We start from the raw sequence: 281,478 nt of genomic DNA, 5'->3' as shown, positions 1-281,478 counted from the left end.
TACTTTGATTTTGGTTGGACACTTTTTGATGAAGGACTTTTTGCTTACTGCTTGTGTTTGGTTGTTTTTCCCCCTGAGTTCTTGAGTCCCGGAGTTTCCTGTTTTATTTTGAAGTTCTGATCTCCCTCATGTGCTTCTGTTATCTTTACTTCCTGCCTTTGTGTGTTTCCCTCCAGTTTTGATGCCTTGACTTGTTTCACCTGTTTGTCCTGCGCCACCTGTCTCTAGTTTGTCATCACTTCAGTTTGTATTTAAGTCCTCACTTCTGTCTTTGTCGAGTCGTCTGTTTAGTCTCTGCATCTCAAGTTCCTTATCCTGCCTTGGTTTTTCTGTTTGCCTGTTTGTTTCCTGCCGGGCCTGCCCCTTATTTTGTGTTTTCAATCAATTCTGTTTTTCTTTTTTTTAAATTGGACCTGCCTAGCTCCTGCATGTGGGTCCACCTGCTCTCTACAATTGTGACAGTTTGTTAGTGTGTCTGATAGTTAACAGGATTCTGCAAAAACAACTCAATGCAGTACCATGAAGGATGTGATCCAGGTCTTGAAAGAACCCAATCAATTTAGGTGCAGATCCATTGTCACGATAATATTGCGAGATTGGGTGTATTTTGAAATTGTTCTGAGAATAATGCATGGATCTTGATTTAAAAAAAATATATATCAGGCATGTTTAGAGGACTGATATTTATGAGTGTGTGCAATTTGGTGAAGATCCAAACAGAAATCCAGATCTACATAATGTAAATGCGGTTTCATGAGGGGGTTGTTGGGCTTCGGCGGAGATATGACCTCTCTGAGTGACCTTCTAGTTCTAATATGTGACACAGATGTCAAGTTAAAGGAAATGAATAAGTTTGATCTATGTTTAATAAAGAAATTCTTACCTTAATGTCCACTCAAGAGCTTTTCCACAGCAACTGCTAAGGTGGTGCATAAGTGCTCTGCTTCAGCCTGCATGGCCTGATGAGGAAGCAGCGCTTAGCTTTGAAACACACAACCCCTTCATCCTGCCCTGACATCAAAGCAGGAAATGCAGAAAATGGCATTATGTTTATTAAAAGCAGGTTGATCCTTTCAGACGTCCTAAGCAAACGTAGCTACGTACACTGACTGATCTAATGCCGAACAGCAGCTGACAGTAAAATCCCCGACCCTACTTTGAAATGAGCTGTGTTACAAAAGTCAGTATCACCGCCACTTGTACTGTATTACAGGGCTCATCATGAAAGACATAGGAGAAAGGCATGTTGTATCTGAGCCCAAAACGCCCAAAGATATGATCTACCAAGTAAGAAAAGAGGAAAAAACTCGATAGCGTATGATAAGGGTCAGTTATTCATAAATTATAGTAGGAGTGAACGACAACACAATGCGGGAAAAAAGCAGAGGAGGAAAATAAATACGTCTCTTGAATAATAACAGCATGGATAATAATCATAAGACTTAAGGCTCATTTGGGACCTGAGGATTTCATACATACAGTGTACAACAACGTGGCGCACACACTGCTCAGCGTGCCTCTGTCACACACTTAATCAAGGGTGATGAGCGAGGAGGGTAAGACACCGATGGATCAACACAAGTCTGCTGTTTACGATGGAAGCCATACAGGGGGCGCACAAGTTGCATTTCCTCAACAAAGATACAACAGGTGGAACTGAACCGTGTCAGCGCGGTTACCTTTGGTTCCAGTCAGTGTCACGGTAACTCTGAGGTTTTCGACGTAACGCGGTAAAACGTAAAAGGAATGAAGAAAACCCAGGCAGCGTTACAAAGATCCCAAATTCCGGTTTGTCAATAAGCAATTAGGCTTAGCTCCCTGTTTTGTTTTGTTTTTGTGGGGCTTTTTTTTTTGTGTGTTTTTTTTTTTTTGGCAGGGATTAGTAACCCTTGGTTTTCCTTCTGAGACAGTCCACGGAGCTTTTCCCAAACACAGTCCAGAGAGTGGAGGAAAATGACTTAATCCATGTTTTTGTCTTAAGTCGAGCTTGAATATATTTTTTGCTCATTGACGAATGAGTTGTGTAAGTGCTTTATGTCTCCTTCATCCCCACTTAAAATACAATCCCATCATCCGAGAAAAGTCCAGTGCTACATACATAAATCCTTTTAACAAAACCTGCACAGTCCAACAAAGAAAACCTATACACATCCTATTGTGCATCACACAACTCCGAGCCTCCAAGGTGAAAACCATATGAGAATATCAATCGCATAGAAAGCAGCAGAGAAGGAAAAAAATCAAAGAGACTGCAGTCTTATTTCCGCGTCCTTTCAGTTCCATAAATGCAACTTCTGAAAGAACCAGTTTCTTTCAGCGACTCCTTCGGAAAGGTGGAGGAAAAGACTCTTCCTCACAAAGAGATTTCTGTAGAAAGAAGACACAGTAGGGAAGGGGAGAGCACAGCTGGAGATACTGCTGCCAGCCTCTTCTTGTCTCTGACCCGCTGTTTCTCCTCTTAATAAGCAGCTGTAGTGCCTGGTTCCTGCAGATGTTTGTCATAGCATGGCCGTGGCTGTGAGGATTAGGGCCGCGAGGTTAACCAAGGGAAATGCAGCGGCCTCGGGGGCTGCACCAGTGGCTATGGGGCCTGAAACACACAAAGAAATCAAAGTCCAAATTTGTCTTGTATTCCGAATGTCTGCTGTTACCTAGAAATGTATGAAAAAAATGGTTTCACATGAATCATCACAAGTTTATCAAATCCATTGTGTGCAAAGGTGTAAGTGCAGCACTGCATCAGTAGATGGCACTAGCACATCACGCCCAGTTACGGGACCAACTGACTTTCACCAGTGAGTCGTGCACGGCAACATCCATACTTTGTTTAGAAGAAAAAAACTCCACTTTTCAACAACCTGCTACAAGCAATATTATTTGCATGTCTGAGCCTATGTTGTTGTTTGATGATATATATTTCTGTCTGTGGATAAGAGACTGTATTTTAACTGCGAGAGATAAAAGAGATGAAGGGCCTATTTGAAGACTCATTGTTTTGCACCGGCATTTAAAGGAAAAAATACCTCATAAATATGAGACATACCTATTTATCTACAGACCAAAGCCTCAGAAGTTCATAATCAATCAATCAATCTAATTTTATTTGTATAGCCGATAATAATGAAGCTCAGCTGAATTCCTATGTTTTCTCAAAGACGTTATATTTCATGGTTGTGTCGGGACTGTCCCACCTGTTATCTTGGGGATGGTTATCTGACGGCTGCTGATGCCTTCCCCTCCCTCACTGAAGGGTTTAATCTGGATGACATAGTCTTGGTTGACCGGCAGCGACAGCTCCAAGGAGGTGGTGTTGGTCTCCACCACACTGGGAAGGCTGTGTTTGTCCTGGCTGTACATCACCTGCAGGAAGCCGGGGAGGGAAAGACGATGACAAAGTGAGACATGGCAGGAAGATGCCCCCAACACATTGCATATGAGAGGGTTCAGAGTCTTCTTGTTTACGCACTGACCAGAAAGTCTGAGTTCTAGCTTGAGTTTCTTTCAGACAGCTCGATGAGATGTAATGTGCTGCCTCAGAAACTAAGGATGTGAACATGTGAGATCAGCAGAGGAGCGGGTGCAGGAGAGATGAGGTTAGTGTAGAGATGCATCAATTCTGATGTTTCTGCTGCAGTCTGACTCTGAGCTGTGTTTTCAATGATACACTAAGATCCACTTTCAAATCACCCCTTCAATGTAATGAGAATAATGTGTAAAGACTGCAGGTGAGTAAGACCCACAGTCCCAGACAGATTGACAACCCAAAAGGATTCATAATAACCTGAAATAAAATTCCTTAAGTAATAATTAAAACATTAAGTATATTATGCAGAGGAAGCTGCTAACTTGTCACAATGTGGGAAAATCAACTGTTAACACGACTAAATACTAATTTTGTTCTTTCTTCTTCCTTCCTCCTTTCCCCTAAGGAGCAATTAAAAAAGTTATGTTGGGCTGAAGTAATGTATCTGAAAATAAAACAATGTAGGTGTTGGGGTTATAAAGAGGTTATTATTTTAAGGAAAGAAGGCAATTAAAATAATTATTAAATTAGTATGCAGCTACATAATACAGGAAAAACTTCCAAATGAAATAGGGCCTCATGTTCTTCCAAAACAAGTGTGATTAATAATACAGTGAGAATTTAAAATCCTTTTTTTCTTGTCATTAAAATGAGTGCTTGTTCATATGAATGCAGTTGAGTGCAATTGCTATCATGTGAAAGAGGCCAACTTCAAATCCTAATCAGGTCATCCTCGAGTCCAAGTTAATGTTTGTGCCACATGTTATGAAATACCTTATGGTTGCTCCTGATATATCACATTCACAAAAATATGTGGGCACCGTGACCTTGACCTTTGACCCAGCCAATTCAAATCAGTTACGCCGGCATTGAGGGATAAAACGTGAACTCATATGTAATTAATGGATCGACTGACAGTCTGTCAGCCTCTGTTGAGTTAGGATCTATAAAACCATGTGTGCATCACAGCTGCAGCCAGTTCACTTTAGACAAGTCAAAAACATTTGACCTTATATCCTGTGACCTCTGACTCGTTCTCCAGAGCATGAACTTGGTCCCACTTCAGGATGACTTTGGAATTGGAGGTGTTCCACATTATTTTGACCGGGGCTTGACTAGGAGCTGGAGAAAGAGATGGTGAAGAGGAAGAGGATGTTGTTAAAATATAAGCATATATATTTACAGGGTAGAAGAAGTGTGAAGTGCATATCGGCTATAATACAGAAGAAGACCAATAGGTTAAAATAGGATGCAGAGGAGAGGTGGCTGATGTGTTTTCAGGACTCCACCCTCAGCCTGAAGCACATCATCATCTGCCAGCTTGGCCTTTAAATCACCTCTTGTTACCCTGCTCACATCGGTATAATGCCAAGAAGCAAAGCAGGAGGTCAGGAGAGGGTTGCTAGTTGATGCAATTTGAAACAAAATGTTTTTAAAATATTTGCTCTACATCATTTATGAGAGAGTAAATACCTCTCACAGATTTTCAAGCCTCAGCTACACACACTTTCTTTAGGTAGGAATCTATCTGTAGAATTACCTGCAGATGAAAACTCGACATGGTCTCTTTAAGGAGTGAAAACAAATTTCTTCGACTCTGATTGGTGAAAAATAAAATGATACAGTAGGACAAATGGACCATGATAGTCAGATATAAAAATGGAGGAACATAAACACACACACAGTATGTAGTGAATCCTTACGTGGTTTCTTAGTTGTGACATTGACTATGATGCTCTGTGGACCCACTCCAGCGCTGTTGTATGCCTGCAGGGAAATGTAATAGGTACTGCTGCCCTCCAGATCCCTGATGAGAACTGAAGTCTTATTCCCCACCGTCCTGACCACACTGGCTGTGTCCTGCTTCTCCCTCTCACGCCAGCACCTCAGCTATAAAAGCATATAAAAGAAGGAAAGAAACAACACAGGTTATTCTTTATCAGCTTGAGACTAATTTGTAAGCTCATACCTCCATCTGTAACTCCACAGCTGTGGGCACGAATCCTGCATCACACTCGTACTGCCGTTTACTTCATGAATGAATAATCAGTTAAGCACTGTTACAGAAGGCTGATGAGACTATCCACTATATTCATCCTGTTGTGTGGGCATGTGTTGGATTGACCTCATAGCCCAGGATGCGTCTGCGGTTGTTACTCCAGGCCAGTGGCCTCCAGGTGACCTCTACCTCGGACGCTGACACACTCCTCACCTTCAGCCTCCCCGGAGCTCTGCTGGGCTCTGAGAGGCACACAGGATGGGGAAGAAGACATGGATTCAGTACACCCACACTCACAATATGACGTTTTGAATGTACTGTAGCTCTATCACACGTATCCATTCTGGTGAGTAAAGAGGAGAGAGTGCTCCAGCATTAAGAGTAAGGGAGGAACAAATCCCTGGAATTGATATCACTGAAAGTGTGATAAAACTTTAACTGGTGATTTACATAGAACACAACCCCCAGTGATGGACTCTGTACTTAGCATGTTTAGCACTGATACACCATGATGACTGTATGTTTATTGGTAAAGAAACTAATCTAACGGTGCTTATGTGTTGTATCTTGTGAGCATGTACGTGGATCACATGTAGATTAAATTACTGAAACACTTTAGACTGGTGTGGCTGATCTTAAGAAATAGACATTAGTCTCTGAACGTAAGCGGATAACTCGCCAGCTCTTTGGATTCAAATATTTCCAAATCCCAAGTGATTCACAGCGACATGACTTTTTCTAACTGAGACGAAACAAACTGGTGAGATGAGCAACGATGAGAAACACGAGCAGAATCCAGAAATAACAAGAACATTTTGAACTTTAGCAGAATGTTTTGCTTTCATGTTGGACCACATCAATTTTAATAAGCAGTTGATTGAGAAAATAAGGGTCCTATTGCTTTCAAATTTCTCTGGATTTTCTAACCAGTGGCAGAAGTTTTATAAAATAACAATTATTAAAACTGAAACTAAAAAGAGTGACAGAAATAAGATCTGATGGTGCAGTGTTGCAGTGTTTAATCAGTGACAGCATGTTAGAGTTGTTCCCACATCCCCACAGTGAAATGAAATCACTCACTGCCTGGAGCTGTAATAGTACCCACCTTCCTCCGCTGAGTGAATGGTGGTCACTGGGCTAAAAGGGCCTTCTCCCTTGTTGTTGTAAACCCCGACTTTGACTTGGTAAGCGGAGAAGGGAGGGATGCTCTCATTCTTGAAGACGTATCTGGAGGCATCTGGGGACGTGACGGCAGCCTGCATCCAACCTTGTGCCCCGAGTGGGCGGAAAGCCACCACGTAGCCGAAGCCCGGACCACTCTGCAGCTCCTCGGGAACAGGCTGAGGAGGAAAGAGATGACTCAGAGGAGACGACTTGAGATGACTGATATTAAAGATATGAATACATGGAGGAAATGCTGCAGTGCATGGACTTGGGCACTTAGAAGAATAATTCTGGTAGAGGTGCTGCACCTCCAAGCCTTGGATTAATTTATCATTCTGTCAGAAGAATCCTGTCTGAAGAGTTTTTATACTGATGGAAAATAAAATACACATATCCAAACAGAGCTGGAGAGTTATTCTTTATACTGTATATCCAGTTTCATTTTAAAATAAATGAATGGCCAGTTATTCACTTGAGCACATCCCTCTGCCACGGCCAAATAGCCCTTAATATGTTTGATTCTTTCCATTAAGATCCATGAGGTAAACTGATGAAAATGCCAATCTCTCACAGAAAGTGATTTAAAAAAATCCTGGATCTTACTCTTTAAGCAGATCTGCACCAGCATTTACTGGGTTCTTCCCTGCTCCATCCATCCATCCATCCATCTTTCCCACCACAAAGTTTGATGCAAATTGGTTCAGTATTTTTTTTGTGTTATAATGCCCACAAATAAAAGACAGGTGAAAACATGACCTCCTTGGTGGAAGTAATAAAAAGTTTTTTTAGGCACATGGGAATTTTGCCAAAAGTCAATTTCGCCCAATATAGAAACTTATAGTACACAATGGTTACATCGTGTCAGTCTTGTGATACCCTGGAGACCTGTATCGCCCAATGACAGCTGGGATGGGCTCCAGCGACCCTCTTCTTACAGGACAAGCGGTATAAATAATGGATGGATGGATGGACAGAACATTCACATGTGCTCACACACACACACACACACAGATAACTTGTATGTAACTGCAAGTTTACCTCCCATGTGATGACCAACTCCGAACGCCCACCACCACCACCGTCCACTCTGCCTGGAGTCACCCTGGGAACTAACAGATGAACCACAGTGAGAAAAGTGTGAAGCTCACGTGTCATCCAAAAAGAAACGCTGGACTGTTCAGTTACACATCAACAAATGGGAGCTGGGTTGTTGGTACTAAACATGTCCAGATGTATTGCAAGTTAAACCTTTCTCTCATCTTAAATGTGCAGCACATTCGATACTCTGACAAATCCAACAGTGATCTTATGCTTTCTTTTCATGTAAATGTTTGTGTGTGCATGTGTAATTATACATGTGGGTTTGTGTATGTGCACATGCTTGCAACTTTGTAGTTGAATATAAACACTCTAAATGAACAGCCATTTATTTACATATATAGGAGATTTGATTGAAAACATGTATATTTAAATCTTTTTGATCTACTTCTGTGTCTGGATTTGATGCATGTTGGTTCTGCCCTGTACATACTGTCTCTTTTATACACTGCCCTACGGAGGTCTTGTTTTTCTCACTACACACACACTCACATACACACTAACTGTCTGAAGCTTTGTTGTGAATTTGGTTAATTCATCTATTGTGTGCCCCTAGGAAGAGAATCCTCTGAAATACATTAGTTCAATAAGGTTCTCTGAACGGAGCTCGCTGCCATCCTGAACTGAATCTCTACATAAACAGAAACAAGAATTATTTCCAAACAATCCGTGCCCGCTGAGGAAATGTAAGAAGCTGCAGATACATACGCGTGTCCTTGGTGCGGGCCTTTTTGGAGGGCCTGCTCGGCTCTCCCGTTCCAATGCTGTTGCTTGCCAGGACTCTGAACTCATACTCCACCCATTGACTCAAGGCAGTGACAGTGGCTGACAGCTGCTTCCCCCCGAGCAGCTCAGGAACTGAAAGACATCACAGGAATAACCTTTCATCAAAGCCCTGCAAGATCTACAAATGAAAGTGACCCAAGCCGGTGATGTGTTATTTACTGTCATTTCACATGTGCGGATAGAAAAAGAAAACCAGTCGCCACGCTCTCGCTCTTTTCTATCTGCACAGTAAACATTCAGATAAAACCAGGGTACCCGTGGTAACTGCTTGCCACCCGAGAGAGAAGGGCGTCCTGGCCTGGATGGTGTAGCTGAGGATGGGGCTGTGGTTATCTATGCCGGGTCCCCAGGACAGCGAGGCAGAGGTCTCTGTCATCCCGCTCACCTGACAGTCCACGGGGGGGCCTGGGGGACCTGGAGGGGTAATTTGTCACAGTTCACTCACAAAGCATGATATATACGCTGTAGAGATTAATGAAGACAAGAGGCTGCAGAACCGAGTGGGCGGATAACAGCTGCTAACATTCACTGACGCTGGAGTGCAAGACTGAATTACAACCAGTCCACAGTCAGTGTTTGATGCGTCGATGGCGATGTAGCAAAAAGAATCCAAACGAGGAACAGAATCTGCAGCGTGATTTGTTCTAACAATTGTAGTCTTTCTCATCTCATTTTTCTGTTTTGCTAAAATGCAATATTTACACTGTAACAGATCATAACGTGCCCTGAAGCAATAGTTCCCAACGTGGGAGTCTGATTCTCTCCATCGCAGATGATTAACAAGATAAGAAAGAAGGAAAACATTATGAAATTCTCTGTTACTCAAAATCATATTAATTTTTCTTTAATCTTTGATTTTTTTTGTGAATGACCTGGTAGTTTTATGCTCTCCGTAAATTGAATGAAATTTTAAAATCAAAGGCTGATGTGAGGAAAAATCTAAACAAAAAGATAAATCACTTACTTACTTAGATTATGTATTAGTTTCAAATGTATGTAACCTGTGAGCAGGGGTCATGAGGGGATCATTTCTTTTTTATTGTAAGGGGATCAAAACCAACGAACCACTGTAATATAGGGATGTATTTAGGAATGCAAATATGGAGACATACAGTGTGTCTGCATCATGGTGCACATCTGCCCTTCAACATGTGTCTCACATTGAAACTACATAGATGCAGTCTCCATATCCTCGGACAGTAACTTTGTTCACATGCTTCCATTTACAGGGTTAGAGACCGTTGCTATGCAGTCAGCTATAACGCTTCATTGTGAATGAGAGTGACGTTCATAACAGAAAGTTTGTTTCAGAAATGCTTTTACTGCAAAAGACGAAGGATAGATTATGAGTGAGCTTTTCTCTCGTATCTCCAGAGTTGCTATCTCAGTAGCACCGACACATTCACTGCTACATTGTTGCAGGGCATGTCAGATATGTCTCTGCAACACTGACAATGTGTGAGCGCTTTGTCACTATGTCATATCCTCTTCACTACAGGTGAAGCTAAGCTACTGTAAATGTCCCCTAAAATATCTGCCCTCGGCTTTACTTGGCTTTGCACTGGAAGTAGGAGTAGTGAAAACAGAAAGTTGTTAGGGAATAATTTATCTGCTTCATTTCCTGCAATAAATTTGTTCCTGGCACCATTTATACAAAGTGTATAACTACAAGCAATAAAACGTAATATTTTAATCATGTACCTGAACTAGTCAAGTAATAAAACCTGATTTGTATTTAAACATTTGGTCCAGATAGAAATAAATAGTTGAAATAGAGCAGGATCGTCAAAAGTACAAATCAGAATTCCCTGTTGCATATTTGAGGTTGTTTATATAATGAGAATTTTCACATACAAATAAAATTAAGTTGATGCTTAAAAATACAAATAATTAAAAAAAGAAGGTTGTACATGATTGGACCAATGAATATAATTTTTAGTGTCTATGAAAACCTATTGTAAGTAATTGTATGTTGAAGGTGGACTTTTTTGTTTTACGTGTTGTGAGGGGCGTCCTTACCTCTGACCACCACATCAGTAGCAATAGACACACTGTCCACTTTGGTCTGAACGGCGCACGTATATTTCCCAGCATGCCGCAGTTGAATGTTCCGAATCATGATGTCACCGGCTGAGCGCTGTCAGTGCAGGAGTTAGGGGAGAAAATAACAAAAACAAAACAAGGTAGGAGAAAGAAAAAGAATTGGAAGTCTTAGATAAAAGATGACAGTGTTTCAGAAACAAGTGCGATATGCAAGAGATTTCTTTTGACATTCAGTTTATAAAATACTGGAAGAAAAAGATACAACACAAATCCAGGGATACACCAAATGACAGAGTGCAGATTTTCATGATCGTCTGTGAGGACGGTTCTTTGTGACGAATTATAAACAGCTTCTTTCACCTTTTATTCACTCTGATTCTATTTACTCTGCACACATCCGTTCAATGCCAAACGTATTATTGGCTCTGAACTTTTAAGTAAGTGCTAATGTTGATAGTGTCTTATCTATGGAAGTGAGGGACTGTGAAGCAGGATGAGACCCAGAAACTACTTTGATGTATAATCCGGGGCATTTTGCAGAGATAAAAATTGAGCTGCTTCAAGTCATTCATTTCTCACTTTTTGCAAATCTTATACACAGCAGGAAAAGCAGCTGACTGAGCTTGCTCAGTAAATCAATTGAGACTTTTAGTCCGGCAAAAAATAATGAATGATATGTTCTGTGCCTACAAATGTGATCGCACATCACATTTGTACCAATAACGTGTTAGGATTTGTTGTTTGGTTATTTACGTCAAATACATGCTGATATTTGATATTTTGAAAATGCTGTGTTACTGGGGTTTGGCAATGCATTCTTCACTCAGTCTTAAGTGCCTCTTTGGTAAAAATCAAGTATAAAACATGTTAAAATGTTCCTCTTGTAATTTGTATATGATAAAAAAACCTATTTCCAGTACAATTATCAGTAAACAACATGGCTCTTGGTACCGCTTTGTCTAGAGAGTAAGATAGGGCCAAGATGTAAATATGTAAATATAATGGAGTGCATGATAAAGTAAAAATTTAACACGGATTCAAAGATTGAAGGGGAATAGCTACATTGATGATGCCTACACCTTCCATACAAACCAATTGCTCTGTGCTATTGTGCTTTGCAAGCTTTAACTTCCTCAGGCTCACAGCAGACTTTAATAGGGAAAAGCATGTCATAGTCTGCTCTTGCAGAAAATACATCTTGAAATGATATTTTCTACAAGAATGTCTCTTTCCATATAGATCTGGCTAGAATAACTATCCACCATGATTATGCCTCTATTTGGCAGAGAGTGTGGTCGAGTCCATATTTAAATGAACTGCAGAGCTACATGCAATTATAAAGCTCTTGTTGTCGTTCATGATCATGTTGAATGGGAAAAAAAACAACAAGAGGTGATATAGAAGCCGAGACCTCATAATTGCTTTTCCTAATTAAAAGAAAAATATATTTGGTGTTGGATGATCAAATTAAACGCACGGCTGAACATTTCATAACGAATACCTTAGTTCAGTCTTTTTCTACTCATAGTATGAGGTGTTAAAAAGTGGAACAGACAAACATAGAACTTAAACTAAAGTGGTTGTATGCCTCCACCAACAAGTGCAGTTTCAATCCACATACATCTATTTACCAGATTCATATTAAATCACGTGACCTTTGACCACTGAAATCTGAAACAACTGGCCATTTGAATAAATTCACTCAAGGCCGACTTGACGCCCAGAACAATCTTTTGTGATTCCGCCATAACATTGACCTTTGACCTTATAAATATAATCAGTTAATCCGTGAGTCAACATGAATGTTGGTACCAAATTGGAAGACCTTTCCTCAAGGTGTTCCTGAGATTTTGCGTTAACACGAACAAATGGGTTTTGTGATACCACAGTGACCTTAACCTTTGACCACCAAATTCTATTCTGTTCATCAGAAAGTGTTTGGACCAAATTTGAAGAAATTCCCTTAATGTGTTTTTGAGATATAATGTTCACAAGAATGGGACGGCCACTGGGTGTTTACAGTGCGGAGGTATAAAATAACCCTCAATAATAATAATAATTTATTCCTTACAAGATAATGTTGGAATCAAGCTTTGGAGAAATATGTCTCATTTCCTTATGAGTCACTTTCATCTACTCGAAATGTCACACGTATGCAGTAGATTCTACTGCATACGTGTGACATTTCATCTGTGACAGAAGGTAAGAATGTGTCATTTCCTAACACTGAATATGATCATTTGTAAGGAAGTACAGCTTGTGCACCTTACTGAATCATGAATTGTGCTTTGATGGACATATAATTGGCCTCTCTGTGTAAATCCTGGCCATTTTATGGCCCCTGATTTAGATCCTAGATCCCCCACTAACCCTAACCCCTAACCCTAACTATTGCAATATGGCTAGTAATTGCAAAAGTTATTTTTTTAAAGAGGTAAAGTGAACATTTCAAAGTCAATCATGTTCAAGTGTGAGAATACAGATTGTCAAGAGAACACAGAAGTTCTTGTTTTTTATCTCAGGAGCTTAAAAGATAGTAGGTAGTTCTGCCAGAATAAAGAGTTCAAAGGTCATGTGAAGACCTCAACTCATAAACTTGAGTGTGTGACACTGGTCTGGAGGGGACGTTCGTGTTTTACCCTGCAGACACAGAAAGATGGAGGCTCAAAAGACACAGGGGCACTTACCCCACCAACTTTTTCAAAATACGCCCCGTGGCTCCCGAAGTGGATGAGCTGCTCGTTGAAGAACCAGGTGAACTTGAGGTCAAGCGTGGCGTCGTGAGATACCTGACAGGGCAGCACGATGCTCTCTCCCACAGTCACGTCGAGATGACCTGCTGGGCTGGTGATTGCAGTTGGCTCTGGACACAAGGAGTATCAAGTCAGAAAGGTAAGTTATTACAAATGGTTCCCCCTTGTCAAAGAAGATACAGTGTACCCTTTTCTGTATAAATCATTTGTCACCTCATTCAACTCAAGGATTTTTATTTCTTTATGTTCTCTATGATATGAGATATAATTGCAAAAAAAAAGATGCCACACTCCTGTCCCAGATGTTAACTGAACAAGATGAATTGAGTCTGCCAGCGAGCTTTTTATTGCATCTCTTTCTGTTAGCTTCATAAATCAGAGCATGCTCTTACATACCAGGAAACCACAACAGACAGAAAGGGAAATAAGCAGACAAAAGGAGAAGCTCAGCCATTACAGCAGGTCAGATCCGAGTCTATAATTTGACTCTGTTTGTGTGGAGACAAAAAGCCATCCTATTTCCTCCTCAGCGTGGTGCGCATCATCATAATCTTCGGTCGGTCTCAGCTGGGTGTCTCATTCGACAGCAGTGGGGAGAATATAGCACAGGAGGAGAGGCCCATACACCACTCCACTGTAAATTATGCATGCATGTCATATGCATCTAATGGACAGGCAAGCCAACGCAGTATGTCAGGGGGAGTAAAGGTCTATATTCAGCTCTGTCAAAACAAGCCAGCTTGTTTATCTCGCACCCCCTAAGGAGAAGCGACTGGCCACGGCAGTGCATTCCAGGTGAGGCTCGGTAAAGTTTGGCACCGGATGCAAAATGAGAAGAGCAAAACTTTCTGCCTCTGATTGCAGAGCTGTCATGTTTGATGCTGGTTTGCCATTATGGACAGGAAGGAAAATCACAAATTGGCTCGTCCAGTCCCTACATTTTGCGCTGTGCATGGCAATTCTCATTCTGTAAACCTATGGAACAACCATAACAAGATAAGGGACAGAATAGACTGGATTTTAATGCGCTCATTTGAATCGGCACACAAATTGCTGGTTTGTGTTGTTATTTCTGAATATCCTTAGTAAGCCTGATGTTAAATTTAAAAGCCTAAAATATTAATATGGAATATGAAATTTAATGGTAGCTGATATCAACTCCTGGAGAAATGTAAGCAAAGTTTTAACATAATGAACTACAATTAGACAGGAGGATGGAAAGTGAACCGCGTTCTGAATCTCAAGGACCAGCACTCTCGCAGCGCCTCTCTCTGAAACCTGTTTAAAACCTGCAATAATTAACATCCCCACATTTTTATTTATGAGGAAAACGTGTTAGTAGATGTTGCTTAATTCCACATCCAGATTTGGAGCAACAATATCTTTCATGTGGAATTTTCATTCCAGCAACTAACTAAGTTGTAAGGACAATATTTCCCTGTTTTTAGCTCTGTAGAACTATGTTGACCGGCTTATTATCTCTGGCCAGGAGGTTATGTTTTTGTCTGCATGCTTTGGTTTGTTGATTTGTGTGTCAGTTAGTTGGCATGATTGCACAAACATTATAAATCATAGATGGCAATGAAACTTGGTGGAAGGATGCGATATGGGTCAGGAAAGGACTCATTAAATTTGGGTGCGAATCGTGAGCAGGAGGCAAAGTCGAGGAATTTCTTTCACTTTCATTCACATTTTGAGATTGGGCATTGTTGTTGATTTCTCAGAGAATAACTCATCGCTTTGAAAGAGAAAAACGGGTGCGTTTAGGGGTATGATATTTATGAATGTGAGCAATTTGGTGCAGATTCAAATAATAATCTGGATCTAATGAATTTAAATGGGGTTTCATAAGGGGACTGCCTTGGTGGAGTTATGCACCCGAGTGCCATTCTAGTTGTTTACTGCATCTGTCGGCTGTTTGGTGCTGGGAAGCTGGTATACAGGGTGTTTTTAGAGGTTTTTTAATAGCTGCCTGCTGTGGCTGCAAAACACACTATGACAAAAACAGTAACAGTAAGTGGCCAGAGAGTTTGACACTGAGTTAAAAACTCACTGTAAAGCTGAGCAAAGCTGACAGCTGCTGATTTGGGGAAGAATTATCTGGCCCATTTAACATTGTCTCCTTGTTTTCACTGTGCCATTTCATTAATGTTGTGAAATATGTGAAATATTGTTAACAAGAGCTTTAACTATTTGTCATGAATATTGCAAGTCAGTGTCAGACATTCACTGTTTCCAACTAATCAAATCATGATGATTTTTCTGAGCTTTTTCTGTCTCATATTGCTGGAAGGTGAATATTTATATCATAGATCGTTGTCCAAAGATGTCACTTAGGTCTCTGAAAAATTGTGTTCTTGTACGATATTTCAAAGACTATAAGCAAACAATTGATCAGGTAATTAACTCATGAACTTGCAAAAAATATTGAATTCACTGTATGCATGTAAAATCCTATTCTGTAAAGTATAGTGATTCTGCAGTTACATTTATGCTTGAGTGCGTACTTGAATACAACCTTCCACCTCTGACCAATATTCTAAATATGCGCATTCATGTACGGTATGTTAATAACCGCCACGTTCCTGTATGTAAAGAGGCTGTGGCAGAAAAAAAAATCAAATTGGGCTTTGGTGCGAACTCATTTGCAATTCAAAAACCTTATGAAGGGGGAATCACCAAAAGGCATTTTAATAGAGCCCCGTTGTTTAGAAAGACAGAGAAAACCCATTGCACTGCAGAAGTGTTTGATTTAAATGGATTGAAGTCTTAAACAAACCGAGCATGGCTATGAACCACTGTGCAAAAAAAAGGTATGAATTAAACATTGAGGTGAATGCAATGAGCCTTATGTCTCACTTCCTCCAGCCACTGCCACTCAACCAATTGAACTGTGTATCGGTCAGGTAGGAAGAGGCCTGTTTAGTCATGAGGTTTGTGGTTAGGGTCAGTGCTGCTAAGTTTAAAAGTAACACTGGTCAGTTATGTCCCAAAGCTCTTGTGCAGACGTCAACATCCTTTGTTTTGTGTTCTCACAAAATAGTGACAACTGCAACAAAACCACTGAATCAAAATGGAAACATGCTGTTATGGTTTTGTAACCTATATATTTGGTGGTAATAACAAACCTACTGCTTGGAGTTATATTGTCTGAATAAATGGAAATGATTGATGCTCTATATTATGCACTGTGGTTTAAGACCTCTTATTGCCAAGATAAAGAGACAAGCAATATCCACCTGCCACTTACAATAAATCAACTCAGGGGCTCATGTTTTAGACCAAGACAATAAAATAATATCTTACCTTTAACCAAAAGGCTGCCGGCACTGCTCGCTACTCCAAACTGGTTTCTGGCCACACACGTGTAGATTCCAGCATCCATTTTAGTGACATTGGAAATCCGAAGGCTCCCACTATCCAACACAGTTACTCTATGGGTTGTAAAAAAAGAGGATATATATACATATATATAAATACAGTGTATGTAAAACCACATAGGCCAGTTGGTAGTACATCAGTATTTGGTTAACAAGTTTAGCACAACCCCTACTTGTGTAAGCATGTCATTCATTTGATATACAAGTTCAAAGTGCATAGAAAGATCTACTCTAAATGAGCACGCCCAGTGTCCTGCAGCAGTTTAACTTTAGCCAGGAGTTTATCTCAGTGAATTTTAATTGGTTTCCTGTGACAGAAGGAGAAGCAGTGAGAAGAGTTGCAGTTTGATTTCTCAGCACAAATGTGATAAGAACAGTGAAAGATCCCTTAATGGAAGGAAAGTCTCATTTTCAGTTCATGGGGATATCGGGGGGGGGATTCTAAAGAACTGAATATTATATGGAGTCTTTTATATTTCAGTAACATTTCACTGGTAGAGAAACAACATCAACCTGCCTGGCTGTGGTAAAGAAACACATTTGGACCTCTTTAGATTCCAAGTTAGAAACATTTCATTTAATCTGCTGGCATAGTCGGTCCAGACTGGTTCACCTGACTCACCAGTCAACAAGGTGCTGATGGGGCATATGAAAGTAATAAAGCAACAAAGCTCTGTATAATTTTAGTCTCTCTGTAGAATCATGATGCACATTTAGATTTCATTTGAACAGTACTGTTTCATGTCAGAGAAACGATTCAATCCTTTCATGAGCCTCAATCAACGACCTGCCTGTGAAACATAACACACTCAACACAGGTACAGACCCACAGAGGTTACCTCTACACCTGAAACCTCCCAACTGACACTTCTTAGTCAGTTAGAAGTGAAGAAGCCTGGAGAGGTGAAACATCCAGAAACACAAGCAAGTCCAGTTGCATATGTTCACTTGTACAACTTCTGAAAATACTCAGATACCGAACAGATCAGTAACATTTTTGCAGATGCTTTAATCTTTTAGTATTTTAGAAAAATATAGAACTGATCCTTCAATACAATATTAGTTTTGGATGACAACTACAGAATGAATAAACATTTTATTATGCTTAGCCACTCACGGCACAGAACATTCACTCACATTTCATTTTAACATGATCTTTCCTTAAATTTAACCAAAATCCCTTTGATGCCTCAAACTAACCACTAATTGAACTGCAGATACATATCCTGGTCTCACATATGAAAATGGTTAATTTTGTACTCCACCATGCACCAGCTGGTGACTCGGCTGCTGGTCATAGCTGTAGCACCTTCATCATGCATTCATTCAAAAAAAAGGTGATTTTGACTCTAATCCAGCCAGGGATTAAGTTTCTTTCAAAAAATCTGGTTTCGGTGCACTTTAGCTAATGTAAATATAAAGGTATTTTCAAGAAAACGGAGTTGTTGCAGTATTTATTAATTTGAGTGCTGGCAGTTTGATAAATTAAACGTTGCAAATGTTGAGTGCTGAAAAGGTTTGTGCAGAATGAATCCTTAAAAGTATGTTGATATCAATAAGGCCTTGAATGCTATACAGAGAACTCCCACAAAGAACATCCCTGGAAATATGCATAATGGCATTCATTTTGAGCAGAGTCAAGGACAGAGAATAAAAGGAGGAAAACATTGAAATGGGTAACTTGTCTGTTAAGACCCAAACACACCTGGAACATCAAAATACTTAATCAAATTGAAATGAAAGACAAGGCCACAGGTTGCTGAGGCGCACAACAAAAAACATTAATGGTTTGATTCATTCTATTTACCCTGATGCCAAAAAATATTATTCTTCTCGTGAAAAGCCACATGCGGAACAGAAGAGTTTGATTAAAAGCCAAAATGGATTTATAAATGTGTTCAGCATGGGGATGATGCAACAGAACCATTCATTTCCATCAGATATCACTAATACTACGCCGGGATAACGTATCACTAAATTATTCATTTATAATACCTGCGATTCATGTTTGATCCTTTTGTCTTTCCTGTCATCAAGGCATTCCAGCTGATTCAGAGAAAATGTGATTCCCTCATTCTCTCCTTTGATCTCTGTAATTACTGGAGGTAATCTATCACATCCCTGAAAAGACAGTGTGACGGAGGTTTTTGCTTACTTCCTCCATTCACCGTCTTTTTCACATTACTGAAAAACGTTTCCCAGCACTTCTATGACTTGAGGCTCTGGTCTTTTCTGTCTTTTCCTCATGTATCTGAAGGTAATCATTCTGAAATAAATACAGTTTAAAGCTGTTTGTCCATATAACGTGTCGGCAGTATGTTGTAATTTTGTATAATTTAGCTATACTTTCTGTGTTAATTGTATTAATTATATCTATTTGTCTTATTTCGGCTGGTCAGTCTAATCCTGATTAGGTTGTAATCAAAGATTATACATAAAGATGGACGACAGGACTGCTCCCCGGTTTTGAAGCCAAAGCATCTTGATCGCTGCAGGTGGCTTGCTGCAGTATACAGTAGTTCATAAATTCTGCCTCCTCCATGTTAGAGGATGGAATATGGGTCAAACACATTTTTTACCAAGATGGTTTCTGTCATTTTCGGTCGGTGTTATCACATTGAGGTATGTTCATTCATTTTTCGAGTAAGAAAAAAGTGATTTGATGCTACAAAATGGGGTGAAACATCATGATTGACAGTTGAGACTGACTAGCGATTATAGGAGAGACCGCACCACTGCGGCTCGATCCCCTGATTATTACTGCACAGACCCGAAATGCGCAAGATGGCAGCATTGGTATCCGGGACATTTTGGCTTCATTTCTGGATATTGGGAGGAAGTAGAGACGAGTTGTCCATATTTACATACAATCTATGATTGTAATCCACAGAGTCTAATTATCTATTTGTTAAAAACATTTATTATGAAAGTGAAATTGAGAAATCAGATACACTCAGCATCACTCCAGCAGCTCTGCACACATGAAGAAAAAGAACCCTGCAAGGATCAATAAAATATCACGCTGTTAAAAATAGATTAGTTATCACGACAGCTTGTTGAAACAATATTTATTTTGGCCTGATGTTATCAAAGTTATTACAAACTATTAAGCTTCATGAGCACAGATTAGTGTTTCATGATGTTAAACAGTTGTTTGACTTAGCTGACTTACTGTTAGCTGACAGTACGTGTATTCAGGATAATATCCACATGATGGGATTGTTTCATGAGAGTAATTTGTCAAAGAGGGAAATTACAATTCTGAATAAACACTTAATGCTTGTAGGAGAAATGTGTTATTGACTTTTCTGATGCAGAAAAGGGAGAACATGCTTTAACTTCGCCTCTTTCAGAAAGTGGCGCTACAGTGGAAAATCCATCCACAGGTAATTTCTTCCGTCAGAAAGGTCATGCCAATTTGATCAGATTATATTCCACAAATTGTTTGATACTGCCTTTCAAACTCGGTTGTAGAACAATTTCTTGAACCACATTTCAAATTTATTAGCCCACTGATAAATGCTGTGCCCTGCAAATCCTCACTGGAAGCTCCCTTCTTATCTTCTGAACTGCGCACAACGGTGTAATGGGGTTGAGCCGATGTTTCAAAGAAGAACTTGAACACTCCCTTCGAAAAGATCCCCTGAAGGCGGCCTGGACCTCCCCAAATGATCAAAAATGGCCCGTAATGCCTTAAAGGCTGGAAGAATTAAAATACATTAGCCTCTTCAAGAGAGTCCATTCCCCCATGGAGCTGGGGGTATATTCTCCTTACTGAACTGAGGGCTTCCTTTGTAATGGACTATAACAAAGAGTTATGGATATGAGATGTCACAGGGATAAGACTTGCCATTAAAGTGTGCAGTAGCCTATGTCAGGCTTCCTCCTTCCCAAGGCTCCCAAGGAGCAGTTCGGTGCGGAGCGTTATCGCTGTGAAAAGCCCTCACTTTGTTCCCTTTTCCCCTCGAATGTTGCCCTGGAGCAATTAAGGTATTGGAGAAATTTGTGGGATACATAAAATCTTGAGCAGAGAGATATCGTAAACAGCCGCTTCACCTCAACCTTATTAAGTAAGCTGCCGGCTGTAATTTGAAAGCCTACTGTGTCTCCCTATAGTGTGACAAAAACTAAGAGACTGTAAATGAAAAACATAATTCTAACCACTTAAGAAGGATTGTATAATCAACTCGGTATATTACGAGAAACTTGCCGTCTTCTCGGGCACTCCTTAATTAATTCAGTAGCGATGCACTTTCCTCTTTGGCAACACGTCTGGAAAAGATCTCGGTGTTTTAGTAGCAGGATTATAAATGGATTCATTTACTTGATAAAGCAATATCTTTTAGCATAACAATCTCAAAGTGGTTTAGTCTAAAGGTAATATTCCTAAGAGCTGTTTCCCTATATCCCTTTCACAGTTGCTAGCAGTGGTCAGCGGTGAAATTAAATTAGGGTAAGCCCTTTATCGTTAACCTCGTAGCTGCCTTCGTAAGTGCACTGAAACACACTTACAAGGATATCTTGTTATGCAGTCTGGGATATGAGCTGATGTAGGTATCATCACCGCATGATTTCATTAACTAATCAGATCCTGCCTTGTTCTTCCTTGATTTGTTCTCCCCTGCTCCACATCCTTGAAAACATTATCCCCGGAAGATTAGAAGGAATTATGGGTATTTTAGTTGAGCCAGTGGGATGGATTAGTGTTGTGCCACTGCGGTAATAGCATTGGTAGCAGCTCCACTTCGATATGGGGGGAAAGCAAACGCTAACGAGCCAGCACCAGGGGAATGGGTTTGCGAGAGATGTTGCAATAACGTTAAAGCCCAACATCTTGTATGCAGCTCACCCGCTTCAGGGCAGGGCTGTAACGTTGAATCTCAAATGCGATATCTTTGCCTTTATGGGCACGACTGATATTGCACATCGCAGTATGGATGCATTTTCCTTTCAATACTTAAGAGGATGATAAATCTGCAAGCTGGGTCCAACATTTAGCAGGCCTCTGCAAACACATAATCTTTGTGCTGATTCTGCTGCTCCCCCTCAGATAAAACATCTCTCTCCTGTAAAAAAAGATGTTTCAGCCCAGTATTAAGCTAAACCTTTAGTTTCCCTAGCACCCTGTCTGACTGTACCACTGTGGGAGTACAGGCACATGTCACTGCATGTGCCAGCAGGTGTGCATGTTCCTGCAAATAATAAAGATGTTGTCAAAAAAGAAAGTGGAAATGCGTGATTTGTGTAGGTCGCACTCAGTGTTATACAATGTAATACTATGAAAGCACACCTGAAAGTTAATGATTCCCACTGTAATCTTGTTTTCTAGCTCTTGAGACTATAATAGTGCAAATATCACCAGATGGTGACATTTTATAAAATGTATAAATATATTTCCTGTGACGGCCCTTTTGTGCAGGTGATTCTACATTTGAAACAAACGAAATGTGTGTCCGGCTCTCACCCAAACACTCCCTGCTTGCTGCCACATGAGAAGAAACAGTATGAATGCGGCTCAATCACCAACCACTGCTGCTACTTCTACCTTGAACAGCATTATACCTTCAGGGGGAGAAGTGTTTTTTCTTGTCTCATTACCATGTGTTTTCTCTTTATTCTGCTCCTCTCCAACACACAAGTATCGCATTGATCTGCACTTAACCTAATTTCTAATAAAACAAGGTTTCCGGCTAGTTCCCCCGGTGCTGCCATCACTATCACAGAAGAATGTCTGTATTTCAGCAGCTAGCCACTGATCAGTCCTTTTGGGGATTTCATCTGCTTCTTCCGTGTCTCACTGGTAGTCTGGATCATCCTCTCGCTCTAATGACCCTCCAGGCCTTACATGCTGCTAATGAGCTGATGGATCAGTGCATCGATCCAAGTGCTGCAGTCTAGGAACAACCAATTACCTTAAGTAAACAGAGACAAGCTCTGAGCACAGGCAGGAGAGGAAAGTACAATAGAGTTCAGTACAGACTTGTATATAGCAAAGGGGAGGAAGTGGCGGAATGCAGAACCTGTTATGCAGTTTAAATTGTGTTGTGTCACACTGTGGTTCCTTTCTTTGCAGTTTGTCACTATGAATATCAAGTAGGGAATACTGAAATAACAAGCGGATGAAATACTACCCTGAAGGTAAAACAGACAAACTAAACATCTGTGAACCCACACACAACGCACTTACTGCTCTACACAAAGAAACCTGGTACCTGTGGCTCTCTCTGAGGGCTTCCTTCCCCTTCCTCCAAGAAATCACGCCCCGAGGTGACATCCTAGGCTTGCATTCGATCAGAATGTCGCCCCCCTGTCGGGCCAGAGTTTGGGCCTTCAACAAGTTCTGGGAGAAGTCTGGAGCGATGGCTGATGGGGAAAAATAGAAAGAGAGGAATGTAAGTACTGTGAATGAGAAAAAGTGGTTTCATTTACTGTGTGCTAAAGGGAGAGAGAGAGAGGAGCAAAGGGGTAGAGCTGTTGCAGAAATGACACCGGAGGGGCATCCTGTAAACATCCAGGTCACTCCATCCATTAGGTAGGTCAGCTCTCGCATCCTTTCCCTTCCCCACACATACACATGTGTGCCTCACACACAGAGAGGCTCACATGCACACATTAATACAGGAAAAACAGACTCGGTACATCCGTTTTCAGAAGATATTTCATTTAGAAGAAAGTGGGTTGTCTAGTTCCATGAATTTTCCTTAGAAGGACATTATGCATTAAGAATTAAGCCCCAAGGATCTGAAGCAAAAACGAGAGAATGTAAAACGAGAGGGAGGCTTTGTTGCCGCTCCTTTAGGCCTTAATTACTAAGGCGCCGTCGTCTGGAGCTGTTTTGTATGCGCACCGACTCAGCGGAAAGCTCTTCAAAGTGAACACACAGCCTGGCGCCAGTGACATGGCTGAGCACCTGCCAACGCATGCTGGTGTACGTGCATGCACAGGAATACACGACCTAATACACACCTATTTATATACACGTAGCACCTCACCAATCGTTCTTGACACTAAGTGTGAACTGCCAGAATTTCATTAATCAGCAGAGGAGATATTTGTCATAGTTGTCTTCTCCAAACACATGGGCGGAATGTATATGAACTCTTATCTTGAAGGTGCTGTTTGTCATGAACCTGTTTTCTTGCCGCAGGAGCAGGTGGTGGTGATGGTTGCTTGCCAACAGCTTCTGCCATTGTAGCATTAACAAGAAATGCAAAAGCAAATTCCTTGTATGTGTAAACCTGCTTGGTAATAAAACCTGATTCTGATTCAGAAAAGGGCTTCAAATACGTCCTTTGAGTTGTGCTACTCCGTCTGGGCAGACTGTACGCTAGAGTGACTCGCAAATGGAAGGTGATGAGACGAGCCAGCTGGACAGGGGCTTGCTGGTTAGCATGCTAACTTCAGTGGAAGCAGAACAAAGTTAACATTGGTGTTGCTTTACACCGCAGGGAGACAGACTTGGCAAGTAAAAGGTATGAAGTTTGATACTGAACGCACAACATTTCATCATCTGTCACTGCAATAGTCATGTTTGCTTTCAAATCATCCTTATGAAGTTATTGTTGATTGCACAGTTTAATGGCTAATGAATATTGACAGCATTTGGGAAACCTGGGAGCTTTAAAGAGGCAGCAACCCTGGGAGACAGTGGAACAAGTACATCTAGAAATTCTTTTAGTGCCATTCTGGAAAACCTTGTAAACTGTGACAATGAACAAGTGGAATTTAATGATTATTGCAAGACAGTAAATAAACATCTTTCACTTCCATCTCTCAACATGTATATCAATATGGCCAACAGGCATTAAACCGCACACGAACACCATACTAATGCTGCGTCGAGCCTCCCTTTGCTCTCAATACAGCTTCAATTCTTCATGGCATGGATTCCATTAGATGTTGGAAATATTCCTTCGAGATTCTGCTCCATGTTAACAGACATGACTGCATCACATCATCCGTGCAGATTTGTCAGATACACGTTCACTCCGCCAATCTCCCATTCTACCACATCCCAGAGGTGCTGTACTGGATTAAGAGCCGGAGACTGGGGAGTCCTCTAAGTACACTGAACTCATTGTCATGTTAATGCAACCATTTTGAGGCGACTTTTGCTTCGTGAGCTAGTGCATTATTATGCTGAAAGTAACCAAGATGGTAAATTGTGGCCATAAGGGGATGCACATGGTTTGATAAACTGTGGCATTCAAATAATGGCAGACTGGTATTAAGGGGCTAAGGCTGGTTACAAAACTTCATCACTATTATGAAACTGACCTAATTGCCTTAACCCTAGATATCAAAAGCCTTGTAATACAACATTTTAATACTCTCGTAATACTCTAACGCAGTGGTCACCAACCTTTTCGAGCCCAAGAGCACTTTTTAATTCCAAACGTAAGCCGAGAGCTACCACCCTGATATCTTCCAAAAAACCCACTTAGGAGGGTCATATTTATTATTTTTTGCAATTTCTGTTAAAGGCTGAATGTACAAGAAATAAATATACACAAAGAGAGGCAGTTGTGCAACTTTTTCTATTCAATGACAATATTCAAATTAATATCAATTCATATTTACAATGCAAAATATGTAGCTTCTCAGTTCCACATCATGAAGGAAATGCAGGAGATAAACCAGCAGCTCAGACGCCAGTAGCGGACACACAGCGCGTGTGAAAAACAGACAACCGACACACAGCTGATCTGCGGCGCGACGACAGCCAGTGAGTCCAGAGAGTTGGGGGATCGACGGGTTGGCGACCACTGCTCCACATTGTGCCGCTTTGCCGTCGCAACAGAATATCAAATGAGACACACACATTTTTCTTTCGCTGTCGTAAAAAAGAACTCTTCCTTCCAATCATTATGAAAATAGTATGTTTTCTTTCGCTTTTCTGCCATGTTTTCTTTTTCTTTTTTTAATTTAGAGCATGCCTTGCGGGCGACTCGCGGGGTCCCTGCGGGCGACCAGGTGCCCACGGGCACCGTGTTGGCTACCCCTGCTCTAACGCATTTATGAGCCAGTAAGCATGTAGCAGGTTTGAACCAAGATCTAATAATGCTGGTGATTGGCTGTCTAACGTGCACACACACATCATAAAGGCGAGCAGCAGAAACTAAACGATATAGGCCTTGTGTGCCTGTGTGTGTGCTTGTGTGTTGTTGTATTTTGAGAGGCTTGAGTGCAGTGTGTGTCGCAAAGTAGGTATAAAAGTGTCTAAGAAATCAAAAGTGTGGCTCCATTTTTATCTGCAAATATATTTTATATGAATATGCAGAAAGAACATTGCTGACAAGCCTGGCAATGCAATGAACTTGATGAAACACCTGAACGTGCATGAAATAACTGTAAGAGCAGAAAGTTGCTCCGTGTTCGACTGCAAGAAGAACTGACCCCAGCTGGATACCCTCTCATCCAACACTTCTGAGGACAGCGCTACGACTCGTATTTTAGCAGATAAGGTTCAGCAAACAGGGGAGAATATAGGCCACCAGCAAAAGCTGTTAGTGGACCTCTACAGCTCTAATCAGCTACAGAAACACACTCACTCCCAACCGGAGTTTGTGTTGCTCTTACAGGAAAATGATATAAAAAGCTGCGGCAAGAAAAAAGATGCTTCTATCCCTAATGCAATTGATATGCTCAACTACAACAACATTTTTTAAATGTCTACTTATCTTTTCATATTTACCTGTTTTCCCTTGAAAATGTTCCCTCTACCTACAAGAAGCTCTTTTTATTTGTTTGGCTGATCTGAGATCAGCTTCAGGAATACTCAAACCATCTCCATCTGGCATCAACTATCATGCCACATTCAAAGTCACTAGAATCACATAATTTCTGATGTTTGTGAAGAGAAGCTCCTGAACTGTATCAGCATGATTGTATCCATTATACTGCTGGCGTGTGATTGGCTGATTGGATAATTAGGTGTACAAGTGATCCTCATAGAGTACTCGGTGAGTACGCCCCCAGTAAAGACAATCAAATTTGTAATGTCTGTGCTTTTTACAGTTAAATAGAAAAAAGTAGGATTACACATTAACACACACAGCAGTACTCTGGGAAAGCCAAAAAGGAAATTAGCCTATGTACTTAAAAATCACAACATGTAACTATAGAAACCAAGCAAAGTGTTGCTCTTATGTTCCTGCTGCAGCAAACCGCTCACTTTAATTTTCCAACCTGACGGCAGACCAGCATCTCATGTGGTCACTTGATTATGTGACTTGATGCTGTGCACTTCTGGACAAGGTTATTCTGGCGAAGAATTGTGGACCTAAATGTGTTTTTAGCCTCCGCCGAGGAAAAAATAGACACAAAATTGGGTTTATGCCTTTCAGCTTTCATTTAAAAGGTTGGACAATGTATTTAGCCTTCAGAATGAGGATTAAGAGCATTAGGTTTTTTTTAAATAGAATATGTTGGTAAGCCAGTTGGCAAAATAAATGCACTACACATGTTTCAGACATGTGTAGCAAATGTTCTGCCAAAATGACTGTGAGTGTAGGAGGTATGGCCTCAAATGTACCTTTAATTACCGTATAGTGCTCCCACCAGGCTGGCTGGTGTTGTACAATTCTGGCAACATTTGCCAAAAAAAGTGTCCATCGGGTCCCATTTCAAAATCATCACGGAAACGGCCCAAGCACAAGTTCACAAAGTGCATTTAGAGAAATCAACAGTCTTGCATGTGTTTGGTCTTACCTATGACTCGCAGCTCTGCATTGGTGAAAATCCGGCCATGCTTGTTCTCTGCCACACACTGGTACATGCCGATGTCAGCCAGATTCAAGTTATTGATTGTCAGCTCTCCATTATTCGCCTGAACTCTGTCCTGCTGAAGACACACACACACACACACACACACACACACACACACACACACACACACACACACACACACATATGCATTTAACGACCACGTGACTTGTGAATGGAAGCTGCAGAGCAAACCTGACAACAAACATAAAACCGGTTTTGACAAGGTGAACAGTCAGCAGAAGGTGCTGGAGTGGTCGCACTCTGGATTAAATATAAGCCCCAATACGGCCCAAGGTTTAAATCCAATCCTCCTCTCTGCTGGTACCTTTGTGTGCTCATTCAGGTAATTAGTACTTGCTGAATTAATATGCGATGAAAGCACTTTAATCAAAATCACACTGTGTCTCTGCTGTGTCCCATTGTCCATGTTTCTGGACACCAACATCCAATATTCAGTTTCTCTCTGTCCTCAAAAATAATATCTGGTTCTCAGGCTTGTCATTAACTGTGTCTATCCGCTGTTGCTAGGGTAAGGGGGTGCACTGCCTGTCTCTCACATTAATAACCTGTCTCTCACATTAATAAAGACCGACAGCATGCACACTTCATTTCAGCAGGTAGGATGTTGGATCCTTAAGGTGCATAAACAACAAAATCTCTGTCTCCCGTTTTTTGATTGCACTCTTGGAATTTGGAGGAAAGCAATCGACTGTCGCTTGACCAGGATCAGGCAGGTAGATAAACTGGTTACATGTCACATATATAATCTGGGGTCAGACTATTAAATGCTTCATACAGACTAGGAGCAAAAACGTCAGTCCTGTTATAGCCAGTGGAGTTGTTTAACAATTGGGTGATGATTACAGTTTTTAGTCCTAATCAGAATATAGGCTGCATCATTTTAGATGACCTTCAGTAGCTGAACAGCTTTTACTGTGAAGAGGATGTTACAATAATCTGTTCTGTTGATGACAAAACTAAAGACAATTATGATCAAACCATCCGATATAATGATCGAACCATTCAGTCTTTAAGCTGTTTTAAGTGCAATTTTTTTTTAGGTATTTTTACACATGCAGCTCTACAGCATCACTGTTTTATTCTAGAAATTGGTTAAAATGTTGGATGAAATAATAAAACTTGTAATGTAACTGTTCATTGTACTACTTCTCATGTATTACAGCAGTTTTTTTCAAATATCTTGTTATATGTCTGTGTTTCTGTATAATATTTGACATGTTTTGTTTGCATTCAGAAGTTGGGTCATTCACCTTCATTTAGACACATCTAACAATTATGACTTATTCAACGCAATTTAAAGTCAACGATTATTGAACGTAGCAACATAATTTATTGTTGACTGCAAACTCACAATATAGACAGCCTGGTTTTCTGTTTGTGTACTGACCTTTCCCTTTAATAGAAGAAATATGTGAGATCTTTTTAAGGAAAGTTCAAAACACCATTACATAATAGAAATCCTGGACTAAAACTGCTTTGTGGTGGGTAATTAGGGCTATGTATTGACATTGCAAGTGCTACAATGCTGACTATATTCACTCTGACGAATGGCCTGATCTAATTTAAGCTTTAGCCACACTTTTTCTCTCCTTGGGGGGGGGGTGATAATTGAAACACTGCTAATTTTCTGTGGTCTTAATAGGCCCGCGGTGAGTCGATGTAACCCGCTGCTTAACATAGCACTGAGACATCTTCAAACTGTGGCTAAAATCAGAGCTCTAGGGAGTTAATCAGGAGTAAGCTGCAGCACGCAGGATAGTTTGTACTCCACTAAGTATCATGGAGAGAGCATTGGGTGTCAGAGAAAAAAATGCTCAGCAGGTGAGGCTGTTTGTTAAAAAATAAATGCACGCCATTTTCAAACTGCCTATAAGGAGTGCAGAGCATAATAACAACATCAGGTGTTGTAAAGTTTGTGTTTCTGTTCCCACTGCTTTATTTGACCTTTACAAGGGTTTGGCCCACGCTTTCTGCTCCCTTTTTATAGTTGTGTCAATTTGAGTGTGGCAGCTCTCATTGTTCCTGCCCTTGATCTTTCCCATTGAGTTTAGCCGGACCTTTTAATGTCACTGACTAAGTAGTCCAGAGGGTCCTGCCGCCAGTCTGTCTGTCGTCTGGAATCATTACAACACGGCCACTTGAAAGGACAAGTACTGTCCCTTAACATTAGTCAGTGATACTGCTGAGGATCTTTGAAAAGGGGCTCTTTCATGACGGACTCAAAGCTGACCTGGCGCCAGAGCCACCGCCAAAGGGAATCCTGGGTATGGATGGATGAAGTAGTGTGCTAGTGGAACACAAGTCCGTGGCTTTTCGGCCAGGACTTGATGCTTACTTGTGTGTTTAAGGGGAAAAAAGGATGAGCGAGACAGAGAGAGGAACAGAAAGAGAGAAAGAAGGAGTAGGAGCGGAATGGAGGGAGGGAGCGAGAGAGAGAGGGTGAGCCATGGCAACTTTGAATAGATAATAGATGGTCCTTTTAGGTTACACAGTGCAAGAGCCCAGGGGGATGCGATATGAAAGAGATCTGTGTAAGTGCATGGGTTGCTGCCACACTACTCTGTACCCATTGCCCTATTAAAAAACCCTCAGAGACTCCGTGGTGGCTCTATCACAATCTCTTTAGCAGCAGAGACAAATGACTGCATTCGTCTGCTTTATGGCCATCATTAATTATGTTTGACTGTTCTCTGATACCAGCACAGTTGAGCTTTGAAAAGGCAAATCACGGGACACAGTACCTCAGTCAGAAGGCAGGTCCCTAGCTTTTGGAGGTCGAAGGTAGAAAAATCTCAAAAACACACTCACGTATGTAACTAAAGAGGGAGCTGTTGTTGGAGTGGAAAAATACAAGTGAGAGCAGGTCCTTGTTTCAGTAGGGTGACATTTTGAAGTGACAGCCCTCCTCTGTGCCATTTAATTCCCTTGGAGGTGGCCCAAAATGAGGTGGAGAGAGAGAGAGACATGGGAAAGAAGTGGGAGGGAGGGAGAAAAAGCTTAAAAGAGAGAATAAGGAAGAGAAAGAGTGCACCAGAGATGCTGCGATAAAGAGAGAGAGAGGGAGAGAGGGAGAGGAGGACTGATCCATTCTAATGAGGAATAACAAATAGCCCCTTTGGTCTTCCTCTCTCTCTCTCTCTCTCTCTCTACATCGCTGACCTTTGGGTTTGGAAATTGATTTACTGTTGCCGCAGTTGACGGTGGCATTTTGAAAATGGTAACACCCCATCTCATTAATATAGCCACATGTACAGAGAATAGGTTACCTTGGCCACCTGCCACAGGATTTTGATTTCAACGTTATTTAGAATCTAGTGACTATCGTGCGATGGGATCACGGCAGTCACGATGCCCGACAACAAGTTGACGTTCCAACTCATGAGTATTCAGTAGTCATTATTACATCATCAGGAAAATTCCGTAGTTATACAGTACAAGAAGAGGACAGTACTCACGGGTAAGACCACACCCATCTTTGACCTCGGCCTTTAATTTAATCTTAACTACACGCCTGTCAACTTTTGTGGCTGTATGTGTGACGATATTATGGTGATAACATTTATTCACAGACAAACACCTGCCAAAGTGCTCAAAACTCCCTCCGTGGTAGTTCCCGCTACTCGGTTGTTACATCACAACATGTGATATCTGTTTCCAGGTCCAAGCTCTGGTATTTCTGAGAGGCTGCAGCGCTGTAACTGTGGATCTCGGATGGTGAAATAGATTAAACACGACGTGGAAAAGACTTCTTTGTTTTTTGCCAGTGTATGCTAACGTTAGCAAGCTAAACGTAGCTTGGCATCACAGCAGAAATAACTGTGAAGACCAAAATTAAGTGATTGATTAAATGAGTCGAGTCAAGTGTGCTCCTGCTCGCTGGAAAAACAAACAAAAAACAAATGAATTTAATAATTTAAAAAAACTAATTGATGAGTCACTTAAAAAAGACGTGATGTGAGTAAATTCACAAGATCTGACATTGGTGTTTGCTTGAGACTTGAAGGTTTGGATCCGGATATTGATATTACGTCACAAACTAGAAGATATCTCCAGGACTGAAAACAATATCAGCCGCTCTGTTAACGCTTTTACGCCCCAATAATGGAGATGCACTGATGGAGCGATAAGGGTTTCCTGTGGTTAAGGATTTGTGGCAAACAGAGGAATTGACCTTTGACAATCTTTCAATTATCCCAAAATACTAGAGCCCAGAAAAGTAGACGATGACCATTTGTACGGATTACATTTTTATTTGCTCCACATGCAGAATTTGCTGATAACTCCCTGTCAAAAATAGCTACCAATTTTGATGGCAAAACTTTATAATCTTTTTCATTGTGAGTGCACCAACATTTAGCTCTCTAATGTAAGTTCCCAGCCCTCAATCCAAGTTAGACAAAACTATACCCCACCCCCCCTTAACAAAACAGCAGGCCAATCTTGGGCTCGTTACCCAATCCAAATAGTGACACTATCAGCAAATGTGATGCGCTGGAGTTAGGCAGAAAGAGCACCAACTCCAGCAGCACAATAACACAAAATGAGGCAAATTGCCTAAATGTGAAACGTATTTTGGATGATAAGGCTTTTTCGTCACCCTCCCCAGAGAGAAGGGACTTAATGACAAAATTGAGAGTAGCAGATAGGGGAGATTGAGTGCTGAATTGTTGAGTCCCTGGTTGATGACAGGCAGAAAATGGCATCACTTTGGCTTCCTTGCAAAACACATAAAACCCTGTCCCTGAACACTCACACACATACATACACCCACACACACACTTACACACACACTTTGGATGCCAAATTAAGTCCCAAGCAAATTCAGCCATTTCAAGGTAGCCTGTTCTTGCCAAGTACGAGCCTATGAGTTGGAACCATTCGAATCCAGCCAGAGTCCTTAACTATATGTCATCCCTCTCTCTCCGCTGCCTTTTCTGTCACTCCCTTCTGCCTACAAATAATTAAACTGATGGCAATCAATCAGCGTAACTACCTAAATGGTCTGTATTTATATAGCGCTTTTCTAGTCTTGATGACCACTCAAAGCGCTTTACAGTAAAGTTTATCACCCATTCACCCACACACACATTCATACCGTGCATCGATGGGCAGCACTTTTCCTATGAAGGGCAATTAGGGGTTCAGTATCTTGCCCAAGGACACTCTAGTATGTAAATGGTTAAGACTGGGATCGAACCCCCTCAGCCACAGCCACCCCTCTAGCTTGTGCCTCTGAGACTAATGGATGCAGCAAACATTGTGGTAACACACACTTATTCCTACTGACTGAACTGCTGTCGTATTAAAAACGAAATATTGACACAGTACCATTTAAATGAAAGCCTGTTAATTTGAGCATTACAACTTTCAGCATTTATGATGATGTCTGTTGTCAAAAAGGTGTTGCAGAGCGCAAATCACCACAGATGTTCTCATGTTTCAAGTATATTTGTTCACTTTTTGCTTAGTGGTTTGCACTGTTGCCTCATATAAAGAAGGTTTCCGTTTTGAATCCCAGTTCGGCTGGGTTCTTTCTCTGTGGAGTCTTGCTCCCACAGCACATCCCCATGCAGATTGGAGTTAGGATAAATGGAGACTCTAAATTGACTGTAGGTGTGAATGTGAGTGGGAACAGTTGTTTGTCTCTGTACGTTGGCCCTGCGATACCCCACCTCTCACCCAAGCTGGATTGGCCCCCCACGACCCTCAAATGATAAGCAGTATTGATGGATGGATGGAGTTTTTTGTTTTAATTTAAAAGTTGGGGGTGAGGATCCAGCCTACTATAGTGCAGGGGAATTGAGAAATCAATATTGTGTTAAAAAAAAAAAGCACTATTTAAGAACAATCTCTTACCTCCATGGGGTCCAGAGGCTCTCCGTTCTTCAGCCAGCGGTACGAAGGTTTGGGCTTGGCGCTGGCTTTACATTCCCACACCAGGGTGTCATCTATGGTCTTCTGAACATCCTGAGGCTTCTCGGTCAAGTGAGGTGCAGCTGAGAGGTCACAAACCACATACTGTAAATTTAGTGCTACACAACTGCTTGCGCATTGCCACTGTGCAGCGCTTTCACAATAAATCAATGAGCCGACCAAGCAGGCAATTACTTCATTAAAGAAGCATCCAAGGGCACATTAATAAATCCACTTCCAGTTAACCCACTCTGACCTCTACTTAACACTCTGTATGAGGTTTAAATGAGGACGGATCAAAAGTGAATGTTTGACACTGTTAACACTGTTCGCTGTGAGGTTAAAGGGTAAAAGATACGATTTATATTCGCTATAATCAGCTGCAGTATATTGATGCAGATCTTTTACAAGAACTTTAATTAACTAACAGTAATATCTTTTGTGTTATTCTGACAATGAATAAGTTGTAATTATTTTTTTACCAATGTAGTTAATTACATCCCTTTCTGTCTTTTGAAACATCAGAAATCCATAGAAACTGCCTCAATATTTATGCTCCTGCTCCTGTTGTCATACAAATGACTAGCACCTTATCTCTGGCGACAGTGTAAGGAGATTTATGGCTCTTGTGAAGCACCCACATAAATAAAGGACGCCCTGCCAGGGTCAGGGGGAACAAGGTATTTAAGTCCGCCTGCTCTGCTTGCCGAGCTGTGTTACTTTGATAATGTAATAACTTTAATAATACAATACAATACAATTAATATCTCCTAATTGAAATAGCATCATTTTCCAGGATCATGAGAGTAAAGCTGGATCAGTATCTGTGGTAGAACCAGTGTCATGGGCCTTTTAGCAGAGCAAATACTCATCCACACACAGGGACTTAAGGGTTTTCCATCCAAAATACCGTCTCTACTATCACTAGGGCATAATGTGGTTACGAGTGTTGTGTGTGAATCTGTTTATATCAGTCGTAATGTGCTCAGAGAACCCCAGAGGGGTTGTTTTGGAGGGACACTGACTATCATATCCTTTCCAGAACAGTAGGAGTTTTAAACCTGTGTGCCAAGCAACTTAACAGGCAAAATAACGAAATGTAAAGATGACAACAAAGTGATGAAAAAAAAAAGGCAAGGCGTTTCTTTCTATTTCCTATCTTTGGTAACAGCGCTGCATGCATCCAGTTTACTGAGAAGAATGATGAGAAGAAACGATGATTTAGTAAAACGATTAGAGGAGAGTGTGAGTGTGAGTGTGAGCAGCACCTGTATGAAAACTAAGACAATATTTAGTTTGAAAAAAACCATGCCCTCTTTGTGTACTTTTCTCAAAGAACATTGTGTAATAAACATATTTTACAAGAGGAGTTCATCTACATTCAAAATTGCATCCACCCCTATTTCTTACAATAGTGTGCAACTAATAAATAAGGATCCGAGTGAATTTTAGTGAGATAAAGGTCAGTGAGATAGCCTCAGCTAACAGCGGCAAACAACATAAATCATACTAATTCACCCCCATGCCTCAGTGCCCCCACCCCAGTTTAAGGCCTGCTGCTATGCAGAAACAAATAGCACATGACATCCTGTTAACAATATTACAAATGAGAACATCAGAGATAACATAATGGAAACGAAGACATGATGCAAGCATTTTCTATGCAGAGACGATCTAATCGTGTGCGAGCCCATTCAAATGCAGTCAACTGCCAAACCATGATCTGATTTCATAATCCCCTGGAACCACAGAAGGACAATTAAGTGGGGAATCGAAAGCGAAGTCACCCCTTATTGTTCCCGTGTCCCCATCGGTAGGGTGTTGAAAACACCACATCCCAATATTGATCCTCCTATTCTTCTATATAGTTGATGGATGTCCCACAAATGCCTGTCTATGAGAGTTTAAAATGAGATTACAGATTTTTATCACCTGGCTGGCGGCCGGCCAGTCTGTGAGCCTTTGTGATAAGAGGGGACTTAAATCTTACAAGGGGAAACATGACTTCCACACAGCTACAGTGGAGATAGGGCATTATAGGAGCCATGCAACATGGTGCAAAGAAAGAGATAGGACCAAGTTTAAACATCATGGCCTTATTTACCAAATGACCATGACATGATCATATACCAGCTTTTAGACCCTTAGCTAATCAAGATCCAGTCTGAATGCTGTTTTATGAACACTCCTCTTTAAAGTAAAGCATGCTTAATCCCCAGCCTACCTACAGGTACTGTGAGCATTTCATCTTTACCCACAGGTGCTGAAAAAAACCTGCATTATCATATCAAAGGCATCCCCCTTCACAGGAAAGAAAAATCTGGATTTGATGATTTCAGTCAAGCACATCCCTACAGGGCCTTGTGGGCAGACACCATCGATGCATAAACTGCAAAATAATGGAGAGAGAAACCATAAAAAATCCTTCATCAAGGGCCATTAAAAGCTACTCAGAATATGGGCCATAAGTCCAGTGTTGGTGACGGAAAAATCACCTCTCCCTGAAAGGTGGTATAAATCGTTGTGCGCCACGGCCCCTGTTGGCCGTTGGCACAAAACAAGAGCTTGTCAGAAATGAACTACTGTTAATAGCTTAATTTACTATCACATTCCACACATTCCACTGTATGATGCCGTTATATATGAGTTCTAATAAAAGCTACAGATTGCATGACAACAAATAAAACTTTTTGTTAGTCTCACATCAAAGCTAACCTTTGATTCTGCAAGATTTTTGATCAGGCAAGGTCGAAGTGAGCCTTTGAGGCTATGAATCAATGGGTAGAAGATTTGAAAGAGGTCTATAAATGTACAAGTTGTAAGAAAGTTGACTCGTTCGTGAGAAAAGAAGTGCGAATAACATAAGTTTTAGAATCAAAGTCAGCGAAAACCATCCGCCTACTCACCGTAGAAAGACAGTTTCCCTTTAACCGAGTTTCTTCCTCTGCTGTTTTCAGCTACACATTCGTATATCCCGGCATCCTCCTGCTGGAAGTAAGGGATCTCTAAAACGCCGCTGGCTTTATTAATGTCCACCTTCCTGCCAAAAGAGGCTCCATCCACTCTTCTCCAGCTGATGGTTGGCACCGGGCTAAAGATACAAAGATAAAATACACACAGCGAGGCCATGAAATGAAAAATACTCCTGATGATCGTTTTATCTACTGATTTAGCTTAATTGAGAACACATGCAGGAAATTATACAAGGGAATATTGGGGGACACTGATAAAGCATGTCAATGTTAAATTAATGTGAGACTGGTGATGATTTATTCTCTGTGTGTTCAGAACCAGAAGGAATCATTAAAATGTGAAATCTGCCATTCTCAAAATCACTTCACAAGGGTCTCCACACATTACCATGCAGCTGAGATTGGTGCAGTAAACAAATAATAGCATAGTTATGACTGTGGCATAATAATACTCAGTGGGACGTACTTTCCAAGTGCAAAGCATTCCAGTTTGACAGTTGAGCTCTTCGCAACGGGGACGACTTCAGGGAACTGAACTTCGATCTTTGGCTCATATTCACCCATCACACCTGGAGTTACAAAAACAAACAAAGTTAATGCCACAGAGTTGAGTTGAAAGGAAATTTTTTTTTTCAGTGTAAGGCCCGAAAAGGTCAAAGAGAAATACAATCAAAACAAAGTTTAGGTGATCACTTTCTCCTTGTTTTTTTTCTTTTTTTGTGTCCAGAGGTTCAGGGGGAGAGAGATGTCTACAAGGGACTTTTCTCACCGCGGTTGGGTTTTTAATAAAACAATCGATAAATTTCACTATAGAGGTGGTCTACTTGGTATCAAACATCTACCAAGATTAATCACCTTGTTTCAACATGAAAAGAAAAAAAAGATGAAATGATGCAGCTGCTTGTTGCCTCATGGGGTCGACACCAGTCCTCTTTTTCCAAACCAGTCAGCTGGATAAAAGTCAACTTCAAAGAAAAAACTTTTGATGATTTGATCAGCCAGACTGTTTAACCAAGAGACTCCCTGCTCTGTTGGGCATACTGAGCAGCAAAGGCAGTCTACTTACAGCGGCAGTGCGTACAATCTCAAGATTACATTTTTCAACACCACCAGACGGTGAACAACTACATTTTGCAGACTATTCACTGAAATAACAGAAAATTAAAGTTGCTCTAAACATTTAACAAGAAAAATACATGATCACCTTTCACCAACTTGTTAGCTTGCTAGGCTACAGCTAACTTAAGTAAATAAACTTGCTCAAATTTTAATTGTGACAACAATAAATCACTTTTCAAGTGTTGTGTTTTCATACCATCTACCCGCAGCACTAGGGGGGTTGGCGGTCCTTGCACGCTGCTCTTGGTGACTGTGTTGGTGACTACACATGTGTAGTTGCCCACATCAGATGGCTCCACTTTGGCGATGTAGAGGTTGCCGGTCTTCTGGGACACAAAGCGCCGCGTGTCCTGGATGATAAACGATGGGTACTCGTTGAAAATCCATGTGAAGGTAAGCTCTGCGAACAAAGTCAGGAACGAAGGATGTGAGACATGTAGGGTGAAATAAAAAAAACACATATTGCATTTATACATCATCTACGCCCATGTGCAGATAATGTTAGTCCCATTGGCAACTTCATTACTATGTTGTGCGAACCTGCAGACTGTGTATTAATGACCGCCTTTTCAAGGAAGTGGATATTTACACTTGTCTTGAAGGTTGAATGACCAATTACAACCTCATGTAGAATGTAGAATATGTAACTTTGGCCACTAGAGTTCTTCTGAACTTTGATGAGGTTGTGAAGCAGTGTTAAATCATGGAAGTTGTTGTCCTCACCACCACTGACCAAACAAAATCTACCTGGAAATTTACAAGGCATCAGATTCTATTTATTTATTCTTCACGGATGAGTTAGTGAATAAAAGTTTTATTCATGCAGCAAACGGAGTCAAATTATCGTGATCACTGCAAACAGTGAAAATAATAAATGGTTGACGAGCAAACTGGCTAGCAGTGTTTTTCATACTGTCTACACAGTAAACAAAATAAGTACGTAAGTCTAAATGCTTTTTTGACATTTTAATGAAGATATTATATCTTTAAGACAGTGGAAGCCTGCATTGGTGAGGACAGATACTGAGACAGAAACAAAACACTGCACAGCAGTTAATCATAAAGTGATAGAGGATTATAAAGGAGGGAAAGACTGACAGTGATCATCATGAGTTCACATTACAAAGTTATCTACCAGGAATGTGTGAGTGCATCTCTCTGATTGGCCACCACAGTATTTTGTCGGATCAGGTAAAAGGTAAGGTACAATACGTCTGTAATTGTATCATCAAATTACTCCCTGTCTGATTACATCTCATTTTATCTACCTTCTTTGTTCATAACTCCTCTCAGGATTTATGACTTGAACACAGAGACAGTGGTTGAACATAAAACACACAACAACAAGCATTTCCCTGTGTGGCTGTCCTGTGGCAGCAAAGGGCCTTAAATCAACACTGAAGCTGCAGCTCCTGCATAAAAACACTGCATAATGTCTAATAAAACCATTGTATTACAGATCATGTTATTCAGCATGGTACCACCTAGTCTACTATTAATCATTCATGATAACAAGTTCCTGTGAAAGACTCCCTGTACTATCAACCAAATGGAGTGCAGTCAGAGAAGCTTTGCACTAACAATCAGCAACATTATAAAAACGAATGATGGTGTTATGACATATTGACACGAGGATAGATTGCTCTGGACCATATTGCATCCCTGTCCCAAAAGCAATCTTGGCCGTTGGTAAAAACTTGTCTAAGCGATGACTCTGCACTACGGTACAGGGAATAATTGAGACGCGAGTTGGACACTCACCCACTGACTCGGGATTCTTCACTTCTGCTCTTTAGGGGACAAGAGGATGTGTGGGCTTTGACATATTACTGCAAACCTTGCAAATCATGCCAGGACATAGAATCCTGAGAATGAGTGATGTGCATGTGAGTAGGTGCCTTTTTACCAAGTAGTAGAGAGTGGGAGGTATTTTTGTTATGTGGGTTGGATCTGTGAAGGAAAAACTGACCTTGTGATCATCCCACGAACACAACACGAGAGTGAAACCTTGACCGCATCGTGCAGTCCCACCTTTCTCTCTCAGTTTACTTTGAGTTTCATATGCATGCTAACAATTTGTAGTTATTGATAGATTTGCTGTTGCATGAAAGAAATAGTTTGGCATTTTGAAAAGCAAGCTTTTTCACTTTGTGGCCAAGAGTTAGATTACAAAGTCAATACCCTCTTATGTCAGTACATTAAATACACACATGAAGGCAGTCCAGGTATTTTCATCTGTTTCCAGTCTTCATGTCAAGCTGTTCGCTTTATATTTCAGCAGTGCATTAAAATGGTATCATATCTTCTCAAAATGCTGAACCAACCCCTTGATTTTTTCCATAGACTTCTTTGAGACCAGAAATAAGAAAGAGTCAGTTTCATTTTCAACATGCACCTCTTGCCATGAACTTTGTCCTAACCTCTGTGACTTGTACCAACCCAAATTTCCTGGTTTGATCCATCTGACCCACACAGGGAACAGCTGTAATATCGTCTTCTCCTCTAAATAATACATCCTAGCTCTCATCCTGACAAACATATCTATATTTAATGTCTGTTTTGAAACAATACCTTCCAAAGGTGCAGGGCACAACAGTCTGGAGCAACAACAAATAAGAGGTCACCGATTGGTTAGTTCAAGATTGATGGAGAGAAACAGGAAGCAGGAAATAGTAAGTGGAAAGCACCATTGGTCGTACTTGATGGTTTGACTTGAGAGTCTCCTGCAGATGTGCGGTAATGGAATAATGCGATCATGAGTGACAGTGAGTGGCAGATTTTCATTGTGGTTCCATTTAGCCTGTGTATAATGAACAGGCAGCATCCATTCCCGCTTAATGATCTGAGAAGAGGAAAGAGAAATGGAACATGACAGGCCAAGGACAGACTGAATCCAGAGTGGGGGCTTTGCACAAGTGCGTATTGAATCAAAGAAAATTACATGCACAACTTGTGTTAAAGTTTGAACTCGTAAAGTGTGCTCCCTGAACAGTGAGAGCTATTAACCAGGGCCACCTATCTGTATTCACAACACGCAACAAGTTCACTCTATGAAATGGCTTAGGTCACGCACATGGGAGAAATCCCTGCAAGCTATGTGCGTAGTGACTGGCCAGTGAGCAGCCTCTGTTTTTTGGGGTAGATGCACTAGATAGAGAGAACAAGTGATTTCAGCCTTGAGTAAATCTAAAAGGCCCGTTTCCATTAGCGAAAGGAGGTCAGGGTGTATTACGTCTCGGATGAGCCGCAGTCATTCTGACCCTCTCAAAGCAAAAGACGACACATACCGACGTCTAATGCAAATATGGGACAGCACAGTCAGTGATCCCTGCTGGGACTCCTCTTGGATAATTGGCAATATTTTGGTCACTCTCTAAGTGCAACTCCAAACTGCCGTACAGTTTTAGAGCATCCCGGCCGTACCAAACTACTTCCTGCAGCTGTCTTGAGGGCTCTGAGGCATCGTTAAAATGAAATAATGGCTTCCTGAATCATGCATGGGATATTGAAATCCTTTAAGGGGGAGATGAGGCAGATCCTCGTCTAAGGCTGCATTGTGCGGAGCATGAATTGTGTCCTGTCACCCTTTTATAGGGGCATGTTTCTCAATTCGCCCGACTATTTAAATGCCAGTCAGGATTTTATTTGTTTCAAATGTGCAAAAATACAGTCATGTGGCTGTAAATATAAATCAGCATTCCATTATTTGTCTTAGCGTATTCATGCATTTGTCACATCCATATAATTTCCCTGAATGTATTTCACATTTACCAAGATCTTTATAAATATTTTGCATTATATCGTGAAAATATCCAGCAATATTTCTCCACTACACCTAATTCAATTTGAAACCAAAGTACATTTCTTCCAAATAACGACTTAAATTGGTAGTAACTCAAAAAACATCTGACATTGTATTCTCCTTTTTCTTTCTTTCTAACGTGAACAGGCAGTGTATCCATTCATATTTGAATTCAAAACACAGGGCGAGACAAGACAAGAAAATGTCACCGCGCTTATATAAATGTGAGCATATAACTAAATCTAGATGGATGCATCATTACCACAGCAGATATGGCCAGAGCAGCCTTTTCTAGCAGCAAAACTGTGAGAAAATTGGATATGATTCATCCTAATGTACATCTCAACATCCTCAACATCTCCATCAATAGGCATTATCTAGGGTGACAGCTGCCGAAAAATATTGCCGGAAAATGGATCACGGTGAACTCTGCGCTAGGTCTCCAGAGAAACAGCCATGATCCATCACAACGAGAGGGCACCGAGGGGGCTGCTGGTGTAAATAAAAGCAGTCCGCACATTACTGGACCGCTGGACAAAAGCAGGCTCCGGCTGTGTGTATTTGATGTGAGGACGCAGGGAAGCAAACTGACCCAGTTTGAATGGATTTGAACAACATTTGCAATTACTCACCATTCGCCCATTCCCAATCATTGTTGACATTGCATTTCACGTCATGGCGGATTTCTTGCATTACATTTGACTGTTGCTGTTATTCATCAGTTCAGAACATGATAGAACAAAATGTGTCTCTGTTTCCTTCAAATAATGTATTTTCTGTTTTATGTCTTGTTTTATTTTTATGTCAAAATAGCTTACCAAGAGAAAATGAAGAGGAAAAAGACAAAGTAAAATGACTCCTTTTATCCAAGGCATCTGAAAGTCGTTCATAAAACTGTCACTTATTATGCCTGATCAGTTTGGCTATGAGACGTGCAACGTAGAATTAACAACTTAATCATGCACACAATATACATACCAATGTATTTCCACTGCTGTGTCGAGGATTATTATGGGAACGTTTTAATGTTTGTGACAAAGTGAGTGAGAACACATGTAAATGTTGTAGCGTGCTTGTTAAAATAGCAAGACGTCCATCTTTAACCTCCAACACTAATTACTGCTGCTTGTTTATGAATAGCAAAACATATCGTCACAGTTACACAGACGGGTTGAGTCAGTTAGATTAATAACTAACTCTGATAATACATCTACGGTAAAAGGAGACATTTACCAAACACTTTCTGTTCTATTTATGCTCTCAGAGATATTTTCTGTCATTTTAGGCAGCTCTCATCACACTAATGTACGTCTAAGTACTATTTTTTCCAGTAAGTTTAGTCCATCCCATGATCTCTCACAAAATCTGGCTCTAAATTATGTAAACTGCGCAAGATGATGGCATAAGTACCCAGAATATTTTGGCTTCATTTCTGGATAGTGGGAGAAAGTTGAGAGGTGTCGTCCAAGTTTATGTACAGTCTATGGTTTGGATTGAGACAAATCTAAGATCTGCAATATATCTGGTTATTGTCTAGAAGACAGAGCATTGTCCCTAGCTGTGTGCATGTGATGTTGTTATGATTTTCATAATTACTGTTATCGGGCAAGGATACCGGATACATAAGGGAAACCCTGCTTGCTTTAGGACAAGTGCTCCGAACTTACACTGTGTAAATAGAACTTATTTTGAATGTAAATACGTTTCTTGAGCCTGCCTGCAACTGCTGTACTTTCCTGGATCTCCTAGTCAGGCTAACTCACAGTATGCCTGAACAAATGAACCAACTTTTACATTCTTTACTTTCTAACACCGAAAACTCAGATAAGAATTGTAGCTAATCGAGTATTGGCACAAGCAGGAAACACAATTGCTACCCATTGTGAATAAAAATAAATATGCACAAATGATATAAAATCTAAACTCATATAATATTATGTTCATCTAATGAGAGGAAGCATTTACTCCAGTGGCAGTGTGAGTTTATGTGGCTCATGTGGCACAAAAAGAATTATAGGTTTGTGTTTCAGCTACATCTTCGAAAATGAAAAAGATATGCTGCTACAGATTATATGTAAGTGTGGCTGTTGTTATCATTTCTCTTTAAGAGCAGGTAAAGGCTTTGTATGAGACTGAAAGTGACGGATATGGGCCAGGTGCAATGCCACAGAGCAGGATACTGACAACAGACCCTCAGGTACTGTCGTCCCTAATGATCAGTGTCACATTGGAGAGAAGCCCTCACAGAGTTTCCAGCCTTAATGAACAGAGCTAAGTTTTGGTAACAAATGACAGACAAGATGCAAGAATATGAATTATTAAAACAAATCTATTAACATTCCCCTAAAGACAAGAACATCAAGACCCAGATACCATATTTCCAAAGATTTTTTTTTTACCCAACCATGTTGATTAACATTTGAGAAGCGAGATTTTGTCAAATATGCAAGATCGCAGTTACAACAAAGCAGTTGAAGTTCTTAAACAAGGTTCAACATCAGAAGCTTGGGGGATATTATGAAAATGAGTTTATAAAGAAACAGCGTACATTTTAATCTTCATCTGCAGTATATGACAATGTGTCCCAAAATTCCCTTATTGCAAGAGAGTAAAGCAAGAACGAGGGCAAAGAGTGTAGAAGCCCTGCTGGTTAAACCGTCTGTTGAAGTTAAAAGGTAAAACAACACAATTCATCAGTGAAATGTCAAATGAATAAATAAATAAATAAACTGCAACGGAAAGAAAAGTACAGTGTGGGAGAATGAAATAACTGAGATGATTCACTTGATTAGGAGGTGAGGCTTTTAAATGACATGAACACTGCAGAGTTTCTCACAGGGGTAAATCTCCCACCCGATGGTTATATAAATAAAACAGGATTCGTCATCAGATGTGTTTTTGTGCTTTAAAATGCAGGTGAGCTGTTCACATTACGAGACTCACGACCTGCGAAACAAGGTCATTCCACACGTCCAGTGCTTTCCAGAGCTGAGGAGCAGCCTCCTGAATCATTTGTGAGGTTTGGAAATGTGAGAATAATAAGTAGGTTCCTCAAGTCAGAACCTTTCCTGGCCTTGCTCAAGTATGTAATAAAACCTCTCTCAAATCTAACAAGAAAATACTTTCTGTTGTACCCGTCATGTAAAAACCTGTATATGTGACTTTATGCTCCTTTTCCACTGGTCAGGAAACCCACTAACACCCACTAATGTCTTATTTTTGTCTGCAGCCAGCATTCTCTCCCGGGTCTAATGACTCTGTAGCAGACATGGGTTTTATTCCGCTACAGCTCCGATCAGTAGTGATGGAAACGTGACACAGGGGTGAACACACTAATCTGGCAAGACAGAGAGAGTACCTCAGTTTTCTGCAAATATGTGACGTTGAGTATGATGCACCGGGGGGGATAAGACAGAAAGGCATGCTTCTGATCACCTTTTTGGCCATCAGGGATTATTTGGACATTTTGGAGAGAAAGTCTTCTAGGATTCTAACTTAATTGGCAACCTATACCTGTTATCTTGATGTGATTAAAACAGCTATATGTTCTGGCCGCACTTTGCCAAAAATCCAGGGATGATTCTTACTCAGTCGGGAAATGAAATTACAATTGACAAATCACTTTCTCTCAATAGGTACAGTTACCACCTGTAGATATTGAAATTCATGCTCCGTACACCTGTGCCTTCGCTGTGTATAAATAACTCACTAACTGACAGACGGAATAATGCTGCAACAATAATATGCAGCATTCGATATTGCTTACAATATATATCGCACAGCCATAAAATATTTGGCATGACCTACACTGACTTCTGCATTCATTAAACATCTAAACAATACAGATTATTTTCTTGACTGAAAGGTGATTTAAAGGTGACTCATTAAACAACATCAATACACTTCCAAGGAAATAAATAATGGTTGTTTACCTCCTCCTCTTTTCTGTCAGCCTTACAAATATTTATGTGCTGTGTGCAATTCACCAGCAGGAATTCAGCCCATGTAATCTATCCAAGGAGAAGTCAGTCAATGTCAAGTCATTTCTGTGCCATCACTGCCATCACTGAAAAGATGGCTCACCCAAATGGTTGTCCAGGGAACCCTGCACGCCTTCGCCAATCTTCCTCTTCCAAATCGTAAACATTAGCCTGGTGAATACACGATCACCTTCACAACAAACAATTCATCATGCTTCTAGAAAGGAGCTAGACGGGATTTTTTGCATTTGGTGCATCATCCTGTCTAAACTGGCGCTGTTTCCCGCTGTAATGAATAAACCATTGGATTTAAATTCGCTGTGCCCTGAGTTTTCACAATATTTTTGGACACTGTCGTGACACAGCTTGTGCAGCCCAACAATCCTGACAATGCTGCTGTTCGTTTTTTTTGAGCTGGTTCGAACATGTGTTGGCATTTGGACACCTTGCACCGGTGGATTTGTCTGCAATATAAAGAAAGCCAGCGCGCAATGAGGCTGCCAAATGTAAGCATATGGCTCATTGTTCCAGCTTTTCTTGTCAACACAGGGTGAGATGTCTCATTATAACATATACAGAACAAAGCACTACAAATATAAGCCCACTGTTGGGTTTGCAAACAAACACCTCATAATATTCTCTGTGCAGCAGCTGAACAGCGTGGCTTCACACAGGAGTGAAACACGAATTAGTTGACTAAAGTTTACCTAAAATGACACCAATTTGTTTGTGCTCGGTTTGTACATTCAGCAACACATCCAGCAGCCAAAGCAAGTTGTTTAGTTCGTTACTGAATCTCAGTGGCACACTGTATTGTTATTTAACAAAGCACAAGTATTTTGTTTTTGCACAATTATAAAAGTAGACTGCTTTCAATCCAATGGGAATCAATATAATTATATGGACATCTTCGCTGTCACATTCATCCGTAAATTGCACATTAAGTTTTTTTGTACAATTGTCTGTAAGATAAACGATAAAACTCATTAAGATTCAGTTTGCTTGCAATCCCTGAAATTGGCAACATAATTGAGTAAAATCAAACAAGATAAAAATAAAATAAAAACTTCATTAAATAAGTTCTCCAAAAGTTGATAGATTATAATAAGCTACATTTATGGCCTCTGGCAACCATTGCTGTAATTCTAGTTTCTAGCTTTTAAAAAAAATCATTTAATCTTCGAGTCCAGGTGACAACTGGTCAATATTTGAAGAGATTCCTTAAAGGCAGATTTAAGATATCGTGTTCAAGAGGCTGAGTAAGTGTCTTTGTGAAGCTAACGGGGCCTTCGACCTCAGACCACCTGAATCTAATCAGTAAATCTGTGAGTGAACATTTGTGCCAAAGTTGAGAGTATTCTCTCGAAGCCTTCTAATGATAACACGCTCATGAGGCCAAAAACATGTTTTGTGAGGCCACTGTGACCTTTGAACACCCAAATCTAATCAGTTCATCTTTGAGTCCAACTGAACATTTGAACCAAATTTGAAGACATTTACTCAAGGTGTTCCTGAGATGTTACGTTCACTATGTAAAGAAAAGTGTTTCGTGAGGTCCCAGCGACCATGACCTTTGACAAAAACACACTGATCATCCAGCTGAGGATTCATACCATGGAAGTACGTATGAACAACCTTAGAAAAAACATAATGCCTCCGGCCACTGGCTGTCGCTGGTGTGGACGCAAAACTAGAACATCTGCATTTCCTGAAGAGAATGTGCTGCATCTGCTGCTGTTATCTTATTGTGTAATGAGTGTAATTTACATCACAGTAAAAACACTATACCCTTTAAGACTGACGCTTAAAAATCGAGACAGTATGTTGCACTGGTGAATTCCATTCAGCCTCGCTGACTGGAAGAGTAAAAAGCCAATCTTCAGACCCCTGCGTAGAAGTTAATAGCACTGGATGCTTACTCCCATTGATAATGTCATGGAAAGCAAAGGGCTGATCTGAAGCAAACAAAGCACCTTCAGAGAGATGCTCCATTACTCAGCCTGGCAGGGACCCAGCCACAGACAGCCTCTCCACTCTGCATGCCAAAGTTTTTCTTCGCCCCCACAGAAAATTAGGCTCACGGGCCAGAGTGTCCCAAAGTAAAAATGACTCACTCCACTGATCTCAACAACACAAACACACAGCCAGGAGATCTGAGGGGGAGCGCACAAACACGACTTCCCCTTAATCCAGATAAACACGCGAGATGAGGAATCAGACAAGTCATACTGCACTTTGTCTACATCCGTGTGTAGGACCTGACCTCTTCAGTAATACTGAGTGTAACTGATCTGCAGCTACAACTGGTGGAGATTCAAATGTATGTATCTTCCCATGAGAATAAAAAAACAACTTACCTCCAGAGTACGGTGGCGGGCCACACAGTAGAACCACCCCTTGACCCTCGCGAACCCTCACTGGACTTCTCCTCTGCGTCTTGAAGTTCTCCAAGTCTGTTGACCACAACACAAAAGCAATAACAGGAAATAATCAATTCCTTCTAGAGCCATAAACACACAGGGAAAAAAACAACAAAAAAACATGGCGAGCTGTGTACAGAGGTAAAAAATGCACTACAAGTCAAGTCTATGGTTGCTCAATAATTTCATACTGACCAGAGTTTAACTGGGACATATGATGCAGAACTTTTGCATATTTTCATGAACCACCCATGCGATGTTTGCATAAATGCAGACGTGGTGCTATAAAGTCCCGAACACTTCTGACTGGAGCAAAAAGCAATTCCTCAAGTATAAGTCACACATGAGTGCATTTAATTGGAACTGCACATTGTTATCACTTTCTGTGTTTCATCCAGTGCACACAGACCAGCAACAATTAAATGACTAAGACTGAAACATCATTTGTATGGAGACCGATTACTTGTTGACAACCTGCCGAGAGAAAGCGAATAGAGACGGCGATCCTTGAACACTTTGGCTTTTCTCGCCTGCTGTGGCTCTTGTAGATATCGCAGGCAGCGCAGCCAAATGTGCAGCTGGCGTATAACAACATAATCAAGACTGAATTCGAGAACGGAGGGAGAGAAAGAATGCAAAAGTGACAGATCTGGTGTACAAGCACAACAGGGCGGCCCTCTGCATATTAAATCATAAGTACATGATCTCTGCAGACTCCGTCAGCAATGGAACACAGCATCCAGCAAAACAGTGTTTCATCATCACAATTGAAAACAGCTTTTCTTTGTCTTTTGTTCACAAATGAATTACGTGAAGCTCCTACTTTACTTCCCAAATTAATGAATAGATCTCATATTCGGTGCAGACAGATTGAGTGAATGCCTCAGTGGCCAATTCTTAATCTATGGATGATCCATGGGTAACACAAAATAACATCCTCTCTGTGCATGAACAGATTTGGCACAGTGAGGCTCCCTCAGCAAGACATCTATAAATCCCCCCAGAGCTGATGAAGCTCCAGAGTAAATGTGAGGAATCTATTAATTTACCACTATCCCATATTTGTGCTATGTGTATGCCAGTGTAACTTCACGCAATTTCACATGTTAACGCTGTTAATCACAGTATAAATTAAAAACACAACTTTCCTGCTTGCCTTTCGAGCAAATTAAGCTTTGGCTCTGTTATAACGTCCAATACTTGGTAAACATAGCTCACAGTTATAAATACACTGGTTTTGTCGGCCAAGAGAGGCAGAGATAAATTTGACTTATCATCCAACATTTTAATCATATTTAATCTGCGTTATTTAAAGATTTTGACACCAACAGCTTAAAAACAAAAGAAGTGCCTCGGTAAAGCCATTAGAGCATGATGGTGAACCAGCAGGAACAATACCAGGACCTTGAAACTATAGCAGCAGAATGGAATCTAGCCATCATTACCTCCATCAAGGAGGTTATGTTTTCATCCCTATCCGTTTGTTTGTTGGTTGGTTTGTCAGCAAGATTACACAAAATATATCTTAACAGATTTTCATGATACTTGGTGGAAGGATGCAATATGGGTCAAGGAGGAACCCATTAAACTTTGATGTAGATCTGGATCATGGATCCAGGAAATTTGTTTTTCAATTTCTTAAGCTTGCGAAATAGGACATTTTGATATCTTCACTGTTCTCCAAGGGAATAGTTCATGAGTATTATTGATGAGTGATGATGAAAAAGATCTGGCACATTTAGGGAACTGATGTCAGAGTAAGTAAAATTTGGTGCAGCTTGAAATAAAGGCCCATCTCCATTCAAAACCACACACGTAACCCTGCTATGATGACACATCATCTGGGAAATGTCCCATGACAATAAACACTTCAGCCTGAATTGAAGTGATGGCCTGACATTGTGAGTGACACTGCCTTTCGCCCATTGCTTGAGCTATGTCACAATAGGTCAGCTTATGTTTTTTCATAAGTTGCTTTTTTTTTTCACCTCTGCCCACTAGTGTATGAGCTTAATAAGAGAGATACCCAGTTATTTGATGACATATTAAACCTGCTCAAATCCCAGTATGCAGTTACTGGAGCATGGATTTTGAAAGGTTTGATCAAGTGGTTTCAAGTTATTACTCTGCACTCTGTCGTCATGCCAATGAATGTTCAGAAATACACACTCTCTACAGTGGGCTATGGACAGCAATTTCAGGCCTGATGCAGATGGCACACTATAAGAAAACCAACTGTGTGTGTGTGTGTGTGTGTGTGTGTGTGTGTGTGTGTGTGTGTGTGTGTGTGTGTGTGTGTGTTAACATTTTCTACATATATGTCATATGTCAGAAAAAATACCTTAAATATATATATATAGCTAAAATATGGGATAAATATTGGATATCTGAAAAACAAAATGTGAAATAACCTTTTTTACTAAACAAAGGATCTTTTTCATATAGTTTTGAACTGGTAATGCTGGGATATGTTTTGAACTACAAAAATTATTTCCTATTTGAATTATTGTATTATGTTTGTTTTGAAATCACGTAAACAAACTATATATGATTTAAGTAATTCAGTTACCTCTTTAACAGATGCACATGTGAACATGGTTGTCGACTTTAAAATGCTATGAAACAAACGCTGACATCAGTCATCTGCCCTAAACAAGTGTGTGTGTAGGCTGCACAAGGCATGTGTCGGAAAAAGGCATACATCAAATCAAACATTTTACCATAATGAGACAGAAACATATCGGGCCAGACATCTCTTCCCGCTTCGGGTGATTTTGTGCCTATATACCCGTTCTGTCAGCTGGTACTATAAACGACACATAGACTCAGATTGAACTCTTTTCCACCAAAGCAGGCTCGCATTGTCGAAAATATCCCGAGCTGCTCAACTCACGCTGAGAGTGAAGCTCTCCTGATTAATATTCCTTTGGAGTATGGCGGGGCGTAAATGAGCTAGACACACTAAAAGCCAACAATGCCTGACAACCCAAGCTGTTCTGCACCCTGTGGATCATCTTATCAAGCCTATCATGGCTCTGCACCTCCGTGTGCTTCTTCATGGCCGGGTTCAGGCTATTTTGAGTGTTTTCAGATCCATGAAATTGGATGTGAATTTGCATTTATTTGGACTTGCTACTCCAATGTGACCCATTGTGGTGAATGAGAGGAGATTGCAGAAAAGGGAAAATTGAAGCCATTCTGTCGGATTTTGAGCTCGAGGACAATATGTGATGTGGTTACATTTGTCTCCTCGCCATTGGACAAAAGGAAAAAAAGACTTTCAAAAAACTTTCTTTATATGAAGTTCTTCAACTATGGTTCATTTGCTTCCATTAAGCTTCTGTCTTTTAATGAAAAAAGGGTTGTTCTGTATTTCTGATGTAAGCTGAGCAGCCACAGCAGGATCGGGTGAAACATTTATAAACTATGAGCTTTTCATCCTAACAAATAAAAATAATAATTAAACATGAATAATATTCAATGTGAAAGAAAATGAAACGTTTGCACAAACTGTAATTAACATCTGATAAATGATCTCCCCATCACTACCTTCAATCCTACGTAATGTAAATTTAGTAGAAGCTTAGCCCAGCAGAGCTTCTAAAAGGAATTTGGCCTTTTTAATGTGATTTCTGATTAACCGAAGGGTTGTTGAAATATAAGGTAGGAGCCTTGGAATCATTTAGACCTTTTTATCTTCACCCACTAATGCCACCATTTTCAAAAAACCCTTTCACCTAACCATCTACCTTTTTCTCAATTACCTCAAATGTGAAAGTGCCTTACGATCTATCAAAAATTCAATAAGTAGGAAAATGTAAGAGGTGGGGTGCGAAGGCAGGAGGTGGTTATGTAGTTATGTTTTAAGGAGATTCTAAATCGATTCTCACAAAGTTATGTTGATATCTTCTCAGGTTTTTTCCTCTCCTCTGTCGCCAAGTGCCTGTGCTCATTGCGGGAACACTGTTGGATTTCTCTATAATATTGTACGGTCTCGATCTTTCTATGTAAAGTGCCTTGAGGTAATGTAATGATTGAATGAAGGATAATGATTTGCAGTCATACAAATATAACTGTATTGAATGTGAACACTATTACTGACTTGACTTATACTTGCACTAAAAACCAACTCCACTTCTTGGACCACATGTGTGAGACATACACATTTGCGTAATATGTGACATCAATGTATTATTGTTGCTATGAATGTTTTTGTTAGTTTTTACATACTGAATGATTTGGTTCACTTTTAAATCCCTTATATCTTTGGATGCAGCTGTTTTTACCTCCGTCAAGAGATACCAGTCCGTGTGTTGATTTGTTTGTTTGTAAGCAAGATTATACAAAACACAGCTGAACTGATTTCCATGAAACTTGGTGGAAGCATGCAGAATAGATCAGAGAAAACCTTTTTTTTCACTTTCTTTAACAATGTAAGATTTGCAACATTTTCACAGATTTCCCAGGAAATAATCCATGGATCTTGTTGAAAAAAGTTAGACATCTAAAATCTTTGAGTGAGAGAAATTTGTTGCAGCCTGATTGAATTGAAGGGGACTGTTGGGCCTTTGAGGAGGTGTGTGCTCTACTGAGTGCATTTCTACTTATGAGATTGTCTTTCCATGCTGTCCCCGTGCACATGAAACCTTTTTGGGTTCTAGGTTAAAATGTGGTGCTACCATTAGTAGTTTAGTAGCAGCAGCAGAAGCAGTGAAAATAGTAAAACCTAACATGTATGCATTTTGCATGTGAGGAACAGTGAGGAAACTTGCAAAAGCAAGAAAACAGCAGTAACCCCTCACAAAGGTGAGAACCACTAACCTTATTCTACTAATCCCTATAGTGGACACAGTTCTCTATGGGAGGTCCCATCTGTGAGTAACTTTGAACTTACTTGTAACCTACAGTCATTTAAAGCTAGCCAATATTCCTAACATGTCGTATCTGTAGACTTTATTGAACACGTCAAAAGGTACAAGTCTAGTCCATGAAACCAAAAAGCTGCCATCAACAAGTTGTTATCATGAAAGCAAGAATATATGAAATAACTGCAATGAATATTACTGACGATGATAAAAAAAATTGCTTTGATCTCCTCTCATGTCTGTCTGCTTCCCTGCCCTCTCCTCTCCCTCCTCTGTTCTCAGAGAGGTGTCTCGCAGTGAAGCCCTAACAGTGAGTGACACATTTGAGCAGTGATCAACATCAAAGGGGCCTAATTCTTACACAGCCCGACTGCTGCTCTCTCCTGACAATTACACCACCGCCGTGAAGCGCAGCATTCAGGGGATGTCCACTGCCCTCCTCCCTGACATGATTAGAGACCCAGATTGAGCACTTAGCATCCCAGCGCTGATGAGAAACATTATTGTCCCCTCCTCAGATGCATTTCAGCTCAAAACAGACTTAATTTTCACCTGAGGAAACATCAATGAGTAAGAGCACAAAGCTAATGGAAATGATAGAAGGAGAAGAAAAAAAGAAGAGATAGGAATCTTGCAAAGTAATTATACAGATAAGGCAGTTAGGTTCGACTGGAGCCAGTCGGAAAAAATACAAATGAGGTGCAATTACAGCGCTGAATTTGATAGGAGGAAGCACGAGCACCGAGATACAAGGGAGTTGCGTCCTGCATTTCTTTCATAAATACAGCAATTTCATCCTTCATTAAACACGGTGTTACCCTTGTGGCTCTATAAGCAGCACGGCATCTCGGCTGTAGCATGTTCCTTCTCCAGGATCAGACATCCAATACACTCTGCTTATATATTGCAGGCCTTGCAATCTGCTGTAGGATGTTGCATCTTGCAGTGGTGAAAATCCTTTCACTTACAGCTAAAAAAAATATCCCTGGGAGATTAGGAAACTCAATCTGGTTTGATAACCAACTAGATTATTCCTTGCAGCGGCCCCAGCAGGCGAGCAGAACCTTTTAAACATTTAAGTCTGTATTGTCAACAGGATCAGGAACCTTTATACTTTTAGAGGTTTAAGCCCCAACCAGATGGTAACAGAAGCTGTTATATCATCCATCTTTCAGGGGATTAAAATGTAGGCTACATCAACTTTTATAGAGGGGCTGCACACTCAAGCAATACAAGTGTGAAGAAGGACATTATCCGTTGGCACAAATCTAAGACACTGATCTTACGTCCTTCATCAGCATGTAGCAATATTTTATTTAATAAAAAAAAAAACACAATGTTGTAATCACTGTTCTACATCTGTTTTCTGCAGTGGGGACTAAAAGCTTTGGTTCTAGGCTTTCATGCCCGGGCCGCACTTGGTGCGTGTAGAGCGCTTGACGGCTGCGTAGCTGATCTGCTGCGTCTAGCATACGTCTGTTGTTGACACGGGGAGCGTGTCTGCCATCTGCCTGATACGGAGCTGCTACGTGAGGATTCTATAACTGCTCTATTTACTTGAATAAAAGTAGGTCTATGTACTTCACTAAATACCAGGATTCTATGGTATTAAGCTGTGCATCTTCCGGTCATGCAGAAATTTCACAATAAAAACCTTGTCAAAACAAAAGAATGAATTCAGTCAACAGAAACGCTAAATTGCTTTAACTTTGAAGGAGACATGCGGCGGCTCTACCCTGTTAAAACGGGCGCCAGAGTGAGCACATGAGACGCTCGTGCATCCAGTGCAGCCCGGGCGTCAGATTTGAAAAGATTAGGAGATGGATGTTATTGTTGATCCTTGTATTCCCTTCATTAATGGTCCTTAACTTGGTTCTTGTCTCATGAAGTTATTACAAGAGCCCCTTAGTGTCATATTGAGCCACTCTGAGTCCGTTACAAATGACACCACTGACTCATAACAGGCTGCTCCTCCAATGAATTATTCCCTTGACCTGAGACCCGCTCAATCACCCAGGACACTTAATTAAGTTAAACCATGAGCAATAAATAAGATGTATGACATATCAGCACCGATGCTTGTTCTCATCCGTTGACAAAAGCCGCAGGTTCCAGGTCAGGCCCAGGCGATGGATGAAACCAATCACAGTGACATACAGTTTAGGTCAGGACTGGGAAACTAATTGGAATTGTGAATATGATCAACAGCCCTTGAGCAGCCCAGGACACAGATTTGCCCTAAATATGCTGAAGATTGAATGGTGCTTTGAGACAAAGACGCGCCAAACAGTGGCGAGATGGATACCTCTGATTCTCTCGCTGCCAAGGATCATCTCCGTGTCCGCCGTGGCAGAGAAACAGACATCAGAATTCAATCTAGCTGCACCATCTGTTCACAGATATAAGGGCTGTCATTTGATATGGGCTGCCCATCAAGACTGGAGGCCTCAAGTTCACCTTGCCATCAGAGATGCCTCAGACTCAGGTCTTATAAAATGTGATAGATGGAGGCTGTAAAGCATCAACCACACTGGGGTCTGTCAAGGCCCACCACACAACAACGCAGTCTTCATCACAAGGGTGTGAGAACTTTAAAAGCACCAGACAAAGTAAACACCGGCAGAGGAGCTTTAATCATTGTTAAAGAAAAAAAAAAGTTTGCCATTATACGACTGGATATGATAATGTGAGTAACTTGTTTCCTCATTAGTAACCTTAACTGTATCGGCCTACTGTAAGAGTCTCCTGTCGCTGGTTGTTTTTTTGTTAGTGAGGATCTGACAACAAACAATTTCCAGTGAATCCTACTGGGTCATTATAGTTTCAGTGAACCAAAACGTTTGATGCTTAATTAAACTTTTACTTTTTGAAGCAAACAAAAACTGAGATGAACTCAAAAAGATCTGAACTCGATTTGAGGTGAACGAAACTTAACTGAGGTGAAATAATAAAACTGAACATAACACAAATTGTTTGTGGTAATAATAATAATCAATGTCGAAGGTTTTGCAAAATGGGGTTACGAGTAACAATACGAGTAAAATAAAATGATCCTGATTAACGTGCTGAAAACTGTAGTTGGCAGACAAAATATTCGCATTGCACTCCTCCTAACTTTTTCTTTTTTCACACTTTCTTCTCTCTTGTCAAAATCTTTTGCTTCCACTACCTACAATGCAACTTGACTGCTCATAGTTTGGTCAGAGGCTCTTGTGTGTCTCGTGTAAATTTCGCAGCCACCACAAATACATTGCACAAGCACTGTGAGAGCTATATCCCATGTAATTTTAAAATATTCTATCACAGAGTTTTGCTCTTTAGCCAGTGTTTGTCATTTTCTTCACATAAAGTGTGTTGAAAACCACAATTAATTGTATTTCTCCAATAAGTAGCAACAATCGGTCTTTAAATGTGAAAGAAATTATTTTCACATCGACTGAAATGACAATGTTTATTGTGATTACCAGTCTGAGCCGAAAGCTTCCTGCTTCGATCGAGCTGGTGGGGAGAAGTCAGATAAGGTCACTTCATTTAAACTCCACACCCTCTGATTTTCAAACTTGTAGCTTCCAATCCCTTCAGATGCTGCTTTAAGTGACATCACTTGAGGTAAATCCTAAAAACTCTGTCCACATCTTTTTTTGTATGTAGTAGTGCACCTTAAGATGTGTTATAAGACTTTGGAAGAATTGCAAAACCAGTGTACGTTCTACTTACATGCTACGTGCAGACTGGACTCTCTGCTGACGATGGTTCCAAAAGAGTTTGATGCCAGGCACTGATAGACGCCGACATCTTCCTCTTTATTCAGATGGCTGATGTGTAGGTTTCCTCCCATGAGAAAGTGACGTGACCCTGGTCTAGGCAGGATGAAAGAGTCATTTAGCTTCCACCTGTGAATGTAAGCACATGACACAACAACAGAAAGTTCAGGTGCCTTGTATTTTGAAATCGCCACGTGCCTGGTGTCAGAATAATGATATCAGATGGATGCTGATGCAAAAACACTGAAGTGATGTAAAAAAGCAACTTCCCAGTGGCCTAAACTGTTACCAGACATTATTCTGGCTAAAGCAGGCATGAACGACGATGACACAGTCTGCTGCACAACGTCGGCAATCAGCAGCAGGTCATTTCAAAACACTCTTTTATTTTAAGTCCAGCTGTTATTCACTGATCAAATTCTGCAACTTCCTTTGGCATTTCCCTTATCAATGCCCGTGAGGACTGTACTTTCACCGGCAATCAAAGTCCTTCCCTCCAAGTGATTATCACATGGGGGGCGGGGGGGGCGACGACCCAGGCACCAGCTCTGCTCAAACAAGTTGGCTACAGGCAAAACACGGGATAAAGCTACCTCCTGATTGAACCTCTTGTTTACGTAAATACACCAGTCCAGTGATTTTGCGTGTGTGTGTCAGAGGGAGAGAGCAGCAGAATGCCTGTCTCTGTGGCTTGATTTAGGAAGGCCTGCAGTTGTTCACTTTGCATAATTGCGGCTCGTGTTCCAGGAGGACCTGCTGCGTTGTTGATGTCAGTTCAACCAAAGTCTGCATGTGACCATAACTTCCTAAATACTCACACAGACTGCGAAGTACCGTTTACATCAACTGGGAACGGGAAGAGCTTAAAACACACGAAAAGCATCAAACTCCTCGATTTTGTTTTGCAGAAAAGTTTCTAATCATATTCTGGATCATTTAATGTATTCAGCTGCTTGTGGAAATTGTTTGCATTACACTCGGGGAAAGTAAGCGTGCAAATACTTTCATTCTCATACAGGGAGGGAATGGAATGAGATGAGAAAAAAGTAAAGGCATAAACATGGTCTAACAAGAAAAGTGACACTTGCAAAAGGGAAAAAGGTTTTTATCAAATAAATAAGGTACAGTTCGGTTGACTGTTTGGTCTGAATGAGATATTCACAGCTCTCTGAGGAAAAAATAAAAATAAGCTTGAGGTTTCAAGCTCATCTTTCTTCCTCCTCCTTTTTCCATGGGTAAGATTTAGACAAAGAGAGTAGGAGGCAGGGTTGACGAAGAAAGGGAACAAGGGGGGGGGTGCATATGCAGCAGAGAGGTGCTCAACAGCAGATTGGCTGATTAGATTGATTTAGTAATTTGGTGTTGCAGCTGGAACAGTTCCAAGGACTCCAGACGAGATGAATCCAGGGGCCATGGTGACAAGCTCTATGTGGCAGTGGTCGTCGGGTAGTCTTAGACAAATTAATTTGTCCTTGGTGCCCCTGAAATAAACCTGCCTACATGCACAGCGAAGTGGGGAGCCATTCAGGACATGGTGTCCCACTGCTGAACACTCACAAGGTCCCCGAACCTTTTTTCAAAACTAATTTCCAAAGTGGCCACAAGTGACCTTTATTTTGAAAAAAAAGGTATATACCCACAGCAATGACAGCACTATGATGTGTGCCGACTGAACAAACACAGCAATACGTGTGAATATCAGTCCCATCCTTTTAAAGGGATGAAGGAACGACACAACAGCTTGTGATCAATCTGAAAATCACTTCTTAATGTGGTATATAAACTCCCACAGTTGGTGGCACTTTCTGTAATTAAAGAGCTAATTAAAGCAAAATTAATTTGATATGGAGCCAGGCACGCTCTCAGAACTTGAACTCAGAAGGGGAAAAAAAAACTTTCAGATTTAACTCGTACATTGGTTTTAATTTTTAAAAAGTGGGACTACCTGGACAGTGAAAGAGCGACTGATTGCTAAATAAGTATTCCAGCTTATCCAAGTGATAAGATCTTGTACATTCATTTCAATTTGTGTCCATTAGGCATAGCACCAAGGATCTTCAAGCTACATTAACGGCTGCATATGCTGATGTTATGAGAGATCGTTTCAACCTATTACACATTAAATGCTTGGCTTTGCAATTTGCATTTAATTACACTGACAGGAGTACAACATCTATGTGGCCCCATTTGATAGATTATGAATTAATAGCGTGTGCGCTTGATGCACTTCATCGCAAATCATCGCTGGCCATTTGTTTTAATTTGTCATCATTTTCGCAGCGGAGGAACTGGACATCAATTTGCTTCTAACACAACCCCCTTGATGGACCGCTCAACCACACAGGGTCAGTGCACTGAACAAAGGCGGCGAACAGCTACTGTTTTCCTGCAGCCCCATCTATCCCGCGATTCGTGTAACGATAACCTCCAAATCCGATGCCCCGTGGCACCGTCTGTGCAGCCTTTGGCAGCGATTCTGTACATGAAGCATTAACTGTAGCAGGCCTGAAGCAAAGATATGGAAAGAGATCTTGCGCCACATCATTTCTGGTAAGTGAAATATACTCCGCTAGTTTTTTTTTTCATTCTTCTTCATCTTCTTCTTCACTCCGTCTCTGTCATAATGGCAGCCGAGCTTTGGTGCGAGATTCTCTGGGGTCACTTGATCTTTCTCAGTGGTCACTGATACTGATGACAGGAAGCTCTCAAAGTGGATTCTCCAGCCGATCAATGTCATCTAACAATGCAAATATATGGCAGAGGAGCAACTAAGGCTAATTAATTCATCATTCTCAAGTTAACCATGACTGACAGCGAGGCTAAGCACCGCAGGCAGCGAGCAGCAGCGAGCCATAAGGTCCTCGAATCCCCATGTTTTCCCAGGGCAATGAATCCAGTCTCGCTCAGGTTTTTAGTACAAATGGTGCACTTGAAAGCTCTGGGATATTACCTGAAGGTTCAGCGTCACAAAACCAAAAACCACACAAAAGTCACGTGTATCAAATCATGCCTGCAAGTGTTACCTGTAGAAGGGCAGGGGGTGTCCCTGGGCCTCACAGCTAAACACCACCTCTCTGCGGTTTTCGCCAGCTTGAAGGGGGAACACCACGCTGCCAGGTTGTTTGGTGAACACGGGCCTAAGCTGGACTCCACTTCCTGTGTGGGGAAACAAAAAAATTAAAAACAAAATCAGCTTTGATATTCTGCAGAGAGGGAAAACCAACTTTTTCATACGTATAAATAAATGACTTAAGATTTACAGGAAGCAAGAAAGCTGTTCTCTTGTGGCGCACACGAGAAAGTTGAATCACTTTGTAACTCTGTTTGGCACGGATCTACATTTTTTACATTAGTCGTGAAAAGAGAAACTTGCCAGATCCCAGAGGTACTGCATAATCAGCTGTTAACCTTCATCAAATTTTAATGCAAACATCTGAGTGTAAAGACTTGTCAGAGGCACACTGCACTGCCACCACGCGTCAGCACTATTTTATCTAATCCCTTCAAACTTATACACCACTTTCCCAAGGGATGTCTCGCACTCACACAACAAAGACTGAGAGTAATACGGTCTCATTCTAAATTATCCTCTCGTTTTAAACATTAAAATGGTTCTCCTTTGTGAATCATAAACACAAAAAAAAGCCTATAATTTATCAAGTAATTTTCAAAATGCTTGAGAGACGGGTTGTTTTGTGTTTTTGTGTCTTGTCATCGATCAGGTTTTTGTTCCAAGATAAAGGGACAAAAAATGCTTTTATTTCAAATTTCATCCAAACTACCCATTGTTATTTATAATGCCATCTGTTACAGCGCTGCCTGTAAATTGCTTTGAATTACATTGTAATTCACTGTGCATATATGCAGTGTGGACTATGATTGTCATTATCAACAGTAAATGGTAAATGGTCTGTATTTATGCAGAGCTTTTCTAGTCTTGGTGACCACTCAAAGCACTTTAAAGTACAGCTCAGTATTTTGCCCAAGGACACTTCAGCATTCGGAATGGGGAAAGAGGAATCAACCCGCCGACCTTCTGGTTAGAGGATGACCGCTCTAAACCCTGAGCCACAGCTATAATACTTCTTTATAGAGTGTGTGATTCTAAAATACATACAGCATATCAGACATTTTTACCACAACTCAAAATTCCTTGCACAACATTATGGCTTTTGTTGGGTTCTTTTCTTCACAGAACAAAGACACAGGCACCAGCTTGTTGTGCAGGCAAAGCCCACAGTGACCCATGGGGCCGTTAACACTTCACTGGAATAAACATTTCTTCCCGTGATGAAAGGGAAATTCGCTTGGATTCGTCGGAATACATTTGCATTTCTGAAATGGTACAGAAGTGGGAAGATACCGTAGCCAGGATAACTTAGATATTTGTATGAGAGGCAGGTAGCCCTTTCAAGTGTCTTAAACCCAGGGAGTGCAGGCTTATCCTCAAGACCCCAAATAATTCTCTGAGAGGGTGTGAATGTTTGACAAGGGACCTTGTACACTAATTGTTCCTCTCCACAAGGATAAACTTCTCAGAACGTTACACAGAATAAAAAGGCCGCCTAATTATAATCTCCGTTAGATGAAGCGTGTCCTCTGAAGCGGCGTTGAGAGATGATTGATTATCCGAAGACGTTTCTTGTATATTCAAACCCAAACCCTCTCACTTGTACACAAGCTTGCCTGCAGTAAACATGATATTAATCACATCACCTTGGATAAATAATTTCAGGTCACAAACATTTCCATTCCGCATATTTTCTTCTTAAATGATGGCAATTCATGCCCAAAAAACTAAACCAGCCCGTTATTTATTAATTAACTGTCTCTGAGCGGTTTAGAGGTCAGAAACAAAAGTTTAAAATTAATCAAGGTCTATTAACCTGGGTAATTTTTACACCCACATAATAATAATAAAAAAACACCAAAAACCAGGGCAGGGCGATAAGAGAATATCAATATTTATTGCAATATAATTTCCATCAGTAGCAAAACAACAAAGGCTTATTATCGTTATATAGCTAAAACCACAACCTTCACTCTGGATCAAAAATCCGTCTTTAAACTTAAAAATAATGTCGTATTTATCGGGAAAATGAACAATATTGACTAATGTTAAAATGTTCATCTTGAAATAATTTTGGGCCATATCACCCAACCCCTATTGAAAATGTTTGAGCGATTGGTAATCTTGCATGGATTGCAACTACACTGCAATACTATTAAATTAATCAAATTCATTAATTACCAATGTCACACCATACCACAGAAAATAAGGTCAAAAACTGAAGTGCAATGAGAACATTTCATGGAAGTGTAGTTAATTCTTTCATTCTCATGTTTGAAGGTGTTAAATCGTACTGTATATTTAGCACAGTTTTACTGAGCGGTTCACAGTATTTAACTTATCGTGCTGATGCAACACTTAAAGCACAAACAACAGAACAGAAAATATTGCTGAACCTGAAATGTAACCACAAGGACGCCTCATATTAGGCTCTTAATCAAACCCTAAATGGATTGGACGACTTCGATGCTCAATATTCAATTAATGGGAAATAATCAACACCGATATTTTGGCTGCAGCCATTACTCTCGGTTATGGCGGCACTCAACTGGCCTGATCTTTGGCAGCGCCATGGCAACTGTTATAATGGTGTGTCAGAATAATGAGAAGGGATTGCGCTCCAGGGGCTGTGCCCGCGGGCTCCGTTCAAACTGATGCAAACTCTCTGAAACTCTATCGTTGCCCGAGCAGGAGTGAATGAAAAGTGCAGGAGGGAACCCAGATTTTTTTTTTCTCACTTGCTTTCTGGTAATCAAACACTGAGGTGCTACACACTACAACAACAGTGCCCCACAGACATTGAGGCATTGACTCTTTTTTCCCAGTTTTTTTTCCCTTTCTGTTAAATATTTGACTTGACCAATGCACAGTGCGATACTTGGTAATGAAAGACAATAACTGACAATTACTAAAATCTGATTGGAGTTCCCACCCTGCGCACCCTAGAGCACAGAAAGTGAAAAAAAAATGAAAAAGTGCCCTATCGGAGAAGTGCACCGATCCAGAGTCCTTGCAGGAAGTAGACGGCACAATGCTGCAGGACACAGATGGAGGTCATTATGAAAGGCTCTTTAATAAAGAATAGGCCGACTCCCCTCTTATTTGTCACCTGCTGCCAGATGGTGATATGTGCAGCCATCTTTTCGAAGGCTCCTCAGACAACACAAGACTCGGCGTCGAGGCACGAGTGGAAGGCAGACGGAGCTGTTTTGGAGGTTGAAATAAAAACTAATCTCAAATTCAATACTAGCTGACAGCAAATGAATTCCTCCAGCTTACCTCAGCATGAATAAACAGGCACATGGGGAGTTGGCTGTGGGGGAGGTATCAGTCGTTTGTGAGGTCTCAAATCCATTCGTTTCAGCTCAGGGTTTTATGCATCAAATAAAAAAAAAGCCAATTTTGCGTTTTAAAGCATCTTTCCCCTCTGTTCAGGCCGATAAGGTACACCTTTAAGGTCTCTCATTCAGGGGCAGCAAATGTTTCTCCAGTGCAGAGAGGGGAAGGTCGGGGTTGTTTCGATCGTTCAACCACATCAGTATGTACATGTCTGTCGGATTTGTTTCTCAGGAATCCTTGAAAAACAGAAACATGTAAATTGCCCCCAAAAAAGTATTAATAATTTAACGTTTCACCAGGAAAATAGCAGAAAAGGAAAACTTTTAAAGGGAGATTTTTCATTCGCCACTTTCTTATGATCTCGGTGCTGTAGATGTGGTGAGAAGACCTTTACGGATAATACAGTCACGCTTTAATAAAACTTACATGCTGGGACTAGGGGTGAGCTACGCTGTGCAACTTGTTAATTAAACTACTTACAATACCACTGACATAGTTTGTACGGCGAGGGGTGAAACTACTGTCGCCCCATTCTCCAGCTATAGTGCAGCTGAAATTAACACCCGTTTTATTGATGGTATCCAATGCCACGTTCACTGGGGGAAACACAGAAATTGATCAGGTCCAACTCCTTATGTGGGAAAGACCAATTAAAGCCATTTTTCTGTTGTTGCTCTCTATATTGAATGTCTCCATAAACCTGGGAACATATACTGCGTGTGAGGAGGCCATTTGTCATCTAATTGTAGTAATATCCCTACCTTTTCCTCCTCCAGATTGGCTAGGAGGTTATTTGTCATTTACCAGCTGCTGTGCAGTGCGTACTAATGGAAACATTCATCATTGTAAAAAACTGTACCATAATGTTTCCAACCATAGGAACAAAGAGCCTAATTTGACCATTAGTGGTTTTCATTTTGTGACAGAGCAGCGTGTGGAATGGATTCCTGTGTATTGTAGATATTTGTCATGATTCTGCTGTTGCTACTAGGAACTATTGAAAAAGGATCTGATTTTCTGTTGTTTCTGGTGTTTTTTTAATTTATGGACATTTGACTTGTTTTCCTTATCTTTGGATTGTGTTCTGTTTGGTTCAGTTCTCCAATTCCTGTTTTATTTTAAATTCTCGCTCCTTGTGTGTCTCTCACTTTATTTCCTGCCTTTGTCCTGTTTTCCGGCCCTTGTGTTCGTCTGCACCTGTTCCCAATGTGTTTCACCTGTGTTTAATAATCCCTGCTCCCGTGTGTATTTCAGTCTCTGTGATTCCCTTTGTCTTTGTCAATTTGTCTAGTTCCATAACAGTTGTCTGTGTGTGTGTGTGTGTGCGTGCGTGCGTGCGTGCGTGCGTGCGTGCGTGCGTGCGCCTTTTATTTTTCCTAATGTTTCTCTGTGTATTTCATATTTTGACTTTGATTTTTCGACCATGCTTTTACTTCAAGTACCTTTACCTGGATTAAAATAAGTTTTTTTGTTTTCCACTTGAGTCCTGCATCCTGCTCTTGATTCCACCTGCTCGCCACACCATGACACTATTTCTTCAAAAATCGAACATAAAGCCTGACGAGACATTTTAAAAAGTCCTAAATCTCATTTTATTTCATTTGCTCTGATTGATGTTGTGAAATTCATAACCGCAGCATCAGGAGACAGTAACACTGAAATATGCCAGAGTGGCTCACACCACTGCTCCAGGCTACAGGATGTACCCTGTCAAAATATATCAAAATATAAATTACTTTATAATTGATGTGTTGTGTTTACAATAAATAATACATGGTGCAGATTAATTATTATGGGTCTATAATTAACCCTACCCGGCAAACAGATTTAAATTGGATGATTTTACATTCCCCCAGGACGTGAAAGTACATCCTGCAATAGAGAAGGACTCACTGGGGAGTGTTATCCCCATCACTGTATACACAGAACTTCAAAGATGCAGTAAAAATCTTTGCTTAAGGATTCAAGCCTTTGCTGTGTTCTGATGAATCAGTGAGGTAAGTCAATATTTGAAACTCCAGTCATCTCTGGGATACACACATGGGGATACAGCGCAAAGTAGAAGCAGTTATAGAAGATTATAATGTTGGCCAGAAGCAGCCCTGTATTTTCACTCACTATGAACCTGCTTTAAATCAACAGGGGTGGGTCTAAGATTGTAAGCTTTGTCTCGAAAGCATTTACTTGTGGTGACTGCAGGCTGTGTCTTTTTAGAAGCGCAGGTTGTCATTTCTTAAGTCTCTCTCATAACAATACTTATATATTTATAGATACATTTAAACAGATTTTTGTATATTTATCTCTCAGTGTAACAATTATTGTCCAAAGTAATTTTTTTTGTACAAAATTAATTATTTTTATCTCTACCAAGGAGGTTATGTTTTCACCCTTGTCTTGTTAGTTTGTTTATTGGTTAGTTTGTTTGCTATTAAGTAAGATTACACAAAACCTACATGACGGATTACCACAAAACTTTGTGGAAGGATGCAATATGGGTCAAGGAAGAAACCATTACATTTTTGTCTGGATCAGGGGCTGGATCCAAGATTTTATGTGTTTTATTTTTCTCAAGATTCACTAATTTGATGGCGAATAATGATCTTTATTTAAAAAAATCAGGCATAATTATGGGACTGATATCAATTGGGTGTGGATCCAAATAAATCTGCATCTACTGGATTTAGATGCGGTTTCACAGGGCGGCAGGCTTTTCCACCCGCTGTGATGTTATATATTTTAGCGCAGATTTGGACAAAGGGGCGGATCCAGGAATATCGTATTCGTTTCTTTGACATTGCGAGATAGGGACGTTGGCAGTGGTATGAGCTTTACCAAGGGCCGTTCTAGTTTTGTTTCTGTGTTTGTCCAAAGAAGCAAAAATGTCCAAAACCTGGGAAGAGGCTCCGTTCATTTGAACAACTCATAGCTTGAAAGGTTAAAATGTATCTATGACACTATAATTACTTCAGAAACATTAACTGGTGAAACAATAATAGCGGCCAATTACAAGATAGTACTGTATTTAGAAGGACTTGAAAAATATGAAATTGCCATATAATGGTTTACAGGTTTCTAGTAGTACAGTGTGCTCCTTCATGGATACTGCCATGCAAAGTTATAAAAGTGGCAAAATGAAAACCCAGCTTGGTTGAATAATTTCTTCTGATTAACCAGAATGAGGTGAGCGATTCCTGAACACTTTACATTCTGATCCCACCACTTAACTTTAAAGAAGTCCTGAAGATTGAGTCGAACCTTAACAACTCGTGCATTACTATTCTAGTACTGTGGAAACCCACTCACCTCACCGTGGATGATTTCTCTGACAAGGATTATGAATTATTCTCACAGCACAAAATATTTGATTGCTGGTTGGAGCCTTACCAGCAATCTTACTGGCTGTGTTTACATTTCTGAGTCCACTGCTGCTAAATTGTAGCCCCTTCGATGCCGACTACAGATGTTTCGGTGATTGCGCTGCTGCCAATTATTTTTGAAACATTTCACCACCAGAGAGAAAAATTAATATTTTGCATCAAATGATTTATGTGTATGGTTAGTGTGAGTGCAGTAGAGGAAATACGTACAGCTGACATAACAGCTGTGTCTTTACCCCCCTTCCTCGTGCTTATTTTTCCTCCTTGACATATTTGAATGGTTTTTTTTTTATATTTCGTGTTAATTGTAAAGAAATTCCTTTTCCTCCTTCAATTCATCACAGAAAATGGCTCATTGAAAGAAAAATGGATTGTGTCCTGGAAATACATCTTTGTAAATATAGCAGTGATGAAAGCCCCTCTGTCTGAAGACTCTTGATCCTGTGCTGGGAGCAGCTTACAGCGTGAAGGTTGAGCTGTATCTGTGTGGGGCAAACTACATCCAGCTCTAGATCCACATCTCTCTCTTCTTTTTGCTTCCTCGCTCTCTCTCTCTCTCACTTATTCACACAAACACACATGCTGGAGAGTACCAGTCCATGCCTCAGGCCATTCAGAACCTCAGGGGGAATGGAAAGGGGGGGGTTAACTCCAGATGAACTCGCAATGGGAATGACTTCCCCCTGGCCTCATTGCTCTCTCACACAGCTGATACCTACTGTTTAAAGAAAGAAAAAACCCTCCCAGGTCTGGGGGTAAATAACCTGCCACGCAGCACCTATCTCACACCCTCACACTGCACTGTTTCTACCCAGCATGCACATCTGCATACTAAAATACTTTCTCAGAACTCAGAGGCTTTGGAGGTCTATCGTTATATTGCGCCATTCTTGTCTTGCAAGCAGAGCATATGTAATGTAAGCCCATACTGAATATTAATGCTCCGTTACTCTGTGTTACCAACTGCGAGTGTGAGCCTCGAGAGTGAGGCAAGGCCTGTGCAACACAATGCTTTTCAGAAAAAGATTTGCCCTCCGCTCCTTTTTGTTAAGAACTAATATGCCTCGAATAGATACATCTAAATGTAATTACTGTACATCACAATTGCACAAAAATTTAGAAACCCATATTCAAAAATCAAATTTTTTCTCATAGGGCTTAACAAGGTGCGACATACTCTTTCCTTAAACCTCAGCAAGAGTGATGAAATCAAAATTTAAAAAAAAACCATGAACAGGGGGGAATAAGAACGTGGAAACCTCAGAGAGCCACGTGTAAGGGATCCCTCTCCCAGGACGGGCAGAAGTACAATAGATGTAGCTGAACACATCAAGAAAATATTTAGTACAGTTCAAATTTTTTATTTTATAGATTTCTTGGGCTTGAATCTAGTGTATCACAGGCCTCTCTTCGAAGCTGTTTATCTGAGATCAAAACTCAGTCAGGTTTATGGCAGGATTTCCTACACTTATATTCGTGGTGTAGATCCGAATCCACGGGGAGTCACGGCTCCCTGATGAAGGCCTCATTAGACATCCACTGATGTGTAGTGGATTTAGCGATAAGTGGTGCTAATTGCCATGTAGGCAAACGCGCTGCTGTGCTCTTGAAAAAGAGACGCACACACGCGCACAAACAAACACACAGAAACATGCACGTACGCACGCTATTTATTTTAGGTCCCAGCTGTGAGGAGGGGCAGCTGACATAGAGCAAGGCTACATGAAAGATTACGCATTCCTCAAGACACTGTGTTCATGCAACAAAGCCCTTATTCATCTCCTTCTCAGCTTCAGACTCATGACGTTCAGGGGGGAACTAGCGTTTGACCCTGAACGTTTTATAAGAGAGGACAATTAGGTCTCTCATTAAAGGCGAGATCAATGGCAAGATTTCTGTACCAATAGCAGTACAATCTCAATTAGGGTAACAATTGAAGCGCTCTTTCAAATGAATGACTGCACATTCCATCGCAGGGTCTGTCTTTGAGAGAAGAGGAAACCTCCCTCGTTCTATTTCAGCAGGATTTACTGCCTGAAAAGAAAGAGATAGCCCCTTATCATTAACTGGAAGAATACTGAACAGCATGAATCTTTCCTACCCTTTGTAAAAACATTGGTGCAAAGCTTTGGGGGCGCTCTTTGCCACAAAACCTTTTAGTTTTCCATTTGACTTGTAAGTGCCATCTGTTCTGATTGCCAAGGCGACCATCACAAAACTAAAATCTATAAATAACAATACACGTAGCCCCTATGCCAGCAACATAAAAATGTTTGGGCAGCTTACCTGTCAGACACTCCACCAATGACAGCAGCAGTATAAGTTTCCATAGCAACTCCATTTTAATGGTCTCAGGTCAATACAAGCTCACATCCAATCACAGGTGTGTAGAATCCTGGCTTTGTCCTTTGCAGCACTTTCACCGTTCGTCTATAAAATGAAAGGAGGAGAGGTGAGAAATCTATTAGACATTTATATACAGATATTTGCTGGGAAGTCATTTTATGATATAAAGTGCGAGAGCATGGTTAAAATACAATCGACCGAAAATCCCCCAAAAGCTTAGCTAATAGCTTTTAATCTCTGCAAACACTTTGGGGGTCAAGGTGACATTTAATATTAGGTCTATGTTATAATAGGATATTATGAAATCAAAAAAACTACTCCGTCTTGTGAAAACACAGAAAAATGATTTGTCCAACCAAAGCACTTAGAAAACAAATTTGTTTCAGTGTTCTTAACATTGCATAATAGGGATCCTGTGTGCAAGGGAAACATAAAGGGATTGCTTGCTTGTACTCAGACCTGCTGAGACAAAACAAGAAGCAAGCCGGTTGTCAGACACATCCCTAGCATGTAATAAAGCACTGTCCCGGCTACTCCAGTTCGTCTGAGCTGGGGGGGATTATGTATTTCTGACATAAAGAGCTGACTGTACGCAGCGCAAAACCATTTTCCGTCCCAGGGGAGACTCGCACAATTGATTTTCTCAAGGACTAAACCGTAATTTATCCCTGCTTAGGCTCAAATGAAGTCTCAAAAAAATAAATAAAGTTGTGACATCATAATGAGACAAATTCCTCCTGTCACTGATAAACGGGGATGTATTTATTTGTCTGAAACTCTAAATGCACTCAAACTTCCTGAATGCTGTGATACGTTCTGTTAAAGCAGCAGATAAATGTTTGTGTATGACCGGCTGGTTATGGAGTGGAAAAGGATGAAGGGAGGAAATTAGCCATTGTCTTTGCTCAAACGGACTCTGCCTGGTACATTTAACTGACTGATGGCGCCGTGTCCTCCGACTGCACACCAGCAGCATGCTGAAATAAATGAGGGGAAAATTAATATGAGCATAGAGTGTAGTCTATCAAAAAGGGAAGTGCCCAAAAAAAGCAGAGACAACTGAATGATTAAAGTTCCACACTTCCCCTGCTATCTGTATGCTTCTTATTTTTGCACCAGTGAAAGGCATGACAGAGCATACTGATGCTTATGTGAATACATCAACTGTGCGTCCCTGACACATTCGCCTACACCACTCTCCCGTACTAAACCATTAAAGGCAACACTTTCCCCCTATAAATCTCATTATGGAGATTGGGTTTGGAGTGTCATCTTAGTTCCAACTTATCTCCCAGTTATTAGGATGCAAATGTTATGAGTAAATGTTGGCTTTTAATAATAAAACAGAGAGACTGCAAATCCCTTCTTGTGCTCCTGGATATTTTTGGAGTGCTCCTCCTTTGAGGGAATAATTGTGAGAGATGCGTTGAATAAATTACTCCACACGGTGTCTTTACATGACACAGAGCCTAGAAATAAGGCAAAACTTAACGTTCCAACTTCTCACCTATGCCAAGTTATTTATGTGCTTGGATGACAAAAAACATGTATATGTAGACTGCATTAGAAAAGACCTCAAGCTTCATTTCAAATTTAACAGTTGTCAGAAATGCCTCGTGTTTCTAAAGACCCTGTTTACACCTGGCATAAGAATACATCTTAGGTGATCCTCCTAACACAAGTGGGAAACTGAAACACATCACTGTTTACACCTGTGTCTGTCACGCGACTCCAAATTGTCTAGCTGACCTTTTCAGATTCTGTTTCTGCCTGAGACACTTCCGCTGAAAGGTCCAAGCAATAACCTTGTAATGGCGCGGTTATGACAGGAGTCGTCTACTAGGACTGAATCTGCCTGTAGATTAAGCATTTGGTTTCAATTGCGCTCAATGCATATCAGCGGGGCCTCAGTTTTATCGAGCGTTGGTGCACTGTCACAACAGCCACCTCATCCTGGATCGATTTTTCGTTCCTGTTTCGTGCTTTTTGGGGAAGAATGAGGAAGCATTGGCGTTTATACCACAAAAGATATAAGGTGCCCAGTAAAGCTTGAACCCCATACACTGAGGCTTCTGCAGCGGTTCACAGATTCAACAACCTCCCCTTTCACTAAATAAATCTATCCTTGACCAAAAATCATATTTAAAAAAGGGTTTCAGTCCAACCCTATAAGTTGTGGGAGTTATCAAATCAGGTGGGAAAACACCCAATAAACATTGATGAAGATCTGATCAGGCAGTATCATAGACTGTATAAAGATGGGCAACATGACTGCTCCCCAAAAGTGAAGTCAAAGCATCTCAACCGTCACCTGGTGGCTGGCTGCAGTATAGGGGATAAACCCCACCTCCTCCATGGTAGTGGATGGGACATGGACCACATACAATTTATAAATAAATGTCAAACACATTTTATCAAAGTATGTATGTTCAAGTCTTCCAATTCTGGTAATTTTGGTTAAAATTTGTATGTTATGCTATAAAAAATGGGGTGAAACGTGACAGCTGAGACTGACACGTGATTGGTCGAGCTCATGTATCAGACTGTGACACTGTGGATCCATCACCAAATTCCTACTGCCCAGACTCTGTCTCCAAAAATGCAAAATTGCAGCATTTGTACCCACAATATTTTGCCTTCATGTCTGTAGAGTGGGATGACTGGGAGACGGCAAGACCATCTTTATTAACAGTCAATGGGCAGAACACAATCAGAAGTAGTCTGGGAAATACGCAGCCACATTTTTTTTTAAAGCAGCGTGAGCACAACTGCTTCCTTGGCCACACTGAATAACCAACTACTCAGCTGACTTCCTCTGGTCCTTTTGGTTCCCAGATGACAAACGTGTTTGCATTTCGAGCTGTGACATGAGATGTGATCATAATTGGTCAGTGGAGATGCTGTATGGACACGGATTCTAATACCAGGTGTGACAAACTCAGACCTCTGTATTTGTGATCAAATCACCAGAGACGGATGTCAACCAGGTCTGAACAGGACCAAATGGCAGGTGTAAACCCTTTTAGTCTACGGTGTTAACTAGAACGTGATACGGGCCACATTTGTTTCCCTGACCCGACCCAGTAGTGCCTGAGCCCAATTCCAAACCGACAGGTATTTAATATTTTTCAGTCTGAACCGACCCGAACCCAAGCGAGTAGCGACCAGTTTTAGCACAAGCTAACTTTTTCCACACATACAGAAAGCTACATCTGCACTGTGTTGAACACTAAGTATGGATAGCTTGCTCGCCTAACGAACCATAAATCACAAGCTGAAAATAGTGGAAGCAATTACTTGACATCCGATTCAAAAGAAATTGAAGCTCAATGTTAAATGGGCAAGCCCATCATAATTAGTATTTCCAAATGTTAATGTTTGCTACTGAGTAATTGTTCGGACGATGAGACCAAATCCGACCTGAATCTGAAAATCATTTCTGAATTTCTGTCCGACACATGCTGGTCAAAAACTGTAAAATAATTCTGTTAAACTCTGGTCACCTAAAATGAATGCATCCTGTATTTACAGCACCACAAGCCAACATGACCAGAAAGTGTGAACTAGTGAGACTGCCCATTAACAAAAGCAGCTATCTGTTAGCCTCCATCAGCAGTCCCTTGATCTCTATTACTCTCTTGCCCTGAGACATGAGATATCAGACGGCAGGGTTAGTGAGGGGATAAAAGACAGGCTTTTGATCCAAAGAAGCGCCGCACTAACATGATGGAGAGGGGAATCAGGAGTGTCCATGGCAGCATTTGACTGCCTCTTCAGAATAAATGAATTGCTCCTGTGACCTTAAGTGGTAGCAACAAGACCAATGACTCACTTTCATCCCAAATTGATTCTCTCATTTGTTTTGCTGTATGCGATGAAAGTTAATGATGCGGGGGCTTTCAAACTTTTCCTTTAAAGTCCCTCCCGTTTCATGTCTCTGAAAAACGCCAATGGTTGAAAAAAGGAATATGACCAAGGCTGGAATGACCGTCCATGGCCAAACCATTTCCTGACTCAATTTGTGCAATTTCCACTGCATTTAAATGTAACACAGCAGCGTCTCATGTGATCAATGCTGTTTACATAATGCATACAAAGACTATATGCAATGGATGACACAGATTTACATGGATTCTCTGTGTCTATGAAATGGATTTAACCCCCGCTGACTGTGTGACAGATATGCTGCATAAAGCATTATCTCTGTCAAGGGCCATATGCCTGCCATCTCAGTCCATATACTTACACCAGTTGTCAATATCTAGGGGAAATAAATCATATCTGCCAAATTCAAGTGCTTTGAAGTGAGTTTACTTCGTCAGTATGCTATGATGCTGCTGATTGGAGATCATTTTAATTAAAAGCAAGTCAGGAGGATGAGAGTGCTCTAAAATGTCAGGTGCAGCTCAGGCTTAAGTCTCTGATTTCATGATCTGTGGATAACGTCTTCTATAAATATTTTCATTTGGAAGGAAATAGGTGTAAAATGCCCAAATGTCACATTATCATAATAATCAACATCTCAGGTGATGTCTGCTCATATGTGAAGACATCATGATAACAGCCCTTTTTTTCCCTTTTGAAGATTAATCAACACATATTTTGATAATAAATATATATTTAAATACACAGTAGCAAAAATACCAAGTGTTTTCTTATTCAGGCATTAATATCATTATAAATTGAATAGCTTTAGGTTGGTCAGACAAGACAAGCAAGGTAATAGGCACTGCAATTTTCATGTTTTTTCTGGCATGTCATTCATTATTGCGAGCACCTTACTGTTATTCCCATTAATTATTCACCTGTAACCTATTTTCTTCAATTAATCGTGGTGGTCTATAACATCATTCAATTTATTGTCTGATCAACAATCTAAAAACCAAAGATTTTAGTCACGTAGGACCAGGAAAAACAGAACATATTCATGTTTGAGACGCTGAAAGAGATATGACATTAACAAAACAGTAGCTACACAATTTTCTGCCGATCCATTTAATCGATTAATCGATTGATTATTGCAACTCTTGTCCATTTCCCAGTGTAGCAGTACTACAACAAACTACATGGAATCAATGCCAAGAAATGCAACCGCAGGAAAAGCTTGGACACAAAACTGAGCACCTCATTGTATTAGATTTTTGAGGAAAGGCAGCTGCTTTGAGGGAGGCTTCAGAGTTGTGGAGACAAAGAGCTCCTCCAAATTTCAGTGTTGTCAAAGTGACACCTCTGTTCCTCTTCCTCTCTGACAGCACCAGCTGGAGTTGATAAACCACAGATTCCAGTTCAGTCAGCCTCAGAAGCTGACAGTGATGGACCCTCTCTGCTACACCCGATCTCTCAGCTGCCATCAATTTTTCAGGGCTCAAAAAATGTATTAATAGAAGGGTACTGCAGGTCCCGTTGGTTGGAGAGTCCAGATGAAGATAGAATTCACACTAAAATGCATGAGCAGCCCACACACACTCACACACACCCACTTCCCTCCGAGCTCTGAATCATGAATGAGACCAGACTCCCATACTGCGCGAGGAGCGAGACACGACCAGGAAAAATGGCATACAATGCTGCATCTTTAATCACCTGAGCTGTGACTTCACTTGATCTGCAGACACCAGCTCGATCAGTGTTTCCCTGCATGTGAGCCTCATCTCACGGCTCCGATGGCTTCACTCATCTAAAATTCATTTTCTGGCGGTGCTGGAGTTGAGAGTGCACGCGTAGTAGTGGACGTTAAATTTATTCTTAATTCTGCATATTTTCATTCACTGCACACATGATTTGAGGAATTACCAAGCAGCTCTGTGGAAGAGTGGCAGTGATAATGACATCAAGTCTTCAATGGATGATGTTATTTTACAGTTATAGGTTATTTTATAATAAATATTCAATCATTAAAAGAAATGGACACAGTTGTAAGACTACATATTATGCTTAATCTTCAGAAAAGACAGTATATGGTTGCAGATAAACTGTAGATTGCGTCTTATCTTATTTGTTGTAAAAGTGAATGACATATGACGTAATCCTCTGACATCATAATGATGTCATAACAATGTCGTTGCTACAATATTAGCTTCTCTATTACTTGCAGTTACCTTGAAAAATCTGTTTTTCGGACCATATTATTGCTGAGCTGAACATTACACACACGCACACACGCACACGCACACGCACACTCACACGCACAAACACTTTATGTTATGGTGCTGCCTTGTTATGCAGGCACCAATTTCTTACTATTATAAATAAATATTGTATTTACATTTCTCTACCTTCATATAACTGACATGGTTGTTGCTATTCATAAAGTAGGTGTCACATCTATTGGATCCATAAAACACATTTGTAGCATCCTTTACAGTTTGAAGAGTGGCTGTACTTTCAAAGCCGTTTTGAAGATGCATCCTTTTGCTCTTGGACTGCAAACACTGAGCTTGTGAAGTTCCACAGAGATTAAATAAAATGTTACTTCCCCCAGACCAACTTTGCTCTTCAAGAATCTACGATGCAGCTAGGACCAATAAGCTCTAAACTTTAGAGCCAAAGCTTTTATATGTGCCAGCCCATTTTTTCCCTTCCCCACAAATGGCACACCACAGGAGTCACAGAGGAGCCATCGTATTCCCCAGCCAAGATCCCACCTCAGATGGTGGCACAAGACAAAGAGACTAATGGTGTTTTGATCTAAGCACACAAGCCGCAGGCATGACATAACACATGCCAGCTTCTTCATTTCTCCACACCGCACCAGGGGCACTCCACGAAGCGCTCATCCCATTCTCCCTTGTGACAAGACCAACTGAGTATGTTGAAAGGTTCTCCCTGCACACATGCTCCAAGCCCGAGTCTTAATATAATGAGCATGGTATACAGCAATAATTTGCATAACATGAGAGATTTATGGGTCGTTGTATTTACTAGAAAGTTCCTGAAAACCCCTTTGATTCAATGGTTAATCCTAAAGCAATGAGCTCATTGTACATACCCTTAAATAACATAAGCTCACTGATAAAAAGTTTTGACTTATTATTATTTTTATTAGAAATAACCTAAATAAGACTGGAGGGGCATAAAAATAAATCACTTTAAGTGGACACCTGCAGCAAACATGGTGTGCACAGGATTTGTCTTAAAGGGCTTTCACACCTCTACCTAGTTTGGTCCGGACCTTTGGATCTTTTAGTGCAAACCAAAATAACAGACATAGAAGCTGCCTGGGTCCGAAAGAACGGATCAATGTTTTTTAAATGATTTGTATTTATGTAGACTAAAGAGGTGTTCTCAGTCTGGATCAAACTGAGCCATGGTTCGGTTTGATTGCAGCATGAAAAATGTTTTGGGCTTGTTCGGGTTCTCTGACCAATTGCGTAAATTGAGAAATTATATAATTGTAGAGGGAAAAAAAGAAGCCGAAGTGGCTTGCAGGATTGCTTGTAGTCTTCCCCTCTGACCATATAAGGACGTTCATCTTGCTAGTAGTGGTTGAGTATCAGCAGTAACTGTAAAATCAATAATAAAGTAAACCAGTTCATTTTCTTTTTCTATGCATTTTAAAAGTAAGCCAATACAAAAGCCTAATTGACAACACGCCAAGGTCACATGCATGCCCATCTGTCTGCAAACCAATCAATGTCAGGTATAGGTAGTAGCAACTAACGTAGGTGATGATAATAGGACATATGTATTCACATGAAAGTCTTTAGTTCACTCCCTAAATAGCAATGTGAAATGTACGCAGTGTAACAAAAACATTAACCTTGGTTCAGACCTTGGTACTTTCAGGTGTGAAACCACGCTCAGAACTGATGCTATAGCTCTGACTGGTTGTTTTTAAGGAGCAGTGCTTGACAATGCCAGTGCCTTTATTAAAGAGCCTTCTAGTTAAAGCCAGAGATTTACAGCCGGTCTTTGCTGGAACACTGTTTGAATTCAGCCGTTATCATGGGAGGTCATTTTAAGTCGAGGATGGAGAAATGCAAACAGTTATTACTATAAGCAATGAAAGATCAGACAACCTTAAGGGATCGTGAGCTGCACAGCTGAAGGCATCTATACAAACTGGAAGAACTGTGGAAGACTGCCCCGCATGGTGAAAACATTTAGATTGTGGCCCAGTTGAAGACTATATACAGCAGATGGTATATTGTTTTACTATATTGTTCTGGCAGTTACTACTCAAGAAGTTAATGTATTTTCCTTTTTTATACAAGACACTGCAGTGATTATCTGTCAAACTACACTTTTGGAATAGCAAGTAAACATGTTTTTCCTACATTTATTACCTTACTTTTATGTTTTCTGAGCTGTCTCTGGAGACAGTCCATCAACACCACATTTAAAAATTGATCTTGTCTGCGTGCTTGGATTTTTATGTATAACGTACCTCATTTCGACATTTTTTTCCCTGTGTAAAGGCACTAGGTACAAATAAAAAGTGAGAATTTGTCTATAGTGTGCAACTGAAAACAAAGCTGTGGACAGTAACAATTCTTTGGTATTTTATCACTTAAACTTTTAAAATCGGAATAAAAAATATAACTTTGCAAAGGAGCGTATTATAAATTACAGACCTTTTTGTGAGAAGAGAAGTTATACTACATAATATGTCTTTGCCAGGAGAAGATTATGTTTATGGATGGCCATATCTCTGAGGATGCCAGACTCAAAAAATAAGGGGAGGTTGGAACATGAACTTTATAGTTCCCCACAGAGCGGCACCTGGTATGCATGACAAAAAGCAGAAACAAGACAAAATACTGAAGTAATTTGATGCAAGGTAAACTATCTGCATTTTGATTAGTACGAATGAGGATTGTTTGCTAATGAGTCATTGAGAGACATTGAGACGTTGCAGAACTTAGAATTTTACTCTCAAAGTGTCCCTTTTAAATTTGAGTGTAAGATGAGTGTAACTCTGCAGGTAAAAGGGTGGAGCTCGGCTGCTTCCCTTTGTTTTTGAACAATGAAAAACAGACACAAAGCTAAAACTGATTTCTAGAGGATCATCCTACTACCAATGTTCCCCTGCCGCATGATGAAGCATGACAATCCCCACTTTGTACACATCATAATGCAAAACATGTTGCCTGCACCACCTCTCCTCCGTGCATATCCACTGTTTAGCCATGCAGACCAGGCTCCATTCAGTGGGGCACTATGAACTTCATGTCCCACCCTCCTCCTCTTTCTGTGCCAGTGACATCATCAGAAATCTGTCCAGCCATAAACACACTTCCCCAAGGACATGTGTAGTGGCTCTACTAACCCAGCCACTTGAGCACAAGAGGTAAGAAGAGTAACTGCACTCTGGAGTAGTGTTTTAGGTTGCAGCGGGGTATTAAAGCATGGCAAAGGGCAGAAACACTTATGCCCAAAGAACATCCAGCTGGCACATTGTCAGCATGAAACTAAAGACAGCGCTCACAACCCTGAGATTCCCCTGAAAAGAGGAAGGCAGATGAGGCTGAATGTAAACATTTTGCCACAGGGTGGAAGCGCTGCTAACTGTCAGAGGAAGCACTTCCAATTTCTGAGCCGCATCTAATTTACGTAATAGTGGAATCCTAATGTGCGAGGCAGCTCCCTCCTCACACACGTGGACACTTGATTCCATGAGAATAACCGTTTCCAGGCAAGGATCGCACACTAAAGGACTTTAGGCAATCTGAGACGGCAATCACGCTCGTGTGCAATCAAAGACGGTGAAGGGATGATGGGACTGGACTGGGTCCAATCCCCCTGTTGATCACTGCAAAACAAATGAGTTCTTCCAGAGGTTTGAAATGAGCAGGGTTGTTCGGTGGCTCAGGGTCCTCTTACAGGAAAGAGGCATGGAGTGAGTGATGGCCATGAAAATTAAGAGCACATCGAGGAATGGTATTATCTCTAATGTGGGAGTTGTATTCATCTCAGGAACAAGGCAACTGGAATTCTAAACATGTGAGTTTGTCTGAGTGGTGTATGGACATAAGGGCACGCACACAGATATATGTATTCATTTAACTTCTATTTAACCTTTATAAGAATTAAATTATATCATATTATTAATTCCTATTATGGTTGGATTAAAATACAGGAAAGAGGCATGAATTGAGTGATGGCCATGATAACTAAGATGACCCAGAGGAATGCTAGGCAGGTTTCAAACCTGAGTTTGTCAAAGTGAAGTATGGACATAAACGTACCTTTTATTTAACCTTTATAGGAAAGTATCTCAATGGACTTTCTGTAAAGGTTAGATTAAAATAGAGAATGGATGCATGGAGTGAGTGATCGCCATGGCAATTAAGAGCACATAGAAGACTGTTATTATCTCTAATGTGGGGGATTGTGTACAACTCCGGAAGAAGGCAACCGGGATTTCAACCCTGTGAGTTTGACATAAAGGCATGTTCACAGATATATTCATTTAGATTCTATTTAACCTTTAGAAAAAGTCCATGGATAACAAAGGTTTTTAAGGTTGGATTAAAATACAGGAAAGATGCACGAAGTGAGTGACGGCCATGAAAAGAAGAGGACATAAAGGCACACACACACACACACACACACACACACACACACACACACACACACACACACACACACACACACACACACACACACACGTATTTATTTACTTTTCATTTAACCTGAATAAGAAGTACAATCAGATTTCCTTTAGAGGTTAGATCAAAACGCAGGAGAGATGCATGAAGTGAGTGATGGTTGTGACAATTAAGAGGACCGAGAGGAGTGTTGATTACAAATCTGTGACTTTGTCTCAATAATAACATGGATATTCATTTATTTACTTTTATTCAACCTTATATTAGGAGTCCACTGAGGTTAAAATCTCCTCGATGGGGAAGATCCGGTAAAGATAGCACACCATTTGAAAATGTGCCTTCACAAGACAAGTAGCCTAATAGGCTTCATGTGTGCTGCCTACTATCGCCTTTAAATTATAGATATACTATAAAAGCAGAGTCTAAAAATCCTCCCAGACCAGGACAGCAGGTACACTGACAGTTTAGGAGAATATCTACATTTTAGATTCTTTACAGATTATCTCCTGCCACGAGGGGAAGTTTGTTTTTTTGTGATTTCACTGCATCAAGATAAAAAACAACCAAATTTAGGAATTATTTAGAAACACAATATAGTTATGGATTATTTACCTGAGTTCGTCCCCTGCGGTGCTCGCTGATGTTTATCCCTTCTCGGGTTGTCCATGATACACCGCGCATCTCCTCACTCCTCCAGCCCGCCAGCGGCTCCCAGCATCGGGGGGCACTTGAGTTCGGTTCCCCCGCGGTTCCTTCTTCCTCAAGCGCGGAATGTCGTCCACCGTAGAAAAAACACAACTCTCCTCTTCGTCCTCCTGTACAGCAGGATTCACACCCTCGGTCCCCCTTCCGCTGTGTTTCAGACTCGGGTAGAGTTGCTGGCAGCCCGGGCTCCTCCGGTCCTCTCCGGTCACTCCGCCGCCGCGCTCATCCAAGACCGTGCCCGACCCCTGTGCTCGCACCGCCGCCGGGCTGACACCGAGCAAAGCGCCCCCAGCAGCAGCAGTGGCTCCTCACATGGAGGACAAGTGGAGGGTTTTATGAAATAGATTCACGACGGGGATGAATTTTGTGGAGCAGAAGAAGTGGAGACTGTCTCTGCTGACGTCCGTGTTCACACTGCGCGTCCGGCACGTCCACTGCACGCGGACCGGGGCTGTCTTGTGCGCGCGGCGGCGGCGGCACATGGGACATCAGTGGTGGGTGTTCGGTATTTTAATTATTTATTTTTATTTTCATATATTCATCGATAGGAAGAATTATGAAAAGCCTGTTTGGATACTTTACTCAGGGCCAATGCAAAAGTTGACACTACATTGTTAATTATAAGGAACCCCCCCCCCCACTCATTCATAAGAATAGGTTATTATCAGTTATCTCAACAGTACATAGAGTTTTGGTGACATCACAGTGCAACCCAAGAGAGTAACTGTAATCAGTAACGATATCTCAGGTAGCCTAATGGAGTGAGTCAAATAATGTTCTATGAAATGTGGTGGAGTAGTAGTGTAAAGTAGTATTTCATGGTAATACTTAAATGCCCAAAGTCCAAGTACCTCAAACTGTACTTATGTTACTGGCAGTACTTCAGTCAACTGCTTTCCATGGAGTTCACTTGAGGAAATGTAAGTGAGCTGAACTTGATGGAGCCAAGTGACTTGTGTGTCTCGGGCCTCTGTGGTAAAGTCCAAATGTTACAGGACACAGGCTGAACTCCTTATTAAAAAGAGCTGAAACGTAACTAAATCAGTTTTACAGAACAGTGTCCAATATACAATATAATAATGACGACCCTTTATCATAGAGTTTCTCAATTACCCCTCTCAAGATGGAAAATATTCCAGGGACCCCATCATGTATGTCCCTTGGAATAACTTCACTTCGACCTATTATTACATTCTAATAAGTAATGTGAAAGAACAACACAAAATAAATATTTATTGAATATATTTTTAAATCTGAAAATCATTCTCCCTTTTCACAGACCCCCTCCTCTGGCAGTGTGCCACAGACACACTGGGGTCCTGGGACCACCATTTGAGAACAACTGGTGGAGGCTGTTTGTTCAAATCAGTGATTGAAAGTAACTAACTATGTATATTCAAGTATATATGCTAGTGTAATGAAGTATATTTATTGTTCTTTGAGTGCATTTCAATTTATGCTAAATCTTACCTAATTATACAACAATATAAAACATAATAATATAAACCTCGGTACTGAAAGGAACAAATGTTTTTATGACATAATAAAGTTCACTTTTGATAGTTTAAAAGTACATTTGGCAAATGTAAATGCAAGGAGAAAAAAAGGACTTTAACTTGTACATTTGTATCACTACTTTCTCCTTAGTGCAGGATGTGGATACTTCTCCACTGACAGGTCCATTATATCCCTGTTATTAGGTTTAATTTGTGGTCATGTAACAGCCGGGCTGTGCATGTTTGGCATTTGCTGCCTCTTTGCTCTTGCTTGTCTCTTGCTGCTTTTAAAAGTCACACAAAAAAACTGATGATTAAGGCATTCCACTTTCAATTCTAACTGGGATGATATAGTTCATAGTTTCAGCAATTTTTCAAGCAGTGTTCAAATGATTTGCTCACTCTCTGGTGTTGCAAATTAACCCAAAATTTAAGTTGTGTGAGTCCAGACTAACACATTTTTGTCGTTAAAAATGAAAAATGAGTGTGTGAACACGCACTTGTTTCTCATCATTACTTCTACATAAAACAGGGGATGAGATTGCCAGCTCATAAAGTTTAAACAGTCAGAACTTTCTATACGCACTATGCCTTCGGCTCATAATCCACTCATAACGCTGAGTGGGATTTAAGAGAATCTACTTCTGTTTCAGCGAATGGGAGAGCAATAATTACAGATGAAATTAATGAATGCCCTGCCGAGCCTTGGAAAGGCGAGAAGAAGAAAGAATATTTGGATTAACCTACTGAATGAACACTTAGTATTCCTTAGCCACCCATGCACACAGCTAATAAATGCACATCACAGCTCAGAGGAACACTTAATAGTATAGCCACCCTAAACACAAACATTCGGATTGAGCATTTCATGTATTTTTATTACTTTCCAACACTGTGATGGTTTCTCCCTGAACCTTACATTGTGCTCTTTTACTCATTCTTCTCTGCTCTCCGACAAATGTTTCCTGTGACCAGGCCCAACGTGACAATGAGCTTGTTATTGTCGTGTGGAAGATGCCACTTAAATACATGAATTACATTTGTCCTGAGGCAGTGAATGAGATGCTGAAATGAGCAACTTGGAGCTGCAAGGAGTCAGAAAGACGAGCTCTTTCAAGGCCGCTTCTGAGAGAGCAAGAAAAGGCAGATCATTCTCTGCAGAGGTGCCACACTGCCACCGACACATGTGAAATAATGATCGCGAATAAAATATGTTTTACTAACATTTTCACTGCTTGTACTTGTTATACTCTGAAGCTCCTCTTATATCTGCCTTGGATCCTCTACTCTACTTACCTGTAGATCCATTACAGTGTGTGTGTGTGTTTGGGTGTGTGTGTGTGTGTGTGTGTTTCCTGATTGCCACTACTCACCTGCACACGTGGTTCATCAGCCAGTCTACTCAGTATTTAAGTGCAATTCATTCGCCCACACACAGTTTGTTCAGCCATCCAGAGTAAATACCTGCACCGCCTGCCAATACCCCGCCATGTCTAGCCTGTCAACATATTTCATTTGCTTTGTCTGACTTTTATATCTTTAGGCTTCTCGAAGCAAATTCAAACCTCAAATTGAGGTTAAAAAACGTGTTATCTTATCGTTCTGCTTTTGTGATCACACCTGGAAAATAAAGTCTGTAAATGTAAGATAGACAGCTATTGTGTTCCCTTCTAAACAGATTTGGTGATGGCATTATATACATTTGTAATTATATTTCTACTCCTGCTCTGAAGTATGAACAGTCAACACAGGTCCTTTATAGTTTTTGCTCTGTTTCTTCCCCCGGGCCCCATTTGAGAACTCCAATTTTGCTCTTAACACTGTTATCCCAAACCTGCTCACCTCTTATTGCCATAAATCACCAGGGTAACTTGTGCTGCATCTCTGACCAGGTTCAGGTTAGAGATACAGTCAACAGCCCAACCACTCACAAATCCAATCACTCAAAACCAAGGGTCTTTATTTCTGCAGGGCCCTTACGGGGATAAGAGAGTTTACAATGGCAACTAATAATAATGAGCAATAATTATTTTTATTGATTTATGATTCGTTTTTTTAGTTTTAATGATTAGGTCATACTAAACAAATTATAACTTTTATAGCTTCATCTTAATTGAACAAAGATTATTTGATCTCCAATAGGATTGTTGACAGTTTTGATGCTATTACTCTCACTATTACTCTCACTATTACTCTCACTGCAGCTCAGAACAACATGAGGAGAAATAAAAACTAAACCTCATCACACGCCAACCTAAAACTGACATTTTTTATTCTGAAACATGTAATAATTTGTTCACCCGTCCATCCTATTCTATTGAAGGGAACAGGGAGGCTGGAACCTTACACTGGTCGCCAGCCTTTCACATGGCTAATAGGGGACAGGGACAAACAACCATTCACACACATTCACAGCTCCAGGCGATTTAGAGTGTATGTGCACAATCACTTCTTTTACTCCATATATGACACTATAGCCAGTCCATTGCTTATCAGGTTCTTTGGTTCAGTTGCCATCGGCAGCATTGAAAAATATGTCCACTCAAAGGCACCATAAAAGATCCGATATAGTGGATGTTAATCCCATTTCAGCTGAAAGAAAATATAATATCACAGCATCTCTGCTGGTCCAGTTTTGCAGGTCAGTAACAGAGTATTTTAACATCAGTCTCGCGTTTAGCTCCTCATCCTTGAAAAGGCCCTGAGGATAAACTCCAGTGTGTTATCTGCAATACTGAGCAGGGGACTGAGCTGCTGACTGTGGCTCATTTGATTAAAAGTGAATGACATCATGCAGAGACAAGGGCAGTGAGGGTTTCCCCAACTCAGTCGATGTAGTATAACAGAAACTCTGCCACAAACTTGATCTCTTACTTAGATGCTTCTCTCAAACAACAAATTAACCAGGTTCGCCTAAGATTCAGGTTGATGGTAATGAAAAAATAAAGAAATAAGAATGCTGAGTGTAATCCTCCAAAGAATGCATTGTTGGCACAAGTAAACTACCAGCATGGATGTAGCTGTTTTTACCTCCGCAAAGGGGGTTATGTTTTAACACATTATCATAGATTAATATGAAATGTGGTGGAAGGACGTGATGATGGCTCAGGAAAGAACGAGCAACCTATTACTGGCAACAAGAATACATTTTTCAAATCTTTCAGCCATTATGTGCCTTGGCTTTTCTTAAGTTTAAGGTCTGATTTAATTTCCTGAAACTGAGGCAATTTGCTCATTTCATTAACATTAAGAAAAAGGGTTAGATAAGAGTGCCTTGTTAAGTTGTTAATTGCTGGACTCTAATTGCAGACAGAGAAACACAGAGGCTGCAGAAGGTGTGAAGTGTGTTTGAAAGTCTGGCACACGTCTGGGTTAACTGAGCAGGACAAACTTAGGTTCCAGATACGACTGATCTCCATGTAAAAGGGCTGACAGATGAGGGTTTAGTTCAGGATTCACATCCTCAGGCACTTTGTGCCCTGTGTGGCAGGGAATTAATTGTGAAGGTGCTTCGACTCTTTGCTACTGTGAGGCAGAGGACAAAATGACCTCAGTCACCGATGACTCAACTTGAAGGAAGAATCGAAGACCTTGTGCTAAAAGTTAGATCACAGTTCCACCAAGCGCAACCACTATCAACCAACCCTTGCAGAAAATCCAGTACGCCTGGCAGGGGGTACCGAGCGTGGGTCGCTGGCCCTGCTCTCACACCAATGAGTAAGCAAACGCCAACTTGTCCCATAAGCTCTGAGGTGGAGGGGGCCTGGATGTTCTGGTATGTGAAGATGTCTGAAGCTGGGACACCCAGCTCACTCCATCTCTCCCTCTCAAGTAAGGTGGCAATGATCTTAATTGACAGTTCAAGGAAGAGGTGGTGAAGTACTGGGGCAGCCGGCAGCTGCCAAAGCTCAATCTTCGGGAGGCTGCAGCCTCTGCTGTTGAGTGGCAGCTGCCAGCATTCATTCTCCTTCAGGTTGGAGAGATGCAGTGAGGGGTGCCTCCTCCCCACCTGAGTGGTACATATGGACCGTCCGCCATTTATGGTGAAAGTTGTGGTCATATGTAGCAAGAACATCACCGCCAAAGCTAGAACCTCAGGAAACTCGTCCTCTGACAGCTTGGTGCATGGTGGGGGAGCTTCTCCAGAGAAACAGGACCTGGGCAGCACAGGCAAAGTATTGGGCCAGTTGGGCAGCCAGCACTACAGTTCCTCTGTCCAAGTACCGGATGTGAGTATATTTTCATTTTATTTTATTTTTATTCATCATTTTCATATCTACAAGTCATTTTACATTTTAAATAATAAGAAGTGAGACCCGTTAAACCTTCCAGTGTTAATTAGTATAAGTTTTCTTTTTTGACCTTATAATGTCATGTCTTCTGTCTTTTATTTTATTGATTTATTTTACGCTCCGTTTTTTAATTTTTTGAATTCCACATAACTTGTTAAACTTACAGGATAAAAAGAAGAGGAGGTTCATAATTTAAATTGGTGTTATTACTTGAATTTAAATACTCCAATCTTTCATAAAAAACACACCACTTTCCTCTTACTGTCCATTGCTGCAGCTCCTCTTATCAGCCTCTGTCTGAAACACTAGATTTTAGCTCCTTTCCCTTTAAGACCCCCCTAAACCCCAGTCTGCTCTGATTGGGCAGCTGGCCCAGTCTGTTGTGATTGGTCACCCACTTTTAGTGTGTGAGGGAAATATCCGCCTCCGCTCAGGCTTTGCTAGGGGGCATGCCAGACGAGCTGCCAGGGGTGCATTATGCAAATGTGCGGAATTGTGATGTCACACAACGTCACATGACTATTGATGAGCTGTTTCAGTAGCCTCAGGAGAAGTGTCTTCTGTGGGGGAGAGGATGGTTTTAAGTTTGAAAAAACATATAACACACTGTAAGAAAGAGACAAATTGAAAAAAGCATCATATGTCTCCTATAAAAATGCTATATGCTGTTAGTGGTGTAATGATACATGGTACGGGCCTTTCTGTTTGGAACGCACGTGTACCGAATGAATGCAGCGACTCCCCGTGCGGAACTTATTTGTTTGCGCGTGGGTCTCAAATTGCGAGGGACACCTTTAGCGAAGGACCGGATGTGCTGTCGGCTCGTGGTCATAGCGACCGCAGTCAAACAGGAGTGTGAAGCCCCTCCCTCATCATTTCAGTCTCCTGTGTGGGAACACTTCAGTTCCACAGTCAACTACAATGATACAATGACGACGGACAGAGACAAGTGGATCGTACAAAAGCCTACATTGTGCAACTGCTATCGGAAATGTAACTGGTAGCACATCGAACAGGCCGACTCGTTTGAAACGGAATCACCCGAGTCATGTCCACTGACATTGGGAATAACAATAGCAAGGAAAAAACGAGTTCTGTGCAAACCCAGCTCCCCGGGGCATTAAAGCTGCCGCTTTCAAATAATTCAGAGCGTGTCAAAGCAATAACGAGCGTCAGGTGTTTTTATAGCAGCGAACATGGGACCATTCTCTGGTGTAGAGAACCCAGGGTTCAAACACACACTGAAAGTAATCGAGCCCCGCCACCCTGCCACCAAGTTCCCTCTTGTTCACATTTCAGCCAGCAAGTCACACGCTGAGACATTGTTAGTGCCAGCAGGGCATCAAACCCTCTCTGCAAACTATGTGGACAAGATCATTATTTTTTAAGGGAAAAAATGAAAATATATATATATATTTAATAATGATAATCATACAATACAATAACAGTGCAGTTTAAGTACAGTTAATCTTCAACATATTGCACCTTAATGGATATTTATTTTGCTATTTTTATTAATTTATTCATGAGAGTGTTTATTTTGTTATTTTACTTTTGTAAAAATTACTTAAGTGAGAAAGACCCAGCCACAGTTAACCAGGGTTGATAAAAATAAATAAAAAATCAGTTTAATGTTTTCTGTTCCTTGTTTCTACTGTACCAAAAACTCACCGAACCGTGACCTCAAAACAGAGGTAAGTACCCAACCGTGATTTTTGTGTATCGTTACACCCCTACTATTTGTATATGCACTATACAGTACATCTGTTTCTGATCATGTGACCTGCAGAAGCTTTTTTTTTTTTTTACAACTGAATGAAATGTGTAAATTGGATCTGTACATCCCGGGTGTTTGCCATAATGCACTTACTGTAAGCTCAGTGTCTCTGTCAGCGAAACGCTCCTAGGATCAGTCTATATGAATACTCATTTTATGTAATTATATGTCTTGTCACAACTAAATGCTCAGAAATATTTCCACAGGAATATTATATTTATACACTAGGGTTCTGATGTTGATGTTGTGACTCCTGGCTCCATGGGCCAAATTGTCTGTGAGGAGGAGATATCTCAGAGGAAAATCAAGCGGTTGAGGTTTTCACTTGCTGCACGATAATGACTGTCTTGCAGCATTTAACCTTGAGCCAATCTGTCTTCTCACTTAGAAAAGCTGAGTTCTTGATCCATGAAATCGAGGCAGTTGTCCCTCTGAAAGGAGGTTACAACCCAGGCAACTTCACGATTTATCAATTATTGACATTTCAAATGTCATGAAGTTGTTGATTGGAATTCTTATCAGAACCTTGTTATTCCAGTCGGCTTTTTGTTATGTTTGCTCTGACAAATGTGAAAGTGACAAACTGATAACTTCAACCTTTCTTGAGCATGAAAAAGGGAAACAAGAAATATACTGTGTGTGTGTGTGTGTGTTTCAGGGTGTTTGCAAATATGATACAGATACAAATTTAAAATGTATGTGTTTATTTTCTATTTAGTGTTTTTTCATTTGCACACATCAATATCTCCAAAGAACTCCCACTTTCAGAAAAATTCTGTGTTGTTGTGACATAATTAATATTGTAATATATGTAGCCTGAACTTCATAAGCTTAGGTAAAAGCTTGAAATCAATACTAATAGATTCTCCTACTGTTTTGATTAATTTCTTCTGTATCTCCGTTGACCTGATTATTCTCCGAGTGAGATGACTGGCAAAGCAAATCAATAAGTTGTTCGCTAAAGTTGACTTATCGTACATAAATAATTCCTATTACCTCCAATGCAAATGATTAATTTTGTCATGTGTTAATGAAATCTGTCAGGTATTATCCTAGGTCAGATCTGAAGAAACGCTTGTGTGGTCAAGATCTTCTTCCCATGAGTAACATCTGTGTGATTGATTTGTCTTTTACTAAAGTTTTGTGTACAGTCATAGTCATTACACAATAGACAATGCACAGCGGTGCAACTATACGCACTGTCACCTTACAGCAAGAAGGTTCTTGGTCCTGTGTGGAGTTTGCATCTTCCCCCTGTGACTGGGTTTTCTCCAGTACCCTACCTTCCTCCTACAATCCTAAATCATGCAGATTAGGATTGTGTTAAGTGGAGACACTAAATTGACTGTAGGTGTGAATGGGTGTTTGTCTCTGTATGTTCACCCTGTGATATACTGGCGATCTGTCCAGGTTAACCCCGCCTCTCGCCCATTGAAAGATGGGATTGGCTCCACCTGCCTCGTGACCCTTAAAGGATTGGCAGTATTGATAATGGATGGACAAGCTTTATCCTACCACATTAAAAACTCTGTGGAACAAAGTACTTGTCCTTGGTTCCTTTTACAAAAGTTGTATAACATCCCCATCAGGTGTGTTGTACCTGACCTGACACAGACGGAGTGGGAAAAACCTAAGCACCAGGAATTGCTGTACTTCTGTTCTGAGCTTTTGGGAGTGATATGGTTTAGCTTACATATTCTTTGACTCCAGTACACCTCTGCAGTGGCAGCAATTGTGAGTGTGTGTGTGTCTCCTGTCTAATGAATAATGCACACTTAGAAACCCTGAGTTATCCAAAACCAAGTCCCTCTTATCCCTTTTTGAGTGCATTGATTTCCTGGCTCTCACCAGCATCTGCAGAGGCTCAAAGGCTGCTCCTGTGTGTGGGATAGAGGATAAAAGAACAACAACAAGGCATGCATCAGGCTTGTAGTGCACTTGTGGATACTCGGAGTTCACTACCTGGTGCCCGGATGGAAGCTGCGGCCACGCCATCACAGTGCTTATGATATCTGTAATTACAAAAAGCAGCTAAAAGGATCTGCGTTGTGTCAATGCAGCTGTGATTATCTTCACAAGAGTGACATTTGGCCCTGGTGAGACCTCCTGTATTTTTAAGGTGAGTGCCTGCAACGAGTCCTTTGTAATTATCTACGGGCAAAAGGAGCTTTTCATGAGCTTCTCAACTCAACTGCTGCTGAAACAGCCTCTGTTCTACAGTTGAAACAATTCTCATTTTTCACAATCACGAACAAGTGGCCCAAGAGAAATTATTATATGCAACCTCTATTGTATTCATAGTAGCTATACTGAGGTACAAAGACTCTACTGTTTGTTAATTTTAAATATATTAAACCTTGGAAAACAATGTGTGTTTTGTCAGAAAAAAGAGGGCACATAAGTACACAACTGGGGTCTATTTCTCACTAAAATGTTGCTCAGTCCCTTGAAGAAGACTATAATAGTCCACAAATGCCTCGTCGCTACGCAGAGGGGAAGGAAGATACCAAGAGAACACAGTGGATTACAGACAATAGCTTCAGCATGCAAGGTCTTTCTACTGTCACCATCTGTCCCATATTTAACAATTTCAGATTAAATCAATATTAAGCTTCCGCTGACCAAAAGGGACTTCACTCCCATTCAAATAAACCAATCCAATTTGATAAGGAGCCAGACTATTTGGATAAGTGTGTGGCGAGCAAATCAGCACGAGATACTCTCTTGGAGATTGTCTATTTTCTCCTCATCCTTGATTGCGTTAAGGACTTAGCGCACTAGAAAGTGAGTTTAGTGGAGTTTGATCGCTGCTAGGGACAAGTCGCTTGAGAAAGGCTCGCTGAATACTCAAATAACTCAAATATCAAAAGGTCGTGGGAGCTGCGCAGTGTTTGGTAGAATCCCACCTCCTGAGTCAAATTGTAGGAATCAGAAAAATGATGAGTGGCCTCCAGCAACGCCCTATATAAAACCAACTCAAGGGAACATTTTTCACCGTGTTGCAAAATGTATAGAAATCAATATTTAATCTGCACCAAATATTGGGCAATGCACAAAAGAGCCTGAGATACGGAGTGCTGGACAGATACAGTGGTTTGCCGTCACTAGAATGACTAAGCTTTAAGAACGGATTAGAAATGAACTTTGTGTCATCATCGTTGCATTAAGAGGATTTTAGAATACCACACCTTGTGTAGAGTAGCTACGGTTGCAGAGACCTCTGCAGGAGGCCGAGCAATGAGTTTACCCTTGACAGTTATTTGATTCTTTGCTGTCAATTGATGAATGAGGATTTACAGGGGATAAGAAACACATTTTGTGGCTGAAACTAAGCGTCGCTGCTGCAGAAAGCGTAAAGCTTCACAAAGACTTGGTGTCTTGTTGAAGGTGACCTCAGTGTTAAACAGAACACTGCGGTGTGTGTGTGTTACGCAGTCACAATATGGGGAGGGACATGTCTTACTTATGGGGACAAAGACCAAGTCCTCAAAAAATAAATCATTTTAAAGGTGAAGATGTTTTAATGGAGTACGATTAACTTTAGGTTAAGGTTAAGTTAAGGTGAGGGTAGGGTCAAGTTTAGATTAAGGTAAGAGTAACGTTAAATTAAGTTTCGGTTCAGGTTTGGAGAAGGTTAAAGGTAGACAAGCAATAGTTATGTATATTTTAAACCTCCAGGAAATGAATGCAAGTCTATGTAATGTCCTCTGAAGTTATGGAGACACAACCATATGTTTGTGTGTGTGTGTGCGCTTACGTGCCTGTGTGTGTCTGTGTGTGTGTGCGCTTGTGTGCCTGTGTGTGTGTGTGTGTGTCTAAGAGAGAGAGAAAGTTTTTGCAGGTCACAGTCTAAGGGATATGTCTTATGCTTGTTCTAATAGGCTTTGCTCCAGTGAGTGCAGAGCTTACAGGTGTACTACCTTCTACACACACACACACACACACACACACACACACACACACACACACACACACACACACACACACACACACACACACACACACGCACACACATAGTCACATTAGATTTCAGGAGTCATCTCACCTCTCTATTTTGCATGCCACTTAGTTTGTCCCTGCTTCTCCAGAGAAGCTGTTTTCACATAACTAATCAGGATATAGAGTATTATGAAAACATATGCGATATCGTTTGCAATTTCAACGCAGTGATTTCATTGGTCATATTTCATAAATTGAGAGAATTGCTGATTTTAGAGCAAAATTTTATGAAAGCAAAAATGAAAACAAACATTGTGCTGAGGGGGTGGAAACAGACAAGTGAAAATGCATAGCATTTGTCCCATTCAGATCTCAGGAGACAGTATTCGAGCAGTACTCTCGTGAAAATACTGTATGTAGCATCTAAGCCTGAGCACATGAAAGCCTGGGCACAGATTGGGACACCTGGCAATCCAAATGTGTCACACACCTCTTGGACTTGGTAACAGGGTGGACACCTGATCCCAAAGCACAGAGAGGGAAACGTCCCACAGGGGCGTCCATCTTTGAAAACATGTGCATCTGTTCCATAAAGAACAAGCAGAAACACAATAAGCCCCACAAACAAGGTGAAGGTAATCACAGGGAGCAACGTCAGCACAAACAACATCATGTCTCTACCTATAATCTATACATTTGTTCTGATGATCAAACAATTTGACGCCGGAGATGCTATCATACGCTGAATGACTGTATTGTAAATTATTTTCAGATATAAATGAATGGACAACAGAATGTGCTGGCAACATTTCCAGGCCTTTCACCAAAAGAAAAGGGCTGAGTGAGAGACAGACAGCAGGCCTCACAGTTGGTCACCGCCTCATATTGCCAAGGTAAGGAAAGGTCAAAGTCACCACATGCGTGCTAACCAGAGCCATATCATTGTTGTTCAGCCAAAAAAAAACGAAGCAGGATCTCTCGGTCCAGGATTCTAGCAACAATAATGGTATTGTGAAATCTAAATGTGAAGTTCATTTGTCATAAATCATCAGTACGAAGAATTCTGCCCACAGACACGGCTGACTTTTTTAGGGAGCTAAGTATTGTGACAAATTCCCAGCGTTAAGACTTGAAACAGTCTGCAGCGGGCTGTCTCCAAGCACAGCTCTGTCATAATGAACACTTAAGCCCCCAACAGACTCCGTGTGTCCCTAATAGTTCACAGATTAATATTTCATGCATATTAGGGCCAGAATTTGTATGTGATTGGTTCACAATAGTCCCAATAACACACCCTAGATCAAAGTCAGTGTATGGTTCCTGCCTCTGTATGAAAAATACAGTTTTTCATTCTATTTGAATTATGGTGAGGCAGTTGTTCATCCACAAGTTTATCATATCCCCGAAAATGCTGAGACCAGAGGGGTATAAGAAGAATTTGCAGTAACTCCACTGTTGTAAATCATCAACACTTAAAGCCTTGAATCAACAAACTGGGTTTTAAATTCCTTTTTCTGCCACCATCAATTCTCCACCATATTGTTTATGTTAGTTTGTTGGTTGGTTTGTTTCCACACACTTGGTAGAAGGATGGTAAATGAGTCAAAAAAGAAACCACTGCAGTATATTTTGGTGTAGATCCGAACAAAGGGGCAGATCTAGAATTTCTTTCACTTTCTTCAACGTTGCAAGATAGGGCGTTATTTATTTTGTATATATTCATTTATTTATTTACATTTTCACTGATTGGCCAGGAAGTCATTCACCGATCTTGATGAACAAAAATCAGGCGTGTTCATGGACTGATTTCTAAGAGTTTGTGCGGTTTGGTGCAGATCCGAATGAAGATCTGGATCTAGTTGATTGAAGTGGTTTCATAAGAGGACTTTTGGGCCTTGGAGGAGGTATGTGCTCTACTTAGTGCCATTAGAGTTGCTTTTACTATCTCATTTGTTTGCCAATGTTTTATTTATTTATCTTTTCATTTTCTTTTCCCTTTTACAAATATTTATTGAGTCAGTCATGTAGACAGAGTCACATCTCCGCTCTCTTCTAATGAAAAGGCTGCATGATGTCTGTCTCCCCCCCCCCCTCCCCAAAGTCTTCCAGCTAATGCATCATATCCTGGAAGCACAGAGAGAGGACAGGGATGTAACTTGGGTGTGTGATTCACTGGAGTGGACAGTCAAACTGCAAGCATGCAAACACGGGTCAGCACATAGAGCCCACTCAAGAGAAGAGCCCCCCGCAGGCTACAACATGCAGCTAAAGGTGGAGCGCTCATTGAGGAGCATTATAATGATGTTTGTCACTGCTGATGATTCTGCTCGAGTAGAGAACAAGAGGGGCGCGAGTGGCTTTGGACTCAATGGAGCAGAAGAATGGAGCTAAGAGAGATGGCAGTGGTGGTGAAGGGCTGAGGTGAGGGGGCGAGGAAGGCAGGAGTTGATTACATAGGTTTGTGTGCTGAGGAGTCGGTGTGTGGTTGGAGGAAAAGGTGTGTATCGGGGGGGTGACATCCCTGCCGATGACCTCATCATATGAGCATCAGCTAATGATTTAATGGCATGAAATGAAACAGTGCTTTTCGCTGGCGTCATAGATAAAGCTGCGGTGATCTCGTGGCATACTGCCGGTCGTGTTCTCTCTGTCTAGCCATGTGAAAAGCATCTGTATATTTCTCCTGCCCAGTTGAAGCACAAAGTAGCCACATAGGCTGAGCTACGGCACAAACAAAAGGCAGTGGATTTCACTTTGATACGTTCTTTTTATCCCAGTAACATCAATATGTGACCCCATTCAGTCCCATCAACTGTGAGCTAACCCTAACTTGCTGATAGATAGCCCCAAGGCACTGTTGTGGAATCAGAGGATTGAACTTAGTGGACAAAGCTTTTTCTAAACCACCACCATTCTTTAACAAAAACAACACAAGTGAGCACAAGTCTAATGTGTCATCACCTTTTAGGTTGAAATGAGGAAACAGGTAGCTCTGTTTTTGTTTCAGCTTGTTTAAGTTTAACTTAAAGGGTCCATATTGTGTAAAATACATTATCTGGGCTTTTACTATCCATAATTACTTGAAGGGGGTCAGTAGGGACCCTCAAAGTATGAAAACAGTCACTTTTTCACTCAGTCCATTCAAAGAAATATGTTATCAAAACGTCTTGTTTCGTACTTCCTCTCCCGTATGAGTCACATGGGTGCGCACTCGTCTCTCAGCCCCACCCAACCGGTACCAGTCCAGCCTCCGAACGGTATTCTTAAGAGAACATGGCCCCAAAGGCAAAGAAGGGTTTCTGATGTCACAGTGACCTTCGACCTCTGATTTCTAATCAAGTCATCCTTGAGTCCAAGTAAATATTTGTGCCAGATGTAATGAAATAGGTTCCTGATATATCACATTCACACGAACATGAGGTCATGCTACCTTGACATTTGTCCACCAAAATACATTCAGATAAATTCAATACATTCTGAGTAAATTTTTTTTTACCAAATTTGAAGAATTGAAAAAATCATGTTTTTTAAGGTCACAGTGACCTTGACCTGTGACCACCATATTGTAATCAGTTGATCCAGGAGTCTATCTGAAAATCCTGACCAAATTTTAAGAAATTCCCTAAAAGTGTAACTGAGATATTGTGTTCACAATTCAAAAATGACCACCAAACTCTTACTAATTTATTCTGGCGTCCAACTGAACATTTGTTATAAATATGAAGAAAGTCCCTCAAAGCGTTCTTGAAATATTGTGATGGGCAGACAACCAAAACATAATGCCTCTGGTGCGGAGCCATGAAAATAACTAAGAATTAGTTTGAACAAAGATGCAAGAGGAACAGGTTTCTTACATGTCGATGTGGCTGCTGGCAAAATTTTAAAGAAGAAAAAAATAGGCTGGCTGATTTGATGTTTTCAGTCCCGGCGTTTGAAAAAGCAGAATCATTTGTTGCATATGATTGTTGTGTTGGCGGGAACACAGTGAGTGGATGAGGGCTGTTGTGTTAGGTGGCTCTGAAGAGGCTGCACCTGGCCACTTGAAGTGGTCGGGCTCGAGGGTAGAAACACAGAGAAGGAAAGCAGTAAAGTCAAACAGTGAATGATGAAACACATCGGGGAGGGCTGTGGAGGGGCTCCCCTGAGAGGAGAGTGGGGTGCATGTATGTGTGTAAGCATCTGTGAAAGTGTCTATTAGTCTATTTGCACTTGTATGCCAGTCGCGTGATTCCTGTTTTATGTAACCGGCGGTGCAGAAGTTAATCATCACCACACCCCGCCAGCTGTTCTGCTGTCATTTAGGCTTTACTTGTTTCAAACATCTCGACTCAGCAGCTCCATTAGTTTCCGAAGAGAAAGCTGTTGGACACATGTTGTTTTGCTGATCAGCAGAGATTGACCCGCATTTCTCTGGAAAATGCCTTTAAAGCAGTTGCAGCGGCGCATTTCAATGCAGCCGCCAGTTTCCGTCTGTTCCTCTGAGTAGTTGAAACCAGTGGAGCGTGGCTAATCCAGAATTTGACTGTAATTTACATTTGTTCTACTGCCTGCACTAATTGAGGGTGTTAACATTGACCAAAAGAGGTGAAGCTCACTAGTTGAGGTGTGATGAGTTCTTTCAGGGCGTTTCCTCTCTGTCTCCACCATCGGCTTCAACAAAAAATATTTTGCAAGAACAACCCTCCTCGGTGGAGCCGATGGTTCACTGAATCCATTTGACAGAGTTCAATTGCAGATAAAGGAAATTGCTTCTTTTCAACAACAGAATGGGACCAATGCGGTTCCCAAAGGAGCTTTATTTGACTCATCTTGACCAGACTGCTCCTCTTGTAGGCCTCATAAATGTATTGGACGTTCATGTGTGTGTTTTTGTGTTTCTGAGAAATTCATCACATTGATTTGTCCAATATAAACAAATATTAAAGCCATATTATCAATGTATTTATTATTGGCCGAGGAAACAAACTCTATATATGAGGAAGTATATCTCTATACATAGAATCTGCTGAACTCCTTACTGCACCAGCCACTTTAACCACTGTAATGAGCACAAGGTCATAGTTAGTCTCCTCTGTAAATATCAAATCCCAGTAAAAACAACTGAAAATAGCCCATTTCAGTGAATGAGAAACTACATAATTGGACAGTCTGGTGCTGTTTAACAATGATTCAGCAATTATTTAAATACATTTCACCACCAACTCTCAATCTCTCCATGGAAGATAATATTAATTCTCAACAAAGTGTGACAGTTGTGTGACAGCACCAGTCACAACCCTTCAACTCTGTAGCCAGTCACAGGAAAAAATTGTTCCTGGCTAATCTGACGTACAATTTCTCGCCCTGTGGGAGTAACAAGTCTTGCATTAAGGAACATTTTGTCACCCTCAACCATGTCTAGCTCAGCATTGATGAAAGTAGCGAGGATGCAAAAGTTTGCCAAGGAGAAAATAATTTACTTCAGCTTCACGTCCCACAAATAACGTTAGTATAATACCATCATTAACCTGCAAAGTACATTTCAGGGAAAACAACTCGTTTGCTTTTTTGCTAGATATTAAAAAGGAATGCTTATAACTGCAAAAACTTCAATACCGACATTTTCCAATGCAGAGACTTTTTCGATTTTAATGCTGCATAGATAATGTTTGGCAATTAAATACAAATTATTTGTGTTAGGGAGAGATGTGGTCTATGTTATAAAATCATAATCTCTGACTGCTTTTATGATATTAGACAAAACAAAGTGCCCTGTCAGTGTTGAAGGTAAAAGCTTGTCGGCCGTTCTACCACCATGACCTTCACACCCTTACTTTTATTGCACTATAAACACCACAACACTTTGTGCTATGACTTTGACCATTGCCTCTGAATATAAATGACTAATGCAGAATGGTTGCACACTTGGAAGAGTATAGTGTGTCGTTCATACTGTACACGTTGTTCGCTACTTTACTTTTAGTGATCTTTGGGGGAAAATAAAGTGAGTAAACAGTAAATGTAGGTAAGTAAAGATATCAATTTATAATCAATTTAAAAGGAGAGGGGCATTTTGCCTGTGAGTGGGGGACGAGCATATGAAAATATCTCCAGATGTATCTTACAAAAAGCTGCAGTTTATTTTGCATCCTAGATAGATGGCTAGCCAGACCTGAAGTGGAAAACACCAGATTTCAGGTCCCAAAAAGGGAAGTCAACAGTATAACAGAGACTCACTGACGAAATTGTCACACAGTGGGGATTCCACTTTTCCAAGTTCCAAAATGCATCTCTCCATGTCAGAGGGAACTGTCAACGTTGTCAAATTGAGTCCTGATAACTTAGCAGTGTTGCCAACCAAAACGGTGACACCATTGCAAAGGATTTTCCAGAATAAATAATAAAAATGCATTATCATGCAAATATCAGGACTTTATATTAATTTCTGTGGTGATACCTTGAAGGTAGGTATTAATGACACAGTGCCCCAGAAGAATTCAGAGCTTATTTCCATCCCCACTTATTTCTTACTCATAATGAAGCCTGTGATTCCACCCTCCTTAGAAGCCATCTTTCTACATGATCAAATCAAAGATGGGTTTTAACAAGAAATGTACTTCTCACATATGAACATAAAGCAGACAGCCCTGCAATATGGTGACTGTTGTCATATGCAGCCACAATCCGTTACTTTCCACACAATTACACTACAGCATAGATGACAGAGCATTTCCTGTGTGGCTGTGATTGTAGCAGTGTTAATGTCACAGACTGTGTTGGTACCACGAAGCAGAAGATATGTTAAGTACCACATCATTGCTGAGTACATAACCAGCCCATCAACAACTTTGACCTCTAGCCATTAAATGGTACGAGCTGTCAATCACACGTTTTCCATGCCCCTACCGTGCGTCTATTTTACTTAAATGGCCATCATGCTGTTTTGAAGAAAACTTGAACCTAGCGATTGAGACCATTAATGATAAGAAAAAGGAAAATGTTTACTTACTTTATAAATCAAATGAGGAGCAGGGTCATTTTCTCATAGACACAGAAACAGACTTAATTTTGTGACCAGTGGAGTCGCCCACTGCTGGTCATTTGAGAGAAGACAGTTTTCTGGCCTTTTTGCATCGGCTTCACCTTCTGGACCCAGAGTCTATGTCCATTATACACAGTGTATGACGCAGGCTAATGTTATCTAGTGGTATTTTAGCTAAGAGTATTTCTTGTTTGTATATGTTTTCCTGCTAAATTAATCACTTTTTTCATTTTTAACCATCCGGCTTGTAAGGCAGACAGGTTGTGGGAGTATGGAAATATACTGCAATCAGTTATATCAGATTATGAGTAAAATAGCAGTCGTTTGGATCAATAAAGGTTAAAGTGTTAAAGTGTGTGTTTAAAAAAGACATTCCAGCCCCAGTAGGCCTATATCAGGATTTTTCAGGAATATCTGGGTTTTTAACTGAAAAATAAGGCAACAGTCACCATATAGTTTTTTGGGATCCTCACATGTACATACTCACATATGTCACAAAGGCTCGTGTCCCTCAGATGACTCACCGGAGCCTGTTACTCCCATTGCAGCCTTACTAATGTTGCAGAAAGGCTTGTGATGTGTGTCAGGTTTCTGACATGTTACTTTAAAGCTCACAGACCCTCATGGGTGGCACCAAAAGGAGTGCTCCTACAAGTCAGAACAAACAAACTGGCAAAAGCATTGCACATGTCAGAAGTGACATAATGAGAGCAATGAGAGAGAACGTTTCTTACAGCTGAACATCTGAACTGCGGCCATGAGCCATGGTTGGTCAAACCACACTGCCCTAGTCCTTTGAACCTGCCTCCCTTAAATTTAAACGTGTCAAAAAGTAAAGACATGATAATAACTTATAGAAAGACTTTTCCTAGTCCTGTACCAACCACTATCAAAGGTGTTAGTGTTAAGTTGGTGGATAGTTATACATATTTGGGCATCGTTCTTGGCAACAAAATGTGTTTTGAATCTCATGTTGCCTCCACAGGTCTTTTTTCCTTGAGAAAATATATATTGAATCAATAATGATGTTCTGTATTGCTGCTTGGAACGGAAATGTGACTTCGGCAGTGAGAACAGGCTCACCAGCCTCACCAAAGTATCAAGTAAGATCTCAGGGAGGAGTCAAGGCCAGCCTACAGAATTATACAACAAGCAGGTGCTTAGGAAGGCTACTTCCATCATGGAGAGCATCGACCCCCAGGTCACAGTTTGAACTGTTACCCTCAGGTCGCCGTCTCAAGGTTTCCTTCGTCCCGGCTGCCATTCACATGGTAAATAGGAAATAGTTTTGGATTGTTTATTGCACAAATTGCTAATTCGCACAGAATTTGACTGTATGTTATAGAGTCTTGGAAAAACTCCATAAACTATATGTCGGTTGTCCACCAATGTGTTAGTGTTTTATGTGAGTCTGTACGAACCTGGCTGCAAATCCATTTCCCTGAAAGAGACAATAAAGATACTTTAAAACTTTGAACTTGACCTTTGCCACTTTGTGGGAATGGAAATAAAAGAAAACGTCTGTATTAATAAAATCCTACCTCAGCTCAGTCTATAATATCAGATTAGTTCAAGTACTTGAACTTGAACTTGTACTTGTCCTGTTAGATTTGGGCATCTGAGAAACATATTTTTGAATAAATTGATAATTACAAAATAATTTTTCATGTCAAATCTATTTAGATGCAGACACTACGAACAGATGCATCTGGCAGCAGCTCTTATATAAATATAGCTCCCTATGGCCCAGTTGTTTTTCATTTTAACTTTTCTCTGTACGTATATTAATACCATACAAATATAGAACAGATACAATTCAGTGAATTTTGATTTAAGAAAAGATTTCTCGTTAGAATATTTGAGGCTTGAGTTTTCACATGTGGTTCTTCCACAGATGAATCAAGTAACCAAGTGACCCTCAGTAACAATGAGTACAGATCTGGTCATAACAGACACGCACTTGTTAAGTGGAAAGAGAAATTTCTCCAGAGCATAATCAGAGATTCACTCACCAACTCACATCCGTTTATCTTGAGCCTGACGACCTTAATCATATAATACGGTGCCAGGAAGGCTAACCATCATTTCAGTCAATCATGATACCATTGTGTTCACCAAAAAAGCTAATTACTAAATCTCACTAAGGTCATATCACTAAATGTAAGTCTGATGATGCTAAAATAAACCACTAGTTTAGCCAGATTTTTAAAAACGAATTATTTGGATGTAATTAAAGTGCAATCGAAGTTGAAGTACAAATTTGTTCTATATATTGGGATTAGGTGTGTATAACAGATAGTATAAGCTTAATGAAGTTTGCCTTCATTTTTCAACTGGAGCTTATGTAAAAACATTTTTTAGATTTGTTCATTGTTTGGCCAGTAACTGTGGTGGCATTACTGTTAGAAACAATGCAAACCAATGAATCGAGAATAAATTTGAATTAAAGAAGTAACATTAACACAAGCCTAAAATCCTAAACACTCCAGTGGTTCAACTTCTCACCTTGCTGCTGTTGACAGACATATATATGCGTGCGTATCATTGTTGGTTTCTGGGTAACAAAGCACATATCTTTGAACACATTTAAAGGTCAGCTTGGATTTAGAAGCAATAAACCCAACAGCACCAAGGAAGTGGAGACTGACTTCATAAAGGAAGAAAAATGAACAAAGAGATTCTAGTTCAAAAAGATGAAGTTAAGTTCTCTATGAAACATTTATGGAAAAGAGCTCAGAAAAACCTCTTCCATCTCCGAATTCCATCAACAACAATACCTTGTACATTGCAGGTCATATTTTTTATCTTGCCAGTTAAGTTTAGTGCAATTATCCATGAAAATACATATCTAAAACTCAATTCATTAAACTATACCTATATTGTATATTTCATAGAATAAGAAGAACTTTTTTAACTTAACTTATTTTCATCAGAAAGGCTGATGGGAAAATCTTGCCCACATTCCATACTGTAATAAAAACCTAATGTGATAATCAAAAAAATTATTTCCCATCAAAGTGTTCATCTATGAGGATGAATAGAATTGTATACATCCAATCTATTTGAGCTTCCTCACATCAAGAAGGAGCATTGAAATGGTTTCTTCAATGGCCCTGGGGAGCTGAGGAATGCCAGTAATGTCCTGAAAGAAGTCGCAGCAGCTGCAAAAAAATAAAATAAAAAAGAGGCGGCTGGATCTGCGAGTGGTTTGCATAAATAGAAAAATAAAACACTCATCCAGTCGTAACTAGTTCATTCCAAACTCACAGCCTTGCTCTCAGAAAGTTTTTTTGAATTGAGTGGATTCAACAAGGCAGAGTGGCAGATGAAAACGCTCCATGCTTTTGGTGTGCGAGCTCGATAAGGCAGCATTTAATGTGGGGATACAGGAGGGAGGTGGGGGAGCGGGAGAGTGAAAGTTATGTTGTCAGGGAGGAGAACAATTGGGGAGGACAAGGGAGGCGCAGAAGATAAGAAGCACAACAAAAAAGCATCATCTGTCGTCGGGATGCTTTGCCGCGACGCTCCGCTAAAATGTATTGGTTTTTCTCATGTTTCATTTCCTGCGAAGCCGAAGCCGGGCAGAGGAGAGCGAGGGGGGGGAAATAGAGCAAGTGAACATTCAACAACACCTTTTGTGGCGTTCACATCCACAGGGAAGTTTTTTTTTTTCTTTCTGCCTCAACATCTGTGTCGTTTTTATCATCAAACTCTCCGAGGAGCGTAAAAGAAAATTAAATAAGCAACACGAAATAATAACTGACCCAAATTAGATGTCAGTACTAATTGTTACATTCTCACTGTAATGAAAATGTGTCGTATATTTGATTCAGTAGCCAACTCCTAACATTTATCTGCAACCGCCGCCATTAAAGCCTCCAACCACGGCCACATGAGACCACTTGGTTGGATTGAAGTGGTGATGTCAGTTTTGGTTTCACGGGAGGATGTCTTGACTTCGCGGAGGGGCAAATTGATGTCAGGAATGGAGGAAGCAGAGGAGGTGGTGGTGGTGAGGGTCTCGTGGTGCATGCTAAAGTGCCAGTGAGTGGACTGGCATCTATTATTTATCTCCCCTACCCACCATTAAGCCTGTAATGAGCTGGTTTAATTCACTGGGCAAACAGGCTTACAGCAGTCATGTATCAATAAATGTTAATTATCCTGGCTCCTGGTCGCGTCTCAGAGTGCCCCTGCGCTGCAGTCCGGGCCTGTTTGCTCCAGCATGGAATCCAATATGTTGGATGTCAGTGCTGCATCAAATGAGGAATGTGGTGGGTGTTGTTTCTACAATTAGGGATTCCTTTCTTTTAGCATATTGGGGCAAAGCGCTCCTGCTGGAGCAACTGGCTTATCTGATGCTCTGGCAATGAGGCTATTGATCCGCCAATGGATCAGGTATTTTACATCCTTGCTGTTAATCCAGGTAGAATAACTGGGAGTAAATAGGAGAGGAATCTGAGTTTTGAAGATCAGAAAATCATTTATTGGCATTGAAACTTAAGATGCTCAACAAGATGCCAAGATATCCTTTATTTCTACAGTATACTGATTACCTTCATTATACAATAAATAAAGAATAAATATCAATGCTTGACAAAACACTTCACATTCTGTGGTTTTCACTTCATATATGTGTTAATCTCCAAGGTGAACTGTCTGTTTTGAATAAATCATGATCCCTGACCAGATCAGTGGATTTTAGCAGTGGAGTCTGAGACCAACAATGTCAGTATAGCCCCTATTACTTCCTCCTTCTAAAAGACTGCAGAAATCATCAAAGGAATGATGAAGTGATAACACAAGCGGGGGGAAGGCTTTGATGTTAGAAATATGTCCTTACATGGGGCTTATTTTGTACTTAAACTGACCATAGCAACTTTAAGGAATATACCCAACATTGTACTGCACTATTACTAAACAGACCCAGAGCCAGTGTAACAGTGTTGTGTTTATTTACAAATGCATTTCATCTGTGATGTGATTACTTACTATAGAAAAAAGAGAACAAACTGTGAAGTCGGTGACTACAAATCTTTTTGGTCCAAAATGTACACACCTTAAATTCCTAAATCGTCACTTAAAGAAAACGTTGGAGGGAGTCACTTTTTCTTGGCAAGATGGGGATGAGACGATAACTCTTCCTTGCCTGTCCTATAAATATTAGCAGTTAGCATAGCTTAGCGCAAAACCTGGAGACGGAGGGGGAAACGGGTAGCTTGGCTCTTAGCTCTTAGAAACCACACACATGACTGCTCCAAATCATCTTGATCAACCCTGGCTAAAATATAGGTCATGAACCTTGCCGCCTCCGTGTTTGCAAATGAGACATGGACCACAATAAAAAGTCAAAGTACACGTCACTTACCTTTTGTCAAAGATGCTTCCTGTTCTTATCACACTGATGTATGTTTAAATGTCCATTTTTCTGGTAAGTCTCAGAGTGACACAATACTGCGTAGAATCTGGCTCCAAATTACGTCAAAGGCGCATGGTCACCCGTATCCAGGATATTTTGGCCTATAAGGAAGGGGGAAGGACTGGGGACACGTTGTTCATCTTTATAAACAGTCAATAGGTGAAACATAAAAGATAGGACATATTCATATCTGTGATTTTAAGCAGGCCTCATACTGGCACCTGTATCTTAAACAGATGGTGTAGCCATGATAAGAGTTCCTCATTTGCTTCTAAAAAAAAAAAGCATAGAGTGACAAAACATTTAACCTGACTTGTGGAAACCAGTAAACACCCCTCAGAGAGGACTCGGCTCTAGATTCACAGCTAAGACACCCACAGATCACACGCCTCCAATTCATTCATCCACATGTAATTCAGTTTGAAAAAGAACAGTGTCTTCTGCTTTTCTTCTCACTGTTTGGGAGACTAGCAAACCGTCACTGAGACAGAACGTGGTATATCTGCGCCCACCTTGCTTCTATCAAGTTGAATCAGTGAGGGTGGCTGTGAAGTGGAAAACAAAACTGTGCTCGGGATCAACATTACAGTTCAGAAGGAACGAATTATCTCGAAGACAAGCATCCTTTTGGACAGTGTTCCTCGTTAGCCAGCAAAACAGCACAGAGCAGCACTTAGCTCTAATCACTCTCTCTCTCTCTCTCTCTCTCTCACACACATGCACACACACACACACACACACACACACACAGATGGTTTCCTTAAGACATGACTTGGTTCAGCTCCTGCAGCCGCTGTGCTGCATTTTTTCCAGTTCAAGTGCAGTTCAGTTCAGTTCAACTCATCCCCTCAGCACTCCCCGGGGTTCATCCAGAGAGAGACACATGACATGATTAATGAGCAACAGAGGTGGCTGATGGGAAAAAAGGAAGGAGGGGATGCCACAAATACTACGTTAGGAAAAATGATAAATAAGGGTCTGAGGGTGTGCAGAAGAATGAAGAGGGAGAAGGTCAGGACAGTTGAAATAACATCCTTCAGTATAATTAACTCGATGAAACATTCAAATACAGCTTCATTCACTCAAAGATGTATCTTAGCTTTTCTGACAGGTAAATGGTACAAAGAAAATCTGAAAAACACTGATGTGCTAAAGATGTGAATCCAATTAACAATTTTTATTTGATGTTTTATTAAATCTTATTTAAAATGCAAATATAAATATAATAAATTATTTCATATATTTTTAATTGACATGAAAAAAAGAGCATTTATTGACAGTAAATATTGATCAATATTATTACAGTATGCTTTTTTTGATTCGACAGTCAGTTGAGACTATAAATACGTTGTCACGTCTGTGTTTAGTCACTTAATCACAATGCACATGAGGGTGCAACACAACCTGATACCTGAGGGGAAAGACGTGCACTGACCCTATACACCACCCCAATTAATCAAACTTTATTTTCAATAGCATCTTTCATGCAGGTTAGTGCAGTTCAGTGTTTGAAATATGATTGACAATATGCAAGAGAGAAATAATAAACAGGTAAAACAACTAAAACTACTTGAGACTAATGCACAAAGAGATGTAGTAAGAATAAGTAAAAGCAGTTAATGATGATAAATGAGAGTAAACTGTTAAATATATATATATAAAAAATATATAAATAAAAGAATAAAATGTCTTTCTTAGTCAAAAGCAAGACTGAAAAGGGTATGTTTTAAGTATACCTTTAAAATTTCAACATTTCCAGCTGCTCTCAGATCCACTGGCAGATTGTTCCAGCGACTCAGAGAATAAAAGCTAAAACCTGACTCAACAAACATTTTAGTCCCACACTTTGGAACAACTAAAATACCTTAATGTTGGTGTTGGATGTAAATGTACTGAAATGTGAACGTAATCTGATGTTTTGTGCAGTTGAGAAAATTTTGGACCTCAGTGCGTTGGATTATTTGACAGCGTCACTGCCGTCTTCCTCCATTACTTCAGGAGCAACAAATATGACGTTATATGATGTTACCAGATCAGTAGGTGACATTTTCGAAACAGAAATAAGGTGATGCAGCTTCATAAAACAATATTAAATGTTGCATTGTCCTTGATGTAGCTTCAACCTGTGACTATGTTGAGAGGGCAAATTTATCATCATATATTTATTTTTAATAAAGGATATTTCCTCTGAAAGAAATCAAAACAAAATGAAACAAAATATAAACGATTATAGAACAAAACCAGCCGAAGCACATCAACAAGCACGTTTAATTGTGGACCAGAAGTTAAGGGTAATTTCGATGTGTTTTCTACACACTGTTTATACAGATTTGTTGCCGGTGTGTGTGGGTGTGTGTGTTTTACGATGTAGAGAAAGAGACAGCGGGAGACAAAATGTGCCCCTCTAGCCTTTGTAATTATCTGCCAATTTTCTCTCCGTCAGTTGCCTTTATCATCCCTTTTCGATCTCACCTAGAGGTCGGAGACTGTCACTCGGTGGCACCTCCATCTCTCAGTGTGCACCGCATGAAATGTAGAAGTCCTCACACTGACCTCTGCCTGCCAGCTCCTGCTTTCCTCGCCCCTTATTTGTTTCCTCGTAACAGGAGACATTCGGAGATAAGGATAATTATCAATCAGCGATCTCAGCGGCTATTTATGCAGCAACTGAACAGGAGACGGAGGATGGGTGTTACTTTCTGACACCGACCCTAGGTGGCATGATAGATGGTTTCTTTTTTTGTCCACCACTTTGCTCCACACAGAAAATGCTCTAGTAGGAGATTTTGAATAAGGGATTGTCAAGTTCTGCTCTTTCTCACTGGTCATGATTTCATTTATTTCCATTGTTAGGAGTACTTCCTGTTTTACATTATTTTGGTGCCACTAACTTTTCCCATCTCAGATCCCACTTCCTTCCCTCTATGTGTTTTCCATCTCCGTCAAATTTTCTCCCCTCTCCGAGTACATATAGTCTCTGTGCTTCCTTCCTTCTGGGCCACTCTGGCTTTGTCATAAGCAACCCAGCCATTATCCCCCAGTCTCCTCGTGTTATTATTTAGACAGCTTGATCAACCTTGATCAGCTGACCTCAATTATCTCATCGTCTAAACCCACAACTTGTATCTTAGACCCCATTCCAACAAAGTTACTTAAAGAAATTCTGCCCTTAATAAATAGTGCTTCACTGAATACAAACAATCTATCGTTATCATCAGGATCTGTACCAGAGTCCTTTAAGCTAGCCGTAATTAAACCCCTTCTCAAAAAAACCACTCTGGACTCTGACAGTCCGATATCCAACCTCCCCTTCCTGTCTAAAATCCTTGAGAAAGTTGCAGCCAATCAGCTGTGTGACTTTCTCCAGAAAAGTAATGTATATGCAGACTTTCAGTCGGGGTTTAGAGCTCATCACAGCACAGAGACAGCCTTGACAAAAGTCACAAATGACCTTCTCATAGCTGCAGATCAAGGGTTTATCTCTGTCCCCGTCCTGTTTGATCTTAGTGCAGCATTCAACACTATTGATCATCACATCTTACTACAGAGACTAGAAAAGTTAATTGGCATTAAAGGAACCGCCCTAAGCTGGTTTATCAGATCGATTCCAATTTGTGCAAATTAACGATGAGTCATCTGTGCACACCAAAGCTAATCACGGGGTTCCTCAGGGTTCTGTGCTCGGCCCACCTTATATATGCTTCCACTAGGAAACATTATCAGGACACCATTGGTAAATTTTCACTGCTATGCGGATGACACTTCTGAGTAAAACCAGACCAATGTAATCAATTAACGAAACTTCAGGCATTTTTCAAGGACATAAAAAAACCTGGATGGCCCGCAATTTACTCCAATTAAATTGAGATAGAACAGAGGTTGTAATGCTCGGCCCTAAACACCTCAGGGATGCATTATCTAACTCTAGATGGGATTGCCCTTGTTTCCAGTGAAACCATCAGGAATCTGTGAGTTATCTTTCTTTCTTATCTTTCTGGGAATATAGTTCACTACACTGGCTTCCTGTTAAATTTAGAACAGAATTTAAAATTCTCCTCCTCACCTAGAAAAGCCCTTAATAATATGGCACCATCATACCTTAAAGAGCTCAGAGAACCATATCATCCCACTAGAGCACGGCGCTCCCAGAATTCAGGCTTACCTGTCATCCCTAAAGTCTCTAAAAGTAGAGTAGGAGCCGGAGCTTTCAGCTATCAAGCTCCTCTCCTGTGGAATTATCTCCCAGTTTCAGTTCAGGAGGCAGACTCCCTCTCTGCGTTTAAGAGTATAGGCTTAAAAACGTTTGTCTTGGACCTGCTCTTGGTTATGGCCTAGATTGTCGGGGGACACATGAAGCTTGTTATTGTTATCGAGTCAAATTTTTCCCAGGAGTCCTTGTGCTTTATCGTTTGCAGATCCAGGATCACTGCCTCAGTCCACATCGTGAATCAACAACCAACCATCACGGTGGGTTGTAGATCGTGATAGTGGACCATAGATCATGACAATGGATGGCGAATCAGAGATCATGATAGTGGATCGTGCTGGTGGATCATGATCGTGGTGGAGACTGATCATGGACTATGAATACAACAAGACTGCTTGATATACAATCTGCCTACATATTCTACCATAACTGGCAATAACCATTTCAATAGTCATTACTGCTCCCTTCATTTCTATCAGACATTTTCTTATGTATAAAGACTTTAAACATTGACACTTTTCCATTATGTTAAAAACGGTTTCATCTTGATCGCCAACTGGTGGCTGGCTACAGTATAGGTCATAAATCCAGCCTCCTCCATGTTAATAGGAGTCAAAGCCAAATCATTTTTTGCTCAAACATGGTTTCTGTCATTTTAGATTCACACGGATGTATTTTGTGTTTATTCTTCAGATAAGCTTTGTTTTAACTAGCTTTTTGATGCTATACCAGTTTCCCATTACAATTTTGAAACCCTGCATTTGGGTCGTGAGACAGTCTATAGTCCGCTGCCCTGAGGTTCACCAGTTGTAAAAGGACTTCCTGATAAACAGTAATCCCCCATCTGATGTGACATTTGGACAAGCAATGAAAAAGCACATGGGGCAAGATTTAAGAGCATTATTACTGTGTCGAACGCAGCCCTCCATCCCATCATGCACATCAGTGTCATACCCGAGGAGGTAATCCCACGACAAGCCCTTAATTGTCTGGCAGTCCCCCTTTAGAAAATGTCACAACTTTATTTCTCACAAAACACTCCTGTCAGCCAAAGGGGACAGGCCATAATTAGAAAATATGTTCAAGCTCAGGAAAACATGATTACACTAAGACGCCACTCGAGTGTTTCAACAGCCTTTGTTTTCCAAGACACATTCAGGGAACACAGAGTTTTAAACACCAGTTTACTTTTTTAGGTCATTCAGGTTTGTTTATCTGTTTTTAAATACATGCAAACACTTTATATTCTAGAGGGTTTGTTTTTGAACCCAAAGTGAGACAAATGGTGGTTTCTTTGGTAACAGACATTGACATTTGCATTAGGGTCAGAATTGCTGCATGGCCAATCGTATGGAATCAGACACCTCCTGTTAGTACGGATACCGTTTCTAGTTGTAATTTGCATTTTACCAGTTAACCAATGCACATGTCAGACATGAACTCCGGGAAAAATTGGGTCTGGACGTATTCAGAGTTTGCCTTTCACATATGAAGAGTGTGGGACACGTTCAGGTGATAGGTGGTGCCTGGTCGAGCAAGAGGCAGGATATGACGTGTAAATTCTGCTGCAGAAATCACATGTTTATGTTTAAGTGTTTGACACCTCTTTTTCACCCTATTTGTATTCTTTTCAGTTTTTTTCAGTTTTGCATCCATAGTGTGTTCGAAACATGAATGCGCCCAAATGCTTCCTGGGAAATTTCCGCACATTTTCCTGCTGGACTTGGTCAATCATTTCATTAGGTGGCTGGCAGAGAAAATTCCAGGAAATCATTTGGAGCAACTTACTCGGACGTTTCACATACAGCCCATCCGGAAAATTTCAGGAAAATGTCTGGAGTTCCATGCATGTCTGAAAGCAGCCCGGATGTTTCCATTGTCATCACAAAGTCAGTCGCGAGAAAATGTTGGTGCCTTAGTTACAACACAAATTCATAATGATTTGTTTCAGTTGCTGTACAGAACTTCAAGGTGCCTCACTAATGAAGAGTTATATTTCCGAGCACACTAAACTAAATAATCGTATTCCATATTTACGGTTGCACCCACAAATCCACACATGAGCTGCTGCTGCTGTTACTAAAGCTGTTTTGAACCTGAAATCTGTTCGGTCTTCCTAACATGACGCTGGAACCTGTTGTGCAGCAGCAGCCGCCTGAAGATCTGCAGTCGTCTCCACACTGTGTCACCACCATCTGCTTTCACATCTGGAACTCACGTTCCCCATAGAAAAGCTCTTGAACATTCTCTCATCTATATTTAGCGGGTCTAATATCAACTGGTGTTGACATTCCCTTCTCTCATTACACCGTTATCACAACCTTGCAACCTTCGAATTAATTAGCTGCTGCAAGTCAATTAGTGTCCTCAACAAACACATCCTCCCTGTCACAACACTCTTCAGACCTCGAAACTCCAAACACTTTCAAATAATTACTCGGGTGTTGATCTTGAAAACTTAAACTTGTTTCGAATCATTAGTTCTGCTCACCGTGTGCGGAGCTGCCGACATGAGGAGTAAAGCATTAAGCCTTTTGAAAACATTGACACGAAATCAAACGCTCTTTAATGACTTTGAATAGAATCTTTAAAAAAAGGTTGGAAATAAATCTGCTCACAGTTGAGTTTGCAGGCAGAAATACCCCCCACCCACCCCTATAATCTGAATCCTTCACTCTCTGCAGTATGACAACAGAGTGTGAGAACAATTGCGTTCTTACCCACAGCTATGGTGGTGGTCTGCATGCTGATGCCTATTGGATATAGCCTCCTGTTTTGATATGCGTAGGTTGGTTTGAAGGAAGCTCCTGCTGAGAAGCGCATCTCATTGTGCAGCTTCTCCTGCGGTGAACTTTCAGGCATGGGACTCCGTCTCAGGTGTCCAGCTGTGTGCCGAGGTACTCATATTGAAGAAGGTGCACAGCGATTGCCCAATTTCTCTGCTGCTAATAAAATATTTAAGTGAGTGTGTTCTTGTGAGACCATGTTTTATACAGCGTGCAGACAGCTACTTCAAAAACACTCTTTGCCCAGGTTTCCTCTGAGAGATGGCATCATTTATAAATATAACTATGTCAAGGACATGTTTCTTTTGTGGTTGACTCTTGTTTTTCCCGCAGTTTTTCATTCCATACATGGCTTTAATAACACGCTTTATCTGGGTCATTTATGAATGTCAGAGTCATGAGGTGACTTCTGTACAGGGCACGTGGACCCACTATGTAATAAGTGATTGGGTATTATTAAATCTCTCTGTTGTTTAAATATACAAACAGCTGAGAAGCCTGTGTCTAAGGAAAGAAATGCAGTTAGGGGGAAAAAGTGTTAAAAATAAGTCCACATAGAGAGATGAAACTCAAATAATAAAGTCCAAAAGCGAGGAAAAGTTCCTCCGAGATCTTTTGGAGGCGCCGAGTGGCTGCTTTGGGTTTCAGGTCATGCTTGCAATGGATTTTTCTGGCTGTTATAGTCACTGAGAACATGCTTCAACTGCCAAGAGGTGGATGAGAAATGGAGCCGTTAGACCTACAACAGCATAAAACAACTATTTATATCAACAGTCCTTTCACCACTGGATTTATGATTCTTTTAACCTGTCTCTCTAAAAGGCTGCGCTGTCTGAGGCCCTGGCATTGTGAAAACACATTACGCTCCGTCGGATTCTCAGGGATGGACACAGATAAAGAGCGTACGTACTGAAGCTGTTTTTTATCAGTCTGCCACTGTGCTGTGTATTGCTGAATAATATGTTGATAGTGGAACTTGAATGTGCTTGTTATCAGATTTATATCCATCGGAAATATGCTCACTCGTATATTTTAATGATCCCTCATCTGTTAGGACTCTATAGGCTCTGATGATTTGTGGAGGAAGGAAGTCAGGTACGTGTACTCGGGTACAAACTTGAGGTACTTTAGTACTTTCGTTTCCTGCTGCTTTCTACTTCTGCTTTAACAAGATTTTAATTAGTCTTTAACATCCTAGGTTTTGTCAATGACCTGTAAAGCACTTTAAATTGGATTTGTAATTTGCCCCACCTCCACCAACTACCACAGTACAATATCTACAGCTTAATGAGGGAGCTATATTTATGTTTGGTTTATATAATAATAATAATAACATTAAGTATTACTATTATTATAATAATTATTATTATTACGATAGGAAAAACCCACTTTATTATGTAACATTGACGAGGCCTGTTTCAGCACTTTGCTTTTGATTATGAAAATAACAATGTCATTAATATGATATAAAATGTATATATTATATCCCTATTATTCTAATCCAGATTTTTCTGCATAGAAATACAAAACAACAATTTTTGATACCAGTGTTTATTTGATTAATTTATTTCTCTACTTAAATTTTTTTTGCATTACTAAATTCAGGGCTTCACTGTAACTGCACTGTCACTGCATGTTTCCTGTATTATTTGGTGTCCAACTGTATTTTATTTTGTCTTATTTTCTGATCTCATTGTAAGTGCCTTCTTTTATTATTATAAAAATTGTTCACACGCTTATCTCCCCTAATGTGAAGCACGTTGAGTTGCCTCTGTGTCTGAGAGATGCTAAAGAAATAAACTTGCAGTTGCCACACAGTGAAGAGTGAAGAAAAAAGAAAAGAGTGGTAAACAGTGGTGGGCGTGAAGGACGGTTGGAGGTATTGGTTCACCTACCAGGGAAAGCTACAATAAATCTTGACCTGAGCTCTACCTGTCAAAACAGCACTGCTCTTCTTTCCCCTGACGTGTGCTTCTGGTGAGAATCGGAGCTTTAAAGATGCTGAATTTGCTTGAAACAAAACTGTCAGCTCTTTCTTTTGTTTGAGCAAATTCAATATTTGTGCGCTGGGCGTGCGGGCTGCCAGCAGTCAGCTACACAACAAGACTCTGGTGTGTGCATGTGTAAGTGCAGTGTGCAGCCATTTCTGGAGCTCACACCTCATGCTGCTTTTAATCGAATGCATTGTCATTTGAGATTCATATCCATTTCCTCCACACTACTGGGTGGCATCTAAATGGCTCCTTTGTATAAACAGCAAATCTTTATTCTGGAATATAGATCAAAACAGCGAGAATGCAAAAAAAGCACATTGATGAAAAAAATGGCAAGGGTAAAGAGATGGATTTAGTCGTGAATTTGAATAAGTGTGGAGGGAAATGGCACAGGTTAATAACAGGGATAAATCATATCTTTCTCACAGCTTGAGGCTGCGGCTTGTCGATCCTTGTGCGTCGTTAGTCATCCACTCTCAAAGACCTGAGAAAAATACAAACGCATAACTAGAGGAAACAGAAATCTCCGTGGCAGTAGTTCTGACCTTGCCTCTCAGAGAAATCTAACAAACGACTCAGATGCGAAAGCAGACAGAGCAAAAGGCGTTTTGTTCATATCCTCATACCAGTTTTGTCTCTTTGCACAACTCAAGACATTTTTTTTATATTATTTGAAAACTGCAGAGTAAAATGGGGGGACTCCTAATGAATACATTGCATTGTGTATTTCTAGAAGAAAGAAAAAAAACAATTTCATATTCATGAGCGAATGCTATTTTTGTGAGAGAGAAACAAACGAGTTCCTTTTTCCACAACAAATTCAGAACCAAATTGAAAATGCGACTGCGATAAACAGAGTGCACAGAAAGCACTCATTCAGAGGCAAGATGTCGCTGTTTAATTACACTAAACACATCTTTCAGTGCTGTATGATTTCTACAGTCAGATGGTACCTGGGTCAATACTTGACTCCCTTATTAATTTTTCATGACCGAGGATTCACAGGTTGCAAATTTCACAGCTCATCGTTGCAAATATTGTGTTTCAGGCAGGAGTTAGCTGGAAACCCAATAGCTCGGAGGAGATACGATCTCCTCTGGGGGTAAACCGAGGTTAATAATGATAACATGCAGTGGCTTTCTCGGGTCTTGGGGTCAGACTTTGTGTTCTCACATCGGTTTAGGAGCAGCTAAACAGATTCATGTGGCAGATGAAAATTCAATGATTATTCCGGGCACATAGCCCATGATCCTCTTGTGACTGTGCCGATTCCGAAAAAGCTTGGTAGAACATCCTGGGAGCACACAGGCAATATGTAAGACCTCCCTGTCATTTCTTTTTCACTGCTCTGAACCCCATGGTGCAGCAGGCTTGTTTCACAGCCTGAAAAATTGGAGAGCTCAGACAAGTCGAGCTCTCATGGTGAGGTTTGCAGCAAAGAGAAAATTTCCCTGCACTGTATATATATATATATATATGTCATTGAGATAATGTGAAGCACAAGGAACAAGCTGAGCTAATTAACTCCAGGTCATCTTGCACCATATCACGAATAACATGCAGTTTTCTGAGGAATATCAACATTATTACTAGAATGTTAGAGGAGATGAATAGTCACCACGTAATGAAAGCATGTACAGCGACTCAACTTAAGCAGGTGAGGTAGTTATATATCTAATCTTTAACTAGTGTGCATGACAGAAGTAAACTCTCCAACATTCAGTAGTATTTAGGCATTTAGCAGAGACTGATTCGGACTTTCTCCGGAGTTTTTCCTTCATACACGAACATCGCAGCAGGAGATTCTCTGCCCAGACACGTTGACAACAACACAGAGGTCTCCTGCGGTGTTCTCACAGCGGCTCCTACGAACATTCTGTGGACTTTTCACTCGGAGAAACTCTGCAGAAAGGCCGAGAGGTGATCACTCGGACATTTGCGTTGTCTCATACAGGAGAAGGTCTGGAGGTTCTCCGGAGTTCAGTGAATGTCCGAAATCCACTTAAGTGAGTTTTCCCCTGTGTCAAAGGGCTGAACAGGGAGAAAACATTCAACGTAGTATCATGAATCCGAGCAACAATACCACGTAACATAACACATTGATAACATGAGTTGTGTATCCATATAGGAGCATGCAGATGCTGCCCTACCCCATCTAAAAAATAATAATGTGAGTGTATGCACATGCGCATTGACACATTGGGAAGAAGATTGAAGCTCAGGCACCAAAGAAAAGTAGCACAAACTTTTAACAAGCGAGGAGTGTGATAAGATGTGTCTCCAGAATGATGTTGGAGCCATCATGCCTGCAAGACAGACTTTCAGTCACACACTGATATTCAGTTTCCATAGCAACACATCTTTGATTTCTTTCTCAGGGTGAAAACATTTTTTTTTGTTGTCGGATAAAATGAAACGTCATTAATTCTCCGTTCAATAGGAAGGAATTGGTGATTTTGTAAAGTGCATGTGAATGTTTCCAACAAAAAGTGAGTAACTTCAAATGGCTTTTTCCTGGATGTGTTACTCAGTGTTGTATGTATGTGTGGGTTTGCTTTTTCAATAGTTTGTTTTGAGCACATGCTGCACAACAGGACGCGACTTGCATCACATCAAAGCACAGGCTGTATTTGAAAGAAATACAATAATGCAGCTTGTCAGGTATCTAAAGGTTGATAAGGTTGCAATCCTTAAGTTAGTGAGCACACGACTGGAGACTGCAATGCAGAGCCAGTTTAACTTTAGCTTTACACGTCTCATATCGACAGTGTGAACTCTCTCCTTGGTGGTTTGGCCAAGACCAACACATGTGTATGGAGTAAACTGTACTGCAGAAACATATCAGCTAACAACAGAGCACAGATGTTCCTCCTGTTCAGCTACTACTTGTTTGCACAACACAAACATATAGTGGGAAGAATGTAAGGAAAGTGTTAACATCAGGATTTGACTGTGACTGGAAGCTTTTAAACAGCAAGTGGTTCTAGAAGAAGTTCAAACTTTCACCTGCTCGTCAATCTCGGAGCCCATCGGCTATTGTCTGACGCCGAAATAACCTCTGAGGGCAACGGCCGATATTTTGTGGCTTCCAGTGCACACATCATATATCCAGGCCAAGACTGCAGCAGCATCTTGTTGTTCCACATGCTCAGTGTTTGGGACGGCAAGGCTATAAATATGAACTTGCTCATCATTATGTACTGTAACTCCGTGACTCATTTTTGTACAAGTATAATGATATCAGTGCTAAGAATAACTCAGTTAAAATGACTCACACCCGTTATTCCAAGTGTTCACACATTTCTTTCCTTGATTTCCTTGTTTTGTATATTTGTTGCAGTTTGTTCCGTGTGAAACCGGAAACATATTTGATGATTGTATAGATGTTCAATTTATATTGGACTTTATTTTGATGAAAGTTTTAGCAGCCATTCCAGCATTCACTGTGTAACCACAAGATTTTGCTTTCACAATTCAGTTTTGCTACAGATTAATCAAACAAGATAGATGAGTCAATGAGTCATTTGAAGTTAGTTACTGAGATTTGGAGGTGTGGTTTGGTGGTTTTTGTTATTACCTCTGCTGAGGAGGTTATGATTTATGATTATGATTGTTCATGTAAGCAAGATTAAGCAAAAACTGGATGGATTAACAACAAACTTGGAATGCTGCAGTATCGGATAGAAATGACACATTACATTTTGATGCAGATCCCCTTAAATGTTTTGTATTACGTTCTTTAACCTTGCAAGAAAGAGTGTTTTATAAGTTTTTTTGATATTTTCACTGATTTTCCCAGAGAATATTGCATCAATCTTGATGAACACATCAGGATTGATATATATTAGTGTGTGCAATTTGGTCCAACTTGATAGAATTTAAGGGGACTGTTGGGCCTTGGCGGAGGTATGCGCTCTACCGTGCCATTCTAGTCTTTGAACTGAGCAGGCCTCACCCTGTTTTCAATCTTTATGCTAAGCTAAGCTAACCAGGTGATGGTTGCACCTTCATATTTACCTCACTGAGATGAGAGTGGGCTCAATCTTCTTGTTTTGACAGGAAAAGCAAATAATTCCTGTTTGTCATTATTTGTCAAATTTCTTCGTCTGGGTTGTGAGTCTCCATGTGATCACAAAAAAACAACGTGGAGAAAGTCAACAGGTGCTGTTTGAACAGTCCAGTGTGAATAAGCTCCTGTGAGTCGGGGAACAAGGAGAGTGACAAAGTGTGATAAATTCAATGCAGTGATGTTTGATTAAACAAATGAGACGAATAAGACTGCAAACACAGCTCCTGTTCTTTCTCCGAGCTGCCGTTTCACCTCATGAATGTCAATGAGGAGGTGGTCTGGGTTTATTTATAATCAAAGATTGAATGCAGGGTCTATCCCTCTGCCTGATAATGCCCCCCTGTTTGTCTTCATGTGGAGATGGAGAGATGTTTACGCTTAGAGCTACAGAGCTCCGCCATCGCACCCAGCGCCCCGGCACACACAAGCAGAGAAGATGAAGAGAATGAGAGGAAGACGTGGAAATAAAAGGACATAGAGCTTGAGTTATATTTGTTGGGGAACTGCCTGTAGCGGGGACACGCAGTCACAAATAAAAACTTGCAGAAAAGTGCACGTTGATGGGTATGGGCCCTGGCCTTTGTGTCGCGCCAGCTCAGTGGAGACACAGCACGCAGGAGTCATCACTGGCTGCCATAGGTAATTATCATAATGAATGTAAAGGCCCAGACACACAGACACTATTGCAAAAGAAAAGCCCACAGAAAACTGACGGCTGTCTTCTTGAAATAAAGAAAAGTCAGGTTTTCACAGGAATTTAGTTTCCTTCTCAATAGCTCTGTCATCTTATTAACATTTAGCTTTATATTCATAGACAGCAGTTAAAACTAATGATAATGGAAAAGCTCTAGAGCATAATATATTATTGTCTGTGTTTAAATTGACAAAACTTGCATCTCCTCATATATTTCTACACTGAAATATTACCTCTGGCCTCTGCAGGACATGCCTGCAATTGCCCTGCCAGTGCTTTTCAAAGTGTAAATAATCTTAAAGGCTTCACAGATCTTGCAGCGCTGCTGAATAATGCATGCCTCAAATTACAGTTGCTGTGATGGTCGCCCTCTGTTATATCGAGGCATCCTCTCGCTCTCTCACCGATTGATTGCAGCCCATAATTCCCAGTGTCTGAGACGTGGGATGTCACGGTGAAGACTAGGATAAGAGATTCTGCTTTGTCACCCTCTGAAAAAGGTCCTGATATCTGTGGTTGTACACTGCAGGCAGGAATTGCACACAGGAGTCTGACGGTTAGAAAATAATTCCCTTGGAAACTGGCAAAATAACCGGAACTCGGAATACATACATTCTGTTTCTCTCCACGTGACCAACCTGTTTGCCTTGTTTACCATATATTGATCAGGCTGAGACATTATTCCAGATAATTCCACATCTTCCTGCCGGCTACAGTCCATACACAAGCCCTTATGTTTTAACTAGGGGCAGCTCAGAGCCAATTCAAGTAAGTGGGAGGTTTGCAGCCAACTGTGGTAGAACTCCTTGATTTATTGTAAGCAGAATAACTTTAGAAAATAAACTCAGAAGAAGAAATTGATTATTCTGACTCTGCTATCAAATATGTAAAGTGACACTCGTTTATATATTGTGTATTATAACTTTGACAGGTTTATGTATTCAGTCACATCTCGGAAGGTGAGGAGCCAAATACAGGTGATACTTGAGGACGGATTAAACAAACAGTCTTTAATTAGACTTAACAGAAACGTTTGTGTGTGTTGTATTGTTGTTGCTGCTGCTGTGTTTTAATGTTGTAGTATTATTGCTGTTGTTGCTGTTGTTGTGGTGGTGGTGGTGTTTTAATGCTGTAAAATTGTGTTGTTGTCGTTACTGTGTTTGAATGTTAAGGTCCTAATGTTGTAGTTTTATTATTGTTGTTGTTGTGGTGGTGGTGGTGTTTGAATGTTGTGAAATCTTGTGTTGGGTTTTTTGGGGGGTTCTTTTCCTGCCCAGGGACGGCAGATGAAAATAAGCTTATAGCTAACTCCTGTACTGCTACAGAGCTGTGTATCGTCCCTGTCAAATAAATAAATACATTTAAAAAAGCATTCTCCGGACCCTACATTTGAAGTCTGATGGTGTCACATGACTAAGCTGTCCCTTTGATCTCAGAGAAACAAAGGCTCTAACAGGTGGATCCATCTCGGGTCAAACTACAGTATCCCAGGATTCATTGTGCTTTGGTGACAAACTGTTTTTTAAAGAGATAATGCCGCCAGAGAGTAACAAGACGTCCAATGTTGAATATCAGGCTTCAACCCAACTGAACAACCCAACGGTACACATGTAAAAAAAACAAGCATTGGAACTTTCTCATTGTGTCCAGCTGTACCTCTATAGGCAACAGCAGTTAGGGTGGATCAAGCTGGTGACGCAGGAAATGGAAATCCACCGTAGACCAGACCGTCTCATTTTAGTTTGGCCTTCACGGTCTATGTAGGCCGCCTCCGTCATGGGCCGTGTAGACTGCTGTCGAAGGAGCCAGCCTCTGAATTGGGACACAGATAATGTATGCATGTAATTCAGCATTACACAGTAATAGGTTACTGATAAACCAAACTGAACAATTCTTACAGGAAGCAGCAGCCTCAGTCAGCTGTTAGATGAAGAGCAGCAGGCGACAGGCTGCACACCTCCATCTCTTCAGCGAGGTAACCGCTGGTGTGCAGAAAACAAGCCGCACCATGTGCCAGTTATTGACCTTCTTAACTAATACAATACATGCATAAGTACCTGCTCCTGAGTGTTTACTGTGGTGTGAAACCGCACATGCTGTAAACACCAGTAAATATATCAAACAGGAATGAAATCTCAAGGATTATCACTTAAACTGTAAAAAACACTGAAATGCCATGGTTGTCCTCGAAGATAATTTCTTCATTGCCGGGTGCTTGCTTGTTTATCTATTATTAAGCATTTTATATTTTCCTTCGTTTAAAATGATTTAAGATAGTAGAGTGCATACCTCCACCAAGGCCCGACAGTCTCCTTACAAGCTAAGGCTAAATTATGTTTCTCAGCTATAGTGTTTGTTACCATGCCACGGCTGAACTTCAGATCCAGATTTTTATTTGCGCCTGCACAACATTGCACAGACTCATTCATACCAACCCCCACAATATGGGGATTTTTTTCGTCAAGATTCACACATAATTCGTCATCAGCGAAAACGATGATAAATAGCTTGCAATGTTTGATAAAGTAAATAAAATCCTGCATCTGCCCCCTGACATTTAATGGGCTCTTCCCTGACCTATACCGCATCCTTTCAACAAGTTCCATGTTAATCAATGGATTAATCCGTTTTCAGACATGACCTGCGGAGGATCTTTGGAGAATTGAGCCCAGACTTTCTCTGCAGTTTGCCTTTTACACATGCACAATGCAGCAGGAGGTTCTTTGCTCAGACGCGTTCACAACCGCAACAAATCCTCCGCAGGATTCCAGGTGAGGGCTGGTGCAGCAGGCAGAGGCAGAGTGCAACGTATTTATTCCGCTGCAGAGATCATATGTTTTTGTTTACAGCGCATCAACACCAGCGTCAGCTCTTGTCACCACAAACTCTCTTGACATCTTCGTCGGTGTCTTCTCCGTGTATGGCTCCACTTTCTAACTCCGGAGGCTGTCACTCGGACATTTGCGTTCGCACATACAGTTCAGTGCATGTCTGAAAGCAGCTTAACAGACAAACAAAGATGAAAACATAACCTCTGATTATTCTCCTCCACTCACTAGTGGACGTTTTCCAAACACTGTCTGTCTGGAAAGACAGCTGCACATGGTCCTTCAATAAAAAGATAATAGAAATGACAGTAATGACTTATTCATTCATCCTCCCCATTACCATCTTCAATTTACTGGGAATAAACCAACCCACAAGACTGGCTATAGCCCACCAGGTCTGCTGGAACACTGGTTATGTAAGGCAGCCGATAATTCATTACATTTAATAGGATGCTCCGCTGCAGTCGGGCTTCAGGGCTGCTACTTATTTAGTCGTTGATAAGAGTTATAAAATCTACTCATGAGTTCCTGTGCAAAAAAAAAAAAGAATTACACGTCAGAATCTCTGAAGAAAAGAATATTCTATAACAAATATACCTGGTGGAGGATAAATCCAATATACTGCATGCATACACGGTAAAACAAAAATGGATTCCTCCATATATTTTGCTAAATGAGCTTATTCTATCTCTGTGTGTGGTGCCAGAGAGCAACGCCAGCACAGTAGTCCTTCTTCTCTCCTACAGCACTCAGCAGCAAACAGGAGGAAATTGGTCTCGGAGGACAAAAGCAGCATTAATGTACTGTATCTAAAAAAGAAAAAAAAAAGGAAAGGTGTATAGAACAGTGAAGTTATTTCCAAAGACATGACCCCGGTGAGCTGCTCGTAGCAACTGCCCCATAAATGCCAAAGCGAGCGCGGCTTCTCCTGGAGCTCTGAGTGATGTCTGAACATCCAGGAATCATCACAAATTAATTACAGCAGCGAGGCGCGAGGCTGGAAGTTCTCTCCTGCAGCACAAAGAGCTCAGGGGGGCAAGAGGTAACAGACACTCCAACTTCTCCCCCATGATCTTTGCTCCATTCTGCTGCTTCTGTGTTTTTGACAATGTATTTTGGCTCCTTGTGGTTGTGTGTGTCGGAGCCAACGCAGAGCCCCCGAAACATCATGTTCAGTTTACACACATTCGACTCCAGGGTCCTTATTTCTAGGCGCCAATGAATAAAGAGGGGGTTGAAAGAAAAAAGAAAGACTGGAACGATTGAAAATTGCTGTCTTGTGCGTTCGATTGTATCCATTCACATCCAGTAAATGACACATATAGAAAAGAGAGAATTTCACACTCTGCCTTCTCAGAATTAGGCTCCATCACGGCTGAGTAAGTATGATGGGAAAGGACAGTGAGAGGCTTTCTAGTCATCGTGCATGTCGGGGGGTGGGGGGGATTTCTCACAGGCAGAAATTGCAGAGTTAAGAAGAAGAAGGGTGAGTGGGAATAAATGAGGTAGGCAGGACTTGATGGATTCCAGGAGGAGGATGACTGACCACTAATTGAGGGAGAGGCATCCCTGTTGTGTCTCGCTGCGTGTCGCCAGGTTTTTTGAAGTCATAAGGGAGATGCACTGGAAGCTGTGATGGAGTATAATAGGCTGATGTAATGAGGTGATTTGGAATGGAAGATACAGAGGACACAGCTCCTTAGGGGAGCTCGCGACCACTGGAGTGTGAAAAGTTATAAGAACGTAGGTATTATGAGTCCAGACGAGTCAAACTCTCGGGTCCCTAACTTCTTATCGTGGGCAGCAGCGATGTCGAATCCTACATTACAGGTAAAGCTTGACACGGGAGCCAGGTCATGCAATGTGAACAGTGGAAGCTGAGCCATGAACATGTCATTGAATGTTAGCGTGTGGATTTGCATGAGTGTGCAGTGCATGTTAGAGTCAAGTCAAGTTTATTTCTATTGTCTCTGTGGGTTTAACAGGTTCGAAAAGGAGGATATCCAGTCCCACAAAGAAAATACAAAGACTTAGTTAGATTAGTTTTTATTTGTATAGGGAGAAAGTTATAACAATAATGCTATAATAATCCTGTCGTAGCCGGACTCAAATGCAGAGAAAACAGGAGGGTGCAATGGGATATTTGATAAAGGACCAGCTTACAGACCTTAGGCAGCAAAACCATAGAAACATGGACATGAAACAGTGATAAACCAAGCAAGGAACTAACTGTGCAAACTGAACGGAACTTAACTGACAAACCAACAAAGAAGACTGTGCTTCCACTTGCTGCTTGGAAGGTCCCAAAAAACTGGAAGCTGTAAACAGAATGTGTTGTATAACACTTTGATAGCTCTTTTTCAATATCAACATAATAACATTAAAAGGTGTGTGTGAATCCTAATTGGTTTGTTAGAGATGGACATAAAGTTTGCAAGTTCACATTAAAAGATGATAGTAAAATTAACAACTTGAGGCGGACAGAGGAAGAAGCTTCAAAGTCAAACAGAAACTAATAAACTCAGAGTGCAACTGAGACATAAATCCAAAAAACCAAACACAAGAAAATAACAACACCAAAGTTTATGAATACAAAACAAGTCCAAAGATCCAAACATGTAAAACCAACGTCCAAACTCAAGGAGATTACAAGAGGAAAATCCAAAATAAATATCAAAAAGTCCATATACAAGTCTATAAATTCAAGAGTCAGAAGTTTCACAAAGACAAACTGTGTGTCCATGACAAGACTCTAAGCAGGAGCAGAATCAAGCTAAATTCAACATTAGGATAATAATTGCAGTACTAATAAAAGTCCAAGGAATAATCAAATGCAATCATTCATCGAATGTGTCTGTAAAACACTTTTATCTTTTCATCTACTGCTGTTATGTGAATATTAGCAGTTGGGCTTATTGATTAACAGTTGGTTGCAGTAATAGTAATTTCTTTTGCAATATTTTACTTTTTAAATGTACAAATTGAAAGTGCATATTAAATTGACACACTTAATTACTCACATGATCCTTTTTTACATCATATTGTCAGTGCCAGTATTATCTATTGAGAGGGGTTATTTAATCTACTGTGTTATAGGATAATTATATGTTTACTAGTTTTCACTAATTGCAGGCAGTTAAATTCAACTTTGTCATTTTATGATTTATAACTGGAACACAGTATTTTGATGGCGGGCTCGTATCCCCCCGTGTCCCAAAGTGCTAAGCTGAACAATTAATCCTCTCTGAATCATCGGAGACATCAGATGGTGTCTGTGTTCTAACTCCCAGTCAACTGTTGCCAGTTGCTGCCATTTGGTTTGAGAGTTAAGTTAATCGTCCCCAAACAAAATGATCATCCGGAAGTAGCAGCAGTGCAGCAATTTAACAGAGGAATCGAACCAGAGAAATAAGTTTGTCGAAGAAAAACAAACACTGTTGTGCCACAACACAACAGTGTTTGCTGCTGCCACTGTCAGCCTGCGCTTTTACCAGATTTATGTGTTTGGACTGGGCCTTCAGGGGGAAACACATGATTATAATAAAGATTGTAATAAAGAAAGACAGTGAGAGACAGAAAACGCCACTAAACACATAATACCCATCTGTGCTCATTGTTCCAGTGCGTGTGTGTGTGTGTGTGTGTGTGTGTGTGTGTGTGTGTGTGTGTGTGTGTGTGTGTGTGTGTGTGTGTTTGAATGCTCGGCGGTAATGGTACACTGCATGCAAACGGATCAAGTGTTTTCCTGGTGTATCACAGGACAAATCCATTACAGTAATCAGTCTGTGTTGAGTGGAATTGAAAGAACCGAATATGGAGGATTTCATGTGAGTGTTCCACCAGGATTTAAGAGTCGCTTGTGTGATTATCTCTGGCCAATTCAGGCCTTTTGCACCGGTCCTACTTGCTATTTTTCATCCACTCTCACCGCTTCGCAACAAACGGAGAAAAAAAACAGGGCAACGGAATTGATGGGAAAAAAAATTCTAAACTTCACATGAGCATACTGGGAGTCTGTCAGCATATGTGCACTGTAGAAAGACAAAGGAAAATCAACAACAAGTCCATCGACAAGTATTTGACAAATCCCTCAAGATGCCTGTTTCTGACAATGCAACCTCTTGGGAGAACAATTGGGAGGAGGCAGGAGTGTTTCAAGGGATTTTGGGAGCCCCAGGTAAATGGGCCCGGGGTGGCCCTACATTGATCCAAACCAAAAATCCCCACCACCATCCCAGGCATATCATAAACACAAATTTAGACATATTAGTCTTGAATCAAACCTCTAAAATTATGAGGAATTTAGCAGAAAGCTAGTGGCATGGGGCCTAATTAGCGGATTTTTGTATGTCTTATCAATGTCGATGTCTTATGTACTGTACATATCCAATTATAGAATTTAATGCGGTTCTCACAAAAATGTTGCTGCTGGGGACTAATCTAATCAGCCATTCTCGGCAGTGTTGTGCCCGTTCACACGTAACCATTTGGAGTACATGCATGGTTTTGGTCTCTTTTGAAAGGTAACACTCTGAACTTTGTCCCCCATCAGAATCACCGTAAGTGCTACTGGCATTGAGTAATAGAAATTGGAACACACTGAAGTAGAAGGTTTTTATTTCCGCCTGAATATTTTTTGGTAAACAGATGCCTGCAGATGACTCTAGCTGGGACTTATGAGCTGGAAAACACAATGGGAGCACAGCATGAAGCCTTACCTAGCCCAAGTTCAAATTTGATAACAATACCACATAAAATGAATATTTTACACATGTTTTTCTAAGGGTATGTCTAGGCGTTTTCCAAAAAAGGCCATTTGGAGACTCCAATTGGAGTTCAACTGGATAAACTCTGGAGCGAATCAAACAAACACTAAGTAAACGTCATGTACTGATCCGGTCTAAATAACTTGTGATGAGTGTTTATTAGTTAAAGTGAGAGCAGGTCAGGAGGAGTGTGGAGGAGGACACAAAAAACTCCAGCATGGTATAAACCAAACTTTTGATCATTGAGCAGCTGTGGACCGTAAAGGAAACTCTGTATTTTCACTGTTTTCTTCCACCGTTCTTCAACAAAGTAACTTACCGACTGCTTCACGTTAACGCTCCTCTTATCTCACTGTGTGTGTCGCTCTGAGCAAGTGATTTGGGGACGGGGCTCTGGGGCCTGTGTGTGTGTGTGTGTGTGTGTGTGTGTTCTGTCTGGGAGCACACACACACACACATTTTCGCTCGCTCCAGGTATTTCACATGACGGCCTATACGATGATGATCTCGTGGGAGTGAACGCCGCTCACGTTCATCATTTGTAAACTGATTTGTTCAGTTCAGCGTTCACAGAAAATATGCACAACACTGATTCTCGTTGCATAACATGCCTCCATACTTCTCGTGTGATGTCATCCAAGTGTCCGGAAGCCTAGACATTCAAATTCGACTCGAAACGGCGTGTGTCTCACAAGTGCAGACTCACCTTCTAAGTGATGTTGATTGTACATAATCCTGCATCACTGACCGTCCACGCAATCTTGACAAATCCATCGTGACTGCAGCTCAGTAACCCTCCGCCACCTTCCATCATCTCTCAGTCAGGAATTCCCACGAGGAGGAGCAGGAGAAGGCATCCCTGTCTGAAGTCAAGAAGTGAGGGAAGAAGTATTAAAAAGAAAACAAGGATGAGAGTAATAGAGCAGTGCAGAGCGATAATTAAATTCACCCGAGGAGCAGAGCAGAACATCGTCCCCCAAAGCAAAGCAACATGTCTCTGCAGATGTTCTACAAAAGAGTTTCCTCTCAAAAAGTTAGTAATGATTTGCAAAACCCCAGTAGAAGACTATGAGAACCTAAATTCAGCCTAGTGATCATATTTGTTGTCCCCGACAACCGCGGTAGTCTATTTAGATACTTGTTAGCAGCCATCTGTTTAATATCAAAGCATAAAAAGTTGAGTTGATTTTTTTGTAAAGGAGTGGGTGGAGTATTTACTGATGTCCTGGACTAAATCATGAAAACGTCTTGTGCTTGTTTGAAGTCAGACCTTCTTTCAGCCCATCAAACCCAACGGAATCGGATTGACGGAAACATAAGTTTCAAAATGATAACTTATTTTTAGGATTCAGGACTCACTGCTGCAGTACAAAGAAAGTGTGTGCGTGTAACAGGTGGCATCTCCCCTATTGGAGCTACCAATATTAATGCAATCCGCTTTAACTGCTTTCGACACAATGGCCGGTGGTTACACCTGTCGCCTTCTCTCCGATGCAGCTTTTTGTCATTCAATCTGTGTTCATTAGCCTGATTGCTGCAACCAGGGAGGAACAAAGAGGGAGGCTTTTAAAATGTGATGGATGTGCAGATGAGGGTGTGTGTGTGTGTGTGTGTGTGTGTGTGTGTGTGTGTGTGTGTGTGTGTGTGTGTGTGTGTGTGTGTGTGTGTGTGTGTGTGTGTGTGTTCAATAGTTTATAATACTGGACAATGAACAAATTCTTTCCTGTAAAATCCTGTAAAACATCATGATCAGATTTCAATTTGACAGGAAATATATATATATATCTCTGTGAATCACAATAATCTGTTATTACTGCATTATTAACAACAGAGATGCATTTTAGATTAGAGAGAGGGGGACGTCTTAACATCCTTTCTATGTGGGGGAAATGAGGACATGACAGACACAGTAGAACTTTCTGAGTTTAGTGGTTCTTTGGCTAATGTTGAATGCAAGTAATAATTGTTTGATCTACTTCCTCAATGTCCACTCTAATTGATGAGAATTATGCATAACTACTTACCACAGCTGTTTGTTATACCTTGCGAAGACTTTTTAAAGATTGACATTTATGATGAAAGGATTTGTAGACAAACTGGCACAATTTAGGGCTAAAGTTATGTTCAGCCTATACAGGTTACTCTTTGTTTTTAGGCTTAAAGAGGAGTTTTGCCAGTGAATCACAGTGAAATACACCCTTTAAGCTCTGCTGAACCCCACCATCAGCGAGAGAGCAATAAAAAGAGTTGAAAATGCATTCGGTAGAAAATTCAAATGTGCCTGAAGATGTGAGGAATGGTAAAACCTTCAAAGAAGACGCACTAGGCAAAGGTTGGCTTCCTCAGTTTCAGTGATCTCGTAGCAAGATGTGTTTGAAGTTGTGAATCCTCTTGGATCTGGCAAAAAGAAACACAAGCTCTGAGATGAGTGGGTGAGATATCAGTTCATGGATGCATGGACGCCAGTTTGATCAGGGATTTTGTGTAATATGCAGAGAATTCACTTGAAGACCACATTTGGCAATCGTGAATCAAGCTGAAGGACATAGTAGATATTGTCTTTGTCTCCATAGCTGTGTCGGCTGCATCCTGTGAGGACCCTGCCCACATACACTGCGTAGGCCTGGTCTTTCTATTGCGTCACCAGCTTGTTGCGAAGTTACAGCCATCACCTAGTTTGATTAAAAATGTTAAAAATATGTTTTTAACATGTTAGCTGTTTGGTTGACTGACGTTTTCGCATCCCTTTTATGCCAGCATTACCTTTAAGCGCAATGAATTATGGGATACGTTGGGCGAGGAAGGATCCACCCGGTGAAGCCTCCGTTGCTCGGGGGTGGAAGGACACATTTGTCCACCGCATTTGGAGGAACCTTCGTATTGGGACAGTCTAGTCGAGCCGCTTTGACACAATCGGTCTGTCTACAAATGCAGCCGACCAAGGGTGCGGCCCCTAAATCGAGCCGCAGCTCACACCACCCAGGAAGCCTGAAGTCTGCTACTTGATGAGTATAATTTCCAATACTCCACTAATTTTTCCAGTGGACTGTCTGCTCTGTAAGTAATCAAACATATTTTTGTCAGAGTGCACAGAAGCTCCTTAATTTAAATAAGAAACCTCTATACTACTTTGGCAGAGAAGCACCACTTGCTATTGACAGGCCTCTTTGCACTCAGGGGAGCTTGTTCTTCAAGTGGGCCAATGATGATCCAATGTAGAATATTGCATTGAAGAAGCTGTAAAGACACAAAGAGGTGTTAAGGGATGAAGCGCAGAAGAAACCCTTTCTGTCGCTCATACATGTGGTGCTACATAGTGGAAAAGATTGGCGTTAGTTCTCAATGTTAATGAGGTCATGCGCTTGGTGGGATTCGTCTGCTTGCGGTCACTCAGGAGAAGATTTATTTTGTTTGCAAGAAATCGGTGGTCAGTACAGCCTTGGATGTCGCTGTTCACATCCTGCAGCATGACACACAGCCTCATTAAATTTGTGTCAGTGTGGATACCCTTGCTGACTATTAACAGTGCTGCCACTGTACAAGCTGTTTCACCTTGATGTTATTGCACTTCATCATAGTGCTTTTTTCAGGTGGAGCATAATTGAAGCCACCATTAAAGGTGCCCTCCCCTACCTGGATAATGAGTTGCAGGAAATGATCCCACAACACTTGTCAAACTTCGGTGTGAGGACGGCTGATGACACGGACTTCGTAATTGAAGAAACTTTCAGAAACCAGTGGATCCCAGGAAACTACTTCATGGAAATGGGTAAATTACACAGTCTTAAGGGTTTCAGTTAAATACACAAAGTTATTATAAAAATAAAATACAAACTAGGACCAGGGTAGAATTTTTAAGCAGAGACATTATCCTAACAGCATTAATGCCATTGGGTGAATTAAGTGGACAGACAGTCTCTTTTAGTATTCCTGTTGTTCACAGTTTTAATACTCTGGGGACTCTGTGGCTCCTTCTCTTGACATATTAACCACAAACAAAAATAATGAAGTCCTAAACGGCAGAGAGGGAGATTTAAAGAGATGAGGAGCAGACTCCTCCTTTCAGTCTAGACCAGAAGTTATTAACAGGCAAACAATGACCTGGATCCGGACCCAGACAACGTTCTTTTCAGACCCAGAACAATAACCTGTAAATCATTGAGAATAAACACATTTTGAGAGTGTTTCTATTTCAGCTTTTCTAGCCTTTATGAGACTGGTTTGGTGGCCTCTGAAACTTGTGGACCAATTGGATACGTTGTGAACCATCTCACATGATGTCTCGAGCTTTGCTGGATGGCTACTGGAGGAAGAAACATTATGTTATCTGCTTTTTTGAATAGAGCAAGAAATCCCCAGAAACAATGTTTTTACCTTGCAAAGGTATAAATTATCAGCCTGCTTGATTTTGAATGGCACTTGTTTTAATGGTTACTCTGCATCCATACTACCTGATTGAATCCAGACTCGTGTATCATAGCGGCATACAATTCAAATATCCTCTTTATCTATCAAATGATATAGTGTAACACCCAATGAGGTAGTCAAACAGGACTTTAGATCAATTATCCTTTCACTGCATGACATGAAATCCAGTAACTATCGTCCAAAGTTGCAAATTTTTTTTTTTTACAATGAATCAATGCTTTCAGGATACGATGTGACTGTCAACAAGTCTCAGGACTTGCACACATCTTTATGATTCATAACTTCCGGCCATTGTTGTTTCTTTTTCTTTCTTTTCTTTTTTCTCTATAGAAGTATGAATCCAACTTAACAAGCTATAAATCGCATCATCGCAAACTCTGTATATATATGTGTGAAACATATGTATATATCTATAAATATTAACAAAAATAAATCACTAAGTGAAAGATACAAAACAATATATATTTTATGATTCAAATAAAATATGGAAAGTCATTTTGTGTTGATCTGAAAGAACACACTTGACAAACAACTTACTTTGCTGCTGTCAGAATAATTATTATAATAAATTAAATAGCTCTAACTTCTTCACAGAGAAGCACTGATGTCCTTAACATACTTTATTTACTTCTTCAAGTGGGTTATTTCACCAAAGGGGTCCACTCTGACCCACTTTCATCTCTGCATGGTAATATTTCAATTCAAACTTAAAGTCGAGCAAAGGTTTATAGCCAGCTTACTTTGAGATGTTTAAACTCTCCCATGTTCCATGGGCTTCTTGGCGGTCCCTGTTCTGTTTTAAATTATTTGACATGTACACCAGGATCAAAAGCCCTAATGCATCTTATGTGGCCCCTGTGTGTTATGCAAATGGAGGTGTTTTAATGAAGGCGTCGTGAATAATTCAGGAGCGGTGTTTCCACGAGAAACACAGACGCAAAATCATAGAAAAATAATTGCTTTTGGAAAAATAAAGAATCTCTCTCTTGTGTTTGATATCCAGAGCTGCTCATCACTCGCCTGTTAAAAAGCAGGAACACTGAAAAGCACTGAATTTCATTTGTTTTGTAAAAGTGCAGGGGATGCTGTGTCCACGCTTCTTCCAGCCTTTTGTACTTTAATAAGACCAAAACTGAACATCGGTGTCAGGTTTTAAACTCACTTTGTCTCTTTGAGGTCTTTTTAACAATACCACAGTCTGATTACTTCCAACAAAGGGAGAAAACATCGGAACACACTGCAGCACTTTGTGTTCTGACATTTGTTAAAATAGACCAATTCAATCATTATTTACGAAAATGTCGGCGCGCTAAAAATAACATTGCAAACATCGCTGCGGGGGAGCAGGCGGAGTGTTCAAACTTGAATGAATGAGAAAGTCATTTTTGATTCACCTGGGCAAGTTATGGATGCAAAAAAAATGTTCATGGTTTTCTTCAAGTTGTTGCTGTGACAGCCCCAGGCTAAGACAGGAAGGTGAGAATTATTCACTACCCACACAGTACTTGCATGTGTATTATCTAATCCTGCAGCAGATGAAATCCTTTTTTTTTTGGGATCAATCTTGGGGTGTGTTGACCTAGAAGGGGCCTGGACTGGACCGCCGTCGTTAATGATGCGTCTTCAAGCTTCTTCTGGTTGATTATCATTATCTGAGTGACAGCTGGTCTGTGCATCCTTTTCCCCACCTGTACCTCACTGCCACTCACTTGCAGGTCCAGTAACGTGACGCGGATGTGGTGCGACTGAACATGTCAGTGTCCACTTTGTTCGGAGCAGATGTCGCTACCGAAAGCCCAATCCGCCCGTTGTTCTCTGACATAGACGCGCTGACTTTGTAATCATATTACCGATGCATGTCTCATTAGTTTCTGCCATGGCTGAGTGTCCCTGCCCCCTCCTTCTTCGCTCATACCCAACCCCTCACTCTCTCTCTCTCTCTCTCTCTCTCACACACACACAGACACACACACACAAATACCCACTCAATTGCTGGCTGGCATTTGAGAGTGTCTGGGCTTGCATCTAAAGCAGTTTACCAGGGAAATAATAGCCCTCTAAAAGGATTCTCTGTATGCAGAATCATCCCGTTCCATTTGCATTCTAGTGAGACAAATTAAATTTTAGCAGAAGGTGAGGGTTGCACCGTGTTGGGATGACAAAATGAATGAACGGAACGGAGGGGGGGAGGGGCGTCTGGGACCTAAATTAGATGGGAGTTCTTCCAGGTGTTACTGTGACCGTGAAAGCATTTATTGGAGATATTAATGCATTTAGACTTAGTTTGGTTAAACATGCGGATCAATAAGAGCCGTCAGGTTAGGAAGTTTAATGACTTAAATTATACATCGCTCCAACAGCAGCCTCTTGAAAGCGTGTGTCTAGACGATGATGTCTTGCTCGATGGCTTTTCTTTGTTTCTTGTTAGACTGCCTTGGATTTCTATGATTGGATAAGCCTGGCCATTGTTCCCACATCCACTTTAAAATAAAAAAAAAACATACAGACAAAGAGTGAAGGCCAGTGGAAGGAATATGGAAAATAAAACATTGCCATTTGTGTGTCAAAGTCGTGAGATCATGAGCTTGCTTTCTGCACTCTCTTTTCTTCATCTATGCAATGTTGCTGAAGCAGTTTTCAATGAGGAGCGTGCAGTCAAATAACCTTCGATACTTAACCCCCCTCCTTTTTTTCTCCACCCACTCTTAAACCCTTTCTCTGGTAAAGTGCCCACAGCTTGTCCTTGAGAGCACTAGTGTGTATTGCTCCCAGCGGGCCCGAATGGCTATTTGTTAAAAGAGCTGTGGCGTTGATTTGACTCCTGAACGCTTCTGCAAACGCTTTAGCTGCGTTCTTTCAAAAGCCAACAAAGGGAAGGAGGCCTTCCGTAAGAGCAACTCAGGAAACACCTGTCACAGTTCCCCTCTCTGTGAACCTGACACTGTACATTATTGATGAGGTCTGCATGGCCGTCATGCTAACTTCTTCTGCAGGCAGCTGCGGTGTAAACTCACCATCTAGCGCCATGAGGAAACTACATCCCTTCCCTGTGTGCCACTGTTTTTTTTTTGCAACATTCTCTTGTCCTTGTGGTGTCTTTGGTTGGTTTGAAGTTGATACAATGCTGAGTGGTTAGAGCCCGCAGTCACTGGGCTGAACTCACAGCATGTGTGAGCATGCTATTGATTTCCTCCCACCAGGTAATTTCCAGGGCACTTAGTCTAAATATCAGCGCCGATCAACCCAGCTGAACGGGGGTTGTCTGCGTTGAGCTCAGAGCCGTGGGCTTGTCGGTGTGTGTGTGTGTGTGAGTGTGTGCAGCATCCGCCATCAGATAACGTGAGCATGAAAACACAGAGTAGCAATCAAGGCACGTATTGAAGGGATGGTAAATGTGATCCTGACCCGGGCTCCTTGTAGAACAGGGCTATTATGACTTTCGAAAGGGGTCACCTGCATGTCCTCGGAATATATTTAGCAAAGAAAAAAAAAGAAGCTGCTCGTGACACTCGGGGAGGCTTTGACCTGAGTAATCTTCTGTTGTTGTTTAGAGGTTTTAACGTTTCACGGAGAAAGCAATTTTAAAACGGATAAGGGCGTAATCCCTGACAATACAGAGATAATCTCTTTAAATGACCTTTATTTTGCCATGAGGCATGGAGTGCTTTTCAACCCCACTATCCCAAGTCTGGTTTGATTACGGCTAGAGAGCCCTTTTATAATCACCAGGCTACTAACAGAACTGCAGCAAGGAGGCAGGGCGACATGTGCAAGAGGTCCAGCGATGGAAGGGGGAGGATTTGATTAAGGGGAAGCTTGAGTGAAGTAAAATAAACATTTTGTCATTTGATTTTCATGAATTTCATAGATTTTCATATGGTGCAGAGTGAAGTTAGACAACTTTGTGTTCATCCTACCTGGTTTATCTACAGTCAATACTGTATATACATAAAATTTAACTGAATTTGCTTTACTACTGTTCACATATCTGGTTAAAATATATATATAAATATATATATATATATTATATACAAACTGTTGATATTCTTTCATACATTGGGTAAGGGTTATGTCGGCTATTTCAGAGGTCTGCTAATTAAATCGACACAATCGTCAGATCCAAGATCACAACTCCTCAAAATATAAGCTCTGTAATTCAGCTTGATATGAAGCATTGCAGCAACAAAACTCATTTTGGGCTTTTAATTTGAAGACAAATTACTCCGGAGGAAGTGAATCTGTGAATGTTGTTGCCATGATAGAGATCAGTGACACCACAATGTCTCTGTCAATATGGTGAAATGAAAAAGATCAAAATTATCTGGCCGCAATTTTGACGTGCGATTTGACCCAGTTGTCGACCGCTGATGTGGTTTATCCGAGGATGTAAAAAAAAGACACGTTCAAGTCTTTTAACAGGCTTGTCCAGATCGCACCAAACTCTGCACTGCACTTCCTCACGCAATTTAAAATACACAGTGTGAAGCCGATCAGATAAACAGTTCCACTTACCGACAGAAGGACAGACAGACGTATGTGGAGTTAGTAGGTAGAGACTCAGCCTGTCTCTGAGGATGTCTTGTGGGTATCTTGTCTCTGAATGCACAATACAATTAAATTTGGATTGCAGTCAAAAAATTGGGGAATTTTGGGTGAAACAGATATGATGAGTAAGGAAAAAGATCTTTATCTTAAAAAATAAAGGACTAAACCAGAGTGGTAATTTAAAGGAGGATGTTAAGAGGTTCCCAGCAAATGACGAATGAGTCAATCATCTTTTATCTGTGTTAGGTGGAACTTGTGACTCATCAAAAGTGTTATCCTTTCCCCAAAGAAAAGGAAGTGGAGAGAACGGGCGCTGCTTTGGTTCAGATAATTGGAGCCATGAGACCCGGTACAGTGATGGGAAAGAGATTGGCTACAATTTTTTTTCTATATGTCATCGGCTAAGTTTTTATGAGCACTTTTGCACTTTTTGGACATAAATTATTGTTTCTCATGTTGTTTATCATGTGGGCGGATTTATTTTTCTCCTCAAACTGAGAACATAAAGTTTCTCTGGTTTGCATTTCTATACACCACATGTTCTTTCTTCAATATGAAATGCAGTACGATGGTTTTGAAGCTGTCTTCATATCTTGAGAGAGCTCATAGGATCGTAAACATAAATAGTAAGCCAATGAAACATTCAGTACTTCGTAGGCAGCACCGCCGCTATTATTACATCTGTTTCAGTCAGATTGTTGAATAGGTCAAATCTCCACTTTATTTGAGTTATACCCTTGATGAATATTTCAGCAACGTGCATTATGTATGTAAGGATTCACTGCATGTATTTCAGATATAAGGGGGCGAAGTATTTTCAGGAGTTTAAATGTGTCTGACCTTTGAGAAAATATAGCTTATTTGTGCTATGTTTCTTTTTTCATTTCACTTAGACTTTGTGCATTGTTTGGGAATTTTGGAAATAGCTTTCTTAGTTTTGCCATTCAGTGGTCAGTGGCATTTTATTAATTCATAAAACAGAGCAAACCATACAAATTGACAATTGCACCAAGTTTAAAATGGGAAAAAATTGTTCTAGTTTCGGGATAATAAATAGCCCACTGATAGTTTTAAAGAGATGTTGACTGATTCACTCTGTGATATCCGACAGAATAAATGTACATGATTACAATTTATTTTTTTAGCTTCTTTAGCTTTAAAACCTCCACTTCATTTCTGGAGACTCCCTGTGGTGAAAACGTTATTCACCAGTTAGAGTAAACCTTATCATGATTACACTTGTACACTCACATACTCATACTATCACACCAATCTATACCCTCTGTAATAAACTGACCAGGAGCATGGTCGGGGAAATCAGAGACTTGAGGTTGTAAGAGATATGAGAACATCGTCAGCATTTTTTATATAAAATATGATCAATTTTGTCACATTTGCATAAATACAAAGAATATACATGTAATGTAGAGCAATAGGCAGTAAAGAATTTATTAAAAGATATTTGTATTCATGAGAGTGAGAGAAAGTCGGACACCCTGCACAAAATGAATAAACACATATTGTGAATACAATACTATACTTTTATCCAGTGTGTAAAAAAATACTTATCGCCTCTACGATTTATGGTGTTTTTACTTTGTAGAAAGTCCTTTTTGTTACAGTATAAAATTAATATACACCACTGCAGATCATTAGGTACAAAAAAGCTCTTTATTATCATCAATAAAATTATTCAAAAAGAAATTCAAACATTCAAACGATACAGTCCATTCTCTTACAGTATGTACAAAGACTCACATGGTTTTCACACTGAGTTGTATGGCTGGTGTGTTCTTTCCTTCCCAGTCTTCAGAAAAAAACTTTATTTTTGTTCCTCCATATGGCTATCGGAGCTATATTTAATGCCAGTGAAGCTGAATTTATAAAGTCTCTTGAAAGGATTTGAAGTAGACAGTTTGAGCCGCAGCCATGCTTTATGCAGTGACTGGGCCGGGTCCGCTGGGCTCGCTAACTGAACCTCTGTGCCTGCGTCCAGAATATTCTCCAATAAATGAGCCGTCTTCATTGAATTCCCCTTCACCGTCGGCGTAGTCAACCAGGCTGTCTCTGCTGACGCTGTCCCCGACTGTGTCATTGCCATTCAGGGAACATAGGCTACTGCCCTTCAGTGGTTTCTCGTCGCTGTCACTGCCATCAACAACAACAGAGAGGGATGACTGGGGTCAGTGGTGCAGCGCATAAACAAACATATTGCATAGAACGTCAGGCAGATGTTCGGAAGCGACAAACACACACACAAACAAACACATGGCTCTGGGCGGCTTTCTGACACACAGGAACACATATAGTAGTTTCACACAGAACCAAACGCTATGCACAAACTCACAGAAACACCAGTGTATACAGCATGTAGAGTGTGTTAAATGCTTGGCTGCACTCACAGACACACAGGCTCCCACTCAAAAAGCAAGTTCTTGTGGGAGAACTTGTAGGAAAAGGGAGCACAAGGGAGGGGGGGAGGGCTTGCTACAATCACTTCACTAATTGCTAATTGCCAAGGCTTCAGGACCAAAGGCAATTTCAAATCTCTTTAGAGCCAGCGATGGAAATTGCCAGAGTGCAGTGAGAAAGAAGATGGGTGGGAGATGTGTGTGTGTATGGGAGGGGTGGAGGGGTTGAAGGCTGAGATTGAGAAAAGGAGAAGGAAGAGGTGGGGCATATGCAATCCCAGACAAACAGCCTGTCATTCCTGGTATTCCCGAAGGGCCCACACGCAGGCTGAGGAGATTAGATGCCAATTTACGGCTGGGCAACTGGCCAACCTGCCGGTGTCTCGCTACAAGACGCGGGGTCACCTCAAAACACAGAGGATATTTTTCCTCCCTGTCCTCTTTTCTAATTCCCTGAACCGCCCGTGTTCGGTCACACCTTTCTCCGCTTTAGTATTCATGGCACAGAGCGTCGGCGCTCGGCAACAGCGCTCAGGTGGCTGCTGTATGATAGTGCATTTTGAGGCGTGCAGTCGTTGACACCTGCGTCGAATACAAGCTTGACATTTCGAGCGGCGTTTTAGCACGGAAAGGCAGTTCAAGCCAAGATTACAAATCGGGTCTCCTTCACAGGGATTTTTAATAACCAATCTTATCTATCCCATTTCACAAGGCCGTTTACCATGCAAACCACACAAGGTCCGCATTTCAACTCTTATCAAACCTTCTTTCTCTGACGACTCTAGAGTGCCGAAGATAAGTGGCTGTTATCTAAGAGCAGCGGAATTCCACAGCCGCGGCAGCCCGCCCACAGTGACTTTGAATACAGTGATAAAACGGGACTGGGTGTTTCTGAGCCGAGGCTCGTTCAGGAGCTTGGTTGGGATCCAGCTCGGTCTCAGCTGTTGCTGTGAAAAGGCTCTCCTTCAGTCTCACAAACAGGTGAGAAATGGAGGCACATCACAGAGGGGGCAGAAGGTAATTAAATTTCTCTTACCATTGACCCATGCTGACTTGGTTTGGGGTCAGCGCAGAGACTTCAGGTGCGAGATGGAATTTTTTCCCCTCTCTGCACCTGAAGTTGTATTCATTTTAGTTTAAGGGTGTCAAGAGGATCTGCTGCCATCTCCTGATTTGCACATAAAAATGTGAGAAGATGAGAGCTAAGAGGAGCAGAGGTAAACAAATAAAGACGGAAGGAAAGGAAATAAAATGCATGGCAATGTTGGCTAAAAGCCTAATCCAGCCATGACACCTGCTGTTCCTGCAGTGGGCCGAGGGACACGGGAGCAGTGGCCTGTCTCCAAAGAGAAGTCATCGGAACCATAATTACCACTTGTCAGCTCCCCAGACACGTGGCATACCAGTGGGTGATCCATTGCCTTCAGAGATTCAAAGTGCACCAGAGAGCCCTGAATCCGACTCTAAAGCCAGGGAAACAACATCTCGGTGAGGCTAAGGGCACTCTGGGGGGACAGTAGTCAGAACAGCATTGAACCCAGCCATGAGAGGCATGCAAAACAAAAGGCTGCAGCCACACAGCTAGAAACCAACTCACACACACATATTAATATGGCTTCTCCTGCCTGAGGAACTCAAAAAATAAACTTGGCATCACAGAAAACAATCCCAAAGCTGTGCGCTCCACCACCACATGTGTACAGCAACAAATGACAACACTATGCAACAACACTGTTATAATAATCTTGGGCTCTGAGGCTGGAAAAACTTACTTATTACATCTTTAAACTGTGTAATCTATAAACGGAGCTGTAGACACTAGACAATGCATTTTTTTTAATAGAATTATAGTCTTGGCAACAATCAAAGGAACGCATTTGGCAGCAACTACACAATTTTGAGTAATCATGTTCTGAAGAATGTGACAATGAGTGGAATCAAAGCTGACTGAGGAGGCTATTTTAGGTGGTTTCTGTAGCAAAACAAACACCACTGTCACACAGTTGCTGACAGCGCTGCGGAGCAAAAATAGGATCCAGTCGATTTCCCTAAACTGTCACCGTGGCAGCAAAACAAAGCAAACAATAGAAATTCAACAGCTATTATAAAAAACAACAGCTGTCTACTTCAGTTTTCCCAGCCATTTGCCATGCTTAGTGTGTGTCTGTTACACTGAATATAAGATATTTTCAATGAGCAATTACAGTACATCCATAATCAATCCGTACGTCTGCGGTGGGAGCTTCCTTTATTGCAATTTAATGTGTCACCTCTACTGAAGGTAGTGCAAAATGTGAACGAGCGTTCAACAGTAAATTTGCATCTGCTCCAGTCTCCTTAAAAGCATCCTCCTACATTAGAGGTGGCGAAACCATAAGCAGATCTAAGAAATTAAATTGTTAAAAACTGTTGTCTGCCAGCCATTCACTCGAAGTGAAAAGTTTCTGGTGCAAGATTACAGCCAGCCCCAAGCCACTTGCAGGTCAAATTATTCAGTTAAGACACATATACCGGCATCTACCTTCAATACCTTTGATACAGCTAACTGAAAATGCTAACTGAAAAATGAATCTATGTACCGATACAACGTCTTTAAAGTATATTAGTTTAATCCAAATAAAACTGTAATTTTCTTTTCCCAGAAATCACTTCTTCTTAGCCGCACCAAAACAGCAGCTGTGCTTTGATGCCACTAAGAAGTACTTTCCAGTAGTTTAGCATTAGCCAGAGCTAGTTAAAATGTCAGCGATTTGGCAATATTTCACACTGGAATGTCCAACAAGTAAGACACTCTATCTGCCGCACTTCAGTTTCGATGGGGGGGCCACTAGTGTTGCTAGGAAAAGGCCAAATAGCAATCACATCAATCACCACTCCAATGAAAGGTTAGCAGCATACAACTTGTAATGCACTGGTGTCAGATCAGGACTTGATATCGGACAAAGTCAAGGCACCAGAATCAGTATCAGGGAAGGGAGTAAAGGTTATTGGAACATAACGACATTGAATATGAATTTGCATGTTTGATTTTGCAATATTACACAATATCAATGCATTGGTCTGAATATGAGATAGTATTTGAATGAGACATTTGGCTCATATTTATTTATCATATTGTATCACATAGGTACTGAAGTTTGGATTCTGAAATTGTGATTGGGTGAATGTGTGAGTTTGTTTTGATGATTTATTTTGACCTGCATCCTGTGAGTCAGCTGAAATACACTGAGAGACAGCAAGCGTGCAGATGCCATTTAATTCAATTAGCGAAACGCCACTCCATAAATTGCACACGAAACAAGAAACAAGCAGTCTACAGGTATGCACAAACACACACACTAACACAAACACTGATCTCTACTGAATCAAGCTGACTCACACTGAGCGCGCACATGCACACAGAATCAAACAACAAAGTAAAGTGTGTCACCCACTACTCTTAACTACTCGGTGTGATTACCTAGCCCATTAAATGACGAGAACATTGGCTTCGAGGCCGATCCTGCTCATGAATGCAAGGTTTGCTTTCGGGATGGGAGAGAAAAACATAACTGTGACACATGACAAATGAGTTTCTCAGCCACAAAAATATTTCACATATGGTTGTTAGATTAATATGGCTACAACACAATGCATTTCTGGGAGATAAAAAAAAGGTAATTTCCCCGAGAACACATTTCTGTCGCTGCAGCTTTCCTCTGTAAAGTGGGAGTTCAGCTCACCTGTATTCACAGAAGGTGTCATCATTCATTCCTTGTGACTCGACGTCAGGGTGGAGGTCCTCCTTCTCTTTCACTGCAGGGGGGCGGCAGGACAGACATTTCAGCGCCATTGTTAAAGAGCAGCACTTTCATCCATAGGTGTAATACATCTCACTTGCACTGCTGGGATGTGATATCATTTGTGATGCGTCAGATTCAGATCACTACAAAGGTTCCTGTCCGCTTACATTTTCAAAAGGGAAATAGCTCAAACAGCAGCATCTGCCTTTTGTTAGCGTTTATCATCAGAGGTGAACATTTATGCTCAGTAAGTGTGTAAGAGTGAGTAAGTCTCATGCTGGTGAGAATTAATGGTCCAACCGGTCGTTTCAGGATATACAGTCACAATCTCCTGCTTTGCTCCTGAGTTATCGTGTTGAATAATGACTCTGATGTCACAGTGAAGTTGACCTTTGACATCTTGGGTGTAAAAATGTCATCGCTTCATCTATTTCTAGACATTTTTCTCGTTTTGTCATAATTACAGTGTGAATTTCTGAGTTATGGGCAAAAATGGGATTTCTGCCGTCAAAGTGACCTTGACCTTTGACCGCCAAACTCTTATCAGTTCATCTTTGAGCGAATTGGTGGAAAATCTCCCAGGGCGTTCCTGAGTTATCGCTTTCACGCGAAGGACAGACGGATGGTCAACCTGATGTTGGCAGTGTAAAGGCATAGAAAGCCTCTGAGCGCAGCTAAATATGACTGTAAACTTACTATCAAGTCTAGACACTGAAAGCCTCTTTCTGTGTGTCTGCACAAAGTGCTGCACATCGACTCTTTGTGTAAATATGCTTTAAAAATACCAGCTGCTTTTAAGGAAAAACAAAAGAGGGATTTCATCAACAGAGCTGAGATGGGCAGAGGGGGAGAATCCAAAGGAGCTGATGAAATATTCAGTGCTTCATGTCAGAAGCTACTGCAGGCAAAGAAGTGGAGTTGTGTTGAGAAGACGGAAAAAGCAGGTTGAGAGGAAAGAAATCGAGTGAGGAGACAATTTGCAGGTAGGTACCATTGTGAAACTGAATTTGGCTCCGACACAAGGTTACACAAAGGCACAGAGGATGAGCCAGGAAGTCTGCTCGGGTGAGTGGTGGGGAGCAGTGGACCTAAGCCAGCTGATTCTCACTCATCTCGCTTGATAAGTTCTGTGATCACAGGTACCAAGCACAACTAGCAGGGCCACACTAATGATTCCACAAGGAGTCAAATTACACAAGCTCATCTCATAGACAGTTCATTTGGGGTTAATGAATTCGGAGTTGGTGGGGTTGGCATGCATAGGTGTCCAACACGCATGCAGGATGGATTTCCAAACAGGGTTGGGATCAGGGTTGAGGTCCACTGCACATTTATTTTCCTTCAGGATGTCAACCAAAATGAAGAGTCAGATCAAAGAATCACCCTGGAAAACTGGTGGTGTTTGAAAATGTCAGAAATGATGCATGTAGCCAATTCAGACTGAGATCCTCTACATGTTTCCTGAGCTGCATTTTGGTTCACTTCCCGGAGCAAAATGACAAGGGGGCCCAACCCCAGTCAAAGACTAACTGACCTTTTTCCATGGAGAACATGTCTGGTCGCCGGCGCAGCGGTGGCGTACCTGCATATTTGCCACCTTTGTTTCTCCGCACAAAGCAAGCCATGAGTGCGACAAGGGTGAGGAGTGCCACAGCACACATGGTCCCAATGACCCATCCCTGGGTCGAGGTGTTTCTCTGCTGACCTTCCACACCTGAGAATTAAAAAAGGAGACGCAGAGCTCAGAGATCATCCTAACACACAGTCTATTTGAGTACGACAATCCCCTCAAGCATTCCTCAGACAGCGTTATCTTTGAGTAGGAACAAAAAAACAACAACATGATGAATTCAAGTTTGAGAGGATGCTCTCACATCGTATTTTATTCACATACCCTTCAGCTATAACACTAAATCTCTTCTGAAAATATATTAGATAGGAAGGAAACAAAACATTAGATATGGAGGAAACAAAACAAATGTAGAGAAAACACAAGGAAAATAAATGAACTCGCACGTTCACCACAGTCAATATCAGTTCGTTGATGATATGTTTGCATTGTTATGGCAGGATACTAAACTCTACGGACTGTGACACCTCTGTCTCTCCTCTCACCTTTGACTTGAGTCTGGATAACGTCCTCGAAAAGGCTAGCGTTATCAAGTAGTCCCTTGGCCATGAGGCGCACAGTGTACACCGTCCCGGGTGTGAGCCCATCAATTACGTGGAAACTTTGAGAAGTGTTTACGGCTTCAGAAATCCACCAGTTACCATCACCTACACAGCCAAGCACAAGAGGTGCACAAGCAGCAAGTCTGTATTAGCGGTCATGCTATAGAGAAAGAGGAAAGGATAACCTGTCACCGAGTCACAAAGGGTTCCTATGCAAGCATACCTTTTGTAGTAAATCTAACATTAAATATTAAAGGAGACATATTGTGCTTAATCAACATTTCCCTTTATTTTAGGGTGTTATAACGTTTTTTTGTCAGCAATTGACAGTATGAGGAAAGCGATGTGTTTTCTTTAGAGTATATAAACGTTTAAAAGTAATATCCCAAATTAAAACTATGAGAGCAGTATTTTTATGTTCTAAATATGCTTGTTTGTAATGGGCTGTTTGTAATGCAATGATAATGCTGGCTACATTTCTTTCTGAAAATGTAAAAGTGACTTGCAGTATTTTGAGCTGGGGCAAGTAAAGACGGTATTTCTGGAATTAGTAGATAGATGAACCTGAATATAAACATATTATGTCTCCTTTAATACATTTGGAGGATATCGTGGAAATGATGGAAGTTACCATGCAGACACTAGGCTTGTAGTATATTTAGGATGTGAAATTCAGATTCCCTTAAATGTGTTGCCACCTAAAATTCCTATGGATGTTTATAAAGGCTGGGGGACAGGAAAAGTAGCTTACGGTTATTCATATAAGCCACATAAAGCTGTGAGTCCTGCTGCTCTTCTCTGGCAGTCCAGCTGATTTTGGCAAAGGTGTCACTCACATAGGAGCTTATGTTCAACAGGGCCGGAACTGATAAAGAGAGAAGAAATAGTAGGAGGAAAAATCGGGGAGAAAGGAAAACACAGACAGCCACAGAGAAAAGGAGAAAGACAGAAGGCAGGAAAAGAGGATTAGCAGAGGCAAATAGAATCCCCCCGCAGTTTGAGAACAGTGCAGCTACAGCAAAAAATGTTTCAAGAAGACAGTTCAGAAGGCAGCACTGGGCCCGAGACTTAATTGAGTGGAGCTGGATTTTGCCTCATAAAGGGTTAGGAACAGAGATCGTGGGCGGCGGTGACATCTTGTCTTCACTCGCTCTTAAGCAAAGCTGACATTTCCTGATGCTCCACCCCCCGGCCCCACAACCTCCCCAAAGCAGATATCAGAACAGTCGGAGACGACTCTGTGTCTCGAATCCCATTGTTAGTTGAAAGTTCACGTACAATCAAGATGGGATCACAGGGGTATTATTGTCTGTGCATGTGTGAGTGTGAGCTATATACCTAAGGAAAGATGAGTAGAATTGCCTGGCATAGAGGTTGGAAAGGAGAGAGAGCAGTTGTGGGCTGAAATCAAAGAGAACCCTCAGATGTTAGATTCCTGCAACAATGCTGTCAGATCTACTGCTCTATATTGTGAAAGAAAAGCGAGGTCTGAGATTACATGAAGGCAGGATTGTTAGAGCAACCAGGGAAACTGGATTAATGGTAGCAGATGTAGCAGGGAGTCTAGTATTGCCTTTTAGTTGGTTTTCAGGAATTACCCAAACACCATTACACAACTATAAAGGACAAACAATTGCTGAGGCTATGGCAAGCTACACACTACAGCAACACACCTACAACCTTGTCTATCCCTAGCGCAACTACTTCTACGTTGGCATGCTGCAGCAGCTGCAGGCGCTGATACATACTGCTCTGAATAGGGGCCACAGCTGGAGTCAGGGACAAATCTTCAGAGGGATAAAAAGAAAATGAAATAACAGCAGAATATTAGAAATATATGGAAAGCCAGCTTTAAGGTTTCCAGAACAGGCACACGGACACACTCTCACTCGCAGATTTGTAGGGATGCGTGACTGCACATACGTGCATATCGACATACAAATACGTGGGCAGTGCATCCTCATGTACAGACGCATGGGGATACCTGCATCAGTGATCTGTTCTTCAGATGTGGTGACTGGTGGAGCATCACGCTACCAGAGGGCACCGTGCAGCAAAAGAATCATACACCTTTTCCCTCCCAAGAACATACTACTACTTCTACTATTTCTAACCAGTGATTGGGTATTTATCATAATATATAATGTAATCAATAACAAATTGGGATTTGATGGATAAAACCACAATTGTACGCACAAAATACAGCAAATCAAAAGCTGAAATAAAGAATTAATTAAAAGAGACAATGAACCTTTCCTTTTTGCTTGACAAGTTTCCATTAATGTCAATTCGAAAAAAACCAGGTTGACTAACATCCACTGATGTTTAAATTCTTAAGTTTAGATTTTTATGCTAACTGCTTAACAGTGGTAAGATTTATGTACCTTCCATGTATGACTAGAGAGGAATTGCATGTTGCCCAATGTCTGTTTGGGTTTTCTCCTGTTTTCCTCCCACAGTCCAAAGACAAGAGGCTAAGGTGATTTGGAGACTTTCAATTGACAATAAGGTGTGAATGGGAGCATGAGTGGTTGTTTTTCTCTTTATGTCTATGCTGTGATGGATTGGTGACCTGTCCAGAAGATGCCCAGCCTCTCATCCAATGTCATCAAAGACTGGCTCTAGTCCCCCGGCGACCCTCTAAGGATAAGCTGAGTAGATCACGGATGGAAGGATAAATAACTAGTAATAAAACAATAGTTTCTCATCCTGTTGCTACTTGGAACTGCTTTTCTTTAAACACTGAAATAGGTTGTATGCCTCCTCCATCCACAGCAGTTTTAGTCTACATGCATTTTTTCCCAGACTTATATGAGGTCAGTGTGACATTTGACCTTTGGCCACTGAAATCTAATCACTGAGTCTTTGAGTCCAAGTGACAACTGGTCAAACTTTGAAAAAATTCCCTCGAGGCAGACTTGAGATATCTTCAAAAGTTCAAAAACATGATTTGTCAGGCCACAGTGACCTTGAACTTTCACCTTTGACAAACAAATACCAATCAGTCTATCTGTGAGTCCACGTAAACATCATCAAAGACATTTTTGATAAATTTTGTTTATCAGGCAAAAAAATGTGCTTTGTGAGGTCAGAGCAACCCTGAACTTTGATCTTTGACCTTTGACCACCTGAATGTAATGACTTTTTAGCCATGAGTCACTCACTGAACGTTGGTTCCAAGTTTGAAGGAATTTTCTCAAGGCGTTCTAGAGATATCGTGTTCACAAAAATGGGACGGACAGACAGCCAGAAATCCTATTGCCTCCGGCCACTGGCTGAAGGCATAAAAGGTGCAATTAGAACTGTAATTACTAAGACTATAAACTTCAGTGCCGGTAACTACAGAGTCATTGTGTATTTTTATTATCGTACAAGTTTACAGGTTTGTATTTTAATGAACTGCTTCTTGAACACATGACAACCTGTACACATGGGACCCGATTACCCTGAATCTAATAAGTGTAAGTTCGATTTTAGTACTGTTGGTTTTGGATAAGATTCATTCACGTTGATTATACATCTGATGAAGTGTTTTGATCTTTTTCTGGTCTTACAATGATTTTTTTCCAGAAGTTGTATTTCCAGTCATTGATAGAACTGTTTCAATCTTCTGTGGTGAACAGATCTCACTGTGCATATGTGGAGCCCCTGCGTGAACTTACAGTACATTGAAAGAAATAATAATAATACTGCTGTACACTGGAGCTGTCTGTTCTGCTCTGATTGCTGAATCCTAAGCTAATTAGAATGAACATAAAGCCAGCCCTTGATTATTCTGTTTCCAGCTTAACTTTTTTCAAACATTAAGTTCGAGCCATTAGCAAATGTGTCGGCGATAACAACTTGGGTATTCGAGTGCTGTGCTGGAGAGCAAATAATTGGAGGAGCCGGTTATTTTTGTGTGGCTTCAGAGGTGCGTGCTCTTCTCTGCTTTTTGTCTCGTTTGTAACCCAATTTATCTCTGCTCCTTTGTTATCTCATTAAACCTGATGGAGAAAAACAGTTTCTCCGTCTGACGCGCTCTTCTGCTGTGGCTGTTCGCTCCACTCTCTGTTTTTCTTTCTGTTCCCCTTTCTCACAGATGTTCCACTCCATCCTTCTGTAAATCTCTTAGTTCAACCATTCCCCCCTAACAAGCCTTTCCAAACAGCCAACCACACACAAACACATGGAATGTCAGTTGTAATTTTTCCGGGACTATTTTTAAGCTAGTCAACTGTTTCTCGTACTTAAACGGTGATAAGCATTAAAAGCTCACTCAGTCAAAGGTGAAATCTAAAAGGAACACTCCAGAGCCTGCTTACTGGGGCTTTATAACTCACATGCATCCTTCTTTTTTCACTGCCACTCCAGCCCTCCACATTAATGTCTCTAAATTCATGATGCCCCTGCTCTGTGATATTGGCAACCATAAATCCACTCTGCTGCATTGTGACTAACATGCCCCGAGGACAGCGCTCCGAAACAGAACCATTCCATCTCCCCACCGAGCCCCTACTCAAGCCTATTTACAAACAGTGCATCTAATGGCTCTCGCGCTGGACATCCACCTCCAAGATGCAAAGCCTCTCAAAGGAAACATAAAAAGCCAGAGAGAAATGAATAACTTTTATTAAAACATTCAGAGATTGCGTTTTTCACCCTGCCAATAAGGGAGGGAGCAGAGAGTTTAACTTGTAACTTTGTTGTGAAATTCTAACACTCATTATACCAGTGTTACTCATCAAGGCTGAAATAAACGAATTCCAAACACAGCTGGAACTGCAATGCGGGTGGTAATATTGTCAAATAAGGAGACCAGAATGGCTAAATTGAATGATGTTGGTCTCAACTACAACTAATGTGAAGTTTTAACAAAGAGTTTCACTGAGTGCGATACAAATTAAAGCAGCTACGTGTGAGGAATTGATCATTTTTGGCTTTGGATCATATTTTCATATGAACGTCTGAAATACATATATGATAGTGAGGCTGTAGAAACCAGCAAAGGAACACCTGTTCACATCTACCTGATACCTCGCATACACAAAAATGCTGATCCTGATGGTACTGACTTAGAATTTTAGTCAATAGCAAAAGGCTGTTTCTGATGGTTATGAACTTTTTTCTACATTTGTAACTACAAACCTCAGAGAAATCCCAGTTCAGATTTTTGAAACAGATGAAGCTTTGCTCTCTGGGCTTATCTTTTGTTTTAGCACTAAGCAAATGCCTTTTGATCTCTTGCTCGATCTTCTCGCCTCACACGCTAACTCACTCAACTTTCTCCATGAAACGACCCCCTTAATAATATCGTTCAACAGCTTGTAAAAGAGAACAAAGACCTGTAGACTTCAAGGCCTATAAGTTAGAATCGTTTGTTGAATCTGATCTAAGCTTTAAATCGTACATCAGCAGAGTTATTACAATAACATCCATTCATCTAATGTGTTTTATGTGTTTACTTCTCACTTTGTGCTGGGATGTGCTGCTCTGCTCATATTCACCGCCCTCTCTCCTCTCATTCCTCCACCGCCAGCGCAATGCATGATGGTAGATACTGCTCGGTCATTGACCATTGGTTGTATACTGTTTTTAATGATGCATTATGGGAAACAATGAGTGCACTATATGGGGAATAAAAAACGTCCCTAAACATTCGGACACCACTACAAAATGGCGAACTCACTATATAGTGATTTGCAAGTGATATCGGACACAGCCAGGTTATAGGCCTCAGCTCGCAAAAAGCTACAGTGCCAATCCATGCTTTAAAAACCGGACCATTGTATCTTCTCACAGGCCCTTATTTAAAAGGGTATTTAGAGGATAAAAATGCTCATAATTCTGCTGCTAGACATGCATAAAAACGAGGAAGCACAGTAATCCAGTTTTACATGAGCTACGCTGGCTCTTAGAAATATTCAAAAGGTCTTTTTGCTTTTTCACGAAGCTCTAAATGGTTGAGGATCACGCTAAACTGCAGACTCCCTGTCGTTATATTGTATTTGTCTTCAGGTCACTTGGATTCTCTGCAGGTTTGTAAGCTGTTCGCAGCCGCTATCATGTTTAAAATAGAGACGCACCCTTTTATAAGCAAACTGTGGAAAAGCATTCACAAGGATGATATGGAGACAATCTCACCGAGCATTTTAAAGCAGCAGCTTCAGACACAATTTACCTCTTTCAGGTTAGTGCTTCATTTATTAGCATCTTTTTAATATGATACACTGTGTTTAGTCCATTATCATGTTACGGATGTTTCCACTGTAGCTGCTTTCAGACATGCACTGAACTCTGCAGTTCCTCCGTATTTTCTGCACGTGTGAATGCAAATGTCAGAGTGAGACGCTCCCCAGTTTCTGCGGACTTTCTCTAACTGGCCTCCCAGTATAATGTCTGTAGAAATCCAGGAGAATCAAAGAGTAAACAAATATCTACCAGTGAAAAAGCGATGACACCAGGGGCTTATAGTCATGAAGTGAATATTGGGGGTCATTATTAACACACAAGATAAATTTGTATGTATTTTGTCATTTAAAACAATACTTAATACTATATTGTAAGTCTAATGTGTGCTTGGTAATATACACATGTTTATGTGTATTTTATATAACTTTATATATACATTTTTTTATATTTTTAAAAATACACTTACATAAGTAAATCAAATTATATAAAATATACACAAATATCTTTATATTAGCATAAATACATTAGACTTAAGACATAAGACGGCAAACACATTAGGGCCCACAATGTTTAATATTTGATTGTATTGTTTTTTAAACAATGAACAGATATATATGCCTCGCTCTAGATCTATAAAGACAAGTACAGTCATTTTAGCAAAAGGTTTAGCAAATTGGTTTTATATTGATCCTACAATAACCTTCTCTTCAGTCATCTTTTCTCCTCCTCTCCTCCTCCCCTCCTCATCTCCTCATCTCCTCTCGTCTCCATCATCTCTCCTCTCTTTTCTCCTCTCATCTCCTCTCCAGTCATCTTTTTTGCTTGTTGTCATAGCATAACAGTTTTATTATTATTATTCGGCCAGTTTACAATTCAGTTTATTTGGGGGGGACAATTTGACCATATTTAAACATTGGGAGTGACTCTATTATGACTACTGCCCTGGGTGACACACACGTAGAAGAGACAGACGAAGATGCCGTGTCTGTGTGTTGTCAAGATAATTACTTGATCCAAGCAGCAGAGTTAATACGTCACTTCCTGTCTCTGTCTGCTGCACCTGGCAGCTCCACCTCTCGACTGAATAATGCAGGCAGAGTATTTGATTCTGTTGTGAGCGCGTCTGTGCAGAGAGCCTCCCGCTGTGTTGTGCCTGTATGAAAGGCAAACTGCGGAAAAGTCCTTAGCCAAGTCTTTGGATTTTACCCTCAGGTCATGTCTGAAAACGGCTTATTTGTCTATTCTTCTCATCTCGACTCATTGTTTATAATTTTCTTTTTATTTGTGTGAAGGGCACAATTGTAGTTAAGTTGATTTTCATTTCAAGGCAACCAGTGGAAATCCAGAGAGGCAGCAATATGTAACAGGGAAGTGTCGATAAAACACCCAAACTTTTATTCAGTGTGAGCTGAGCTCCAAAAACACAATTCCCTCCACTCAGCAGAGTATTTGCATTAGATCATCCATACCTTGTAAACACCCGGACTTTAACACCATGCTTCAAGTCTGTAGCACAAGCTTTGCATAAATAAGCAGTTTCCAGGCCCAGATAACAGTAATGACGTCACGAGGGGTTATTTCTTTTTTAGACGTGACAAAATGTTTTCAAATGCTGAAAGGTTACTCAATGTAACGATTAAAAACTGTTTTCATTGAGGGCACAGTACAATAAATCATTAGCATAACTATCTCCAATTTGTATGACTTATTAATTTCCAGCTACCGCGTCTGCAGTGATTTATGCTTCCAACACTGGAGGGGCTTTCAAATTAATACCAATGCAGATTAGCCACGCTATCACCACAGGTACACTGACTTCGTCTACTCACGTTCCGGAGCGATCGTGTTGCTCTCCTGGGCGAGCGGAGGTCCGCAACCTGCCCGAGTGCAGGCGCTGAGGTGGAAGCGGTAGAGGCTGCCCTCCTGCAGGCCGTGGAGCTGCCACTGAGTGGTGTCAGCCCCGGTGATGTTCGTCTCCTGGGAGTCAACCACCTCAAGTGTGGTCTCATTAACTATAGATGAAGGAGAAAGATGTCAGGTCAGTTCGCGTGGCGTGAAGTGAGCCTACAATTGGACGGACGCGGCCGAGAGTCGTCACTGTTTGTCCCCTGTTATGTCTGAATGGAACACAACTACAATGAGGGTCAATGGTCGAGGGAGGGGCGCTTAGGGATGAGGAGATGTCATGCTCGCTCATGCAGAAGGTGAACGTAGCAGATACATGTCCTGACAGGTGAGCTGAGGAGGAATACATTATGAAGAAAAGCGAGAGAAGATGAAAGCAGCAGATAGAGAGCTCAAGAGGGAGTGGGAGGGGGAGAGTAAACAAGTGGCAATGGATGAAAGGAGGAGGAAGAGGAGAGAGGGAGCGAGGAGGAGGAAATGAAACTTAAAAGATAATTCCAGTATTTTCAAACCTTGGCCCTGCTTTCCCGTCTTTTGGGGTCTAAATGATTAATAGGAGCAAAACTGTTTGGAATCAGTCCAGTAATCGAGTGAAAACACCGGCAACAGCGAGAAGGCTGCAATGTAATAAAATGGGGCATTTGTTCAAGTCACACTATGTCCACTAAAGTGCTTGTTTTTACCACTGATTGTCAGATTGTTATTGTATCTGTCTGGCAGCATTATGAATAGGATTCCTGCAGAGATAGACGGAGCAGATAGGCTCGATACTGCAAATATTTATGACCCTATTGATCATTGAGAGCCAGAAAGATGGGGAAATAGGGCCCAGGCTTGTAAGAATGCCAGAATGAGTTGATAATGAAGGAAAAGCTTAAAGAACAACACTTCCAAAAGAAGAGACGGAGGTGGTACAGGTGGGGAAGCAGACGGAAGGCAGTGGCAAAGGGAAATGTGAGGAGGAAGCAGGAAAAAGGAAATTAGAGGAGTGGCAATCACAAGCAGCATAACGTATCACTAAACATGTATTATAGATCAAAGTACAGTATGTGTGCAGACTGTGGAAAGCAACGCACTTCTCCTGAAACCCCCTCCGTTGATGTCAGCGCTCTGCCCGTGTTGAGATGCAGGTGAGAATTGAATATGTGCCGATCCCTGTTGTAACCAACCGCTTCGAAAAACTCTGATTCTTTATCTTTTTGTGGCACAGAACACTGTGGATATTTTACGTGTTTGTGAACACAGTCAGATTATTCATTTACTACTTACACAGCAGTTTCATGACTCCAGCGGATGTGCAGACTGTGCGTGTAGCACAGCGTATATATTTTATTCATAGGGTTTATAGAAGACAAAATCTGAAAGGGGCTTGCATGTTACATGGTGAATCATTTCATCTGAAACAAAAAAGAAAAAACACACACTGCATTGTGTAGGAGTATCTGTGTAAGGTCTGACAGAGGAGCAGATATTGAAGAGCAGGCCAGACTCTGTGGGTGTTGGTGGAGACGGCAAAGTCTCTGCCTTCACATTTCACACAAAGGACTTCAGAAATGTCAGCCAATGAGAGTGTGGGCTTTGAAAACAGGGGAGAGCGTAATGAAAGACATTTATTCACAATAACTGTACTGAATGTGTGCAAGAGAAAACGCTCCTGGATGATGATGAATGCGGTAAGAAATTTGTAAAAGAGGCACAAACAGCATCGACTCAAATGATCTTTTCTTTTTTTTTGCGAGAGGAGCTTCAGTCCGAGAGGATCTGAGATAAGAAACACTCAGGAAACTGTCAAACCACAATCTGAAGTAACCTGCTCAACTCACAAGCAGGCTGTTTGCACACCATCGTGCAGTGCTCAGTGTTAAACACTGCCACCTAGTGTCTGGAATGATAACACAGGTGGTGAAAATGGGGAAAGGGTTAGATGAGGGGGTGCGCTGCATATTTTTTAGGTTTTTCAATTGGGAATCAAAACTATTATATATGCTTAAAGTTTAAGTGCAGTACCCCAACCCCCAACCCCCAAACAAAGTCACTTCTTCTGATATTTCTCAGGCCCCATCACCGATGCTGCTCCAAAACCGAGCTACTGCACAGACATTTATTAAGGACAACAACATTGGGTTTACGTACTGAGGTGGTGCTGCAGGAGATAACCAGTGAGGATGCCGTTCGCCTCTGGGGGGGGTCCCCATACCAGCAAAATGGAGTCTTTCTGCGCGTTGGAGGCGGTCAGGATAGGCACTTGTTCAGGAACTGTGAAAATGAAAGTAATGTCAGTTAATCTGCTGCAAAGACATGTTTGTCCTAGTCCATGTTTTTTTATTTAGTGAGAGGATTTTAAATGTTACCTTTTACACTTTTTAAGCACTTTGTAACCTTGTTTAGATCAGTGCTATACAAATAGAGTTATTATTATTATCATTTTAATTTTCCAGGAGATTGCGCAAGTCAGACGTGTTCATGACAACAGGAAAATGTCTGGAGTATTCAGGAGAGGAGTGGCATCCTGGTAGAGCATGAATGGGGCAGGACATGACGTATAAATTCTGCTGTGTGTTTTTGTTTATATCACACCGTCTGCCCTGTCCCCACCAAAAGCTCTCGAATCACGTTGTCCTTCCATCATGTGTTAGAAAGGACAACCATGCCCGCTCGCTCGTTGTATATTTTGTTGCTGCTGTATTGTCACATGCGCTAACTCTGACATTTTCCAGACGTTGTACTTGGGGACTGACAGAAAAAGTTCTGGAAAATGTCTGGAGCAAATCACATAAAGCTCTGAGTTGAGTGTGTGTCTGAGAGCAGCTTGAGTGTGGGAGAAACCCACATATGTTAACAATATTAACAATATGACCTCACCTCCCTCTGGAGTGTTGAAGGTGACCGGGTCACTGTTGGGCCCATTGCCCTTCTTGTTGAAAACATTCACAATGAGTCTGTATTCGGTGAAAGGTTTGAGACTCGGTACGATGGCATGACTCCTCTTCCCTGGGAAGGACAGCGACTGGCGGTCATCAAAACTCTTGTTGGGATTCAGCAGACTGTGCTTCCTCATCCAGTGAACCTGTGACAGGGAAGTAAGGGGAAATGTTGAAGATCAACTTATTAGATTTTTTTGCATTTGGACTTTTTTATGTTATGAACTCAGTATTTACTTGTGTTTGGGGTTTTCGATTCTTGGACCTGCCTTTTTTTGCCCTTCGAGTTTTTCATTTCCTGTTTTATTTTGAAACTTTGTCCCTTGTGTTATCTCTTTTGTATCACTTCCTGTCTTTGTCATGTCTCTGATCGCCTGGACCTGTTCCTAATATGTTTCACCTGTGTTCTATTATCCTGGATCTCATAAAGTCTCTGTGGTTCCTTCCGTCTTGGGCAGTTTGTCTGTTCATGTTTTGTGCTCCTAGTGTTTCAGTTTTGCTCATCATCTTTTGACCACTTTGCCCTTTTGCCTTTGGACTTGTCTGCCTTCCTTCCTTCAGGTGACTGGAAGCCTGTTTATTTAACTAAACATTTTTTTATTTGTCCATCATCTGCATTTGGGTCCTGTTTATCAAAATATCAAACCCTGACGTCTCAACACAACACAGAGACGACAGAGAGAGATGGAGAGGAGCAGCAATTAATGGCTAGTTTCACTGAGGCAGATATCTGACACATGTTAACCATGAACTTACTCTGTTAATGAACGTACATACTTTAAGCGATGACACCTGCACAGGTGGCAGAGTGAAGTGGAGGCAGAATGTGCCAAAGAGCATCTCATTTACAGGTTATGGAACATAATATCACAGTTATCATGCACTTCTTAAGGTGCTGCACACAAGAGTATTTTCAACTCTTGACCGATTTTAAAAACGTGGGAGACCACAGACATAATGACAGATTTAACGGATTCTATCAGTTAATCTTATTATTATCTTATAGTTGATTTTATAATCTTTAGAATGCACACACTAGATGATTTGGCCAAAACGTAAGACACTTACTGTTTTTAGGAAACAATTTCACAGTGGAGTTTCCAGATACTTAAAATCTCACCGAAACTTGTGATATTCTTCTTCTTTTTATTCAGTTTTTTGTATCCACCTTCTGAGCTGGGGTGTGGTATACTTGCTTGATTAAACATGACTTCAGAAGAAAAACAAACATGGAGGAGGACAGACATCATGTTTCTGTTTTGCAGCGAAAGACAAACTAAAAGTAATCTATGGATGTAGTCATGGCTGAGAAGGTGGAATTGGCTTATACAAATGTATTGGTGTTTTTAGTCGCAGGTCTACAAGTACGCAAGATTCGGTTTGCAACGCGTCAGCTCGCTCTTATTTGCTATTGCAGGTTTCTATCGGATTTGATATTTTGTATTTATGATTCGAGATCAGGGAGGCTCCGACTCAATTGGTAGCATTTACATTATTTTGTAAACCCCTCCCACTTCAGAAAGGATTATTTGGGCAGATAATCGACACCAACTGACCTCGGAAACACCCCCTAATTATCGGAATGGGCAAATCGGGTCCAAAATCGGCACGGTTATCCTCTAGTGTGCAGCAGACCTTTTTTTTTTTGTCAATCTAGCAAGTTACTACTACTTCTTTCAAAACTGAGTCAAGATCATTCTGAAATCAGCAATAAAGCATTTACATTAGGGAAGTCTGAAACACAGAAAGTGAGAACAAATAGGGTTGCTCTAAATCTTGTATTGTTACATTTTTGGGATAGAACATTTCTCGATGTGCCCCATTATAATGGATTCTCATTGTTATATAGAATGTGTCTTTACCAGATTAAAAAAATTGTCAATTATAACTAACGTTTTACTTTATTTTACGAAAATAGTTACAATGTGTCATTTAATATGTCACTCACATTGTCCTGTTGAACCTGTGCAGCCTATCACCATTAAATAGCCAAATTATGATGGAAAGGTGGAATTTAAAATTCTTTCGCTCAGGGCTGCGGCTCAGGTGGAGGTTGACAGATTCTGGGTATAGTATCGCAAGAATAATAAGATTCACTGATTTAAAATCCAAAATTATATTTTTATGTCTCTGTCTCAGTTCTGACTTGCCACATTAAAATGTTCATTTGCTGTCACAGTATTGGTTGACATGAGCACATGTAAGAAACAGTAGAAATGAGTAGTGTCTGTTTCCTGGGAATCTGTCCTCAGTTATGACACCCTGAAGACAGGTGAGTGACAAGGGGCAAGAGAAGATATATTTATAGACCTAAAAATCTGCTAGAATAAAAATCTAATTGCACTAAACCAGGTAGAGGACATAAACTTTGCAAAGGTAACTTTCTAAATCAAAGCTAGAGGTGTTAGCCAGCAACTTCATCACAGTGACATAAGTTCATTTTAGATTACAGTAATAACAGTATAAGTAAGAACAAGTTATATTATGCCATGAGACTCTCCACCTGAAGGAGACATTTAATGCTCATATTCAAGTTGATGATTTGAATTAGTGTTATTACATAAAAAAGGTTTACATGCTCCAATGTTTAGAAAACACATCACTTTCCTTATAGTGCCCATTGCTGCAGCTCCTCTTTTCAGCCTCTGTCTGAAACGCTGTCTCTTTAAGGAGCAGTGTTTTTTGGCCCTTTGGCTTTTTAACCTTGAAGAACTTTTATATACACAAAAGCCTTTAGAAATCACTAGAATAAAGGGAAGAAAATTAAAAAGCAAAAATATTTCTCCCTTAATTTTCTGTTGATTTTTGTCCTATAATTGCAAATTCTCTAAAAATAATTTTTCAAAAGTTAACTATTTTACCTTCACCTCAGTAGTGCAAACCGTTATTTGGTATTTACTGTTGATGCTATTACATTATTTCATTGACTGAAATTCCATCTTCTTACATAACTGATGAAACATTACTAAGCCATTACTGTGATGAAAAGTGCTACATAGTCACTGGGGTTAAGTCTTCAGTTAAACGTAGTCTGAAAAAATAAAAATCCTGCTCCAGCACAAAGGAAACTTACATTGTAGCCCCCGAGATGACCTCTGACTGTGGCAGGTGGAACCGGGGTCCAGCTAACTCTCAGAACAGTGGTGTTGATCACCTCCACCGCTATGTCCCGCGGCGCTGCAGTCGGAACTGAGGAACACGCGGAGGAAGGTCAGCAACACAGACAACCTGCAAACAACAGGCCACCTTCGCAGAGCCTCTCTCTCACCAACATGAAACGTGTGTAAAGAAAGACTATTGACTAAGATACAGTGAGCGGAACAACAACAAAAAGAATCTTCTCTGAGCTGATATTTTAAAAGACGGAGGAGGTCATTCTTTTGCTTCAGGTTGTGGAGATGTGATCTGTTGCTGGTTGCGTTGGTAAATAAATAGAAACGCTAAGAGATCAGCGTTAAAGTGCAGAAATACATTCTCAGCTGGACACAAGATAAAACACCTCAGTTGTTCAAAGCTGGTTTTCTTTTCTTGAGGCCAGAAGAAATTCAATACACGGCATGAAATAAATAAATACTCTGAATAATTTCTTCTCTACATGGTACTGTACTGGTATTAGGGGAAGGATGGAAGCACAGCAGACACTAGAGAGGGAAGCAGCCATTGTGCCCCAGCGGGCCGACAGTGCAAAGTGTGTCGTGATCTGTCAAATCTCCGACAGCTTCTGAGAAAGAAGCGCCAATTTGACATCCCACCGCTCTACAAAGGTTATCTGCCACCTGCTGGATTTGAAAAGGAGATTTTCTTCTCTTTTTATCTCTTTCAGGAGGGAGGAAAAAGTCACTATTGCAGACTAACTCACACAGGGTTAAAACAACGGGAAAAAGAAAAATGAAAGAACCTAACCTGACACATTTTCCCGCAGACAATGCCAAAAGAACACTGAAGACAGGAAGGGGGGGTGATGACAAGAGAAGTTCACAAGAGAGTCACAAGTAAAGCAACAGCTACATGTGCCGGTTCAGCCTCAGGGCGTGATTTAATGAAGTTGAAACGGATGTGCTTATAGACATGTTATATAATGAAATTATATATATTATATTAAAATATACAGTCGAGGAAGAATTAATTTTACAACTCACCATCTTCTCCAGAGTAACCCGTGACCACTTTGGGTTCAGGTCCCCACCCGTGGCTGTTCCTGCTCTGAATTTTGATCTCGTACGGGACGAACGTGCTCGTGTTCCTCAAGACAAACGAGTGTCTTTTCTCCATGTGATCCTTCCAGTTGTCCTCCACCCCCAGTTTCCTGTAGTTCACCTTGTACTCCAGGCCTGGGCCGTTGTGTTCAATCGGCAGCAGCGGCTACAAAAAGACAATATGCTGATGACTTAGCAATCACTAAAAATGACTAAAATACGTTTTCTTATGTACATGATATACTTTCTTATAAAAATCTTTCTCTCACCTCCCAGGTGATGTCCATTTGATGAGGAAGGTGTCCTTGAATTTTGATGTTCTCCGGGTTCCTATCAGGAGCTTTGGAGTAATTTGTTAAATTGAATGATTATATAACAATAAATGAAAAATAATAAAGTATCTTGTGTTAATCTTTACTACAGTAAATCTACTGCAGCCTCTTACAGCTAAAGTGCACGTGCCTATCCTTACTATTCAGCATCAAGAGATCCTGATTTCATTATAACATATATGAGCTCAGTAAATCCAGTTTTTTCTCATCAAGCAGCCAAAACAAGAAAAACCATACAAAGTAAACTAATTTTAATCCTTAGGGCAATTAAAGTTTTTAATTAGTTTAAAGTTTTATCTCCATCTGTTCTTGCTGGAGTGTATTCATTTCTTTTAATTGTTTCATTCGCTTTAATTTAAATCTTAGAACTGTATTTATTTCTACTGCTCTCGCTTATGTTTTTTGTCATTTTTGCAAATTTGACTGTTTTGGTTCTTTGTGTTTTCTTGGTGTCTCGGCATGTTTTGTTTATTTTCTGTACTTGGCTATATTGTAAATCTCTGCTTCAATGTATTCCGAGTTAAAATACAGGTTGAATGAATGACAGTCCAGGTTAAGCAGCCACATTTAAAGGAGCTAATGCTGAGGGACTTCAGGCTCTACTGCTACATAGTCCTTTTGATAAAGGCCGTAGCCTCTCCACACGGCACCTCTCTGCACACTTCAAAAGAAGGCTAAAAAAGTTCCACACTTTCACCACTGACAGATAACAACATCAGAAAATGTTAATTAAAAGGAGTGGGTCCTACCAGCAGGGGGTGTTTTGTATCTCTCAGTGGGCTCACTGGGGGGTCCGGGTCCGACGGCGTTCACGGCATACACTCTGAACTGGTAGTTAAGGTGTCCATTTAGTGCCAGCTCGGCTGTTGCCTGGTTACCGGGGACTTTCTGTAGCTCCCTCCACCTGCCGGGCTCCCATTGGCTCTCCTCGTACTCCACTATAAATTCTGTGCTCACAGAGGAGATGGCACCGCACATAACAATTACACATTCAGTCATCACCATATAAACTGATGATCACATCCGCTGGGAGAGCATGAATTATACTCATTTTATTTAGACATTCTTCAACCTACAGTACAAGTAGACTAATAAAGGAGATGTTTAACAGTGTAATAAATGTGATGAGTGGATAAGGCGATCAATAAGCTCGTGAGTGAAGAATGAAGCGGGAGTCAGGAGGTGATTAGCTCAGCTTCCTCTATATAAGGACATGTATCTGCCTTAAAGCCAAATCTGCAATTTCTGTTATTGTACAGATTAAACAAATAGGATATTTACAGTACCCTGAAGTGCAAATCACAACGGCAAACCACAAAAAAAACAGGCAAATCACAATACAGAACAATAAATCACAAAACACAACGCTTAATGAGAACACACAACGACACACAAAACGCAACAACAAATCACAAAGCATCACAGTTTCCATGCTAAGACGGGCTAATCACCTTTTGACTCCATCTCTGTGCTAAATGCTCCGACATCACAGAGGTGTTGATCGTATCATTTCTTGCATTATTTTCTCCTCAGGAAATCTTCGGTTTATGTTGAATTTAGATAAACTTAAAAGTCCCATGTTTTTACTGTTATAAACAATAGAAAGCAACTGTTTGCCAGAATCCCACAACAGCTTCATTCCTGCCTCTGAAATGAGGGATGTGTAAATTAGTTAAGCAACACTACACCTATGAGTGTGTTGAAAATGATGAAGTGTTCAAAATCCCAATTAACTACTTGGTATAGAGTGCCTCAAGTGACTGTTTGTCATGGAGGGAATAACAAATGAGTAAACAAAGGGAGGATTTCAGACATGGACATTTGACAATTTCCATGACTAATTAATTAAATTAAATGAATATTTCAATACACATCCACCTGGTGCTCAGCCAGATCCACCGTTAATGTTAATTGGAACCTATTACACTAATTTCCTGCTTTATATTTTTATTCTGGGACTCCATTAAGCTTTCCATTAAGCCTTGATTATCTCAAACTGCCAGTTATGCAGTTCCTCAGTTGAGCTTTTGACTGAAACAAACAATATTAGCTCAGATCCCGAAAGGCTCACTTTCTTCTGACTGGTCAACTGGTCGAAGCTGTACTATAAAACTGAGTAACTAGTAACTAAATCTAAGTAACGGGACATACATGACTGTATAATGGCATCTTGTTGAATCCATTCAGACATATTGGAGTCCACACTGGCCCAGAATGTGAGTGTGCACAAACACGTCTCAGTTCTGCGAATATTACGACCACTACCTAAAACAAGAATTATCGCCCTGTGGTTGTATGTCCCTCCAGCTGTTCCTGACATATTGCATTCACAATAATGCGAGGTCAACATGACTTTTGACCCCTGACATTTAAACACTTCATCTCTGAGTCCAAGTGACATCTGGTCAAAATTTTAAGAAATTCCCTTCAGGCAGAATTGAGAAATGATGTTCAATCGGCCAAAAGGTTTTGTGAGGCCATGTGATGTTTGACCTCCTAAATCTAATCAGTTCATCCTTGAGTCTAAGAGAAAGTGCCAATTTTGAAAGAATTCTCTTCATGTATTCTTAGAATAAAGCAAAAATAGGATTTGGGGAGGTCACCATGATCTTGACCTTTGACCTTAGTTCACCTTAAATCTAATTTGCTCATCCTTGCATCCAACTGAACATTTGAGCCAAATTTGAAGAACTTTCCTCAAGGTGTTCTTGAGATATTGGGCTCAAATACTGGCGGTAAACATAACGCCTCCGGCCTCCGGCACAGAAGTTCTGTTATTACGTAGGAGCGTACGTACAGCTCCTACGTAATAACAGTTGAACTAACTGTTATTAGTTGAACATGTGGAATGTATGTTAAAATACTGACTGGAATTCAAAACATCTACTGTCAGGACATACAGACATGAATGTTGTGAGAGAAATGTTGTTTTGCTATCACGACATGACTGTGTATTAAAGCTGAGCAATGATTTTTTTGAAATGCCTGTAGTGATCAAGTCGACAGTTTAGATAGAAGGAGCTGCGCCTGGAGTCTTCTGTCTCCCGGGGATTATTCTAACACAAGTTTACCACATTATTTTAAAATGTGGCCATGTTGAATATGGACATCCGACATTGTAACATCATATAAATAATAATAATAATAACAGTCAATAATGACAACAGGCCCCTTTAAATAAAAGGGCTGGCCTCAAACTGCTGTCTCTTGCTCGGAGTTGTTTGATTAAACAAATAAACTAGAATTATGACATTTCTCTCTCACCAAGGATCTTCAGGTGAGTCTGTTCTAATTTCTGATCAGTGCTTTCACATATCAAAGCTAAGGGACAGTTCAAGCCTACGACAGGACACATCTATCACTCGATTCAATTCTGATCAAAACTAAGTTCCAAAAATAAATGAGTGCCCGTTTTGAAGCGTAAATAGGAAACCAGCCTCCTCGCCAGGATCCTCAGCACTTTACAAGTTGCAGCCATGTCTTTTTTAACAACACTCCGTTTGCACTCAGCAGTGATCACAGCAGCAGAATCTGTTAACAACCCTTTTCACAACAGAGGAGACGTGGTATTTAGTGATGCGCAGGAGCTAAATGAGGAGAATCAAAGAGAGACTCTAATCCGGTCTGTGGATTCTAAGTGCTGCATAATGTTGAGATGTGGTCTGGCTTCCATAATTAGCAGGAACTGGCTCAGTCCCATCTTCCTGGGAAACAGGTATGTAACCCGAATCAGTTACACAGTGGTGATGTATAACAGAGTCCAATATGCATTTGTAACATTTACTGTTATAACTACACAAAATCTGTGTAAATAGCATTTGGTTTCTGTGCCCTTATGTCCTTTTCGGAGACCCCTCCTAATAAGCACGTGTCTCCTGATTCATCTCTCGCCTTTACTCCCTCAGAGAGGTATGCAACATTTTGGTCATTCAAATTTCCGTATGTTAGCCTCTCCGTTATTATGTTTTTAAGTTGTGTCTCTTGAAACCACCGGTTACTTGTACATAGGTGTATTTAAATAGAACATATGTGTGTCTGAGAAGTCAAGATACCTGCATTTTGTATTAGCTTTAAATGTAATATTATTTTTTTTGTATGATATGTGCCCTTTTTGCTTTTAACAACAGTATGTATCCTTTCGGAATATCACAAAATGTTTGGTTTTCACCGTCTTCAAGTGTCCCTGTGAGTCATGTTGAGGTGACGGAGGAAATTCATGACATGTCTTTGTTCTTCACGTAGTTCTTGCAACGCTTCAAGGTGTGTTTGGTCTTATTATCTACTCCAGTAAGACATAAATCAGAGGGTTCAGCATGTGGTACTTCTCCTCGGTCAGGGTGTAGTCAGTTAGCTAAAGGTGTCTAATTCCACAGCAGAATACTCCCACCACCAGGTTTCACATTGGTTTGATTCATTCTCTCTCCTGTTTCGTCTCCTTAGAGACACACTTCTGTCTCCGCCATCAATCTCAAACTTGGATTTATAAGCAAACAGGACCCTTTTTCCTCTGTGAAATGCTGGTATTTGTCAGGCCACTATAAAGTTGTCGGCCTTGTTTCCTCTCCTGAGAAGTGGTTTAGAAACTGCCATTACTCCTCTTCAAGAAAGTACTTTTTTTGATTGCAGTCTTGAGTTCAAAATCGTGTTTCTGTGATGAAGTTGCTTTTCTCGGGTAGCAAGGCTTGACGTATTGATCTTCTGATGGTGCAGTCACTTGTGGTCCAATCAATTGTAGTTTGGGTAAAAATGATCCAGTTTCTGCAAAGCGTTTTAGAGTGTGATGCACCGACCTTTAGTCTAGCCATGACTGACGCTGAGAAAGTCCCCTGTTTGATTAGGCACAGTCTTATTTATATCAGGTGAACAATGGAAGGGATACAAATTGTGTTGGTCAGTGTTTCTTATGAATTTTCCATAATGTAACATCTTGTGTTTTTAAATATTTCTGAATCATCAAACCTTCTGATAATTTCCATGTTCACATGTTCACATATTAATAATTTTAAATGTCTCTGATTTTTGGAACCTTACATTGAACTGTGAATTGTGTTCTGACAGTAAATCTTTTTTGCACCTCTACAATCCAATAAAATAGGATAAAATGTTACTACTTCTACATTGACCTCTACCTGTTACAGAGCTGTTGTGATCACTTCCAGGTTTCCAAGACAAGGAGACGTTCCTTGGGACCTTAAGTTCTAAAAGCGCTATATTCTTTGGAGCATCAGGAACGTCTGCAACACAAAACACACACAGAAACCTCAGATCAGCAACTTTCTGTCAATTCAATAGCCAAAGCAGTTGGAAAATGTAGATGTCATAAATCTGTTGCAGAAATGTGTAATTAATATGTAATGAATGAACTCTACATTACAACAAAGTGTCTTACCCAGTACTGTGAGTAGTGCAGTGGCATTGTCCTCATCCAGACTGGTTCTAGCGATGCATGTGTATATTCCTTGATCACTCAGGTTCACATTCATGATCTGCAGCAGGCCATCATCCATGAAGTATCTGAGCACGTGATGAGAACAGATTTTATTAACTGCTGAATTTAGATTTAGAAAGTATCAAGTAAAGAGTGTTAATTGAATTTAACATTAAATATTTTGTTTTAATCAAAATGCACATTGTATGAAAAAGGTATGTGTTATTTTTCAACATATGAATCAAGTGCAATTGTTGAAAGAAAAGCAAACGTTAAAAAATTTCTGAATTACAAAAACAAGATGATCTGGATCTGCTCAAAAAAGTATTTTTCCCTCGGGTCATCAGCTAACTTTCCAACAAATGTTAAGGAAACTGCTGCAGCATTTGTAGATATTCTGTTCCTTAACTACCTGTTAACCAGACCAAAATATATGTGAAGTCTATAAAGAATAGGAAACCAATCAATTGATCAAGAAGTCAATAGAAATCCAGAGAGAAAATCCCTTTCATATGACCTACTGGGTCAATCTGTACTGACCAGAATGAGGAATTCATCTTTTGGGATGTTTGATAATTCTTTCTCCTTGCTTAGCGTTAGCAGGCAGACAAAGAGACAGAGCTAAACCACGTTAAACAGACACATCAGAAAACTGACTGAACGCTTATCAAATCTACCTGGGCTTCTCCTCAAAGGAAGTCAGGATCTCCTCCCCATCCTTTATCCACACCACTTCGAAGCTGCTCCGCAGGGTTTTATCATATTCCGCCTGGCACGTCAACTGGGCTGTGCTCCCACTGATGATCTCCACGTCCTGAGGCGGATCTACTATTTTCGTAGGGTCTAAAGATAAAACATCACCAGGAACAAACAGAAACCATTATCTTGTTAGGCTGGAGCCAGAGAAATCACGATAAGATATATTTGAAGTTTTCTTTCTCACTGTGACTATGATGACTTTGATGGGTGCTTTGTAACCAAAAAAAGGAATTGTCACACATGGTCACTTGCATGTTTGGAATGCCATGAAAAATATGTATCTGTAATCAGGCTCCTATCACAAGACAATTCATGCTGCTTCTTCTTACATCCTAAATGAAAGATGAATTTAGGTTAAAATGCAAAGATAATCAGTGGCTTTTCAACACAAGTTCTGCATCGTAAAACGTGCAGGTTTCATGCAAACCCACGTAACTTGTTTTTTGTTGTAGTTTTGTCTACAAGCCAAAGCTTTCTATTGAACAAGGGGACCTGCAAAAAACTGTCACAGTTCGGGCCAAGTGTGTTTATAACACAACCACCCTTTCATTTTAAAGGGTCAGTTCACCTGAACAGAGAAAAAATCCTTTACTCGGAAACTGTTTATCTTGTGGGTGAACTGGTCGTGTGCAGTGACTTTGCTCAAAGGAAGCAACATTATTCAGTATCATTTTACTGACCTTTCACATCCAGCAGAGCAGTGACGGTCAACTCCCCCTCCGTATTAAAGGCGGCACACACATAAACCCCGCTGTCGTCTTTTTCTGCTCTGATGATTTGCAACGCTCCGTTCTGCAGAGACAAAAATCGCTCTCCCTTGATAGTTTCTGGAGCATCGTCTTTGGCCCTGAAAGACAAAGGTTACACAGCTTTAGAGTCTGTGTGTAGAACAGCTGAAGAGCAAATCCATCATTGTCAATGGAGAGGCACTTTGAATTTTAAGTTTAAAAAATAATCAGTCTAAGTCAGATTTGAGCCAAATCATGTATGCCTATTTTATTTTTATTATAATTTTGGCTGTTTCTCCTCCATACAGTAAATCATCCTCAGCATATCATACTGTTTGTCTATCTAATAATTCCAGAAATCTCACTGTATGTTGTTTGCATATTAAAGAACTGTTCATCTCAACGCCTTCACACTTGGTGTCTGTATTGTTGAGGGCCCAGGGAAGGACAATGTTGAATTTGTTGTAATTTGGACGAGCTATATACGTTCAATATTAATATGATTTAAAATATACCAACAACTTCCTCCGCAAAATCCGCCATAGGTTTCCGCAGAGAGCGAATTTTGAGCTCAAAGTGGGCGGCTCACCTGTCTCCATCTGGCCAGTGCCTTACTCCTCCTACTTCCCAGCTAATCCAAAAATGGGGTAGAGCTTGGGTGGAGTTGAGGTGGTCTTGTAATTTATCTTTTTTATTTTTTTCCTTTGAGGTTTAGCTAGTTGCTCACTTACTTCTGAAAATAACTGGAAATTATGAATGGGTTAAATCATAATCTAAATGAAAAAGAAAAACAGATCTAGGCTTGTTGATTACATTAAAGTGGATCATGATTTAATAGTAACAGAGGAGCTATCTTAATGATATTCCGAGGGTGTCTTTTTGTAAGGTTAAACAGGTTTTGTCCCGATCTGTCTGAGATCCTATTTCCCATTTGTGGAGCTGCAGCAGAGACACACGGCTCGTTGAAACATTTAATTAGACCTTTTTCATGGAGCGGAGGAGGATTCTCTCATTACACAGACACAAGTGTCATCATCAGACTATTTCATGCAAACACCTGAAGCAGTGTGGAACTGATAGCATGACTCTCTGCTATTAAACTAAGCTGCGTTTCGTTGTCTGGGCTGCAGCAGAGACGGCACAGAGGATTCGCACAATGCATACTGATGCTGTGATGTAACTACATGGATGAAATCATAGTTACATCACAGCAGATGAAGGTGTCAAGCTTGACAGATGTCACCAAGACTAATTCCTCATATTCTTACGACTTACCAAGTGATGGTCGCTGGTGGAGAGCTGAACACAGTGCAGTCCATGATGATGTGATCACCAAGTATTACATCATACTCTTGGTAGTCCCGCGTCAATATCAGAGGAGCCACATCTAAAGGAAAGTGGAGAGCGGAGAGATTACAGCTGCTCAAATGTCAAGTTTTCACAGAGGAACAGATTAGCTGAAACTGTAATATTCACCTACACTTAAAAACTCTTCATATACTTCAATTCATAATGGTGCAAATAACTTAAAGTCTATAAACCTGGAAAAAATTATAAAAGTATGTAAATTGTTTTACTCCATACATTGAATGACAGTAAAAAAAATAAAGAAAATAACTGTTTGTACTTCTACAAAAGAATCTACTATGAATGTATATGTATTGCTCTTTTAGCAGTAAGCTGCTGTGGGTACAGTGGCTGCATCAGTGACACACCATTGTGTGTGTGTGTGTGTGTGTGTGTGTGTGAGGGGGTAAAGTGGATAAAAGCAAAACATAAAAATAGCCTTTTACCTTATGATTTCTATGATACATATAATTTCTATACTAAAACATATTGGCTGGGCTACCCTACTTTCATTTTTACACTGCACATGTATGTAATTAGGGAAATCCAGCGATAACCATGTCAGGTACAGGGTCACACAAGCTCAGAGCAGCGTACATGAACTGCTTCTGGCTGAGGTTGGTGTCTGATACATAAAAACAGACAAAACCTGTCGGGTTCAGGTGGGACTTAAATTTGGATGATTTCTATTCTATTTAAAGTAGCAGTAGATGACTGGTCAGCCTATAAGAAGAAGTATACAAGCACAAACAGTAGCTGTAGTCTGTTGTTGTAACACTCACTCATGACCATGATGTTAATGTTGGCCAGAATACTGCCATGAGTGTTGGAGGCCTCACACTGGTACACAGCACTGTCCTCTTTCCTGGCGTTATGCAGCACCACAGTGTCGTCCAGCACTCGCCTGTTGCTCTCAGGGTCATCTGACAGAAACACACATAAATATCAATAAAGACAGAACATTAAGATCCTTCCACAGCAACTAAAGCACAGATCACATGTTTAAAGGCTGATGGCAGCATTTGTAAGGATTAATCAAATTGATTAATCAGAAACTTGGCAATAATTGTAAAAAAAAGTATTAATTTGACAAAATCTGTTTTCAGCTTTTAAAATGTGAAGATTTGTAGCTTTTTCTCTGTTTAATAAAATCATAAATCAAATGTATTTGGGTTTCAAACTGGTGATTGGAGAAAAAATGACATTTGAAGACATTACTTTGGGGTTTCACTAAAATCTTATTGACAAAATGATGAATTTATAAATATAAAACATAATCACCAGATTAACTGATAATAAATATTGCTGCACTTGTAAAATAGTTATAGTATCAGTGCATATTTTAACTTAGGGGATTGTGTTTTATATTTTGAAAGAGTACAAATCATTCATTGTCAAGCCTGTCTCTGAAGGACACGTCACAGAACAGCTGCTTGCTGGTTGTGCGCCTCAGGTTTTGCACCGTCCTCCTGCCCAGCGGCAAAAGAAATGACAACAACAAGAATTGTTCCCAGTCACCTTCGAACAATTCTCCGTTCCTCCTCCACGTTATGTCTGGCAGTGGTTTTCCGCTGACCGAGCACTTGATGTGAACGTCAGACCCGATCACAGTCAGCTGGCTCTGAGGAGGCTCTGTCAGCCACTTTGGCGGCTCTGGGAGACATTAAGGAGAGTTGTGTTGGTCTGAGTCAAAACAGCTGCCATCCCTGTGTCAACAGCTTTGCCTTTGAAGCCAAAACACATGGACTGACACATGCAAACAGTATATACAGTGATCAGGCCCTGATGTTGACCTACCTTCCACTATGACATCAAAGTAGTGGACAACCTTTCCACCAGAGTTTTCCGCGGTACACATATATTTCCCCTGATCCCTCTCCTCTACAGCAGAGATGGCCAACAGCTTTCCAAATTTTTCCAATTTCTTCCGCGGAGGCAGGTCTTCCCCCAGTTTTATCCATTTTACCGTCGGAGTGGGACTACGACATGAAACAATGACATATTATGACACGTAGAATTGCACTCGGTAGAGTTCACACCTCTGCCAAGGCCCAACAGTCCCCTTATGCAACCACTTTTAAATTCACTGGATCCAAATTTTTATTTGAATCTGCATCAAATTGCACACAGTCCTCCTAAACATGTCTGGATTATTTTTCATCAAAATCCATGTATTCTTTTCTGAGAAATCAACAAAGTGTTGGACAAATCCCTGGACCCGTGCCCTGATTGAAGATTTAGTCGGTCCTTTTTTAGCTTATGTCCAACCCCTCCCATTTCAAGGGAATTGGTTGAGTAGTTTTTGCGTATTCCTGCTCATCAACAAACTAAAAAACCACTGTAATTAATAATGTTAAACTTATTATGTGGTTACTGTGGCATATACATACAATCCCTCTGGTATGCACTCGAGCTTCAGATCTCTCCCCTTCAACAGCATCTTCTCTGTCTGAACACCAGAGGGCAGCAGCAGGCCAGCTTTTCTCACTGGGGGGGCTTCAACTGCAGTGACCACAGAGAGACTTCATCACTCACGTGACTCATTTGAATCAGTCCATCGAACTACACATGAGCTCACAGTCAATATCGTATTTGCAGTTTGGTGCAGCAAGCAAACCGACAGTGTTTCCTGTTCACTTGGTAGAAAAACAGTTTAGATTTAAATCGCGGAGGCTTTGATGTGGGAATAATATGACTCATTAGCATTGCTGGCGTCAGCAGATTCGTTGTCAGGTTTCACTGGAAAAGAAAACAGAGAATGGCGTGAGAATAATACGGGCAGTGATGGTTGATGCTTTGTCCTCGTCAACATGTGTTTCTCAATCACACCAAGAGTTTCCAGGAACCTAAACATGACAAGGCAAGCCCTGCTTCTTGGTATGCAGCAGAGGAATATCTTAAATATACCAATAACATGCAAGCGTTTTCTTTTTACACTCTTGGTGGAAGCTGAAATGGGTGTAACTGATTCTTATCATTATGCCTCGCAGGGATCTGTTATTGGCACCATGCTAAATAATTTGACTCAACTTTTCAAACTTACAGCTCTTGACCACGACAGCCATGGGGGACTTCTGGGTAATTCCGCGAATTATGGAGAAGGCAACAAAGCAGCAGTAATCCTGACGACTGTCTGTCTGTAAGGCGTTAGAGAAGTACAGGTTGCCGTCGACGTCCATGGACACCCTGTCATCCTGCTCAATTTGCTTGAGATCTGGAAAAGAACATTTGTGAATCAGTGATATGCAATCAGTGTCGACAATGCACGTGTCTAATGTCAACCCATGTTATCTTATCTTATACCTACTACTCTATATCTTATCAGCTTTACATGTGGCATGTGTATTGTTAGAGGCCCGATTCAGTGCAGTGTCAAATTTGGTAAATTTGGACACGCGTTATGTTCAATATTAATAAAATGTAATAAAGAGGTGACCAGCGCTCTCTAGCGGCAGCTGCTGGGACTCAACAACAGCAGGTTCACAACAACGGCAACCACAACGGATTCTCCAGTTCGAGGTTCTGTGGACTGACTCCAGCAGCTGGTCTTTATTTGCCGCGGCTCAATTACTGCACTGTCACTTTTACAGTTCCAGAAAGAAAGCTGCAACCAGCATCACCACAGGTCAAGCAAACTGAACGAGCACTGCACTAGTTTGTTAAAGTAGGACTTTAGACGACATGCATTCTCTAATAGATGCACTGGGTGCACCAGAGGGGGAAAAAAATCAAAGGCGAAAATTACTCCAACAACCTCATAGTCAGACATCACAACAAACTGAAACACAGCACAGCCTCATACTGTTTCCACTTGACATTAATGGAAATGCCCTGAAGAGTTTCCTTGTGTAGTACAGAGCCAGTGAATTCGTTCAGTGCAGTTCACTACAGTGCACTTCCCTGGGACAGCAGATTGGTTAAGATCGAGCTATTATTTGAAGTTATGGGTCAGTGACGCTCTGTTTCACTCCTTCGTCTTCCCATTCGCAATATTTAACAGCTTTATTTAAAACACAGCCTCCAGACATTAGTTGTACAAAGAAAACTCATGAACTAAAATGTCCACCTCATGGTTGTAAGCATACACCAGCCAGTCAGGTTGCAGTTTACATCCAAGTCCAGGTCATATGGAGAAATGGAGATTTTGAACCAAATTGTGTATTTTGTCATAATGAGCAAATGAGATATCGAGTGAGTGAGGTAAAATGTCCAAATGAAAAACTGTGTTTGTGAGGTTTGCAGTGACCTTTGACCTTTGACCTTTGAACATCAAAATCTCAACAGTTCATTAACGAGTCCAAACAAACATTTGGGCCAAATTTGAAAGGGAATCTCAAAATCTCATGTTCACGAAAGTTGGATGTTCAGAAAAGCAGACCATTCCGTCAAAGCAGAGAAATAGAAAACATATCTTTTTATGTCAAATGGAACTCAAGGGAAACATGGGCCATTAATACGAAGCCAAAATTATTTCCATTCACTGTTTTTCCTTGACTTGTCTGTACTTCAGAAAAGCTACTATATGTATTCAACTATCTCTTTAAAATGTTGGATGTATCAGTTGTTGTGACAGAATATAAATGTTATATAAATATAAACTAAGACTAAATCAAACAGAGACTAGTACTCATAAATTAAAAACAAAAACTTTAAACAAGCAGTGCAGTGTTTTCATTGTTTGTGTCTCATGCCCGTGTGTAACCTCTCATGCCTTTTTGTCTGATATCGGCCAGTTTAATTGGAGACGAGTTAGAGCCTCTTGAAGGTTCGGACAGAAAACTCAGCCTCTCTCCACTGAGCACTTCAGACAGAAGTGAGGTGACCTTCATCACAGTAAATCACTTTGTTTGGCAGTGGTGGGGAAAATGATGCTGTGAGTTAAAAATTCAAAGAAAACACAAAGCACCATTTCAAAGGTCACCAGCTACTTTTGTTTGTCTGCGCGGAAACTCAGGAAGGAGGGACACAAACAGACCTCCACAGTATTTACACTATACCCAGAGTCCAGCACGACACTAGAAGCACTGATTAGGACATGATGCCTCATGAACTCATGATCTTAAAATAACGTTAGGATGGCCTGACAGCATCTTAAACGCTCTCCAAGCAAGTTTAGTAATTTTCTGAAACAGTCAGCACTTTGTGCTGTGATTAGCAGGTGTGCAGAGGAGTGACAGCAGCCGGGATTTGAACGTTTATCTAACGTTTAAGTTTACATTATCCTCATTCATGTCATCAACCTACACACAGGCATATCCGCCGTGTAAGTTACAGTTGCTTCTTTACTCACCAATAGTCATCCAGTAGATCTGCCGCCGTCCCATACCCTGCGGAGGGTTGCACTTCAGGATGATTGGCTCTCCCTCCTGAACAACAACCGGATCAATTTCCTCCTTCGGAAACTTAGGGATATCTAATAACATTAAAAAATAACGGATAAACACAGTTGTGTGATGCCTCTGAAAAGAATTGGTCAGCAACTTTACATGACAGCTGAGTTTACCGTGTGAAGATTACTTACTGAGAACCATCAGTTCAATCTCCTCTGTTATGGCAGTTCCCAGTTTGTTAAAGGCGTAGCATCTGTATTTACCCTGGAACTGGGTGAGGTGTTTGAAGTGAAGCACAAAAGTTCCACCTGTGTTGTTCGTTGTGATGTATGGAGGAGTAAAGTCCTCGCCATCTTTTGTCCATCTGTATCTATGAGAGCAAAACATACAGTAGGTTTCCTTCAACCAATCTCTGATCAGTGATCAATGATGAGCGATCTGATGAGAGCTGTGATCTTTTGTGATGATTGTATTGTTTTTTATGTTGCGGTCACTTACTGTGGTGGTGGGTTGGCCCTGGCTTCACACCTGATGGTGATAAAGTGGTCGAAGGGAAGGACAATGACGGGACCTGATGTTTGATTTATTATGGTGGGAGGCTGCTCCACTAGAACATGAAGAGACATACACAGATGTTAAATGTTGACATGATGTTGAGAAGTCTTGGAAAAACAAGTTGGGTGCCAACAAAGCAGCGTAATCGGGACAAATAAGGCGCCTTGGACAGGCAGGGAAGTACAATGGCACACCGGGACTTAAATGCAAAACAAAGAAACCTCTGCTGCAAGAGCTGTGACTTAAACAATTTACTTTAAGTTGAGATTTGTTTGCCATTTTTCTAACAGCTCCAAACATTTATGCTCAGGCAGGATGGACATCTAAAAACACTTACAGCTAAAGATATAAACAGGCCTTTCTGACAAATGTTATTCTACTCCGCACAAAGTGAGAGGAAAATCAAGATTTGTAAATAATGATGCATTTTACCTTCCATGTCCATCAAACTTTTAATCTCCTTTATACTTACTGGAAATCAAGTAAGCTAGTACAACTTCCTACCTTCCAGGGGGATACTGAGGCCTGCGGCTCTGGAGGTCAAGGCCAGAAACAGAACCAGCTGAAGGCTCCCTGCCAACCTCATTCCCCTCCGCTGGTTACTGGAGACAGTTGCGATGAGGAAAACGTTGTCGTCACTTGGAACTCGTAAGGCACAGAGGACCTGGAGGATTTAGAATAAGATCAAACTGTGTAAGTCACAGGTTCAATAGTTCAGTTATAGGGAGCTTACAAGCAAGTGTTCTAATCACAGGTATAAAGTGCTGAATGGACATCACAGGGGGGGATATCTGCTTGGTTCTAACTGGGCTGCAAATTCTCACATAAATGGCAGTAATGTTGAAAATGTTCTATTGTATATGGCTTAATGTGAAGTGAACTTAAAGACAACCAGAAGTAAAATACATAAATGTGATCTGACAGCATTACAATCCATCAATTTTCTCTGATAATCCAAATGAAATTAATTTTTAAAGATTCTGTGCCTCGGGGGAAGAAAATGCTCTTCGTGATGTTTTGCAGGAACATGTAGATTAGCGAAAGGGCATTTAAGGGAATGTGAACTCTTAAGGCAGAGCTATCAGCAAACGACTATATTCCTTCAAATGAAATACTTAAAAATCTTGAAAAGAGAATAATTAAATTTCAGCCATTTACACATTACACATCTTAGATTTCCATGACAAAAAAAGAGGAAATTAAAAGCTCTGTAATGAGGCTCCTCCAAAGAACTTGTGGTTATCTTATGCAAAATTTCCCATTGAGGACACAAGCCATTTCATGTCAGTTGTCCCTCATTGTTGTGATGTTGGAACTCAGCGCAGCAGAGCACTTGTCTGGAGATTACCCTTTGAACTGTGAAGCCTGGGCGGTGGCATCGCATGGCATGCTTACAGTAAACCCGGCTGGCACAAAAGCTAAGCTGCTGTCTGCTGCGATGGCTAGATCCAAGATGGCAGACTATAAATTGGCCTAAGCCTGTCAGTATTTCACGGCTTAGTTCTCCGCAGCGCGGAGACGGTGGCGGCAGCACCGGCGATGCCAAATGGGTTCACCCTCCAGCTAATCCTGCAATCGAGGAGAATGAAGGCAGGGTGCTCCAGCAGTCATACAGTACGCTGCTTAACAATGACTGAGTGCCGCTCGGGGTTTGTTCTGAGGACATGAGGCAGTATGTGTTTCTTGGTCTTAGTGAAAAAAAGGTTAACGTGGTAATTGTTTTAGACAAGAATCAGGATTAAGCTGCTTGACTTTAGAATCAATTAAACAAATTGAGAGATCGCAGCAAAGTATTATTTGAAATAAGAAGTTTGAGTGAATTGGATTGAATGCTCCACAAAGCTGGTTAGACGTTTGTTCTGGTGGAGTAAACATTTATTTCATGTTGTAATAAAGCTGTAAGCCTCTTTCATTCTAAGTCTTAGTCTCACACAGGGAGGCACACACACACCCACAAACACGTGCACATGGATAAAGGCCAACAGCACCATTACACAGGTGAGAAAACTGAAGTGAGAGGGTTGTGATTTAAGTCAGAGACAGAAACCACACCAGAGTCCTGATTGGGTGGGAGACCTCCACTCGTCCAGTGACATGGGAAGTGAGCTCTTTTATCCGCGGTTGTTTTCATCCTGACAACACAGCGACAACCAAATGGACAACTTTCATTCATGTGCAGAAAATCCACCGCCTTGGTGCACACTCAAAGAACCATGTGGGTTAGGCAAATTACTAAACTGCGTAGACGCACGTGGAGAACTGCAAAACCTGCCACTTTGAAGAGAACTCAAACAAAGCTGACACAGGCTGTTTAAAAGGTAAAAATCCTCTGAGCGTAAAATGGGGTGGAGTCCCTGTGTAAACACAAAACAAAGCATTTGTTTTGGGAGCCGAGGGATCTATTACCTGAACACATGGCAGATCATAGCCACAGATCTGCAGGGATTATGCTTTTTAAGCCAATGGTTAGCCGGAGCACGACTTCACAACTAATCCCTGCCAGCCCACATTGTACACGATGACTTTAAATGTCTTTAAACTCAAACTTAGGGCAAACAACCTCACACCCACCAGCACCTACACCGACTATATGTGTGGCTGCAGAGTAAAGATTGTCAGTTGTAGTAATGCAGAAATAATCTGTGCATTCTACTCAAACACACATACAGTACAGAGAGAGAAATCATTCCCCTGGGATTAATAACATCAAACTTTTCATCAAGTGACTAATACTCACTCATTTTTTGAGTCATTCTACATCTTAGGTCCACCTCCTGCAGAGGCCGGTGGAGGCAGCAGCTCTACAAACCCATAGAGAAAGTGCAGGACAGAAGCCTTCAAGGAGTCATTGCAACAACTCTCTCTGAACCAACATCTCTGACATGTCCTCCCTCCTCCAGCCACCTCACGTTGCTCCTCTCCTGGTGCACGGACACGCCCCCCCCGCCCGCCCCTCCACTCAGGCGGCTAAAGAAGCGACAGGAGACTCACTGAAGTGACATATGTCACCAAAGCCTCTCACTTGGCAAAGAGGCTCTCTAAGTCTGTGACAATGAGTGGGACAAAGCCTGCACTGCAGGGCGACTCAGTGAGTGTTAAAGAATGGGCGGAGAGGAAGTACAGGCATGCCTCTCCCCCTCTCTCTCCTTTTCTCTGTCCCCCTTTGCCTTGATTCCTCCATCCTGCCCTCCACAAACTACGCACACCCATTTACACCCTGCTCCGTCTCAGTGATCTTAGTGCAATGTGTCTTAGCTCCATTGAAAAGGGAAGGGAGTCATCTTATCTCACGAGACCAGATCTTTTGTGAAAGTGTACTTTCATTTCCATGCATGCAGTGCTTCAGGGTATTGATACAGATGGAGGCTTGGGAAAACGTGCCTGAAATAGACATGATGTTGTTGATGGAAGGCCAGGTTCTTTAGATACATGATTTGGTTTTCATTTCAAATTTTTCAAATCCATTCAACATGAAGCTCTTCCATCAACTTAAATGTACGTTTTATGTAAGGCTCTAATGGTAGCTATCTGTAATTCTCTGATTAGGACCCATTATACTCTATGGAGCAAGTTTGTGTCCTGATCTGCACTGTATTGGCAATAATGGGAACTGTACATAATTTGCTTATGGAGACATAATGACCATATACCAATAGACTAAGCACTTTGCAGGGTCATCCAACGAGCAGGACACTCACACTCTAACCCTAACCCAGTGAATCAAAGTCTGACAAGAACTAGTGCAAGCTCTTTGCTGCTCTTACCCTGAAATGATCTAACTCATGACATTTCAAAATGCTACAAAAAGTGAGGAATGACACTTTCTGGCTTTATTGTTATTTAGACATCACACATATTTGAATGCGAATGCAACTCAAAGATGTACTTTAGGCGCAGAGCTTTGTCAGTATACTGTCACAGACACTGCTGAGAGCAAACACATCTGGACAGCAGAAATACCAACCGACACACACAGAGTGACAACGTAAAACTGTAAAAAAGAACTCATGTGAGAGCTCTGCTGGGAGACTCAGGGGCAACAGACAAGAGGAGCTTTAATGTCAAATCCACTGTCCAGTACAAAGTCAGAGAGGCTGAGATGAACAAGGCTCATGTTGGAGCTCTGCTGGGAACCACTCTCCTCGACCGGCACACATCTTCTTCACAATTTCATGGCCAAGATGTGTGAGTTAGAAGAGGCCGATCTTCAGGAATCTGAGCTAACAGTCGCTCTTCTCACTCTAAAACTGGACGTGGCGACAGAGAAACTGAACCAGTAGAATTAATGTCAGCACCTTGTAGAGGAGGCTGCCATTAAGCAGAGGGACCACGTTCTTCTGAGTGGAATAGAGGAGCTCAAAGAAAGGCTGAGTGCTGCAGATACATTGGCCCTCAGACTAAAGGCTGTGATTATCTTCAGGACAGGAACAGTGTGGAGGCCGTGTACAACAGCTGTGGCTTTGAGGGACTAGCAGCTTGGCTTTTATCTGCAGGGTTTTTTGTTGCGACTTCAGTCGGTGTGGTACGGTGGCCCAGAAGTTTTACACTCATGTGCATCAATGGAAAACAGGAATGCAAAAGTAACAGCACAAAAACAAAAGCCACAACAGTGATGCAACAGCCACAGCACCAACCAGTTTTCAACCACCTCTAGAAGGCAGAGGCGTGGAACTTGGTGTCAGCAGGAAGTCCCAACATGGACCATTTATAAATCTCTGGATGTAAACAGACCCTGACCTGAGTGTTTGTGCCACTAAAGGACATCACAGAAAAACGGATTGTATAAAGAAACCCTAAATGTCTTTGAGAGTTGGGAAAATGACAGTAAAGATCTGCAGACAGATACAAGAGGAACTAGAATGGCACTTAGAAAAGCACATACCTCTGCCATGTCCCAACAGTCCCCTCATGAAATCACTAAATTCACTAGATCCTGATTTTTCTTTACAAATCTGGACCAAATTTAACATGCCAGATTTTGTTATCATCAAGATCTATTAATTATATGATTCTCTACATTCTCTGAGAAACCACTGAAATGTTCAGAGTAAAAAAATGGTATATCTTGCAATGTTACAGAATGTTAGAAACAATTTGAAAAAATCCTGGATCCTCCCACTGATAAACAAATTACATCAACTAAGCTTTTGACTAAGCTCATACTGTCCTTCATCTTTTTTACTTTGAAATCAGTGACTGACTTGCCTAAAGTCACTTTGAGAGCAGAATGGCTGGATACCATTACGCCGTCCATTGTTGTCATCACTTCAAATGGATCTTTTTCACGTTAAAGAGGGGAGAGCTTATTTAAACACAGAGAAAGAAGCCCTGGAGGCAAAGTCTGACGGACTCGCATGTTCACTCAGAGCTTGACGAGCTGTGTAGACGTGGGGCCATGTGCACAAAAGCTTAATGTAAATCAAAAACCAACAGCTGTAACGTGACCAAACATGCATTGTCAGGCCAAAGTAAACATGCACATATAGACACCTGGTTGTGTTTTGTGAACATCGCTAATACATTACATAATGTAATTTAATTTAATTATAATGGTTACTCCATATCTCAGACAGATGGTGAGTAACACACATCTTAGCCTTTTGGAATTTGTCTTTGCCTTAAATGTTGCATGTTTCCTGTTTTTGTCATTGGAAAGTAACAATAACTTTTATTGTACTAAAACAGAATAATGTTAAAACTTGGAAGAGAAGGCTGGCACATGAGTTTCATACTGAGTTTGACATCCCAAGTCGAACAGGACTAGTATTTGCTGTTTAATTCTGCTAACTGAAGAAATGTGTTTCAAATTATATATATTAAATAAACATACTAAAATATTTCAGGTTCAAAGTATCATAGTTTGAACAATTATTAACAGCTTACTGATAAAAAATATACCCACATAATGAAATAAACTCCAAAACATTGGAGAAGAAAACACAGGATTATGGGTATTGTGTTTTCAAGGTCTCTGCTCATGACCGGTGTCATTGTGCTTGTTAAATTAACGTGAATGTTAAAACAAATGAGAGACAACCTCATTTGTGGATTCCAACTTCACATCTCCACCAACTTCTCAGTCTCCTGTGGTGACTAACTGCAAAGGTGGCTCTGTCCTTTGCCTTTGTCTCAATCCATTTCCTCCCCAACAGTCCTTTGCCTCTGGTGCTTTCTGATAATTACAAGTCATTTACTTCTGTCTTTCTGCAAAGCTCACGTACAAATACACAGCAATTACAAAATTCCATCCAAGCAAACGTACGGAAAGCTCGACAAACTGCCACATAATCACTGGGTGACTTTATGTTTACGCGAGTGTTGATTAAGTTTACGAAAACTATGATCAAATATGATCTTCAATTTACTTTTCTTCCAGGACTAAGACAGGGCAATGACAAGACGACGCCATTGTCATTAAAGAATAACTGTGACTTTGTCGTCATTCAATATAATTGTTGAAAGAAGACAAAAGATTTTTTGATTTTTTGATATAATAAAAATCTTTACTTTACATTCCTCTTTTTGTTGACCAAAATGGAGATGGGATTGGAACTTTGTGATATAACTGAAACATACTTTGAATGGCTCCACTACACATTTCTCCTCCTGCACGGCCAAATCATTTTCCAACCATGAACGCATTGACAACAGTGCATGACTGGACCTGGCTATGCACTGTGGTCATAGGAGATCATATAACATACAGTGAGGGGAAAACATGACTGGAACAAAACAGGTTGACGTTAGGACCCACTTTATATATAATGCCATTGAGAGTGGCTGTGTAGATCTGTTTCTGACCCATGGCTCCAAAACCACTGGGAAGAAACCTGAGGAAACAACCTCAGTCGTGTCACTAAATGGAGGTAACCTAACTTTAAGATGTTAAATAAACCTACTTTGCTTTTTAAGACATATTAAGCCAACTACTGAAAACAGTGCTGTACTATTAGCATCTTACAACAACAAAACATTTCTGCATTGCTCACGGATGAGGAAAAAAGGCAGTAGCACGAGTAGCCATGTTGGCTAACCTGTTGCTGTTGTGTTGCATAGGTGTTAAAGTACAGTTAACCTAATTGCCATACATGCTTTAGGAATGCAGCTACATGAAGTCAGGTCTGTTCGCAGTATATAGCTGTCGAATGTTTAGCTTCCTCAATGTGCAAACAGGTTCCAAATACTATCTTGTCACACTCTCATAAAACTACCTCTAAGGTCGACACAGTTACAGAATACTATCAACTTTTCTGGTAGAATCAAAACTGAAGGGTTGTTGTCGTCTAAGGTTCTGTTGCCCGCTGATGTATTTTTTCTTTGTTACTCTCCGATTGACTCATGTTTTAATGTTGTTGTATCTTTACCTTGAGACGTATCAATGCTCAATGTTAGATATATACACAGAAACGAACGGAGGCTTCTGATTCTACTCTGCATTCGTTTCCTCCGTATCTTCTGAAAACTTACGGATATGGCAAAACGGACAAAAACGGGCATTCCATCGGAAATTGTGGTGATGGTGTAGCCAATAGTTCAAGCAATTTCAACACTGGTGGAACTTTTTGAGTAGAGACTTTGCGAGTTGTATCTGGGCACAGGGACAAACTTTTTCCTCTTTCTGGAAGTACGTTATCACAATCTCATCTGTCGTCATGGTGTCGTCACAAACTCTAGACACAGTGCTGCCCTCTAGTGTATATTACCTTAACAACCATGCCAACGTATAAGACACATAGAGGCATGTGGGAAGTGACAGTTACATAATTTGAAACAGACAAATCTCTTTTTTTACGTAAAGGCAGCATAAAGTAGGTGACTCTGCCCTTTGCCTTTGTCACAATCCATTTCCTCCCCAACAGTCCTTTGCCTCTGGTGCTTTCTAATAATTAAAAGTCGTTTACTTCTGTCTTTCTGCAACTTAAATTGTGCAGAAGACCTTCAAACGTGCAATGGATATTCACCATCTAGTGCTTTTTAAAAAACAATTTCAACTAAAAGTAGACAAGGCCCAACAGTCCTTTTTAATTAAATCTAGAAGCATCAATCAACATCATCTACCTTATTTCTTGGCCCATGTCCCATCTTTCCACCAATTTCCATGGAAATCTGTTCATCAGTTTTTCTGTATTTCCTGCTCGGCAACAAACAAACAGAACAACCAACCAGACAGAGGTGAAAACATAACCTCCTTGTGGGAGGTCAAATAAAATGGGTGAGGTTGACTTCATATGACTAAAAGCTAATATGTACTTCATATGTACTGGTCTCAGGACCACGACTAAAAATAGCGGACAAAATGAAAACGTGTGTAATGAGTATAATCAAAGAAGACGGAGAGACAGGACACACCTAAGTCTATACTGCAACACTGTAAAACAGCAGCGGATGTTGTGACCCATTATTGTGTCTGTTATGTTCTCGCACACAGTTTGAAATCACAATAGAGACTATTTCAGCGACTGTGTGAACCCGTGCAACGCTGCGTGTGTAGACACTTAACATACGGCTGCACGCCCCAAAGAAACATATCATGACAGGCTTTGCTGTCAACGTAGACAATGACAGGAATGAACGAGAGCGTTCCTGCCATGCACACAAAGCCTGCTGGGACATACAGACAGTGAGCCAGCCGTCAGAAGACAAACCTTTTAATGAGCAAATACTTTAGGGCTATTACAACCAACACTTTCCTCTGCCTTCTTTGTTTCAGCGAAGTACACAAACTGATTTAAACTCAGTGAGTTGAGTTATTTAAGGTCTCACTTGTAGTTAGGTGATAAATATAAACACGGTCCAGGCGTCAGGGATTTCACATTCTTTTAGTTTAATCTACAGCTTTGAGGACAGAAGAGTGCAGCCTCAAAACCACATAAAACAGGATTGAGGCTTTGAGGAGTGTGTTCCTTTATGTGCCTCATGTTTAGTTTCTGTATATTACTGGTAGATCTCATGTGGTTTCCATCCATAACCTTGACCAGATGTCAGCTGATGAGTGACGTAAATCATTCAGTCCCCAGAGATGTTAACCGATTCAAATTTGTGTGGTGAATCCCAATGATTAATACCAATAATCTATATATAATCTATATAGTCTTCTTTAATGGCTACGTATGATTGCTCTGCTTATCAGTAGATAACTCAAGTTGGTCCATAAAATAACAGATGCACTGAAGTTGTGCCAATTCAATCAATTCGTATCAGTTATGACTTTCTAATGCATGAAAACATGAGGCATTTACCGCAAGTGTTTGAAGAAGAGACAGAAAAATCCTTATTGACAAACCGTATGAGCAGAACAGCCTACAGCCATGCTTGCCTCCACACACATCAAGATTTTTAAATCATGAAGAAAAAAAAACAATCCCCTTACCCTTAAGGTTGGTGCATCTTTCCGTCATCACATTTCAGCGCAGTGACTCAAACTACCTGTGTCGGTCCCCCGAGCACGTTGAGAAACTAGTAATCACCTTTCAAGGCTGGAATTCACGCAAACAGCTCGCTGACACACATCAGACACAACCGAATCAAACCTGTGCTTCCAGTATTATGTAAAGAGGCAGGAGTGCTGCAATTTTACCAACAGGTTTAAAGCCAAGCATGAAGTAGGTTATATTTCAAAACTTTTAAGCGCACCGACAAAAGCGCTGCAAAGCATATAGGCACGAAAAGGATAAAGGAAAAATCATTAGTATTTGAGTACTTCTGCCTTGTGTTTTCATTTCGTGCACCACTGCCATGTGGTTTATTTCACCTAAAACTTGTTTTTGTACTTGGTACCCTACAGCACATCACATGCTCACTCACTTTCTAATGGTTCCAGTGGTTTCATTCCTCCAAATGTTGTGTTTGCAGTACACATGTACTGTGTGGAAGTTTGTGGTGGTGTGTTGTTCATTAAAAGGCCACCCAGCCACACTCAGGTGGGGTTTAAGTGGTTCCTGTGTTGGCACACAGTGCTTTGTTGAATGACACATGAAGGGTTGTCTCTCTAAACAGTAGCAAGCCTGGCACGCAAACGTAGCGTGCCATTAAACACATACCATAAGGTTTGGTTATTAAAAAATAAACGAAGTTCCTGTCCTCGACTACTGCGCTATCAGACACATTTCCTGCCTCATACGATCTCATAATACACTATTACAAAAACTGGATTTCCATGCAAAAAAAAAAGAAAAAGAAGATCAAAGTCCACTGAGTGACACTGACTGAAAAACAACGTGAATCACTCCAGAAATATGTCCCTTGTTGAAGTGATGAGTGACATTCAGGAGCGAAATCAGTTTGCCGCAGCTAACAGCACGAAGGGAGACAGAGTGGAGACAAGCAGTCACACTCAGCTACCCTCCCTTACAACACCGAGGTCACGAGAAGACCTCTTCACATCTTCCTTCACCCTGACTCATTGTTCATCGCAGTTGCAGAAGAGGCCGATAAGCAAGCAGCGCTGCGCTCCCTGCTCCAAACTAAGCTGCTAATTAGTTTACGGGATAATGTTGAAGTGGTATTTTGTTGGGTTGGTGGAGCAAAAAGTAAATTTTGCAAAAGACTTCAAAAATAATAAATATTTGGATTATAGTTGAAAATATACTTTTGTTTGATGCCAATTAGGACTAATTGAAACATCAATGTATTAAACCAACCAATTTTAGTTTTGTGCTTCTCACTGCTGCCCCACAGCAAGAAGGTTCCATGTCCGTATCCCAGCTTTGTGTGGAGTTTGCATGTTCTTCACGTGTCTGCATTCGATTTCTCTTGGTATTCTGGCTTCTTCCCAAAGTCCACACATAGATCGGGGTTACGCCCAGGTCACACAGGGTTTGTTTTGTTTTAATGTGACGGCTGCTTTGCTGATCTGCAGCATCTTGCGGATCTTGTTCACGCAGGGAGTGTGTGTGATGCAGAGCTGCTAGGTGAGGTTTCTGGGGTGTATTCCCTGTATTTCCTCAAATAAATGTAGAACTATGTACCCAACGAAATGCCAGGACTGTACGATATGAAGCTGTGCAGCTTCCAGACCTGCAATAACAATCAAAACCTTGTAAAAACAAATGAATGATTCAGTCAATAGAAATGCATGAGTGCTTTAACTTTGAAACAGGTACAGGAAGTGTTCCAAATATTTGAGACATATTCGACAGATACACATTAAAGCTGTGGTGAAATATCATTTTCACTGTCTGTTCCGGTACTCGGAGAAAATAGGCAACACCCCAACTCTCTACAAGATCTGGGCGGCTCACACAGGTAAGACTTGTAAGTGAGACTCTAAATTGTCCACATGTGTGAATTTGAGTGTAAATGGTTGCTTGTCTCTCTATTATGTCCCTGCGATACGCTGCCGGCCTGGGTGTACACTGCCTCTCACCCAATGTCAGCTGGGATTAGTTCCAGCTTCTCGCTCGAACCTCAAAGAATGAACAGGATGGACGGATGAATGGACAGATGGATGGATGGATGGATTTTGTCATAGCCAGTCCCTCCGACCATTTTGTTTACATTCGCATCTCCATCTTTCATTTATTTTTAACAACGACTTCCATCTGGTTATTTGCTGAGGGTAGACAACCTATAAATACAACACCCACATATGTGTATATGTGTCTATTTGCATGCTGGATTAGACGAAGAAACATGAGACACTTTGTGAATTCAGTTCTGAAAATTAAGAGGGATTTACCCCTGGGAGCTTCAAATGCAGAGCAATTTGTCTCATATTCCTTTTGCTTAATGGATCAAGTGGGTCAGGATGGGTCTACTTTTCATACCAAGCTCAGTCTGCGTTTTATAAATTCATCAAATGGTTCAAACCAACTAAAATTCATTGTGTGAATACATGTAACTGTAAACTTTCCACTTGAGACAATGTTCAGGCCTATGATCGATAAACCTGTTAACACTTACTTACACTATTCTTCTCTCTGACAATAACAGCCACCCATGCAGCAAGAGACACAGTGTACTTAGTGACAAGTTGTGATAAATGCCATCTTATGATGTTTAGAAATAACAGCTGTTGTTCGATCCATGGGATTAACATTCATCTCCACAGAGCTCAGACACAGAAAGTAATGAGGGCTCACTTCAGTGCGAGACCTGTCTGATCTTGTAGCGCGCACACACCACAGTGAACACTCTCTCTGCCACATGCTCTCTGCAACCCTGCTTTTTGAACACAGAAAACAAAGTCTGTGGATCATGTCAGTCCTCAAGCTTTAGATGGACTAAAGGAAAAGAGGACAAAATAGGGAGTAATTTTTCTGTCACTTCTGTCATTTTGAAAAAAAACGTTTTTTGGGGATTTCCTCAGCACCTGCAGCCTAGTTTCTGCTCTAATAAGACAGAAAAGGACAAAGAGTAATCTTTCCACCATGACATGTGTTTGCCTGGATGAGAACAGTTTAATAATAGACTATATATTATATTACAGTCTATAAATATCTGTGCAGATATAAACATATGATACCCTTTAATCACTGAACTATAGAGGTAATAATTACAAATGATAACACTGAATGCATCATCTACAGAAAAGATTGTAACAATTCTAGATTGTATGAAGTGAATGAATGTGATTCCTTCATGATCATGAATTGCGGGAATTCTTAATTACTGAATTACTGAATTCATCTGGCATCTACTGCATTTTAAAAAAAATCTTCATGCTCGTGAGAAACTCATCAGATCGTAAAATTTGTCTTTGCTTAGTCATGATTAGCTGGTAATTAGTGAGTTTGAAGGCATCTGCTGCAACATGTCAAGAGAATAGGACTCATGAGTCACCTCATCGTTTTCCATCAAAGCTATTACTCAATATCGCTACATATGCGTCACGCACCGACGAGGGCTCACGACACAAAATACATCAGATAGGTAGAAGCTTTTTTTCAAAATTAATTATGTATATAAAAAAAATGTATATCGAACCATGTATATATTGAAATAACACTGCATAATGAATAAAATACCTCATTCATAAGCCTTTTTCGGACATGAACTCTAGAGAATGTCCACACAATGGGGTCTGGACTTTCTCTGGAATTTGACTTTCACACATGCACAACAAAGTGGGAGTTTCTCATGTCACCCACTTTCACAAAAGCATAAATCGCCAGAGTGTTCAGGTGAGGGGAGGCCCAGCAGGCAGAGGCAGGACGTAACGTATAAATAACACTGCGGAGATCACTTGTTTTTGTTTATAGCACATTGACACTGGCGTCGACCCCCATCACCAAAAGCCCTCTCGACATTCATTGGTGACTTCCACCTTTTTCATCCTATTTGTGTGGTTTTTGGGGTTTATTTTTGCATCTGTCACATGATAGAAAGGTCATCAACACCCCCACTCACTCGCAGTGAATCCTCCTGAGGATCTCCTGCTGTTTTCTCACATGAGCTCATTCAGACATTATCCAGAGTTTTTACTAAGGAGCTGGCTGGAGAAAGTCCAGAGCCTCTCACTTGGACGTTTGCACTCTCACACACAGCCACTCCAGGGTTTATGGAGATTATCCGGAGTTCAGTGCAAAGAGAATCAATATATGGAAAAGTTAAAACCTCAGGTTCATCCTAATTAAAGAGTGACAAATGGTAGATAAAATATGTTACAATGACATCACTCAAGGCAGCTACATCATTTCACAAGCTGCTCCTGGCAACCAACTCTAATTTCCTAATTCCTGCTTGTTTGAGCCAATGCTGCCTGAGGAGACTCATCAACTTCATTGGTCCAAATTACAATTAGGACGGCTACCATAGGACTTGTACCTTGCATCACCCTGTGTGAGTGATAGCCTCACCACTGTCCAACACAGGCCCATGACAGGGGTATCCCTGTGAAAGTGTCAGGGCCTTGCTTCATTAGCATTTCTGGAACCCCATGAATGAACGTGTTTGTTCTGGTCTGTGCTCCCAATTGAAAGGGTCCATTAAGGAGTGTTTTAGGGGTTCTACTGTGTTGGAATCGGATGTTTGGGAGCTGGTGTGTGGAGGAAAGTGCAAGAGCAAAATAAAAAATATAAATTCTGAATGACATGATGGCCTGAATCAAACCGTATGCAGATGATGAACTGCTTTCTGCTTATGTACAGGTGGACCACATAACAAGTGAAAACATCAGTCAGGTTAATGAATGTTTCACTGAATATGTTGGTAGGCTGAACTCTGGTCTCACATGCAGAGCCAAATATCCCCTTAGGGCAGGTCTGCTAACTATCAATTATCAAATTCCTCAGTTTTCCGACAAAGGTACAGCGAGTAAGGAGGACATTTGATCATTCAAACATTGTGGTAGAACTTAACAATAAAAACCTATTTTAAAAACTTTAAACTGGATTAATTCACAACTTCCTGACTGCTGGGTCTATTCTAACATTTACTTGGAGTTGGCTCCAAACTAATTGACACGATCAAAAAATGGTCAATGTAGCTGCAATATGTCAAAATCAATGAACACTAATGAAGTACAGCTTGCATATCACAGCTCAATAGTCAACATGAACTATCATTTTAAACTAGAGCTAACTTCTCTCTGTTGGGAGGCTGTGCCAACCTTGTGTTTAATGTTTGAGGCTTCCAATCTCAGAATTGGAATATTTCAATATCTTTGGTCTAATAACTAGGTTAAACTGATTTAATACACTGCAAATACTTGCTTTTAATGTTTATTTATGATATATTTAGGCTTCCAGGTAGAGCACACTCACTGAACTGTGGTTCATTTTGTTAATCTAGAGGTAACTGTCAGATTTATCTTACTCCCATGACAAATCAATTGGTTGAAGAGGAGATACAATTTTAGTCGACAAAGATTTTCTTTGGTTGACTACAACTCTCTAAGTATTAACACCTGCCGTCAAGACAGAACACGCACATCCACTTGTGTAAGATTATTGTTAGGAAGGTTGTGACCCCGAGACGCAATGAAAGTTAGTGAGTGCGTGAGAGACGATTACATACAGAGGGTGAGAAGGGGGGGTTTTGGGGGTAATATCTATGGCACAGGAGAGAGAAATCCATGGGAATTCAGCTCATTAGCATATGAATCAAATTCCAGCATCAAGAAAAAAGAGACAGACATTCAGTCCAGAGCCCGTTGTTAGGAATACCAGCAGTAGATGAGCAAAATCATTGCACTGAGTACAAGGGTCAAAGTTAATCCTCCCATGGTGAGCTACAAAAGTAGAGCTACGAGTTTTTCAGAGGCCTGGGGAAAATATGATGGAAAACGATGGAACAACATATATTACCATGACACAGGAATTTTAACAAGTTTGTACAACTCTTGTGCACTGTGATCAGCAGAGGGCAGAAAATGAAAGAGAATGTCGCTTCTAATAGTTAAAAACATTAGAGAACTTATGAGCAACAGCCGTTTTATATTATTTTCTTACTTTTTATAGCAAATTAATCAGGAAAATAATCAGCAAACTGATAAAAAATGAAAATAATCATTACTTGCATCCAAAGATTCAACACTAAACAATACAGATCCAGATAATGATCCACTCTTGACAGCTGTATAAGAAATTAAACTGACCTTTACAACTTTGTGTGTACCTCCATTTTGTGCTTCTTTCAATTTCAGAGTAATGTTTACCTTTTACTTTACTCTCCCCATTTATTCTGTAGTTACAGTATAGTTATCTTGTTGAATAAACATATTTTACATGAGCACAGGCGTCCAGTATAGTGAATAAAAGTGATAATGAATATGTGATGAATAAGTCTAATAAGTAGATAATGTACATATAATTTGTTGTTATGTTAATATAAACTATAATAACGATGATTATAAAGCTAAAAAATGATGTCACATTTTGCTGAAAATGAATTGAAATATTGAATTTAGGGAATTTGCTTGTATTGGACTACATTCCTTTCAGGGCTTTTCTTACCAAGGTAAAGATCTAAGTACTTCAACCACCGTCTACTTTACTGTATATGGTAGTGATGAATCATGGAAGACCCTGGACTTTCTACACGTCAGCAGCAGCACTGAAAGAGAGGTTTTTATTAGTTTCTCATAAGTTTTCATGGGGACCTGTTGTGACTCATGCAGATAAGCCTTACAGCGAAGTAACATGTATGAACATGGAAACTATGCGTCACAGCAAAATTCTTTACTCCTGTCAAACATAGAAGGCGTCTTATCATTAGCCTGTGTTTCCACACATACACACACACACACACACACACACACGTGTCTACTGTACAGTTTGACTTATAGTGTTGATGGTGTGGCATGACCTGATATTGAACTCGCCTATCTTAAGTTGATTCTTCTTTACAGGTTCCAGGACCAACACAAAACAGAGTGTGCGGTGATCTACTACGAAATCTACAGGAGGTGACCACACACAGAGAGGATGTTTACTTCATAGTCTGGCGACTGGGACATGCTGTCACTGTCAACAGGGCAACACGCTGTACACGTCACACTTTATTTCTGTATTTTTGTCTCAAAGTGAGTGCCCCGAAAACAGAGGTCTCAACAGTGAGGGCACTGTTCAAAAGCAAGAGTCCAGATGAATCCAGCGAAGAGTGTTTCAAGTGCCAGCAGACCATGTTACTCGCTCACTAGGAGGAATGCAACCTATTGTCAATAGAACTTGTGCAAAAGCTCCTGAAAGTGCAGCACAGGGGGGGTTGAGGGAGGCTGAGGATAGCATACGTGACCGCCCTCAAAGCCAGATCATCCCGTTCTCCCCGTGCTCTGTGCTGAGACTTCAGTCGCACCAATTCAGACAGGGAGCAAAGTTATTTGTGCCCCCTGTGTGGGGCGTTGATTTCACCAAGCAGTTGCCGGCTGGAACGGTCGCGACCTTTGCTCTCGGTTGTTAGGAACAGCCAGAGCCCACAGGCAGAAAGCCAGACACCATGGTAACCAGACCGCCGGCCTTGGCGCTGGAAAGATTTACTGAGAATTTTGAAAGAAATTTCCACAGGATAGGAGCTTGATCCCCTGATGGCTGAACGTTTGATCGCTATCAAATTTGTCAACAAATGAAGGCAGACGGGACAGACAGGCTGAAGACACAATCAGTTTCTGACAGCGACCCCTCTATTTTAAGCCATGGTGTTGACTGTGGTGAGTTCCTGTGTCAGTGAGCCCTGTAAATATTTCACAAGCATTCCAAACGTAGACTGGCAGTCCTGGGAGCAGAGCAATAAATTTCCTCACCAAATACACACATCGCGGCTCCACCCGTTAAGTTTCTCTTTCATGGTCATCTTTCCGATCAAAGTCGACCAAGCATCATTATATTACTGAGATGGAGGTGGAGATGGGATTTCTGCTTGTCCTTTTATGGCCCAGAAGCAGGGAGTTACCACACAGACTAAAACTCACAGCAGGAAGGACCATGGGAACGACACAGCAGAGCCACCTGCCATCTCTTATCAAACGCTCAGATTCTCCTTTATATTTCTTTTGTACAGGAGACCATGCACATGATGGACAGTGCTACTGGAGACTGGATCTCATACAAAAACATGCAGTGGGACCAATTTCAGTTTGCACAAGAAAATTATTTAAATGTGCAAAGATCAATTATGAGACCGACAGCTGCTATCTTACGTTCTCGAGAGCGGATTCAGAAGTGCACAGATTGCTCAATTTATTCATGCAGATTATCTTCTTAAACAGCACCTAAACACTTAATCCACAAGAGTGCTTTCTCTCAGACTATTGATATGTAAAATAAGTGATTACTGTGCCTCTCCACAAAAGAAAACACTATCACATTTCTCCTACAGATTCATTCTTTTAGAGATATTTCACTACTTTGAAGCGCTCCTTCGCACAGTTATATCATTTGTAGAAATCGGTGAATGACAGAGTGATCGTAATGTGTGATTCCGGTGAGAATTATTCCACCAGCATTTAGAAAGCTTTGCACATTGAATCAGCTTAGCATCTCGTGTCTTGTTTAACAACTCTATCTCCGCAGCGATGAGAAAAACTTTTGATTGCTCTGCACGAAGCTGGTAACTGCCAGTCTGATGTTGTGAGTTGTGGCATAAAATGTTATTTGTCTCCTCCCTCATACTGAGCCGTGTCTGCCTTTTCAATAATGTTCCAACAAAGACATTTATCCCCACTGGCTCTCAGCATTTGATGAAAACAAATCCACATATTAGACACAAGATATTTGTAATGTGCAGTTTGAATTCCTTCATGCAGTGGCTGCACATTAATGGCAGATTGCTGTTTACTATAAGTGACTGGCAATGAGTTAAACTCTTCCCAGCGCATCACTGATTAAGTGTCTGAAAAACCCACCCCCCGCCTGGTAAGGCTCTTACGCTGCTCTGTCTGCTCCTGGTGGATAACAATGAGCTGCTCGTATGCTGACAGCAGCAAAACGTATACTCTTGTTCTGGCACGACACATTCAAGCCGTTTTCAGACATGAACTCCAGAGGATGTCCAGGGGATCGGGTCTAAGAACACAGCAAGGTTCTCCGCCTAGAGACGTTCACAATAACACAGAAATATCTGGAGCACTAAGGTGAAGGGTGGTGTGGCAGGAAGAGGCAGAATGTGACGTATACATTTCACTTCACCAGCGTCGGCCCCTATCACCAAAAACTCTCTCTCTCCCTTCACCAGTGTCTTCTACGTGTATGGCACCACTTTTTTTTATTGCTGCTTTCAACAGCCCCAGTCGTTCTGAGTTTTTACAAGGGGGCTGGCTGAAGAAACTCCAGAGAAAGTGCGGAGCCTTTCACTCGGACATTTGCCTTCTCACACTCAGCCCCCTCATGTATCTTCAGTTGCTCGATCAGCCTTTCAGATCCACCCAATGCATTCGACAACAAAAGCATGTTGCATATTCCTAGAATCAATACTCCTACAATAAAGACCACTCAGTTTCAAGTGACTGAGTTGTTTTTTTGTGTTGACAAGTACCGTCTGGTTTCGACCTGGAACACAGCACACAGAGAAAACTGTAAAACTCTTCTGACAGGCCCCAATTATACAATTACATAGGTCGCTGGGAGGTAATTATGTCTTCTTTTTCTCAGGAAGCCCAACGAGATAGGTGGAGACAGCATGGCTGGCATGTGGCAACACATGCTGGATACAACTGTCGCAGGGTGACGAGGTGAGTGTTCAACCTCTGAAATAATCGCAGTAAGTAATTAACTGTGGGGCACTTTTACATTCATGTTCTCTCATTGTTGCCACTGGGGAGCTATTTGCTGTGGAAAGTTTTGATTTCCATTTCACGGTGTCAAAGCATTATGACATTTTACAGAGTGAATCCACTGTCATTTTTCCATTTAGGCAAAAGAAGAGCATTCAGCCAGGGCCCTCACCGTCTGACATTTAGAATTTATCACCCTCTCTTGGCCTCTAATAAACCATAAAATGCCGGTGAGCTGTGGGTGTGGAAGGTTCAATACTTTCATTCAACCTTTTATTCTAAGGGGCGAGTACAATACTTAATATAGAGAGTCCGATATGTCCAAGGTTTGGTCAGTTTTTAACTAATCTATTTTAGCAGGATGAAGGATTTTAGTCATCAGATCTGGAATATAACTTATCAGAGAAACAATTTGAGTAAACGCACCTCAGCACCTCCAAGATACGAACAATGTTGGAGAAACATAGATTTTTAACAGGAAACTCCTTCATTCAGTGTTTTTACAAGATTTAATCATCAGGTCTGTTTTTTTTATGGAGAGGAGGAGACCTTAGCAGATGATTCAGCTCCTGGTTAAAACCTCCTGAACATCTGGATCATCAGATGGCGGTAACAAGATATCAGGGTAACAAGCAGAGCAAACAGTCACGGTTAATATGAAAGTGCTATATTCAATGTTCTAACATGTTTTAATCAACTAGTCTGTTTGTATTGGTGATTTACAGGTAATTCTACTTCCCCTGAAAACCTCCTGAACCATTAGCGCTGATGCAATCCTAACCGGGGGAAGCTGGATGCACGTGTGGCGATGGTGGTTAAAACAACGACTCCCATGATCCCACTTCAACACTAACCATCACCGTCTTTTTAGTATTGATTAAATAATCTGCAGTTACACTTGAGGCCGTACAATGCTATGCATGCAGTAATCATAGCATTCTGTTTGAAATTGTTTATTGGGTTTATAATTGGCATTATCATGGGATAATGCATGTCTTCATGAGATTTATAAAACTATATTTAAAACAGTTGTTATTGTAAGATATACAAGTTTTTTCCCAAACTGTCACTTCCATCCCCATGATCACAGCAGCTTAAACCTTTGAGTGTGTTTGCTTATATTTATCCAATGACACTTTTGTTAACGTGGACACAAACATAATAAACTCCACTCTGCCATAATTTACGACACAAAATTGTTTGTGTGCAGGGGAGAGACTCTGAGAGAGAGAACGCGCACCACGGCTGAGAGAACACAGAACTGGATGTTTTTCAGTTATTAAATTAAACGCTGACCTGTTTCTCATCTAACAACTTGTTACTGTAAATGAATTTATTGGACGCTGCACCCAAACATCACCGCGGGGAGCGAGGAGCCCGGGATTCCCCAATTATCGCATTTCAGTCAGGTTTGGTCACACAAAGGAAGAGAGAGAACTCGACCCACTTCACTGCGGCGGCTTAAATGGGCCGGCTTCACTGGAATGAGCGTGACCAGTCCACCGGGCTACTCATCCGCCACCACTCCCCCTTCACTCTGTGAGTGACCGGACAGGGGAGCAGAGAGGAGGAGATGGGACCTCACTATGAACAGTTTACAGATGCAAGGAATCCTGACTTATGAAGTATGAAGTTAGGAAAACTCAAAAATTGTACCAACTAATTTTCTTTTGTTAAAATAATTCATAAAAACTTCTAATTTTGAGTTTGACATATAAGAAAAATAGAAAAACCTTTCAATATGAGCTGTGGTAAATAGATTATTTGCATGTCGGATAAGAATAAAATTTAACTGAAATCAGTTCTCCACTGAAAAGTGGTACAAACTCAACACAAACTTTTCCTCTTGGATGATGCTTCCAGAGGGAACATGTGAACACAGGCAACTGGACTCACTAGTGTGTTTGAACACCTGTCATCTCTTTAGTCAAATATAAAAAAAAGAAGATATTTTTCACTGTTATCGTTCACTGTGACTTTTGGCTCCACATAGCCTTCATATTTGTTGTTCTTACTGGAAAGGCGTCACAGAGATGTGTGGGATATGCCCTCCTCCGATTTAACCTGATAACACATCCAACCTGCATCCTGATGGTCTGATTACTGCAGACTTTACTCTGCATTATCACAGTTCATCACGTTACACCTCTGTAAGCGAGCTGAATGACTTCTTCTAAACACTTGACAAACACACAACAACCCACAGCTGCCTGGAGGTAAATTGAGTTGTACAACTCACCCATAAGACGATCAGCTGGAGTGTAGGCAGTCCAAGTTTCTCCTTTCTCCTTAACTTTACACTTCAGGAACTTGATATGACTGAGAGCTGACGGTCGGACACACATCACATCTCACAGCTCCTCCAGGAATCCAAGTGAAGTGCGTCGCCTCCTTTTTGTTTGACTGACGGTCAAAAGTGTGCAGTTAACAACTGCAGCTATGACTCAAGTCTCCACAAGGTCGTCCCTCTATTTTGGAAGCGACACAGGTCAAAGGACGCGCAGTGACTCTGTGTGTGTGGAATGGCTGCTGTCATGTACTATAACCGGCACAAACCCACACACTGCAGCAGTCTAGAGAAAACACGGGGAAATACTTCACTCCGCGTGCGTTTGTGTGTGCGTGTGTGTGTCAACTGTCAATCAAGGGAGAGTCAAAAGCGCGTCTTCACTTGTTGCCCCCATTCATAAACCTCGGCACGGCTTTGCTGCTTCTCATATGCAAACGTGTTGAGCATCCTTACTTACATAGCCAGTTAGATTTGTTACTGGGGATTTCAAAGGTCAATCCCTTCTCATGAACTGGCCTTTTACACACAACTGGCTCCTTCCTCTCCACAATCTACTCTATATCTATTTTCTCTTGCTCTTTTGAAAAAGGTGATACAACCACCAGCTAAAATGGAAATGGATATGTGCCACTGTACAGTATAACTTTTCCCTATGGAGGTATTATTGGGGCAAAACAACAGAGCACACGTGACAATGTAATTTGTAATCGTAGAAAATAGCCACCCAATTTGAAATGACAGAGAAAAATGCTTTAGGGGCTTTAAACCTATTACAACTTTTAGTTTTAAAGAAATGTATTTCTAAAGAAATTGCCCTTTTAGCTCAATGCAACTGAACCAGGTCTTTAATGGTGTTTTACTGTGTATTTGTTTAGTAGATGTATCCTGTTTTCTTCTTCTTTTAATTATCCTAAACCAAATTGCCATCACAAATAATATATACAGTATATATATATATATATATATATATTAGTCTTGTATTGATTTGTATTGTAACTTGTAGATTAACGTTTCTCGCCCACATACACAACACAAAAGTTTACATATTCTCCAATTCTTCATCACACCTGCACAGATCCTTTGTTACGAATCACAAATTAAGACACTCCTGCAGTCACACATTTCGCTCCAGTAGATATGGTGCAAAACACATTCACACACCTGTAAAAAAAAAGAATGTGTCGTCATGGACAAAATGTGCACATCCACAAATCAGTCAACAGCAACAACTGCTTGAATTGGAGAAGGAGACTGGGTGTAAAAATATAAAACCGGGCCTGTTAGTACAGTATGAGTCCACACCTTTCTGGGTTCACTTCACACTCCAGCTGCATCAGTGCTGAGACAACTGACACAATTATCACTTACCAAGAATCATGTTGAATGTGTTTTGAAACATCCTGTCACCTGGAGCATGTGATCAAGTGTCTGAAGGAATGTGAGGTGTAAGTATGTGGAGAGGTGAGCATTCTTGGATGTAAACACTAGCAGGCCGACACACACCTTCACTGTGATGTTAGTCTGTACACACGTTCTAATAAATATCATCAGCTTTAAATACCTGTGAGCTAAACTGTAGTAGGCTGGTTAAAGATAGAGTAGCGCGGGAGCAATTACTCAGGAACGTTTCATAGTAAATTCATCGTCTAAAACATGGATGCAGCTTATAAATGACAGAGAAGTGCATAACTTTGGGGTTTCAACTGTCTGATGGACGAAGCAAGCCGCTCAAAACGAGTCCACTTGGGCTGTAGGAAAGGACAGACAGCTTCCTACTAGTGCAGTGCCTGTTCTGAACCTGCCTGTTTGGAATGGGCTGTTTATGGCCTGTGGTAATGCTGGTTGCAGCTTTCCTTGTGAAACCGTAAAAAAGTGACCTGCAGTAATTGAGCCATGGCAACTAAAGGACCAGCTGCTGGACTCAGGCTGCAGGAATCTGAAGCCTCGTCACCGCTGCTGCACAAAGAGCGGTTCACATCATGTCCGGTGAAGATCGACTCGTTGTCGTGATCAATGTCACTTAAGTTGATGAGTGCCAGCCACCGCTGCGATAGAGCGCTGATTGTGCGAACGTGTCGCATGTCAAAATATAACACAGCACTTCCTTGGACCCTTAACAATACACATGCGAAGTGTGAGGCAGATAAGATTAACGATTGTCAAAATATGCGAGCCACATACATACCGACAGACAGACGTTTGTGAAATCATTAGATTGATAAAGACCCTCGCCATATAGATTATGAATCAAATCATTTAGAAGAAGAAGTAATGGAGGGAGAAACATTTATTGCTGCCCTCTCTTTAGAATTCTGTATTTATTTAGCCAAAAGAATTTAAAGTTTTAATGCCCAGAAAGCACTAAAAATATCATGACACTGTGTTGTGGTGTTACTGACTACACTTCAAAGTGTGCTGGGAATTCTAAAAATAAAAGATTTAACTTCATCTGTTGCTCCTGAATCAGATTGGTCCTCTGTTTGTTTACAAAGTATGATTGTACCCAATTGTGTCATGCACATATTGAAAACACATTGCATGTACAGTAAATATACTGTATAGTATGTATGACATTGTTGATCCTCACTGTGACATCAGAGGATGAAATCACAGAATAAAGGCTCATCTCTATAAAACCTGTGAAGACTAAAGACTTTTGTCGGCTATGAAAGATTTGAACTTCCAGGCGTATATTGGCAATCACTTTTAAAACATGGTTGTGGAAAGGCCCTTAAGAAACTGGTGCTTTGTGTAGCCCACTATAACACACAGTGAATTCAACATACACCAAGAGAAATATAATGTGTGTGACTTGTTCATTAGTTTTCCAAAAAGTCTCACAATACTTGACATTTATTATTTCATGATAAATACACATCCACATAAATAGACCATTAAACGCTCTTCACTTTCAAGTTGTCCAACCAGGTTCCGTTCCCACAAGGTCCAAACTTCATTGCGAAGCCATAGAGAGGAAGCTTACATTCCAATTACCACTTGAACCTGCAGCCAGCGCTGCGTTGTGAACCTTGACATTACCCTCCGTAGAGAAAGGCACCGGAGCACTGCTTGGAGTTCACACATTTACACCTATTATAAGACCATTGTGCCGCGCTGACCTGTGATCTTGACCTCGAGTTGTGTTTCTCTCCGGCTCACAGCACTTCATCGTCGTTAAGTGAAATCCGTGGATTCCTCATCGCTTTTTCCTCTCGGTGTGCATCAACAGAGGTTATTCTAAAGTATCAGGGAAGAAAACAGTGTTTGCTCCGAACTGAAAACTCTTTATTCAAGCGATGAGTCTCGCGACCCCTGACAGCAATTTATTTTCGTTGAGACAAACGGCCCCACTGGTAGTTCACACTGACCTCTGCCCTATGTTTTTGCGCTACAGATAAAAACATGCAAATGATACATCACAGAGGAAGGAGTGGAGAATATCCAGTTGCCATGGTAATGGATGTATATTTCATCGGCGCCTGGTCTTTCCTCCTGTGGTCTAACAATGCCCCCTAGTGACACCTCAGACACCCCTGCAAACATGGGATTGGAGTATATTTAGTATTTACACAGCTTCACTCCATCAGGCTGAGAGCGTGAAATAATTCACTGTTGGTTTCAATCTCAGTGACTAATGCACAAATTAAAATATGACCTTAAATATAAAAAATGTGAAAAACTCGAATATATGTATAGATAATGTGATAGTAATTCATAAAATATTAATAGAGTGTAATCTGCTTTTAGAGATGCTGGGAAATGGGAGTTGACAGATTCAGCCAAGAATATGTGAAGGTTTATGTTAATAGTCATTTTTATATTTCAGAAGATGATATCTGCACTCGGTTTGACAAGCTCGGTCTCATGCAGTGGATGGACTGTGTGTGAAATATAACTTCCACCAGCTGCAGTGTTTTGTTCCAGATTTTTCAGGTTGTAAAGAAAGAAATGTTCTTGCAGTGTAGGTTGAAACTGTTTTATTTCTTTTAGAGCTAAACTGTAGAGGGCGCCTCTGCGTACACCCTGCTGTGGTTTCACTCCTGCTGTCTGTTCTGTTATCAATTTCACATAGAATACAATATTATATTACATCATCAAATCTATCGTCATTGCAGTTTCCAGAACAGTCCTGTTAGCTGCAAGAGTCTCACTGGTGGCTCGTTGGTTTATAACACAGAGAACATATATACTGTCTCATCAAACCTGTGACACTTTGGGGAGCATCAGTTTATTTTGTCTGTGTTTTCTTCGTCTGGCCCCGAGAAAACATCACAGTGTTTAATTTGAAATCTTTGACAGCACTAAATCGTGTTAGCTTGCATTTTAATTTTGCACTGACCTTCAGATAATTGTTGTGGAAGGCGAATGGGGCTGAATACAAGGAAAAGACGAAAGTACAGAGAAAGTGGAGGAGAGACAGAAGAGGGGGCTTTATTTTTCTAATTTAAGTGTAAGGGACACACTTAAGGGTAGTACTGTTATAAACATACAAACAGCTTTGTATTATATTTATCAAAGATATTTTCATATTAGCTTCGTAACTGTTTCCAGACAGCAGATTTAGCCGTGTGGGCTGATGTACATTAGTCATCACTCGTACATTTTGCTGAGAAGAAATTTGAATCATAGACCACGACATTCACATCTATCCAGGTTTCTTCTCCGATAGAACCTCCGGCCTAAGATTCAGTCAGATTCTGCACAGGGCTCTCTGCGTTTCTCTGATCGTCACTTTGCCACAGCCAGGTTATCATTCAGGCTGTGGATATAAGTGACACTTCCCAAAGTACAAGGCTGAACCACTACTCACTGTATGAAATCATCCAATTATGAATCTCTTTGTGCGGAGGCCCAGCATGCGGGCACGCTGACCTGGAGATGTCAGGGATCTTTCTCTACACCAGAATCCCTTCAGCCCAATATTCAATGTCTCCTCGTCCATGTAGAAATCAGGTTTTCTTTGCAGTGTCTGATTCCACCAACCTTACCTTTAAGTGTCAGATTCATGAAAGAGTGCCAGAGCGGAAGAAAGGGGCGAATGAAGAAAGGAGATAATGCTGTGTGGAGCAATGCTCTTTCTGAAGAAGAGGGCCTCGCATAATAGAGAACATGTGTTCGGTATCCGAGGAGAGTGCTTATGCTGCACGGGTTTTTTCTTAAATGACAGATTCTATTGTGCGGACTAGACTGGGGACGTCAAACACGTCATGCAAAATTTCGGTTGCACCGGTGATGAATTATCTCATATTTGTTGCCCAACATCATTACAGGATTGCACGGGGCTCTAAATAGAGATGAACTGGGAATAAACGTTGACTGATAAGTGCAATCAAAGCGAGCTGCCTCCTTTTATTGACTCGAGACCCAGAGGTGTGAGCGTACGTGTGTGAGAATGTGTAATATCAGTGTTGCAGTGGAATAAGAGAAGTTACATCACCACCATTTAACAGAATTACAGGTAGCTCACTAAACTATTGGTGCCCAGGGGCAAAATTGAAATTGAAATGTTGAATGACTTTAATACTCGTGCACGTTGGGAATATGTGACCAAGGGTTGCACTTATGCTTGTTGTGTTATTCTGGGTTCTGCCTTCTCTCTCTCCCTCTCTCCCTCTGCGTTTGTGTGTGTGGGTGTGGGTGAGAGAGAGAGACAGAAAAGGTTAACCACAAATTGGACAAGCCTGGTATGACTAAATGATTGTATCTACGGGGGCTACGGCTGTCTGAGGGTCTCTTTTTCCTCACTCTAACACCCCCGCTTCTCCACGGCTGGGGAAGTCGCAGGTGGCTTCGGCATGCCTTCGTCGTAAGTGCAGACTCTATACTGAATATAAAGATGGGTGACGTGGGTCCTCTCCAAAGAGGACATCATCTGGATTTCCCCCTGGTGGTTGGCCGCAATGAAGGTCATAAACCATAACTCCTCCGTGTTAACAGACAGGACCAAATGAAAAAGTCAAATTATCACATTAAATAAATTCAATTCCCAAAGATGCGTTTCCTGTGAGTTCCCGCTGTACTGCGTGAACGTCACCAGCACAAGATGGCGGCACCCGTATCAAGACTATATCGGCTTCATTTTCTGACTAGTGGGAGGAAGTGGAGACACGTCATCCATCTTTATTTCAATTGATAAAGTGCTGGTAAAAACAAGTTGAAGAAATGTTAAGAGATAGTGTGGGGGCTCAAATGGCAATTAATTTGACTGAATAACCACAATGAGTCAGCTTTTCTTAAGTGATACATGAAGCCTTGTTCTATTGACATTTTTTAAAAGTCAATATTACACATCCCAAGTAAGAGGCCACTGTCATTATTGATTTGATTTTACTTTGTTCTACTGTAAAGACTGGATAATCCCGATCAGATTTAAAGCATACAATGAATCTTATTGAATGGATTTTCTGTTTCATGTACACCCAGATGTCAGTATGTCGGCCATTACAGGATCCTTTATGTTAATTAAGATGTTTGAATAATTCATGTATTTGACATCCTGAATGCTAAGATATACAAATGGTTTTTCGCCTTAACCACCTAATGATCATCTGTGAAAATCTGTGAGAGCCAAGCAGATGGACTGCTGTTCATCGTGGACATAATTATAAAACTTAGCTTTTCCTCACTTTTTATGCATCATTTGTCCTCGAAAAAAAATGTGCAAGTTAACATTTGAGAAGTGCAGAGTAGTTGTGTTACCAGCTGTTTGAGGCTGATTGTGTTTTTGCATCGTCTTGAGCGTGCTGATGAGAAAACTTCACGTTCAACTGCATGTTGGGTGTTGATGTGTAAATGCCACTGGAGCGCATCTTTAAAAACAACAGAGATTATTTGCGGTCCTTAAACACAAGCTAATTTGCTTGTAGCCATTAATGTATGCCAAACTTAGGCGAATCATTGAGGGTCATTGACCAGTAGAGAGAGAAAACATTCATTAGAAAGAGACTATTGACAATCCATGCAGGGGTCAGCACCTTGGACCCATCCTCCAATCACCCAGGATGGATCTTTTCATCGAACACTTGAGGATAATGTGTGAAAAGAAATGCCAGCAGCACTCGGCGGAACATTCACTGGACATACTGCACGTGTGTGTGTGTGAATGCAGGAGCCCTCTCTGGAGAGGACGAGTGTGGGACAGATCCCTCCTTTGGAGGCCTCCCAATTGTTTGTTTCATTATACTGAAGGGTTCACTTACACATGAGCCTCTAAGTCTCTCATAATGAAGGTAAACACAAGCGCCGCCTCGTTTTCTCATGAAGAAGGCAAACATTTTAGTTTAAGAGGTGCACAGGGTCGTCCACAATGGATGCCTCTGGAACAATATATTGCATCCTCTGGCCTAAAAAGATCTCAATTGAAGAACTTAACACGAAGACTGAGAGCCAGAGTGAGGTGCTGGAGATCAGACTTCAATAGATATGATGGCTTCAGCAGTGTCCTCAGAAAAGACCAGAATTACACACCAAAGACTGCTTTAAAGGGATAGTTCACCAAAAAATGAAAAGTCACTCATTATCTACCCACCATTATGCAGTTGGAGGGGTGTGTGAAGTGTTTGAGTCCACAAAACACTGGGGACCAATTGTTACATTAAAAAAACAACAGAAAGAAATGCCTCCATACTGCTCCTGTGGTGTCATTCAATTCCGTAAGCGGAGAATGCAAACAAGGTCGGCCAAAACAACAAGGTGACGAACTGTGATGGCTGAGCTGAAAGTGACGGGTCGGGGCTGAGGAGAGGACCAACACCGAACCAGGACAAGCCCAGGTGGAAGCACATTGTCAATGCCTCATGCCAACTAACTAACTAACTAACTAACTAACTAACTAACTAACTAAATAACTAAATAACTATCTAACTAACTAGCTAACTTTCAAGGCCAGCAGCACATGTTCTGTTAAGCAAGTCAGGTGAAGATGAAGGATTTTCTGCTAGTATTAGCTAATATTTGTTAATTTGTGGTTTTAATGACTCACTGCTTTTCATTAAAATAGGTATTGAAGGTTTGTGAGGGTATTCAAAAGAGGACTGAGGATATTTAAAAAAATAAATAAGTTGATATTACGCTATGAATATTAATACATTAATTTGCTGGGTTCGTTTCATTTTCTTTGGATAAGGAAAGTAAATGTGAGCTCGTTCCTGTCTAATTCTGGTCTCCAGAAATATTTAAGAGAATAAAATGTGGCCCTGCAGCAGCCAACAAAAGGCCCTGTGTGATGGTGTGAGATTCATGCAGCTCCTAAGAAGAGAAGAATTGCTGGTCTCATCTGAACTAGGCTGACCTTGCAGGTTCAGGGGTTTTATTGATTACAGATGTCTGAGAAGCTGATATTGGGCCGCAAAACCAAACCCTGAAAACAACATATTCACATGTGCGCACATGCACATACACACACAATGAGTCAATGGAAACCTGGTGGAATGAGAGTTAAAATATTTATAAGTAATGAATATTCAGCTGAGAGTACTTTTGCATCATCCCCCACAACAGTTTTACAGTTTAAATATTTATGGTTGCCCAAATAAATGGAACAGCCACACAAACTCAACATTGGAGATGTCTAGGTGACTATAAACAAGTGTTACATGCGGCTTGTCAGTTTCTATGGTTGTACAGAGTTTCAGGAGGCTAAAAGCCTCATTTAAATGTGTACGTCTCTATCAGGGGGACAGGTAAAGTATCCCTGAATATGACAGCGGGAAATACTTCCTGTATGAAAATTCATAGCGTGTGACAAGTTCTTCCATTTAACAATCTCCTCCTCCCACCTTTTATCCACCTCCTCTCCCCACGTCCTGACCGAAAGCACTAAAGCAATTCACATTTTCACTCTCCGCGTTTCCATTGGCAGAATTTATAACCAAACGAGCTGCGCTGGAAATGCCTATTCCGACTGGCATGAGGACGTGGGCAGTAATGTCTGCCGCCACCTGCTCCTCTCGCAGTGTTTTCTGCTCAGCGGTGCAGGGCTCCTGACAGCGACTCTAATTCTGTCTGCACAGCGACTTCAGGATTTAGGGACCTTTTACCAGGGGGCTCAAAGGCACCGGGAGATGATGATTTCGGTGCACTTTAATTTTGTCAGGAACTTCAAGGTTGGCCCAGAGGTAGTGATACTATCAACAAACCCCTATAAGAAACTCTAAGCGGGCTGATTTCTGGCTCTGGGTGAGGAGTGTAAGCCATTAAATTCGCAACTATCAACTCCAAGGTGGCCTGTTGTTACAGACCACCGCTTAAGAGCATCTGAGTGAAACACTGAACCCCAAATTACTGTGAGGGTGATATAGTGCTGTTCACACTTGCTGGCCTCTTTGGACTTCTCCATGTAGCCTTATGTTTATTTGAAACCTCATCATAAAAACTGTGATTTTTCAGATTTCTGTCACAGTAAAGCTGGTGCATTCAGCTCGGCTGTGACTCACTCGTGTAAAGCTTTGTTGTAACAGTTAGTCAGCGCTGAAATCACTGGTGCATCGGTGCCACACACTGTGGAATTATACAATAGAGCAACAGGGAGATCTTCCCACTATTCAGCACTCAGGACAAGCGCTTTAGCAAAGAGCAGCGGTAACAAGTAGCCTCTCATCAACTCAGACTGAAAACACTTAACAGGACATTTGCTTAATAACACTACAAAGCACAATGTGAATGACCATTGAGTTGAATCAACACTCCTGACAGTCTCTCACACAGCTCACCACGATCTTGACCAGATTCAAGTTGTTATTCTGTCCATTATATTTGAATACAAATATATGTGTCACCTAGAACTGATCCTCTACTGTAATTGTAGCATTACATTAATCAATGCAGTCAAGTGCTTGAGAGATGCCTTTATGTACAAATCCTTTGTTGCACAGAAAAGGAGAAGGTGACTGCTCGCTATACCCCCGGCGTCACTCGTTATGAGTTTGTTTAATAGAGCGAGATGAATAAGAGCTGATAATGGATAGAATCATTTTTCCATCAGTCTTTCACTCACTCCGCCATCTGTTGTTGCAAGAAAGCTTTAGTTCACACCAATGTGTAACACAGAATTCCTGTGGGCGTTCACACTGACTCAAAATACAGAGAAAATAAAAACGTGCAGAGGTTGCCAGATTATCAGGACTCTATTTTCTTTTTGTTTGTTGCCTTCTAGTTATTATGAGTATTGTATGAAAACATCTTGAGTAATATTTAATTCACGGTGAAAGGCTGTGCAGGAAATAACAAGATTGTTTTCCCCAGGCCGCATGAAACAGATATCTTATATTTAAGCCATGCTAAGATTAATTAATGTACTGCAGCCATATGCACTCACATAAACAGGCTAACAGACAGTCAGATAGACTGTGCATCAGCCTGCTGAATTTCCTGGACTCGCTCGAGGTCAGACCTCCCCCTACTGGTTTTTAATTGCAGGCCTCTTCTGCAGCCAAGCAAATTTTTTATTGACCTAAAGAAGGATTTATCTCAAAGTGGATCTTTCCCTTCATTAGCCCATAGTGAGGCCTCCCTATAGTTGAGAGTAAATTCTCCATCCACCAAAGTAATGGACCTGCACAGCTATAGAAATGCAGTATGCAATAAAAAAGGAATGCTGGCCCATTAGTCTTCTATGCAAGGTTGTTGAAAAGAGTCTGGCTAATGAACTAAGGCTACCAGACACATTGAATTAAAAAAAACACACACACAGGAAACAATGAGGGAAACAGGCTGAGGTTGTGCGAGAGGGAGAGGGAACGAGAGGAGCCCAGGGAGCGTCTGTGTGATACATTCAAGTAAACTGCAGAAAACACACAAATCATTTTAGATTGACAATCACATAGCTGACAGATGTTTTTATGTTCAGATGTATTGTGCAAAGAGGTTACGACAAAAGGATTTATGGTTTTAACTGAAAAATGATCACAACAACAATGAAAGTAATGTAAGTTTACATATTTGTAGCAGGATATGCTGTTTAATTTTTCATGAAATAATAAAGTAGGCTATATAGTGTTTCCTCCAGTCCTGACAAATTGACAAATGTTTTTTTCATTTTAGGGTGACAAATTACCTGTTTATTTCTACCTGTGTGTGTGTGTGTGTGTGTGTGTGTGTGTGTGTGTGTGTGTGTGTGTGTGTGTGTGTGTGTGTGTGTGTGCGTGCGTGTGTGTGTGTGCGTGTGTGTGTGTCTTTTGCACAAGAGCCTCCACTTTCTGGTCCTCAAATGCGTGCATTCTTTTCCCCCCACACAGCTTAAAGACTTTCTGTCAGGTGTGCAGTGCAGTCAGGAGTTAAGCAATGTTCTGTGATCAAGAAACATCATAATTAACATCTGAAATCCCATTTGAAGAGTGTGCGTACGAGATTTCCTCCGCCGCTTTGTGGGAAATTGCAGTGTTTTGCTGTCTGCAGAACCGACCTGCAGAGCAAGCAAATTAAGCGGCGATGTTTTCCCTCTACAAAACTGGGTTAAACATGGGGGTCGCTGCATTGTGCTAAGCACAGTTCTTGCAACCATTTGCACTTTGCTGTGCGCTCACCCCAAAAATTAGACGAGCTGTTAATACAGGAGAATTTACATCAAGCCCTCTTAATGGTTGCGAAATAAGACCTAATGACTTGCAGCTTAACACACACGCTTTCAAGGCACAATGCTCATCGTACACACACACATATACTGCAAGTTACACACACGCAGACACACTCCCATACACTGAAGGAAGTAATACCTTCGGGGGTTTGCTATTAAGATGGTTAATCCATGGGCCTCAAGAGGAGCAGGGTACAATATTCCTGGAGGAAGCTTTTCACAACAAGCTCCCAGGATCAAGTGCATGAATAAATTACAGGTATAATTAAAGGAAATGTCAAATGACTGCCATATGGTGCGGTATTAACGATGCCCTGGCCATGTTAAAGGAACCTGGGCCTGAAATGAGGATGATCAATGTAGGTTTAATGGGGCTCCTAGTAGACTGAGATGATACAGTCAGGGCTTCAGTCAGGCCCAGCAGAGACCCAGTGATAAGTGATCGTTGTGTTTGGGAGAGACCAAAAAAGGCAGTGGTGGAAAAGAGGAGGAATTCAGTGTTTGTGAGAGAAGGAGGCCGACAGACAGAGTAATGAAGTGCAGTTGTTTGTCTCAGAATATAGGAGAGAGTGAATTGAAAGGAAGGGAGTTGGAAGAGAGAGAAGTTTCTCTCCAGCCTTGTCATGGGAAATACATCTTTTCAACAGGAACCAAAGCTGTCAGCGGATGCTTATCAAAAAACTGCGAGACGTCAGCCTTCTGCAACTCAGTGCGTTACAGCAACCCAATTTTCTCCAGTTGGCAAATGCACTTTTGAATCATAGTCAAGTCAGTTGAAGTAAATTTTCTTTATACAGCACAAAATCACAAATTTGTCCCAGAAGGTTTTACAATCAGAACAATATACAACATCCACTGCCCTTGACTTGGACAAGTCCGGAGTGAACACTTAAATGAGCAGAAACCGCAGGAAGAGCAATAAAGAGAAAACTTCCTACAGGATGAACAGAAAGGCTGGAGTATAGAGTTAGAAAACAGAACCATTAGATTGAGAAAATCATGTAAACATCGGGGATTATCTCTGGTGAAACATCACATTCCTGTTATCCTGTTAAACATAACATTAACAATAGCTCTGTTCCATTGAGATTGTCCTCAAAACAAATAATAAAAATGAAAAGCATAAGATCCATTCCCTGCATGCACGCTGTAGATACACTAACCAGGCAATGCTGCATTTTTAAAATACTGTATTATTGCCATTTTATAATTAATGATTGTTTGACATTAATAAGCAGTAGATTGTGTCTCAATTCTTATTGGTCACAAAAGTTAATGCATTACTACACTATGTGACTTCATTTGACTTCATAGTGATGCCATGATGATATAATTCTGACAATTTGATCATAAATTATTTTTCAATCTATGTAAACTGTAGGTCTTGTCTATAGACCTATATGATGCAGATATGTCTGCAAAGGCAAATTATTATGACTCCTTTATAACCTCACTTACCATATAATATAATCTGGAATATTTTTATCAATAGAAGCTTTAGATTGTCTGTCTAGCCCTGCTATTTATGGAGAAATCTTAAAACGTGTGTTTTCTGGGTCATATTTTATTATTTTTATTTCACCTATGACTGACCAGCTCAATGACAAGCCAATGTCAACAATATGTCATATTTGCAAATAGCATTTTAATATTAGTCGACCTCTATTGGTTGTAGTCATTATGACGGGTTGTAGTTAAACATACCGACAAAGTCCACATTGGGAGGAGGAGGGTTGAGGTGGATTTTTGGGTCAACGAAGACAGGACTGTCACACAGGAGGCTGCTCTTCATTATCATTTGAACCCGACAGACAATGTTGTTTCTTTTATCCCTGACCATCCAACAACCTTAACCCAATTTCATTTTATTATCATTGTAACCATGACAACAAAGGCTCTCTAACCGTATTTTACTAGAGTATGTTTTGAACCATACCTAACCGATCACTATCCAGCCCAGCACATCAAGAAGGTGATCTTACTGGTCCGCATAGATCATGAAGGCTGTAATGAAAACAGTCTGGTCTACAGAGGATTTCTGTGATTGGCGTCACAAGCTCGATCGTCCCTCCCATATTGTTGTTGCCCAGCAACAGATCTGAAGTTGGACATGACAAAAAAGCTTGAATGCCCCCTGTGCACAACCCTCAGTTGTTCTCTTGAGTTGAAGCGTGCTACTCAAACTTTGGACATCTTGGCGCCATTACCTCTATGAAACAGGGTTTGTCACCAAAGCACAATGAATACTGGGATAGGTTGGGGCAGGAAGGATCCACCCATTGGATCCTTCGTCTCACAAGGATGAAAGGACGCATTTGTCGGCCACATTTGAAGGAGCCTTTGAAATTGGACAGCCTAGTCACGCCAATGTGATGTAATCAGTCTGTAAATGCAGCCTCTAAAGAATGTAGGCCCTAAATTGAGACACATCTAGTGATTGTTACACAACCCAAACTACGTGGGTATTATTGCAACCATGATGATGAAAGTCTGGTATGCTCCTATGGGTCCTATTAGTGTTACTATGACAATAAGGGTCCAGCGCGCCTCTTGCCGGTACCTCCAATTGGTTGTATTGGAGGATAGGTGGTCATTTTTAGTCATAGAAATTGGAGAACTTTTTGTTTCTATTCAGTATCTGGCTCATGACACTGACGCAGCTTAATGGAATCCAGCCATCATTCTTTCCATTATTTGCACCTGAAAATGTTCTGCTTTGACATTTGAGTTAAAAAAGGACAATTACAAAGGGAGCGATGCCACTAACATCAATATCATCATTAGCACACTCACTTTGTACTTGTTTTGCCTGCAGGTACGTCCTCCACTGCATTTACCACCTGTACTGAATGGTACAATGGAAATCTGGTTCTGTTGTGCCCACATCATTTCTGTCTCCTCCAATCAGAAACAGGCTTGAGTGATTTCAACTAGCCCTCTTGCACACCCCAGCACCTGAACACAAAGAAGAAGCCACTCTCGCACAATTTCTGAGTAATTTTAACACCCCCACTCTGCAGCTCTATGTTTTCAGCCACTTGCAGCTCATTATATTGTGTTCTGGTACATGTATGCTTGAGTCCCGGTGGCTCTCACTGACCCAACGTATTACAACCAGCCGCCTCTCCGAGCTCATAAGCTCATACAAGCTGATTTTCTGTTGCCCGTCGGCAGTGAAATGAAGACTTGCTGAGGTAAACAAGTGACTGGTGAAGAAAGTCAAACCAGTAGTGACCCATTTTTCTCTCGAGTTTGACTTTGTCTTGCATCTCTCTCAAGAAAAGCCAAGTAGAACTTATAGTAAGTTGTAAAGACAAAAGATATAAGTACGAATTATTCTGAGTTTTTCTAACTTAAGTTTGCCGGGAATGAGGCAAAGCACTGCGGATTAATCCACACAGTTTGACACGTCTGGCCATGCTTATATTGAGGTACTTTAAGCGATAATAAAAATTTACATTAAATCAAATGACAGAACAAGCACATGTGGAACTAATAACATTAACAGTGGCTCTGTTCCATTGAAGTGTCAGTCGCAGTAAACCCTGCCAGGGAGCTGTCGTGCAAAATAGCAACATTAAATCATATGCAGCAATTACTAATCCAATTAAACACCTGTGCAATATCCATTGTAATATGACGCAAGTACCGTGAAAAAAAAAGAATTCCGTAAAAACAAAAAATTCTTCTCTGCGAATCTATAAAGCTTTATAGCTTTATAGTTACTGTCAAAGGAATAGTTTGGCAGATTGAGAAATATGCAAATTGTCTTTCTTGCCCACAGTTAGATGAGAAGCTTGATGCGACCTCTCATGTGTTTCCATGATATGAAGCTGGAGCCAGGGGCCTGTTAGCGAAACAAAAGCAGGGGCAAAGAGCTAGCGTGGCTCTGTCCAAAGAAGAAAATAAATCTGCACTCCAGCATCTCAAAAGCTCCCCAATTAACACTTAGTAAATTATCCGTTCAAAAACGGAGTTGGATAAATGTCAAGTTGCAGTTTCTTCCCTGGCCTTGTGTAAACAACTAGATGGCATGCTGCACCTCTGTGGCTAGCACTGTATTCGGGCACACAATCCCCCTGAAGCTACATCTATTCATTTTTATAGTTCTGTACTGAAAGAAACAATATTGTAACGCAAGCTTACGGGATCCTGGTGGGCTGATGTTGTCACGTTTGGACAGGGCCAGGACTGGCTAGCTGCCACCACTTCATGCTAAGCTACGCTAACCTTCTCCTGGTTGTTGGTTCATGTTCAACCTCTTGGCAAGAAAATGAATTTGTTATCTCACAAATTGGACAGTTTTTCTTCACCATGTGCAGTCACATCCTTGTAAAATCAATTTGGCAAACACATATGGTTTCCAACATGTATATTGCTATACATATTATCTTTTCCTACTCTACACTATCTGCTCAGCAGCATCTTGAAAGCTCACTAATTAACACATTATGCTGTAGAGAAAAAAATCAAATGTCAAGTTGCAGTTTTTTCCTTGGCCTCATGTTGATGCTACACCTGGCTACCACAGTATTGTGGCTCACAATCCCCCGGAAGCTACAGTTTTATGGTTCTATACTGAAAGAGTCAATATTGTAACACAAGCTTTCGGGATCCTGGTGGGCTGATGTTGTTACACTTGGACAGGGCCAGGTGGGCTAAGATAAGTTGGCATCTCCTTGTTGTAGGTCCATATTTAACCTGCTTAGAAATTTCTTAGTAATAATGATTTAATTCTCTCCCATAATGTACAATTATTCATTTAGCTGTTTGTCTTCCAACATGTGCAATCACTTCCTTGTAAGTACAATGGATCTAAAACCGTCTAAATTATACTTTAACTACTGTAGGCTACAGAAAAATGTGGACATTGTGATTCAAATGAAAATACAATTATTATTCTGTCATTAACAAATCCTTTTGGCTTTGGCTTTTAAGTTTCACAGGGAGCTTCATTTCTTGATGAAACTAAACAATTCTTATATTTTGCTAAAATTCTAGGTGATTGCTAGTGTATCCAATTGGTATTAATTCATGGAAACATGGAAACAAAAAGAAAAATCCAAGCTAAGACAAGAACAAATCCAATTAACAACAGAATAAGAGGTCTGGTTTTTATGTTTGACCATTTGATATTCACATAATTTAACAAATTGCAGATCTATCTATATACTGTCAATGTTCATCAACATAGAAACACCACAGTCTCTACCTCTATTACCATGAAGAAAAACTCAGTTAAAGTTGGGAGTTGTGGTAAACTTCATAATTTAACTAGGAACGAAACATTGCACTACTGTTGATGTATTCATCTAACTCTGAGTCAGACTTTCAGCAAACTGAAACTGGATTTAACTGTTGTGTGTTTTAGCTGATTCTGTAAAGCTCTTTAGCTCCCACCGCGGCTACTGGAGCTCGGTGATTGACGTTTTCATATGACATGTATTTGACTTCTCTGACCACTTTATTAAAAACCACAATACAAATACTGGGTATAGTCGAGCCTCAATTCTTCCTGGCCTATTCCACAAGATGTTTAGGAATATTCCTTTGAGATCCTGGTCCATGTGGACATGGCTGCATCACATCATCTCACAGCACACTCATGCTACTTGTTCTACTACATCCCAAAGGTGTTCTATTAGATTAGGCTCTGGTGACTGGTGAGTCCACTGAAGTACACTGAAATTATTGTCGTGTTAATTTAACCAGTTTGAGACACTATTTGCTCTGTGTCATGGTGTGTTATTGTGATGGAAGTTGCCATTAAAAGATAGGGGCCATAAAAGGACGCACATGGTGAAGTGGCTATAGTCCATGGAACTCAAACCATGATTTATTTGATTTGAGGGATCCAATGTGTGCCACGGAAACCTTCTCCAAACAATCACAGCACTATCAGCAGCCTGGAGTTTTGACACAGGGTTGGTGCCATATTCTGAACCTACCATCTGCAGCCTCAGCAGTAATCCACATTCATCTGACCAGGCTACATTTTCCCAGCCTTCCACTGTCCACTGCAGCCTTGGATCTGTATCCTCGGCAGACGGTGGAACCATCTCGGTCATCCTCATCTGGTGTTGTGTTTCATCCACCTCAAGGTTCACCCAGTTGTGCCTTCTGGGAGGAGGATTTGTTTACAAATGAACACATGTGTAAACACTACTTATCTGAGTTATTATAGCCATTTGGATAGCTACTGAGCTCTCTCACCAACAAAGTGTTTCTGTCTGCAGAAGCGCCATTCACTGGGTATTTTTTGTTTTTGGTACCGTTCTGCGTAAAATATAGAGACTTTCATGATAGCAGAGCCGGTTTTGTGTCAAAGTCTGTTACTACTTTGTGATTTTCTTCTGTTAAAATAGTGTTTCAGGCAAAATGCAAATGTTGAATTATATGTTCTGTCCGACGTACATGAGACATGTCACGTTAACAATTAACGCAAAACACTAATCTAAGTTATTAGGACATTCACCGGACTTGAAATTTACTTTGTGTGCGTTTGAGACATGTATTTAAACACATTGAAAAAAGTCTCTTGTTGACCAGCGGTGAGTAGTGGGCCCTGTGTGTGTGTGTGTGTGTGTGTGTCTGTGTGTGTGTGTGTGTGTGTATGTGTGTGTGTGTGTGTGTGTGTGTGTGTGTGTGCCCTAGTGGATGTATTGCTTCACAACCATGCCAATGTAAAGGATGCATGGAAATATGAGGGGCAGATATTGTTACATTGTTGCTGATGCTGAAACCTAACACTGGAAATAGTGCAACTCTAGTGTGTGCATTTAGTTTGGAGTGCAGGCCACTTGTTGCTGATCTTTACTTAGTGCGGCTTTAAAATTTCATGAAGATTATGTATAACTTCATGTAAAATTTAGCATGCCTGCACCAAATTTCCTTCAATTGTTATGTCATTTGGTATCTGTCCATTTCTAAAGTTGCATCTCATGATCTAGGAATAAAGTTATGATGGTCCTGGTCATAAACACCCTGTCCTCGACCAAGAAGATGTTACCTTCACGTGTGACCTACAGAAATATGACTTTTTTCTGAATCTTGGAGGAATGCTTTCAAAAAGAAAATTCAAACGACCCTGTGCTTTAATTGTATTGGATTTGGCTGCAAAGCGGTTTACCCCTGAAACTCCCAAAGTGTTTTGTGGACTCAAACCCTTCACCCTCCCCTCCATCGGCATAGTGGTGAGTAGATAATGAGTGAAGTTTCATTTTTCAGTGAACTATCCCTTGAACAGTTTGCGATGGCCATGGACTGTATATAAATGATGACCCAAGACAGGGCTCCCGGTTGTGTTGCAATATTGTGGTGTGACGCACGGGGCGCAGTTCTCCACCAGGTGCACCTTCCCTCCATCCTGCACCTTCCCATCCCTGCGCTGCTGGTTGTGGCTGCACTATCGCCTCCTCCTCCTCCTCCTCCTCCTCCTCCTCCTCTTCTTCCTCCTCTTCTTGTTCGCAGGGGGAGCTGACTTGATGCGCACAATAAATCATCTCTGCAAGAGCCCAAATCCAGACGTGCGTTTGTTGGATTTCATCGCGTAAACACGGGCGAGAGAGAGAGAGAGAGAGAGAGAGAGAGAGAGAGAGAGAGAGAGAAACTGGGGATGTTGCAAATGTGATTCTGCACAGCAAACAACGTGGGTGTTGTGCGCGCGCGCGTGTGTGTGCGTGCGTGCATGTGTGTGTGTTTTGGTGGGGAGTGTAGGGGCAGAGGAGGAGAGCAGCAGACATGAGACGCGTGTGTCTATTATACCTCCTGCGTTATGGCGTGTGCTCCATCGCTGACTGACCACAGGCTCCATTTCACCTGTATGAACGACCTTGCGTTTCCGACCGAAATTTGCCGACCGAGGTTTCCATGGAGGATCAGTGTGTCGCTCTTTTCCGTCAGGGCTGAATTTGGTTCCTGCGGCTCGCACCGTATCTCGAGATAAGAGGTAAGGCAAGAAAAAAGAAATATACACACATATACAAGCCTCTGCGCGTGCCTCGCGAACGTGCACGAGTGCTGGAAGCTAAATAATTAACGCCGTGATATTTATATGCTAAAAAATTAATTGACTCTAACAGGCTCTCATGTCGGCCTGTCTTGCCTGCTACTCCGAAATTGGCCCATTAATTAATTCCCTACGTCCACAGACTTGATCATAATTGTTTGTTTTATTCTGGAGCAACGTGACGTGCTCACCCAACTGCAGCCAATTCCCGAGCGAACTGACGAGTCTGTGATTTATTTTTTTTTATTTGGAGGGGCATGCATTCACAAACAGGCACTTCTCCACATGCGTTCAAACACACGGAGTTGCACAGCCATGCCTTTCTTTGTCAAAGTGATGCACACATGCAGTTGCATTAGTCACGCGTGGTATTTCGTGGTATCTCTCTGCCCCAGCTGCTGTGAAAGGGATCTTGACTTCACCTCACCCTCTGCAGGTTTCGGGGCAAGCACACATGACAACAGCACATTTTCTGGGGCCACGCCAGCCTTGGGTGGACTTGCGTGTGTGTTGCTTGTATGTGTGCGTGTCAAAAAGGAAGCTTAGAATGTAGTCAGCTCCTCTCAAGGAGTCAGGTCTTGTAAAGGTTTTAAGATGTATGGAGAAGAAAATAACCTCAGCTCTTCTTGAGGACTCTTGTGGCCATTACTGGCTTTATGTCTTTTAGGACACACACACACACACACACACACACACACACCATTCCCACCCTTCACCAATCACCAGGTATAATGGTACACTGGTGTGCCACGATGTCAGCTAGAATATATGTGATAAATGCAGCCCCGGCCTGAAAAGTAAGTACACTCCCACTCTCCTAGCAGGGCTGTTTGTTCAAACAGCGTGTTACTTGGATGCAGGCGGAGTGTGATGGAGGTGGGAGATATCAGGATAATACTTTTTCTCCCCCTTTTTTTTCATGCGTCAATTAACCCAGTGGTGTGTTGGATCAGGAGCGGCTACCCTCCTTGATTGAGAGTGATTCACCCTGTTCAGCTTTCTCACCACCTTCCCTCTCCGTCATCGTTAGCACCATTATCTATGAGTGCAAGCTGAGACTGTGTGTGTCTGTGTGAATGTGGGTGGTGGGTGCCTACGTGCTTGTTTATCTGCGAGTGTTGTGCATCTGTGTCGTATAGAGCATGTACACGTGAATCACCGCAATCTGCTCTGTGTAATATCACTGACAGAATTCCGTATCTCTGGGCTTTGCAATTGTAAATGATTTATTAGATCTGCAAAAATAAAAAATGAACCGATGGCATACGGTGCCATCCTTGACAAATGCCAATTACAAATGCAAACCACAACATGCAAAGTCGACAGTATTGTAATATGCGCCCCTCCACACACCAATCCCCAAGTCCTGAGGTGCCAGCAGTTTGCACACTGTGGGCCTATCACTGAGGTATGGCATGCAGGACTCTTTCTGAGAAGAAGCGTACCAATCCAATTTTGCAGACTTTGGGGGAAGAAAAAAGGACCGAGCGAACATGAAAGGTAGGGAAGAGAATCCTGGCTGAGACCCCACGTGTCTGATCTGACATCCAGGCAGCTGACAAACAATTAGAACCTCCATAAGTAGCGCTCTGATGCAGGCTCGCCCCGGGATTAGGCCACAAATGAAGCCACACATCAAGGCTTATGTCTTCCAAATGAAAAGTCAGTGTGTGTGTGTGTGTGTGTGTGTGTGGAGACAGAGTGTTATATAGTGAGAAAGTGACTTCGGTGTGTAGGTGTGTGTGGGTTGTGTGACATTTAGCATATTGGGGTTATTATCTGTCTGGGCCCTTAAGATATCTCGAACACCTCTTGAAGAAATGTGTTGCGTGTTTCTGTGCGTTCAGTGAAGCTTATTCGTGTGCACGTCTCCATACAGGTGACACACATATACACACATCTGCATATACTCGCCACACGTGGATAAATGCGTGTTCGCCTGCTCGCTGAACTGCCGCGTTATTGCCGGTTCACCGTTCGTTGTGTGTATGTATGACATTTCATAATTGCATCATTACTCGCTCAGTCTCCTGCGGCAAGAAGAGGGTGCATCGCAATTTGCAACATGTGCTACAAGCAGACAGACACTTGCCCTTGATTATGGACCTGGGTGGAATGGCTTCCTCATCAGGCTGTCTTGATTCACCCCAGCATGTGGGTAGACACATGCTGCTGTGGATGAATCTAATTGATTGGATGGCACCCAATTCCCAGGTCCAAGTCTCCTCAGGCAGCCAGAGAGTGTACCCGTCCAAGTGAAGGATGAGCCGAGGCGTTGGTCGCCCCCCTAATAGATTGGCATGGGCTTCATCCCATATGCCTCTGGTATCACCCTCAGACATCTCCGGGTACAAGTTGGCCACACCACAGGGCACAAAGTGACACCCAACCTTCACTGATTGGAACGGACAGACGACATGAGGCACAGTGTGCACCAAACTCTATGTTCATTTTTATCCTAATGATATGATATTTCTTCTACTGAACTTTACATTTCCTTTGTATGATATGCAATTTACAGGCAAAATAATGAGAGTGGGATTAAAGTGTTGAAGTGTATTATGGGTTTGCTGAGTTTGGTCTTTCACGAAATAAAAAAAAAATCTTGTTCCAACAGGTCAACAACAGGCCCCCCCTCCCCCCCTCCCTCGGAGAACAAGAGTGCCATTTCAAAGCTTATTGGATGAAAGTCTCATTTGCCCTTGGCTGCCAAAGATGACGTTGCTATGGAAACAGTTTCTGCTGTTATCAATCATTGACTGTCTGGCAGGTAAACCACCTTTTTATATGAGTAATGATTCTTTCAGGTTTGGACGTTTACAGTTGTGGGGATGATGGCTGAAGAGCAGAAAATCATGTCAGTGTCAGAAAGGATGGGATGGCCCCGGCTTAAAGGAACGATCCTCAGTATTGACTTCCACTCACAGCACATGCACAACACTCTCAATCTTATTCGTCACTCCGCTCTTATTGTTTCCTGGTCTTTCATCCTCTTTTCACCAGCAACTAGAAGAACATTTAAGTAAGACAAACCAATATCAATGTCACTGCTGATACTTTATTGTAATATTACGGTTCAGACCATGAGGACTGCTCCTCCACAGACATTAAAAATAGCCTACGTATAATGTGCAACATGTGCAAAATTACCATTTCTACATTGTAATGGGGGAGGACATCCTGGTTTATTCATTGGGATACATTTGAACTTTGCAGCACCTCAAGAAACGTAATGTCTCACTAACCTCCAGAAGAACAGAGAATCCCGGCGGTCTGAATCTATCAACATGGCCCCCTTGTCTCTGTCTCTTAGCTCAGACTGTTGTTGTCTCTCTGACAGATTGTCTAGACAGTGGATCATATCACGGTCCAAGATGGAGGATGGAGCCAGGTGACTTGTTCATTCCCGTCGACTCCATAGAAGAAGAGGCCACTCTGACTTGTGACGCTAAGGGAACGCCTCCTCCACAGTACAGGTGAGAGCACATTCAGATTAAATTGTGTGTCGGGGCTTGAATGACAATGTGATGCTTTGGGTGTGTTTGAAAAAAAACTAAAAACATTTTGCTGAGGAACCTTTCTAACTGAGTGAAATAACCCAGAAGAATTTCATAATAAGAGCTGCTAGAATTCAAGGAAATGAGCTTCAATGCTTCATAATTTATCTCCTTTAGAATAGGAAACACTGGACCATCCTTAATGAAAGGAAAGGAGAAAATGCCGCCCCAGAATTCTTTGCAGCAGCAACATTTAAAGCGACACAACCTTGTAGTTGCACCTGGACACACCCACTAAAATATAAAAAACAGAGCAGCTGTTTAATTCTGTTTAATTCTAATTCTCTAATTTCTCCACCTATATTCCTCACGTTTATTATTTCAACATTTCAGTCCTGTTTTGGGTTATTTCCTGTAGGTAAATAATGATTAAATGTCATTTGTATAAAACAAAAACAAGTCGTTGTGTAAGTGGATTTTCTCCGCACCGTGGTTCTCCTTTCCTAACTCCTTATGGCTTCTCCTTCACATCTTTCCTTGACCTCGTGACATATTCCACCGGGGTCAAGGAATAGTGGTTAGGAAAGGAGATTATTTTATTTCCCAACGCACCCTTTATTTCAGGTTGAAAAAATATATTTACTTTCTAATTTACAAATCAAGAATCCCTAAATCTGGATTATAAAATATCATAGTCATGTAATGAATGGGCAGCTCACTGGCACCTTCTCCATATTTTTCCACTCACTTACAGAGAGCCATTAATGTCACACTGTAAGACCTTTTGCAGGAAACCTAACCTGTGGATGCACTCATTCATTTGTATAGTCTTTAATATCACATATATATTCAGAGAGAAAGAGAAATATAGATGTATCCTTGATACCGACAGCCTTTCAGCTCCTGAGTCATATAAAACCCCTTTTTAATCATTCACAGTACTTTAAATGAGGTTTTGTCCATTCAAAGTTATATATATTTGTGGAATATTCTTAATGTGGAATTAATTTTCTCCAGATTAGACTGAAATGCAACACGTCCATTTGCCTCTTGTCTCATCCGATAGTATCTTAGTGACTCATGTGCAGCAACTTAATGATGGCCTCCTCTTATAAAGATGCCATGAGACTGATGCAGGTTGCTAGACACCAGTTGGCACCAACACGCATTGATTACGAGTGTCTTTGGCGCTCAACAGTGGAATTACTGAAGCACAGAAAGCACAGATGAGCTGAGTGTTAGTGGTGGGGAGCACATACGCTCATTATCTCAGGCTTTACACATTCCCTGCCTAAGACCAGGTATTTCCATGTACTGATTAAAGGTGAAATGAGCATGTTTAACATGGAGTCTTGTCAAACTGGCTGTGCGAGGCTCCGCATGCCCTCAGCACCTCTCCGGCTCCTCTCTTGAAGTGTAAATGGGCTCACAGAGCTCCCACCCCCTTCTTCTCTTTTCTCTCTTTTCCTTCTTCCTCAGCTGTCACTCACAAAGATGTGAGACTTTCATAGCACACACACACACACACACAGACACACACAGACACACACACACACGCTGTGGCTGTGTAATAAGTCGTGAAAAAGCCACATCTCTGAAGGAAAAGCATCTGCTTCACAGAGAGCTAAAGGTATGAGTTTTTAAAAATCACAACAGAAGGTGACTCCACTAACCTTTACTTGACCTGAGGTGTGAAACCCGTGGCTCTGGGCCGCTGGAATGGTCGGGTTAGTCTGTGGTCAGATGTTCAGACTACCTGTGTAGACAAAATGAGTCTCGAGTGGAGTAATTCAGTTTTGGAGCCGCTATTCAATCATCTGCCCGAGATTCAGAGCACCACTGAACAGCAGAGGCTCTTCGGAGTCGGTCAGAAAGAGGTGAAAACGGTGACTCACAGATTAAAGAGCTGAACGCGTGCATGTGGACACAGACACCTAAACACAAGGCTGCTTGTATCACCAGCAGATCCAACCCTGCAGATATTCGTCTTATAGGTCTCTCAAAATTAGAAATAAAACATGAAGGATAATTTGAGATTTATTTTTTAAGTGTAAGTTTAATGAAATAAAGAAAAGAAAATGTAAATTGGATGAAGAAATCTCATTTAGGTTGGATTTTTAAGAAGAACTTTTTGAACAGATGGTAAGCTTTTGTCTCAGGAACTGGGGAAGCAAATGTCACTTTTCCACTTTTTATTTTATATTGTTTTGTGTCCATTTACATTTCCAGTGATGGAAGTGTTATTTTTACTGTACTTTTTGGTACCCTTTTGAATCGAATGTATTGTCTCTCAAACGTTATTACCTGAAGAAATAGCAGCATTGATCTCAACGCACGCAGAGGTACAGAACAAGTGTCCACAGCGGGGCGGCAGGCTCCCATCAACATTCAACGGTTTGGATAAATTCTTTTAAGAAATTAAGGATGGACATGAAAGCCATGGGAAGGTTGGCCATTATGGGCTTTCATTTCCACTTCACGAAAGCGCAACAGAATGTGGCTGGAGGAAAGAAATTGTGTTTTTTTTTTTCTGCTTTATACTTTGACAAAAAATGATGGAGGATTCTTGAAAAAAGGTTGCGTCCTTGAACCCATCAATGCCTCCATTTCTGAAAAGCATTTAAAAAGAGAGCGTGTAGTGGTGGCTGAGAATGAAAGTCTTTGCTCGCCGAACAATGGGACTTGTTTTAATCTGTGAATTAACCTCGTGTTTTGCGGAGTTCTTTGAGGCATTTTGTTGATTAAATGGCCAAATCAGAACCTGGCTGTGTATTTTTAAAAATTCATACGTGCGGGAAGGATGTCATAGAAGGTGAAAAAAAGAGAGTAAAAACCATCCTTTGTTACCTCAGCCCACTGTTACCTCGTGCCAAGTGCTAATCTCTTGTCCTAATGAGAAGTCAAAGGTGCAGTAATGTCACATTATGTAGATATAATGTGACAGAGAAGAGGTGATTATGGTGAGACTGATGATGATATCGAGGATGGCTCCAGAAACCTTGATCTTCTGTTTACCTTAAATAGTAGAGGACGGCTTTGTGTTTGATACTCTCAGATTAAAATTTAATGATCCCTGCGGCGGGAGATGGAATAGCTGCTGCAGCAAGTAGTGGTATAAATAAAGAAAAGAATAATAAAAGCAAGAAATACAGTGTGGAGAAGGTATTTGCATTTTAAGGGTTATATAAAGACCAATAACGCTAAAACACGCAAGTTAAACAAATGGCTCAGACGTGTGAACATTGCAGCATTATGCATTACAGTGCTGTTAGAATATACGGACGGAAACATACAGCAATTAGGACATATACGCAGAGTATGATAGGAGGCCATTTTTTTACTTATATTATACCTGCAGTTTATAAATACACCAGTTGACAAGGATTTAGGATTGTAAGAAACAAAACAAAAGGTCGTTCAAATGCTTACTAGTATTTTCATACACATCCATCTGATTATATTTCGAGGTACATGCATAAGAGAGAAAGGAATTTCCAGCCTGTGAATTCCAGCACAAACACACAGTACATATGAGTTACTGCAGTAACCTCCTGTCACGCCACCTTGGTCGGTAGCGAGAACTGGACAGTGCCTTTTTTTTTCTTCCTGCGACTGATGGTGTCTTTGCCCCCCACAGATGGTCACTGAATGGGACCCTCATAAATCTGGGCCAGGATCCCCGGCGGCGTCTGTCTGGGGGCAACCTCATTATAAGCAGCCTGGACCGCCAGCAGGATGTGGGGGTGTTCCAGTGTATGGCCTACAACACTGTAGGAGCCATCCTCAGCCGGAGAGCCAGTCTGCAGTTTGCCTGTAAGTCATTGTCAGAGATTATGCTCACTTGTTTTTCGAAGAAAAAATGTCATGGAAGCATAAGTGCACTTAGAAATAATGCAGACTCACACCAAACCGACAAGGTGGCATTTGCATTATTTATCAGAGTGCTGCGACGGTGGTGTGAAACAACATTAAATGTTAAAGTAACATGCGAGTTCGACAACTGTTCTTTTCTAATGGTCAGACATGCAAACCACAGACTGTGGATAAAGATGGACGACATGACAGCTCCACCAAAGTGAAGCCAAAACGTGTTGATCTGTAGCACATGTCATAAACCCCACTTCCTCCATGTTAGTGAATGGGGCATGTACCAAACTAGGAAGTCAAAGACGCGTCAAAAAACATTTCCTCAAAGATGGTGTGGTTCATTTCAGGTAGTTCTGATCACACTGTTTGCTCAAGTGTTAATTTTTCCAGTAAAGCTGCGTTCAGACATCCACTGAACTCGGGAGATCCTCCAGACTTTCTCCGGAGGGGCTGTATGCAAATGTCCAAGTGAGAGACTCCGGACTTTCCCCCGGCCAGTCCCCTAGTATACAGTCCAGAGCAGCCGATGTGAGAACACAGCAGGAGATCCTCCTCATGATTCACCGCGATCGAGTAGGGGTGTTGATGACACTCGACAGAGGCAAAAATGAAAAAAAAAAGAGAAAACAAATAACTCTAAAGAGCGGAGCCACACACTCGGAGCTTTTGGAGATAAAGGCGATATGCTGTAGAGAAAAGCACGTGGCCTCTGCAGCGGTATTAATATGTTACCTCCTGCCTCTGCCTGCTGCAACACCCCTCACCTGAACGCTGCGGAGATTTCAGTGTGGTTGTGAACGTGTCGGAAGTAAAGTTTGGTTTTAATTTGTTATTTGATGCTATAAAAAGGTGATGATTGACAGCTGATAATGAACAATGGCTCCTGTGCAGACTCCAAATGCACAAGATGGCAGCGTTTGTATCCAGGATACTTATCCAGGAAGTGGAGACGCATCGTCCATCTTAACATACAGTCTGTGGTCTTGTCAGTGGTGCTTCAGTGGATGTACTCTGGGGTAAAGGAGTCAGCAAACCACTTAATAAGGACTGAAGCCTGAACAAACATTTAGTTGGACTGGAGCATAATATGCCGACGCTGTAATAAACAACGGAAATAGCAGTAATATAAATGAATAAGAGCTGCAGTGCGTTGCTTTATATTACAACAGTGAGTTAGTGTGTGTGTGTGAAGACTCTGATTTCTGTCATATCAATAATCATCCATGGTGTCACCTGCAAACATCCCCGATTAATAAAGAACTGGATGCCTGTTATTCAAGTTCTATTCATTACGGCTTCTTTTCTTGGAGATAACAACAAAACATCTTTTCACACCCTCACTTCACGGTGCTATCTGGTAGACAAGCTTTGAAGAGGGCTGAGATTAGCGGAGCTCAAAAATACTGACTAATGATATTTAAAACACACACACACGCACGCGCGCGTGCGCGCACACACACACACACACACGAACAATAGGTCTATGCAGAAGTAAGATCTTTAATCTTCACACCGCGCTGGTAAGAGTTTTTTGCTGTTCTTCAAATGATAATAACCCCAATTGTAAAATGTCTGTGAATTATGCAGAGTAACTTTGAGATAACCCCGTGGGGTAAGTGGGGAATGTACAGTACATACATTATACATACTTTAACATCTACTAGAATCCACATTTAATAATATGAACACCTAAAGCATTCAGGGCTGGTATAAAATGTTTATTATATGTGGTTTAAATCTTATATGTGTCTGATGTGATGTAATTGGATTATAATAAGTGAAGGTTACTTTTTAAATCCACAATAATCAATGATCACAATAGTTGTTCTCTCTCTCTAGCTTCTGGTCACTTTTTTATTTTCATATTAAAGTTTCGCCATATACCTCATATTTAATATTATTTATATTTGTATGTTCTAAATACTTTTCTGTGTTTTTACCTTGTTGTGTTGCGACCTAGGTTTGGGTTCCAGCGTAAGCCATCATGCTCATGTGGTCACTCCGCTTTAATAGAGACATTCATTACAGCAGGGCTGTGCGATATGAAAATAATCTCACATTCTGATAGAGGTCATTTCAGATCTGGATAATGAGACATGCTGTTACTTGTAGCTCCTACCTTTTCCTTAAGAGTGTAATTGGGGGCCGTGTCACCAACATCAGCTGTTAATTCCCTCCATTCTCTGTGGCTCTTTGCCGTATGGTGTGTGGTGTTGTAGCAGCACTGTACTTCTTTAGACTCTCTCCGGACTGTCATGATTTGAGTACAGGTGGTAAAAGAAGTTAGAGGCGTTTGAGCATCATTTGCAAAGAATAACGTTGATTAAAGTTACAATTTCAGGGAATAAAGTCGTAATGTCACATGAATAAGGTCACAGTTTTAGGCTATGTGTCATTTTAGAGGAGAAATATCAGAAGGTCATCCAATCATCTGCGTTAAATTTCAGGAGGTGGAGCATCTTGTTAAGTTATATAAGTATCAGCTTCAGAAATACAGTTTATTCTTGTAAAATTACGACTTTGTTTCGTAATATTAAGTTATGTTTTTGTAAAATTAAAACCTTTTTGGGGGCTTTTATCTCTCTTAGACTCTCACTGTACTGTGTGAGATGATTGTAGCACAGGTGGTAAAAGGGGTGTTTGAGTGTGTTGTGGGGACCGGTCTATGGGCATCCTTTGCAGAGACTACTTTTCTGGTCCATGTCAGACTTTGTAGAATCATATCCAATGGACTGAAGTAGCTCCTCTTTTAGGTACAAGCTCCATGTTTTGTCTTGACTGGTCCATCTCCTGTTCGGAATTACCCTTGTTCACTCTCCCCTGTGTTTGTTTGTGTTGCTGTCGGTTCATGCTAAATTCCTGCTGTGCAAATGATTTAAAATAAAATAAATTGTAGAGAATAGTATTAAATGATAGACGCTTTTCTGCATGCTTCCCATGTCATGCAATTTAGATCTAATGTCTCCTTTACATCCTGGATGTAAGTTTCTTGACTCTATTTTGGTCAAATACTTTACAGAAGCACAGAACAAGCTCCGTCTCTCTCTCTCTCTCTCTCTCTCTCAGGCATTGTAGATGTGTAATTCTCATGACAGTTTCCTTATAGGCTTGTGCCAGTGTTTTGCTGAAAGCTTTTACTCAGCTCGGCTCCTCTCTGATATGTGAGATCCTGCGGGGATCTCTCTTTTCATTTCTTTTTTTTTTTCCCTCAGACTTAGATCATTTCAAAGTCCACACCAGAAGCGCGGTGTCAGTCCGAGAGGGACAAGGAGTGGTGCTACTTTGTGGAACGCCCACATCCTCAGGCGGTAAACTCGCTGGCCTCTGTCTGAAACCTCCAACACAACTGTTATTTAAACTTCTAGTGATGTGATGTGTTTTCACAAGATTGAAGCATGATAATCGCATGTCATTTCCTTAATCACATTTCCTATCATGTATCCATTATTTATGACAGAGTATTTGACCCACTTCAAGAGAAGGAGATTTCGAGAAGAATGTCATAATTTTATAAAAATTAAGTCTGAATGTCACAAGAATAAAGCAGCGATATTACACGAATAAAGTGGTAATTTTAGGCTACGTGTTGTTTTAGTCATTTTTAAGAACATCCAATTGTCTTATAATTAGGAATTTGGAGCATCTCTTTAATTTATACTTGAGTATTGGTTTCAGAAATAGACTTTATTTTTGTAAAATTACAACATTATTTCTGTAATACTAAGACTTTATTTTTGTGAAATCAGAACTTTATTCTCAGAAAATGATTCTTGTAATATTGTGTCATTATTCTGGTAATAATACGACTTCCTCTCAATTAGCCTACAACTTAATCCTTGTAAAATTACAACTTTATTCTTTAAGTCTCAGATTGTTCTTCAGTATGGCCCTAATACTCCATTGCAATGATCAGCATCTACGTGTTCTTGTTTGTTTTGCAGACCTTTCTTATGCATGGATCTTCAACGAGTATCCATACTTTGTTCAGCAAGACAATCGGCGTTTCGTGTCCCAGCAGACGGGAAACCTTTACATTTCCAAGGTGGAGCCCTCGGATGTGGGTAACTACACTTGCGTAGTGATGAACAGCGTCACGAAGGGCAAAGTTCACAGCTCACCTACGTCTCTGATCCTCAGGACAGACGGTAAGACGCCGCCTCTGTGCTGTGAAGTGACAAGTGTTCCTTTCAGTCGTATATATTGAGGATCTTTCCTTTTTAAGGCAGCTTTAAATCATCACAGTGGCTCGAGCGCTCTTTGTCCTGTCGTGCTTTGCTGTAGTTGAGTCACCGAGTACTAATGCCTGTAAGTAAATAGTTGCTCCTCAATGTAGGCCACCAAACAAAGCGCCCAAATCTCCTCGTTGCTGACTTAGCTTTCTTATAATTCCCGCCCCCCCCTTTAAAAGCCTTCCTTGTGCTTTCACATGAATTCTCAGGCCGGTTCTCAGCGGCCCGTTGTTCTATTCTCTGTTATGCTTTCATAGAAAGATTGAATAAAGATTGCCTCTGGAATGAATTAAACATAAGCCATACATCATTGGACCATTACATTGAGTGTTCTGGTGGCTCAACCAGTTAGTTTCCACTCAGTGTACTGTACATGTAGCTGCATAAATTTAAATCCCATTGCATCACTGTCTGATCCTGGCCATGCCTGTCTTCCCTGAATACTGATACAAACAATACAACACCAGAGGTTGGGAACTGCCCACTCAAGCTTTGAGATAATAGATAAAAAGCCAGACTAGCTGAACAGAACAAGATTTCACACATACACTCCGTCTATTCCACCAGGAAGAGATTTAAATTATTCCTGGCTGCTGTTTCACCACATTCTGGTGGCTGCACACTAAAGTGCGGTACCGCTCAGAGTTTACCCGCGAGAGCATGTTAGCTCCTGTGTCTTTTTATTCTCCTCTGTTAGTTTTACAGTGTTGCTGTTGTGGTCCATAATGCAAACCATATTGCTTGTAAGTCATGCATAATAGAAGACTGAACAAGTTCTTGTGCTTACTCTACATAGGAGTGATGGGTGAATACGAGCCAAAAATAGAAGTTAATTTCCCAGACAATGTACCCGCCGCTAAAGGATCAACAGTTACACTGGAGTGTTTCGCCCTTGGGAAGTAAGCTGGATTCCTTGAAGCATGATTTCAATCTTCTGCTGATTTTCCTTCCAGACGAGGCACCTCTAGATTTCTATAGAGCAAACTTACTGTGGCAGTTATATTTCTTAGAGTGTGGCATCAAGCGACGATTAGTCTGAAAGCCTGTGTGAGGCGGCTCTTTTTGTTGCTGGATTGGGTTCACACTAAACCATTCATCTGCCAAAATACTGTGAATCGGCTTAAAGCGCCATCACACACTTTTAATACAGGATTATTACAGACACCTGCGACCTAAGCGACAGTCTTAGTAGTTCAAAGCGACTTGGATCAGGATCTCACTTCCTCTTGTCTCTCCCAGCCCCGTCCCAGAGATCACCTGGAAGAGGGCGAACGGCGTGCCCTTCCCCAGCAAAGTCAAGATGAAGTACTCGAATGCCGTGCTGGAGATCCCCAGCTTCCAGCAGGACGACGCCGGAGGGTACGAGTGCTTGGCTGAGAACAAGATGGGGAAGAACACAGCCACCGGTCGACTTGCTTTTTATGGTACTGACACTTTTGTTTGGATTTCTAAAGCTGTTATGAACTCCGTAAAATGTCCAGACACAATTTTTCTGAAAATGTTTGTCTTTCACTTATGAAGAACCCACAGAAGATTGTCTGGGTCAGACGCGTTCACGTTGTTGAAAAAATTCCGTGTTTTTGTCTACAGTACATAAACATCGGCGTCTGACCTTATCACGAAAATTCCTTGAATCTTGTCGTCTTTCTAAGTCGACATATTTGTCTGTATCCTCTATGTGAATGGCCCCTCTTTATCACCCTGAGCTATTTGAATCTTAATGTGTTTTGTTTTTTTCACTTTTGCGTCCGTAGTCTGTCAGAAATGTGTTGTGTTCTACACTGGTAGCCTAAGAGGCGAATCCCAGTTGTTTTCTTGCCTGATCAATGAGCGAAGGCTGCGTCGTGACTGAAAAGATCCAATCAGCAAGCGGCTGTGAACGGATACGTCATCGATATCCAAGCATCTTTGTTTTTACCCGTATATACTAAAATACAGAGCCAATACAGAGCCAGCAGCCTAAACCAGACTTTTCCATTTGAGCAGCTCTTAAACTCCAGACGTATCTGTACGAGAGTGGAGGTGATTTCAGACGTGTGGTTGTAGCCTCACATCCACTCACTTGGACATTTTCCGTACATTTACCAGGAGGCAAGGAAAGTTTCGTAAAATTTTCGGAGCTACTGCGTTCGCACATTCTGCCCCATTCAGGAACAGAACTGTCGGTTCAGTGCAGTGGAATCTGGATTCAATGCTGCTTCTGTATCTGACGTGAAGAATTGTAATCTGGTGATTTGATCACATCACATCAGTCTCCAGCTGTGTCTGACAGCAGATTCCCAGCTGGAGACTGACCATCACCTTCCTCCTGTATAATAAGATGTGTTGGTTTTAACTGTGCGGCGCCGTTATTACATTTTTGGGCTCCTGACTTGTTTGTTTTTTTTCCTCCTCCGGAATTTGTGAGAGAGGGAGAATGACACTTGTGAAATTGGAACTGATGGTATGACGAGTGCCTGCGAAGTGAGATGTGCTTATTATGAGCACAACTCTCTAACCCCATAAAAAATTCCTGAAAAGCTGTCAATATGTAGGATGCCGGTTTGCAGGGAAGAGGGGCTCCGGATGGGGAAATCGACAGGGGTTATGTTTACTGTGTGCAGAATCAAGGTGACAGGTTGGGGGGGTGAGGGCTGATGTCGGGTGCACTTCACCCACCATGAGGGCTTCCTGCTTTCTGCTGCAGCGCTTCGCTCTAATCTTGAGTTGCCACGGGGCGCTGACACATTTAAGTGATGAAACTGAGTGACACCTTACGCTCACTCCTCTCTCTCTATCTCCTTTAAAGACAACCTTTTTTTTTTTTATAACGCTCAATGATTTCCACTGATTTGAGCTGTCAGAATGTAATGAGATAATTCTGTTCCCTCGCAAATCTGCCCTCGTGGCTCTTGTCAGATATTTCACAGGAGTATAAATAAATCTGTGTCTTCAGCCAAGCCTCAGTGGATCCAGACCATGAAGGACACGGCCCTGGCCATAGAGGAGAGACTGTACTGGGAGTGTCGAGCCAATGGCAAGCCCAAGCCCTCCTACACGTGGCTGAAGAACGGCCAACAGCTTCTCTCCGAGGTAAATCACTGCCCGTCTTCTGCCACCTACCACTGTTTCATTTTTAAAGGCTTAATCTTCAGCTTTAGCTCATCCCTTTCGTTTTTTTTCGAGAGCCAGGCGTCAAACCCTGTCGCTGTTTTATTTTTTCCAGAGTGCAATTCAGAGAGAGAGATGAGATGAGAGGGTAAACATGATGCCGAGGTGTGCCGGTGATGAGGCGCCGATGTAACTGTCTCTTCTTCTGCTCCACCTTGGCAGATTACACAGTTTTAGCGAGTGGATCAGTGTAGTCCCCAGGAGATTGCTCCATTTCATCCGAATGAAGTCAGTGGTTGTTTTTCATTATTCATGGTGCATATTTAAGCTCCTCCAGATTTAGGGACAATGGGCTTAATCCACTGTGAAATCCACTGTATGGAGCAGCACACCTTGCTGCAGACCACCACAGCTACTTGTCGTCTTGTGTGAGATCCTGCTGCCGTGTTTTATTGTCTGAGTGCTAGTTTAATAACGCTCAGAATGTGACTGGTCTTTTGATATATAAAAACAAATATAACCTGTCTGACCATATTATAAAAAAATACGTTTTTAAATGTCATTCTTTAAATTGGTTTTAAGGATTATTTTCCCTCCTGCGAGATTCAGAATATGAATATTTTTTATTATACATTATTTCTGCCATTAAAAGGCCAAGTCAAGAAGGTTTTGTTTTCATCTGCATTTGTTTGTTCGTAAGCAGAGAACAATCTATAACATTTGATGCAGAGCTAGTGGCTGTTTTCACTTTCTTTAACATTACCAGATCAGATTCCCACATTTTTGTGAATTTCTCATGAAATAAGGCAAAGACCTTTATGAAGAAACATCAGGTGTGTGTAGAGTATTTTTAATGAGGTGAGTTTTACTCAGTTACTGTGTGGTCATAAGTATTCAACTATTTCAGAGAATGCATATTTTGCCTGCTTTAATTGTAAACAGTTTGCAGAACACATTTTTGTGTACATGGTGTTTTTCTGATGGAATACGCAATATGGTGATAAAGTGGCCAATCAGCCTGAGATATGCGCTCTCTGTGTGTGCTTCTAGTTTCATCTGTTTGTTTGTTTGTAGACAACATTTTGGTGAAGATCCAGGATTTTTTTATCACTTTCTTCACCATGTGTGTTTTTCAACATTTCTGCCGATTTCTCAGAGAATTATGTGTTAATCTTGTTGAAAATGTCAAATCAAAGACAGATTTATGGGGTTCGCGTTAATGAGATGTGCAATTTTGTACAAATCCAAATAAGAATCTTTATCAAGTGGATTCAAATGTGGTTTCGTGGGGGTGAAGGCTTTTTTCAAGGATACTGTGGTGTGAATAGTTTAATTAAAATGGATTTATAGAACTATGGAAGGTTTTAAATGTCAACACCTCGAATGGAACACCTCAGACTAAACCTATAATAGATCAGGACCCTTGATTTATCCACACACTTACTCAGATTTGAGTTGAAAACGTAAAACTATAAAGGCTATTATCGTGAAACCAAAACTAAAATGTGTTTTGTCCTCACGACTGATTAATTCCCGGCAACATAATCCTGATTCGATCTGCACCTATTGACAATACCTCTAACTCAACCGAATAGTCGTTGAGCTTTGCCAAAGCATGCTGAGTGAAGCAAAAGCTGCACCGTTAAGTCCTTGGCAATAATTGCTTTCTTTCATCCTTTTTCTGCACAGGGCAGGATCCATGTGGAGGACGGAGTCCTGTCAGTGTCCGCGCTGACACTCTCTGACGCCGGCATGTACCAGTGTGTGGCTGAGAATAAACACGGTGTCATATATTTCGCTGCTGAGCTGATGGTTTTAGGTAGGATGGCATTTATCTCTCCCTTAACTCCTCATGTCATTTTGCCAAAGAATCTTGAAGGTCATCTCACTGTCATTCTGAAAGGTTGTCTGGATTAACGGATAACGGGGTCAGCGAGAATCATTTTGTGGGGTCAAACACATTAAAAAAAGAATATATATATTTTTATTTATTTTTTCTGGGGGGGATGTAGTGACATATAGAACAATAAAAATTACTTTTTACAGTAAAACCAATAAAAGTCATAATATTAATACATAAAAAATGAGTTAATGTCTCAACAGTGTTTTGATTTTATATTTATTTAATTACAATTACAAAATGTTAAAAATGTATTTTTCGATTACTTCACGATTTGATGATTCTCAGACTGAAGTTCACTCCTGTGAGAGTTGCTGCAGTGATAAAGTCAGTTTCTTGTTTCCCATCAGCTTCTCCTCCAGACTTCACAGGGAACGTCCTCAGAGCTTTGCTCAAAGCCAAGGCAGGAAGTACAGTGACTTTAGAGTGTAAACCTCAGGCCTATCCCATCGCCAGCATCTTATGGAAGAAAGGAAACCTGCCCATCCACACCAACGACAGGTGAGCGATGGCCGAACTGAAAAGTAGCTGGATGTTCTCTAAAATTCTTCTTCTTCTTCTTCTTCTTCTTCTTCTTCTTCTTCTTCTTCTTATTGTTCCTTCTCTTCTACTTCATCGTTTTCATTCTCCTCTTCTTCTCCTTCTTCCTCATTTTCCTCTTCTCCTTCATCTCCTTTTCCTCCTTCTTTTTCTTCCTCCTCTTCTTCTTCCTCTTCCTCTTCCTCTTCTTCTCAGTGTGTAGTTGGATGTACACGCATGAACAGTTCAGTTTTTTAATCAGGTTGAAATCAGAGCATGGGGCATTTTTTATCCAAACCCTTTTCAAACTTTATTTGCCCTGATTAATATTCACTGTACATACACTCGCAGCCACACCACTAAGTTTCCATGAGCATGTAGGACACTGACATGCAGACACATCCAGAATCAGCACTGAAGATAAAGCGGCTCCTTGTTTGCAGACGTGAGATTGTGAACTGCTCTTTACGTTTCTTACCCTCCTGCAGGATCACACTTTCTCCAGATGGAACGCTGAGGCTTGCCAACGTGAGCAAGTCGGACGCGGGCAGCTATACGTGCTTCGCTCGGAATAGATTTGGCATGTCGAGCACGACAGGACGGCTTCTCGTTACCGGTGAGCTCCGCTGTTAAAGAGCTGAGTGTTCCCCACTTAGTGAGCTGAATTTATGGCTGAGTATGGATTAACACCACAGAGAGAGCCACTGCATCGTGAGGACGTGAGTCAATAACTAGTGGGTAGAAAACATAAACAAACTTTAGGTTTCGCTTTGAGGGGTTGCGTCAAATGTTTGGGAAGCCTCTATTCATGAGGGGCCCCAACATAAAGTCGTTGAATAATTGAGTAACATCCTCAAACGTTTTTACATTGTGTGTGTATTGGTGACCAAAGCTCCACTGCAGCGTGCAAAAAAAAATCTTTTTAAATCTTTCGGTTTAATTTTATATTGAATAGTTCTGTCCGGCTGCATTTTGCTGAAGCTGCAATAATACACATGAAAGGTGTTGGAGAAAATCCTTGGATCATTGTTTCCCTCAAAGCCGTTGAAACACCCAATTTACTGCAACAAATAAAAGTGCTCTGGATGGAGGCAATGAAAGAATGAGCTGCTCCAGACGCTGTTATTGTATTGAGTGCGTTTCCAGTGATAGTTGAGTGTTCTCCTGGATTCGTATTGGCTTTATTTATGTGTCAAACGCTGTTGTTTGCAGCTCTGTCTGCGCGGAACAGCATTTTTAACTTTAATTGTGGACGTATATTTCAAAGTCAAAACGCAGCCGGCGACACAAAGCCACGACCCAGACACTGATTATTATTGGCTTAAGAAGTGAGGGGACTCTTTTTACATGTATGGTTTACTTCCTTGACAGTGAATGTAAAGTAAGATGACAGAGTGCAGACCCTCTTCCTTTGGGTTGTACCGTCTTTTATTTAAATCCAGCAGATTCATTATCTTGCATTTTGAGGCACAGAAGACTTATACCAATGATTGCCGCGGTAGACTTTGAAGCAGTGCTCCTCATTTTTGTTCTGGATGCACAGAAGAGCCCATTACATGACGTTTTATCTGATCCGCAGTGTATTATAATTGCTATCAGGATTTCAGAAGATTACTCCGGCTGTGTCAGCCTGGAGTATTAGTCCACTTTAGTGGTGGCAGGCTGCATGTTATCACATTAATTCCAATAAGACTTTCATGAGACCTTCCTTGGGTCTCTATAAGGGCGCTATATAAATTCAAGTTATTATTATTATTATTATGATGATTAGAATTGTTATAATTACTATATGCCGTAGATAATAACGGCTGCCCTCCACTCACTGTATTACAGAACACTTCCCTGCGTTCCAGCTGGCGTCGTATCACTCGTCTGCTTCTGTTTCAGAAACTGGCTGCTCATCCCGTCGCAGCGAAATGTCTCATGTTCAGCGTGAGACCGACAGCCGCCTCGTCAGAGATGACTCCCTCTCACTGTTTTTTTTTTATCCTCTGATGCAGATCCAACCAGAATCATCCAGGGGCCTGTGAACATGGAGATCATCGTTGGCGAGAGCATCGTGTTACCGTGTCAGGTCGCCAGTGACCCCGTCCTTGACGTTTCCTTCTCCTGGGCCTTTAACGGACAGCTCATCGCCAAGGGAGACGGTCACTTTGAGCACGTGGGTGGGGTGAGTGACCCGCCGTCGTACTTCTTCAGGATGTGTGAATGTGCAGTTAACACCTCCTACCATCTTTCATCCCAGCCATTTGCTAAAAGGGACAGCTTGAAGAGAGTTTGACTGTGACTCAGGGTACATTCATACTTTCCATTTTAAACAGTTTCCGTTTTAAAACTTTCTCTGTCCATCCTAACAACCCTGGAAACGCACGACCATTCAAGTTCACTGGACACGTGTGCGCCGATGTAAACAGGGATCAAGAAACCGCAATGGTGAAAAGTAAGAGAAGGGATTTAATTTAAACAAGGTGAAACTGTTTCTGACAGTAATACATCTTAAACACCCAAATTAGCGAAAACACGGACAAAGCCACTAAAAAAATGCGATATTCTCCTTTCCCAGTAGAGGAGTTTGCATTTCTATGCCACGTTTGACGTCACTGGGAACAGAGAAGCTCTCTCGCCTCGCTGACTTTCCAGCGTTGCATCTTGCACATTATGAAGAAAGGGAAAAATATTGTTCCCAAGATATGAAAAACATAACAAGTTCAATAACGTTATGGATAATTAGGTGCCAATGCCCGGAAGTGCAATGTGCATCATTATGCTGCATGTGGGGCTGTAGTGGGGGTAAATGCTGTTTACGTAGCTTTTTAAATACAAAATAGCGTTTATGCACCTTTTTATGGTGGTTTACTCACTTGTTATTGTCCAATTTTACTGAGCATTATATGACAGAGCACCTACCCCCCCGCCCCCTTCTCACTGTTGCTTGGCACCCCACCCCTCCTCTCCCGTCTCCTCAGCGTACGGCGCTCGCTGCTTGCAGACTCTCAAAGTCCCGTCTCTCTTGCAAACTGGCCGAGTTTCTATTGGTCCCTCCATTCTGTGAACGGTTCCATGTGATGCAGCAGCTCGTCAAAATGGGACGCAGACATAGAGTGGACTTTTCCCTTTTAACAGTCAAACACAGATCAGCCGTTTTTGCGACGTGAGACGCTGTAACCAGGGGCAACAGAGGGCTGTGTCATTGGGCTGAGTGCGTAATACATGGTGGTTGCTTGTTTATCAGTTAGTCAGTGTTGTGTGAAGTTTGAAGAACTCATCAGGCTTAATCTGTAAGACGTTGTCATTAGCCACATTGATCTATCTGAATCACATGCTAACAATTACACCATAAACTTAATTTCCTATTACATTGGCTCTTATCTTGGCTATTTTCACAATGAAGGCACTCGGTGTATGTTGTTATGTGTTATTATTACACGTGCAGTCATGTCAAAGCAGGATTTTACTGTTACCGTAATATGTTTCTTCTGCAAAAATCTTAACTTGTAAACTAACTAGCAACTATAACTAGATAGAAAATAATAGTTGAGTAAAAAGTACAGTATTTGCCTCTGAGATGTAATGGAGTAAATATATAACGTAACATGAAATTGCAACACTCAAGTAATGTAGTTGGTCAAAATTGTATAAAGTAATTGAGTAAATATACCTAGTTACATTCCATCATTGTTTACCCCAAACTAGTACAAATAAACAACAACAATAAAAATTAAATGCTAATTTATTGGTCTATGTGATTCGATTTCAGTTATTCTAGTCTCCTAGTCCATACATAGTATCGTATACGGGGGACTGAAGTTCACCCACCTTTTTAATAAACGGTGCCAGCAGCGTTTTTCAAACTTCTTAGAGTGTGGACGACCGGGCGTAAACGCATCAGAGGTGATATAAAAGTAAAATGTAGTGGTGTGGATGTAGCCTAATTTGCCCTGAAGTTGGCGTGACACCTTTCTTTTGATGTTGGAGGGATAATAATATGTGGGAATCTGTAGCAGGAAATTGTGTGAGATCATTCAGTCCCTCTAAGCCTCCAATTGTACTTTTATGAATGAAGGCATGGCGGCCTCTGTGTCAAAATCCACCTCCTACATAAAAATCATGATGCAGGTAATATGTTGCTTGCTCAGCCATTGTGACATGTTGTCATCTCTTCGAGTGCACGTCTCCTTCTCGAGCTGAAGCCTTATGAAGAGATCTATTTTTAATACTCGGGCTGGTCTTGAATTCTTTTCATATCCCACTTTGACATAGCCTGCCGCACGGAGAGGGGAGCACACATCATTAGAGGTGTCTCTTTAAAGGAATGGCAGAGCCCCAAATGACAAAACACTTTGAGAACACCCTCACACCCTTCAAGATTAACCATTCTTCCTGTGCGCGCTTGACTGACAGTGTTCTTATCTGAAAAGAAACGCCTTCCCCCAGAAATGCTAGAATGTGCCCAGTCCAAAGAGATTATCAACTTTACTTTGCTGCTTCAAGGAATTTAATTTCCATAATTAAACCATGCTGGTTCGACTGCCACATTTCCCTGCCAATGCCAAGAGAACAATTTCACCACTAATTTACCATTTACTGCTTACGGGTGTCTCTCAGAGGAGAATATAGAGTGGGCCGTTTTCACTCTCCAATCAAGCACAAACCACTCGCTGAACTCAGTAACACATATTTTTGCGGTTCCTCGTAATAGGTCTTGAAGGTTGTGGCAATGACCTCTGAGAAAATGCAAAAGAAATAGCCGAGGCCTTGTCAATCACAGTGGCTCCGTTTCGTGCATACATTTGATTTGATTTCCAGCCTTGATCCTTCTCATCTGAAGAACGGCTCCATGTGACTCGCTCTTATTCAGAGATGTTTCATTGTGTTTGCATCAAGAAGGGTCAAGATGTGTATGGAAAATATCTTTTGATGTAACAATATCTAGCTTTATATCTAGCTTTCTAACCTTTCTAGCCTTGGTTTTCTAGTCTCGGCAGGATGTGCAAACGGTTGTCGCGCCGCTATTTACCGCATTTTATGTATGCTTCACTACATTCTTTGATAAGCTGTCACAAGGTCTGCCATCATGCAACATAAATCTGTCTCTCCTCCTTGGTAGCGCACAGCGGGAGATCTGATGATCAGAAACATTCAGCTTTTCCATGCCGGCAAGTACATCTGCGTGGTGGACACAGACGTGGAGAGCCTGTCAGCTGTGGCTGTATTGATTGTGAAAGGTAAGAAAACCCCTCTGCTCTGCACTCACTAATTACAACAGGATTTACAGCCAGTGCTGCTGATTGGGCCCCGCTTTTTAAAAAAAAGGAGAAATAAAAAATACAGACTTAACTGTGTAGTGCTCGGTTGGTGTAGCCACAAAACATACAATAAAAAAAGATTTCCGGAGATATATGTGGAGACATTCTTACTTCCACAAAGGAGGATTTGCAAAAACTACTAAAAAGATTTCCATGAAATTATATGGAAATGTGGAGCACGACCCAAGGAAGAACCCATTAAATTTTGAGTAGTACGAGTAGCAGTTTTTTTTTTTTCACTTTCTTTGACATTGTGAGATTTTTCAAAATGTTCCTCTCTCAGAGGATATTTCATGGATCTTGATGAAATAAATCTGACATGTTTAGGGGACTGATATTAAGGAGTTTTGTGCAGATTCAAATAAAAATCCAGATCTAGTGGATTTGAAGGCGGTTTCGTAAAGCTCAGTTCACACCACACGGTTTTCAGACGGATTTGACACTCAGCAATGACTTTTGCAAGTTACAGATAAAAGCCACTGATGGGCTGGAAGCTATGTGTGAACTCTTCAAAGACGTGATCAGAGGGGCTCGCCGACACGTCCCTGATGTGTCGCAGACTCCTAGATTTTCAACCTGCTGGAAATCTAGCTTCTCTAGCATCTCGCCTGTTTGTTTTTTTTAACACTGCACATGTGTGTTATCAGGCAAATCAAGCAATAACCATGTGTGTGAGGGACAGGGTAACACACACTGAGTGCATATTATCTACATCGGGCTGGGATCAGGTTTTGGCAGAAGAATACCTGTCGGGTTTGGGTCGGGTTCCTTTAGCTTTCAGGGCGGTTTGATTAAAAAATCTGGGCCTGAGCTGCACTCTTGTTTTTTACAACTGTGACGTCCACTAAAGCGTTTGTACCTCCTCAAGCTTAATGTGTCTTTCTGAGCAGGAAGAGGATCAGTTGGATTCCCTGTGTGTTGTGGTTAAACGTACCAGCCGCTGGTTTCTCCTGGTGAAACATTGTGTTGTGTGTGACCCCCCCCCCCCGTCGCCAGTCAGTCATGTGGTGTGAACTCAAAACAACTGCAAGACTCCTGATCACAAGACAGCAGGTCATGTAATGTGAACTGCAGAGCGATCCGAGCACTCGGACAATGTGTGAACTCTGCTTTAGGGGACTGTTGAGCGAAGGTATGCCTTTCTATCATGAATATGTTTTACTGAGAATAAAAGGAAAGTTGACTATCAGGGCATATAATGTTCACTTCGGTTTTTTAAACTCAAATGGGTTTTCTTTCAGACAAAAATGCTTTTATCCTCATGAAAATCATACCACCAGACTATCACCAGAACCCACAGTATTTATGTCCTTCTTATTCCTACCAGTGGCTGCTTGATTATATCAAATTGCTTTTCTTTTATTTTGCATTGAGGGATGCTTGTGCAAGTGAAAGACTTGAGAGTAATGTGTGAAATCACAGGAATATGAGCTCTGAGTGTTTAAGAACGTGTTCTGGTGTTCCTTCGGTCTCTCTTTTTAATGTACAATTTTCAGTGCTGCTGCGGTTTGACAGATGAATGTTTAGAAGCCTGTCTGTGCTCGCTCATGCGGTTTGTATGGCTCCGGAGAGACGCAGTTGCAGAGGGCTGCATCGGGCAGAACAAAACCGAACAACTTGTTTCAGGGAGTGGCAGGTTTGTGCAGAGTGAGAGGTGGGATGTTTCTGCCATTGATCAATACGCCAAATAGCCCAGCAAATTGACACCACGTGTGTTAAATGTCAGACGAGGTGAGGGATGATTTTGGTGTCAGGATTTGAAAAGGTTGGATCCATATCTTTGTCTTGTAAGGATACTTGCCAGTGATTCAATTTGGCATGTTGGAGATCTCAGGCAAATGGCATTCATAAGCACTCCTTTCCGAACGGCTGACGACTAAGTGGAAAGGACGCCAGTTCTCCAGCAGAAGCGATATCAGGGCCCTGGAAATGGATTGCCCCGGTATCGACTGGAGAGGGGAACTTGTCCGTGACTCAGACTGTGCATTATTTACACTCCCTGCTCACAGCAGCTGTCATGGACGTCTCATTGCTTGGATCGAACAGCTTCAAATGTTTGGAGCTGGGCAGAAAAAACAGCCATGGAGGGTAAAGAGTGAGTTTTCTTGATTGTAAACGTCTAACCAATGGACTGTGGCCACATGTCGATTAACAGTCGGGTCATTATCCAGTTTGTAAAACCCCCACATACCTTTATACCTATGACCCATGAAGGACACAGGTTAACACTCAATGTTCAGCACCATACTCAGAAAAAAACTGTATTTGAACCAGTAGTAACAGCAACAATAAACTATGTAAAAATACTGAATTACAAGTAAAAGTCCTGCACTGGACCTAAAGTACCAAAAGTGAAAGTACTGGCCCCTGTGACTGACGTATTATTACTTTCACCAAGGAGGTAATAATATGTTTGTTTGATTGTTTGTTTGTAAGATAGATTATGCAAAAACTACCGGACAGATTTAAACGAAACTTGGAGGAAGGATGTGATATGCGTCAGAAATAATGCAAAGACTATGAAAAAAATCAGGCACATGCATAGTGCTAATATCTATCAACAGGTGAGATTTGGTGTGGATCAAAATAAATATTCTGAGGGGGTCATCTTATTTACTAATATATTTCTAATATAACAAATATTCCTTTCAACTATTTTAGAGAATGTAAATTTGTCCTGCCTGTAATTTGAGCTCTTTCCAGAACATTTCTGTGTAGGTGGTTTATTTATCTGATCCCAATATGCAATGTGCTGATAAAGGGCTAATAACTATGGCATAGTTATATTTGTCATTACTAGAATGTCAATACTGATGCATCAATTTGCAATTTTCATGTCACTTTAGTAGCTGGTGGAGGTTTAACTAGTTTTACCTTCTTTATTAACTGTCAGATTAGTGTGGTTAGTGAGTCCAAGCTCTGGGATTGGGGCCCTCATAAGAGTCACACGATTCATGGATTTCCTTTTTTAATTCGATTTTGGACAATATTACTTCTTTTAATTGTATTTAATTAGAACAATTTAATATATAGTTATTTTTAATGTTTTTAACATAATATCTTTCAAATGTGGAGTAACTGTAACAGTCGGTGCAATATTTCCCTCTTAAATGTTAAAATGTGATCAAATGGAAATAACAATAATTCACTTTCGACCACTGCCAGTGACACAGTGTACCTGTCACTGGTGGGATAACGGACAGAAGAAGCTGTTTTCATCTGAATGACTTTAAACCAGAGAAACTCTCCTTTGTTGTGTGGATTATCAACGGGGACGCTGAATTTAGAAAGAGATGTTGCTATTGATTTCTTTATAAATGTCATTTTTCAAAGCTGTTAGCAGCACAAACAAAATTTCCACCCTCTCCCATTTCTCTTGACGTGGAGAAATCTCAGAGATTGATAAACTCAACTCAAACTGGACAAATAAAAGAAAAAATATCTTTGTGGCTTAATAATACGAGAGGTAGGCGAGAAAACTTTTAAACAGACTCCAACCACTCAGTGGCTGCGTTTACGTGAGCTCAAAAATGAAATCTGAATGCTCCGACAACAGTGTGAATAATGCAGGACTCATTTACCTGTGATCGTGATTACGTCAGTGTGATTATACCTTGGAGTGAGTGTGATGGCAGGAACATACAGTCCATAAGATCACAATCGTAATAGTCGCAACTATTGTTGTTGTTGGCAGTAGACACATTATTGCAATGATGTCAAATTAGCCGTGGCTCAGTAATCCTGCTGGGTGCTGTTTCCGATCCCGTTTCACTCCGCTCCTCTCGTAGAACTGAAGGTCAATAATAATCGCTCCCGATACAAAGACTCTTGAGTGATCAATCTGCAGGGTTCTTGTTTTGTTTTTCTAGAACAGCTGCAGTTGAGAATGTTTTGGAGGCCCACTCCATGACGCCCCACAAACACTCCACCACTGGACACTGGTGGTTTTGGAGAAGGTCACTGTTGCGGTTAACATCATGGTCATTCGCTTTCAAACCACTTGGCGAGCACTTGCGCTGGTTTGACAGCTGCATTGTCATCATCATCATCATCATCATCATCATCATCATCATCCTCCTCATCATACACACGGAGACACCCGTCACAACTGCCAGAACAGCAATGTGTTTTAACATTGTTATTTCATCTCATATTGTCTAGATTTGCATCTGACATGTGTGACAGCACCTTTAACAAATGAGCCTCATATTCAGTTCAGATCAAAATAATATTACTATTGTAGGAAATGATAATATAGCCAGATTCTCTGTGCCAGCTTCACAATAAAAGCCCAGACAGCCAATCCATATTTATAACAGTTTATTTGAACACCCTCAAGACACTGACAGCTCCTTTTTACCTCTGCCACGGAAATCTAATTAAGAGGATAAGAAATTGATCCTTGATTGTGTGCTCCATGATTACTTATGTATTAATGAGGCCGGTTTATTAAAGTTTTTTTAAATTTTTTATCAGGGGCTGCTAAAGAGTTTTACAAAGATCAATATCTCTAAAGCCAAAGTCCAAATGTATGTGGGCAGCAGATTCAAGAAAAAAAATGTTCCTCAGTTACTTGTTACATTCGTACCACAGATCCTGCACGAACCATCAATACAAAATTCCCCGTACACGATTCCAGTGCACTTATTGTTTATCAAAATAATCATTTATCACTTTGTTAATTACAATAGTTCTCCTCCAGATTAGAAAGCACTTCAGAGCCAGCGATAGTGTGAGCAGAGCAGGGGGCGTTATTATTCTGCGGGCTGTCTCGCTGCTCTCTAGTGGTCTATTATTTCTGATGAGCTGACACCTTCATTAGAACAGGAAACAGGAGATGAGGCTAAAGTAAACCATCACGCCACTTAATTGGCAGGATAATGAAAATAAATGATAAAGCTCTGGTTTTCTTCAGGGCTGTGAGGTCTTTTTTCATGTTTTACCTTTTAATTTGACTCCCTGCCCCCCCGCTTAGTCTGGACTGTTTCATCGATCACTTACCGTGGAGCAGCCTGAGAGGGAAGGATCACAAGTTGGGTGAATGTTGGAGGATAAATCTTGAATTATATTTGTATTCCTTGTGAAGGACATTAGTTCACATTAAAGTCAAAGCTTTTTAAAAATGTTTTTTTTCTCTTCCTGTTGCTGTTGATTCGTAAATAGAGGATTTCAGCTAAGCACAGCAGACTGGGAGCAGGACAGTTCAGGTAGATGGGATTTCATGCCTCCGCTCTGGCGACAGTAATTGGCCAGAGGCATTTTGTTTTCATGTTTTCTTTCTATCAGTTCATCCCATTATTGTGAACACAAGAACGCCTCAAGGGAATTACTTCAAATTTGGTACAAACTTTGAATTGAACTCAAGGATGAACCAATTTGATTTTGATGGTCAACGCTCATGGTCGCTGTGACCTCACAAAACACATTTTGAACCCGATATCTCAGGGCTACCTCCAGGGAATCCCTTTGGTAAAGTTATTAGGTTTTGGTGGTTAAAGGTCAAAGGTCAGTGTGACCTTACGAAACTATTTTTTTGGTTTTGTAAACTCAGCATCTCTAGAACATCATGAGGGAATTAAACAAATATTTCAAGTCTGCCTTTAGTAAGTTCCTTAAAATTGTAACCACTTGTGACTTGGACTCAACGATGAATATGAACTGGAAAAAGAACATGTTAACCGAAGCCACAGTGGATGGTTGGGGCCTTCAGCTACAGGGTGGTAATTCTAGAATTGTATGCAGAAATAATACACAGTGAAAGCTTTAAACTCCAGCATGTGCACGTTTAAACATTTGCATCAACATTCTTGCCGCTGCACGAACCTCACAGTGTGTGTTCGTGTGATTGAGCCAGGCCCCCCCAGCCCACCAGACTCTGTGACGGTGGAGGAGGTGACAGACAGCACAGCTCAGCTGACCTGGAGCCCAGGCAGAGACAACGGCAGCCCCATCACCAATTACCTCATCCAGACCAGGACCCCCTTCACTGTGGGCTGGCAGCGGGTCAACACAGGTACGCAACCCTTGAAGATGAATTTTCCTTTTACAGCACACGTGACGTTATCCAGATAATTCATAGAGCCCCTCGGGGATATTCTCTTATTTCTCTTTTCCCTTCAGCAGGGAGAGGTTGTAGGATTTTAATAGGTTTTGACCCTAATGTTGAGGGTCAAAACGGTGAAAATATATGCACAACAGTGTAGTTCCTATCTACGAAATACATAATGTTATAACATAAACCAAAGTGGCTGCAATCCATATTAAACAAGAAAGAGGGGGAAAAGGTTCAAGTCAAGCCAAATTAAAGCTGCTATAATCAGTATTATTTAACAATGGATCAGATTTCTGTTTAATGAGAAATAAATTGGTTGTAGTGATGAACCCAAAGATAACGATCACCTAATACTGAAGTTCATCTGAACGGTACAGAGCCTTTTCATTTGTTTGAGCTCCATGTTTTACTGTTTTACTTTTCTGATTCCCTCCAGTCGCAGCAAAAAGTAGTTTAGCACTAGTGTTAGCTGACAGCAGACAGTTTGTCTCACTGCTAACCTTACGTTACATTACGTTACCTATGTAATGTAAAGGAAGGTGAGGCCTTTTAAGCCCCATGAACCTGGGTGTATTATTTATTATGCATTATTTCCCATTTTAATCAGAATCAATCTCATGATTATTTTTTCTCCTAGTCCCTGAGATAATTTATGGGAACACGCTGACAGCCACTGTGGTCGACCTCAACGCCTGGGTGGAGTACGAGTTTCGGGTTTTGGCCAAGAACAGCGTTGGAGTCGGAGAACCCAGCCCTGTGTCCGTCAAGACCAGGACAGAGGACGCAGGTACAAAACATCTCCTGATTCGTCCGGATCAGATAGAAAACCTCCACCTGTCCTCTGCAAGAAATATAAACCGGTTTTGATTAAAATATCCATAGACAGAAAAACAATAATGAATCATAAAAAAGCAAACATTACAATAGGACACATACGATTTTACAATAAGAGCTGAATAGTTGCACTTGCAGATGGTAGCGCGCCGCCATCATTCACGTTTATACCACTGTTTCCATTTTGTACAATATCATGAAGCCTGAAGTGATTCTCATGCACATGTGTGAACGAGGTCTGCGTTGTGTAGTCCCTGATGCAGCTCCCGGTGACGTGGGCGGAGGAGGCGGAAGCAGATCTGAACTGGTCATCACATGGGAGGTAAGTCAACAGTCTCATGTTCCAGTCTCTCTTAATCTCAACGGCTGCAGTCAGTGGGCTATTTTGTTGAATGAGCTGTTTAATATTTCTACACTAAATCAAAGCTCCTGCTCCCTTTGGCCTGTGAGTGTCGTAAATGCGGGGTCAATTGACGTCTGGCGCTGCTGTGGTTGTAATGTCTTAGTTAAAGAGTCACTAGCAAAGTGTAGACAGGCGTTACACTGAATCTGACAGTTATTGTCACTTGTGAGGCTTCAATCTGTGATGAATTACTGTTCATCCGAATCACAGCAGTGGAGTGAGCCGGGCCGGTGCCGCTGCAAAATAATGTAGATATTGAAGAAACCATTTTGTGGCAGGAGCTATCTCCTCATTTAAATTATTCTCATTTCATTAAATGCAGAAATGACTTCTCATTTTAAAAGCTGCAACGGACGCCCTGTAATGAGCTTAGACTTTTTTTAAATGGCATTTTACTGCTCATTTCATTTCGTCAGGTGGGTCACAAAAGCAATTTGTAGGTCACATGCTTCCTTTTGGCATCATGAGAGTGGGTGGTGATTGTGTCAGCCCGGCGGCGGGGTTGAACGTGAGCGGTTTGTATATGTTTTAATATCACTATAGTTTTGTGTTTCACTCTCAGCCTGTCCCCGAAGAACTGCAGAATGGTGAGAGCTTTGGTTACATCATTGCTTTCCGCGCCTTCGGAGAAGTCAGCTGGACCCACGTGGCCACCTCCGCCCCCGGCGCGTCGCGCTACGTGTACCGCAACGACAGCATCCTGCCCTTCTCTCCGTTTCATGTCAAGGTCGGAACTTACAACAGCAAAGGACAGGGTCCCTTCAGCCCTGTGGTCACCATCTACTCTGCAGAGATAGGTAAGGGAATGAATGTGAGTGGGATTTTTTGCAAAAGCTTTTTCCTTTTTTTTACGAAAGGACAAAGATCATGAAATCGGCTTTATTGGATCCACCGGGCTGAAAGCACTTGATAAATAAAGCGACTTGCAGGAAAATAAATCTTTTTAAAGTAAAGCTGGAAAACTAAAACACATTTATATAAGGATCGGCAGATTGCCTGTAAATATCACCACTCTTTTGAATGGCTGTGCCAAAGTACAAACAACAAATCTATTGGCATCTATATCAATGGTACCTCTCGACGCGCAGAGAGAGGGTCAGTCTGAAACGGTGTGTTTACCAGCAGCACCTGCTGTAACGATTCACCCGAGTAGAGATGAACAAGAACACCGCGCGGTTATGAACGTGAAAAAACTGAAGAGATCTGTTCTGCTTGTCTCTGTGCTGTTGGACGGAGGCGGCGGCGCTCAGTCTCCTGTTGTCTCCTTTCAGAGCCAAGTGGGATGCCAGCAGGAGTTTGGGCCAGAAGTGTCTCAGCCTCCGAGATTGAGGTGAATTGGCAGGCGATCTCCTTCACCCCTGAAAGAGTTCTGGGCTACGAGGTAAGAAAAAAAACGGAGAGAAATAAATGTTTCACTCTTTTAAATGGAGAAAGAAATCACGCAGCACAGCACCTCACAGTTAAAATAATTGTCCTCACCCCTGTAGTACCAAAAAACCCAATCACTTCGGAACTTTGCTTCGCCATGGAAATAAGCGTTTCAGCCGGGCGTCTGTTGCAGTCAAAATTATACCGTTCTTTGTAGCAGCACGACAGAAAACATGTCAAGGGAGTTTTCAAGAGAACAAAGGAAATTGCCTCGTCCACTTTGCTTTTCATGTTGCTGTCAGTTATAGGATATCGTGATACAAAGCCTCATGATGGACTGAGCTGCAGCACTTCTTCACACTTCAGGGCAGCAAGAAGTGCACAATATCACACCAACAACTGACTATTGATAGCACAGCTGCACCAGGGGAACGGATCTTTAGTCTCGTCTGTGTTCTCTAAATAAAACAGGAATATTAAACGATCACATTTGCAGTGAGATTGCGTTCTCTCCTACCTTGGAAAACTGGGACACCCTGATTGCTTTGTCTGTTTGCTTCTGACTGAATAATCAGGACGATCAAAGAGCTTTAATGTAAGATGCTGATGTTCTTCTTCTTCTTCTGCTCAGTAAATTCAAAGAGGTCTCAATGTTTTCCATCCGGGAAAGAAAGTGTTTGTGTCATTTCATATCTGAGCGATCTCAGTGATATCAACATCAGCAAACACTGAATAATGATGATGATGAAAGAGTACATGATGGAACTTAATCAGTTATTGTATAATTTACTTGCATTTTTAATAAGTCCGATGATAATCAGAGGAGAATAGTGATCACACGAGGCCGTGTTGCACAACATAGACTGGTGTATTGTTGTGCTGTTATGATTTAACAGAAAATCTATTGGTCAGGGAAAACAAAGAAATGACTGTCATTATGCATTTCAGTTTTATAGCATTGTGACTCGAATACATTGCGGATCGGTGGGGTGAGATGTAACTAAAATTGTAGGAGAGTTAAATGGAGGTTGGGATGATATATAATCAGATGCATTTCTTTAAAATGTATGTAGAAATTATTTGAAAGATATATTCATAAATTTCTGGATATTTACTGTATCCATGTGTATGAGTTTATACATGTATATGTTCTTTATCCTCATAATTTTGGTGTTTTTCCACGTGCACATTTGTATGTATATGCATTTGTGTTTATAATATATAATTATATAATTAATTAATTATCATTGTTTCTTTTTCATATATATGTATATTGTAATCTCTTCCATAATGAATGTAAAAGGTGAGAAAGATAAATTAAATTTTTTTCTTTTTCATTTTAATGATTCAGTAATGAATTCATTGATCAAAATTATCTGCAGATGGCTTATTAAGGAATCTAATCTTTCATTTCAGCCTTATTGTGCCTCCGAAATATTCGTATGAGTTATAAAAGCACATTCAAGTCTTTGCAATGATATTAGGTTAAATTCCTCAGAAGATATAGCCAGAGGAAATCATTACACATCACCACATGTCTCCAGACCTCAAAGACAACAGCCAATACTGCAGGGGATAGAAAAAGCATGTTGCCAGTGTCGACGTTTTGCTCCGTGTGTCACAGTTCGATCCCAGATGACGTGCTCTCCATCTCAAACAGGTGGTTTACTGGGAGGACGACACTAAACCGGAGACCATGGGGAAGGTCAGGGTGCCTTGGAACCAAACCTCGGTCACAGTGAGCGGCTTGGCTGGAAACACGCAGTATTTCCTGACAGTCAGCGCCTTCAACACAGCGGGGACCGGCCCCTTCCTCCCTGCAATCAATGTTACCACAAAAAAGCCCCGTAAGTTTCAGCGCCAACACACCCTGCTGCTGCTGCTGCTGCTGCTGCTGCTGCTGCCACACTGATTTGAGTTCTATGGAAGGTTTGAATCCCAGCTTTTGTTAGCTGCTTGAAAAACTTGAGGCATATTTGCATCTTCAATACACAGAGATCAGATCGAATATTTACTTCTAATCTTATTCTTAGAAGTCGTATTATGCCATAGGAGAAATGTGGGATGTCTGTGGTGACCAATAGAAATGTATTGTTTTTATTTCTCATGCAGCACCAGCTCAGCCTCCACTCAACATTGAATGGACTCTAATTGGCTCTCAGCTGTCTCTTTACTGGGAACCTGTGGTGGCTATGGAATCAGAGTGTGAAGTAACGGGCTACCAAGTGAGTTTTTCCCCCTGCATATTTACACATACATATACATTACGCTGTGTCACCCACCTTGTTTCTCTTCCCTCTATTTAGCTGTCATACAGGAGGCAGAGACACAAAGAGGTAAACACACTCACGACATCCAATTGTACAGCAGAGCTGACCCTCCCCGAGGACGACGACGACTACATCATCCACATTCAGACTCTGAGTGAAGGAGGGCTCGGCCCGGCCTCGGACCCTATACGAATCCACCAATTAAGTAAGTTTGTGATTGGGAGGGGGTTTATCAATATATTAAGTTCAAATAGGGGCGGCATGGTGGAACAGTGGTTACCACTGTGGCCTCACAGCAAGAAGGTTCCTGGTTCTTTCTAGTCTTTCTGTTTGCATGTTCCCCCTGTGTCTGTGTGGAAACTCTGGCTTCCTCCCGCAGTCTAAAGACGCAGCATGGGGTTAGGTTGATTACTCTTTAAACAGTGAGTGTGAGTGGTTGTTTATTCCTATGGCTACCCCAACGTGGCTACGTTTTGGATTAGTGGCTGGCCCCTTTTAAGTTTGAAGACTCCAGTGTAGCGTTTTAGTCTGGACGGGCAGAAACTGAGATGTTTGATGGAACGATGATGTTGACACAACCACTTGCTGATTGTGTTTCTTCGGTCTCAACTTAGCCTTGGCAGATTTGTCAGGCATGACCCCTCTTCCGGAAAGAAAAGAGGGATTAGCCCTGGATACCAGCTGCATGGATAATCAATTACAAGCCTTATTGGCCCTGCTGTCTTTGCTAACAGCTGCTGTGCTGTTAACTTCTGCATTTTACAATGATACAACTGCTTATTTGTGTAGGACACAAGTAATTATTCTATTATCTGTGTACACTGGCAGGTGCATGCCCAGAGTATGTGAGTGGTCCCATCGTATGGACAGAAATCGTTTTATTTTGCAGTTTTTTAAACAAAAAAGTTGTAGGACGGATGGATGGATGGAAGGATGGATGGATGGAAGGATGGATGGAAGGATCCTCAAGTAGTTATTTCAGTTTCAAGTAGTAGTTTTGGTTTCAGTCGCCTCAGGTGAAAGAAAAACTTATTTTGATGTTTCAGCCTCAGCAGTGAAATCTGGTGATGACACCATGTACATGTAGATTCAGCCAAACCTCAGTCTGTCAGGGCAACTATTTCCTTTATTATTTATCCACTATTATAATGGAGTCACTTAACACTTTTATAACCTGACAAGGACATTTTGTCCTCCGTTGACTCACCATTACTCCTGCTGTGCTCCTGTAGCCTTATATTTTGCTGAAATATGCAGCACAATCCATCTCTGTTGCACGGGTTGACTTCCTCTTTTTACTAGATGCTATTACTGTCCTGTGGGACACCAGGGGGGGCTCTCCCTCTCTCTGCTCTAAATGCTAATTTGCATTGTTAATATTCCGTGTTGAATCCCAGAAAACAGCAGTTGAGAGAGAGATAGAATTCCACGCTGACTTTTCTTTCAAATTTCATTTTGAAATATTGCCTACTGTTTCCCCAGAGATTCTTTGGCTATTGCAAAGAAAAATATGTGGGCAAAACAAATTAGCAGGCAAAGAGAGTGCTGTGTTCACAGGAGCAATTTACTCAGGACCGTCAGAAATGGTTTAGGAGGTTTCTTTTGCATCAGTAATATGTTTTCAATTCAGGAAAGGGTTTTATATGAATATTATGTCATTACAGTGAAAGTAGTCAGTGATCTCTAAAGAGCTAATTGACTGACTTAAATCATACATGAGGAGTGTGAAGTGATGAGAGCAAACTGCTTTAGGCTTCTGGTCCCTTTACACCCAACTCCCTAAACACATTTTACTGACAATCACAGGCACAAGCCGGGAATTAGATTAGCTTTTAATAAATACCACTTCAAAACACCAGTGTTTATGTTTGAAATTTTGAAAAGCCAAGTACACTATCTAATTTGTAGCTAATCTGTTTTCAGTTGGATCAACAAGTAACTTAAACTTTGACCCCGTTCAGAACCGGTTATAACATTGGTCTGTTGACAAGTGATCCGATTAGGCCTTTCACTTATAAAGGCATCATATTGTCTTAGACGATAAACGTTAATATTGTCATTTTAAGACCTTTTCGTGTGTCTCAGTGTCTCAGTGTTCAGAGTTCAATCCGTGTATTAGAAAGTCCATTGCATTCTCCCTCACAAGCAAAACACAATCCAGTTAAATCAAGGCAAAAACAAACACAACAAAAAAACGTCTGCTCCCGGTTTGACCACGGATTTTTTCAAACCAACAACTCAGGAAAGTAAACAGAAAGAGACTCGTCCGTGTCACTGTTCTATATACGATATATATATACATGGCAATTATGTAACATCGATGGTATATATAGTGGTCTATATGGGGCTGTGGTCTGGGGTTGTGATTGGATTATTGACTTATGGTTGGTGTGACTGTTGAAAACATGAATGTGAACCCTCTGATAGGTCGGCTGTTTCTACAGTAATCAGACAGGCAATATTGAGGTCGGCAAAAATAGATCATGGTCATGTCCATATATCGAACAATAAGTAATTATCGTGACAGGCCATGATCCGATCACAAGCGGTCAGCATAGGTAGAGGTCTGAACGCACTCAGACCACGTACAAAGGTGGTCAGGGACGTATGTGACCACATTCTGTTCACTGTGTGCACACTACTGCATTTAGCCACCGAGGAAGGACCACCTACTCAGCTGACAACCTACTACAGTCTCACAATGTTTCGTCTTTTTCGTCTTTTTAAGCTTCTCTGTGTTCAGACATCGATTTGTTTGTGGCGGCAATATAAACACCAATCTCCACAGAATGAGTGAAACTTTTTCCTCAAATAGGTAAAATCTTTCTGCAGCTCATTGATTCTTTCCGCTCCCCTCCTGACTTCGCTCCCTCTCTTTCACTCTCTCTTTCTCGCTCGCCCAGACACAAACACAAACATTGTCATCGGGCGCATCGGCAAACTCAGGGCTGTGTAAAAGCAACATCGTTTGGTCTTTGCAAGCACAAATGATTGTTTGCAAATACAGCGGGAAAGTGAGAGCCAATCACAAGTGGTCACAGGAGAAACATTCAGGACAAATTTTGAACATACAAATTAAGAGCTGACCACTCTTAGGTAGGATGTTAACACCAGTTCTGAACAGGGCCTTAGATCAGTGGTGTGTATTTCAGGTGGATGTCTCAGAGGGTTGCTGCCAGCAGTGTCCGCTTCCTCCCGCAGGTTTTAACATCAGCTTATCATCTTTATTTTATGTGTGTGTGTGTGTTTCAGGTATGAGTGCCCGTGGCTCGAGAGCCTGGAGCCTGGACATCTCGCCCCTCTCCCTGATCCTCGCCCTCGCAATATCAACATTCAGGTCAACGTCATGACACAAAGACAGATTCTGCTATTTTTCAACGTCCAATCTTGCTTTGTGTTTTTTTTTTCCCTTTAATTTGTGAAAGTTGCCAGTTTTTTCTCTTTTCTGGAGGTGCCACCATACTACAGTATTTTGCAGTGTTTGCAGGTATGAAGCAGCACACGAGCAGAGTGTGCTGTCAGATACTTTATTAACAGTAAATGCTTGAGCTTTTTTTTGACATAGGTCTGTTTTAATATTTTTGCTGGTTGGGAACAATGCTCCATTTCATCTCTTTTTATTTCCCTTTTTAACTCTAGAATGATACGATGCCTTACTTCCATTCATGTGCCAAAGTAGTTTCAGCCTTGTTGTTATTGCTAAGATTGCTACATGCTTTTCTCAAAACTTTAGTCCTCACGGTTTCTTATTAATGGAGGTCTCAGTGTCAGAGGGCCATGATGAGAAGTTGTGTTTTGTATTTTTCAATATTTTCAGATTTCTTTTCTGAATCTGATTTGGTGAGAAGGAACATGTTCATTCACCCGTGTCCGTGCCTTCGGAGGTTCTTGTAACGGCGTCACTTATAATCACTAGTCAGTGATACTTTGGATCGAACTGCATCCGTCTTCATCTTACCGTGTGCCATTGACAGTTGGTTGATGAAACTGGGCCCACGGTGCCGGTGTTATTCATTCGCCTTTTTATCATTTGATTGTGGTAATCTGAATGTACCATGAGGTTTTAAAGCAACACTGTGTAACTTTTGCTGAGCATGAGCGCCCTCTGTAGACACTCGAGGTGAATCATTCTGTTGTCCTTGGTTTCTCGAGCAATTCTATCAATCTCTTGACTGCGTAGTCCCACTCACTGAACTAAAAGACTACTGAATGGTGGATATTACCCATGATCCCCGGCTTCCTGAACCAGAAGAGCTGCCACTGTAACAAGCACACCAAACTCTGTTTGGAATTATTCATATTTTTAAAGTTTCTTCATTGAATATCAGAGATAAAAACTGTTTTCTTTTGACTTGTAACTGTTTTTAACTTTTTAACTACAGTTCAGCTTTACTCTGGAAATTGGGCCTGATTCTGACAATTTAGGGCACAGACACAGATACGTGAATGTAGCAGTAGTGAACCGTCGCCTCTGTTCAGTCCCACGAGGTGAATAAAAACCGTGGCTTTGTATTAAACTTTGGTGAACTTTTAACCTGCAATATTTGCTTCGCATTCACGTTTATGTGACCATGCCCTTAAGCTTAGAGTATCAGTCCGTCACATACTTCTCACAGGAGATCGTACCCGCTCACCAAAGTTACCTAGAGCGTGAACAGATGTTCAGGCTGAGGAGTGGGAATGAAAGTGACACCATTCTCCCAAGTCACAGAACCATCTGACTGATTCCGAAGCTGCTATTTTAAGGTAAAAAGTTGCACAGTGTTGCTTTAACACCTGAGATCTGTTGTCGTGATAGTGGGATTGGACTTTACTCTGGAGATTATTTCTCCCATTACAGGCGTACAGCAGCCAGTGTGTTTCCTTCAACACTAGTGCTGAAACAATCAGTCAATCAACCAAACAAATCAATAATCAACAGCAATCGTTGAAGTCATTGATCAAGGAAATATTCAGTGATTCCAGCCGCTCTAACATGAGCATCAGCTGCTTTTCTTGTTTTAAACCTAAATTATAAACCCAGCAAGGTGATCGTCCCATTATGAAAAAAAGATCCAACTTATACTACCAAAAAAACTGCTATATGTCATCAAAATATCAACCATTTCATTAGTTGGACAACATTTCCATCTCACTTTTATTTACAGTGAAAGTCACAGTTACAGACTCAACTGATCATTTATAGCTGAAGTGAAACAAAATGAGAATTCATATGATAATCATATAATATCAGGCTATAGTTCAAATCACAATATTATTTATATTATATTATTTCAACAATCGAATTATTTCGAAAATTGGGTTAGATGACAGGATCAATACCAAGTTTACATTCCCACCCTGCAGATTATCTTAGCATAGCACAAAGACTGGAGGCAGGGGGAAACAGCTAGCCTGGCTTTGTCCAGCGTTCAAAAACACACCTACCAGCACATGCTGAGCAGCTCGTCAAATGGTCGGCACCATAGTTAATGCAGAGACATGAGAGTAATATTGATTTTCTCATTTTCCTCTCAGCAAGAAAGCAAAGAAGCACATTTCCCCCAAAATGTTGAACTGTTGTTTTAAAGTCATTTCGCTCTCAAATCATGGAGCAGGACAGTTAAAATACAAGAATAGAGAAAAGTAGGTGAATGTGTAAGGTCATTCTTGGTGTATGGAGCAGTAGTTTGACCAATTCATGTAAAGATCCACTTATCAGTTTTTTCCAGAGCTTTGAACTTCACAATGAAAATCACCAAAAAAGTGGATTTTAGTCAAATTTATTTTGTCCACCAGGGAACCGAAAATCCCCTTCAATTTAAACAAGGTGCACGAAATTCCACACACTCATAGATATTAGTCCCCTAAATATGCCTGAGTTATTTCATCATGATGATTTATTCCCTGGGAAAACAATGAAAATATGTGATAACATGGATTATTTCTTGGTCCATGTCCCATCCTTCCACCAAGTCTCATGAAAATCTGTCCAGTGGTTTTTGCGCAATCCTGTGGAAAAAACACACACAAATGGACAGGGGGTGAAAACACAACCTCCTTGGCGGAGGTAATAATCAGCTGTGTCAGAATAATGATACACATTCTTCACTGTGTTCTGACATCTGAGAGACTCAACCATGAATAGGAAATACAACTGTCTAATTCATCAATAATGAAAGTCATCATTATTTCCGGGCTAAGACTGCGTCCATCTGGGCAGCACACAGCTAGTGCCAGTCACCGCGCATCATCCGCCATCACAGTGGAGACGAGAGGTCCGTAGTGCCGCCGAACGTGCCAGTCTGACGAATGAAATCGAGCCACCAGCTTAGACGTTACTTGGCAAAATGTATGGTCAGCTGTGTTTTAATATGTGGTTCTGTTCCCTGTTGTCAGTTGTACTGCCTCTTTTTTCAAAATGTCATATGTGTTGTCATTGTTCATTTTCTGTGTTTCAGTGTTACGTCCGCTGCTCAGGTATTCAGACCTGCTTCTCCCTGCGTTTCAGTCGCTCTGAAACGGCAGGAGCAGACAGGATCAGAAATCTGTCACAAGGGTCCATTTAACAGTCTGACGTGACGAATGGAAGGCCTGATGTGTGCCATGATTCAGCAGACATTAAAACAGATTAATAAATTAGAGCGGGCCTGAGGGGCTACTATGGGAAAGGGCATAGGAGTAATGGTACTAATGACGCCCACACAAGACTAATATATCAGGATTTAGGGAGGACTAAATCAGGACAGTCCCATCAAGATGAAACCAGGACAATTCGTGTGTGTATGTGTGTGTGCGTGTGTGATTACCTTACCCCACACTGTCATGGACAAGTGTTTTCAAGAAGGACATTCAGCTAAAGAATTAAACACGCTATTCAAACTAATTTTTTGTACTTAACTACGGTTCAGGGCTGTGAGCCACTGAAGCGATGCAGACATTAAAATCCAGTAATACGAGGTCAAAATGGGAGGTAGAGAAGAAAAAAAAAAGTTGAAGCCTGAGGGGGGGGATGAAATGTCTGCTTTTCTATCAAATTACAGAGGATTGCCAGTGCAAAGGAAGAAGTAGGGGGAAAAAAGCTCCAGAATCCAAGGCCAGGTCGGGTTCACCTTGCAAGATAAAATTTGTATTAAGTATGAAAACAAAGGGTTTTCTTTCTTTGACAAGTGTTAATGCCTTTCTGAACGCAGTCTTTGAATCCTGATCCTGATATTTTGGGTTTCTTGTGGCTTCATGTGTGGTTAATCTGGGTCCATTCTCACAGGATGTCTTTGTTAATCTGACAGAGCTTTACACAGGAAACTTTACGGCTGATTTATTGATCATATGAAGTATGAAAAAAGATACACAGTTGACGATGGTGTCTTTTTTGGAAGCATTGCCAACCTCTTTGTTTTGTATCGTATCAGTACTGTGAGATGTTTAGATTTTGACTTTCATCTTCTCTGTTGTTGTTTTTTATGTTTGCTATGGTTGCTGATCGTTTTTATTTCATATTTTCTTCCAAACATTCTGCACAAAGGTCAAGTGTTGCTTTAAAATACCAGTTAATTCAGACGGACACACAGCGATGTGAGATCTGTCATCATACAGTTTACTGTACATACTGTATGTATTTTGTTTGATGCAACGCCCACCCCCCCCCAACCAAACATGTGGTGTCCTACTTCCGATTGTAATTATCAGTCAAACCCAGATTCTGACAGAGAACAAAAAACATGAGAAAAGAGTCACATTTCCTCTGAGCTGCTTTCACACACAGCCTTTTGGTGCAGTGACTAAAAAAGCTACCTGTTACAAGGTAGTGGGTCCATGCACAGTCTTTTTATACCAACACAATTTTACAAATTTTCTTGCTACTTTCAGAGAAAATGCAGAAATTAATCTGAAAATAATAAAATAAAAGAGTTACACACAATTTGTGATTCCTTAAAGATTGATAAAAAAAATGACAATGATTCCAGCTCTGGGTGACAACGCTTGGCCTTTCTGTTGTGACTCCTCTGTATTTTGATGTCCAGGTGATCTCCGTGAGATCGTGGCATAAACCGTTTTCACATTGAAACGAGGTCAGCTGATCTTGATATGCTGAAGCTGTGCATGTATGATATCGTTTGGTGCATCTGTGTTTTCTAAATGAGGGAGTTAATAAAAACAATTCACTGAGGATTTTCGTCTTGGTTCATTTTTTTTTTAAGAATGTCTGGCACAGTGTCATTTTCAGCATCAGCAGTTTTAGTGTCTTCTTCTGCTGGGAGAATTTGAGCAGTGCCTTGGGGCACCATCAAAGCTATAAAATACATAATGTTATGAAAAAGCATATAAATGAGAGTAAATGACAGCAGTAATGTCATAGCCAGTGCATAAAGAGGTCGTTCACAATGGATTTTGCTGCGTATTCTCAATATTTTATTATGTAATATAGAGGGAAATGTTTTAAACACTAACATTGCACAATACCGAAAGAATACACTGCCCTTGCAAAAATCATACTGATTCATGTCTTTGGCTAATTGGGGCATTGTATCTGCTGAACCTGAATAACATGGGAGGGTTACTGTGAAATATCGATTAAGCCAGTGTTGCAGAGATGCTTTTAAGATAATAAGAGGGAGAGGAGATCAATAGGGAGGGGAAGTGAAGAAAAGAGAGGTTTCTCCCTGCACACCACAGATCATCCGTAATGAGTTGCTGTGTCAATACTTAGGCAATGGCTCTTCACATGCTATTGACCAGTAGATCACGACAGCAGCCCACTGTAACTTCTCTCCACACCACATGCACACCAAAGGGAGTGTGACTATAGTAAGCCCACAGTGGCACATCTATGGCTTTAAACTGTAAAAAGGAATGGGTTCAGATATGATTTAGATAGATCTTAATACTGAGGCATAAACTAAGGCATGACTGGTGCAGATTTCTCATCCCCTCAATGCAGTGCAAATACTGTATCTCGGTTGATGCAGATTGCAAGTGTCAATACTGCCCCCTCATGGTGCTGGTTTCCTAGTGCAACTCTTTGGTCAGGCTGGATGGGTGAGGCACCTCAGGGGGGAGATAAGGCTGTGTCTGCAGTGTGCCTGCAATGAATGAACGCACTGATGAACAGAGCTTCATGACCTGCAGAAGTCCACACATTAAAACACACCAAAACTGAAATGTTACTGATACCTACAATTTTGAATTTCTAGGGATGTTTTCAACCACAATATCACACATTTTACTTGATCTAAAGGTCCAGTGTGTAAGGTTTAGGTGAAAGGGATCTATTGGCACAAATTGGATTTAAAATAATCCTAGAGATGTTTTCACTATGTGTGTTTCATCTAAAATGTACAGATTCCTTAGCCCAGAATGGGCCCTTTATATATTTACACCGGGAGCGGTTCCTCTCTATGGAGACCACCACTAGACGTCCCTAAATTCTACACACTGAACCTTTAAACGTTTCCAAACAATAAAAAAAATAACACAATCCACCCTTTTGCCATGCGTCCTCCGGGCCATTGTGTGGCGCTGTCTCCCCCGCAGCGTCCTCGTCGAGCAGCGCAGGAGAAAGCAGTGAGCACGGCGGCTGCTTCCTGTCGCTCACATGTACACACTTATCACCAGATTAAAATAATGGCTTCTTCAAAGAGTAACGACTCCACGAACAGCGGCCTTCAAGACAGCAATGCAGGAAACAACGACGAGGAAAAAGAGGAGCTGTGTCCCGGGTTCAAAGACGTCGACGCCTTCGTGAAAGTGGGTGAACGCAGTGAAGTTTGTAGCTCATGCTAACAGGCGGTGTAGCAACGTGGAGAGGACGAGCTGTGTTCGAGTGTCACACTTAGTTTATTTTGCTAATTGAGTTCGTGAAGAGTTGTCAGTGTCTCGTGCTAAATGTTTGTCTCATGTTGGACGAGAGTAAATTTGCAGATTCGATTTATTTGTGTGTTCGTTGTTTCGTCTATAAAATAGTCCCGTTTAGATATCTCGTCCAACTCCAAGCTAGCTAACTTAGCCAGCTACAGGGGAATATCTGTAATAAAATGTTTAGATTTAAGTGCCATATGGATTGTACATTTGAAAATCGTTCAGTTAAAACTATATAAACAAAGCTGTCATCAGATTTGATCTTTGTACAAGATTACAATTATAGTTTCTTATTGTTTTGAAAACCCCCAACATGGCATTAGACTAAAAAGCAAAAAAATTGAACAAATGTTACATTTCCCTGTGTCCCTGTTACTTGAATTTTTTTTACTTGTACATCATATTAAAAACTTTTAAAGAATGACTGACTAACTGCTCGTCCTCTCTCTCCTCTGCAGTATGGATTGGGTGCTGTGCTATCAGCCACCAAGGCCTCCGCCGGCTTGCCTCAAGCTGGAGATGAATATGATTTCTACCGGAGCTTCCCGGGCTTCCAGGAGTTCTGTGAGAGTCAAGGAGATAAGCTCCTGCACTGGTGAGTATGTTGCTGCTTCCTTTGAGTCTAGGTTCAGTCAGATTTCCATCTGTCTGCCAGTATTTGCTGGAACATGAACCCATTGAACTGATGTGTTCAAGTGTAACTCTTTCACCATTAGGTTATGGCCTCCAGCACATTTTGTCTTGAGACTTGTGTCTCTCCTTTTGAAAATGAACTAAAGATTGATCAACCCAGTTTGTACAATAGTACATCAATAGATTTCATACCGCAACAACACTCTTGTGATGCACAAGTGGTCAGCTTTACGTTCATCTGTTTACACCCGGCATTAACATGCATCCTGAATGTGTCTCCTGTGACCACTTGTACTCGGATCTCGCTTCCCCACTTTATATGCGTACACATATAAAGTCCATGTCGAAGTCGAGCCAGGGGGCTGAGGAAATTAATGTGCATAGCTTTACAATAAAACAAGATTTTATTCATTTGAAAAAAAAATAGAAAATCAATGTTTAGTGTTCCATGTTAATCCATCTCAGGTGTGTTCATACCTGTCCTTAGAGCCTTCCACTTGTGATTGGATCACTCAGGATGGATGTTAATACCAGGTCTGAAGAGAGCCTTAGATGTGCAGAAGTGTTGATGTCATGATGAATCTAAATATGTTATTGTGAAAGATCAAATGCCAATTCTCTTCACCGTGTCCCTGTTTTAGCATGAGTCAGATAATGCGGCACCATGGCTGCAGATCTCACATAAGAGACCAGAGCAAGCTGACAGGGCTGGAGGAGAGATTTGACTTGGTCGTGGACTCGAATGACGTCATCCTCGAAAGAGCGGTAGGTCCCAGAGTTCCTGTGTTTTACAAGTTTCTGAATGGAAAGGTCTTGGCAAACCAACTAACCTCTTGTATCTGATCTCCAGGGGATTCTTCTTGATGAAGCTGATGGGGTGAATAGGAGCCAGCAGCCTGTCATGCCTGCAGGGTTTCAGCCTCCTAAGATTGTTGTTTCCAGCTGGAATCGCAAGGTTGGCTAATTAACCTTTTTGCTCTTGTACTGCAGATCCCAGTCTCTGTTTTGGGCTGCGTTCAAGCTGAAATATTGTGTGCCAGTTCTGGTTCTTATTATTATTTTGGGAAACATTTCATACTGGTGCTTCACACTTTTTGGTAAACTTTGTTTTTTTTTATTGTCCAGGGTTCAGGCTCTAGCAGTCGTGCCGAGACATTCCGACTGCTCCACGCCAAGAACGTTGCGAGGCCGCAGCTGAAATTCAAGGAAAAAGTAGACAACAGCAACGCACCATTTATTCCCAAGATCTTCATCAAGCCCAACGCAATAAAGCCCCTTCCTTCTTGTAAGACACACTCATGTTCTTCCCATCTGTTGTTTTTATGTCATTACTTTGACTTTTAATCTTGACTCTTTAACGTTTGTAACATATTTTGCTCCCTTACCTTCCAATGGTAGATTTTACCAACAAACAAATCCAAAAAGAGAGGCCTGAGGATGTTGATGTGCCAGCTGCCCTGGCTGATTTCATTCACCAGCAAAGAACTCAGAAACCTGTTGAAGACATGTAAGAATTATTTAACACATTTTTTTTCTTTTCCTATTTTTCATTGTTGTCCATCTAAATTAAAGTTTGTCATCTATACAGGTTTGCACACCCATACCAGTATGAATTGGATCATCTTACAACTCCAGAAAGCCTCCTGTCTAAGCCAGAACCACAGGCAAGTTATCATAATCCTTTAATATGATCCTCTCATTGTTGGTTAGGCCTCGCTCTAATCTGTTATATGTGGATTCTTTTTAGATGTACACACCAATCACCGAGACCAAGTGTTCCTTCATCGACACCCTGGAGGATCTGGTGGCACTGAATGAGAAGCTGTGCAGATTGTCTGAATTTGCTGTTGACCTTGAGGTACAAGGATTATATTTGTGACACAATTGTATATGAAGCGTTAAATAAAAAATAGATTGTTAGGCCTATAATGTTTTAAACATTTTGTTTCAGAGATTTATTGATATGGTAACTTTTGGGGGCTCTTGTTTGGGTCGCTGTAAACCTGTTCTCTCCTGTTCTTCTGTAGAACCACATGGATGTGGACCCATTTTGTTAACACTGTTCTCTGTTGCAGCACCATTCCTACAGGAGTTTCCTCGGCATCACCTCTCTGATGCAGATCTCCACCAGGGATGAGGATTTCATCGTCGACACCTTGCAGCTCCGCGGCGAGATGTACATCCTGAACGAAGCGTTCACTGACCCGTCTATTGTCAAGGTAATTGAAGCGTTCCCCATTGTTCCTGTACCCTGTTCTATAACTTTAACACCCTAAAGAGAATATTATGTACATGGGTCCATAGATTTGTTTTCAAAATGTGTCACTGCGTGATCTGTGAGGCTGTTTTCAATTGATATTTGTTTTCTGTTGCTTTTGTTCTTCAACCATGGTTTATCTCAGTTTATGCCAACATTTCTGTTATGCGTGAACAATTAATTCACCATCTTTTTATTAAAAACTGAGGACATGGCAACTCTGCCGAACCAACTTTACAACAAAATGCAAAGAGTAACCCCATTTTAGACTTTAAGTCACACATGTCACTTTTGAAAATCCAATAGATCTCGCAGAGCTACCTCCAGATTCAACTTTGACCTTATGTGCATACAGTAGTTGTGCACACAAGTACTTTCACAATGCAATAGACAGTTATGAGAGATGTTTCTTGTGCATACCTCTGGGTTTAACTTAAATCATGACTAAATGGTTAAACTGGGGATATTTTAAGAGAAGCTGTCTTGTTTCCTGACCACTTGTTCACCTTGTCTAGCTTTGTCATCTCATTCCCGAATCCCAGCAATGAAAATGGTCTCAAGGGAATATATGTTTTAGGCACATGTATCTGAAGATGCTCAGACAACCTTATGAGTGGTTTGCATCTCCAACTCTCTCCCATTGATATTATATAGAAAACCTGGGGAAGAAACTCTTTAATCTTGAAGCCCCTTAGTCTCAATTTCTTTGAGGCGTCTCAGAGCCCCAGTGCCTTGAGAGATGTTTAAGGTTGGCGGGTGTCTTGTGGAGCGTGGGAGCCACCATGAGTCACACACTGTAGGACACCTGTGAAAAAAAAGTGGTATGTGGGTTGGAACTACACAAAGATCCTGTGAAAATTAGCAGGATGGAAAAATGTCACATGATGTCCCCAGTTTTTCTTCTGTTTAAATGTTTTCTGTAGTGAACAGTGAAATGTAAATACAGGTATATCATTTTTTTTTTTAATAAGTTGGTTCCTTGTCACATAGGTTTCTCTTGAATGGGCTTTGTTTCTTGTTCTCAGGTGTTTCATGGTTCAGACTCTGACATCGACTGGCTCCAGAGAGACTTTGGCGTGTATGTTGTCAACCTTTTCGACACGCATCAGGCCAGCCGGGCTTTAAACATGGCCAGACATTCCCTCGACCACCTGCTCAAACACTTCTGCAATGTGGACTCCGACAAACGCTACCAGCTGGCCGACTGGAGGATTCGGTATGGACCTGACAAAACCATTAGATGCTTAATCTTATAATTTGGGTTTGGCTTATCTGTGACGTAGAGTTCTTTTTTTTTTTTTTTTTTTATGAGAAAAAAGCTAAACAGATATTTCACGTTTTTGTTTCTCACAATATTGTAATTTTTTTGTCACATAACTCGTAGCCCCTTGCCAGATGAGATGTTTCAGTACGCCCGGACAGACACACACTACCTCCTTTACATCTATGACTGTGTGAGGGCACAGCTCTTGGACTTTAACCACGGGCAGCCTGGCCTGTTGCAGAGTGTCTGGAACAAGAGCAAGGACATTTCCCTGAAGGTTTGCACAAACCTCACTTCATACACCCACCAAGATCGGATTGACACTTCAAAATCTGCCTCTGTACTCATTACTCTACCATCGATCCAATAGTTGCACCGTTTCTTTATTACTTTCATATTTTTAAATTTCCACACCAGAATCTCCAACATTTTCTGACATTTGTCATGGTTTCTGTGCCCCCCCCTCTTCCACACAGAGATATTTGAAACCTATATACACAGAGGAGTCATATTTGGAGCTGCAGAGGAAGCAGAAAAAGTTGTTTAACACCCAGCAGCTCACTGCCTTCAGACTGCTGTTTGCCTGGAGGAACAAGCTGGCCAGGCAGGAAGATGAAAGCACTGGGTAGGCTGTTTGGAAATGGATGGACTCGCTGTTCTGGAAATCTGCTTGAGCTGTTATCTATTCATAGTTTGGGCCCAGCCAGATTTTGAAACCATCATATTTTTCTCCCAGCTTATAGATTCTGCTCATAAAATGTTTTAAACTGCTGTTATTTGTGTGTTAAGATACGTCCTGCCCACCCACATGATGATCAAGATATCTGAAGAGCTGCCCAAGTAAGTAAATAAGAATTATTGTGTTGGTTCTTCTCACTTCAATGTGGATGAATTTGGTATTTGTATTGAGAACCTACAGCACAGTATTTTGTATTTTGTTTACTCAGGGAGCCTCAGGGCATCATTGCCTGTTGTAACCCTGTCCCCCCAGTGGTGAGGCAGCAGAGCAATGAGCTCCACTTGTTAGTGCAGCAAGCACGAGAAATGCCCCTCCTTAAGGTGAGAACTGGCATCAGCCACGGTTTTATAATGTGTTTTATCGTTTATGTAACTTGAGTGTTTTTGCTCTCAACTTACTTGTGAATTAAGGTATCTAACAATTCAATTTGTTTTACACCCCACACAGGCTGAGATTGCTGCTCAAAAGTCTAAGGGGCTCACAACCATAAAAAAGGTTTGTTAAGAACTGATTAAGATTGAATTTTTTTAATTTGCATTTCATTTGTCGAGAAAGCAACAACTAGATACAATTATTTGTGATCTTGTCTAAATCTCCAGCCAGAGGTGACATTGTTTGGACCCCACGATACCTCCAGGGTCTCCGAAAGCGACCTCCCCCAATTTTCTCCCAATGGTGAGCACAATGTGTGTGCATGTTGTGCATTTTCCAGGTTGCTTTCATATTTTAGCCCATTAGGCCTAAACATTCAGATTTCTTTTCAGAACTGCCTGTTAAAAAGGGAATGCTCTTCTCAGAAGATGAGCACCAAATGGATGATGATGATGATCAGAGAACATGTGGTCTCATGGCATCAGCTAAAATCACGCTGTTTGAGGTAGAGATCATCTTCTACATCACTCATCTTAAGCTCATTGCTTTGTGCGTAACCCTGGAGACTAATGTGTGGACTGTGCTTCCTTTTCAAGGAGCTGGAGACAAAGAAAGACCAGGAGTCTCTTTCTGCTCCTCACATGAAAGCCAGGCGCATCATTGAGTCTTTTGAAAACCCTTTCAGAATGGTAAGAGATGACCAGTGAATAATCTTCAGTATTATTTGTATTTTTAATCAGACACACAGTATTCATTTATCTTCTTTGGGATTTCAGTATTTACCCACCAGTGACGTGCACATCAGCAAGAATGCCAAGTTTGACCCTTCTTCAAAAATATTTGAGGTAATCGAAAAGATCCAGACGTATGTCTTTTACCGCTTAACTACATGTTTGGATGTTTATAGCTGTACCATTTCACATATCCAGATTAGTAAAAGATGGAAACTGCAGAGTATGGAACAGCAACAGAAGGAGTTGGAGGCCAAGAAGAAAGCCAAGCAAGAAGGAAAGGAACAGGCAAAGAAAGCGAATGGTAATGTGGTCTAAACTTCTCCAAATGTAAACTTTGTAAATGAATGCTCCTCACTGAATTCAATGTTTGTTTATTTCCACAGAGGAAAGAAACAAGGAGAAACAAAGCTACCAGGAGTCTCTAGCAAACGTCATCACCATTCGCCAACAAGCAGCGGTGAGTCATTTTGCTCTTGCGTCCACACATTTCTTCTCTTCAACTTCACATAGGCTTAGCTGTCAACTCCACTGTTGATGCCCCTTTAGCGTAAAGTACAAATCCATGAAAAACACCAGTTTCATTCACCCAATAGCCCGGCACAGCATATTAACGATATGGGATTAATAGTCAGTTTAACCCTCTGCAATGCCCCCATTTTCTTAAGACATGGTCGATATTTCTGCGCATAAGTATGGTCACTCACAAGCCAGTGAAACACTGCTGCCTCCCTGCGGCACTGGTATGTTACTGGCTTTTTAATATTTATATCTGTCCCATGGTGTGTCTGGGGAAGAGGAACACACAGCGTGGGACTGGAGCATAAGAGACACGTCGTCCTCTTCTTTCCTCCCAGGGATCAACAATAGCTGCTTTTTGCCCCAAACCCCACTTCTTGTTATCTCTGTCTCTCTGGGGAATTACTTGGCATCCTTCTGCTTGGTTACTCATTCGTGCTCTTGCCACCATATGGTGTTTTCTGTCTTTTTTAAATGCTCAGTAACATAAAACTCACGGTATAGAAAGTCGTCATCACCGTCATTTGATTCTTGTTTTTATGTCCTTTATGGTGACACCACCTCCCCTCAGCCCTTCACTGTCAGCCTTAAGCCATCAAGTGCTAGTACACACAGTAATAGTATGCACCACAGTAACCCATTGTGTGATGATTGGCTTTAGTGAAAAGTTTGTTCAAAGGTGCTCCCTGCTGAAACAGCGCCTTCAAATATGCACGTTGGCAGGCATCATAGTCATAAGTGTTGGCAGTAGCACTTCAAAGTAGCACTCCTCAACCTGCCAACTGCAGGCAAATATTGGCTGTGCTGGCACACTGTCAGTTTCAGCCCCGCACTTAGGCACTGAAGTTTCCTCGCTTTATTTTAGTTTGAAAGAAAGTTTCATGGTTTAACTGCATTGATATTATGATGGATATTAAGAAAGGTGTGTGTGTGTGCTGTGATCAGGGCCCAGCATCTGATATGAATAAAAATCATTTCTAATGTATTTTGAATCTCCTGAATAAGGATGATAAACAATGGAGTTTGAAGAAAACTCAGTTGGCAGTTTTGTAATCAAAGCAGTCATTCACACCTTTTACTGTGATTGTAGTTATATAATGTGAAGCCTTATGCATCCTTCATGGTTTATATAACAGACTGTATCGGTTTAAGCAACAGACAAAAGCAAAATCACTCGCCAGCCTCTGCTATAAACAGAAGACCAAATTTGTATCTGTTATGTTGGTTTAAAAAGTGGTCAGATTAGGAGAAATCACCCATTTGTCAAAAGTTACAGACACTTGATAGTGTCCATGTCTAGCTGATCCATGATGACTAGCATTTCATTTTTATCATAATTTAAGAACAGGGAATTTCCAGACATCTAGCTTTTAGGAGCAGACAAGCAGACCTCTAATTTCCTAATTTGGGCAAAGTCGCCTGTCTAATAGGCGCATACAGCTGGATATCATCAGTGCAGCAGTGAAAGTTAATTCCATGACTGCAAATAATTTGTTGCTTTATCTTAAGCCGCACATCAGCCACCTCGCATGTGTTCACTCCTTTTTAATGTTGCAGAGATTGTACTTTCAGTCTCTTCTTGGAATATGGATTATAAATCCCTACTGTGAATGTCTCATGACAACACACAGTGTGGTCTATAGGATGCAAGTTAATGTTGCAGCGTATAAAGCAAAGCAAAGCTGCTTGTCCATTGCAGGGAACAGTAAACGCCGTTCATTATACAAGTATTGTTAAGAATATAATGTTGTTGATCAATTTCATTAGGAATCTGGAAAAAGTGTCGGAAAGAAAAGGGAGAGGGTTGCCAGTTTGGTTGGAGAGTCGACTCCCAGACCGACCAAGAAACTGATGAAATCTGCAGAGAAGCCAGAAAAGCCAGAAAAGCCAGAAAAGCCAGAGAAGCCAGAGAAGCCTCCCCAAGATGTCTTCACACCCTTCGACTACACTCAGTCAGACCTCAAAGTCTTTGCCGGTATGTATCTTTGACCTTGATTTTAATCACATTAAACAAGTTACTAATTACTGCACAATCCTTTACAGTTGCTGTAACATTACATTCACTTCAGTGCACTTGTTTTACAGACCCCAAATCAAAGGACAACACACAGTTTGATCCAAACCGGCAAAGCCATGATGGCAAGAAAAAGGTATTGTCAATGATTTTTTTTAAATACTTTTCATTGAACTGTGAACATTTTATTAGTGATTGATGAACTGAAATCTTTCGTTCAACAGAGAGGCCCCAAGGGACAAAAATCCAATTTTGCAGCTGGAAACAGAAGTATGTCGTACCTGACTGGGAGATCTGACAGGTAAACATACAATATACAGTCCAATATTCTTTTCCTCTGCACATTCAACCATCCCAGTACGTTACCCATTCTGTGTTTTTACTCTCCACAGGGGATTCCGGCATAACTGGCCCAAAAGATAAGACTGTTGTTCATTTTCAGTTTTTTGTTGTTTTATTTTTTCATCCTGAGGAACCGATGACCCCACCTTGCCTTCCTGCAAATGGAATTCAGTATTTCAATATATAATGAATTTGTATTGTTTTTCCATCTTTGGAACAGTGTATCCTGTAAATATGTGGAAACACAGGCCTCTTCATTAAAGATGGTTTTAGAGGATGGAGTTCCTCGTCTTCAGTTTTTTAACTAAACGAAACAGTTTGATGAAATGTAATGTTTCATTTTATGGATATCGAAGTATTTTTTACAACCGTTGCCACTGATATTAAGGCAATAGTGAAGGCTAAATGATACCATCCTGTTCCTTCAACCTCACTCTTCTGGAAAGGCTTCACACACACACAAAATAATTTTGTAACCTGCCCGCAGGGACTTGGTATAATTCATTAAGTGTTGTGCCACAGGTTAGTCTGGGCCAAATCTGATTTGAAACCCAAAGATGAAAGAACACCATTGTCTTAAATACCGTTGTGCACTGTCACGTTAAGATTTGCCTTGAGCAAAGTGATCATATCCAATCCAGAATAAACAGCCAGCAGGCTCCGGGCATGTGAGACCTTTGAATGTGTGCATTTGGGAAGTGCCAGAAAATGCTCTGGCCTTGATCACCCCTGTCCATTTGTTTGTTGGTAGGATAGTTTGTATGTAAGCAAGATTATGTAAAAAAATGACTGGATGGATTTCCTCAACAGTTGGTGATAGGATGTGGTATGTGTCAGGAGCGAATCCATTAAATGTTGGTGCAGGTCCAGGAGTTTTCTTTATCATTGTGAGATGGGACCTTGTTCAACATTTTTGTTCCTCAGAGAATAATAAATGGATCTTATTAAAAAATCTGTCTGTAATGAATTCAAATTAAACCTAAGGGAGCTCTGCACTTCACCTTCCTGTTTGGTTCTGTTCTTTTAAGTAAACCTCATGTTTTCTTTACACCATACAACAGTTGCAACCACACCCTGCACCACTGACTTTACTGACTTCCACATTTCATAAGTTGACTCTTAATTTGGCACATTAATTTGGTTTGGGTAATAAGATATACTTTAAGTGGTATACTGGTGTGTCTCCCTTTGGTTGTGGCCACTTGAGCCGGGTCAGGACAAATGTATGAACTCTGAATGATGTGTGCACCATACTGTTCCTGCGTGAGAAATAAGTACATAAATACATAAAAAGAAGTGATTGCACTGGTTCTACGGTACACACGGCCACGTACGCTGTAGTTGCTGCGGGCCAGCGCATGCGCAGCAGCGTGCCACCGTGACAACTGCATGCATGTGGCACATCCACGAGCACGTGGGGGGGGGATTTGTCTCAGTGGTTTGCCACCAGATCTTCTTTGCACGTGGCCAATGTTGTGAAAGAGTATATTTTAATCCAAACTGTGATCTTTTCCCGCAACCTAACCAGGCCTGGTGTTTACAGTGTCCGAGCACAGTGAGGTTACACAGGCCTGGGATCAGTGAACGGTTCGACTTCCTCCCCGATGAAGAGGAGACCAAACTTTCCTCTTCACGTGAACACCACTCCTCTCCACGGGGCGGGGCCACGAGCCGATCTGAGAAATCACACAAACTATACTCGAGCCGGCTCACGCTGCCACCCCATTGGCCAGGGGCTGCCTACGTCACCGCCATCCGCGGCTTCCCATTCGCTGCGCTCAGAGCGGACAGCAAGTTTATGCGTCGGCGCACGAGCCGACGTCACCTCCGTCACACCGACGCCGCAGAGAAACACACGGAGGAAACTGTCCGGTTGTACTTGTGGCTGTCGGCTGCAGTTATGGACCACATTAAAGATGGCTGGTTCACGGAGCTGTGCACGCTATGGCCGGGCCAAGCGATGAGCCTGCAGGTGGAGGAGGTGCTCTACCACAAGAAGTCCACGTTTCAAGATGTCATGGTTTTCAAGAGGTGAGTGCTAACGGGGCTAGCTGTTAGCGTGCCCTGGCAGTTGAGCAGCAGCAGCAGCAGCAGCCCGGGGCTCGTGGGTTCGGCTAAGTTTGCTCAGCTGGCAGCTGCTCCAGAGTTTCTCCCTTGGTCTCAACTCTCACCTAACAAGTACGTTAGCCTGTTGGCTAATGAGCCGCAGGCAGGGTGGGGAGGGTGTGTAATGGTAACACACTGACAGGTTAACACAAGTCACGGCAGCAGTCATGGAATTATTCATTGATCGATCCTCGTCGTGACCACGCAGGGATTTAAACTGTTCAGGACACAGCAGTAAACGTAGAGTTAGCATTTTGAAGCATCTGTGTGGTGTGGGGGGGGGGGGTCAGAGGTCATGGTCAGCTGCTTGTACATCATATTTAAATGCAACACTATGCAGTATAACGTGTGTAGTTTATCCCACCTTAGCTACAAGTAAGAGAAGTATCGCAGTGATACTATTATATACATGATGCAGCACCTTTTAATATCAGAGGTCAGCAAGTGCTCTGCCTGACAAAGCAGACGCAGGAAAGTGTATTTACAAACTCATGCACACTTATAAAAAACATCATTTCATTGATTATATTCAATCATTCATCATCCATGTAACTGGTCACTTTATTGACGCAAACAAATAAAACGTTTGCTTCCGGACAATATAAAAGTAATTAACCTACAAAACAAACCCAGTAGTAGAAAAAAAGTAAAGATTCTAAAAGGTAAAACAATCGTCAAGGAAGATGATCAGCTACTCCACACTCTTCTACGTGACTCGTGTGTTTCATCACAGTTGACCCTGCATATCTCTGTGTATTGTGGGGGAGCCAAAGATAAAGCGCCCTCATGGAGTCCTGATCAATGCATCGACTTTTAGGGAACGGCTCGAGTTGCAGTCATTCAGTAGACTCCTGCTGTCTCCTGCACACACTGTGTACACATTCAAAATTAAGTCTATTTACCTTACACGTGTCAAATGTGCCTCTCATGCCTTGCTGTCACGTCACTTTTCAGTAAAACCTACGGTAACGTCTTGGTGCTGGATGGTGTGATTCAGTGCACAGAGAGAGATGAGTTTGCCTATCAAGAGATGATTGCTAACCTCCCGCTGTGCAGCCATCCTTGCCCTAAGAAGGTACCACTCAAAATTAATTGTTTTTGAAATTAACGAAGCTGAAAAACCACTCAGGAGCAGTCACGCCTTCCTGTCATGACAATTCAACGGCACATTTTCTGTTTTGCAGGTTCTGATTATTGGCGGTGGCGATGGCGGCGTGCTGAGAGAAGTGGTAAAGAATCCCCTGGTGGAGTCGGTGGTGCTGTGTGAGATAGATGAGGTGGGAACAACACAGTCATGGATTCGAGCTTCTCTCCATAAAGCAATATTGGTTATTTTCCCTGCTTTAACACCTGCTCATATCAGTTTTGATGTTGCCTCATGTGTAGGATGTCATTAACGTCTCGAAGAAGTTCCTCCCGGGGATGGCCAAAGGGTTTTTCAACCTCAAGCTCACCCTTCATGTTGGAGATGGCTTTGAATTCATGAAGCAGAACCAGGATGCCTTCGATGTCATTATAACTGATTCCTCAGATCCAGTCGGTAAGTGCCACTTTTTCAGAGTTGTAACATCTGACCTTGTCAGCTGCTGTCGGAGGCGGTCCTATCCCGAGTTGTGTTTTTGTTGCAGGACCTGCTGAGAGTTTGTTCAAGGAGTCTTACTATCAGCTGATGAAGGCAGCGTTGCGAAACGGTGGAATTCTTTGCTCCCAGGGTAACTTTAAATTTTACCTCAGTTTTCTTCCAAGTTAAAGAAAAGCTAACAAGTCATTAGAAAGGCTCTTACCTAAGAAGAAGTCATAACTGTCCTATCAAATAACAGTTAAAATCATTTTCAATCCTCCCAAAGCACTGTGTGATTTGGTTTTTAGTAATCCCTCCCATGCTGTTTTATTACCGTTTATTAAGTCTCTTTCAGTTATGTCAAGTTGAAACGATGAACATGCCCTTCATTCTGCTCTTGTCATTTTCTCAGGAGAGTGTCAGTGGCTCCATTTGGAGCTGATAAAGGAGATGCAGACCTTCTGCAAGACCCTATTCCCTGTGGTGGACTATGCCTACAGCACCATCCCAACTTATCCCAGCGGCCAAATTGGATTCATGCTCTGCAGTAAAAATCCTGTAAGTGAGCTTGTCACTCTACATCTCACACACACACGTGGTGCCTATAAACGCCACTAGCTTGAAGGGATAGTTCACCCAAAATGGAAAATTCACTCATTGTCTACTCACCACTATGCCGATGGAGGGGTGGGTGAAGTGTTTGAGTTCACAAAACCATTTTGGAGTTTCAGGGGTGAACAGTGTTGCAGCAGAATACAATACAATTGAAGTAGCTTGGGGTCACTTCTTCAAACCATCAAGCCAAACATACAATGCCTCCATACTGCTCCTGTGGTGTCATCCAAGTGACCAAGAGCCCCGACATTCAATTTCGACTCGAGACGGCGTCATTTACACCATGTTTTTAAGGCTAAATGTCTGCTGCTATCCTCAGCCCGGAGCCGCAGCTTGCAAGTCTCGTGACACTCGCGAGCTGCTGTCGTCACGTGCCCCTTGGGCAAGAGCATAGAGGCAAGAGCTTGTGCGTGAACTATCCCTTTTAATGCAAAAACTATAGCTGCTCAATAACTTGTCTGCTGTTTGTCTGGAATTGGTGATGACCATTAAATGACTGAGGTCACCCTTCACTTTTTTTCAATCAGGAAACTAATTTCAAGGAACCTGTGAAAGCTCTGGTAAAAGAAGAAATGGAAAGTATGAACCTTAAATATTACAACCCTGAAATTCACAAAGCATCATTCGTCCTCCCGGAGTTTGCAAGAAAGGTATGTTTGACATATTTTCCAGATTTGACTTGTATTAGTGCAGTGCCTGTTCTAAACAGGCCTGTCTGGAATAGGCTGTTTGCTTGTTCTGCTATAATGCTCCAACTATTCCTCTGCACCAGTGCTCACTAATGCCAAGGAATAGCTGTCATAGCAGGTTTATCTGCAACAATGATATATTGATTTTATCTTGTTTAATCATTTTCATAAAATTAAACTAAATTTGCTTTATTACTCAGCTCACATGTGTGGTTCATATAGAAGTTTGAATGATTTAATTAACTGCTGTTATTTCAGAGTAAAGTTAATCTGAGGACTCTGCTACCTTTCACTGTTTGGCAGGTACTCTGTGAAGCATGACCAGCAGTGACAGACCACCACGTTCATCCTCTACCTGACCCTCAGACGACAGATAAACACCCTTTTTCTACGGCCTCTCCACCTCCTCAACACAGTCCAGCTCAACTGAAGCGGCCTCCTAAACGATTTTGTGCGGTGGCGTCTCATAATCAGTGGGTGGAAACTTGTTGATTTCTACAGACAAAGTGTTAGTTTGTTCCCTTCCTTCCAGCGCGCTCTCTCTGTGTTTATTTATTTTTCTCATGTATTTGAATATTAATTTTTACTCTAATTGTCGTACCAACGTTTGGTGAAGAGCTATTTGATGGGCGGGGCTGAGTGGAAAGAGCATTGTCATCAAACCTGACCTCACTCTGAAACATTGTATTGTTTATCGGATTCACTGCACATGTTATGCAATATATTACATACCATAGAGAGTATGTACATGTAATGCATTTTTATTTGTAATGCTTGATATCATCTTGTGCTAATAGGAAAATACAGTGGCCATTTGTTTCTACTCTATATTCAGAATACTGTGACCTCTACACAGGATTGATCCATTTTATTTGTTCTTTTCATGGTCAGAATCCATCGTTATTCATTTGAGTTTAACACAAAGGAATCAAGTACTTTCTTCTTTTTTGTACTTAAAATTTTATGCAAGTATCAAAAATAGCAATGGAAAAAACAGGTGGTTGACAGATTTAGATTTTTGATATTCAATTTGTCTGGTTTTAGGGACCAGGAAGTTGATCGTCTTTGTATTTGATAAATTTGCAGCAAGTACATTTGGTTGATGGCTGCACCTGATTTACTTTAATTAATATTAACTTAAACATCACCAACTAACAAAGTACTTTAGAAAATTGGGCTTAATTCACAGCACACAGTGTAAATCCTTGTGTGTGTGTGTGTCTGTGTGTATATTGGGAAAGGAACATGAACTCTTTAAGATTCCTTCAGTGTCATAGTAATTCACTGATGTGTTAATCCATCGAATTGTACACAATACCAAATAAACTGTTAATAGTCATGTTACTGCCGCGGGTTTAAGTCACAGTATTTAGTGAAACAAAATACGGCCTGTCTCTTGTAAACAGAAAGTGTCGTTTCACACTAGTCAAGACTTTGAATGTGACATTTTCCAAAATAACTTTGAAAAAAACAAAAGCTTTTATTGATGCCAGAACTTGTATTCACTACATCAAATCAGGTACGGCCATCGCTCAAGTGTATTTGGTGCTAGTTAAGTGATGAAGTCCGTAACCTCCTGCTCGCACAAAATCAACATCTCTCTGCAGCGGATTTTTTATTTATTATTTCTGACTCTAGCATAAATTGGATAATTAAAAACAAGACATTATTAGGTGTTATAGTGAACCTCCTAAATTAATAAAGTAACAAACAGCATTTAGTTTTTCTCACTTTGGATTCCAGATTGAATATGAAAAGAATGAATGATCCTCAGCTTACGATTCTGCCAGTGCCTGAAAATGGTTGTTGTTGAAAACTGAAATGTTTTTTCTCCTTGTATCTATGGTAGTGTTCCAGGCAGATAATTATATTGAGTTTTCATTCGAGACGAAAGCTCAAATGTCACGAGTTGAGAAAATGGTCTCTAAAATATCTTGAACTTCAAATGAGGTAAATCTAATTGATGCTCTCTGACCATCAATTTAATATGGAATATTGTAATGTTGGTAAAAGAAAATTAAATATGGTGTTGGAGCTTTGCAATGCAAGAAATACCTTTTTAAAGGTGATTCATTATGCAATGATAACTTGCAGTATTGGGTATTGACCACTGATGGTAAGCCTGTAAACTAATGTGTTTTGCTGCAGGATGCTGTTCATTTCTCTCAATGGAAATCTCATGTCTCAGTGTGGTTTATTTGTTTGTTGAGCTAATGTCAAACACTTAATATCTGTTACTTTTAATTCCACGAGGAATGAGAAACGGGGTCGTACCTGAGCAATGAGTCTGTGTTTTTATAATAATTATGAACTGTAATAAATTGAACATAAAATGGTTCTGTTTGTATTCGTCCTCATGACTTTACTCAGGTTTATGCATCATTACAACGAGATGCAGAACTACAATTCAGCTCTTGTTTTAAAATGTGATATGGTTTAAAAGTTGTGATGCTTTTTATGGAGGAAAAATAAATTCTGTGTCTCACTTAGGCTGCAGGAAATTGGAAAAATGGGAATGATGTGTTCAGGGTCTCTATCCATTTGTCTAAAACTGTACAGTTGCAATCAGAAATATTCAACCCCCTCACCTCAAAAGACATAGTGATTTGGATGAAAGATAATGACAAATGACAAAAAACCTCATTAAACAACAAAAAATATTTATTGAAACATGAGTTATTTTGACAACAGAAGTTGACTTAACTTTGAAGTTCAAATGAAAAATGTAACTCTTAACACATGTGCATGTGCAGTATTATTCAACCCCCAGCTTCAGTACTTTGTGGCGCATCCTTTAGCTTTTATAACTTCTAACAAATGTTTTCGGTAAGTGTTGACAAGCTTCTTACACCTCTCGATCGGAATCTTTGCCCATTCTTCACGTGCATAAGCCTCTAGCTCAGGGATGTTTGATGGCTTCCCTGCTGCAACTGCCTTCTTTAAATCCCACCAAAGATTTTCAATCGGATTTAAATCTGGGGACTGAGAAGGCCACTCCAGGACGTTCCAGGATCTTTCTCTCAACCAAGCGTTGCTTGACTTGGAGGTTGTGCTTGGGATCATTGTCTTGCTGGAAAGTCCAATGATCACCAAGGTTTAATTTGTCAACAGAAGGCATCACATTCCTCTTTAAAATGGCCTGGTATTTCTGGGAATCCATGATGCCAGGTACACGATCAAGATTGCCAGTTCCTGCCGCAGAAAAACAGCCCCACATCATCAGTGACCCACCTCCATGCTTGACCGTGGGGATGGTATTCTTCTGGTCATAAGCCTTTTGCACGCCAGACATACCGCTGGTCCATATGTCCAAACAGTTCCAGTTTGGTTTCATCAGTCCATAGAACTGTCTTATCCAAATTCCTCCTGGCATATTCTAGTCGACTTTTGATGTTCCTTGTGGTCAAGAGTGGAGTGCGTCTTGGAGTCCGGCCATGAAGTCCTTGTTTATTCAGTGCACGTCTTATAGTTGCCACTGAAGCACTTGTACCAGCCTTCATCAGGTCATCCTGTAGGTGTCTTGCAGTCACACGGGGGTTTCTCTTAGTTGTTCTGACTAAGTTGCTAAGGGCCCTTGATGAAATGTTGGGCTTTCTTCCCCCGGCCAGGCAGGTTTGCAGCTGTTCCATACGTTTTAAACTTCCTTATAATGCTCCCAATGATGTCTCTTGGGTATTACATTTTTTGGAAATCTTCTTGTACCCAAGGCCCTTCAGGTGTGATGAAATAATCTCGTCTCTCAGCTTTTGTGGAAGCTCCTTTGTCTTTCCCATGATTGCAACTCACCTTGAATACCTTCATGGGTGGGGTGTATATATGCATCACAGCTGAAGCAAATATAGGATCATTATAGAGTTCCCAAAGGCTTAATTATGTTTCAACTCCACTTTAGGCCATAAAAACCGTCAGACCGCTTTAAAAACAACAATATTAAATAGGGGTTGAATAATTGTGACATGGCTATCTTAACAAAACATACTGTTACGCACAAATACTACATCATGCATTTTCTGTGTTGATTTTATGTATCACTCAACTCATAAAGAAGTTATCTGAAGCAGAATCTTGCTCTTTGAAAAAACTTTAATTGATAAATCCTTAAGATCTTTGGGGGGTTGAATATTTCTGATTGCAACTGTATATCTTAGTTTTGAGCTAATCGTTACCAATTGCAGCATCACTTTAAACCACAGGTTAATGTGTGCTTTGTTGCTGCTGTTTATTTCAAATGCACGACTCTGCAATGAACAGCACTGAGATCCGAGTGCAGTGTCCATATTTAGGCACAAGATGGCAGACTTTATTCTGTTAATGTAAAAGCCAGTTTCACACAGTGGGGGCTCTGCCAGGAGGTAGAGCAGGTCGTGCACTAACCAGAGGTTTGGTAGTTCCATCCGCGTCTCCCCCATTCCGCACGCTGAAGTGTCCTCGGGCAAGATACTGAACCCCAAACTGCCCCAGGCGGCTGAGTGTGACTGATGTGTGATAAAGTGCTGTCCATAGATGCACTGTGTGAAACAAAACAAAACTGTTCTGTTGTCATTTAACATTTACATTGTAGAGGTACAAACAACTAATGCTGTTCAAACTCATCAAATCCTTATTCAGAGGCTTTAACAATTTGGGGGGATTTCCTTTGAATTTGAATGAAAATCCCTTTGGCTTCATTAAATTGTTCAGGTCAGTTGCTGTTTTGCAGTGTGAGGTGTCACTGTTGCTCTCCGTTGCATCAACTCTAGTGGTTGTGTAAGAGCTCAGTTGTCACTAGTTCTCTATATATGTCCAACCTTTGTTAATATGATGTGGCTGGACTCATTTGTTCATGAGTGACTTGGACAGTTCACCTTTGTGAATACAAATTGGGGAGTTTCTGTTGCAGTTAAAAAAGGACGATTTACATACAAGTGCAGATTCACGGGTTTGATGCGAACAACACAAAATCCTCAGATGATCTCGGGTGGATGTTCCTTTGTGATCTCTGTCAGAGATGTCGAGGCGGCGCTGGAGGCCTCACTTGAAGTAATTGTGGTGAAGAGTGAGACTTCCACGCCACGTTAATAATATCTGGGAGCTCCTACACACCAGCCGTCACGCTGACGTTTGCCACTGTTTGAAGTCTCTTGCCGACTGTATTGCGAACGTTGCAGATCTTTCAAATACACATTGATGCCAGTGGGGCCATTTCAACTGTCAGCTAATCTTTGGATTGGCTCCGGGCCGTCTTCAGCTCAGCAGTGTGTGAAGAAAACACCTCAAGAAACTGTTTTGAAAGCACAACAAATCAATTTGAACGTAACTGGACTATGAGTACTGTATGTTCCCTGCCTGTAGCACACTGTCTGAAGACATCTGAACAGTAAACCCAGTAAACTCTGTTAATTGTGCTGTTTCAGTGATGCGTCCTGGAGGCTGCGGTCAGCATCTCAAACACTTGAAACGAGGATGTATGTTTTATGCTATAACTGCTCCCTGTAATGGGCTTTAGTGAGGAGTTCACCTCATGTAGACCAGAATAATGGGGCTTTAGGAGAAGCTCACACAAATTTAGTGATGTTATGTGGTCCTATATAAAAAGGTCACAGTGTTTAGAGATATGACACATATGAGTCTATGTAAGCTGCACCACAGGGTTCCTTATAAACATATATAGTAGTTACTCACTAGATGAATCAAAACAGCTTAGTCTGTAATGTGAATTGAACTGAACAGCATCCGAACTGAAATATGTTGCACTCTCACAGTGGGGTTCTAATTTAGAAATAAAATGGCAAAATTAGCCATCAGCTCCTCACACATCTGGCACGAAGAAGATGTGCTGCATCTTTTTTTTTTTATCTTTCTTCATCTTTTCTTTTTTTTCCCCACCAGATCGGTGATGTGCATTTCCTGAAGACACGTCCTCCAGTCATGGTGAGTGCCGGACCAGTCAATTGCAATCTGCAGGTGTCAGTGAGGCGCTCAGAGGCGCTGTGACAGGAATCAGATGCTGTCATCTGGTACAATCAAGTGCTAAACACTGGGATGTGCAGGGGATCAGGTCCACTTGTGATCCGTTTGCATTCCTTTTAGATTTTTTGTTTGATTGCGGCTGCAGGAAAACGCGAGCCTGTTATCTTGAGGAGTATTGGGGGTTTGGAGTACATCTGGGGAGATCACACAGTTTGATTTGAGTTGTGGAATTGTCCGCCCTGCATTCTGAAGAGGTCCTGTTTCAGACCGTCTTATCCTAATTGCAAATACATTATCCACATGTTGATGTCAGACCCTGGTTTGAGCCCGGTGACGTTGTCTGCTGCAGATGTTCTCTCCATGAATCACACCAGCACAACCGACCACCTCCATTTGTTTTGTCCTGACCTCTCCATCTCCCCCTCCTCTTCTCCCACGTCCACCACCCCCGCCCCAAACTGCACACACACATACACCCTCCACCCTTCCGTCACATACACCCACCACCGGCTACGTCAGTGGCAGACGGGGGGGGGGAGGCATTATAAAAGAGTGAGGGACTTTGGAGGATGAGGAGAAGAAACACCAGTGGTTTCTAAGTCTTTGTGACCAGCTGCCTCCAACTGCACTGCACTTTCTGCACCGCTCTCCTCTGGATCTCTGACTTGTCTGAGCTGCTCACACTCTTGCTCTCAAACACACACGCACTTACAAGATCTCTGTGAGCCTCCTGTGACCGTAGCACTGGTCCGTCACCTGCACTCCTGCCACAGCATGCAGCTCCTGGTGGTGTTAGCCGCTCTCATGGGGGTTGTGTTCAGCGTTAGAGCAGCCGCTGTGCTTCCTGTGGACGACCGGAGCCCCATCCATATGAACAGGGTGAGTAGATTTTTATTGTTCTATTAATTTCATCTCTTATTACTGATTGTATGATCTATTTTCTTTGCAAAAATCGAATTGAATAAGTAACATTTTAGAAAGAATATCTGATGCTATTTTGAAAACTGCTTGTGTAATCAAGAAAAAAATTATTTGCCTTTGATTTGCATTTGAAAGAATTTCCGCTAGAGAGTGAAAACAGTTTTCAATTATTCCAGTGAACTCAAGCTTAAATTGGAAAAGTAAAAAATAAGGTTTTTTTTAGGCTTTCCTGTTAATTTGTCACAATCTCCCATGACGGTGTTTTAATAACATATTCTCTTCTCCTCTGCTTTTTGCTCAGGAGCTGAGCAAAGAGCGCAAGGAGCTGATCCTGAAGCTGGTGTCCGGCTTGTTGGATGGAGCCCTGGACACCAACATGCTGCCGGGGGACGTGGCACCTGTGGATCTGGAGGAGCCGCTGGAGTCTCGCCTGGAGGAGAGGGCTGTCTACAACCGGCTATCACTGCCTCAGCGCGACCGCAAAACCCCCTGTAAAAACTTCTTCTGGAAAACTTTCACCTCCTGCTAACAGTGCCCCAAGAAGCCCCCCCCCAACCCACCCACCAGGCTCTGCCCGCCTAACGGGCTCCATCCCTCCACAGCTCCACATGAACTGTAGTTGACCTCAGCTGTACATATCATCCACACCTGTCCGACACGCAGCATTGATGGACTTCACTGAGACAGTGTGTCTGTTTGAATATGAATTATTTATTTATGTATAAACAAATGTATGTATTTATGTATGTAACAGTTTCTTTCAGGGTCAACAATAAAGCATGGATCAAATATTTGGAATGGTAATATCAGTTAATTGCTTTTGCAAACTGTTCAGAGCAAGGGTCGTGTTTTTCCACCTGTTTCTACATGAGTATAAATGCAAAGTCAGATTTCATGCAAAAGATATGGCTGCATTTTATTACAACAGGGACATTTACTGCGCTAAAATTGTTGAAATATTTTATGGTTTACCATTATCACTCAAATTTATCCCTACATCTGCTTTAATTAAGTCGTAAACGGCACAGTTTCTTTATTGAAAGACAACCAATCCTTCCTTTTCAGGAAGGCAGGTGTTAGGAGCTAACAGAGGGTATAATTCATAATGTGTGTATCATACCTATTCTGCTTTGTACTCGTTACAAATAAAAAATGCTGAAGGGGAAAGACTTGCGTAAGACGATCATTTGAGAAGGAAAAAAATTCATTACACAGTTCCTGAAAAAAGATATTCAATCACTTGACTAAATACAAATAGTGGTGTTGAGCCTAAATGCTTTAGTTAAAGTAATTTTAAAAAAAAATCTAGGTGGTGACAATCTGTTATGTGTATATGTTTTATTATTCACCTGACTTATTAATGCCTGGTCACAGGTTGAGGGAGATGCTTCAGTGACTTATCACAGGCTGTTAAACCTGTCAGTATAAGGAAAGTAAATAAAGTAGTGTTCGCAGCGTGCTGACCTGTGACAGCAGTTACGGCACATGTAGCACGAGAGGTAGAAAACCACTGTTTGATGAAACAGTGTAAATGTTTTTAAAATGTCCGATTTAAAGATAATAAAATGGTCACAGCGTGACCCAGTAAACCCAGTTTTCGATTGTTGCAGGAAAACACAAACCCACGCAGAACACCAGCAACTCATTCCTCAATCAGTCACACTGCAATTACCAATTCTCACGGCCTTCCTGGCATGTAGGACAATGTGATATGTGTTTTTTTAAACCACATACCAAGGTATAGCGTGCACCGGGGGATGGCCACAGTCAAATATTGACTTTCAAGCTCAGGGCACGCTGCAGTCCCTATTGGAGAGCTGACACATTTAATGCAGTAAATTACATGCAGGGGAAATATATTTTTATGAGTCAGTTCAATTAAATAGTGCTTTCGTGAAAGAATCATACAACTGAACAAAAAGTAGCAAACAAGAACCAAAACATACTCTTAGGTTTGCTTCTGCTTCTCTGCTTTTACTTGAGTTTTCAAATAAAAAGCTGCGTGTGAGAAAAACTGGCAATGCAGATATAATTCATTGCCGAGCAGATGTGTGGGGCAATCATCAAATGAAAGAGCTACAGTGAAATGTGTTAATTCTAAAATAACCTAACAACAGCGTGTCACCGGAGTCCATAGAAATCCCACACAGCTAAAGGCAAAGCTCGGAAGTGGTTTCATTTCCCTCCTTTCAGCTGGGTTAGTGTCTCATCATCTTCCTGAGCTGGATGAATAGAAGGTAATGATGAATGCATTTGTTTCACAGGTGCCGCAAAGACTCGAGTTAACCTCAGTTCACAGCTCTGATTCAATTACAGGTGGAACATGAAAGGCCCCGGTGATGACGCATTTTTTTAAATTCTCTTGTTAATGCGTACATGTTCAAGACAGTTTGGAGAGAAAAGCTCATCAATCGTACATAATATTTTCTTATTGAAAAAGACAATCAAAAATCTCCTGGAAACAGCACTTGATGCTGAGTTACAGTTCCATGAATTTCAAAGCGGCATAATTACATGGTTTGCTGTACCGTTCTTCAAAGATGCTGAATAAACAAAGAACCCTGTGGCCTAACTTAATTACAGGTTCCTCGCGCAGCATTTGTCATTGGTGGAATAAAAAGAACCGTTTTAAAAACTATGCATTTCCAGGTTTACAACTTGGCCAGAATAAAAAAGACACAATCATTTTTAAGTGTGGAAAAAAAGAGAAATATTTCTTCTCTTACGCAGTACCTGGTACCAATCAGTATCTCTGGGCTTGCGATAACACAACAAAACAATTTGATGTCAGCGGAGGTGCTGTCCACTCCTGACTTCATGCTCCTGGGCTCAAATGAGCATACAGAGGAGCAACATCAAAGGCAATGCCTGCAAGCGAAGCATTTTCCTTTTGATCTGAAGGAGGAGGGAAGGCAATGCTCAGGCCTAACTGTGTAATTCAAATTTAAATGTGACTTCATATGTGCCGGTGTTTAAAAATAACAAAGACTTAGGTTTTGTCAGTGCTACTCATAAGGAAAAAAACAACTTCAAAGTGAACCCACTACCATTACATAAATGCAGAGGATAGTTGTAAACTTTATAGGATGTGAGAAACTAAGGTATCGCTAATTGTTCTTGTTTCCAGGTTTTGGATGTTTAATCGGCGATGTTATGTGTAGTTTGGTGGTACATCGTAATATATGATTTGTGGTTATTAAATGTTGAATCATTCATCTCTCAGTGCAAAACAGGGTGACTATAAGTCAGGAAGGGGATAACTCCAAATTAGACTTGTACTTATGTAAATCTACACATATCCATCCATCTATTATCTATACCACTCAGCCTTTAAGGGCCGCGGGGGAACTGGAGCCAATCTCAGCTGACATTGGGCCAGAAGGGGATTATCCTGGACAGGTCACAAGTGTATCACAGGTCCAAGGTACAGAGACAAACAACCACTCACTCTCGCATTCACACAAACAGTCAATTTAGAGTCTCCAATTAATCTAAACCCAATCTGCGTGTGTTTGGACTGTGGGAGGAAACTGGAGGACCCGTAGAAAACCCACACAGACAAGGGGAGAACATGCAAACTCCATATAAAAACACTGCTGTCGAAACCGAGATTCTGATACATGTTATAATTTTAGGTCATCATAGGCCAATCAATGTGTGCATTGTGAAAAGGGTCAGATATAGAGACTGAGAATTATCATTTAAATCTGTAGAGATTTTTAGCCTATTTTAGAACAATTCTTACAATCTAGTCAACCCTGTATCTCCATCTTATTTCTACAGTCCAAATATATAGAGAGCTATTGCAAACGGCTCTTTTTGTTTTATCAATGATAGCAGACCAAAATACCTCAAATAGATAATCCTACAACCAATCAGAGCAATGAAAGGTTTGTCGAAGCACAGCGCAACGGAAAAATATCTGGAGGGAATGTCTGGTGGAAAATATATGGTACAGTTTCAACACTCGGCAATGTTATGGACTTTTAAAAGACTTTATGATTTAACCTTCTGGATATTTTGGACTTTACTTTGTTGTTTTCCTTGTGTGTGCTTTTTTTTGTCTCTGTTGTTTGCTCCTAAACGTTTAGTCATGTTTTATCCTGTTAGTTTGTTAATTACCTTTGTGTCTCTCTCTGTGCACTTTACTTCCTGTCTTTGTCTGCTGTCCCTCCTTCACTGATCATATGCTCCGCCCTAATTACTTACACCTGAGTCTTACTTCCTGTATTTAAAGCCTGTGTTCCCTCCCGATTTGTTGCCGGTTTCCCGATGTGAATTCCCATGTTTTCTTTGTGAGTTATTTTTCAAGTTTGTGGACCTTGCCCTGTCTTTAGTATTTTGTGGACAAATTTGACTTAACTGCTGACCTGTACATCTACGTGAGTCATATCAAACTCCTTGTGTGCATCTGCATTTGGGTCCTTACCTCTCTCAAGCGTGACATACAGTTTGTTTAATAGTGGCTCAATGGTGGATTCAACAGATCTCTCCATATCGGCGGCAGCCATCTTGATTGTAAA

General features: G+C 41.1%; 6 protein-coding genes across 18 annotated transcripts; 4 read left to right on the top strand and 2 right to left on the bottom strand.

Moving 5' to 3' along the window:
• Positions 1 to 1,030: 1,030 nt before the first annotated feature.
• cntn3a.1 (contactin 3a, tandem duplicate 1) lies at positions 1,031 to 80,221 on the bottom strand. Of its 2 annotated transcripts, none has more exons than XM_035159798.2 (23): positions 79,664 to 80,221; positions 68,442 to 68,585; positions 59,393 to 59,525; positions 56,323 to 56,498; positions 47,678 to 47,773; positions 37,735 to 37,938; positions 36,886 to 36,988; positions 36,354 to 36,538; positions 33,391 to 33,530; positions 27,457 to 27,586; positions 22,959 to 23,109; positions 16,673 to 16,800; positions 13,301 to 13,476; positions 10,590 to 10,707; positions 8,826 to 8,984; positions 8,493 to 8,642; positions 7,725 to 7,795; positions 6,628 to 6,862; positions 5,649 to 5,764; positions 5,227 to 5,413; positions 4,533 to 4,645; positions 3,192 to 3,360; positions 1,031 to 2,590 (listed from the first exon to the last, which is right to left on the bottom strand). In XM_035159798.2, exons 2-23 carry the CDS (start codon positions 68,494 to 68,496, stop codon positions 2,499 to 2,501), a joined length of 3,087 nt encoding a protein of 1,028 aa, XP_035015689.1. In that variant the 5' UTR covers positions 68,497 to 68,585; positions 79,664 to 80,221; the 3' UTR covers positions 1,031 to 2,498. The 2 variants fall into 2 exon arrangements, with proteins under 2 accessions (XP_035015689.1, XP_035015688.1); XM_035159797.2 differs by having other exon boundaries at positions 27,457 to 27,589; positions 79,664 to 80,220.
• A 55,448-nt stretch (positions 80,222 to 135,669) lies between these two features.
• LOC118111019 (neural cell adhesion molecule L1-like protein) lies at positions 135,670 to 193,728 on the bottom strand. Of its 12 annotated transcripts, none has more exons than XM_035159268.2 (31): positions 174,792 to 175,000; positions 172,559 to 172,718; positions 171,998 to 172,106; positions 171,691 to 171,869; positions 171,460 to 171,582; positions 169,213 to 169,383; positions 168,560 to 168,671; positions 167,967 to 168,148; positions 167,688 to 167,822; positions 166,952 to 167,092; positions 166,098 to 166,209; positions 164,775 to 164,941; positions 164,013 to 164,178; positions 163,297 to 163,421; positions 163,037 to 163,141; positions 158,657 to 158,854; positions 157,845 to 157,915; positions 157,519 to 157,741; positions 157,283 to 157,318; positions 156,453 to 156,568; positions 153,321 to 153,525; positions 152,592 to 152,714; positions 150,383 to 150,565; positions 144,131 to 144,169; positions 143,721 to 143,783; positions 143,134 to 143,247; positions 142,326 to 142,487; positions 141,745 to 141,924; positions 140,151 to 140,223; positions 139,889 to 139,952; positions 136,032 to 136,165 (listed from the first exon to the last, which is right to left on the bottom strand). In XM_035159268.2, the coding sequence occupies exons 2-30, from the start codon at positions 172,638 to 172,640 to the stop codon at positions 139,889 to 139,891; spliced, it is 3,759 nt and encodes a 1,252-aa protein (XP_035015159.1). In that variant the 5' UTR covers positions 172,641 to 172,718; positions 174,792 to 175,000; the 3' UTR covers positions 136,032 to 136,165. The 12 variants fall into 12 exon arrangements, with proteins under 12 accessions (XP_035015154.1, XP_035015153.1, XP_035015156.1 ...); XM_035159271.2 differs by having other exon boundaries at positions 141,793 to 141,924; XM_035159263.2 differs by lacking the exons at positions 139,889 to 139,952; positions 174,792 to 175,000 and adding an exon at positions 193,441 to 193,728 and having other exon boundaries at positions 135,670 to 136,165.
• Positions 193,729 to 212,671: 18,943 nt separating this feature from the next.
• Positions 212,672 to 250,676, top strand: LOC118111660 (contactin-3). The gene is made up of 23 exons (XM_035160450.2): positions 212,672 to 213,011; positions 215,689 to 215,841; positions 216,412 to 216,547; positions 220,206 to 220,381; positions 223,648 to 223,743; positions 224,377 to 224,580; positions 225,461 to 225,563; positions 225,904 to 226,088; positions 227,600 to 227,736; positions 229,444 to 229,573; positions 230,005 to 230,155; positions 230,662 to 230,789; positions 232,174 to 232,343; positions 235,281 to 235,398; positions 241,334 to 241,492; positions 242,169 to 242,318; positions 242,617 to 242,687; positions 243,331 to 243,565; positions 244,040 to 244,149; positions 245,797 to 245,983; positions 246,249 to 246,361; positions 246,443 to 246,611; positions 249,659 to 250,676. Exons 2-23 carry the CDS (start codon positions 215,787 to 215,789, stop codon positions 249,754 to 249,756), a joined length of 3,081 nt encoding a protein of 1,026 aa, XP_035016341.1. The 5' UTR covers positions 212,672 to 213,011; positions 215,689 to 215,786; the 3' UTR covers positions 249,757 to 250,676.
• A 5,205-nt stretch (positions 250,677 to 255,881) lies between these two features.
• On the top strand, positions 255,882 to 266,114 carry exosc10 (exosome component 10). Its single transcript, XM_035159863.2, has 25 exons — positions 255,882 to 256,132; positions 256,702 to 256,838; positions 257,518 to 257,641; positions 257,727 to 257,831; positions 258,002 to 258,161; positions 258,275 to 258,383; positions 258,465 to 258,540; positions 258,624 to 258,734; positions 258,952 to 259,095; positions 260,159 to 260,349; positions 260,518 to 260,674; positions 260,874 to 261,022; positions 261,187 to 261,237; positions 261,345 to 261,456; positions 261,584 to 261,631; positions 261,736 to 261,811; positions 261,901 to 262,013; positions 262,105 to 262,197; positions 262,285 to 262,353; positions 262,438 to 262,543; positions 262,626 to 262,699; positions 264,526 to 264,733; positions 264,844 to 264,908; positions 264,997 to 265,073; positions 265,165 to 266,114. Exons 1-25 carry the CDS (start codon positions 256,010 to 256,012, stop codon positions 265,193 to 265,195), a joined length of 2,709 nt encoding a protein of 902 aa, XP_035015754.2. The 5' UTR covers positions 255,882 to 256,009; the 3' UTR covers positions 265,196 to 266,114.
• An 817-nt stretch (positions 266,115 to 266,931) lies between these two features.
• On the top strand, positions 266,932 to 272,422 carry srm (spermidine synthase). Its single transcript, XM_035159777.2, has 8 exons — positions 266,932 to 267,145; positions 268,175 to 268,295; positions 268,405 to 268,497; positions 268,607 to 268,760; positions 268,849 to 268,932; positions 269,194 to 269,339; positions 269,924 to 270,046; positions 270,389 to 272,422. Exons 1-8 carry the CDS (start codon positions 267,015 to 267,017, stop codon positions 270,404 to 270,406), a joined length of 870 nt encoding a protein of 289 aa, XP_035015668.1. The 5' UTR covers positions 266,932 to 267,014; the 3' UTR covers positions 270,407 to 272,422.
• A 4,146-nt stretch (positions 272,423 to 276,568) lies between these two features.
• Positions 276,569 to 278,122, top strand: sst7 (somatostatin family member 7). The gene is made up of 2 exons (XM_035159649.1): positions 276,569 to 276,913; positions 277,257 to 278,122. Exons 1-2 carry the CDS (start codon positions 276,809 to 276,811, stop codon positions 277,482 to 277,484), a joined length of 333 nt encoding a protein of 110 aa, XP_035015540.1. The 5' UTR covers positions 276,569 to 276,808; the 3' UTR covers positions 277,485 to 278,122.
• The last annotated feature ends 3,356 nt before the right edge of the window (positions 278,123 to 281,478 follow it).

This window comes from Hippoglossus stenolepis, chromosome 6 (assembly GCF_022539355.2).
Source record: "Hippoglossus stenolepis isolate QCI-W04-F060 chromosome 6, HSTE1.2, whole genome shotgun sequence".
NCBI lineage: Eukaryota > Metazoa > Chordata > Actinopteri > Pleuronectiformes > Pleuronectidae > Hippoglossus > Hippoglossus stenolepis.
The sequence above is the reverse complement of the archived record's forward strand: the minus strand, read 5'-3'. Positions and strand labels throughout refer to the sequence as shown.

Bases quoted from the DNA above. Each gene is read 5' to 3' on its own strand.
- cntn3a.1 (XM_035159797.2), bottom strand. From the start codon at position 68,496: ATGGAGTTGCTATGGAAACTTATACTGCTGCTGTCATTGGTGGAGTGT. The intron at 59,526-68,441 runs GTAAGCTGCCCA...TTCCCCACACAG, and splicing joins ATTGGTGGAGTGTCTGACAG to GAAGTGGAGTCCAGCTTAGG. The intron at 5,765-6,627 runs GTGGGTACTATT...TGTGCCTCTCAG, and splicing joins CATTCACTCAGCGGAGGAAG to AGCCCAGCAGAGCTCCGGGG.
- LOC118111019 (XM_035159263.2), bottom strand. From the start codon at position 172,640: ATGAGGTTGGCAGGGAGCCTTCAGCTGGTTCTGTTTCTGGCCTTGACC. The intron at 144,170-150,382 runs GTGAGTAGACGA...ATCCCTCTGAAG, and splicing joins CAACACGATCGCTCCGGAAC to ATTTGTCCCTGACTCCAGCT. The intron at 143,784-144,130 runs GTATGTATCAGC...CTTTGATTTCAG, and splicing joins TGTGGCCCCTATTCAGAGCA to CCCACAACTGCTCTCTCTCC.
- LOC118111660 (XM_035160450.2), top strand. From the start codon at position 215,787: ATGACGTTGCTATGGAAACAGTTTCTGCTGTTATCAATCATTGACTGT. The intron at 216,548-220,205 runs GTGAGAGCACAT...TGCCCCCCACAG, and splicing joins ACGCCTCCTCCACAGTACAG to ATGGTCACTGAATGGGACCC. The intron at 241,493-242,168 runs GTACGCAACCCT...TTTTTCTCCTAG, and splicing joins CTGGCAGCGGGTCAACACAG to TCCCTGAGATAATTTATGGG.
- exosc10 (XM_035159863.2), top strand. From the start codon at position 256,010: ATGGCTTCTTCAAAGAGTAACGACTCCACGAACAGCGGCCTTCAAGAC. The intron at 260,350-260,517 runs GTATGGACCTGA...CATAACTCGTAG, and splicing joins CTGGCCGACTGGAGGATTCG to CCCCTTGCCAGATGAGATGT. The intron at 261,812-261,900 runs GTGAGCACAATG...ATTTCTTTTCAG, and splicing joins CCCCCAATTTTCTCCCAATG to AACTGCCTGTTAAAAAGGGA.
- srm (XM_035159777.2), top strand. From the start codon at position 267,015: ATGGACCACATTAAAGATGGCTGGTTCACGGAGCTGTGCACGCTATGG. The intron at 267,146-268,174 runs GTGAGTGCTAAC...GTCACTTTTCAG, and splicing joins GATGTCATGGTTTTCAAGAG to TAAAACCTACGGTAACGTCT. The intron at 268,761-268,848 runs GTAAGTGCCACT...TTTTTGTTGCAG, and splicing joins TGATTCCTCAGATCCAGTCG to GACCTGCTGAGAGTTTGTTC.
- sst7 (XM_035159649.1), top strand. From the start codon at position 276,809: ATGCAGCTCCTGGTGGTGTTAGCCGCTCTCATGGGGGTTGTGTTCAGC. The intron at 276,914-277,256 runs GTGAGTAGATTT...CTTTTTGCTCAG, and splicing joins GCCCCATCCATATGAACAGG to GAGCTGAGCAAAGAGCGCAA.